At 43.6% G+C, this 235,278-nt stretch overlaps 1 protein-coding gene across 8 annotated transcripts; it reads right to left on the bottom strand.

Moving 5' to 3' along the window:
- Positions 1-80,663: 80,663 nt before the first annotated feature.
- BICD1 (BICD cargo adaptor 1) lies at positions 80,664-228,590 on the bottom strand. 8 transcript variants are annotated; one of them, XM_066634528.1, is made up of 11 exons: positions 228,474-228,590; positions 227,534-228,126; positions 156,249-156,461; positions 141,411-141,563; positions 138,459-138,896; positions 134,883-135,974; positions 122,021-122,172; positions 118,318-118,635; positions 116,981-117,168; positions 97,673-97,748; positions 80,664-86,527 (listed from the first exon to the last, which is right to left on the bottom strand). In XM_066634528.1, the coding sequence occupies exons 2-11, from the start codon at positions 227,744-227,746 to the stop codon at positions 86,443-86,445; spliced, it is 2,928 nt and encodes a 975-aa protein (XP_066490625.1). In that variant the 5' UTR covers positions 227,747-228,126; positions 228,474-228,590; the 3' UTR covers positions 80,664-86,442. The 8 variants fall into 8 exon arrangements, with proteins under 8 accessions (XP_066490625.1, XP_066490626.1, XP_066490629.1 ...); XM_066634529.1 differs by having other exon boundaries at positions 228,407-228,476; XM_066634532.1 differs by lacking the exon at positions 116,981-117,168 and having other exon boundaries at positions 97,673-97,758; positions 118,428-118,635.
- Between the last annotated feature and the right edge of the window lie 6,688 nt (positions 228,591-235,278).

The raw sequence follows: 235,278 nt of genomic DNA, 5'->3' as shown, positions 1-235,278 counted from the left end.
TTCTCACTACAACTGCAAGATCACACTAGCACATGAATGAAGGTACTATGTGGGATATTTTTTTCTGTATGGGGGCTTGAATATGAAGCCATAGTAGAGGCAAAGGGAGCATTAGATACATTGTTTAGTAATCTCATCAGCTCCTCACCATCCCAACTATTAGAAAAGATCAGCTGAGCATGATCACTAAGGGTACAAAGGGGGAAAGGTGTCACTCAGGAGCATTTCCTGCCCTCTTACCTCCATAATTCTTAGCAGGGACAGATAGTCAAGGGACTCCTTGACTATCAGGAGGGAATTTTTAAAATTCATTGATATATGGTAGCTTTTTCACATGGCAACCAAGCTCCAGAATGTGACCTATCAGACAGTCTGTTGCTTATTCACCCATTCTGAACACGTCATTTTAGAGCTCTTCATCATCTGCATAGGATTTCACTGTATCCCAGGGCCACTTGCCACCCTGGTTACCTTGATATTTACACCTGGTACCATTCACTTATGGACAAGTTATATAACATCAGCCCCAATACAGATACCTTGATGGACCTCACTGTTGACTTCCCTCCATTGCGAAAATTGTTGATTTCTTGCTTGGGCTTCCTGTTTTTCAATTGGCAGTTAGGTTTCTATTATAAACAGCATTATGAAACTCTAGAATTCTGTATCAGAATTTGTATCAGACAGGTTTGACTCTGTCGAGCCGTTGCTTTGGCTGCTCCACTGGCTGCCGGTTCTGTTCCAGGCCCAATTCAAGGTGCTAGTTTTGACTTTTAAAGCCCTTTACGGCTCGGGTCCAGGGTATTTGACGGACCACCTCCTTCCTTACAATCCTGCCCGGGCTCTTAGATCATCTGGGGGGGCCCTTCTGACTGTGCCGCCACCAACAGATGTGAGAGGGGTGGCGGCTAGGAAGAGGGCCTTCTTGGTGGTGGCCCCTGAACTTTGGAATACCCTCCCCTTAGAATTGAGAACTGCTCCCTCTTTGCTAAAATTTTGGCGTGGACTGAAGACCTTTTTATTTCAAAAAGCTTTTAATTGGTGACAGGCTGGCTGGCTGGCTTTCTTGCTTTTTTATATGAGGATCCATGGGGTTTGTTCTTTAGATTTTTAATTATTTGTAAATTGTTTTAATTATTGTTTTTAATGTTGTATTTTTAATTGCTGTAAGCCACCTTGTGTGCCCTTTGGGCATAAAGGCAGGAAACGAACGAACGAACGAACAAACGAACGAACGAACGAACGAAATTTCAGAATAGACATTTTCAACCACTGTGCTGTGACACACAGGTGTGCTGTGAATGGTCTGTAGATGTGCCACAGGAGTTGGGGGGGTCATTTATTAGTAGGGCCATTGAGGGATGAAAGCCCCCCACCAAAAGACAGCATGGTGTGCCTTGTCAATTGTCAAAAAACCGACAGTGTGCCTTGACAATTTTAGAACCTTGTCAGTGTGTCATGAGACAAAAAAAGATTGAAAATCACTATTCCAGAAGATATAAAAAGTAAAATACTGCATTTTTATATACCTATAGTTCAATGAAGCAATTGCTATACCTACGATAAATACTTATCTACTCCCTTCTCAAACTTGAGAAGTGTAGTACAAAAATTTGGAGTGGGCAAGCAAACAACTGAAAAAACCCACACTCAGAAAGATCATCATAATAAGCTGATTGGGAGAAATATTTAGTGGTGTTCTGGAGAGCATAAATACTGGGCCTGGTGGTGGTTCAATGGTTTCAATGATTATTTGGATCAATACACAAGAATTTTATTCCAGTGAGTAAGGCATCCAAAATGGTAATGGAGCTAGAAAACTCTCAACCACAACTAATGTTCAACATAATCCAAGCAAGATGGTGGTAATGTCCACCTCACCATCAAGTCAAATTGTGATGTGGATAAGGGTAAGGGGTAATACATTAAAAAGAACCATCAAGTGGGGAGTAATTGATTGGGCAACAACACAATTAATAAACATAGATAAACATCTATGGACTGCTGTGGCTAAGAAAGTTAATATGAGTCAACAGTGTCACCAAAGGCCAATGTCATTTTGTGCTGTCTTAAAAAGGAGGCATTGTTGCCAAGTCAAGCAAAGTAATACATTAATGCTTTAGTCAGCACTAATACTACTTTTGGGAGACTATTCTGGGCAGCACAATGCAAGAGGAGTGGCAAGTTAGAAAGGATTCAAATGACTGTGGAAGTGATAATGATTCTCAGACACTTAACTTACAAGAACTGGAAGGCAATAGGAAAATACAGAAGGACCCAGGTGCCAAGGATCAAATTCCTGTTTGGTTCTTTCCTAGCTCTACCTGGAGATCCCAGGAACTGAAACAGAAACCTGAAGTACTGCCCTTTCCCATTTTGACCACCAAAGCCACCACAAGCCACCTTAGATAACACTGCCCTGTGATGGACCAAAGGTCTCTCTTAGTAGAATGCAGATTCACAAATACAAAAGATTGGTGCTCTGTGTGCTGGGAAAACACTGTCTTACACATTTATTATGCAACAAAGTTATCACCTGGAAAGCTCTGAAGCATTTTCATTTAGAGACTAAAAGAAGCAGCCGCAAGTCTAAACCAGTGATTTTCAAAGTGGGCGCTAGCGCCCCCCAGGGGGCGTTGAAAAGATCCAAGGGGGCGTTGAAAGTAAAATGGGCGTTAGGGGGGCGATGGGGACAAAGTGGGCGATAGGGGGCAGTGACAGGTCAGGCCAGGTGAAAAACGCTGGCCGCCACCAAAAAAAAGGAGTTCCAGGCAGCCAGCGTTTGAATTTGGCGTGCTTTGTCCTTGCACGCCTCTGATTTGTTTTTCTCTGCCTGGAGTCAATGAGCGGGAGAAGGAGGCTCCTCCCCCCCTCACCGCTCAGAGCGCTCCAGACTTCTGAGGCAACAGCCTTGTGAGTGCTCTTCCCCTGCGCCGCTTTGCTGCCTGCCTCCCTGCTTGTGTGGCCACAGCCTCAACGCTGGTCGTGGTGCCTGCCTGCTGCCTGTGTGGCCACAGCTGCTTGCCTGTGCCATGTGCCTGCCATCGCCACCACAGCCTCTGCAGCGGCATTGTGCTGCCTGCCTGCCTGCCTGGCTGGGACCAACACAGCTCAGCAGCAGCCTTCTCCATTGATATGCAGGTAAAAGAGGAGAAGGAAGTATAAGTGTGCAATCCTGAGGCTGTCTACTCAGAAGTAAGTTCCATTATATTCAATGAGACTTACTCCCAAGAAAGTGTCTTAAGGATTGCAGCCTCAATACATTACGTTAAAAACATTACTCATCCTACTTGTATCTATTCATAAGTAAGGTCCATTACTCAGTTGGGCTCGCCCCCAGTCCAGCAATCTCCCCCTCCCAACCCCCCCTGCACCTGCAGCCTCTATCTCCCAGTCTGAGCCCCATCCCAGTTGTGTCTACTCAGAAGTAAGCCCCCTGAAATGAAGTGGCTTGGATTGCAGCCTAACTAGTCTTGCCCCCCAACCCCTCTAGACCTGCCTGCACTGCCCCAAAGAAAATCCCATCATGCATGCACCCCCCCACCCCAAGATAAAAAATATATGCAATATATTTATACATATTTATTTATAAATTTATACATATACAAGATGGTTGATGCTGGATGCAAAAAGGTTGGTTGCAAAGTTTGCTGCAAGTAGTGGTGTGTGATTTGCACAGGTGTTTCTTGACTTGGCCTGCTGGAGACTTCTGCAGACTCTGCAGAGAAGGTTGGTTGCAAAGTTTGCTGCAAATAGTGAGTGCGTGCTTTGCAAAGAATTTGCATATTCTTGTTCCAGAATAAAATATGGCTCCAACACAGCAAACAAAAAAGAAGTGTAGGCAATACAGTGTGGAATATCTAAAATATGGATTTGTAGCAGCACCAAATAACGAGCAGCAACCAATGTGCCTACTGTGTGAGGGAGTTTTTTTCAAATGAAGCCATGAAACCTTCCAGGCTCCTACAACATTTGAAGAAAATGCACTCTGATAAAGCAGACAAAAACTTATTTTCAGTCACTTCGGGAACAATTACAGAAAAGGAAAAATATTGTAAATATGTTTGCTAGCACTTCACAGCAATCCAGTGATGGTTTGCATGCATCATACAACATCTCATTGCTAATTGCTAGATCTGGTAAGCCTCATACAATTGGGGAACAGCTTATTCTGCCAGCAGTCAGTGAGGTTCTGCGCACAGTTCTACACAAGTCACCCGAACAAATTATTAAAGCTATTCCTCTCAGTGATAACTCTGTTCAAAGAAGAGTGGATGAAATGGCTGAAAATATTGAAGACACATTGTGCAACATGCTTAGAACAATAGAATTTGGTTTACAATTAGATGAGTCCATTCTTCCAGACAATCAATCTTTGCTTCTTGCTTATGTTCGTTTTGTCAAAGATGAAAGTTTGGTTCAAGAGCTGTTATTTGCAAGACAACTAGAAACAGATACAAAAGGGGAGTCAGTATTTCACGTTGTTGAGACTTTTTTCAAGGAGAAAGATATCCCGCTTACCAACGTTCTTGCTTGTGCAACAGATGGGGCACCTGCGATGACAGGTCGTTACCGTGGCTTCATCAGTTTCTTGAAAAAAGCTGTACCTGGTGTGTTTACGGTCCACTGTGTAATTCACAGGCAACATTTGGTCGCAAAAAACCTAAGCAGTCGACTTCACGAATCATTAAACACTATTATCAAAGCGATAAATAAAATTAAGGCACATGCTCTCAATTCTCGATTGTCTCGACAGCTCTGCATTGAGAACGATGAAGATTTTGAACATTTGTTGTTGCACACAGAAGTTAGATGGCTGTCAAAGGGAAACTGCCTGAGACGTTTCTATTCAGTTTTTGGAACAGTTGTTGAATTCTTCCAAGACTCCAATCCTGTTCTCTCTGATGAACTAAGAAACATCAAGCATGATACCGCCTACTTGTCTGATGTATTCACAAAGTTTAACGAAGTTAATCTGCAACTGCAAGGAAATGCGATTAGCCTTATCAAAGTCAAATCTGTTCTCTCCACGTTTTGCTCGCAGTTGTTCAGACGTAACATAGCCCGTCGTGAGCTCTTTCAGTTTCCGAGCCACTCTGAATTGGAGAAGGAGAAGAGCATACCAGACGATAACCTACAAGTGTATTGTGCACACCTGGATGAGTTGCACAGAGACATGTCTGATAGATTTCAGGATCTTTTTTTGCTTCAGATACCAGACTGGGTGATAAATCCATTCCTAGATATCGGCAATGATGAAAAAGGGCACATAACATGTTCCATATAAACTTTAAGCCCCATGAAAGGATGGAGCAATGGGGGGGGGGAAGAGAGCAGATGATCAAATTCTCACTTGCTTTAGTGCAGTGGTTCTCAAACTTCTCCTCGGAAGTTCTCCTGGGATCATGTCACAACCTTCTCCCCATCCCTGCAAAGACATAGTGCTTCCCAAACTTTTCCTTGGAAGTTTGGGAAGCACTATGTCTTTGCAGGGATGGGGAGAAGGTTGTGACATGATCCCAGGACTGCACAGCTGTGCACGGAGCCCAGCAGATGCCTCTGCAGGGCTCCCCAAGTCTTAGAAAAGTTAAAAATAATGATCAGAAACCACTTCTGGTTTTTGATCATGAAACTGGAAGTGGTTTCTGATCATTATTTTTAACTTTTCTAAGGCTTAGGGAGCCCTGCAAAGATGTCTCTAGGGCTCACCACACCCACCGAAGGCCAGCACAGGTGGATGTAAGTGGAAAAAAAAACCCAATCCCCAGCAGCAGCGCGATCCTGGGGATTGCATCGCTGTCTTCTCTTTCCCGCCCCTTAAAGATCCAGAAAGACGTGCTTCCCAGGCTGGTGGGTTGCAACTCACTAGTTTGGGAATCACTGCTTTAGTGAGTGGGAGCAAATCAACGTTGCTTGCATTCATGGCAGGCTTGAAGGAGGTAGTGGCAGCAGACTTAGCGTGAAGTGCACCCTGACTTCCCTCTTGCTCCCCTTGAGATAGGCTGCTGATGCAAGCGCATCAGGTCATTTCATGGCTGGGCCGACCTTGTCCTTTGGAAGGCTATGGAATTTCTTTCATTTGAGAATTAAGACATGCTTCTACTGGGATACCTGAAATGCAAGATGAAAGGCAGTGGCTTTAGCTCAGTGGCGAAGCACATGCCTTTCATGCAGCAGACCCTTAGGGTAGGTCTTGAAATGACCCTTGGACAGCCACTGCCAATCAGTGCAGACAATACCGAGCCAGATGGTCTGATGCACACATGACATATTATGCTTTAGAACAAGGGGCTGGTCTTAGACACACTGAGCCTTTTCCCAAATGCAGTGTTAAGACACATAACATTGAAGATCATGCAAAATGAGCTGCTGCTAGCACCATGCGGAAACATGGTGTTTCTGAGGAAATACGTTTCTGTGGAAGTCTCTTGCAGACACATAAATCACTTGCCGAACTAATAGGAAACACAGCACCTTACTGTAACTGAAACAGAAAACAGATCAAACAAACGTAAGTATTAGCAGGCAACAGAAGAGAAGGCCTAATACAGGTCAAAGGACAGTATATTGATTTTGTGTTACTAACCTCCAACTGCATCTAACCAGACAAAATGAGCTGCTTCTGACACGTAGGCAGACCCATTTTATTTAATGAAAGCATGAAATGAAAGGATTTGGTCAAAATCTAACCAACACAACCTAACCAAATATGTCATATTGCCATTCTGTGAAGACTGACCACACAAGCTCATCCAAGTTGAGCTCACTGTTATTCCTTTGGAGTCTGCAGCAGAGGTCTACATCGGACGTGCACACACAGCTATTGTCATAAGGGGAGGGGGAATGACTCCCACCATGCAGCAAATCTTGCTGTGGCATCTGCTCTGAACTTTGGAAGATACAGTATTTAACAAGGGCGTCTTGAGTGCATCCACTGAAGCCAAGAAAGGGATGTGGGTCTAGTCCACTAGTGTACTTGGGGAGGAGGACAGTGGGGTACAGGGCCCCAGGTCTCGGTCACATGGGGGTGCCACTTCTCTGGTGTTTTAACACCATCCCCCAGTGTCCTGGAGATGGTCTGAGGCATTGGGAGCCAGTGAGCAGCCTTTCCACACCTCAGAAGGCCTCCTGGAGGCCTTGGACTTTTGGTTTTTGAGAAAAGTGGAAGTGCCTTTCTAAGGCACAGAGAGGCTGTAGCTAATCCTACACTGAGGTGCGTGTGTTAAACACCATGCCCCTGGGTGCCAGAAGGCTTAGCTACACCACTGATTAGGTCTGGTCAGTTTGGGTTCGGCACATGTGTATCAACAGCACACATGTATCTCAGGTCTGTATCAACCTGAGCATTCTCTGTTACTTAGCTATATTTGATTAAAAGTTTTTGGCCTTAAGAGAAAACATTCCCCTTTTTGGTTCTCAACACATTCTGACCACATCTAATTTCCGTAAAAGAACACACACATAGGCACAAAGTAGACAGCAGCTGATACTACTTTTGTCCTCTCCTGGGCAAATATGTTTATCACAATAAGTAAAACGACCATAACAAGTGCAACAAATAACTGCAGAATTCAACTGGAGCTATTTAGAGGATAAGCAAAACAATATATACTGCCTTGATGGATTGCACCTAAAATCATAATATGTGTAATAATGTCCAGGATATTGATGATCAAGTCTTCTGTCTTTGGGACAGAATTATTGCGATATTTATATCCTACCCTTCCTCCGGGGTGGCAAATATGGTTCCCATCTATTATTATTGTTGGCATCCTTCATTCTCGGAAAACCATGGTATCACGCTCTGAATGGTGGTTCTGGAACAGAGTGTCCTCTCCAGTGCGCAAAGCCTGTGTAAAGTAGATGTGGAGGATAGACTGTTTCCCATGCAGCAAATCCTCCCTCTCCACGTCGCTGAAATGGTCCAATGGAAAGGCAGTGGCCAATATGGTTGGTTCCAGCGGCATCGCAGGAGTTGCCAGAACGTGACTGTGTTCAGCCATGAACTGCCTCAGGGACTCCGGCTCTGGATTTTGCCTCGAGGTTGACTCCTGAAGCCTTTTCCATAACTGGATGTAGCCACAAGGCAGTGGAGGTTTGGGATCAGAGTTTTCCTTCTCTCAGATGAGCTGCCTTCCCAGGCTAACGAGTCCCATCTACCCGGTGGCTGTTTAATCGCCTCTTACGACAAGTACAGCCAAACTGAGGAACTATTCTTATCCCCAGCCCTCAGGGATGTGACCTGCACATGCCCGATCTCGTCTGATCTTGGAAGCTAAGCAGGGACAGGCCTGGTTAGTACTTGGATGGGAGACTGCTTGGGAATAACAGGTGCTGTAGGATTATACCATAATCTTTCGAGACTGAAGGTTGCCAACCATTCCCATCTATTGGGTAAGTTAAACTGAGGCTGTAGTTGTTGCTGGTGAGTAAAACAAAGCCCTGCTGCCCCTGGCAGCAGTACAATCCTGGGGATCTGGTCACTGCATTCCACCCTCCCTCAAAAAGACTTATTGTGGTTCCCAAACCCCCGGAGAGTTTGGGAACTGATGCACTAAGCAGAAATTGAAACCTAGACCTCCTATCCTGAAACACTAACCACTACACCACACTGTAGATATTTCTAAATCTGTATGCAAATTTTCATGCACACATATTCAATATCATATAGATCAGAAGTCCAAAATAGTAGTATACTGTATATGTATATACTACTGTTGTAAAAAATGTTTCATCTTATCCAAAATCCAAGACATCTACTTTTCAGACTGGTTGTGATAATACATTATTTTAAAAAATGTATACGTCACTCTTCTCCTCCGAGATCCAGTGCAGCTTGCAATATATGATAATTCTTATTAAAACCAAAATCACTAAAGCATAGCACAAAGACAAAAAAAAAACCCAAATCACTAAAAGAACACACAGAGCCACAGAAATGCAAATCCAAAAACATTTTAGTTATTTATTGGTTCATCATTTTAGACTCGCCAAAACCCACTGATAAAAGCCAAATGTTTAACTGACAAGGGAAAACCAGTAGCAAGGGAGTCTACTGTGCCTTGCAGGATAGGAAATTCCATTAGGTGGAGTCCACCAAAAAGAACAGCCCTTTGAGGTTGTCACCAGCAGAAATAATATGTAGAATATTTATTTATTGTTCACATTTTCATACCACCCTTCCTCCAAGGAGCTCAGGGTACTGTACATGGTTTCTTCCCTCCTTTTGTACTCACAACAACCCTATGAAGTACATGAGCCCAAGAATTAGTGACTGACCCAAAGTCACTTAGGAAGCTCCATAGCTGAAAGCAGGGATTCGAACATAGATCTTCTAACTCCACAACCACTACACCATCCTGGCATCTGACTTAGATCAATTTTAAACCACTAAAGGATATAGCGTAATTATTGACAGGCATGCATCAGAAGGCAGCTCACAAAGGGGATTTTCATGCCTCCCTCCTCCTGGATGACTTTCCCCCCAACCCCAACCCACCCCCAAAGAACACCAGAGTAAGATGTGCACGAGGAACTGGCAAAAACTGGGGTCAGGCACCATGTACAAGGTACTTTCTGCAAGCTTCCACCCATGCAAAGGATGTGTCAGGTTAACTGAATTATTCACCCTGTAGCCTCAGTAGCACATTCTACACTGCCCCAGGAGGCCCTACACCCAAAGGGGGCAGCAGAAGGAGCCGCACTGGGAGGGTGGAGGGTGCAAGGAAACTACCTCATGCAAGCTTTTTTCTGCTTACGCGAGTTAGGATGCCATTCACAACTTCCTAAAACCTTAGATAGCAATTTCTGATTTCAGAAGAGGATAACAGAAGCAGGAAAGGGGGAAGGAATCAGGCATCTGCATTTTCTCCCCAAATTTGTAAAATCATAAACAGTTTTAGATCCCAATGATGTGCAGATTGCTGATGCTGCTGAGAAACCACATCCTACGAGGTTAAATCCTACTCACAAGTTATCAGCCATGCCTTATAAAGAGGGCCTTTTGAAAGAAAGAGTGGCTTACCCAACTGCCGGCTTTAACCTTGAGGCAGGGAGACTCCCTTGAACAAAATCCCACGGGCTTTGAGCAATATGTTTTACACTGAAGCCTTGAAAATGTAACAAAACAAAAACAAAACACACTCTGCAGGGCAACAGCCCCAATGCTGTGAACAAATCTAAGTCATGCCCAACAGCATTCCAGAATAATGTGTCAAAGGGGAAAAAAGAGAAAGGCCTGCCTGTTTGTGGGAAACAATTGGGTCAGTTTATCTGCCGTTCATTGAGCCTCCTATACATCACGTCAAACTCAATTATTCAATGCCAGACTTCCTTTCATGTGTAGAAGACATGGATGCGTGCAACCACAGAAACTTACACATTAAGCATCTGCTGGGTGCCATTCCATTAAATTTCTTATCATTTGATAAAAACTGTATGAGAGTGCTTCCCTCACACTGGAAACCAAGTTTCATAGTTCCCACATAGTTTTGTGGCTGAGATTCATAGCATTAAAACATTTTATATTTCCCACTGGCAGTTCTGAAGGAAAACTTCCTAAAGCGCACGAAAGAACAAGATGGGAACAGATCAGGTTAAAAACCAAAACCATTGAATATTGCTATGAAGATAAGAACCAAGTCCCTTAGAACAAGCTCCACCCAGTTAATAAAATGCAACCCTTGGACCAACAATGCTTCTGAATGCATTATGTAGGTTTTTGAGCTACAGGGGTTGACCCTTCAAGGACACAGAAAATAATGCCCTGCGTGAAGACATATAGGAGGGCTAATTCCTGGACGCCCCTCCTATGAGAGCAGGCATACCTGCACCAGCTAAAAGATGCTCATCTGGAAACACTGTTGCACTTCCACACAGTGACCATCAGTGCAATTTAAAGGAGACATCACCAAGCATAACTATCACTTGTTCCAGCTGTGAATGTTCATAAAATGGCTGCCACATAGACAAAGGGGGAGATTCATAAAAGCAGAGCTTAAGTGTGTGTGAATTTCTGCTGAAGGAGGCTCTGTACATGCCAAGTTAAAGTATAGGGGAGAAAATAAATATAGCTTAAATTTACCACAACTGTAAAATTGAGCATATAGAAAAACTGGATGTGTAAGTGCACCCCAAGTTCTCCACTCTGGTTTTGTTAGCGCGTCCCTGAAAGGAAGGCCAAGAAAGTCTCCCTTAGAACTGCTTGCTGCAATTGACTTCTACTAGCAAAATTCAGTGCAACTCTAAATAAGGAGAAAGTATATAAATAAATTCAGGAAGTGAAAGCGGCCAGTATGCAACCAGATGCATTCATGGATTACACACTGACTGGACTTCAAAGTGTCACATGTGCAGATCAGGCTGACAGACTCACCTCCAATATGTGGAAGCTTCATGCCTCATGATATTTCATATCTATATTCCAATTTAGTTCAGCATACTTTTAAAAAGGGCATGTTTAACACAGTTTCAGGAAGAACATTTGGGGTGAACAGATATGTGCTCAACTTTGGGATGGACTGGAAACCGCAGTTCCTGATTATCAAGCCAAGCCAGTTAGTGAAAGCTGGTGTAGCAAAGTGCTTAAGGGTAAGGTGTAAATAGAACTTCCTCAGATTGAGTCTCACCTCTGCAAGGATCTTACTAACAGCCCATCCTATGCATGTCTACTCAGCTGTAAGTCCCATTATAGTCAATAGGGCTTACTCCCAGGTAAGTGTGGATAGGGCTGCAGCCTAAGTGCCCTAGAAAGCTCACCACATCTCAGACTCAGTCTTCCCCAACAGCAATATGGGGATAATACTACTTAACTTACAGGGTTGTTGTAAGGGTCACAACAAGGTAATACATGTGAAATGATTTGCACACTCAGAACGCTAAATGTTATGTAGAGCAGGAAGTCCCAATAACAAAAAACATCACATACCTCATCCAGGTACTATAAATGTCCAGTTCATTCTGCCTTCCCAGCAAGTTCCCTACACCTCTGCATGATGTTGTCCAGACATTTTCATTCTAGATCAGGAGTGCCCAAATCCTGGCCTGGGGGCCACTTGTGGCCTTCGGGGGCTCCCAATCAGGTACTTGGGGAGCCCCCAGTCTCCAATGAACCTCTGACCCTCCAGAGACTTGCTGGAGCCCATGCTGGCCGGAGGTAACTGCTCTCAGCATGAGGACAACTGTTTGACCTCTCACCTGAGCTGTCTCACCCGACGAGGGCTTCCTCCACTACTTGCTGTTTCATGTCTGTGATGCAGCAGTGGCAGTGAAGGCCAGTGGTTGGCCTTGCTTTGTGCAAGCCCTTTTATATGCCTTGAGCTACTGCAAGACCTTCATTCATTCAAATAAGTTCCATCTCTAATAAATTCATTTATGTAAATTTATTCAAATTTTAAATGTAAATTAATGCTTTTTTCCCAGCCCCCGACACAGTGTCAGAGAGATGATGTGGCCCTCCTGCCAAAATGTTTGCACACCCCTGCTCTAGATTGAGCAATGCAAGACGAAACAATATTGGCACTTCATGTACTCCTTGTAATTAACAGAACTGCCATGACACCAAGTAACACCAGCATAACAGCAGCCAGCTCTAGTTCTTCTTTCCGTTTAGTTCAAACAAGGTAACAGGAGTGCTGAATCATTGAATGGGGTAAGAATCTGGACAAAATGGAGGTTTTGTTGGTGAGTGGTTTATCCAACTAGGTACAGGACAGGGACATGAGGTCAAGGGAAACAGGAGAGGCAGAGCCTCCCCTGTCCTGCTCCAATGAAAATAGCCTCAAATACAGGGAGAGACTGGAACTTGCAGCAGCAACAGCTCAGCCTCCCCTGTGATTGCGCACATGCTCTACCCAGTTTTGGAGAGGCTGCACGATCACAAAGGAAGCTGATCTGCCAATGCCACAAACTCTAGTCTCTGAAAGACTAGAGCTGCAGCAGCAAGAGTGCAGCCTCCAATGTGATCGTAGCCCCCTAAATGCTTGCGGTGCGATGTCGTCATGTCACCACCATGTTAGGGTCTGCCTCCCCAGCCTTGGACCTCACTGCTACATGGCATGGGAAGAAGGAGTCTGAAAGGGTATTTGTCCCCTCCATTAAAGAATCAGGCTCCTCCATTAGGGGTTTGGGGAGGGGCCACTCTTGTAGTTACCCTGAAAAATAAGCTATTGGTTCTCTCTGTGTGAAGTGTGCCATTCCTGAAGAAGCCCAGGATATCTCTGCACAGCTTTACTCCAATAACTTTTCTGTGCCAGACTTTGGCCATATCTCCAGTTCAAACAGATCTCAGGAAATGGAATAAAAAATGCCCTTCTTGTACCGGAAACCCTGGAGATCCAACCAGAGGAGGCACTATTGAGCTAGTGGTGTGACTCATTCTCATATGTTCATATCTTCCAAGACTTTTTAAAATATAAACTTAGATAAGTTTGTTTTTATTTTGCTGTTGCTACTTCTGCTGCCTTTTTTTTTGGTGTTGCAATTTTTTAAAAATAATTATGTTCTTTGTTAACTTATAGATTTGGAAATGGTAACCCTGGAACTATTTTTTACTCAGAGTGGTGTGCATACTGATGAAAGAAATAAAACAACAGGCCGATGGAGTCAAACTGCTAGGTGTAGGAAGGATGGAAGGCAAACCCAAAATAATAAAACTGTTCATATAATTCTTAATGTTTTTTGGTACATTGCCAATTAAAATCATTAGTGTTCACATTATTTTAATGTCCAAGTTCACCTAGGGAGATATTAAGCATACATGAAATCAACTGGCTGAATACAGACAACCACAAAATTAAGCTTTGGGCTCTCCGATTCACAGCTCCACTGGGTTTCACTTAACAGAGATCCAGATGTGAAGTCTCTTTTCCTGTGTGCCCAAGCTCTCTATTGCAAGTCCAGTCATATAACAGCCATCAGGGTCAAGTACAAATACTTCTGCTATTTTTTTTTTTATTCTAAAGTGTAAACAAACATTCAGAGAGAACTCAATACCCTTTTGGGATAAGTTATAGTAGTTTGAACATGAAGGTATTTTAACAGACATGTACAGTCTGCTGTGTACATAAAAATGCATGCATTTACATGTACATAAAAAGCGTTTTGAGCTCAGTTCTTGATGGTAGCACACTTCCAACATATGCCTAGGATAGTCACTGAAATTGTCAATGCAAGTTGCAAAACTGCCTTCATTCCACACTGAAAAGCAATCAAGTTTGGGCTGAGCAGGAATCTTCTTATGCCTCATGCAATCCTACCTTGTGCAATCCTATCCTGCACTGGAATAGGCAGGCCAGGAGGCCTGCACTGTATCCAGTGCAAGATTGGGGCCAGAAGTGGCTAAGCTAAGTCACCATTGGGGCTCAGGTAAGTCACCACAGCCCCAATGGGTCTCCTTGGACTTGGGCCACCTCAGGTGGTGACGCATGTCCAAGGAGAACAGAGTGGCTTCAAGCCCCTTGGAGAACATGGTTGGGATCCAGCATAACAGCCAGCTCCCAGTCTCGCCTCCCGCTCCCCACCCGCCTCCAGGATCGCCCCCCACCCACCCTCTGCTTGCACTGAAACAACTCCCTCCTGCCTCCTCCCCAGATGCCTGCGTTGATCGAGCGCAACCCTCCCTTCCCAAGTCAACAAAGAGGCTGGATGGAGCCTCCGTGGGCCAGCATGCGTCCCTGCACCAGCCCAGCCATCTCCCGAGGATGTGCAAACTTGCTTTATGGCACATTTGTGAACCTCCTGGCGCAGTTAGGATCATGCCCTAAGAAATATAAGGGTCAAACTAAATGTGACATAGGATTCTCCACTTTGGGGGAAACAGTAGCACCTTAGGGCCCAATTCAGACTGGGGCTGTGATGCTGGGAGGCAAGTTACCCTTCCCCTTTGTGCTATTCCCTACCTAGATCATCCCCCTGAATCTGGGCATCTGCGCTAACAGCAGCTCTAGAGCAGTGATTTTCATTGGGAAAAATGGCCAGCATTTTCTCCCCAAAAGCTGCAGTTTCAAACAAAATCAGATCTCCACCCTCCCGAGAGGTCAAAGGAAGACTCTCACCTCCCTGCCCCAAGTCTTCTATTCAAGCCGATGCCGCCATGGCTGTGATGCAAATGGAGAGTGAAGGTGGGTCTTGGTCCAGTTTTGCCCCTCATTTGCATTGTGGTCACAGTAGCAGCAAGAGCATCTTTGATCAAGGACAATGAGACATGGATGTACGGGAGGGCTGCTTACCAGCTGCCCTCTTCAAAGCCTTTAATCTTGTCCACTTCTGCAGCTCTTCTCCATGGGCTCCATGCCTCCCAGCAGGCAACTAAAAGCAGTGACACTTGATTGGATGCACTTGTACTTCTCAGGCTGCCAATGTGTGCATATTTACTTGGGAGCATGCATCGCTGAACTTAGCTGGACTTATTCTAGACTGTAGCAAACATGCCTACAGTCAGGCTGTGAGCAAATAAGATATCATTAAGGGTGCCTATGCAGAAAGAATTAAATGTATCAAATATACAATAGAATACACAAAAACCTCACATAACAATTAAACCATGGATGTCCTTGCTCATCTATGACCACAATGTGATGCAATGTAATTAGATCTTGGGTTGCTTCTGGAAGATACTTTGGCTCAGTTTGATGCCTGGGTAGTCAGAGCTCCATAGATTAGAAGCAACAATTGAAAACTATGTGCTACCTAAAGCAATCCATGATAAAGGCCATCCTCTAACCATGGAGACTGTATGGGGACTGGCTGACAAAAGTAAGGGCCACACCATTCACTCACATACAAATTTAAAGCCACATTATATGTCGTTGCCATTATAATCTTCACAAAAATGCAAATACTGTTCTCTTAAAAATAACTGATGGTGTATATTTGATGTTGCCAATGTTATTTCCCAGACTGGTGATTCATGAGCCATTTTCCCCAGTGCTCCCAGACACTGACCTACTAACACATGCAGTGGACTAACAGACAGAAAGACTGGTGGAATTAGGAGACTGGCATAGCTTAATTAAAAAGGCACCTAAGCTATTCCCTTCCCACATATAAAATTAAAATGGTAGTCTTAACAAAATGAATGCAGCAAAAGAGCTGCAGTGGGGGGGGGGATGCAAATAGGGGAAAAATTCCTTGAGGAATCATTACTGTTCTTGGTCAATATTTTTGATACAATGATACATTAAAAAAACCATCTATAGTATATTGTCTGTTCATAAAATGTCACTCAGGCAACCACTCTACAAAAAGCTACCACCACCTACATCATTACAACACATACACACACACCCCTTACCTTTACAAAATAATCACTGGAACCTGAAATAAATTTTTCCTTGTGCCTTTGGCTCTTATTAAAATTTGAAAACATGTTCAAAGGCATCACACAATAATGCCAAATGGGAAAAGCCTGTGATATTTAAGAGAGAAATAAGCCTCATGCCCGGTCACCACTATTTCCTGCATGATCTGCATCTCCTGCACACAGTACCTTACTGAAACCATATTCAGTTACCACATTACTGAAACCACATATCTATTGTGCTTAAGGCATCATTGTGCTTAAGGTATCATATACATGAGCAGCTACCCCAAAGAATTAGGTCTTTTCCTGAATCTTGTCACTATCATTAGCCCAACAAATGCAACTTGCACATCCCTCAGAAAGCTCCTGCAGAAGCACACTGTAATGTATGCAGGCACAAGGTATTTAAAAGCCAACTCAGGTAGGTTTTGTTGCTACTTCTCTCTACAACAAGGTCCAGAATTAAGCTGCTGAGAACAAGACAAAAGACCCATACGCTAGCCCATACAGTAACGTATATACACACACACACCCTCTTGCTGTTCAGCATCCACTGAAAGAATGGCTGACAATAAAACGCTCACTGGTAAATATCAATATGATAAGCTATGCTGCTACAGATGTAAAACACAACACTGTACATTTAGCATCTTACCTTAAATATGAATTAAATTCACTTCTCTTTGTGAGAAATCACTAACGTTTTTGGTTTTTAAAAATCTCCTTAGTGCTTCTCCAGCAAGCTAATCCGAGCCTTCCATTAACACACTCTATTGCAGATAATTGCAGGCAGCACACACTCCCCTGCTTTTCCCGGTTCCCAACCCAGCAAGGATAATCACATTCCAGTGGGGAGTGAACAGATGGTGGATTCCATGGTAACCAACCCTCCTAAGGCTATTGGTAGAAGTGTGTGACTACCGCTTATTTGGTAACAATCACTCTTTGTGCTTCGGCTTTGCAGAATCTCCAAAGACGGGACGTACGTTCAGCACATACTGGGCAAGGCTAGCAGGTGCCTTGCCCTGTCAAACACTGTAGCATAAACAAAACTAGGTTTAACCCTGATGGTGCACATAACCCCAGGCAGGCCAGGCGTTATGTTCCAGCGTAACCATCATGTATTTTAAATCACCACTGTAAAAGCTCAAGGTGATCAATGGCGCAGCGCAAGCATACACAAAAAGGTCCGATTAAAGAGATATTAGAATCAAAATAATGCAAAGTGCAATCCTACTCCAGGATTTATTATTCAGATTAGAGATTTCCAGATGGTCGGGAAGTGCACTCATTCAACCTTGCTTTCCCATTAATTAATTTAATGCAATGCATGCAGTTTATACCATCATAAGCAAACCAAAAAGATTATGAAAAATCACCACAGGGGAAAAAAATAGTAGAAACAAATATATGCAAGTTTCTAATGTAGTGTGACACTATTTATTGGTGCCTGCAGTGAGGAGATAGGAAGAAGCATAAAAGAACCTCAAGTAAGTTAGTGTTACTAATGAAAAGTGTAATGTGTAACTTAAAAAGGCAGTGTTGGTAGATGGATATACTAGGGCATGTACTGGGAGTCCAATGCCCCAGAAGGCCCCCTAACTGAATGATCCATCCTCTGTACAAGGCACAACAGCCTAGAAGTCTAGTAAGGAAGTATAGAGTTGTACATGCATACATTACATCCTTAGTTTTGTTGCATATAGAGGTAAGGAAGTCTAGATGTGTAGCTCAACCCTTCACATCTTTGCTAGATTTCCAGGCCACGGCAACTCACATGGCACACAAATGGGGTTGCTTCCAAACAGTAACGCAGGGCCCATCACCTGGGAATATCCCCAACTGGCTGCTGGGAAGGAGGAAGTGACCGTGCAAGTCTCATGCAGGCACTCTCCCCTTCTCTATCAGCAAATGGGGATGTTGGTCCTGTGCAGCAGCAAGGTTGCTGATGGACAAGAAGGAGAAGACCAACCCACATGAGACTCATAGCCCAATCCTATGCATGTCTACTCAGAAGTAAGTCCCCATTAGCATCAATGGGGCTTACTCCCAGGAAAGTGTGGATTGGATTGGGCTGTCATTCATTCTGCTCCTTCCCTTTTCCCTGCCTACTAACTTACTAGAGTCTGCAGACAGGTGGGGGCTGCCCCCTGGGAACAATCCCAATAGATCGGTGGGAAGAAGGAAGAGCCCAGACAAGGGGGCTTTGCATGTATGGGACGAGAGGATGGAGCCTCAGGGCCTTGTGCAAGCCACCACCAATCCTGGTAACAAAACCAACTTCCAAACCAATTTGCAAGAAATTGTGATTTGTTTTGAACTCCCCTCCCCCCCCCCAAGGATCCATGCTGTAACAACTCCTATACTACCAGCATAACATAAGTTGTTGTAACTAAAGTTGCCAAACTCAGAAAGAAAGAGAGATGGGGGAAGGAACACAGAAAGCTGCCTTACACCAAACCAGAATATTGATTCATCTAGCTCTTAATGCCAACCCTGAATGGCAAAGGAGAGAGAAAGTAAAGCACATAAATGTGAGAAACAGAGAGGGAGGTGCAGAGCGACCTCTGTGTTGTGCAGACAGCATTATGTGGCAAAAAAGAAAGGGATTGCATGGGATGCGTACACACTTGAAGATTAGGAAAAAGAGAAAAGTATAATTTATGGGGTGAAGAAAGAGGAGGCAACAGATAGCTATGCAGAGAGATGCATGGGTAAGGAAACATTTAAGAAAGGAGTCCTGCAGTGATGCAGAAAGAAAAAGCATAAGGGGGCGCATAGAAAGAAGAGATTGTGTGTATTACAAATTAGAGAAAAGCAAGAAGAGTTTGCTGAGAGAGGGTTCAGATAGGTGTGCAGGTATCAGGAAAAAAATTCCTGATGTTAAGGATGGTTCGGCAGAGGAACAGATTGCCGAGAGAGGTGGTGGACTCTCGCTCACTAGAGGCTCAACAAGCACCTGTTGGAAATGCTCTAAGAGGATTTCATGCTAAGGCAAGAGGTTGGACTAGATGACCTATTAGGCCCCTTCCAACTCTATGATTCTATGAACATTATATAAAACATCCATGGGATGTAGAACAAAAAAGGGAATTAACAGACTTGGTTAAAACATAAACCCTGAGAACCGAACCACCAATAGTCATCCAACATTAATGAAGCAGCATGGTTTTCTTGAGTTAATACATAAGTAGCCTTCAGAGTAATTTCAATTACTCATGCATCTGATCCAGAACATAAAATGGGTTTCCTTCCTGTGGAGCCAACAATAAATTTGTAGCAGAATGCATAGTACTATTATTCAACTGTATCCTAAAATTTTGAGAAGCACCGCTCTCAACACTGGAAGCATATTCCTCAAATGGAAGGAGCATTGTGATCACACAAGGGGTCCCTTCCAAGAGGGAGAGGGTCCTTGCAAAGCTCTCCTTCCACTTAAGAAGCTTCCAGTGGCGGAGTTAAGCTCTGTGAAATCTTAGAACCACTATTCTCCATAAGCTACACGGCTGCGGAATTCAAAATCCCCTGAAGCTGAGCTCCACGCAGCTCAGAACTCAACATCCCTGTAAGTCTTGCAATGACATTTACATCATCTCCATGTGGCTTCAATCATTCCATGTGCAGCAGCACAGACCCCTTGGCAGGAATACTGAATAAAACCTGTTGTAAAAAGACTTAGGAGAGATTACATGAACACCAACAGCAAAACACTTCATGTAGCACTTGGCTCACTAAACAATCTGATAACATAGGGCCCCATATTATTATCCTAACATTAGAGATGATGGGGTAGGGAGAGATAATGGAGGCCGATGGATGAGCTAGTTCAGCAGTCTGCAGAAATAGATACCAGGTACACTTCCCTTTCCTAAGGAGTCAGAAAGAGAAACCACATGAAACATGCGGTTGCATGTTTCTGGTACTTCCTCCTCTTCCTCCTCCAAGAGAATGGTTTTGGCAGAGTCTTAAAAAGCTATTTATACCCACTAAAGAAGTCCAGGAACTCTATCAACTATGTGAGCCTAAATTTTGTGCATGAGATTCCTATTACAGGTAAGCGTTGCCACTGGTCCCTGTTCCCCCGCACCCCCCCAGCCTCAGAAGCTGACTGGAGCCACGTTCCTCCCACCTCTGAAGGCTTTTCTGAGCCTCACAGAGGCAGCACACATTCACGTGCTGCCTCTACGAGGCTCAGACTGGCCGTTTCAACCGAAAACACATGACTTCCGGTCCTTTCACCTGAAATGGGCAATCTGAGCTTCTGCAAGCTGCCTCTACGAGGCTCAGAATGCCTGTTTAGGTTCAGAATGCCCATTTAGACACAACTTCCAGTTCCCCAGGAAACCAGAAGTCACAAGTTTAGTCTGAGCTGCCTCTGTGAGGCTCAGAAAAGCCTCCGAAGACGAAGGGAGCCAGCCAATTTGGAGCCAACCAGATACAAGGGCAGGTGAGATGGCCCATCCCAGGATCCACTGGAGATCAGGTTGCAACTCACCAAGTGGGTCACGACCCACAATCTGAGAAACACTTCCTTATTAGAAGTTGTGCTTTTAACTGCTGTTTTGAATCTGGCCTTTTCCATCTTGGTGGTTCTTTTATATTTTTATTCTTCTTTAAATTATGTTGCTAACCACTCCAAGAGGATTTTACTGAAAGAGCAGAATAGAAATGTGGTAAATAAAATTAAAAATGCATATGGAACGCAGTCTAAGTTTATTCATATGCATGCACACACATATGGAATTACCTGTTTTGTGCTCTCTCAATATCCTGAAAAAGCTGCTGGTCATAAGGAAATCACACTCTTGTGACCAGCCTGAAATGAATGCAATAGGTTCTTACTAGAAGTTCCGCACTATTAAACTAACATGACTTGTGTCAGACCTGCTAATGGTACAGCCCACTGAGAACACAAGCTGTTGCACTGAAAAAACTAAAGGCATTCTAAAATACTGCCCATTTTGTTCTGAAAATACATTCCCCATAGAAAGGAAAAGATCAACGTTCCTAGATTAACAGTGCCCATATACATTGTGCTTAAATAAGCATTTTGCTTACAGCTCTTATAGATGCAAATTACGTACACAAATGTGCAATAATTAATAGTCCCCGACTAGGAACAGACAGCAACGAAAACATGTATAGCTTGAATGGACTATGGAACAGATCTCAATCTGGCACCCATATAATAGAGGCAGGCAACTCTGGACAGCTCCAGATACCTATAGTTGTCTACAATTTTAACCGGAGATGTCATTTAATAAACAAATGGAGTTTAGTAACTGCAGAATTTATTTTCCACACATGCACACACACATTAATTACCTGCTGAGAAATTCTTCATCACGAGGGTGGAGGAGGAAAGAGAGAGACAGCAGCAAGGAATGCACCACTTACTCTACAGCACTAAGCAACACAGATGGAGGCTTTGGGAGCACAAGAGTCCTGTTCTGGCTGATTGGGTCCTGCCAGTGCTGGGCATGCTCAGAGAGTTGGCTGGACACGCTTGGACAGATGACAGGAAGCGGTGGGGTGAATTACTGGCAACCAGCAGCAGAAGCAAAAACGTTGCAGATTGGGCTACATGAAGTGAGCCAAGCAGGTGACAGACAGAATGTCAGGGCAGAAGAAGAATCTCCCAGCTCAATGTCATCATACCAAAGAGCAGAAGACTTCTCACTCCCCCCCCCCCAGAATTCAGCTGAGGACCAAATTAAATGTGATGTTAAATGCAGCTAATGGTACTTGTGGAGAAGGGGGCCCAAAACAGCTTGAAGAAGGGGGCTGGAAGGAAAATGAGCTCACACATTCTCATGTCTGCAACATGCTCCCAATTCACATTAGACCCCAAAGATAGTCTTTTCTTAAAAAATTTTAAAATTCAACCTTGACAATTAGACATTGAGCATTAAATCTATTTTCAACCAGGGTCCTTCCATCTAGAACCATCCAATTACTCTTCTCCAACCCCTGCTAAACAGGGGTTGCTTTAGGCTGCTACTGCCTGTAGACCAATTTTACTATTGTTGCACTTTTAATTTCGGTTTTATTGTTTTTCATTATGTTTTGGTCATGAAAAGCCACCTTTCAACACGTAGCAGTGGGGTAGAACTTACTAAAAGGGTGTATCTTCTGGCACTTCATATCTAAGTGGCATTCTTGGAACTCCTGGTGAGGACTGATAAGCAAGACTATAGTCCAGGAGTGTCCAGGAGGCCACATCATCTCTCTGACACTGTATTGGGAGTGTCCAAAGTTTTTGGTAGGAGGCCAAGAATTAATTTACATTTCAAATTTGAATAAATTTACATAAGTTTACATAAATGAATATATTGAACTTATATGAATGAATGAAGGTCTTGAAATAGCTCAAGGCCTATAAAAAGCCTTGCACAAAGCAAGGCTGGCCTTTCCTTTGCTGCAGCTGCTGCATCACAGACGTGAAACAGCAAGCAGTGGAAGAAGCCCTCAGCCCACAGTTCACGCGAGCAGTCAAACAGTCGCCCTCACGCTGAGAGCAGTTGCATTGGGCCAGTGTGGGCTCCAACAAATCTCCAGAGGGCCAGAAGCTCATTGAAGACTGGGGGCTCCATGAGGGCCGCATTGAGAGGCCTCGAGAGCTGCAAATGGCCCCAGGACCAGGGTTTGGGCAACCCTGCTATAGTCATTTGGTAAGTGGAGTCTCTGGAAGGCCCAAGCTGCTTGCCTGGGCAATGAGCATCATCAAGTTGGGGGTCTGGCAGTCTGCTTTGTTTTTCCATGTGGGTGTTGGTTGTCTGCTCTTCTTCAGATGGCACAACTATTTTTAGATGCTGGTACCAAGCTTCCTGACACAACAGCTTTGTGAATAATACATAACATTTCCTAATCTCTCAGCCATAGAGAAAGACAGATTTGCATACTTCTCCCTACTCCTCAACCCCTGGGCTATGCTCCTCCCTCTGATTTAGCTGCTTAAAAAATCTGGTTCTCTCTTAAACTGGATAAAATCTTGAAGTCCTTCCCCAGGATATTCCAAGGTGTCAAGCAACAAGGTACTTATCAGATTATACTTTGTCCTTTTCCTATAAGGAAGCTCTACATTTCAGTCCCTCTACCACGTTTATTACCGTTAAATATTTATAAGATCCAGAGGTCATCAATGATAAGTGTATAGTGCTGAGTCTGCATGGAATACAAGAAGCCCGGTTCCAACGATATAACAGTCTGAAAGGAGGAAGCTGCTGAATGTGTATGTGTCTTGGAATCCTCTTACAAGGCTTGCCACATACCCAATAATTATCCATAATAAATGACAACTTCAAAAGCGCATTCAATTTTGTCAGCAAATCACGCCCACGCCATGTCACTCCTAACCCCACCCCCAGTCTGCAGCGGGAATTTAATGGAATAAATCCTTGCTATCTACTGTGATGAGAGATTCCCCCTGCTAAATTACTGCACAACCTTTTCGATAACACTACGGAGGAAATAAAAGGCCTCACATGTTCACTTTCTGAGAAGCTCGCACAAGGTTTCATGTTAAGCTTCCCTTTAGCCGCCTGAAGCGCTATCAGCAAGTATTGGTTCAAGGAAGTCATTCCGAGGACTAACATACCAGATCTTTATACCTGATCATGAAGCTGCAGTCTGACCCACGGCACCCATTGTGGCAACATTGTGATCTAACTTCTGGATTCTCCCAGAGGAGGAGAGCGTCAAAAATCAACCCAGACATTGCTGTGAATGCGCATACGCTGCTGTAGCTTCCCAAATGTATACACTCAGAGTTTGCAGCACCCCCTTCCAGCCTGACACCTGGACAGGCCACCCCCAACCTTCACTTGCTACACCACTGAGTATGCCCAGTAAATGTTCAATGTTGGTCAAAAATTATCACCAAAGTCACCAGGGAGATACTGAGAACACTGCTTCCCTTTGGAGTTTTAAACCAGAAACAGTGGCTTAGAGTTCCTTCCCCCTGCCTACACTGTCAAAGTTTCTATGAAAGAGGAAGAGCAAATAGTTTCCCACACTGAAAAAGATTTCCATCAGTGATATTCAGTACAGCAAAACAAAAGGGGTTCAAAATCTCACATCAGGGAATCAATACATTCTTTTTTTTTTTAACCTGCAGACTTTTTAATTGCTACATTTTGATCAATTTGTTTGCATATAGATTTTGCTTGCTATGCTCAAGAAAGGAGAGGAGACAAAATAATTTCAAACGACAAAGAAGGGAAACAGAATTTTGTAGTAGCTTGAGAAGTAAAAATACTGAACAACTCAATCATTTTGCCCTTCAGTGCCACATGAATGTTAGAACCAGCCTGAAAGTGGAGCGAGAGCAGAGGATTCCTTCTGACCAGGTATGGTCGAACCAATGCCATCCCCTCAACCAAGAAGGAAAAAAAGGCAGGTAACCTCAGCTCCTTGCTGGGTAATCCTCTCAAAAGAACAAGAAGTGGAAGTTATGCTGAGAACTCCCAGCATGTAATGCACTTTCTGCTGCACTTAAAGGGATGGCAAGGAAGGAGCCAGGTAAATGGCTGTTTCCTCTCACTTCTTCCTCATGCAGTCCCTTTAAGTTTGAACAGACTGTGTGAAGAAAGAATAATGGGTGGGAAATTGACTCTCTCTTGCTCTCACGTTCAGCAAGTGAGATCAATATACCTCGTGTCTGCAGTTAGCTAGAGGGAGCCAACAACATACTCAGAGTGAAGGGCATCCCAAATCCATCACTTCTCCCAATATCCACTCAGATGCAAGCCACATTGGCTTGCACTTCATCTTATATGGCCACATAAGGACGTTTTAGGTCTCCAGCCACATAGGACTACTAGCATCAAATGCAAACGTTTCTTTGCAAACTGGATACCAAAAATGATTGGACTGAGATGCAACAAGTACCCTTTGTGTCACTCAGGTCAGTCTGTAGAATTTGGCTGCCCACTTCAATGCAAGAGAATATTTGGAAAACATGAAAGAGAATATTTGGAGAGCATGACAGCAGAGCATGCCTAAGGGCATTGTTAACACAATCTTCCAAAATGGCACCTGGGCAGAGAGGCCTCTGCTAACAGAATGCCTCTCAGCAAACACTTTCTTCTCTCAGTCCAGTTTGTGGAAGAAAAGTCTGACCTCCACGCTCAAGGCTACAAGAGAAAACTAGCTATTTAAAACTGCTGAAAAACGTATGGTTCATTGAGGGCTTTCTCCAGGGAGCCTCTGGAAGTGAAGGTGGGGGACAAGTGAAAAAGTACAAATGCACAAAAGCATAAACTGTGGAGTAACCAGAAATATGCAAAAACAAAAGATGCCTCCACACTTTTACTTGAACTGGATATTTTATATTTAAAATCCAATCTTCAACAGGTGGTGTGCACATTTCAACCTGCACTCAGTTTAGTTTTTCTCAGTGAATATAATCATGATCACCCCAAAGTGGGGCACAGACTGACTCACTGACAAATGACCCCTACTGACCACAAATATTTACCAATAGTGGCAGGGATTAATGGGTCTTTAGAATAAAGAAGTGATGACCCCCCCCCCAGCAGCCCTGAGCAAACAGATACAAGACACAATGTAGTGAAATGCAATAAAAAGAACAAAAGGAAATATTCCCCCCAAAAGGGATACACTCCCATCTCCAATTAAAATATCTAAATCACAGAAGACAGTAAAAGGAGCAGAAAATACATCCAGGGAATGCTATAAAATGTTGATCTACATGAAACAAATACTCCTCCTACAAGTACAAATAAATGCATTAAAACTCTTATATTACTCTCAGCATGTTTTGTGCTGTGCTATCAAAATCTCTCAATGCACCTCTGGACAATACTATTCCGCTCAGAAAACTTTGCTTCAGCAATAACACTGGTATATAATACAGCATATGCAACACCCACATGAAAGAAACTAGGGAGATCAGGCAAAATATCTACACTAGAAAGAGGCAAAGAGACTTACTTACAGATCCCCATGAATATAGCTTAACAAACACATCCAGACAAGTGTCAGCTATCCTTCTGCTATAAATATTTCTCTTCAGATAGCCCAAGATATTTTAAAATTTCCACCAGGCACTGGGACACTCACTTCATATTTAAAAAAGGAAGTCCTGGATTTCATCACAGTTACCATTGCTGAGGCATGTCAGGAAATACGCAAGAAACAGCATTTCAAATATAGCCACAACAGTTTTTAAAGCGCAATCCAATGCATATCTAGAGCATTGTATAGGATTATAGCTTTAGTGTACAGGATTGCAGCGTTAGAGGGATAAATACTGGAGCTAATCCACTGGTACAGAGAGTTACAGAGAATATAAGATGGGGAATAGCAAATATATTAGCACAGTGCAGATAAAAGTTCACAATTCTTAAGTTATACGTGTATCAATGTGACATTTAACTCCACTGTATAGAGTTCCAAAATACAGCACCGCTGGGATTTAGGGGGTGCTGGATTATTGGATATGCCAGACTATTAGGAAGGCTGATGGCAGACTCATTTCTTTGGCAGCTGAGTAGTGAAAAGCAAAGTCTTTTGGACTATGATCACCTGGCCGGGATCTTTTTCACACTGCCTTCCAAGCAGTTCAGAGGGGGTGGAAACAGCCTGCTGCACAATTGGGAGCAGCAGTTGGGGGCAAATGTGGGTGGCTCCTCTTGTCATTTCCAGCAGGGCAAGGGCAAAAGAGATATGGTTGAAGTGGAAGCATATTCCGAGCTTAGGCATCACTGATTTCACTCAGGTGGCCACAACAGGTCAGAGAGATTGCCAAAACCCAGCTGTGTGGATATGAGCTTGCTGCATTTCAATAGCTGATTCCCATTTTGATACTGGACTATCAGAAATGCCATACGGTTGGATTCTGGACTGTTGGGAGTTTTATTGTATTTCCAATAGCACATCCAGGTGCTGAACTGTCTGGATAAGACATGATGCTGTGACATCACTTCCGGGTTTGGAGGAGAACGGCGGTAACCTTGCAACAAGGCTGCCGTCCCACCCCCGCCCCGTTCCTTCCCCAGCAGCTTCCTGGCTAACTTTCGGCTTCTGCCAAACCACTGCAGGTCCCCCAAGCACAGTGCTGTGTTTGAAGGTTTGCAGCAACTCTGCTGAGGCTGAAAGTCAGCCAGGAAACTGCTGCTCAGTAGCGCCCCTCTTCATGCAGCGTCGTGGGCACATGCCCTACCTGCCATGCCCACTGTATATTTCACTCTTCCACGGACACAAAAGGAACCTAAGTGTTTAACTGTGGCTGACTTGAGCCCATTGGTTTTCCAGCTATACAATTTAGCTTTTATTTCAGTCAGGGGTACCCAAACCCCGGCCCTGGGGCCACTTGCGGCCCTCGAGGCCTCTCAATGTGGCCCTCAGAGAACCCCCAGTCTCCAATGAGCCTCTGGCCCTCTGGAGATTTGTTGGAGCTTGCACTGGCCCGACACAACTGCTCTCAGAGTGAGAGCGACTGTTTGACCTCACGCGTGAGCTGTGGGATGAGGGCTCCCTCCACTGCTTGCTTTTTCATGTCTGTGATGCAGTAGCGGCAGCAAAGAAAAGGCCAGCCTTGCTTTGTGCAAGGCCTTTTAGAGGCCTTGAGCTATTTCAAGACCTTCATTCATTCACATAAGCTCATCTTTAATATATTCACTTATGTAAACTTATGTAAATTAATTCAAATTTTAAATGTAAATTAATTATTTTTCCCCCGATCCCCAACATAGTGTCAGAGAGCTGATGTGGCCCTCCTGCCAAAAACTTTGGACACCCCGATTTAAGTCACTGCACTCCATTTTACCCAAGACTTTTTTCCAACATCACTTGGAGAGAGAAATATTCCTCCAATCAGGAAACAAAAGTGCAGCTCAGAAATATTGTGAAGAAAATGCTTTCTTTAGCACAAAAAGAGAAAGATGTTTTCAAACATCAAGTAAACTTATCACTGAAACAAAGTTATTTTTGAATGAAGTTATTGGGGGTTTTCTTGTTGCTGCCACCTACTGCCACATAAGAATGCAAGACATATCAAAATATTTATATAGGCATAGATTTAATATCTCCGCAACTAAAATTCATCATCACTAACAGGCAACAAGATGATTCCCATCAATTTCTTCCCAATTCTGCAATACTGCACAGCAAATCCACTTGTCCCACACTACATTAACACCACATTATAGAATCCCTCCTAACCCTGCAAAAAGCAGTGGACTCACCTCCCTGCATTACAATCTCTGAGCATGAACTGGAGGTTGTCCATGACTTTGTGTACCTTGGCTCAACGATCTCCGACACACATTCTCTCGATACCGAGCTAAACAAGCGCATCGGTAAAGCAGCTACCACGTTTTCCAGACTCACAAAGAGAGTCTGGTCCAACAAGAAGCTGACGGAACATACCAAGATCCAGGTCTACAGAGCTTGCGTCCTGAGTACACTTCTGTACTGCAGCGAGTCATGGACTCTTCGCTCACAACAGGAGAGGAAACTGAGCGCTTTCCACATGCGCTGCCTCCGACGCATCCTCAACATCACCTGGCAGGACAAAGTTCCAAACAACACAGTCCTGGAACGTGCTGGAATCCCTAGCATGTATTCACTGCTGAAACAGAGACGCCTGCGTTGGCTTGGTCATGTCGCGAGAATGGATGATGGCCGGATCCCAAAGGATCTCCTCTATGGAGAACTCGTGCAAGGAAAGCGCCCTACAGGTAGACCACAGCTGCGATACAAGAACATCTGCAAGAGGGATCTGAAGGCCTTAGGGATGGACCTCAACAAGTGGGAAACCCTGGCCTCTGAGCGGCCCGCTTGGAGGCAGGCTGTGCAGCATGGCCTTTCCCAGTTTGAAGAGACACTTTGCCAACAGTCTGAGGCTAAGAGGCAAAGAAGGAAGGCCCATAGCCAGGGAGACAGACCAGGGACAGACTGCACTTGCTCCCGGTGTGGAAGGGATTGTCACTCCCGGATTGGCCTTTTCAGCCACACTAGACGCTGTGCCAGAACCACCTTTCAGAGCGCGATACCATAGTCTTTCGAGACTGAAGGTTGCCAATACAATACTATGAGGAATTGGGGAGGAGAGGAAAACTGTATCTAGTGTTACTATAAATACTAATAGCAAATGCGGGTGGTTGAATGCCTACTAGTTTGTATGCAAAAACAGAGCCACCCACAGACAAGGTAATGGTTTTTGCATACTCGGGGACTCCCTAGGCCACAGAAATAGAAAAGTTTGCAAAGTAAAAGAAAAAAAACAAACTGATGCGAAAAGTGTGCATTAAATGGCTCACAGGAGTTGACAGGGAAAAACAAACACTTCAGTAGGACATGGTAGGGGAACAACACGGGGAATTGACCTGCTTGACCCAATTGGAGAGATGCACCATCTTGCTGCAGGTCCCTCTTGTTGTTACATAATACTAGGCACTATGGGGTACAATTCTATCTAGTGACACAGTTTTCACTGACATGCTTATGTTGCTGATAACATGGAATTTCACCATAAGTGTAAAAAAAAATTCAAATAACCTTACCACAGTTATCTGTGAACCGACACTGTTGCTGACTGGATTCCAACACCACATTCTAATACCTCCGTATCCATGGTGAGACCTCGGTATTCATAGGGAATCTGTTCTTAGATTCCTCACCCGTAGATACCGAAAACCGTGGATAACAAAACACCTCCAGAGGGCTTTCTGAAGCTTGTAGAGGCTGTGCACACCCACCTGCGGCCTCTGTGGGCTTCAGAATGGCCCCATAGCACACACAAAAAAAAAGACAACTTCTGGTTTTCCAAGGGAAACCCAGGGAGGGCTTCTCTGGGCCTCAGAATGCCTTAAAAGGTATAAAAACATGACTTCCAGTTTCCTTCAGGAAACAGTAGGTAGGGTTTTTTTTAGCTATTCCGAAGCCCACAAGGCTGCAGATGGACACGCACAGCCTTTGCAGGCTTCGGAAAACCTTCCAGAGGCAACCCCCCAGCCATCCTTTTGGCAATGAGGAATCTCAAGACTGGCTGGTTCCCTTATCAGATACTGTTTTCCCGATTGTAACAAGAAAACTCCACTGTATTCCTGCTTACTGGCCTCTCTTATAGTTTCACTCCTGATGTATGAACATTATCTTCACTAGTTCGGGATACACCATGCCAAACACAGCCTACAAGCTATGTTCTGTGGCCTGTCAGGAGCTCTCAACAACCCCACTCCTCTACTAGGCAAGCAGCAAGAACAGAGAAGTTGTGCTCCAGGTAGCAGGTAACATGTGAGCTGGTCAGCTGTGTCTGACCTCGTGAATCATGCATTCTACAGCTGTGAACAAGGCCGGGGAAGTCCTGTGGCCCACCCCATGGGCATTCCCTGGCCTAAGAAGGCCTCCAGTTCATGACTGGAAGTTAGGCCAGGGAAGGTCCATGGAGTGGGTCACAGGCCTTTCCCGGCCTCAAAACACCTCCCAGATGCAAATGGAAGTCACCTGTGTCTGGGAGGCCCACAGAGCCTGCAGATAAGGAGAGCTTACTGTAAATGAAACTGAAAGGCCTACATGTCCAGGTTTCACAGCAGAGAACAAGGAGCACGGAAAGGATTTTGGTTTTGTTTGTTTAGTGCAGAGGCAACTGCCTTCTTCATGGCCTTCACTGCACCTGCCGCCCAGGTAAGTTTGGGGCAAACATGCTAGCAGGATAGCACACCCTGTTGCTGCATATGCACAAGAGTGGCCATCGTGCACAAAGGTTAAAAATGGTTTCCTTTTCTGAGTGAAGAGCGCATGTTTTCCTCTAAATCATTTAGAGTAAAAAAAGAGCAGGAAGAATAGTTAGGTTTGAAATTCCCTCCCAAATGGCAACTAAAAGAAGTTAAGCAGCCCCAAAGCTGCAAGCCTCTGGTTATTTAGAATGGCGAGTACAAGCTGAAACACAGAACTAAAATCCTTGAGTTGTATCACTGCTGAGTTACATTGCTGAACTCTTTGAGAGGATTTCTACCAAGGTGCCCTTGTTGGAATGTTGCAATGCCACCTGCAGGTTTCTGGAGGGCAGCGTAATGTCCAGTCACCTGAGACATCTTTACCTGCTGCTGAGGTGTGGTCCTTAACATTATTTCCTTTCTCCCTTCCTCCCGTTCTTTCATCCTCTCCAGACTTCAAAGGATGTGTTCGGCCAGGGTTCCATGCCTGCAAGGCCATCCTCACCAGACTTTCACACAAAGAGAACAGCTTCAAGGGATCTCTGTCCCAAAGTAGTAGGGCTTCTGATCCAAACAGAAGGTGCATCTTTGTGGCTGTGAGTAAAGTATTTATGAAACCTCAAACAAGCCTCTGCTTCTGTTTATGTTTTATTGACAGCAACTAACCTGGGTGGTGGGACGTCATATCAGAGAAAGGTAGTGCTTTTGATGATTGCACTGCTTTCCTCCCTCCCAGCAATTCTTTGTAAACAAACCCAGTTTTGTTTGAAGAGCTGCATTGCCTCTTCTTCAATCCTGCCTTAAATGCTGGTAGAGCTCCAAATTACCAGAGATGAACAGATTCAGGAGTTGAGAACCTGAAAGGGAGCACTCCTAATCCCTCAAGGCCCTCCAGCAACTGTGGTCCTGGCAAGGCAGGGAATGGTGGCAGCTGAAGAATGACAGCAGGCATCAACACTGGACATCCCAGGGTCCAGGGTAAGGAACCATAAGACCACCACAGCAACTTGCAATGCTTTGCCTGAGGATCCCAATACCCTAGTAGGAGGGCTTAATATTTACCAATTTCCTCTCTTTTAAAAATAGTGCGATTGTGCTGTATAAAAATGAATAGAAAAAAAAAATGGTGATTAAATCACCTCCCTGAACTGGAACTTGCATTAAGAAACAATTAGTAGGTATTAATAGTAATCATCAGTAATCCTGCTACTGAACTCAACAGGAAGCTATCACAGGTGGTAGAACTTGCAAGTGGAAATATTAAACAAAAGTACAGAAGCCTTGAAAAGCCTACATAAGGCTTTGCCTGTCCATGTTGGACAGACTGGTAATGGAACTGCATTTAAAATTTCAGAAGTTGCCACTGATCAGATCTGGAGAAAGAAATTAAAAATTGGGAGAACACCACATTCCACCCCACACCAGAATGCAGTGAGCAGCCAATGACATGTGGCTTCTCTAGTTTAAACTGCTAGTGTAGAAATAACCTTTCAGCAAACTCTGGCTGGTGTTAAAGCAGCATAAGCCAGCTAAACATCTTTAAATCATACAGTAGATTAAAAAGACCCATCTCAACATTGTCCTTTCTCTCCCACATGGCTGCAACACAGATGACCTACTCAAGCAACCTAAAAGAAAGAAAAAAAGTTGCTTCAGAACAGGACAGTAACACTTGCCAACGTTAGGCCTGCTTTGTTCAGTTCCTGCAACCAGGGAGCTTATCATATGATAAAGAAATGACTCTTCCTCCAACTCTTTCACTAAACTAGAGGCCTGCTTGGTCTAAAACAGTTTTATCTTTGTTAAAGCTGCTTTTCCAATTTGGTGGCTGGAACCCTCCCAAGATGCTTCCTCTGTGCCTTCCTGCCTCACAATCATGAAACACTCCAAAACATTACGAGACTGTGCTTTAATGGTTACATAGGCTTCCTCTTTTTCATTTATACAAAACATGTACAGTTAGTCTGAAAATTGCTCTCAATTCTACTTGAATGATTTCATGCATAGAGCTACAAAAAAAGTAAATGTCCTGTGTGCAAAAAAAAAATGAAATGTCACCACAAAAAAGCTGCCATCATTAAATGCTTCCTTTGGTTAAGAAGTTGGTTTTGTCAGTGACAATGCTTTAAAAAAAGCAATTAGAAATATAAATTGTACAGTCAGAGAGACCAAAGGCATTTCAGATACCGAAATATATCCTACACCTTTAAATCATGTTTGCAAGTTGTTGTAGAGAGCCGGTTTTCAACATGATCATTTTAATTCAGCTTTCCAGGATGGCACGATTCAGGAGTTGGGACTTAGATCTGGAATAACCAGGTTCAAATTCCTGCTCAGCCATGAAGCTTCCTTAGTGACTTTGAGCCAAACCTCAGAGTTGTTGAGAGGACAAAAGGAGGAGAGGAACTATGTACAGCACCCTGAGCTCCTTGGAGGAACAGAGGCATAAAATTTGGAAAAATAAATGAATAAAATGAATTTCTTGGTCGCAGGAGCATTCCTGGCAGCGAACATAGTCACCCTGAAGCAACTGTGGGGAAAAAAGCATCTCTCTAACACTGGTTGCTCTGGCAATATTGACGATTGTTTAAAGATCAGACTGTTGCTCATGACATTTCACTTTCACCTTATCATACTTTAATATCAGTTCAGTTTTAAAAATTCATAATTCTGCAGTGAAAGTATAAGAAGCAGTAATATGCTACTATTAATAATATACTACTAATATGCTACTGTTTAGTAAACCTAAACAGATACCATACTATTCATAGGTTAAACACCATAGGGCAAAAGGGAGGCATCCCAGCAAGCACTTTCTCCATCAGAAGCTATCTAGATGAATGGATCCTACCCAGAACAGGAAAACAAGCGATTGGACTATGTAATAATGTTTAAACCAAGAGCTTATGTAGGAGTGAAACAAACAATTAAGTTTTAGAAGGCTAGTTTTTTTTTTCCTTACTTACAGAATAATAAAAACACAAGCTTTCAGATTAATGAATGCATTTATAATTTCCAATATCTCATTTATGCATTCTCTAGTGCCCTGAAATATTTAAAATAATGTAACACTATAGTAATAAACAATAATTTAAATTAAATCTAAATCAAATACAAAAGCTAGTAAGGCAACTCTGGCTGCAAAGAAATTATTAGCTTCTCCAAAATGTCAACAGTACCATTTTGAAACTGTCTCCTCTGCCATGATCCTATTGCCTTTTCAGCAGGCTTCCTGCTTCTAAAAATATTAATGGTTTTTGTATCTTTATTGTCTTGTATTAGGCTTTAAACTGGCCTGTTTGCTGTTGACCACCTTGGGCACCATTTTTATATGCTGGAAATGTGGGATATAATGTGGGATATAAGTACCAATTATAAAGATTTATTTAGCTATTTGATTTTCAGATGCCTTTGCTTTATACTACAGTTGAATGTTTGATTGCCAGAGTTTGTGCTTTTTTCCATTTTCTTCCCTTGAGAAAGATTTGTAGTTTTCAAGGTGGTCTTCATGCCCCATATAAAATTAATGATTCTGCTATGGCAGCGTTCTTCTGTTAAGAATTACCTTGGGCACCATTTTTATGATGCCCAAACTATGATGAATATGTACAACCTCCTGATTTTAGAAGTAGGCTACCTCAGAATGCCAGGGGTAAGGGAGGGCACCAGGATGCAGGTCTCTTGTTGTCTTGTGTGCTCCTTGAGACATCTGGTGAGTCACCGTGAGATACAGGAAGCTGGATAAAGTCCAGGCCTGATCCAGCGAGGCTCTTCTTATGACACTTCTGCCCAACATTGCATATATGCAACAGGGATCAAATGTATACATTTTAGTTTCTTTTTGACAGGCTGGATTCCTCTATGATTTGCTGTTTTATGCTCTTTTTATTCTGACTTTATTCTGACTTCTGTTTTTATGGCCTCTGTTAATGTGTTTTAATATGTTTTTATCTGTGAAATCATGCTTTTTAAAATTGTTTTTACATGTTGTAAGCCGCCCTGGGTCCCTTTCATGGAGAAGGGTGGGATACAAATAAAGTTGTTTTTTATTATTAATTATTATCATTATTATTATACACCTGTGTGCTTGGCAGAAATGGGTTTTAACTAGAAAGCAAACAAAGGCAGCATCCCAACTAGCACTTTCACCATTGGGAGTATCCACCAAGAAATTTCCTCTGTTGAAGGGAGGTCTTTCCAGACTTTTCCAACTTGTACGACACATTTTATGCAGGTCTCTACTCCAGTGCTTTGCAAGCGGTGGTGCACGTACCACTGATGCAGCTCACAATATGGCAGAAGTCACTTGACTTCACTGCTACAAAGACTACACGAGACTGCTCTTCTTGGCCTGAACCCACTGAGGCCCTGCTATCCTCTGGTTTGAAACAAACATTCAAGAAGCTTGAAGAGATTTTTCCCTCTCAGCTGTGCCCTTCAGGTTCCACATTTTTTTCTCCTTTGAATAAATACCTGTCAGGATAATCTTACTCAAGGCTAACTGGAGGCAAGCTTCACCGTATTGAATTGGGCTAACTCCCACAACACTCATAAGAATGCAACCTACACTGGGCTTGAGGAAATTTTTCAACTACATATATGTACAATGGCATAATGTAGTCACCAAATGCTTAAACAATGTTGTGCACTAAATCTGAAACACAATTTAGGATTAGATTAAGGATTTTCTGTCTCGTCGTCAGATCCATGACCAACTGTTCAAAGACATGTTTGATTATATCTAGGGATTATCTCTCTCTATCATGAGCCAAACTTTCATTTTTCCAGTCTACAGAAGTCACCCATTATTTCAATCTTCTTGACTCTTTCAAAATTAACACTGCATGCCTTTATCCTTCAGAAGTGTAAATCAAAAACACAAGGAGGTTTATACCTATGACAGGCTCAAGAATTCAGTACAACAAGGCAGTCACCTAGGGAAGTAAATGTTGGAAAAACGAAAGAGGTAGAAACTAATTTGTTATGCAATTTATTTAACAACAGTTGAGAGCCCAATATGCAGGGGGACCAATGTCCTCTTTTTTAGCCATGTCCTGGAAAAGAACAAATGTCCTCCTTTTCCCTGCAGGCAGTACATAGCCTTCTTGTAATTAATAAATTATATGTTAATATAGTTTTTTAAACATCAATAAAAATACAGTGTTTAAATTAATCACATGAAATCAATATATGAGTGTTTTTAGCTTTTATTTCATCATGTCCTATAATCTTCTTGAATGTCCTACATTTTGGGGTGCCTTGTCCTCTTTTGTGGATATGACATCTGGTCTCCCTGCAAATATGGGTTTCCTGCCTGAGGTTCCAAAACATCATGGACCACCTTGCCAGTTCTCCATGAACATTTGGAGATTTTATGCTATTTTTAGGGTCTTTTAGAGTTCCTGTTCCCTTTTTGTTCACCACTTGGGCCTGCATGTGCAGGAAAGGCACAATATAATTCTCTAAAATCCACACACAGAAATTAGTTTTGGGCATACGAACTGAGTAAGAAGTTGAAGAGGCCTATACTGAGATTTCCAGAGACCAGACAAAAATGACAAAATATTAATGTGCCGTAGCCATGGCAACAGAAAGCTTCATTTTCTACCTACACTGTTAGTCCTTTTAAAAAAGTATAATGATAAAAAAATATTTATGGCAAAAATCTCTAACAAGAACAACAATTATACATTATTAATTCAGATCTAAGTGACCATGGGGCAGGATTCAAGATGTTTAAGTTTACAACTAAGCAATAAAAATCATGGTGCTTATCTATAACACAGTGTGATCTGTGTGTATATGTAACATGGCATGGCTTATCTTAGCTGCAATCCTAAACTCATTTACCTGGGTGTAAGATCCACTGAACAAAATGGGAATTATTTCTGAGTGAATGTGACTAGAATTGTGCAGCCCCTCTGTAACCAGACCACCCATGATAAGGGTTTGATTTCAGATGTGTATTAGTTGTGCCAGTGTGGCCAACACCTGAAATAAACGGACCAGGGAAGAGAACACAAGCGTTCTGTGGGGTTGTGCTTATAGAAGTCTATTGATCAAGTTCATCCCCCTCACCACGGATGAGGGGAAGTTCCAACAGCTGGGCTATAGTTTCCTGCCATTGAAGGAGCCAACAGGAGAAAGAGAATTGCAATCCCACTGAACCACAGAGAAGGGTTCAGTGCCATTAAGATGGCACATCTTGTTCCAACACATACAGGCCCAAATCCTAACCAACTTTCCAGCTCTGAGATAGCTGTACCAATGGGGCATGTGCTGCATTCTGCAGTTGGGTGGCAGTCACAGAGGCCTCCTCAAGGTTAAGGGAATGTTTGTTTCCTTACCTCGAGCTGCATTGCTCTTACCTTGGTGCAGGGAAGTTGGTTAGGATTGCACCCACAGAGTTCAACTGTACCTTACTGACACAGAGGAGGAGCCAGGAGGCAAACTATGGAATTGCATCTGAACTCTTTAAACAGGAAACAAAATCTAGGTACTCCTAAGAGGATCTTTTATCCCCTTTTTTGTAACAATATGTGCTTGCTTTTGAAAACAGCCTCATTTTGTTTATACCAGGGCACAGAGCTATTACCCCTTGCTATCATACAGATCACTCAGGGAGGAGGTCTTGACTGTGTGTATATGTGCTAAGGGGCTGGTCCTCGCCAGGTCAGTTGGTTCCCTAGCCACTTCTACACCAATCAGCTTCTGTGTGGAAGGAACTCTGGAAATTAGGATAATTCAGTGGTCTTCAACATTTTTTGTTGCACGACCCTCCCCCCCAAAATAAAGTATGAGACTGGGAACTCACCGCCAATCCCACCCCCTTTCAGGACCTAATCTGCCTGCCCCTACCTCTTTTGTCTTCACAACAGCCCTGTGAGGTAGCAGCTGGAGCAAGGCCAGCCTTAGGAGCTATGGGGCAAGAAAGATAGAAGAGGCTGTGCATTATATCAAGAGGATTATATCAAGAACTCTGTTTTGATAAGGCAGCACTGTTATTGAATGAGACCCAAGCCCTCTCTTGAGAAGGCTTTGAAAGATAGCTGCGACCCCCCAAATAAGGCTGTGTGACCCACTGTGATCGCAACCCACAGGTTAACACTAGGCTAATTCCCAGTCCCAGACAGATGGAAGTGGGAGGGTCCCCCCCTTCCAAGTGACTGCAAACCTGAAACGGTGTGTGTCAGAATACCCTGTGATGTATTCAGGGTGTGAACAAGTGTCAGGTATATGAGATATTCGCCTTGAATCTTCCCCTCATAGTGGGCCATGTTTCACCAGTTCAACACACACAAGTATCTCTTCTGCAATCCTACAGTAAACTAAAGCAAACCACAAGAGGGCACACAAGGTCACATTTCAGATACATCAGCCACTAAAGAGATTTTGGAGAAAAGCTACACAACTTCTGACCCTCTGAGCCAAAACACTACCCACCAGCCTTATACAGTGGCTTTTCAAGTGTCTGCAAACCCCACTGTTTTTGCACAGCCCTAGTCACATAACCCTTGTATATTGTATTGGCAACCTTCAGTCTCGAAAGACTATGGTATCGCGCTCTGAAAGGTGGTTCTGGCACAGCGTCTAGTGTGGCTGAAAAGGTCAATCCGGGAGTGACAATCCCTTCCACACTGGGAGCAAGTGCAGTCTGTCCCTGGTCTGTCTCCCTGGCTATGGGCCTTCCTTCTTTGCCTCTTAGCCTCAGACTGTTGGCAAAGTGTCTCTTCAAACTGGGAAGGGCCATGCTGCACAGCCTGCCTCCAAGCAGAACGCTCACAGGCCAGGGTTTCCCACTTGTTGAGGTCCATCCCTAAGGCCTTCAGATCCCTCTTGCAGATGTCCTTGTATCGCAGCTGTGGTCTACCTGTAGGGCGCTTTCCTTGCACGAGTTCTCCATAGAGGAGATCCTTTGGGATCCAGCCATCATCCATTCTCACAACATGACCAAGCCAACGCAGGCGTCTCTGTTTCAGCAGTGAATACATGCTAGGGATTCCAGCACGTTCCAGGACTGTGTTGTTTGGAACTTTGTCCTGCCAGATGATGCCGAGGATGTGTCGGAGGCAGCGCATGTGGAAAGCGCTCAGTTTCCTCTCCTGTTGTGAGCGAAGAGTCCATGACTCGCTGCAGTACAGAAGTGTACTCAGGACGCAAGCTCTGTAGACCTGGATCTTGGTATGTTCTGTCAGCTTCTTGTTGGACCAGACTCTCTTTGTGAGTCTGGAAAACATGGTAGCTGCTTTACCGATGCGCTTGTTTAGCTCGGTATCGAGAGAAAGAGTGTCGGAGATCGTTGAGCCAAGGTACACAAAGTCATGGACAACCTCCAGTTCATGCTCAGAGATTGTAATGCAGGGAGGTGAGTCCACATCCTGAACCATGACCTGTGTTTTCTTCAGGCTGATTTTCAGTCCAAAATCTTGGCAGGCCTTGCTAAAACGATCCATGAGCTGCTGGAGATCTTTGGCAGAGTGGGTAGTGACAGCTGCATCGTCGGCAAAGAGGAAGTCACGCAGACATTTCAGCTGGACTTTGGATTTTGCTCTCAGTCTGGAGAGGTTGAAGAGCTTTCCGTCTGATCTGGTCCGGAGATAGATGCCTTCTGTTGCAGTTCCAAAGGCCTGCTTCAGCAGGACAGCGAAGAAGATCCCAAACAAGGTTGGCGCAAGAACACAGCCCTGCTTCACTCCGCTTCGGATGTCAAAAGGGTCTGATGTGGAGCCATCGAAGACAACAGTGCCCTTCATGTCCTTGTGGAAAGATCTGATGATGCTGAGGAGCCTGGGTGGACATCCGATCTTGGGGAGAATCTTGAAGAGGCCATCTCTGCTGACCAGGTCGAAAGCCTTTGTGAGATCTATGAAGGCTATAAAGAGTGGCTGTCGTTGTTCCCTGCATTTCTCCTGCAGTTGTCTAAGGGAGAATACCATATCAGTGGTGGACCTGTTGGCTCGGAATCCACACTGCGATTCTGGATAGACGCTCTCTGCAAGTACCTGGAGCCTCTTTAGTACAACTCGGGCAAACAGCTTTCCTACAACGCTAAGGAGAGAGATGCCGCGGTAGTTGTTGCAGTCACCCCTGTCACCTTTGTTCTTGTACAGCGTGATGATGTTTGCATCCCTCATGTCTTGAGGTACTCCACCTTCTCTCCAGCAGAGACAGAGGATTTCAAGCAGCTCAGTGACGATGATCTCTTTGGAGCATTTTAGGACTTCAGCAGGGATGCTGTCTTTTCCAGGTGCCTTGCCAAAGGCAAGGGAGTCCAGGGCCACATGAAGTTCTTCTAGGGTTGGTTCACTGTCAAGCTCTTCCAGCACAGGCAGGCACTCAATGTTGTTCAGTGCTTCTTCGGTGACTACATTTTCTCTGGAATATAGCTCAGAGTAGTGCTGCACCCAGCGTTCCATCTGCTGCGCCCGATCCTGGATGACCTCGCCTGTGGCAGACTTCAGAGGGGCAATTTTCCTCTGTGTTGGACCTAGGGCCTGCTTGATACCGTTTGCATATCCCTAATTGCACATTGCACATAAAAAGCAAATTGCACATAACCCTAGTCCCTAGCAAATTGTATTATAGGACTATGGATGGCATTTGATTTCACAGTGACCCACACACACCACTGCTTCCATTCCCCGCTATATACATGAACAGCAATCATGTCTACCCCCATGAGGTCTATTCGGCCTTTAGCTAAAAGGACCAAAAGGATTAACATGGGAGCCACTATCAATAAGCTGTTGTAGCATTTTCAGAGCACTGTTTGCTTTTCAATGCAACATCCATTTTGCAAATAGATCCTTAAAAAGAGACTAGTCACCAGCCCCCATCAACTCGCCTGTTCTTACCCCAAATGTGCTGTTAGCCTATCACCGTTACACTTACCACATTGGAAATCTATTTCTCCACCTCTCAGGGATACTGTCTTTGTAGCCTCAAAGGCAGGGATCATGAGTGCTCCTTAGAGTGCTTTTTAGTCTCTCTCTTGCTGTTGATGTGCAGGGGTGAAAAAGAAAAATGCAGTTTTAAAGTGTGCCAATAAGCACATGACCATGCAGAAAGGTAGATCTACAATCAAATTTCAACCACCTGCAATTTGTATGCCACCTTATAAACAAAAGTATGTACTCTGAACTGCATTTTTAGTTCTGTTATTTTTTCTCCAGGGAGAATTACAGACATTTGGAATAGCATCTTAGAAAACATCTTAACTTCCCATCTATTTCACAGATGTGTCACTTTGGCCATTATGTACAGCTATCATTTTTCAGAAGATATAAAATTGGGCCATGTTGTTTTTGCCTTCTTAACAATACATTTCACTGTCATGACTCTGGTCTGCAGACCACTTGAGAAAGGGAAAGATAAGAAGGGGGGGGAAGCCCACAAAACATTCAGCAAGTGAAATTCACAACATTCACCACACCCTCTTGGTACCACTCACATTGCCTTCCTCAAAGATATCCCCACCCACAGAGCCCCCCTAAAGAAAATGCATGTTTAATAAAGGCAAAACAGACACCTTGTCCTTTTCCTTGCTGGTGTTAATTGTTTAAAAGACTGAACTCACACCAAGCCTAGAGGAGCCCATAGCAATACATTAATCTGAAAACAGGAAAGCAGCCAAGGCACTGCAGGGTTGAAATTGACAATTGCTTGCCCTGTAGGCATGCCACTTGCTCTGCACAGTTAGTGGCAGAAGGTTTAGTATAAGAAAAATGTGAGGGAGGAGGGGAGGAAAAGCATTTAACTTATACTCCAATAGAACACTCTTAGCATTCAAATAACTAAACATTTTCTCTTAAGTGGAACTGCTCTAGAAATCCAGTTAAAAACTTTACTGTCAGCTCAGCTTAGGAAGGAAACTGACAGCACCAAGGGTAATTCAGAGACATTTAGACTTCCATCTGCATGCAGTCAGTATTGCCAGTGAAAGAATCAGCTGAGGAAAGGATGAAATATTCCTTTTAAAAACCTGGACTGGTTAAAACAATATTTCCTCTGTACTCAAGAGCAGTCACCTGCAGACACACAGAGTAAAAAAAAAAAAGAAAAAAAAAGATGTTGATCCCAAAATGCCCAGCTCACAATATAGAAATCCCCACAAGGCCCAAATTCTGACTAAAAGCCCCTCTCTGACCCTTGTCCAAGAATGTTACCAGCCAGCATCTCACATGCTTCTCAGAAAACAAGCTGGCTGCAAGAAACCTAGTATGGGCCTCCAAGGTGAACAGAAAGCAATAAACAATGGCAATAAACAAATAAGGATGAAAGCGTTAGGGTAAAGGGATGTGATAGAGTACCAGATCCTCTGTACAAATTGTCGATGCGCATCGAATTGCCCTTCTCAAACAAACATCCTGAACTGATAACAAATGCCAAATGTTGTTTTCCTGTCTGTTGGTGTGTTATTTTTCCCACGGATGTTCTCTCTTTGTGTGCTCTGTTACCCCTCCCCTATTTAGAATGCCCTATAAAACCTGCATCTTCGGGGTCCTCCACCTGTGTGTGTGTGGGGGGGTCCCGTTTGCAAACGAGTAAACGTTTACTTTTGTCAGAAGTCCTCTGAATTCTCCTGTCTGTTGTTTGCCACTCCAAAATCCGAACTAACAGTGTGCACATTCAGGATCAATGTGATAAACGTATTGTTGAAACCCATGCTGGAGATTCCAAATACGTTTTCCCATTCACCCACCCAAAGCAGGCACAAAGGGCCTGATTAAGGATGGATCTACAATGCAGGGGAACATACCCCTTTTTAACCATCATTCCATTTTTCCACCAAAAAAGGAGGCACTGCAGCTAATGACAAATAGCAGCTTCAATTTTTAACAGGAAAACAGCCTAAGATAAAAATATTTATTTTTGTCAATGGGTGCATGACAATTGACAATTTGAGTAGTCAAAAGAGTAGTTACCAACTCTTGCCATACTGAAGTCCAGAATCTGTAGCCCATAATCCAGTCACCAGAAAGGTGCCTCACTAAGGCAAAGGTTGCTTGATGGTTGTTTACATTCCTCTCAGATTCCACTAAATGTGGAGCCAAATTCAATTTGTAACATTTTAATTCTCAAATGCAACATGACAAAGAATTCAGGCTTCAAAAGAGAGAGCCCAGTTTCTAAAGCAGGATTTTATTCTGATGATATGCATGCCTTAAATGGTGAAGTATAAGAAAGAACGTCTCTGAAATCTAACTCAGGAGATTTCTTTCGGATTCTTTCCAATTCACTTTGCAAGCAAGATTTGCTACCAACAATAAGCTCTCTGGATGAACTCTGCTACACTCATGCTACAACATGTCGACCAACAGGACACTACAAGAAATACAGTTCTGCTATTAAAAAAGCAGCAACAAATATTTGACCAGTTTATCCTCTTCTAATCTGCTCCTGCGATCTCCTCTTCAATCAGCTGACTTGCCCTTGAGATAGGTTTTGCAACTTCAATAAGAGTTGGCAAAGTTTCACACAGACAGAGTGGCACAGCTATATATACACAGCTGTCCCTTGAGACAAACCATAAGAAGTCTGCTCCCTGTTTCACCTTCTTTCTGACTTCCCACCCACTGACTTCCCACCACAAAACGCATGCACGTTTCTGACAGCACAAAAGGAGGTTCCAAGATATGTGCCACAAACACATGGAATGTATAGAGCTGCCTCTGTGTGGTTGCAAACACCACTACACCTCTAGTCATACAAAGAGGGACTTTGCACCAAAAGACTGTAACTAAGCAATCCCGATAGTTTATTTTGCTCCTCTGCAAGTTTTCACAAGGCTGGAAAGATTTCTGTTTAACGGAAGACTGCAATAAAGTCTAGGGCAGGGCATCCAAACTGTATTTCAGAGGAAATGGTGCATACTAAAATGCAAGTCACTCAGCCTGCTTCATGTGCTACATTTCCACAGGTACCTGCAACTTACATGCTAACATTTGGTGTTATAAAATACATTTTGATATGCACGCATGCCACAAGGAATTTCCATGGCCAGAGTTTACTCCAGAGTGTACCTTATGTTATTTCCCCTTGTAACATATGAAGATCATCTCCATATAGGAAAGAAGTATATATACCTTCAGTTTTGAAGCAAGACACAGATGTGAATTCTGCTATAAGAACACATGACTGTAAAGTGCTGCAGTGGTCATACAACATGAATACTTGTTACAGAGTCACATTGCAGGTTGCTGGTATAGGACTGTGGCTAAGAGAGAGTTGCTAATCAGAACTACTGATTAGCAACTCCTGTACTACTACAGTCTCGTCCTCATGAAAATCCTGCCACCCACTACAATGTATAGGATTGCAACCTTAATGGGGAGCCATGGCCAATGACCCAGTAGGTCAAGGGAGCCACCAGTCAAAAAAGTTTGGGAACAACTGCTACAGGGAGATAATAGTCACCTTACAGGGTTGTTCCAAATATTACAACAAGATCATACAGAGGCAATCCACTGAATACTCAAAAGTACTATATAAATGCCAAGCAGAAGGACTAACAAGTGATAGAAAGTATTCTTCCTCACACAAACAATCTCCACATAGCAAAACCACTGTGTGCAATGTGGTCTTTATGCCACTAGCCTAAGTACATTATAAGTAGCATCTTTTGAACTGGAATGTTAACAGAGAGCCTAAATATGGATTGTCTACACCAGAATTTCTCCAAGAGTGCTTCTAGGAGTCCTGGGACTCCCTGAGACCCCTTCAGGGCTCCACAAGCACAACATAAGAGGCCACCATCTGCTCAGTAGTGTGCCACTCTGTGTGTGTGCCAGCACTCTGGGGCACCCTGCGACTCTGCGTACACTGGTGGGGCTCCCAGAGACTCTGTTTAGGAGTGTAAAGGGCTCCAGAGACCGAAAAATTTGAGAACTGCTGGTCTACATAGAGGCATCCATAGCCCTTGGAAAGATGCTGCCAACTCTTCTTCCATTACATACCTCACAGTTCTCTTAAATTCAGAACACAACATTAACACTGTAGACTTGTAAAACCTGAGTACATGAGGCAACTTTAAGGAGGTGGGCAGAGTTCAAAGCTACAATTCCAAAACATTTTATGTTTCCTTAAAGAAAGAGATTTAACTTACCAGTAAAGCAGCACAGGTAAATTTGCTTAGAAACAGATGTGCTCATCTGTCATGTTCGGCCCCGATTTCTTTCCCCTCAACTGAGTGCACTTCCTGCTCACATCCTGACCACTAACACATCTAGAGCAGGACATACAAGTTTCTATGTTGAAGACTGAGCAGTGTCTTAACTTCCTTTGTGGCTTTTAAGGCTCAAGAGAAATCAGAAGCAGCATCGCCAGTGGAAGACCATTATTCTTTTCTAACAAAAACACCATGAACACTTAAACATCACGAGGGCCGAACAAGCTGTGCAGGTGGCAGACTTGTGCGAAAGAATCAGGTTGCTGAAGCCCTGCAAGGGTGCAGCATGTGCAGTTTTAAATTCCATGGTGGGCAGGCAGGGGTGCTGCCTGCCCACCCTGTCAATAATCCCCCTGAGTTCACCCTAGCTTCTTTTCTTCCAGTATAGCTTCACAATGGGAAGCAGTCCTTTGTCAGGGTAAATGGAGGGCAATGTGGGTGCGGTGCCTAGCGGTTAGCAACTGTGGCACCCACCTCTCTGCAACCCATTTCATCCTTTTAACTGAGTAAACTTGGAACAGACTAGAAAAAAGGTAATTCACTGCAACCACCCAGAGCAGGAAAACATGGACAGAGGGAAAACCTCCTTCCCAGGTTAACAGGGGCCCCAAAATCCATAAGGAACTAAGATCAGTCTGCTTTACACTGAAGTAAAAGAACACCTAATCATTAGGTCTTAATGGGCAATTGTGAGCTAGCTTTCTAATAGGTCCTCTGGTGGTGAGAGTAGGGAACTACAAGGCATGAATCATGCTTTTGAAGCTCTGGCAGGTGCAGTCTACAGAGGCCCCTAAGTTTCTCTTCTGTGTCCCTCCCCAATTGCCCACACATTGAAGGATGCTGAAGAACAACAGAAGCCACTGCAGAACAGGCAGAAAACATGGGGGGGGGGGAGCACAGCTTTTTATCACCCTTCTGAAGAAGAAAATTCAGCTTGAAGACATTATTTCAAAGAAAGGCAGGCATAGGAAGGGGAAAATGTGGGTTGTTTGGTCACTTTACACTTTCAATCCCACACCCAGCTTTATAGGAGTTCAACAGAAGCTGCTGTGATTTTTTTAAATTTTTTATATGATTCCACCACCCTTCCTCCACACTGCTCACATGCACATGGTTCTTTCCCTCCTAATAGGCAGGTGAAGCTGAATCACTGAGATTGGCCAAATGTAACTCAAGAAGCTACAAGGCTGACATAGATTTGAACCTCGAGCTTCCAGATCAAATTCCAACACCAAAACCACAACACCAAGAATCACTACACCTTGTTGGCCCTCTGTGCTGCTGTCACATCTAGTTTGCCCCACTGTTGACCAAAATTATTTATCCTTACGAAAGGATAACAACCTGCAATTACAAGTCTTTGTGTTGCACTTAAAGCGTGAATAGCTTCTACGATCTCCACTAGAAAAGACAAGTTATTGAATTTAACTTTTAAAAAACAGTTTTCATGTCTTGTTTTATATCTCTAGAAAATGCCAATAGCTAAATACAAATATTGCATCACCAAAAAGATATGGTTTTATTCCAACAAAACAAGAGGGTCCCCCCTCACTATCCCAAATATTTGTTAGGGCTACTTTTAACATTCATTTTCCTTTCCACTTTTCAAAACACTTATATAAATGATCAGAAAATTGCCAGAATGGGTGTAACTAAGGTTGGGGACTCAAGTCAGTGGCTCAGCCTCGAGTTGTGAAAATGCTCAGCACTCGTCCCTCAAGTCTGCCTGTGTCTTGGGGATGCTTGCTTACTGTTATCGTGGCATGAAAAACCTGCCACAATAACAGGTTTCGTGGGTCCAGCATTCCAACTGGGCAAGCAGTAGGGAAGTTCTAGCTGGGATGCAAGGAAGGGTTAAGGCTTCCTTTCCCAGCTGAGTGGGAGGGGGGAGGTAGGAGCAGGCTTTTTACCTTCTCTAGGAAGAAACCAATTATCATTGGAAAAGGATGGGCATTCTCATATTGTCTTCAGCTGAGGGAGAGTAGGAGCAGCAGCCAAGGGAGTTCTTGCCTTACAACTAGCTGCAGAAGCCCAAGGAGGAGTAGAAAGGGAAGAGGGAGAGGTTTATAGCATCAATCATGCCTTCCACCGCATGGCTGGCAGCTGTACTCTATGTTGTTACTTGGGAGGGGTAAGCCCCACTGAATGACTAGGTCCAGTGGGACTACTTCTGAGTAGAGCTGCCAAGGATCAGGTTGTCCTGGTAAGCCTCACAGCTGCTGTGCTTGACCCTCCTTCCTCTTGCCGCTTCCATCCCCACTCTCTTGCCATCCCTCTCACCCCTCCTGTCCTCTTTACAGATGAGCGGGGACATCAGGTGAGTGTTCAAACTGAACTCTCTCTCTCTCACACACACACACACCCAGCAGCAGACCAATTTATTTCCATGGAGGCACAGCAGACTTTTTTAAGGGGGGGGCAACTTGTCTTTAGATTCACTAAAGGGTGACTCAAGACTTGACTAGAGTCAATCCACGCCCATGCTACACTTTAAATACAAAGAGGCACTTTTAAAAGTATTGGTTCTCTTATATATCCCTTTTCAACCCAGTATAGATTCTTTTCCAGTGGCTGTTTGAAGGTGTTTCTTTTGTATCTTTTTAGAATCAGTCCTTTTAAGACAGGGAACCATTTATTTAGGGTGCAATCATAACCCACTTTCCAGCACCAAAATAAGGGCAATGCAGCTCCGAGGTAAGGGAACAAACATTCCCTTACTCTGAGGAGGCCTCCATGAGTGCCACCCAAGTGCAGGATGCCACACACACAGGATGCCAAAACTGCAGGATTTCCAGCTATGCCAGTGCTGGAAAGTTCGTTAAGATTTTGGCCTTAGTTATATAAACCACTTTGTGAACTTTTTCGTGAAAAGCAGTATCAGTATTCTTAATAAAAACATCAACATAAGAAGAGCCCTTTTCAGTGAAACAAAATGTGACCAAAGATGTACTAAATAAAATTTACAACCTTTTCAGCTATTATGATTTTGCTTTGCCTGCCACTGCCTTCAAAATCTTGCATTTTCACTTGTTTTAACTATTAATCACTTAGATTTTCTTAAAAAGTGATAGGAAAACATCATAAACAAAGAACATTCTCTCTTCCCTGCCGCAACAATAGCAGAATGACATTATGAAAGGCATCACTCAGAAGCCATTAACACTGCTATTAACAAGCACAACACAATGTGCTGCTGGAGAAGGGATGCAGCAAAAAAAAGAAGATAATAATAATAAATAATAATAATACCGTATTTTTCACTCCATAAGATGCACCTGACCATAAGACGCACCTAGTTTTTAGAGAAGGAAAACAGGAAAAAAATATTCTGAACCAAATAGTGTAATAAAATATTTAATAAACTATAACAGAATAACATTTGAACCATGTAAAGTGAACAGCAGTCAACAGTGGCATTAATAATAATAATAATAATAACTTTATTTCTACCCTGCCTTTCTCCCCGAAGGGACTCAAGGCGGCTTACAACATATTAAAAACAATTTAAAAAACAAATAAAAACATATTAACACATACTAAAAACAGCAGTCAGAGTAAAAAAAATAGGTAAAAAGAGCATAGAGCAGCAGCAAGTCATAAAAGAATCAGGCCTGTAAAAAAAAATATTAAAAGATGTTAAAAAGATGTTAAAAGGCCAAGAACTCAGAAGGCCTGTTTAAACAGAAGGGTCTTCAGGCCTTGCCGAAAGGTCTCAAGAGAGGGAGCCATTCTTAAGTCATTAAGAACCATTATCACTGTCATTAACAAATGGAGAGACTTAAAGGTTTGAGTACTCTAGTTTTCTGGAAACCCCAGGAACTCATCATCGCTAGAGTCAGAGTTTATGAAGCTCACAAAAGCAGGTGCACGCAAATAGGGGATCACATTATCTTTCTGCTACAATGATGTTCTGCCAAATCCCAATCCACTGGGCCTTGTGCCCGCTTAAGGCTGATCAGTCCCCCTTGTGCAACTCACCAGTGCAGCAAGCAAAAGTGAGTCCAGTTCCAGTCCACAGATGCCAAGTAAATCAGTCCCATCAATCAGAGTTGCCAAATCAGAGTCCAGAACCAATAAGCCAAATTACAGTCCAAGGTCAGGTTCCAAGTAGGTTAGTCAAATCCCTCAGGGTATCCAAGTCCAGTCACAATCCACAGTCAGATTCCAAATTCAATAAACCCAGTCAGTCTCCTCTCCTCCCTCCAACCTGCACTCCTTCAAAACCCACAAACCCTTTCTGCCTCAGGTACTCCTTGTATCCCTGAGGGCCCTATTGCCTTCCAGTGGCTGCAGCTGTGCAGCACACTCTGCTGAATGCCCAGGCCTTACCCTTAAAGGGGCCACTGCTGACACCACATCTACCTCCTCACCAGTTCTTCCGTGATTCCAATACAAATGAACAAGTGGAAAGTCCAACCGCAACTTGAATTCTCAAGACACAACAAACCTCTGGATTTATGGTGAGAACCGAGCCTTACCTGAGGCTTGTGCAATAAGCAAACACTGGCATTCTGACCAAGGAGACAGTTTTTTCTTTGTGATGGGGGGGGGGGCTTACATTCAGATGCTGGATGAGGTGAGTGAAAGTGCCCCTCCCCTGCTGTGTGAGTGTGGGGGGGGGCAGAGCATCTGTGTGTGTAAGAGAAGGGGGCAGCCTGTGTGTGTGAGAGAGGGGGGAAAGTGTTTCTGTTGCAGAGAAGTTGTGATGCTCCAGGTTTGGGGTGGGGGGGAAAGAGAGGCTGTGATGCTCCAGGCTTGGGGGGGGGAGAGAGAGGCTTTCCTGGGAGTAAGCCCCCCTGACTCTAATGGGACTTACTTCAGAGTAGGCATGCACAGGATTGGGCAGCGAGACTGCCACCCCATCCACGCTTTCCTGGGAGTGAGCCCCACTGACTCTGAGACTTACTTCTGAGTAGACACGCGGGCTTGCGCAGTGAGACTGCCACCCCATCCACGCTTTCCTGGGAGTGAGCCCCACTGACTCTGAGACTTACTTCTGAGTAGACACGCGGGCTTGCGCAGTGAGACTGCCACCCCACCCATGCTTTCCTGGGAGTGAGCCCCAGTGACTCTGAGACTTACTTCTGAGTAGCCTCTGACTGCCCGGGAGAGCAGAGCGAGCGGGCAGGGGGCGGGGCCAGGGCTGGGGCGGAGTTTTTTTTGTTTTTTTTTTGCAGTATTCGCTCCATAAGACGCACACACTTTTCCCCCCACTTTTTTGGGGGGAAAAAGTGCGTCTTATGGAGCGAAAAATACGGTTACTTTATTTATACCCCGTCCTTCTCCCCAAAGGGACCCAGGGCGGCTTACAACGGTTAAAAACAGATTAAAACATGATTTCGCAAGCAGATAAAAACATAATAACACATTAACAGATATCATAAAAACAGTAGTCAGATAAAAAGTCAGGTAAAAAAGAGCATATAGCAGCAGATCGTAAGGAATTCGGCCACCAAAAAATACTAAAAGATGTAGAAAAGATGTTAAAAAGGCCATGAACTCAGAAGGCTTGTTTAAACAAAAGGGTCTTCAGGCCTCGCCGAAAAGTCTCAAGAAAGGGAGCCATTCTCAAGTCAAGGGGAAGGGAGTTCCATAACGTTGGTGCCACTACTGAGAAGGCCCTATTTCTTGCCGCTGCCCCACATACCTCCTTAGGTGGCGGCACTTGTAAAAAGGCCTTCTCTGATGACCTAAGAGCACCAGCCAGATTGTACGGAAGTAGGCGATCTCTAAGATACCCTGGCCCAGAGCAGTATAGGGCTTTAAAGGTCAAAACCAGCACCTTGAATTGGGCCTGGAAACGAATGGGCAGCCAACGTAGCCCCTGGAGAAGCGGGATGACAGAGTCAAACCGCCTACCTCCAGTAACCACACGGGGCCGCCGCATTCTGCACTAATTGCAGTTTCCGAACCGTCTTCAGGGGCAGCACCACATAAAGCGCGTTATAATAATCTAACCTCGATGTCACCGTGGCATGGATCACTGTGGCCAGGTCTGCACGATCCAAGTACGGCAGCTGAGCGAAGGCCCCCCTACCCACAACCGCCACCTGGGAATCCAGGAGCAACTGCGAGTCCAGGTGGACCCCCAAGCTGCGGACCTGCTCCTTCAGAGGGAGTGCAACCCCATTCAGCGCAAGCCCATAGCGCAAGCGCAAGATAACAGAGCAACTGCTCTTTAAACAGGCAAAGCTATACTGTATTTCAAGGAAAGGCAAGAGGTAGCAGCATTACAGTGTGTAGATGCTTATTTCAGTCACAAATACTGTTCTTAGGCTTGTAGTAGGCTTGTATCTTAATGCATCCATTTTTGTTGTGGCAGTTAGCACAGGGACTGTGGAAAGAACTTTTTAATTCTGTGTTGCTTCTTCTAATCTTCACACTGACCTACACAAGGAAGCATCTAGGGAAGAGAAAAAGCAAGCAAGGAGTTTTTCCACACACTGAGTAGAACAGCTACTAGTGACCCTCCTACATATTCTCTCCACCGACCTCTAATGGTTGAAATGATGAAGAACAGGCTAAAGTAACACATCTTCCATGCTGTTCCAGAACAGCAGAGCAAGAAGCAGAGCAAAAAATATCTCTCAGATGGTACTAAAAAAACCCAGCTGCTTCTTTTATATTTTTTTCTTTCTTATATTTTTTTCAATGAAAGGCAAACAGAGATATTCAGACATAGCTAACATAGACTGCTTCAGAACTAAGTAACCAATGCTTGGATTTGGAGAGGACCACACTTAGTAAACAGGAAGGACTGAGGGTTACCCATTAACAAATATTCTAAAAGGTCCATCAATATGATAGGACTTATGAGCCAATTCTGTGCATCTTACCACTGTACAAAAACCAAACATAATTCAAATCTCATACTGTTCTTAGATTACACTTGTCTGATAACAGTCTGCTTTTCTCACAATAGGGCACCATGAGACAGGACTTGTTCTAAAAGAAGTGGGTTCTGCTGCCCTTGCTGTGGTGGTTACTTCTAGCTGCTGCTGCAGCACCTAATAGCTTTCCTCCTGTGGTCGCCACCCATGTTAGCAGTGTTTGTTCTGTGACTGCAGGCTATATGAGCTAAGTCTATCCAATGAAGCTTGCCAACAACATTAACACCAATAACAGAATGTGAGATAACACCATTGTGCAATAACACCATATTGATTTGTAACACATCAAATACACTGAACAGTCAACAGCAGTTTCAATAAGAGGAGAAATTCAACCAAACCAGCAAGGACACTATCCAATGGCCTCAAAAGGACTAGTTTGAAAACGGACTCCAAAAGAGAAGTGTACCATTCCAACAAGCCTTTACTTGTTCAAAGTCAAAGCAGGGGCATTTCATAACATCAGTTATGTCAAACTCTAAGGCACACAAGTGTATGTTTCAAGATTGTGTCTGTTTTCAACTAGGTAAACATGATTAAGCCAATGCTTGTGCCTTTAATCACAGAGGCACTTTTCAGAATATAACATGGGTGGTTTCAGAGGATTGAATGAGAGCCCAATCAGTTGAATTGTCTTAATTAACCATTTGTGAACCAGTTCTGTTAGAATGACAGTCTAATTTTATCAAGATACATAGTTATGAGGTTAGTGTAGTTGTCGATCCCACTATTGCTCCCTCTCATAATAGGGCAGCCCAATCCTACCTAACTCCCCGCACTGTAATACAATGGTGCCAATGAGGCATCTGCTAAATCCCACAGGAGAGTTTCAGCGTCAGAAGGCCTCCTTGGGTAACAGAACATTTGTTCCTTTCCCCCAGATAAGGGGGATAAGGGGGTAAGTCCCGCTGGAAAGGCAGTTAGGATTCAGTGGTCATCACTGCTGCCAGTCTGGCCCTCTTAGCATACCAAATCCAATTTCTAAGATACTTTCTCAATGACAATTCCATTACATGGTATCTGTAAAGAAGCAGAAATCCTATTTTGATTACTATCAAAATTTATTCATAAAGGAATACAGAATTCATGATAACACCATATTAGGCATTAAAATGACAAAGAACATTCTAACAGACTGCATATGCCCTTTCTTCCAAACTGTAAGGCACTAGCCATGAACTTAGCACACTGGCTGCGTTCTGTCTAAATGGTTTATATGCAAGGGAATTAATTTTGCTGTTTTGAATGGATTATGATTTAAAAGGGGGAACTCTTTTAAATAATAGCTACAATGAATTGTTTGTGGTGCAACAAAATCAGCACAATGTTATTTCAAAATCCTCCACTATTGCACTTAAGCAAACTTTCTGTTAGGAAGTGGGAAGCTGCCCAGAAACATCCTAATTAGGAGCATTGTACAAAGCAGATATGAGATCAAATTCATCTACCCACAAATTATCCACTTTAGAAGTTATGGAAGCAAGTCCAGACCACATTTCATTTGTGTTTTACACAAGCTGATAAGAAGCCTACAGGTAAACAATTGTTGCTTTCACCACACCAGCTACTGAACAAAACTGATTCAGCGTGGTATCAAGACAATTTTGAGAATGCACCTGAAAGGATGTCATTGAATGGTCCTTGGGATGTATTAGTTCCTGACTTGCAGGTCATGGTGCAAGTTCTCAACATATCCCAAAGCATTAGTGTGGCCATTCAGCAGAACAGTAGGTATGCAAAATATGACCTCAGTTCAACAAACCCCTTCTCCATAAACTCATTAGTTTCATGCAAGGCACAATCATTTTCGCCACCTCCACCTCTCCCTCCAGCCCAATAATACAGGAAAAAGTAATACTGGTCCACTTCACAAGGCTAAATATCTGTTGAAGAGCACCATATCACATCTACTCCTATGTCCAATGTCTTTGTTCGAATATAATGTTTCTTGCTGTTACTTAGGTCAGTGTTTCTCAAACTGTGGGTTTGGACCCACTAGGTGGGTCACAAGCCAATTCTGGTGGGTCCCATTCATTTCAGTATTTTATTTTTTTTAATATATTAGACTTGATGCTACCATAATATGTGACTGCATTTGGAGAAATGTTACAGATCTGTACTTTTAATAGGCTACTATTTATATGCTTCTAACAATGATAGTCAATGGGGCTCACTTCCAGGTAAGTGTGGGTAGGATTGCAGTCTAGGATTGTTAAAAATTTCCTAATAGATGGCATCACTTCTGGTCATGATAGCACTTCCAGTGGGCCCTGACAGATTCTCATTCTAAAAAGCGGGTCCCAGAGCTAAAAGTTTGAGAAACACTGACTTAGGTCATTTTTTGCAGCAGGAAATGAAATCTGAAGAGAAAAAAAAGTGTGCCTCAACCCTAATACACAATACCCAGTCACAGAAGAACCACCTGCCCTTCTTGACCAATGGCTCTTCTTCTCTACCTTTCTAGGCATCTGTAGCATTCTTGACACTTCTTTAAGGCAAGAGCAGGCAAAGGAAGTGTTAGTGGCTAGTATGTGCTGCTAGGGGTGGGAACAGGGGACTGGGTTGGTGGAAAGAGTTTCTTTCTCTGCCACCTACATTCTGAAATTAATCAAGAAATGTCATGGCATGTACCCACTTAAATACAGTACATACAAAGCTACAAAACTGAGAACCCAGATAAGAAAAAGGAAACCTGCAACTGGACTTATTTTTAACCATATCCATTAAAATATTAGAGTCTACACTCCGAATGTCACTATTTGTGGGAATCACAATGACTGTTTAATCAGAGATCCACACTGACATCAATATTACCTTTGCATTGATCAGTGGAGGCAGAAGTCAAGCAAGAGTCATCAGGTCCTACCATCTAGTTAAATTCTTTTTCATTCCAAATGGGGTGTTAATTTATATATATTTTGCTTGATGAATTATGCTGGGGCTGAGTTTTAATTCATATTGTTTAGTGTAATTGGTTTAGATTGTTAGCTGCCTTCTGCAGTTCTTTAAAAAAGCGGGAAATAAATTTTTTAAATAAATAAACCTTTATTTAATCTGGCATTTCCCAAAATATTGTTCATAGAGTTATAAAATGATGCCCTCTAATTCCAGTTTAAGAATGCAGGGCGTGATTTTAAGAATATGTACAGCAGCATGGGCACTTCTGCATGTGTTTGCAGTCAGGGGTGTAACCAGGTCAGTAAACAGAGGCTGTGGGTGGTTCCAAGCTTCAACAGTTGCTCATAAAAGTGTAGATAATGCCATCTGACCTCTGCCAACATGCACAATACAGCACAGAAGTAAGCTAGTCACAGGGAGCTCTTCTGAGCATGTAGAGTTTTGCAGAAGTTGTCTGCACTTATCCTACAATACAAAAAAGCACTGAATATGTGCTTTGAGAGTATACAGTCTTAAAGTAAGTCTGTACTATACAATCACAAGCATTCAACAAAGTGCGCTCAAGATTATGTTCAAATAAAGTCGCTAGCCTTTCAGATGCCAACAACTTTTTTTTGCTACAACATAGAGTTGGCATCCTTCAGTCTCGGAAGACTATGGTGTCACGCTCTGAATGGTGGTTCTAGAACAGAGTGTCCTCTCCAGTGCGTGAAGCCTGGGTAAAGTAGGTATGGAGGATAAGCTGTTACCCATGCAGCAAATCCCCCCTCTCCACGTCGCTGAAATGGTCCAATGGAAAGGCAGAGGCCAATACGGTTGGTTCCAGCGGCGTCGCAGGAGTTGCCAGAACGTGACTGTGTTCAGCCATGAACTGCCTCAGGGACTCCGGCTCCGGAGTGATCAACAGGATGCTACAACATACTAACATGCTACAACATACTAACTGTAGAAATGGCATGATAACGGACTTTTAAAGTAGCAAAACCAAAGAACAGGAAAGGATAGACCATTATTTCTATTCAATTTACACAATCCTTTCAGAAGTTAGAAGTGTAGGGGAAAGCAGCCCTGTAGAATTAGCACACTAGTAGCACTTCACAGACTGCCAAGCAAGGGGGGTGTGGGGAATAATTTGCTTTGGCAGCCAGTTGTGTCTACATAACACTATTGGAGCAACTTTTTTGGTTGCTGCAGTTCTGTTATCTCCAGGATAAGTGTGCGCATGCTGACATCGGAAAAACAGTCTACATCAGTGGTTTGCAAACTTTACAGTCTCCATAGCCCTTTATGCTACTAAAAGGAGTCTTGGGGAGCCCTGTCAGTGCATGCACACAGTCTCAGGGAACCCCAAAGCAAACCAGACAGGGGGCAGATGGCAGTCACGTATGGAGTGCTTGTGGAGCTCCTAAAGGAGTCTTAGGGAGCCCCAGGGCTCCTAGAAGCACACATGGAGAAACACTGGTCTGTATTAATACTTGTAAGCACGATTCGTTTAATTAACTCAGATGTCACCCAGTGAATATCAGAAATGTCCCTGATATTAGTCTCCGATTTTAAATTTAGACTCTCATTAGTCCCTGATTTTAAAACTCTTTCTCTCCAAACTTCATGATTCTTGCAACACTCCTGTTGTTCAGGGTTTGCTCACAATGACTCACTGCAGGCATTCATTGTCAGGTTTGCTAAGATGACAATGAGGCTTCAAATAAACACCTCAATCAAGCCAGGGCTCAAAACTGCTCTTTTCCATGAGAACAGACACTCTTCGGTTCATAAAGCTCTGCTACCAGATATTAAGAGTATCTGTGGACATGACAGCACTTTCAGCCTCCTGCATGCACAGCTTCCTCAGTTCTGGGTCTTATATTGTTGTAATGTCTACGAGAGTGGCAGCATTGCACATGTCCTGGATTCAACATCAAGCTCTCTCTCAGGTAGAAAACCTGTGCCTAGCACTACCATTTCAGTGTGGACTTATAGTTCTTTAATTTAAAAAAATGAAGAAAGCTTCATTCATGCAGAAAGCTAAAAACTGGGAAGCACAGTTTAGTTTCTCTCCCTCTAAAATGAAAGGCAAAGCCCATGCAGTCTACCAGCACATTTCAATATTTCCCCACAGTCCCAAGGACTAGAAGTCTGTCATCTTACAGCAAATAAAGAACACTCAAGTTCTCAGTAGTCCAGAAACGACTCTTTTATACCAGTAGTTCTCAAATATTTAGCATTGGGACTCACATTTTAGAATGACAATCTGTCAGGACCCACCAGAAGTGATGTCATGGCTGGAAGTGACATCATCAAGCAGGAAAATTTTTAACAATCCTAGGGTACAAACCTACCACCACCCAGGAGTAAGTCCCATTTAATATCATTAAAAGCATATACATAGTAGCTGGTTTAAAGTACAGATCTGTAACATTTCCCCAAATACAGTCACATAACATGATAGCATCAAGTCTAATAAATTAAAAATAAAATACTGAAATGAATGGCACCCACCTGAAATTGGCTCGTGACCCATTTAGTGGGTCCCAACCCACAGTTTGAGAAACACTGTCTTATACCATACAAAAAAGCTCAATACTGTATCTCTACTCATGATCCTAATCACAGCAGTGCACACTGCTCGGCACCCCAGCTCAGTGACAAAATTTTAGGAAATCATACCTCCAAACAAAAGCAATTCAAGATGTGGCAGCAGACTTTACATTTGCTCTCCTCATTCCTGCAGGGAGCAGGCCAATACTCCTTACCTAGTTTCCAAGGCAAAATGCAATGGCCCACTATCTACTGCTAAACTTAACAAAGGGGAAATACACCCAGGGGAAAAGAAATCACATGATAACTACTTAGGTAAGAAATCTCAACTAGTATTTGCATTACGTGGCAACAGAAGCAGGGAGGTTCAATTAACTGAATTTATCAGATAAAGCAATAAAAAAGAACTAACAGAACAAAGACTTACATGAGAAGAAACAGAACTGGGAAGTTTCAAGTTCCTCATTACCCATTTAATCATACAACTCTCTCAGACTATTCACATAAAGCAGGCATGTCCAACTTCGAACAGGTCGTGATCTACTTTTTCTGGCCAAAGGTGCCGGTGATCTACTACCATGAAAATTAAGTTTCAAATTAGTTTCAAATTAAATTTTAACCCGATAAAGTTGGAGGATTCCCCCCCCCCATTTTTAATGAACCTTCTGTCATTTACTTGGATGTGATCAGCTGTTAAGCAAATTAAGCAAAAACAAAACAGAGAGACGAAGATCCAGTAAGAACTGCAAGGGGAAATGGAAAGTACATTTTTTCTTACAGTTTTATTGAGTAATAACATTCTTTAACTGTCTTAATAACTTCCTTTAACTTTTATTAATTTGTGTTCAATTTAGGTCGAGTATTGATCCAGGCTGATCTTGCACAATCTTTAATATTTCGCTCTTGCTCATTCGTGAGATGTCTGAGCCTGCATTTCATCCACCAGCTTTTTGAAGTTCGGTGAATATTGCATGAGGGCCAGTCTCAGGGAATCCTGGAGATGTTCATCTGTCATGTTGGAACGTTGTGTACTCTTTGTCATTTTCAGATGGGAAAACGCAGATTCACACAAATAAGTTGAACCGAAAGAGGAGTGTACAGCTTCACTGCATCTTCTCAAGTTGGGAAATTTGTCTCTAGGCACTAGCTTCCAAAACGATTCTTGCTTAGCACGGGTCTTGAGAAAAATGTCATTTTTAAGGGTTAATATTTCGTTTTCAAGAGATGGCTTGTTCAATGAATAATTTTTACTGATACCAGCTGCAGTTTCTTTAATGCCCACATCTACTTTGAATGGGTATGACAAGTACTCCACAACTATTCCAATTTTTTTAGAAGTCACAGAATCTATTTTCGAATTCCTGGATAACAGAACAGATTTCTGTCACATACTTCTCGTTCTGAAAAACAAAATTTGGATATTGTCCCAGATGGTCCTGTGTATTAGGAAAATGATCAAAAGTGTTGTTTGCAAGGTCAGTCATTATTAGCTCAAATTTGCTCTTGTAGGATGAAACTGTACTCATCATCTTGCCAATGCATTTATTTTTATCTTGTAGTTCAAAGTTCATATCACTTAGTTCACCTGTAAAGTCAGCGAGAAATACCAGATCACATAACCACTCCTCATCTTCCAACTCTGCTTGGTCATCTCCCCTCTCCTTCAAAAAACTTCTTATTTCATTCAGCAAATCACAAAATCTTTGCAGAAATTTGTGCCTACTTAGCCACCTTACATCTGTGTGCAAAATGATTTCCGCTGCCTCTTCATCAAGAGTAAGATTGAAAAGCCGTCCTTGAAGTGATCTTCCACGAACTGAATTTACAATTTTGAAAGTGATGTCCATGACAGTCTTCGCCATCAACTGTTGCTGAGTAGCCAATTTCAATTTAAGTTCTTTGAGCTTCAGTTTACGAATTTCACTTTTGGGTGGAAAATCAGCATCAAACTTAGTGCTATGCAGAGCCTTATAATGATGTTCCAGATTACCCTTTTTGGGCAAGGATACTGGGGCGTTACAAATTAGACAACAACGCTTGTCTTTCACCATGATGAAGTAGTCCATTTTCCCATTCATCATGAAAGTGGTAGGTTTTGCTCTTCTTTGGAACACTCATCTTCGTTATACTGGGGTGGCTGGATGTAAGAAGGCCAAATCTGCCACATTAGTATAAACACTGGCTGAATCTGGTCCAAAACTGTCACTGTCCCAAAGTATTAAAGATCAACAGGAACTGAAGACCTCTGAATGATGTGCAATACAAGGACTGGAGATGCCAAAACCTCACATGCAGTTTGAAAAGTAAAAATAAGAATTCATCATACTGGCACTGATAATCAAATACCACCAAACAATCATCAAAAAAACTCAAACACCTGTCCAGCAAACCAGATAAAATCAAATACTGCCAAACAAGTTCAAATACTACCACACACGATTTAATAAATTCTGCATACAGTATAGAATCAACGCAAAGGCAAGGCGAAATAAAATTGCAGTGTAGAATCAATGCAAAGGCTAGGCAAAATAAAATTGCAGAGGCAAGCAAAAGTCACAGTGGTTTGAACCAATTCGAAGGCAAAGCATAGGCAAGTTAGAACAAAATTGGAAAAGCCCGCCAAAATCACCAAATTTTGACACTTTGTTGTGTCTGCCTCTGACCCCTCCACGATCTACAGCTAGATCGCAGTCTAACTGTTGGACATGCCTGACATAAAGGATCATTCCTTACATAACATGTTATGGTGTTACGTCCGCATATGGACACCTTGTGGCCTTCTCCTACAGGAGAGATCTTACTCGTGCAGAAACTTAGCAAGGTACGGAACAAACCCCAAACTCCTCCCTCCAACCCTCCCACACTGTAAGTGTCAAAGTCTGGTGAATTCGCAGCATACTTAGTCAGCCACAGGATATCCTGAGCTAGATGCAGGCTGGCCATTCTCAGTTAGCCAGAGATGGCAGCATAGGTGCTAATAGGTCCATGAAATTTCAGGCCCATGTTAGTGGTCTGCCCCCTTGCTATTTTTCAACAAGCACATGGGGTCTATGCTCACACCGAGGTGTCCCCCATGAAGGTTAAACTATGTGAACTGCTGGGGACATGTGGCATCAGGACACAGAAGACACCTAACACTACATCTTCACGCTATCTTATAACAGGCAGGCTGCGAACCCCTCTCTGGAGTTGGGATTAGGGCTGGGTAAAGAGGAACAAGCTGAAATTCCATAACTATTAAACTTCTTCCCTATTGAATTAAGAAGTTTTCCCACTAGCCTTCTGGAAGGGGCTTAAAACATTTTTGTTTCATATTGTGTTTGCCCTCTGAATGTGTTCTCTGCTGGTTACTAATTCCACTGTTTTATGGTAGCTTTATTTTTCCACCAGTGGCTGTTTTATTGCTTGAGTATTTATTTTAATATTGGTTGCATTTACTGTTTTTAATGTGCCATTTTAAATTGAGATTGTAAGCCCCCCACCCCAGCCTAGTTCCTTTTCAGCAAGAATTATAGCTCTCTTAAAATTACTTGTATCCAGACATGACAGAGGTACTACTAGTCACGAAATCTATAACACAGTCTATGAACTGTCAGCCTGTTCTGGCTGAGACTGCACTCTCCTTGAAGGAGCAAGCCTGCAGCCTGGGAACTCTCTGAAATTCTATTTTGCAACTCGATGCCCAGGTGTAAACTGTGGCCCAGGGCAGAGTCAGCTGTGTCCGAAGCTGAATTGCTCAGACCGACTATGGCTGTCCATGTACCGGTTACATCGCATTGGGATTATAGGAATGTGTTTTATATGTTAGCCAGTGTGAGGCACAGTAAACACATCACTGCTCTGTTAGCTGCACTGGTTGCTCATCTGTTTCTGGGTGAAATTCAAGGTGTTGGTTTTGACCTTTACAAACCTAGATGTCTTGGAACCAGACTATTTGAAGGACCACCTTCCCCCCGCCCCCCGCTCACTCAATAAGGTCAACCAAGAAGGCTTTCTTGCATGTCTCACCACTGGCAGAGGTGTGCTGGGTGATGATTATACACAAGAGGGCCTTCTCTGCAGGAGAATACTTTTCCTGCCCCTCCCCCACTGCTATAAATTCTTAAGCATGAAACACAGAGGCCTGAGCATCTCAAACATGTTGCTAAACATTGCATCTGGGATCCAAACTTTAAATGCTACACTTTTGAAAATTAGCATTTTTGCCAATAGGTGCAATAAAAAAATACAACTGCCTACTGAAAAGAAAAGCTGATGGGAAATGAATGGCTAAATGGAGTGTTTTCCCCCCAGTTCTACCCAATATAAAAAGAAATCAACAGCTGCCAAACAGATAACAATTATTTCTTAGGTCTTTCCTAATATCTACTGTAGTTCGCCCTTTAAGTTTCTAAACTAATTTTGCATTTATCCTTGTTTACGTCCCTTATATAATATAGCTGTACTACGCATTCCACTTGCATTGTGTATGGATGACTATTTATTCAGCACAAGACTGTTTTTACAGTGAGCAACAGTTTCTAATGGTTTCCTTCCCCCCCCCCCATTCTATCAAACTGATTTACTGAGCATATTTACAGTATTTGGCATGTCCTCCATCATTGTAGGAAGCTGTTTAAAAGGCAGTTAGCATAACACCAAAATACAACAGGTTATGTTTACTTAAATTGCTGTACCATGAATTTAAAAAAAATGAAGTAGAGCAAGGATTGTTGATAAAGTATACACAGTAGAAAATGACATAAGTAGGGCATTACAAGACTTGAGGCCACTTTTGTTTATGTCACAATTAATGTGTGGTGGCTGCTGAAAATTACTTCAGCAAATAATAAACTCGCTGGCTTGATCCAGCTGCTGTCATGGGCAACTACTCACATAAAAGAACTGGTAACCAAGAACAAAATTCATATTCTTATGAACATTAGAAGATGCAACCAGCCCATTCAATGAGGTTTGGGTGAGCATCACAGGAGATGCCTATCCAACTGCTCCTCAAGGTAACATCTGCACATGGAGTCTTCCTTGCAGGAACAGGGCAAATCCCTTTAAATGAAGAATAACATGATCCTTGGATTAATGACTAGGGAGCACAACTCAGTCAAAGTTAAATGCATGTACAGTGCAATCCTATGTATGCCTACAAGAAGCAAGTCCCATGAGTTCAGTGGAGCCTACTCTCAAGTAAGCATGATAGGACTGCAGCCCAATTTCTACTGATTCCAGCAAGGCATGTGCTTACCTTGCCCAGTGCAATAAATATGAAATATAAGCATTTGGCTGCATTGGGCCTTCTGACTTTGATATATTCAGCTGAACAGAAATCTGCTTCAAAAGCTTATTTAGACTCTCTTTGGATATTATTTTAAGCCCCATATATTTTGCACCGAACTTACTGAGCCAAGTACCCCAACTAGACACAGCAAGTTCATGTTCTTCCAACCATCAAAGGAGCATCGAAATCATAAAATAATCTTGGTTTATATAAGGCAATCCTAGGCATGTCTACTCAGAAGCCCTAATGAGTTCAATGGAACTTACTCCAGGTAAATGTGTATAGTAGGACTGCAATCTGAAACATTCAAATGGAAAACATAGTCTGCCTGAAGAATGTAAACATACCAATTTGCTTCTAGGTATGTCTTAGATTTTCAGACAATTCTTTGTGATTTCTCCTTATGCACTGAGCATAAATATACAAGAGTTTCTAGGCAGTTAAAATTATATAGTGAGCCCAATATCTATAGGGGATCTGTTCCAAGAACCCTGCGGATACCAAATTCCACGGATCATTAAATCCACAGGGGGCCCACGTGGGCAATCCAGAAATGCCTTTTAGAAGCATCCGGGAGGCCACGTGTGACCTCTCCACACCTCAAAAGACCTCCCAGAATCCTCCAATGCCCTCCAGCCATGGGCTCAGCATCCATGGATATTCAAATCTGCTTATACCAAGCCCACAGATAAGGAAGATCCACTGTAGAAGCAAAAAGCTCCTATTTTTCAACACTCAAGGTCTGGGCTGATAAAATAAAGATCTTTCTTGGAAGGAAACAGGCTTCAAAAAACCATGGAGCAGCTGAACATATGAAGGTCCAGACTTAAGTGGCTCCTGGGGTCTCAGACAGGGATCTTTCCCAACCCAAGCTGGAGACTGAACCTGGGTCTTCTGCATGCAAAGCAAAGGTATCCTCACAGAGCTACAATCCTTCTTCTGAAAAGATCTGCTTCGATTTCACAAATTTATTCATAACATCACACAGTGCAAATGCTTCTCTTTGGTTTGGCCACCATACTCTCTCTCTCTCTCTCTCTCTCTCTCTCTCTCTCTCTCTCCTGAAGCACAGAAAATGGGCAAGAATATAAAGAACTGGTCAAGCAATAACACAAGGCTGGTTTAAGTCTCAGTTTCTTACATTTTATAAGTGCTTGGTTATTATAAAATATACATGTTTACTTCTGTTGTACAATACATAATTTTATATAATTACTCAAATATTCACTCACTCACTCACTCACTCACTCACTCACTCACTCACTCACTCGCATTATTTGTCCTGGGTATTTGGGGTACAACATGGTATGCATTCATCAGTCACCACATGGTTTCCCTCAATATATCAAAAAGCAAAATCAACTATCAACACATTTCAGTCAAGAAAGCCACTGAGAGTTCCAGTTCATTCCCAGCAGAACAGTTCGGTGTCCAGAAGTCTTTCAACTCATTGAAGGGGAAAAAAATCATAGCACAGTTTGATTTAGTTCAGAGCTTTCAATTCTTATATCATAAAACATCTGTCAATCTCTAATCTGTATTCTGAAATAACTCGTTGGTGTGCCAGAGCCCTTCACAAAGTGTGCAGAAACATTAATAAAGCCATGAAATGTCACCCACCAACAGGATACGAAAAAGATGTAGCTTTTCCTGTAGACTTTTCCATGCTGCAGGAAGCAGTGAACTGAATACAGATTGCTTTGCACTACCTGTGCCGAAGAAGCCTGCAATAATCAACACTCAGTGGCTGACGTAGAGAAGTTATTTTTGCAAGAGATTTGGACAAATTAAACTCTTAACAAAAAGTATCCCTAGCAGTGTTCTTGTTTAACACAGAATTGCTGTTCGTGAACAGAACAGAGGGATTACTAATTAATTTATGGTTTGCACTTTGAAACTGGCTTTCTACGCAGGGCCAGTTTATGTTAGCAATTAACCCAAATGCTTAGGTCTTTTCTCTACTTCCTTCTCCAGCAATATTTTCACCAGATCAGTTAAGAATCACACCACAGCCATAAACCAGGAGCAAGTTGCAGCACCACAATTCTCTTGCAAGCACCCCACCACCACCACCATCACACACTCCACATTCTCCTCCAGCCTGGTTTAGCATTGTGCATGATCACTGCTAACCCTGGTTGCTCATAAACCGCACTGTTTCACTGCTGCGGTTAGTTTCTCCCTAAGGAAATGGTTTGGTTAGCCTTTCATTCCTCCCCAGATAGGCAGCAAACAATGTTAGTGGGGGCTTCTTTCTCTGCCACTCATGGTTGGCAACCTTCAGTCTCGAAAGACTATGGTATAAGCCTACAGCACCTGGTATTCCCAAGCGGTCTCCCATCCAAGTACTAACCAGGCCTGACTCTGCTTAGCTTCCGAGATCAGACAAGACCAGGCATGTGCAGGGTAACAGTTGCTCCTAGGTATATAAAAAAATCAGGAAATAGGAGCAGAAAATATCAGATTCCAGGGTCTGGGCAGTGGAACCCAAAATGTAGAGCCAGCAGGCCCATTCATAAGGCCTATTGAAATGGTCACCTCAGGCAGCAGCCTGGCAGGGGGAACCCACTTCCATCCAACTCTACTGATCCTCCAACTCCCTGGATTGGAAAAGGAAAGGGGGGACAAAACAGAATGGGAGAGAAGAGAGTAGAGGGCTAACATGCAGGAGGAGCAGAGGTGGGTACATCACCAGGTAAAAGGAGCAGCATTTCACATGCCACATTAGGCGCCGAGAAGTCTTGGGCCAGCCCTAGGAACCAGGCTACAATGCGAGGAACAGAAGCTGCGGAAGCCCTGGACGCAAGACTAAAAATCGGTAACCTCACTAAGCTTTTCTTGTCTCTAGCGGAAGCTATTCAATTTTCTTCTTTTTAAAAATGATATTCGACCTTCTTGGGGAGCAACTATAATTTTCAGATAACTGCATATGGCTGGAGGACAGGCAGGTTTTCCCTGGCATACTTCCAACAACTTGAGCACATGCAGATTCCCAAAGCATATACAACCATCCCAAATGTTCTGTTTCTTGGGACATACAACAGCCCTTAATCCAATTTGCATTCCGTTTCTGGACACAATACTTCTTTACCAAGGGGACCCCAAATTATTTCTCTGTTCTTGTGATCCCCTGGAGCACTGACTAATTAGTGGGTTGGCCATAGGGATGAGCCTCTATTGCTAGCCCAAATGCGCTTCCACATAAAATTTTCAATCAATCAATCTTTGCACAGACCAAAAGCTAGATGGATTGCCTAGAACAGTGGTCTTCAATATTTTTTTTTGTGTCATGACCCCAACAAAGAGACTGGGGGCCCATTGCCAATCCTGCCCACCTGACGGGACCCTATCTGCCCACCCACCCAATCCCTGTCACTGCCTACTCACCACCCCCATTACACCCTCCCTGCACTATTCACTGTAGTAAAATATTCTTGTTTGCAAGAGCAGTAAAAGTTACCATGAAGCCCGGCACTAGTGAAAGCTATTTTAGCACAATTACTAAGAACCTGAGCAGGACTGGGAATCAATCTCTTTGTACCTGAAGGGGTACACCAGATGCCTCCCCCTTTACCAGGTGGTGCTGTAGTTCAGTGGTCTTCAACCTTTTTTGTTCCCATAAGTTGCTGCGACCCCACAAGGGAGGCTTCACAACCACATTGGGGTTCCAACCCCAAGTTTAAGGAACATTGGCCTAGAATCCTGTAGGTTTCAGATACTTCAGCTACCCTGTTTACACACACCAGTCACTTGACCTGACATATTAGTTGCCAGGGGTAGTTACTCCATCAGTAGGTAAAGGATTCTGGTTTTGTCCATGAACACCCATTCTCAACTTAAAACCCCCTCTTGTGCTTGAAGGGCAACCCTTTTTCAGTATTAGAATTCCCAGTATACAAGAAAGGAGACATTACTATTCCCCACTCCAACTCTTACATCTCTTCAGTCGCCAAAGAGTAGTACTCCACAAAAGATTCTATAAATAAGAGTCCACAAAGCAGCACAAATATCTATTTCAACAGGATACAGATAAAACAACAACAATAAAGGAATACTGTAGTTCCTCACGCCTCAAGCTATCCAGCAATCTGGATACAGTACTGCTAAGTCATGAGAACTTCCTACCCCCTAGCAATAATCTGAATAGTTGACATATTTCCAAAACGCCTTACAGGAGAAATATTTGCAGTTGTGTTTTACTTCACCCAAACTACTGTTTTATTTCACACTACTGAAGTCAAACTGAATTGATTCCTCAAGGTCTAGTTTACCTTTCTACAAATGGAAAACATTATGGCACTTGGCAAACATCATACCTCACTCGTACCAAGCCTCAATGAGTACAACATTGCCCTTGATCTTAGGGCACTTCCAGACACAAGCTGCTTTTGGCTTCCATCAGCAAAACATCTGCTGGCACTGACAAGCCTTAGCCATCTGTAGCAATTCCCTTTTTCACTGCATAGGGAAGAGAAGAAGGCTAGTAGACTTACAGGTGGAAGTTCTCACAAAGTTTGTTGGAAGCACAGTGTGGAGTCTCAAAAGAAAAGCGGAAAACAGAAAAGGGAAAGTTTTTTCCCCCCTTCTTGTGTTTGATTCTGAAAGGAGTATAAGTGGACACAGGACAGGTTTATGAGTCACATCCACCTGATGTGATGTGATGTGCAGGCACATCCAATAGCACAGGCAGCTACTTCCTCCACCTTAAGTGACCTGAAATAGGTGCACATGGAACAGCTGTTCTTGAGCAAGGTGCTCGAGTGTATAAAGGAAACCTGGGTGACCTTTGCCTTGGGTGGGTAAAAATCAAATAAATGAATAAAATAAACCAAACTACAGGAATATCTGGATGAAACTGATTATCTTGATTCTTTTGAGTCATGTTTTTGAGCCAGGTTTTGGATGGAAACAGCCTTGGCCAGCCCCTAAGGATGCTCTATGCTGGGAATTAGAGGGAGTGCTTCCCTGTTGGTTCTGCTGCACCTCTTAACAGCTTCCAATGACCACAATAGCCATGTAGGGATGAGATTTGGAAGCACAGTTCCCCAAGGGCCCCAGACATTTCTGCAAAGTAGAACCTTGCTTTGCTGACAAGGGGGAACTCTGGCACCTTGGATGCTGGCCTATGGCACTCCACATAATTCTACTCAGTCCCCGATTATCTTTAGCATCTGCAAGATGCTCTTTAGCATCTACATGAAACTATTGGGGCAGGCAATATATAGGCATATGGCTGGATGTCAGGGGGCCGGGGGAAAAAGAACTAGTTTACATTTCAAATTTGAATAAATTTACATATGTTTGCATAAATGTATATATTAAAAATGAACTTCTATGAATGAATGAATGAATGAATGAAGGGCTCGCAATAGCTCAAGGCCTATAAAATGCCTTGCACAAAGCAAGACTGGCCTTTCCTTTGCTGCATCACAAATGTGAAATATCAAGCAGTAGAGGGAGCCCTCATCCCACAGCTCATGCAAGAGGTCAATCTGTCGCCCTCATGCTGAGAGCAGTTGCATTGGGCCAGTGTGGGCTCCAGCAAATCTCCGGAGGGCCAGAGGCTCGTTGGAGACTAGGGGTTCCCTGAGGGCTGCATTGGGAGTCCTCAAGGGTCACAAGCAGCCCCAGGACCGGGGTTTGGGCACCCATGCACTAGGGGAACCAGAGAGGGCCATTCCCCTTTAAGAGAAATAGCCCCCAAATCAGAAGCAACATGATCACTACGATTGTGCTGCTACCAGGTAGAGTAGGGGTTTTATCACTTAATTGGGAGTCACTGTGGCTCTCAGGAGGGTCTGGGGCACCTGTGACCTTCTGCAGCCCTCCCCAAGGCTTGAAAATGTTGAAAAGAGGTAAAAACCCACTTCCAGTTTTCATCCTGAAACAGTGAAGATCACATTGTTGTCCCCCCATGGAAAGACTTACAGGGTTCCCAACGTGCAAATAGGACTGTGGGAACCACTGGTTTAGTGGCTGAGTGCCAACCTGTTATGAATGAGGTTGCATGCCCCTTGAAAGAACAGGCTGGCAATTTGGGGATATTCCTGAAACTATTTTTTTCCTGGATGGTCAGGTAGCTGCAATGGTCAGGAGTGTCTTTGTCCAGTCTTGGTTGTGTCCATTTCCAGGTCAGACCAATCCGATTACAGTTCCTCATGTAAGTCTTGTGTTTAACCACTCAACTATCTGCTGTTGGGAGACTTTGCATTCATGTCTCAGCAAGTAACTGCTGTGGGATTTATTCAAACATTTTTTTTTTGCTATGCTTCTGCAGGTAGTACCAAGTTTAGCATCCTTGTCAGCTGGCCCCTGCTGGTTGCCAATTTTATTTTCTTTAGAACAAGGCAGAAAGCAACTCTGCAGCATAATGAAAGGTCATTTTCTGCCCATTCAAAAGAAAAAGTGACCATCCACAGAAGCTGGCCAACAAAGGTACTAGCTGTGCTTCAGAAGTTGCAGAACACAGTATTCCCTGATGCCAGAGGTCAAGCCCATGTCATGCCCCTGTTGCACTATTTTCATTGGTTGCCTATACCTTTCCTTGTGCTGGTTGTCACCTGTAAAAATAATGTTGTCACATAAAAAAAAAAGTCACCAAAGGCTGGTTGTCACCTATAAAGCCCTAAATTATTTGGGGCCTTGATACTTGAAGGACTGACTCTCCCCATTTGAACCTGCCCACCCCCTGAGTTAATCTAGGATGGTCCTGTTGAGGGTGCTGTTTCCATCAGAGGTACAGTTGGTGGCAACCCATGAAAGGGCCTTATCTGTTGTGACCCCCCACCGTGTATGGAACTAACTTGCTTGTGAAAGGAAGGCCAAGCCCATCTTGCCAGTGCTCTGCACAAACCTGACAACATTTGTGTTTTGGCAAGCCCTTAAATTAAGCCTGAGGTATTCAATCTGTGCGTCCTGCCTCCCTAGTGTTGGCAGGCATCTCAGGGAGAGAGGTGGCCAGCAGCTGCTCTGCTGCTGAGCTCTGCTCTGCTGCACGGGCTGCCTCCTGACTTGCTGCTTTTCCGAGGTTGAGAATGAGGTGGGTGGGTCAGTGTGAAACATGGGGGTGGGGAGGTGGAAGAGAAGGCTGGCTGGGCAGGCAGAGGTGCTGCATCTCATCATGGAGCTCTCTCCATGTGCAACCTCACCCCAAGGACTACATTTCCCAGTGTGCCCCTTGCCCTGGGCATCCTGGGATTGGTCAAGGCTGGAGGAGAGAAGAGTGCAGAGGAGCTGCATCTCATTAGCACAGGAGTGGTCCTGGCAAGCTTCAATCTGGGAGGGAAGAGTAAGTACAGGCAGTGCAGCGCTTTCCTCTGCTCCTAGTGGGGGTGTGTGTGTCCAAATGCCCCAGCCTGCATCCCTGCATCTTGCCTGGGGGAAGAGGGGTGGCATCTGTATGCTGGGTGTATGTGTGTGAGCAGCCCCCGTCTACTTTGAGGTGAGTTGTAATCTTGCTGTACATGGCTGCAATTTTTTCCACACTTTCCTGGGAGTAAGCCCCATTGACTCAAATGGGGCTTACTTCTGAGTAGACCTACATAGGCTTGGGGTCTGTGTCAGCTTAACCCAGGATCTTCACCTTTCTCTTTTTCCTCCCCCTTCAAAAAAGAAAAAAAGCCACTCTTGATGGCTTTGTCTCCAAAAATTGATTAAAAATAAAAATCCCCATTCCTTTTTAGCCATTCCCCTTTTTCCTCCTGCCCCCTTTTTTTTGGGGGGGGGGGTACTCTGTTGGCTGCTATTGTAAGACAAAAGGCACAATCCTAGCTAGGACTACTCAGAAGTAAGTCCTACTGTGTTCAATGGGATTTACTCCCAGGAAAGTGGGATTAGGATTCCAGCCAAACAGTCTCTGGGTCTCAGTTTGCAATTAGCAGATACACACAAAACAAAGTCTTCACCTCCTCCAGCAGATTCATCACTTCCCCCCTCCAGGTGTGCTGCTAACAAACTCAGGGCACAATTCTAACCAGGTCTACTCAGAAGTAAGTCCTATTTTGTTCAGTGGGGCTTACTCTCAGGTATGTGTGGTTAGGATTGCAGCCTCAGAGTGCTGGCAGCCTTGTTTCTAGTGTATAATTATAACACCTTCATCTCCATTTTGGGGGTAACTGAGGTGAGGTGTTGTAATGGGGAGCAGTGGCCAATGGCTACAAGGATCAGGGAGGCTCAAGCCAGAAAAGTTCAAGAACCACTGAGTTAAGCCTTTAACTTAAGCCATTTCTGCCCAACACTGCATATATGCAACAGGGACCAAAAGTGTACATTTGTGGGCCAGACAAAAATGGGTCATTAAGCTAGTCTCCTGTTGCAAATTTTAATATCTCTGCCTAACTGTTCAAGTCAGCTTGCCGTGATGGTTTTACGGCACTGCCATTTAACTTGATTTGCTCTTGGGACTATTATTTTCATTGTTTTTACTATTTTTTTCTTAGCCATCCTGGGTTTTTTATGTTAGACATTTCTATGACAGTTTTCCGTCTAACACAAGCAACTGGTATTTAGCAACAACTAAGCAGAAGTCCAATTGTTGGAAACACTTTAACAGGAGTTGTTTGCTCCATTAACTACCATCAGTAGCTTCTGAGAGAAGACCAATGTCTGGAAATATCCTTGTAGAAAGCCCAGGAGCACCTTTTCAATTCCCAAACAACATCAAATAGCTTCCACACTATTTTGTTAGTGAAGTACAGCTCACCTGGAATTAAGATCAAAACACACGAGCTCCCATTGCTTCAGTCATTTAACAAGCAACCCCTGCCCTCTAATCATCTGGTTACAGCCAATCTCAACTATATTTCATCTTAGAGATGAATGCTCCCCACATTAAACAAACCTGGGTGACACCCTCCATGGCCTTGTTGCACAGGCCTGACATTTTGAAGTTTTGTAAACAGGCCTGGTAATGAAGCATGAGACTGAAAGAGAATGCTCTGTTCATTAAACAAGACCCAAGCTTGGAGTCAGCAGAAATGCACTTGGCTTATTTGCCAAGTGCAGTAGACATTATTTCTGGTGTTCTTATTGGTTCTAGATGTTTTGCCCACTGATGTAGGAAGGACATAAAATTTTCAGGGCAATAAACCTGAGAAGGCTTCCTTACTCAGAACTAAGTTCTCTTGAATTCAGTAGACTGGAACTTTTCAACAAATGCATGCATGATTAGACTTGTGTTTTGCAAACTTACTCAGTTTCTTGTTTGATGGAAGAAAATATACTGGCTTCAATCTGGATTAAACTAAGCACTATAAATTTAATTTGTGGGAGTGATTTCCTTCAGCTTTGTGCAAGAAAGGTTTAAGTACACACTCTCCTCAGAGATATGCTTAAACTTTGCTGGATCAGATCAGTATTTTTAAATATGACTTGCTGGTCTTCAGCTCAAACATTTCAGTATAAAAGGCATGAATACCCGAGATTTTTTTTTTAAATGAAATTATACCTCCCCTGCTCTTTTTAACCCATTTCTGCCCAGCCCACAAGTGTACACATTTGGTCCTTGTTGCTTGTATGCAAATTGGGCAAAAATGGTTTAGGGCCTAATCCTATCCAACTTTCCAGCGCCGATGTAGCCATGCCAATGGGGCTTGTACTGCACCCTGTGGTGGAGGGGCAGTCACTGATGCCTCTTCAAGGTAAGGGAATATTTGCTGCCTTACCTGGGGGCTGCATTGCAGCTGCACCAGTACTGGAAAGTTGGATAGGATTGGGCCCTTAACTGTCTAATGCAGAGAGAAACTAAAAGGGGCAATCCATAAAACACCCTTAGACGGATGTTTATACAGCACCTAGTGGGGCTGGAATAGACATGCACAGAACTGCGTTGCAAGGACACCAATGAACACAATTCTATGCATATTAACTGATCATTAAGCCAGACTGATCTCATAGTGAATTGGAACACCTTGGGTTCAGGGCAGTATCACCTAATGGCAAGGGAACAACTGCAACAGAATTGCTGCAGCTGCAAGTTTCTGGCCCAGAAATGTCTCTGATGGATGCGCCAATGCGATGCCCACATTAAGTGATGGGGAAAAAATAAGTTGGGATTGGGAGGAGGGTGCTGCACATGCTGAGCCCTATGCACAGCAACTCAGAATAAATTCCGTTGTAATCGATTGGACTTAACTCCCAGGTAAGTCTGCACAGGGACTTATTTCTGAGTAGGCATGCATAAGATTGGGCTCTTGGGCAGCAATCCTATCCACACTTTCCTGGGAGTAAGCTCCACTGACTATAGTGGAACTTACTTCTGAATAGACTGGCACAGGAGTGGGCTCTCTGAGGCTGCAACCCTATCCACACATTCCTGGAAGTAAGACTTACTTCTGAGTAGTCAGGCATAAGATTAGGCTCTTGGAAAGCAATCCTATCCACACTTTCCTGGGAGTAAGCTCCACTGACTACAATGGGACTTACTTCTGAGTAGACAGGCATAAGATTCGGCTCTTGGAAAGCAATCCTATCCACGCTGCCCTGGGAGTAAGCTCCACTGACTACAATGGGACTTACTTCTGAGTAGACAGGCCTAGGATCGGGCTCTTACCCGCAGGCGCAGGGGGCGCCCCCCATCCAGACCAAAGAGGGGAGCGGGCGGCGGTACCTGCTGCGGGAGGGGCTCCTCCTGGCGCGCCCCTCTCGCCTCCCCCGGCGAAGACCAGGGCGGCGCTGTGCAGGCTGGGGCTAGATTTCCTGCGGATGGCCAGGCGCCTGAAGTGGAGGCTCTCCGGCCCCTCCATCGCTTCCCCGCGCCTTGCAGCCGGCTGGCCCTTCCTCAGCCTGTCCAAGAAGCGCGCTGCGCCTTGCGTGCTGCTCCCTCCACCGCTGGGCTGGGCTGGGCTGCAGGGGCGGGGACGGGCGCCTCGGCCGGCCCTCCGAGCACTCTGTGGGAGAGCCACAGCTCTGCCCTACCCGAGGAGGAGGGCGGCCAAGGAGGCTTCGCCCCGCAGCGCACACTCAGCTCTGGCCCCTCGCCAAGGCGCGCGCGCCTCACCTGCGTTCCTTCAGCCTGCCAGAGCGCGTGCGCAGCCTCCTCCAGGTGTCTTACCTGCCAGGTGAGGCAGCCATGCTTCCTGGGCTGCTTCTCTTCCTTGCAGCAGGTCCTCGTGACAAGCCCTCCCTTCCTTTCCAAGCGGTGGCTCCTCTCCAGGCGACCACACTGGCCAAGAAGTGACCAATGTCTCATCTCCAGTCTCTACACACCCGGGACGCGAGGTGGTGGGGAGGCAGAGCCTCCCCACTGGAGTCCTTCGAAAACCACCACCACCATGAGAGGTGCTCAGGCACCGCCCATGGCAGCGACGCTTTTCGAAGGACTCCAGTGAGGAGGCACTGCCTCACCTGCTTCCCCACACACCTCACCTCTGTGCTGCACACTCACCTGTAAGTCCCATTCAGCATGATAAAGCTGACCTTTGAGCATAAACCTGCCTAGGCCTGCACTGTTTAGACCAGGGGTGCCCAAACCCCTGCCCTGGGGCCACTTGTGGCCCTTGAGGCCTCTCAATGTGGCCCTCAGGGAGCCCCCAGTCTCCAATGAGCCTCTGGCCCTCCAGAGATTTGTTGGAGCCCACACTGGTCAGACGCAACTGCTGTCAGCGTGAGTGCGACTGTTTGACCTCTCGAGTGAGCTGTGGGATGAGGGCTCCCTCCACTGCTTGTTTTTTCACTTCTGTGTTGCAGCAGCAGCAGCAGCAAAGGAAAGGCCAGTCTTGCTTTGTGCAAGGACTTTTATAGGCCTTGAGCTATTGCAAGAACTTCATTCATTCATATAAGTTCATCTTTAATATATTCATTTATGTAAACTTATGTAAACTTATTCAAATTTTAAATGTAAATTAATTCTTTTTTCCCCTGGCCCCTGACACAGTGTCAGAGAGAAGATGTGGCCCTCCTGCCAAAAACTTTGGACACCCCTAGTTTAGACTATAATGGGACTTGCTTCTGAAGAGACACACATAGGATTGGGCTCTAGATCAGTGTTTCTCAACCAATGGTACAGGTACCACCAGTGGTGTCTGGTGGTACTCCCAAGACCCCTGGACAGCAGTGAGACCAGAAACGCAGCACAACAAACAGCGGTAGGAGTCTCCAAAGGATGCTTTTCTGCACCCAAAAAAGCCTCCCGTCCACCCTGAGCCTCTTACTGGTGTTTGTTGCATTGCATCTGACCTCCCAACTCAGAACTAACTGGCAATGATGTTATCGCCAGTCACTTGCAGTGGTACCTCATATAGGTGAACCATGTGAAGTGGTATGGAGGAGGGCAAATGTTGAGAAACATGTTCTAGATGGATAGAGAGAAGGGAAGCCCTAGTGCCCTGGAAATGCTGCCCTTCTTGCATGCACGGCTTACTTGTGACCACTTGTGGCTTCACGGCAGGAGGCAAAGAGAAAGTCGCCTGGCTCATTTATCACTGTGGCAGAGATTGTAAATAGAGCTGTATGCATGTGGTGTAAGTGGCCAGGGAACTACTTGTGAAAGGTGTGATATACATAAATAGTGTACTAGCCTGGACAGGAGTATGGTTTCCAAGGCTGAGGAATGAGTAGGTACATTGATGTTCAAGAGCACTTGCTCATGCGCTGTGTGTGGCACGATGGCTGTGAAGGCTTCTTGAGGATGCAACCCCCCCCCACACAGAATTCCTTACACACCATGCTCTTCTTTCCTCCTTGGGGTAGCTTGTGAGCTCCTTTAAAAAACAACTTTCCCACTTTTCTTGCCATTCAGAGCTGGATTATAATAATAATAATAATAATAATAATACCGGTATTACTATACCGCCTTTCTAGGTCCTCAGATTTCTCCTCAGACTTTATTCAAGGTGGTTTACATGGTTTACAGGCTGTTCTAAATCCCCATAGGGATTTTTTCAATCAAAGAAATGTTCTATCTTTCAAGAACAACAACAGTCAGGTGTTTCTTTCCTGATCTGGTTTCACATTCTGGCCTCCATCCTCCCACGCTCAGAGCAGATGGAATAATTTGGCTCAGCTTGTCAGCTGCTTCAAGGTCGCACGGTGCTGGTGGCCTTGAACTGGCGACCTTCAGATGTTATCTTCAGGCAAATGGAGGCTCAACCCTCTAGACCAGACCTCCTGCCCTGTTTTTGGATTGTCAGAGTGCAGGTGTATAAGAACATAAGAACAGCCACACTGGATCAGGCCATAGGCCCATCTAGTCCAGCTTCCTGTATCTCACAGCGGCCCACCAAATGCCCCAGGGAGCACACCAGATAACAAGAGACCTGCATCCTGGTGCCCTCCCTTGCATCTGGCATTCTGACATAGCCCATTTCTAAAACCAGGAGATTGCACATACGCATCATGGCTTGTAACCCATAATGGATTTTTCCTCCAGAAACTTGTCCAATCCTTTTTTAAAGGCATCCAGGCCAGATGCCGTCGGCACAGCCTGCAGCAAGGAGTTCCACAGACCAACCACACGCTGAGTAAAGAAATATTTTCTTTTGTCTGTCCTAACCCTCCCAACACTCAATTTTAGTGGATGTCCCCTGGTTCTGGTGTTATGTGAGAGTGTAAAGAGCATCTCTTTATCCACTTTATCCTTCCCATGCATAATTTTGTATGTCTCAATCATGTCCCTCCTCAGGCATCTCTTTTCTAGGCTGAAGAGGCCCAAACGCCATAGCCTTTCCTCATAAGGAAGGTGCCCCAGCCCAGTAATCATCTTAGTCGCTCTCTTTTGCACCTTTTCCATTTCCACTATGTCCTGTTTGAGATGTGGCGACCCGAACAGGACACAATACTCCAGGTGTGGCCTTACCAGCGATTTGTACAACGGCATTATAATATTAGCTGTTTTGTTCTCAATACCTTTTCTAATGATCCCAAGCATAGAACTGGCCTTCTTTACTGCTGCCGCACTTTCATCGACCTGTCCACCACCATCCCAAGATCTCTCTCTTGATCTGTCACAGACAGCTCAGAACCCATTAGCCTATATGTGAAGTTTTGATTTTTTGCCCCAATGTGCATGACTTTACACTTACTTACACTGAAATGCATCTGCCATTTTGCTGCCCATTCTGCCAGTTTGGAGAGATCCTTCTGGAGCTCCTCACAATCACATCTGGTCTTCACCACTCAGAAAAGTTTGGTATGAAGTCTGATCTCCCAGCTGTGCGAGTCAGAGGGGGTGTGCCACTCTGACAGGTGGCATCTCCTGCAGCCAGAAGGGCAAGGAAGCAGTGCTCAGAGGGTGGGGCTTCCATGGCCTGCTGTTCCTAGCACCTTCCATGCCTGCAGAATAAATGTATCCTATCCAAAAGAATTGTCTATGAATGTGCTTGGTAGTCATAATTTAGACAAGTTTCCCAGGTGAAGAACTTTGTGTTTTATTACATGCAATTCAGATAGCTTATTGATAAGTGCAATATTTTGTGCAATCCTTTTTTTCAAAAAGGTTTTATACACCCACCCAAAAAACACTTTGACTATTGGTCAATATACAAACTGGCCCATTAGGTAGAAAATGTGAGTTTTAATCCCACTGCATACTGGTGCTAGCTTCTCCTCTTACCTCTGCATTTCTGAATGTCAAACATTTATTTCAACTGTGGTTGCCAGCCATGAAGATTTTGACTTGTCTCTACTTTTGTGGAATGTATTAACCCATTTGTGCCCAGCCTACAGGTGTACTATTTTATCCCTGTTGCGTATATGCAACGTTGGGCAGAAATAGCTTAACAGTGGGGCATAGAGACTAAGTAGCAATAACTGCCAGAATCTGAATTCTGCTGTGGGTTTTCTGCAGTCTAATATAGGACTTCTAACAGCACAGGCCCATATGTGTCTACAAAAGAAAGTTCCATTGTGTTTAATGGAACTGACTCCCAGCTAAATGTATAGGACTGCAGACTAAACTACCTTCCACTTAAGAGTGCAGATTATCATGCATGTCAAGCCTCTCCCTCTTCATTGAGAACTCCTTTCAAAATGCACTCTTTACATGCAGGTTTGGGCTTAAAGGAGGCTCCAGGTGACTCCCTGGAGCACTGCTCCTAGGTCAGGAGTAAAGAATAGTGGTCTAAGAGACCAATCCTGAGCTCTGCGCACCGGCTTACCACTGGCGCGCACTATTGCAAACATGGCTTAGCACCGGCTCAGTAACAGAGCTGAGTGTGAGCTGAGTGTGCGAGTGTGAGTGTGCACTGGACCAGCGCTGGTGGGGGGCCAGCGCTGGTGGGAGGCCAGCGGTCTGGTGCTCAGCAGTTGCCCAAACTGCCTGGCAGCAGAGAGGTGAGTGGGGGTGTGGGGGGAGGTGGGGAGGAGGCACTCCAGGGTGAAGGAGGCAAGCAGAGGATGGGGAATAGGCATGGCAGGGGAGGGAGTGGGGAGGAAGGGAGTGGGATCGATGGAGCTCGGCTTCACTGGATCCAGAGCCCTGAGTTGAGCCTCTTGGCTCGACACAGAACTCTGTGCACCTGCTCGATAGTGGGCATAGAATTGAGTAATCCCATTGTGGGTCTACTTTCCTTACAAAAGTCCCCTTCTCACAAGGAGGCAGCAGCGGCTACCTGGAGCACATTGGATGCCATGGCTACCATTTTGATTCCGCGGCAGCCTCACATTCCAGGCAGCTCAGGATTGGGCTGCCGGACTGCAATTCAGTACAAACTTACATAGGGATGAATCCCATTGAAGTAAATATGACTTACTTCTGTTATACATGTATACAGGCAGCCTCCCCTCCCCAAATATCTGTGGATCTGGTATCCACGGTTTCACTTATCTGCGGATCTGCCCCCATTCATTTGCCCATTAACATTGTTTATTTGCTTACTGCTAAGAAAATATTTATTCCTTTTGCAGATCGCTATAAGGATGCAAGCTTATAGCATGCGCAGGCAGGCAGGCTGCAGGTAGCCTGAATGATTGAAGAGACAGTGATTCCAAACCTGGGGTACATGTACCCCCAGGGGTACTTGCCAGGACCTTTAGGGGTTCTTGAAAATGAATTGAATAATGGTGGGAAAAGGCAGGTCTGTATTAGAATGCCTTGCAAGGCTGGCATTAGACTGCCTTGTGGGGCTAATATGAGGGGTACAATTTATGGAAATGAGCTGCCAACAAGTGAGAAAATGTTGGGAACCACTGGACTAGATCAAACATGAACAGGAAGCAGTTAACTTCCTGCTTCTTGTTAGTGTTTGAGCTAGTCTTTTCAAGCATTCAGGCTGCCTGCAGCTTGCCTGCACGTCGCACTATAAGCTTGCACGCTTATAGTGACCTGTTAAACATTTTCTGGACAGTAAGCAAATAAACAACATTAATGAGAGTGGGGGCTGCAGGAGGGCTATGGAGATAGGGTTCCTGGTTTTCATAACCTGGGGAGGGGTGACTAGAACAGATCCTGGGGAGGGAGGACTAGAACAGATCCTGGGGAAAGGGGACTAGAACAGATCCCCCACAGATACAGGGGGATGTCTGTATGCAGGTCACTGCCCAGTTCGCTCTGAAGCACCATTTTCAGTGGTCACCACTGTGACCATAGTGCTGCTGCTGTGAAGGGGCATTCCAGGGGCAAACACTTAACATATACTTCCCTTTTGGGCAAACCTCAGAGACTTCACGAATTGAGCCTTTTTATTATTTTGAATATTTTGTTATGCAATTTTTTAGTGCATTTGATCTTTTAACCCCCTAACCATTTTCCCCGTTCAGACTGTGAGCTCCTTTAGGGCCTCATGGAGAAACATGGAGAAAAAAAATAATATAAACTACTCTAATCCTCTGGAGCAGGACATAAATCATAATAACAAATGTTGTGAACTATCCTGATAGCCCCTGTTGGGGGCAGAAGCATAAGATAAACATTTCTTAAATAAATGTTGAGCATTGCGTTGTAGGTAGTATTACTTTGACTTCTCTGTTAATATGCATAGGATTGCACTGTAAGTGCATAGAAAGGCCATAGAAAACACTATCCAGTCTGTAGGGGCCCATTTTCACACACAAAACAATAGACATTTAGCCATCTGAGTTTATTTGTATATAGATGAGTGGACTGTGCAACAAAATGTTAGGTGGAGTTGGGAAGGAAAGAGTAGAGAGAGAGGTGTGTGCATACTGTTATCTCTTGGATGGGGGCTTCTGTGTTTGTCTCTTTCTTGCCCCTCCCTAACCCTCCATTGTCCTGTCTTTTTTTCAGCAGACACCTAAACTATTTTAACTGTTCTTTTCTGCTGCCTGCAATGATAGGCTTAAATGTGATGTTTTTTAGACCCTTACATGTTTCTGTGCCCCAAAGTGTGCATGAGGACAGTCCACAGAAAACAATGGACAAATCCAGGATTTTAGCATATCTGCAATTGGGCAGCAGCAGAAGCGTATTCCCCTTCCCCCCCCCCCCCAAAAGGTAGCAAGGAAGATGGGGAGTTTCCCCTCTTCAAACAATGAGATGCTGCTAGCATTTTTTTATTGGTGGCCCCATTTCATATATAAACTGATAGGCACTTGATAACCTGAGAAATGTGCTAATGGATACACATGTGTACGGTGGATTACACTTGATACATCTTACAAAGACTATACAAAAAGCAGACACTGAAATGAATGTGTCACAAGGCTCTTTGGGCCAAATCCTATCCAACTTTCCAGCCCTAGTGTAGTCGTGCCAATGGGGTGTATGTTGCATCTTGTGGTGGGAGGGTAGTTATAGAGATCTCCAAAAGGTAACGGAGCATTTGTTCCCTTGCTTCAGGGCTGCATTGCAGCTGCACTGGCACTGGAAAGTTGGATAGGATTGGGCCCTTTGTTGGTATTTCAGAGATAATATAAAGATATATTCTAGCAGCCATTGTTCTCTTTCCCAGTTTTCTTCAGTGGGGTGGTGTGCAACAAAATAATACACAGTGATGTACAGAAACATACACAGACCACAGTGTTCACTGAACAAAAGATGGCCAGTTTATTTACTGGGATAGTTATGCATTACACCATAACTTTAATTGGAACATAATGATGTAAGAATCTGTATATTAGCATCTTCTAATTTAATTTATTTTGCTCTGGAGTATCTTAATTTTCCAACTATTTGAACCGCATGATCATACCACACATGTACAAGCACATGATTCCCTCACAAAGCAATTCATCTAGGATTGTCTAAAGTATAAAGACTGGGTTAGGACAAGGTTTGACATGGCAATTATTTCAGAACAAATAGTTTTAATCCAGAATTAGTCAATATCCGTGCCTTAAAATCAGAGTTGCAACACAAGAAAAGCTTCTAACATTCAACCTTTAAGTCAATGCACACGTCTATCTGTATTCTCCAACACCTAGAAATACTCCATCCAATCTCAAAAAAGTCATTACCACATAATTTCAGTTCAGTTGAGGAAAAGCCAACTTTTACAGCAGGCAAATATACAGTATACAAATCGTGTTTTAATGCAAATTGCACCAGTATTTGAAAACAATTGGGATATAACACAATATGTCCTTCTGTGTGGTTGATTAGATAAGGATAGTCATGCAAAAGGGAACATTCATATATTACAAAAGTCACAAAGTTTAGGGATTTAAGGTTTTTTTGTTTGTTTTTGTATTTCTTTTACAAAGGATCAGTTTAATTAACCCTTTAACAGTCAAATCTCAGGGTTTGACGCACTAGGTCTATATCTAGTGAGTGCTTCAGTTTATTCAAAGATATGGTGCACAAAGCCATACCCATGAATAATTTAAAAAGCTAGATTTTTCTCATTTCATTCTCTTCTTCCCCCATAGCTGGCAAGCAAGATTGTTCCCCTAATGTTGGTACCAAACACTTCTGACAAACCTCCAAAACAGATTTAATAACAAAGTCCAGGCTTTAATTAAAAACAAAACCTCTTTATCCTGCAAGAAGAGTAAAAACAATCACCACTATTTTTATTAGCTTGTAATAAAATGAACAGCACATGTACTGTCAGAGTAAGACACTGATTAAAACATAACACCCTCATTCCTCCAGAGTCTGAAACCAAATTAAGTCCAATCACAGCAACATTTGATTTGGATTTGTCTCTTGCCAATTTATCACTCTGCTGCCTTCAGGTTTAATAGAAGGGATTTTCAAGAGCTCTGCAGGAGAGAGATTAAAATGCAATGAGGATTTAAGCCATGCATCTCTTGATGACAGTTATATCAGACATGCATTTGCAATATGCAGGGAAAGGGAAAGAATAATTTGGTGAAATAAGAATTCTCTAGCTTCCTCATCAGGTTTATGGGAAAGGGTACATTAAATTATGTCATGCACGCTTTTTTATATTGCATATTTGATGCATTTTAACCTTAAGGCTAAATGCAATTAATTGCTTCTTTTGTTTATTTTATGCAGAATACTAAAAATAATTGATGAAAAATTCTGAACACTAGGTGTCCCTTTCAGGTCTGCTAGATGTAACGACAGAGAGAAACCTGAAAGAAACAATGGCTATTTTTAAAATAAGATGCAAGTAAGGAAATGGCTGTGCTTCTAGTGTAGGATCTCAGTTCCTGGAATTCTGACATAAAGAACTCCTTTACACCAAAGGAAATGAAATCATTTAAAATGAAACAGCTGTTCTACAGTCACCAAATAAAGAGAACCAGCCAATAAAGGGATAATCTGTAACTTCACAAAACATTTGAAATCAAGTCAGGGGCCTGTTTGACTTCAGTACTAGACCACCTAATAATAAAATATTGGCTCGCTCCCATTTTGCGATAAGTTTAAATCCAATGTTACTTACAGTAGTAAAATCAAATCTTGCTGGCAGTGTACTTTCTTGCTTCAAAACCACTATACTCCCACCCCTAAAAGGCTTGAAGTTTATTCGCAGCTAACAGAGGTGCCTTCTTAGTAATGAAACTAACAACAGAATTGCATTGAGAACCTTCTGAACCCCTGTACTTACTTTTGTGGTATTCAGTCATTCGGTTTGGGTATCTGCTTTGTCTTCAGTTTCCAGCAAGTATCCTTGGCATAATCATGATTCAGCTACTGCTTTAGGCACACAGTAAGGGCTATCTGTGTCCTGAACATTTATTTCATTTGCCCACAAACCTGTACAACTAAGTGTAGGACAGAGGGAGATGTGCAGGTCCTGAGATCTACCTTCTATGCATGAAGCTCAAAACGGAATGTTTCTGTGCTCACCTAAGTCGATTTCTGTGCAAGAATGTGGGTGAAAATCAGTGGCAGATCTATCACTGCCCCAACACATTGCAGCTGGGCACCCACATTGCCATCTGTCTTTTGATATAAATGGGAATGAACAGCTTCACCAGTGTGCTTGGTGCGTTCAACTCTCTCGGGATTGGGGCCTGTATTATTTTTGACATTCAAATTTATTTAGAATTCTTCCCTAAAATTTACAAAATGCAGTTCAACATGTATTCATTCAGCCTAACTGTAATTTCCAATGCCTTGAATGCTCTGGAAATAGACACTTCAAAATAGACATATTACAATCTATTTTAGAAAGAAACTGACATTCTCAACACTTTTACTTAGAAAGTGTTCTAAGTAAAAGTGTTACTTAGAAAGTGTTCTCCCTTAAGTTCAGTGGAACTCACCACACAGTAAACGTGCTTAGGATTGAAGCTTAAAATCCTTGGAATTTTCATCAGAATTACTTCAATGAGAACAATATTTTTATGGTTCCAAAAGATGTTTGCTAATAAGAAGAGGCAGCAGCTGTAGTACAGCAACACTTAGGTTTTCATGTCCAAAACACACAGACACTTCACCAGTACATCAGTCTAACAAGACCAAGTACAGGTAATCTGGAGGCATCCTTTAGCCTAGCTGAAATAGTTCCTTAATGAAATAACTCAAACAAAAATAAAAAACACAATCTCACCCAAATTAAGCACTTTTAAGGCCCACTTATGTCAATGTCTTAAATTTAAGCACACACTTAACTCTCTGTGAAATCAGCATGCATACTGTGGGCTGGATCATGCCTAGTTAAAAACAAACAAACCTTTCACAGGAGTTCATTTCAGTGTTTGCCAGCTTTATGAGGTCAGTAGCTACCTTTGCTCTTAAATGAGGTTCCTGTCACTTTAAAATCTGTGATGCCAAGGGGCAGGTGGGTGGGGAGAATGTAATTTATGTGTCTGAAAGCCCCCTTGGACTTGCAGGATTCATCAGTTCAACCTGACAGTCCTGCTTAATAAGGTATTTTAAAACAAAAGAGCCCCATCTAAAGCAAGAGGTGGCAACCCTAGATGCTGCTACAGTGAAAAAACAATAAGGCATTTGTTACAACAATAAGAACATGAGTATAAGTTACAGCACATAAAATGTTACATGTAGCACAAGTTAAACAGCAAAAAACACATAAATGAGTGCAAAGGACTGTTAGGTTTGTAACTGCAGAACTATGTGTGATTTTTGACCTTCATTCACAAGCCACTTAAAGACAATGCATTTCCATTTAATTAAGTCCCTGTAGTACCAATTATTATTAGTACCTAGTGCCACTTTGAGAGGGAAAGGAGGTTGTGTTTAAGTGACTTGTGGATTCCATGGGTAAATTACTCTTCATCTCTGACTCTGAATGTTCTCTCCATTACAAAAGCTGAACTGCTCCATTGTGGTTATATTACAGGGACTGCTGATTAGGATTTTCTGTTTTTAGCACCTTGGTTACTGGTTCTGTCATGACAGATAGGCACAATGATTGGCCACCCAGACTCCTTAGCTGCTGTAAGGTATCCCCCCTTTTTCTTTTGGTGAAAATTGTTCTTACAAAAACCATTTTCTTCATTTTTTCATTTTTCTTCCTCTTGTATTCAGATGAATGAGGCCAAATTATCTAAGTTGCCCCTGAAGTAGTTTCTTTCAAAGCTGCTGGACGGCTCCCGCCATTTAACGTTTCGGTCCAGTGCATCATATCAACACTGCATGAGTGGAACTGACAGAGATGATCTACCCAGGCCTTCTTAACTTAAATATGTTAAGGCCACCTGACTGAGAGCAAGAAGTCAGCTAATTAGCCATGGTAGCTTTCTGTCTGGGGAACCATGGCTCCAAGCCTAGTTGGCAATCAGACTTGCTACCAGGTATTGTGCAAAATAAATTTGGTTATCTTCAGTTTCCTCGCATACTCACCACTCTTTAAAACAAGTTACAAGAGAGATCCTTACAGCAACAACAGCATGCAGCATGGGAACAGAATCCATGTACTGTGTGTAACCTGAGTATTTGTCATTGAACAGACAATGAGCTAGATCTCCATAGTTGTTGGGAGCTTTGGCAAGGAGAAAAATGCACTGGCTAGAACAATAATCTCACCTATTATTTTCAGTTCCAGACATCACTCCCACCTGAACAGTTACATTCACCCCCCCCCCATGCTGCTAAAAATATACTATTTTGTTATACTTGGCTAAGTCTTTTTTTTTCCTTCTTTTCTTTTGCCACGGTAAGATTTTACTTGGTAACACTGAATTTAGGAGCAGTGTTGCTCCCCAACATTCCAAAACAAACCAAACATTTAAATTATCACAAAACACAGCATGTTTACTTCAAGTTCATTTGCATTTTTTGTCCAGATACCAAACAAAAAAAAAGAACAGCACCAAGTCATCAGCTTATCTGAAATACAAAATTAAAAATAAAAAGGGAAAGCCCCTAGAAAAACAAAAACAAAAACCCACCACAAAGTAACAATTATCAATGCATTGTTCAGGAAAACCTCTCTTAGGCTTAACCAGATTCCAGTGAAGTAGTAAAACAAAAACCAGCAGCAAACATTCTATGAGTTATAAAACAAGTGCGTAAACAATACCAGTGCAGCAGAAAAGTACAAATCAATGGGCACAAACCAGCAAAAGTTAGTGATGTCTGAATTCTATTGAAATCAATGAGACTTAAGTGCTTCACTGTGTGCCTCACTCCCATTTATTTCAATGGGATTTAGGCACATCCAACTTTCTCTGAAATGCCCCCAAAGTTCACATTCCAATTCAACTCTCTTTTGACATTTTTTTGTGCAATTTAAAACACACACACACACACACATACACCCACAACACACCAGGCCATACTCTTTGGCCAACAATCCTCAGTCACAAAATAAAAACTCTTACTGAAAAAGAAAAATCCCAACATAACCTATTCCTGAATCACTTAAAAAAAATCAAGTTAATACTCGTAGAATAAAAACTCTCACACAACATAGACTGCATTTTTAATAAACATAAATTCATGGTGCAAATATGGTTTTTTTTAAAAAAGATATATAATACCCATAAGACTACTGAAAAAAAACTGAAGTTAGTTGTTGTGGCTGAACTGTCAAACTGTGTTTTATAACATTTTGTTTGTTTTACGTTGACAGTACTGTAGATTCTCAACACATTAGCAATACAAGCCAAGTGGTTCGGAGGATCATGTTCTGTCTTCCAAACTGTAATTGTGATTGCAACCTTCTGGATAGGACCAGAGGAACCTTGAATGATCTTCTTGGAACAGTTTGGGCTCTGTGCTTTATGCTCTTCCACTCATCCTCAGTGGCTAAGACTGTAGATATGCGTCCGGATTCACCAATGCAGCAAGAAGGCAGAAATGCCTACTGGTTCCTTTGGCGCAAACTGTACCTTTGCTGTGAGCACTCCGACTCAGTTAGTGTTGTTGTGGGGGTGAGGGTTCCCCCTGCCTCTTATGTTGCATATGAAGATTAGGGTTAAGGAGGAGGCTTAGGTAGACAGCTGAGAGGGGCACATTGAGAGCTGGAATGTGGCTGTTCTTCTGGAAGAGCTACATCAAGACTGAAAATTTAAAAAAAAAGGGTTGTGTTTAAAATAGGTGGTCTAGACAGATAAACATGTAAAGATGATTTATTCATCAAAGAGACAGGCTTGTCTCTGCATCTTATGTTATCTAGACATGTGCTAACAGTTATTAAAATGTGCATAAAAACAGAATGTGCTCCTGTTAACATGAATGCTGATCCAAAGGTTTACAAGGGCAAAAGGAAGCCATGGCAATATATGCGCACTGAATGGGGAAGGCACACACACCAAGGAATGGTGATATGAGTCTCATTCAACAACTCAACAAGCTACAATTTAACAATAGCTGGTTCAGCCTCAACTTTTCAAATTCAGATCTCTAAAAATGGATACTGGATGTTCTTCCATTTTAAACAAATCCAAGGATTATTAATGATAATAAGAAAAGATGTGGTTGTACTAACATGCAACAGCAAAAACAACTGGCACTGAAACCAACACTTAGGACAGTTAAGAAGTTGGAATGATTGTACCAGATTGGGGGCACAATCCCAACCATGTGGGGCACTTTTGCACCACCACTCAAGAAGGGAGGCCGGCCCAAGCCCCGTTTGCACCGACCAAGTCAGGTCAGTACGGGGGTCTGGGGGTGAGTGGGTGGCGGACAGAAAGGAGGCATTTTGGGGCGTGAGAGAGAGCGGGCATGAACAGATCCACTTGTGCCAGATCCTAACCCCAATCCCGGGCAGCCCAGAGCAGCCCTGGACTGCTTGGATTTACACTACCTCTTGAGGTGGCGCAGATCCGAATAGCCTCTTTGGGACTGCTATGGCTTTACCCGACGTAAAGAGAAGGAATTCCCCTTGCCTGGAGCTGAGTTGCAACTGGCCTCAACTCTGCTCTGGAAGCCGGGCAGACTTGCTGGCCTGTCTGCTCCAGGGCAGGTTAGGATTGGGCTGTAAATTTAACAGTCCACCAGTATTGTAAGCAACAGCAGCCAGCATTGTTAGGTTTAACATGGACACTACATTTTAACTAACTAACGGCACAATCCTATTGCACTGCCCTGTTGGTGGAATGAGTGTTTCACCAGCACTGACTGACTTATGGCAGTTGTAAAAGCACTCCAAAAGCACATGGAAGTGCATGATGCTGGAATACCTGCATGAAGTCCAGAGCCTAGCTGCATGCACTAGTGGATCTTTCTGGATCTGCCAAGGTAGATAAGTTGGCAGGGGAGGGAAGACAGGGGAGGGGAGGGCAGAACAGGAGAAGGGGATGCGACGAGGTGGCGATGGCAGAAGGAGGGTCATAAACATTGGGGCAAAAAATCAAAACTTCACATATAGGCTGATGGTTCTGAGCTGTCTGTGACAGATCAGGAGAGAGATCTTGGGGTGGTGGTGGACAGGTCGATGAAAGTGTCGACTCAATGTGCGGCGGCAGTGAAGAAGGCCAATTCTATGCTTGGGATCATTAGAAAAGGTATTGAGAACAAAACGGCTAATATTATAATGCCGTTGTACAAATCTATGGTAAGGCCACACCTGAAGTATTGTGTCCAGTTCTGGTTGCCGCATCTCAAAAAGGACATAGTGGAAATGGAAAAGGTGCAAAAGAGAGCGACTAAGATGATTACTGGGCTGGGGCACCTTCCTTATGAGGAAAGCGTTTGGGCCTCTTCAGCCTAGAAAAGAGACGCCTGAGGGGGGACATGATTGAGACATACAAAACTATGCATGGGAAGGATAAAGTGGATAGAGAGATGCTCTTTACACTCTCACATAACACCAGAACCAGTGGACATCCACTAAAATTGAGTGTTGGGAGGGTTAGGACAGACAAAAGAAAATACTTCTTTACTAAGCGTGTGGTTGGTCTGCGGAACTCCTTGCCGCAGAATGTGGTGACAGTATCTGGCCTGGATGCCTTTAAAAGGGGATTGGACAAGTTTCTGGAGGAAAAATCCATTATGGGTTACAAGCCATAATGTATATGTGCAACCTCCTGATTTTAGAAATGGGCTATGTCAAATGCAAGGGAGGGCACCAGAATGAGGTCTCTTGTTATCTGGTGTGCTCCCTGGGGCATTTGGTGGGCTGCAGTGAGATACAGGAAGCTGAACTAGATGGACCTATGGCCTGATCCAGTGGGGCTGTTCTTATGTTCTTATGAGGGTAGAACAGAGAGGCAATGGGACAGAGGGCAGATCAGTCTGAAAGGGGGTTGGGTCAGCAGATGGCCGCTGAATTCTAGCCCTCTTCCTGGACCTTATCCGTGGTGCAGGTCCACATGGACCTGAATCATGGACCTGAATTCTCTAGCGCAGGTCCAAGTAGACCCCTCTATGCTACAGAAGCTTACCCCCAGGTAAGGGAACAAATAAGGAAACAAATGTTCCTCTATCCCTATGGGACCATTTCTGCATGTTTCTGCAGAAATGCGAGGAGACTTCTGCGAGGAGACTTCTGCAACTCCCCCCCCCCAACAGGATGCAGTGGTAGCCATTTTGGTGTTGCTGCATTGGCGGCAGGGGAGAAAAGGATTGGGCTGTAAGTGCATTAAGTGAACACATGACACAAACACATAACATACAGAAATGAACACACATATAAAAATAATAGTTAATTAACCAGCTTACAATTTAAACAGAAAGCATATGTGCAGTGCAGTACAGTGTAGCATCCCATTGCTGGTGGTATAAGGTTGCTGTAATAAAGTACAAGGTAATAAAGTACCTTATAAGGTATGAAAGTTGCTGTATTTTCACCACTACAGAAGGCGTGTGCTTTTCAATAGCCACAAAACGAGGCAGAAAAATAACACACATAGGATGTAGTGATGGGGGACAAGGGAACTGTTATTTTTCTGCAACTGTTAAACTGCACAGAGTCTTTATGAGCAAAAGGAGTCCACCCTATATGCACAAATATTTTTATAACAGGAGTACAACTAGACTGTATTGAACTAGGAGCAGTGTATTTTGAGAACTAGGATGCATTTCTTTTCAAAGTCTGGTCTCCAAGAATAGCAACCTCAACACACAAATCTATATATGCCACATTCAAGCAAACCTACCATCCAGAACAACAATGCTTTTTACATGTACATTTTTATATATGTTATAGTATAGAAAAGCCAAATACTAACATTTGCCCAGGAGATATAAAATTGGAAAGGCCAGCGTGTCTGGGGCTGCAATCCATACACACTTACCTGGGAGTACGCTCCATAGAACAGTGGGACTTACTTCTGAGTAGACATACATAGGCTTGCCCTGATAGTTCTCTTTTCTATTTCCACGTTCAGGTGAATTCACCGTGCATTTCATTTGATAATCATTGTTTATATTCTAAGTAGAATGAGTGTAATGATATGAGTCCTATCTCCCTAGGGCAGCTTCTTTAGCTCCCCCTTCCAGAGCTTCCCCCTTCCCCTAAACTTTTAGCACTGGGACTCACTTTTTAGAATAAGAATTTGTCAGGACCTACCAGAAGTGATGTTATGACCGGAAGTGACATCATCAAGCAGAAAAATTTTGAACAATCCTAGACTACAATCCTACCCACACTTACCCAGGAGTAAGTCCCATTTACTGTCATTGGTAAAAGAATATACATAGTAGCCTGTTAAAAGTACAGATCTCTCTCATTTCCCCAAATGCAGTCCCACACCATGGTAGCATCAAGTCTAATACATTAAAAATAAAATATTGAAATGAATGGGGACCCACCTGAAATTGGCTTGCAACCCACTTAGTGGGTCCCAACCCACAGATTGAGAAACACTGGTAGGACATTACATTGGGGGCTGTGTGGAGGAGATTTCTGAAAACCATGCAAAGGCAGAACTTCTGCAGAATTCCCCCTCACTCTGCATTCATGGTGCATCCACACTTTTCCTGAGGACCCCCTGACCCTCCAGAAATGGTTTTTGCAGTGTAGTCAAGTTGTGGCAGTAGTGAGGTGGAGAAAGTAAGTAACATAAATGCCATTATATTAGGATACCATCTCCTGTATAAAACTGGAATATGTAACATCATAAATTATCTCCCCTAAACTGCAAGTCAATATGGGAGGTAACAAGAGGATTGCTTGTGAACTCATTGTGCCTCTCATCCAAGAAAGGAGACCCTACAACATCCCTGATCTGTTGTAATTTCTCTTTCCAGTAACCACTCTTGTTCAATTAAGATTACTCTTTACAGCCGAGCATCTCCCAACAGGTATGGGAAAGACCCGTGCCTGGAGATTCACTGCCAGTCAGTATTGCAGGAAGACAAATTCTTGGACAGTTCCACAGCTGCACAGTCTGCACTACTGGCAATGGGCAGGCATCCAGCCATCACTTGCCACCCTGGGGCTCTGTTGTACAAGTTACTCACAGATCTGCACATAGGGCAACACGCTATAAAGACATTTTTCAGTTTGCACGTATTTTAGCAGGAACTGAGAAACTCTCCCCCTTCTAGTGGCTCATGGCACAGCAGAACTTCCCCCTCCCTATGTCTTTGGATGTGACTCTGTCCTTTCTAATCTTTTTTATTATCTTGAAGCCCAAGCCTATCCCCTACTAGCCCATACCACATAGTGCTGCTGACAGAATGCATGCTGCATGCTGTGGTGGTGGTGGTGGGGGGTGACCAGGCAGCCCAGAAGAGGTAAGTGAAACTATTTTTTACCTACTTCCCAGTAGGACACCTGACCTCCAATGGGTCCTTAGACCTACGCAGGCTATTAGTGCCTGTCTGTGGAGAGTCAAGCACTGGCGTTCCTGGAGGGGGTCAAAGCAGTAAGTTTGAGATACCCATGAGGTATTGAGGTGTTGAGATACCCATGTAAAGTGCCCCCACTATCTCATCTTCTGAGCCAGTTGCAGCTGCAAAAGCAAAGTGAAGGCACAGTGAATGGCTCAGAAGCTGAGGCACTGCTTTACATGGGTGTCTCAACAACTGATGAGACTTACTGCTTTGCCCCCCCTCCAGGAAAACAGGTAGAGTCAAGGGCATGTTGCATCAGGAAAAGGAGACTAGGATCTTAGCGTGTGCTGCTGCCACCAAGATCTGCCCCCAGCTCGGCCAGCTCGGCCTGCCCCAGGCCCCTCCCCCAATGCTCCCCCATTCTGTCCTGGGCACTAGGACAGGTGATGTAGTAGGCTGCTGTCACCTGCACAAAGCCTCTGGCTATTTGCCCTGGCAGCCACAGCCGCAAAACAACAGAGCAACTTTCACACCATGGTTCCAGGACTTATGCTGATGGATTGCAAAATCCGTCACCATAGGCCTTGGATAGGATTCTGCTGCCCAATATGTTAAATGTTTGCCTCCTCCCCATCCATTTTGACCCGGAGAGAAGCATTAGCAAATGTCTGACATTTGCACTACAATCTGTGAATACTGTAATCTGCACACACATGCCTGAGTGCCTCTTGTGCAGAAAGCATGATTAATAACAGTCTGACTTAAATATGTTAACTTAAATTATTTAATTTAATTCATTAGAAAGGGTGAAGTCAATTAAGCTCCATGCAGATTCATTGGTTTATAGCCAGGTTCTCCAAACTCTGGCCCATGGATCAGATCCAGAGTCTGGAAAAAGCCCTTCCCCTGTGAGCAGCGCTTTCCATTCCGCCGTGGTTCCAGTTATTTTCCACCTAGATCGCTGCACAGGGACACTCTGGGCAGTTGCGTCTGCCCTGATATCCTGCTGCACAGTCTGCTGGGATGCTGGGCATTAGACGTGGCTGCGCACAGCATCCCTGTGCAACCATCAAGGTGAAAAATAACCAGCACAGTGGCACTACGGTATGCACTAGTCGGAACAGGAAGGGCTTTTCCCAGACACAGCAGTCTCCAATATGGAGACTGCTGGTTTATAGGAATATCTGTCTATGTAGATCATCTGTAAATATGATTGTCACACAATCGGTTCTGAAAGTTTTTTGGAGGGCAAATCTTCCATTGTACACCTTTGAAAGCTTTGTACATTGTATGTTCTTACACTGATATACTTTTTCACGAATGTATACACCAGAATGAGAGACTTTATGCAGGCAAAATGCGCCCTGTAGGTTTGGGCCCTAAATTTTTCCCTTTTCAAGCAGGCTTTTCCAGCTGACTCAGCAAAATCCTTTCCATGTCTACTTAGAAGTAAATGTTGTAGAGTTCAGTTTGGCTTACTCCCAGGTAAGTGCACATAGGATTGCAGCCTTAAACTGGGTTATATGAATGCTGTTCCTGCTTTATCCTTGCAGAAAAGTTCACAAAGTCAGTAGCCCACAAAATGTTGTACTAGACCAGCTGTCTACACATGCTTGTAGCAACCATTCATAGTACACTGTTAGGCTGAAAAAGTCATCTCTTCCAGTGAACAAAGCTTTCTTCTAGATATAGAAACGATTCTTATATACCCCAGTGAGTATCTGTAGCATGCAAGCATGTCTTACTCAAAGAAGAAGAATAAAGAAGTGAAATGAAGAACAGATCTGCATATTCATTGAGGTGAAAAAGGAAGCCTTGCCGTTACAGTATAAATACCCACAGATTTGTGTCAACCAGGGCTGGCCTTATGGCAATTTTGGGGCAGTGAGTGACACCCGCAGCTGGCATCTCTCTCTGTAGCTGACACTCTAGCATGGTATATGCCAGGGGTGTCAAACTCATTTCATACAGAGGGCCAAATAGCATTCATGATGCCTTCTGAGGTCTGGAAGTGATGTCATTAAACAAGTCATAGCCAAAAATAAGAACTTTTTTCACTTAGGAATTCATTTGCTGCAAATGGCAGAAGAGAAAATATGCAAATCTTGGTGATATTTTGAGATATGGGAGAGCCCAATTCAGCAGTAACTCCTCCAGCACTGCTCAGCAGCTGAGAGCCTGAGGGCTGGATAAAAAGTTTCCACGGGCCGCATCTGGCCCCCGGGCCTTATGTTTGACACCCCTGGTATATTCCATGCCAAGGCATCATGAGGAGAGTGTAGCAAGCAGAGCATTGACACTGGATGGCCCACCTTCCCACCCCTGAGTACAACTGGATTAAAATCCACCCCCCCCTCCCCGAAGTTGGCAGTGAAGCAGTCGCTGGGTGCCTTGCCACTGCTACTCATCCTGGTGAGTGGGAGGACATTGTAAAAATGTTTGGCATTGGGCCCTGCAGCTCCTAAGGCTGGCCCTGGTGTTAACGATGGAAATATGCTCCCCAAAGCCCATCAGTAACTGACCATTTCATTAAGCAAAAAATAAGCCAAAGAAGCTCACAAAGGGCACTCTGAAACTGCCCCGCTGTCTCCACTCATGCATCTGACAGTGCTCCAAAAACCTTCCCTGCTACTAGCTGGCTGGAAATCACCCCAGCAGGCATCATGATGGGTTGGCCACAAGCTGGAATGCTACCCATCAGGTGGCCCCGCACAATGCCTCCTGGAGTGATTTACAGCCAGCAAGCAGTAGGGAAGGCTTTCAGACAGCTTTCAGCAGCATTTTTGGGTGCACGAGCAGTGGTGGTAGGATGGTTTCAAATCACCAAAGGACAGGGGCAGGTCTGGAGGGAGGCCATGGGTGCATGCCTCCTCCCCATACTGACGCCAGAGGGAAAGGTTACCTACCAGGATGGGAAACAGCTCAAGCACAGCCGTGAGCCCAAGTCTACCTGCTGGGAACAGGCAGAATGGGAGCCCACGTCTACCAGGCCTACCAGGCAGGTAGATCTAGGATCCAAGTCCAGGTAGGAGCCAGATCTACCCACCCACCAAACTGGCCACATAGGCCAGTTCAACCAGGAACCCAGGTCTATTCAGCTGAAAGATCTGGGCTCCAAGTCCAGACAGGAGCCCAGGACTACCCACCCAGCGAATCTCAGCCACAGAGAACATAAAGTTCAACCTGGAGCCCAGGTCTACCCACCTGGTTGACCTGGGCTCTGGAGTTGGTAGTGCTAATGCCCCCTCCCAAACATAAACACTGGATTCGCCCCTGCCAATGGACCATAGTATATGTGGTCTGTCAGTGATTGGAACATCACTAAGTGATACACATCTGTACAAATATTAAGAAGCTACTACCAATAGGAAGAACTGTGAACTTGGGGCTTTTCTTTGGAAATCTGCATTTGGTTAGGAGGATTGAAATAGATAGCGCAATATGCATGCTTTTGTTCTGCTATGGTTTTTTCAAAAGTTGCCCAGCTAGATATGAATGACTTAACCACACCCAACCAGATTTTTGGCAAACATTAAAAACACCCTTGGAAATGAAGTAAATTCTAGTACAAACACTGTAGTACTAGAACTGTGGTTCTAGTACATTCTGTAGTACATAATGTAGTACAGTTCATTCTATACTTGTTCTTGTGGCATAGTGAATCCCTGCTGATCCAGCAGTAGATGCGCTTTTTCTGTGTAAGTCTCACTGAAATAAATGGTGCTTGGGAGGACTGATTAGACTAAAACTCTTTTGATCACTTCAAAAGGTGACTCTGATTAACCAGGCAGCAGCCTTTTTACATGCTAATTGTCTTTAAGTACTGCATGGTCCTTGGCTGGAAGGCAGCTTTATAGACAACAGCTTTTTTGTGTCTTACAAAAAGGATGCATCCTCTGTGATGTTGCCTGTTGTGACATATACAGCCACTATCTCAAAACAAAGAATTTTCCCCCCATTACAAAACTATTTTTTGATCCATAGAAACATATATGAAGAATTACTTGAATAATGAATCAATTTATCAGGTAAAAGTCATAATCAACTAACAGCCCAATCCTAAGCTGGGTTGACGCAGTGGGGTTGCATGGTTTCTGCTGTATCCAGTGCATCTTTGGAGCAGGCTGGAGGTCTCCTCAGAGTAAGGGGATATTTTTCCCTTTATGCCGAGTAACGCCCCAGCTTGCCCTATGGGCAAGGCACTAAATAGCTTGCCCTAAATAGCTTGCCCTAAATAGCAGGCACAAATTCAAGCAGCCCCCGTGTAATGCTGGGAGGCCCAGGGTGGGGGTTGGATATGGCAGAGGCCTGCTCCACTAATCCTGCCCCCTCCCAGGCCCAATCAAAATCAAATTATTCAAATGACATATAATTGCACATGTGTTTCTCGATCTTTTGGCTAAGATCAAGTGTAAAAATGTCATTTCTTAAATGGCTGTTGAAGACTAAGCATCCCTCCTGAAAGACAGTGTCAAGATCAATTTAGATGTCTATTGAACAGGTATATTGTCTAGTGAACAATTTGATTTGTTCAATGTCATTTGAATAATTTGATTTTGATTGGGCCTGGGAGGGGGCAGGATTAGTGGAGCAGGCCTCTGTCATATCCAACCCCCACCCTGGGCCTCCCAGCATTACACAGGGGCTGCTTGAATTTGTGCCTGCTATTTAGGGCAAGCTATTTAGGGCAAGCTATTTAGTGCCTTGCCCATAGGGCAAGCTGGGGCGTTACTCGGCATAAAGGGAAAAATATCCCCTTACTCTGAGGAGACCTCCAGCCTGCTCCAAAGATGCACTGGATACAGCAGAAACCACGCAACCCCACTGCGTCAACCCAGTTTAGGATTGGGCTGTTAGTTGATTATGACTTTTACCTGATAAATTGATTCATTATTCAAGTAATTCTTCATATATGGATCAAAAAATAGTTTTGTAATGGGGGGAAAATTCTTTGTTTTGAGATAGTGGCTGTATATGTCACAACAGGCAACATCACAGAGGATGCATCCTTTTTGTAAGATGTCATATATTACAAATATATATAATATATATTATATATATATGTGTGCAATTATACACACACACAAGTAATCAGTGGAGATTTGCAGGCTGGAACCCAGACTTCTTTCCTCTCATTTCTATATATCCTAGGATAACCAGCTTGCTTGTTGAACCTTCCCACTATGACATTACTTTGACATACAAAATATTGACTTCAGTAAATGGCTTTCATATGTTGCTCGATAGTTCATTGCTCAACCCTTTTTAGAGGATGTAGTAAGATCTGCATGGGAGATCCATGGTTTGTGAACACAAGTAATATAAAATAATTACACTAGAGGACCACACATTACAACACGCTGCATCACAACTGTCTAGAAATGTGCGCTGTTGGCCAAATCCAGCACCAAATCTGACTGCTGGAAACTGAATTACTGTCGCAGCCTGTCAGGAGCTATGGGCCTTAAACTCCTAGAACCTGGAGAAGGTTCTAGGAAATCTTATTCAATGTACGACCATGCCAAGCAATTGCAAGGGAACAGAATGAGATAAGTTGATGAAACTCAGTCCCAGTCAATCAGTTGATTCTGCTGCTGGAGATTCTGAATGTCCACCTAAGTTAGACCTTGCCTACTTCTACTGCTGGACTGGGCCTATCTGTGGCTCTCTTCCTTTCGGCTTTCCTCCCTGCATGACTTAAGTCAGTGGTTCCAAACATTTTTTCACTTGCATATCCCTTGGCAGCCTATTTCCATAAATTGTACCCCTCATATTAGCCCCACAAGGCATTTTAATGCCAGCCCCTCAAGGCATTCTCATATAGACCTGCCTTTTTCCACCATTATTCAATTCTTTTTCAAGTATCCCTAAAGGTACTGGGAAGTACCCCTGGGTGTACACGTACCCCAGGTTAGGAACCACTGCCTTAAATGATCTGCTAGCTAGACCAAGCCCTGCAAAGGATTTTCTACATCTGAATTCTGACACAGCCCACCTGCATTGCTGTCTGTTCTGTAAATGTGGTATTGTAAAGCATGATGCTGTGGGTGGTGGGTGGTTTGGGCCATGAGCTGCACACCCTTCACATGTAGCCAGGTGGGTGTTTCTTCCACACATCTGCTATTCCACATGGTTTCTGTAAGTGTGTGAATACCATAATCATGTGGGCAGGGATGATTGCACAGATGCCGTGTGGCTGTGGTACTCATACCCTGATTAATATATTGAAATTTTAAAGAGTAAGGCTGCAATCCTAACCACACTTTCCTGAGAATAAGCCCCATTGAACAAAATGGGACTTACTTCTGAGTAGACCTGGTTACGACTGTGCCCTAAGCCATATAGAAGGCAGGAAGCGGAAGGATGGGCTGGGGTGTCATAAGTGCCGGAACAACAGAAGTGTGGTTATTGCCTATAGCAGACTGAGTACAGCATACAAGGAAGAGCAAGAGGCAAAGAAACAAGAGTTAGTAGAGCATTACCTGACAGTCTGGCAGTCTTGCCTCCTGGCTAGTTGTGAGCCGTGTGGCGGTATGGAGGCAGCAGGCTGCTGACAATCTACAAGAAACTGATAAATTAGACATATATACAAAGAGATGACACGAAGGGTTAGTAAGTAATAAACAGACAAGGCAACTGATTGGAGAGATTTAGTGAGGAATGTATGTTTCATTCACAAGCTGATAGGAATGAACTATTCAGAGTGTTACTGAATGTTTCACAAATTCTGATATAAATATTTGACTTTTTCCAGCCAGGAAAAGTGCTCTAGGCATTGTTCACAGATCATTTGTTGGTATTGTGAGTCAGTATTCTCAGTCTCAATTTCTCACCTGTAAAATGGGAATAATAATAGTGGGCTTATTTCACTGAATCATTGTGAGGAAAATACAGGAATACTTGATGTAATTTTTTTTTTAAGTTAAACATGCCAAAGTTAAATTGAAAACAGTGGACCTAATGTGTACCAAGTGCTTGAGCCCAACAGATTTCAATGGGGCAGACATATCCGACTTTCTCTGGAGTATAGCCATAAAGCATTTGGTGCATTAAAATTGTAATTGAAATAATAAATAGGAAGGTACTTGGGGAGATAGTTTTCAGCAATATAATAATGGGGATTTTCCTTCCAACAAAAATGTGAGTAAGAGTAATTTTATTTTTCAGGTGGACGAAACAGAACTGCATTTTCTTTATCCTTTGTGCTAATGCAACAAAGAAAGATTCTTTAAGATCCGCAACATTATACCTTCTATTTAAAGATAACCATGATCCCACAAAACCTTGCAAGGTTTTGATTGCAACTATAGTATCCAAAATACATGAGGGTCAGCTGTTCAGAGGCCCACTTGCATGCAGACTTCATGCTCTCAACTGTGCCACAAAGGTACAAGAACTCAGCATACATGGAAACTACACATCAGGCTGTAGGGTGTACTACACATCAAGGCGTTGGTTTGTACATTCCCTGGCAGGTGCCACAGTACAGAAATAGGAGTGTGGGGATACGTTAAGGAAAAGGCAAGTAACTTTTCTTTCATGACATCCCATTCTCAGCTTGGAAAAAACTATCTTGCAGAGTGTTTGCAATATGGACCTATAGCCAAGGTGGGAGGGACTATTTTGCCCATGGATTCTGTAGGTATCAGCCATACTGAACTGACTATATTAATACCCTGTAACAGAAGAATGACACCATAAGATTGACATCCTAAACTCTTTTCTATGCTCCACTGAAATCAGTGAAGCTTAACTTCCAATGCATTCAACATATGTGTAAATATATTTCAAACCGGGGTATAATACAGTAAAGAGAAATTCAATACTGTCTGATGCAACAGCAGCTTGTGGAAGAGGAGACCCCTTTAAGTTCACCTACTGCACTATCTGTTACTATAAGAACTGATATACAAGAATATACTTTGTGTATAGTATGCATTCCTGAATCTTTGGAATTCTCAGTTCAGTGGCTTCCTGAGATATGTTTCAAGAGCAAAATATACATGCACATCACCACAATTACATTTCTTTGATCATGCTTCTTGGATACTAGTATGAATCTCCATGTAAAAATCAACCCAAGGTATCTCCTTATGAATTGAAATTATCTCTTTTTATTCTCATTTGATGCTATTCTCACTATGCCTACTTTACATTCATTGGCAGTTTTATTACGAATTGTCATAGACCACACCTCTTCCATTTCATGGCCATTTGACCCCATTGTGTGTGTGTCTGTCTGTCTAGCTCCATAAGCTTCCTGCTCCATGAAATCATGCCCAGTTTTGGCATAGTTGCACCAGTGGGGGGGGGGGAGAGGTGGATAGGATTGGGATCTAAGAGCCCAATCCTGACAGGCTTGCACCAGCCCACCACCGCTGTGCACTGTCACAAACATGCCATAAGGAATACCTGCAACAGTTAGCATCGGCCTAGAGACGGCCACCAGTCGGAGGCTTTCCGGACACTGACCAGCACTCTAGCCAAGTGCTGGGCAGCAAAGAGATGAGTGGGGGCATGGGGGGGACACGTTCTGAGGTGGGGGGAGGGTGGAGAGAAAGTAGGGCAGGTGAGGGAGTGGGGTGGGAGGGGGTGTGGGACTGGATTCATAGCCCCATGTCAGGACTCCCAGTCTGACATGGGGCTGCTTTACTCTGCGCCAGCTATTTAGCCAGTGCAAAGTCGAGTAGCCCCACTGTGGGGCTTATAACCTTATCGAATGTCCCCTTCCTCCGAGGAGACATCAGGAGCTGCTGGCAGCTGCCCAGCGTGCTCAGGATGCTGCAGCAGCCATTTTGGCGCTGCTGTGGCCCTGGGCTTCAGGCAGCTAAGGATTGGGCTGAAAATGTGCCACAAGCCTCTTCATTGTTTTTGTCTCTTCCTGCCATCTCAGTTCATATCCAGGTTGTTGCCAGCCACATCATCTCTTGCTCTTTTGGAGAGCTGCACTGCCCCCCTGTGGCTGGCATGCATGCCTGTAGATAAGCAAATCAGGTTTGCTGGCCTGCTGTTTCAGATAATGGCAGTGAATTTATAACCTTGAGAACTATCTTTGACAAGAAAGAACATCATGACATGCCACAGTGTACTGAGTTATTTTACTGATGCATTAAAGAGCAAAATGCTCGGAAAAGCTGGGCTGAGCTTTGAAGCAGTTCCTTTTTTAAAGAGTAATATAATTAGGAAGATATAAGGAGAGCACTTGGTGCTAAACTGATAAACCTCCACTGGGGGGAAAAAACAAACACTGGTGGTTTAGAGTGAGTTGTAATGTTCACAATTCCAACACAGCAGGTTTTTCATGCTGAGTTTTGCAGAACTTAAAAAGTGAGGCACATGGTCTGTGAACCTGATTGCTAGACGATGTTGGAAAGCTAAGGCTGCAATTGTAAACAAGCCCTGTTTCAGGAATAGTTGCTTTACAACTGTCACAAAACAAAATGTGCCATGGAGCACACCCTGGCTGTGCCACAAATGGTCAACAGTGGCAGCCAGGCAACAGCAGCCTCCATGGGAGCCCTGGCGCCAATAAGTTGGCACAGGGGGTGGGCGGAACAGGGCAGGGACCACAGTAGGGACGGGAGTGTGTCAACAGCAGGAAGGGGGTGGTTGTAGGAGGCGGCAGCTCTGTTGATATCCTATCCCTCTTCACTATCTCAATCCACCTGCCCGGGTCTACTTGGACTTGTGACAAACTCCAAGGGCCAGTGGAGGCTTACCCCAGAGGAAAGGAACAAATGTTCCCTTATATCCGTGACTGCCCCACCCACAGGATATAGCTAGTGCTGCAAGAAGTGGGCTGTGAAAGTCCCAGATAAGCAACAATGTACCTTGTAGCAATAATGCCAGAAATACAAATACCCAGCCCACACGAGAGATAATTTTTTTATATTTTATGATTTGACAATACAAAACAAAAGAGTAAAGAAGATAAAAGGTAGTGGGGTCCCTAAATTGCATGTTATAGAAGCAATGTAGACACTACCCCAAGTGTTCCTCAGGTTTATATATTAGTATCGTTCTATTCAGAGCTCTTCAATATGGCACAAGTAATTTCAAAACTCTGACGAAGCAGCATATGTGCCTCCTTTTAAATCTGTTGTCCAGTCCTAGGCTTCCTGGATCTGAGTCTCATCCCGAGAGATTCTCATGTAGGAACATACATTAACTCATTAAAGATGTTCCCTTTTACAGAAGGTCTGATTTTGCCCTATCACCTATAAATGGCTTCTAATTTTATTGCTATTTTTTAAATTCCTGACTCAGCAACACTCCCGTCTAATTTATTTCCTGTTTATTGCAAGATGTTCTCTGACCTCTTGACCATAAAATATGCCCAAAAAGTAGCACTGGTGCTCTTTTCTAAATTTTTCCCCATAATCCAAGAGATGAATGTGCACTTATTTTTGCTGTCAGCAAGCCAGTTAATGGAAGTTTTACGCGCTGACTACATTTCAACCTTCCCTACTATGGAGTCATATTGTTGAATAACACAATTGGTTTGTCATGCCAACTGGCATTAATAAACTTTAAAAAAAATTAGAGAGTACTGTATCTAGAATAGTTCTGCCTGCTCAATTCCAGCATAGGATACAGCATGGCCCCACTGCATCAGTACTGGTTACGAATGGGCTGTGAATCTGGAGTGATATACAAAACTTCCTTATAGAGTTAAACAAGAAATCCATGTACAGTAGTAATGCCCAGATTGGCAGTTGCACTCCCCCAGAGATGTTAGCTACTGAATCTAAATTTTTTTAAAGATGCCTTTGATAAGAGTGCTGATAATCCATTCCTGTTGAACTCTGAAGAGTTCTGGACATGATGGATTGTAAGTTCAGCCTTGACAAAGTGAACTTTGTTCAGTGGATAAGTCTGATCCTATCTAACCTTCATCTCCCAGAGATGCTGTAAAAACTACTGACAGTTGCATGTCTGGGATCTTAGCTGATAAGAAAATGAAGACTGTCAGCACAATTGGTGGCCAGCCTTAACAAAACAAGGATCAATGCTTTTAGATGTTGGATTAGAGCCACAACAAATTCCAGAATGAATGTTCTGTGCACTCATCATTAGGTTAAGCCAGTGGTTCCCAAACTTACCTTGGTCATGGTGCCCTTCTTCCATGGCACTCTGTCACAGCAGTACTGCACTACACTCCTCCAAGTTCTTGCGCAATCCCAGCAGGCCAAGATAGCAGTGCCCAGGAGGGATGGGAGGAAGAGGCTGCCAGGAACATCTCATGGTGCCCCTGTGTGCATGCCGTGGCACCCAGTTTGGGAACCACTGAGTTAAGCTAAAAGCTTTTCCTTAGCAAAAAGCAGGTAAATGAGTTTGAGTTGTTCCTTCTTGATCAGCACCTAGATGTTTAATGGCTTTGGTCTTTTCAAAACAAAGCAGTCACACAGATGCTGTCTGTGTCCTCCATAAGAATGGGAAGTTTAAGTGAATAACACTGTAAGCGAATGCTTTGGTGAGGGCAGAAAATGAATGACCTAAAGTGCCGAGAAGTTTAAACTGCTCTTGGAATAGGTTAGTCTTGTTCTCGATTGTCATTATTGTCACTTTATTTAAATGATGTATAGACAATGTATGCTGTTCTTTCCGCTGTCTTTAATATTTAGCCAGATTATTTCTCAGCAGAGTATTTCTCAGCATACAACTTAAAACTGAAGTACAAAAAAATAAAACATGCTCAGATAGTTCTTCCAGGTTTCTTCCCTTTTCACTCCTGCAAAGGAAATGAAACATTACCTTTCCATAGGCACTTGATATTATTTTGAAATATTTTGCTGGATCGGTCCAAAGATCCATCTAGTCCAGTATTCTGGACAACTCCTAACCAGACGCTTCTGGGTACTCACAAGCAGGTCATGCAAGTGATGTCTCTTCCTTGTTTGTTCCTAACTCTTGATATCAGTGGGTATGCTGTTTCTATACATGGGGATTCCGTTCGGCAGTCATAAGTAATAGTCATTGGTAGATCTCTCCTCCATGAATGTGTCCAATCCTTTTCAATAAAAAAGCCCTCTAAAGCTAGTCATCACCACCATGTCTTGGAGATGTGAGTGCAAAGTTGCCCCTTAAGACAAATCTCTGTCACATGTTCATAATGATTCCTTTCAAAATATTGTTATCCCACTTTTCTATTAAAAAAAAAAAATACCCATGTGGATAACACCAAAATATTTAAATGAAAAATGTAGGCAAGGAGTGTAAAAGAAATCAAACATCAATCAGAAAAGTAAAGCAGCTAGTATCCTCGGAACACCATTCTTAAAATTTGGCATGTGAAAAAGCGTGCTAGAAGAGATGTGTTTTTACTGCATGTAAAGAACTGAGCAGAAATTGAGCCAGATAGGCCTGCCTTGGGTGGGTGTTCTGTAGCCTTGCTGCCACTACATGTAAGGCCTTCTTCTTTGGGCCTATTTTCCATTCTCCTGATGCTAGAGGGCCACAAAGTAGAGCCTCTGAAATTGGCTTCAGTATTGGGCAATGTTCCTTACAGTCTTTGTAACACCATTTATTACTCAGGCAGTGTTTGCTGCTACCACAAACTAAACCACTCTACTTGCTCTGCACAAAAGTCAAAATAAGATGTTTGTCATTCCTCCCCTTTCCAAGCTTGTCCTGGTTCTCTAAACTTCTCGGGGAAATTACTTTCCTGCAGCCCAGAAGCTGCAGGTACCAGAAGCTGCCAGGAATTTCCTCAGAAGCCCCAAACTCGCAATGGGGCTTCTCAAGTCAGCCTGACACAGAGTTCAGGATCCAGCAGAAACAGAAGGTTCATTAAGCAGGAAGAGAAAACATACCGAGGAGTTATCTGTCTCACTGTTTTCTCAAAAAGTTGCTTGAGAAAAACTTACTCTGTTCAGAGTTTGCTGCTGACATCTCCTGACACCTAATATGTCCTTGAGTGCTGATTATGGATCATATGAGCAGAAGAACAGCCCTGTTTGAACAGGCCATAGGCCCATTTAGTCCAGCTTCCTGTATCTCACAGCGGCCCACCAAATGCCCCAGGGAGCACACCAGATAACAAGAGAACCTGCCTTGGTGCCCTCCCTTGCATCTGGCATTCTGACATAGCCTATTTCTAAAATCAGATGGTTGCACATACACATCATGGCTTATAACCCATAATGGATTTTTCCTCCAGAAATTGGTCCAATCCCCTTTTAAAGGCATCTAGGCCATCACCACATCCTGTGTCAAGGAGTTCCACAGACCAACCACACGCTGAGTAAAGAAATACTTTCTTTTGTCTGTCCTAACTCCCCCAACACTCAATTTTAGTGGATGTGCTCTGGTTCTGGTGTTATGTGAGAGTGTAAAGAGCATCTCTCTATCCACTCTATCTTTCCCCTGCATAACTTTGTATGTCTCAATCATGTCCCCTTTCAGACACCTTTTTTCTAGGCTGAAGACGCCGTAGCCTATCCTCATAAGGAAGGTGCTGCAGCCCAGTAATCTAAAAGATCATGAACCTTAAAATCAAGGTAGTGGTGAAAAACTCTCTCCCAATTTGGACTATCATATGCACTTCAGGTACCTACAGCCATACTACAATGTTGAATGAGTTTCAAAACAGAGGAATTACTAGGGTTTTGCCACATGATTTTTAAAAATCACTGTAATAAAAGCTCAGATGCCACATCCCAACAACCAATCCCAGAAGATATTGATGTGGTTAACAAACAGAATCAAGGAAGCTATCAGAGGCAAGAAAGCTTCTGTTAAAAAGTGGAAGTCTTGTCCCCCCAAAAAAGGAGAAAAAGGGGAAGACAAACCCTAACCAAACCAATGAAAGTTGACAAAAAGGGAAATGACCAAACAATTTGAGAAGCATATTACTGTAAATAAACAATAGACTTCTTGTTCCAGCGGAACGTCTTCCCATTGGTGGAATGGCATTTGGATCAACTGTTAACATTTTATTCAAATAACAGTCAGGGACCATTAGACGACATTGGTATTAAAAGATCGTTGAAGGAGAATGTAGAGAGGCTGAATTATCTGTATTTTTCATTGCAAAAGTGCTGGATAGGTGCACACACCAGTACAACAGTGCACTGGAACAGGCAGGCTGGCAGGCCTGTGCTGTATCTAGTGCAAGTTTGGGGCTGACTGAAGCTCAGGCCAAGACAAGGGAAAAATTCCCCTTACCCAGGGAGAACCGCAGCAGTTCCAATGGGTCTACTCGGATCTGCGCTACCTGAAGAGGTGGCGCAGATCCAAGCAGAGTGGAGCAGCCTGGAGCCGCTCCATGCAACAGGGCTAGAATCTGGCACAACTGTCAGATCCTGGCCTCGCCTTCCGCTCTCTGCCCGCACGCCAATGAGCCTGCCTGCCACCTACTCTTCCCCGCACTGAAACGCCTCCTCCACACCCTCCTCATGCCCCCCCATGCCCCTGTGCCAGCTGAGCTCAGCCAGTGTGGACCTACCTGTCCTCATCAGCGCAGAAGCTGCACATTCCTATGCCAGCCCAGCTGACACATGAGGGGGCACAAATGTGCTTTAGGGCACATTTGAAACCCTCCCAGACTGGTGCGCCGGCCGAGCGCTCCTTTAGGATTGCGCTCCAAGTCAAAAACAGTAGATGGGACAAGAGATGAAGTTCTAGGGCTACTTGACCAATTAAAAACAGTGAGATATCATGCTTTTGTGCGTCGTCACAATTAGTGGAATTTCTTGCAGGTATCAAGAGCTTTTCTGTGTCCCTGAGGATTATGTATGCTGAGATGTGTTGGGCATTTGGGATTCCCCCTCCCCTAGTATAGTTCACATTCCATGCATCTTTTTGAAATGCATTCTCCACCTCTCCCCGGTCTTTTTTGGGGGTGGGTGTTTTTGAACTTGCCCTACATTTCCCATGGTAGCTTCCTGAGGATGCGAAGCTAACCAGTTGTCCTGAGGGAAACATTCAGTTGCTTGGAGTTGATATTAGATCTTTTAAAATTTAGATCAATAGACACAAATGTCACACCCTAACAGCAATCCGTGTCTGTGCAACCGCTTATGTGTTCTCTCTTCTACCGTACTCCCTAGGCAATGCTTATTAAGCAATTCTGCTCATAATGGTGATCTTGGAGTCACAGAAAATTACTCAATGAAAATGTCCACTCTGTGTGCAGCAACAGTGAAAAGATAAAACAATTTAGGAATTATTAGGAAAGGAATTGGAAATGTAACGGCCAGTTTCATAGTTTCACTTAAATATACGGAGCAGCCACATCTGCAATACTGTACACAGTTCTGCTCACAAAGAACACCTTAGAACTGGAAAACAAGGGCTATCAGAATGATAAGAGTTTGAAATATCTTCCTTATGAACACGGGGCTTTTTAGCTTAAAAACAAGATGATCAAGGGAAGGCATGATGCAGTATTATTATGAATGGTCTGAAGAAAGTGACAGAAATAATATTTTTCTCTTTCATAACATTAGAATTTGGGGTCTGACAAAAAAAATTGATTTTTGCCTTTATTTGCACGGTGTTTACTTATTTGTTGCCCTCATTTAAGGTTTTTCCTCCAAGCCCAAAAGCTTGAGTTCCAGAATAAATCTTGGAGCCTTAACAGCCATTCTCTCTAAGTGACAGAGCCATGTACTAAACAATCCTGAATTATTGCCATGAGGTCAGGGTGCCCTACCATATAAACCCCTTAGGAATGTGGATGTGAGCTAATAGGTCTTACCAAGGGTGTTGGGATTTCTCCCTTGTTTTAGTTCTCATCAGGCTGTTTTGAATTTACACAGATGTGAAAATGAATGTTATTGGAGCCATGTAGAATTGTTTGTAGTTTTATTGTGATTGACCTTTTGTCCTGTGATTGACTTTTTCCTACTTTTTTCCCCCCTGTGTTTGTTTGTTCATGGTTTAAGAACCTTACATAGGGGGTAAAATGCTCTTCAGGCTCTCACCCAGTGCTGTTTTACAACAAACCCTGAACAATTTTCTATCTCTAGCTTTGGTGTTGCATAAATCATTTCTCCTACAGGTCGCTCAATTAAATAGTATGCAGTAGTGTCCTGATAAAATAAATTACTTCTTCACACAATGCATATTTATTGATTTCACTGCCACAACATTTAGAGATGGCCACTAATAAAATGGCTGTACAAATTTGGGAAAGATATACAGTAACTATCAATTGGTAATAGCCATAACTAAATGGAACTCCATATTCAGGGGTAATACACCTTTGAGCACTAGATGTTTGAGAACGTAGGAGGAATGTTGACTTCCTGTCTGGTTTTGTGGGCATTTGGGTGGCCAAATGGCAGCCAAATGCAGGAGGCATTTGGCTGGCCAAAGGCTTGACTAAATGGATGTTTGGCCTGATTCAGCAGGAACCCTGGATTTACAGCTCTGGGAAGACAATAACAAGTCGATTAGAGATTCTTAACTCCCTTATAGAACCATTGACGAACTGCCACAGTTGGAACCCCAGACAGTATTTTTCATTTGTGATGCATTCATGTCCTTCTATGGCATGAAAAAGTACAAACAGCTAATTATTATTCAGCAAATATGTACACATATATTGAAAGAACAGTAATTTTATACTTGCCTTTAAACAAATTTAATTTTTTTTAGACTAGTGAATAAATTTTTGTGTTGGAACATGTGATTTTAATCATTCCTCATTAAATCAACTGACAGTTTAACTTGAAGGTTAGTGAAGAAGCAGATGCAAGAATTAAAAGTAGATGTTAACCCTTTTCTGACCGGCCCACAGGTGTACACATTTGGTCCCTGTTGTGTATATGCAACATTGGGCAGAAATGGCTTTAAGTTGTATCTCATTCCCTTAGACTGAAATCCTATACATGTTCTACAGAGCCTCCAAAGTGATCTGGGAGTTTGTCCTGAGCCAGCAAGCAAATCTAGTCAGAATGCATTTGGTCCCCTAATTCTGTTGCCTTCTTGGATGGAATGTCTTCCATGGTTCTGGCCTTAGGCCTTCCATCAGGGTGCCCTGATTTCCCTTAATCTAGGGGTCTGGGATGCCGTCCTCCTTTGATGAAGAAATCTTAAATGATTCTGGTTCTAGGTTGTGGGATGATCCGAGCAATGCCAGACAAACTAGTACATTTCAAGAGACTTCTCCACCAGCACCAATCTTTCACTGCAAAGCCCCCACAAACTCCCATGGAATACTTTAGATTTTATTCAATGTAATTTGAAAACCACAGGTCTCAGTTCTTCATGACTACAAACGGTAATTTGGCATGGTAAATGCCAGTCTATGTTGGCAGTCTATGTTAGGCAACTTTGTAGTCACTGGTGAAGTTAAAATCTCCTCATTACAGATAATTCAGATGATTCATTTGCTACATGCACATTGCAGTCTGGGTTGCAGAGAGGGAACTGGCCACATGCAAAATGGTCATGCGCATTGGTCATGAATCTCTTCTTCTTTAAGGGTACAATCCTATACATGCATACTTGAAAGTAACAGCCCAATCCTATTGAAATTCCCCTGTGCCGATGCAGCAGGCCCAGTGTGGCTGGTGCTATATCCTGTGGGGGAATTTCACAGTCTGGCAGTCTCCTTGAGGTAAGAGGAACATTTGTCCCCTTGCCCCAGGAAAAGCCCTTGCTGCAGCAACAGGCTTATTCACACAGCATCCCTACATATTCACACAGCATCCCTACACCCACACCATTTCATTTTCAAGTGACAACCATGCTGCTAGCAAACTTATGAATGGGGCCTTAGCTGGAACTTTGGAACTGACAACTTAAAGTCACAGGCATTATATAACTGCAAGCTATTCTTTCTGTGAGTAAGACAACAATTTTTCCTGCTAATGGGGGAAAAAAATAACCATACCTGATATTTAGGCATGTATTCTATTTTGATACTTCTCACTTACATGAATTGACAGGAAGTACATATGGCTTGCTTGCAAGTAAAATAAATGTTTTAATAAAGTGATCCTGCTTTATAAAAATTGAAGATGAGAATTTGGAGAGAAATTACTATGTGAGGCACAGCATGAATGCGTGTCATCACATTTTGTCAAAATAATATTGCTCAGCGTGAAATGGATGTTCTCAGCCTTGTCTGCATTTCTTGGAAATCTAACCAGACCAAAGGAAAAAGCACAAAGCAGTGGCACCAAGAGGTAAAAGTATGTCTAGCTAGCTGGTTTTTAAATGGATTAAAAATAAGGACAACCCTTCACAAAGCTTTGCATTCATCCCCTCAGATTTAAAATAGGTAGCAATGATTAAATAGGTAGCAACCAATAAAATAGGTTCACAAAGATTTGTAGCAATGACAGGTATATGGAATGTTCATTGATTGAATTCAATGAGCATAACACAAACGACAGATCTAAAGTAATGAGTCAGAGTCAAAATCATGATAAATTAAACTGCAGACAAAATCAAAAGTAACACTGAAAAACAATAAAATGGACACAAAAGAGTATGTTGTGTTAAGCTTCTATAAGAAGCACTTGTTTTCATCTCAGAGCAGTATGAAAAAAAAGTTGGTTACATACAGAATACAAGAGTCATGTAATTTGCCTGATTATTGTCCTGATCCATCTGTTCTGGTACATATTTTGGGACACCAATGTGCTGATTGAACCCCTTGCACACAGGACTTGCCCATTTCTTTCAAAGTTCTGTGCCTGTGAGGGGAATTGTAGACAAAGACCATCCCCCACATCTACACACACCCACATACAACCCCATCCCTCCAAGTGAATAGGCCAGCCAGCACTTGCATAGAGCCACATATATACACATATATGTGGATATACTAGAGTTGCACACCAAGCTATGGATCCATGTCTTATATGACTAGTTTGCATTCAGGGGTTCAGACTATAAAAATCAAGTCATACTGTATACTAAAAGGGCACTTTGCAGGAAGTTGGAGTTTGATAACTAAGGGCCCAACCCTATCCATCTCCCCAGTGCTGAGATGAGTACAGTCACAATGTAGTCCTGAGATAAGGAAAGAAATATTCCCTTACCTCTGTGACCGCCCCCCCTCCACTGCAGGATGCAGCACAAGCCTCCTTGGTATGGCTGCATCAGTGCTGGAAAGTTGGACAGGACTGGGCCCTAAATTTCATTTGGCTAGTCTTGTGATCAGAACATTGAAAGATTTTTTAAATGTACACATTAAAAAGAATTGGATGTGAGGGTTTGTAAGCATGAAAAAGTCACAATTCACCTTCATGCACCCTTCCACTTATTTGTCAGGCTCCAAAGCCCTACTTTAGGCTTAGAACAGGAAAAGTCATGTTGATTTTTTTTTCTCTCCTTGAACTACAGGCTCCCATGCCATGCCACAAACTGCTTTGGGAGTTTCAAAAGTGATTTGAAGTCATCACGGTAGATACTTCTCCTGTTCAGCAGGGGGAGCTCAAGTAACGGCCATCTCATCTGACTGGTACAACAAGGAATAGCATTTGCAACCCTAATGTTATAGGTAACACTACAGAATTAAGAGGGCTGTCTGAAAAGCAGCATAGCAAACCATTGGCAGATAGGTAACAAAGCCCAAGTCACTATAAGGCCTCTGTACTCTCTTGAAAACCCAGGGCACTTCAAAACAAGTGAAGAAGATAAAAGATAGATGTAACACACAACAAAAACACAGCAGGGCTTTGGTTCTGATTTTAACCCCAGTCAAGGGAATATTTCATTTCTTCTTCAAGCAGGTCAGTAAAACTGCAGAGCAGTGAGCACAATGCAGTATTATTGCTCTGCTTTAGGAAGAAATGGAATAGTCCCTTGACAAAGATTTTAAACTGAGAAGTATTGGAAACTTAAATCATAGCAGTTGCATTATTAAAACAAACAAGTCTGGATTCCGAATATTGTAAGTTACATAGGAGTGAGCTGAGTGGCAGCAGGGCCAGGGAATGAAATGGAGGACCAGATATGGCCCAATGCAATTTTGTAGCCTCCTGTACGTTTAACCTGAATATTCCGACTCAGGGCTGAGTCCAGGTTGGTGGGACATTCGCCAACTATCCTCTGATGGCTTCCTCCTGCTGGAATGCCTGGTTATGTTTCATTATAGGGCTCACCTTGGCAGAAGGGATGGGAGATTTGGATGATGCCATCTGACTGGCCACCCCATTAAAGTGAGAGATTGTAGTATACTAGTAGAGGTCATGTTTTGCATGCAAAAATCTCAGGCACAATTTCTGTCTAAAATACTGGACAGCAACAGCCACTCTGTGTTGACAATACTGCAGTAGAAAGACCAATGGTCTGTTTCAGTGTAAGGCAGTTGCCTATGTTTCTACATTCACATGAAGAGAACATGCATGTTGTTCATTCCAGCATAGTCATGTGCAAATCACCACTAATTGCGCAGATATAAATATATGACTTTAGTGTTTATCATGCAACGAGCGGAGATTCAGAGATTCTACTCCACCCCTACACCCCGTGATTACGTGGGGGTCAAATTGCATGGCAGGCAGGTGAGAGACTTCATAGGAAGTCACCTCATGCTGAGCCAGGCCCTTGGTCCATCGAGGTTAGCACTGTCAACAGAGTCTGGCAGCAGCAATCTAAGTTTTCAGAGAGGAATTTTTTCTCTGCCCTACTTGGAAAGACTAGGAATTGTGCAGATGGACCAAATTATGTCCCCTGTCTGACAGAAAACCCTGCTAGACAGCTTCTGCTCTCTAAACCTTTAGCACAGAAGTTCCCAGTCTGTGCATTGCAACACCCTGGGACATCAAAAGGCATACCTGGGCATCAAGGTAGGCCTGCTGCGCAGCAGCCAGACCATGATGCAAGCGTAAGAACAGCAATAAGGAGGCTCTGTACAGCAGGCAGAGCTGCTGTGCACGAAAAACGTGCACTCTAAAAACCCCTCGCACCCACCCTGGCTTCCTTACCACTATTTTCAGCTTCCTTATCAGCCTTGCAAACCGGAAGTGAGTGGCTGATGACATCATTGCATGAGGGGAAACATGTCATTGCCATTTACTTCTGGGTTCCAGTCCTTCAATTTCCAAAATTGAGTTTTTCTCTATATAGCAAAAGTGTCACAGACAAAGCTGACCACACTGCAGGCACTGGACGCAAGGATCAAGTGAGAAACGAATTTGCTTACAAAAGAAATCTATTTTGGAACAATTTCAAACTATTATATGGAAAAAGGAAGCAAGCAGGTTTCACCTCCTTTCCAAATGCTCCCTGTAGATAGTTTGCTGGAAGCCCTCAAATAATACATCAGTCAGATAACATTTAGTATGCATTATGGGAACTTGGCAGTATATGAAAGGATCATACTGGCATTAAAACTCTTTAGCAACTTCTTTGGAATATCTTGTCCAATAAGTATCAAATTCCATTATGTATATTCATGAATAAAGATTCTATCATGTAAGATCTCAGATCTAATCTGCTTCCAATAAATTGAGAAAAAACTTTTATGGCACATTATTTAATTCTGAAGTAATCAACAGCTTCTAGTAATCAAAACAAGTAATCAAGTAATCAAAACATCTAGTGCTAGGTTTTTCAGCTGAAAGAAATAGCACAGTCTGTTCCACAGAAATCACAGTGATTTTCGTCACTGAAAGAGTCAAAATGTGCAAGACAATCATATGCATTTCTTCAAGATACTGCACAGAATCTAACAGCAGATAACAAACTCTTCAATTCCAAAGAGTTAAAAACACACATCATCCCTTTCATTAAAGGCAGGTCAGTACTGGTAGCAACTTTAGCACATTCCATCAGCATGATTAGCAGAACTGATGCACAGACTTATATGATCACAGCTGGTCTTAAATCTGGGGGCATGTATTGGGCTTAGTTGAAGAATCCATGGAAATTCTGCTCAAGCATTCCTCGGGGGGGGGGGTGTCCTACACTTGGCAAAATTTCAGTGGTGGCACAATTTTAGAAGGGAAGAGGTTCTAAGCTATGCAACGGAAGATACATGGAACTGCAACTCCACTGAATGTTGGACTAGATGGGCGTTTGAGCTCTTCTAGCAGAGTTCTTTGCATATTAAGGTGACTGTTAAGGCAACAGTGGAGACTGCTAAAGGTTGGTGCAGCTTATAAATATTTTATCTGCATCTCACAATTAGGTAGAATGATAAGTGTATCATTTTGATGCCAATAATGTCTTGTGGACCTGATCTAGTTGGTATTACTCACCATATTTAATGAAGACTTGAGCTTGTTGCAGTGGCATCCCCTGCAGGAGATCCAGGGGGCTACATGGTACTGAGGGAGATTTTAGGGCTTTACCTGGTTTATAATCTTTCTATGTAACCTATATGTAATCATGAAACTTAAGACATGAACGTTGCTCTCTAAATTGGCTTTTGGGCCTTCTGTCATGGTTGCAAGCCTGCGAGTCCTCTGCTTATGCAGATAAGTAAGAAAAAATGTGTTTACCACGGAAGGGCTATGGCAGGATGTTGATATGTCAGGATGTGGCAAGATGTTGATATGTTATATGTGGAACAAACATGTCAAAATGTTCTGGGCACGATGACCCATGGTTACGGGAAATTCCGTGAATGGAAGCCAATTGCATCAAGGGACTTGTTTGTGTAGTGTTATAAAATAAGAATAGTGGGAGGAACCAGGGTGTGGGGGCTGGTTCATTGTCAGAGTGTTCATGACACTCTGTTCTCTCCTGATACTTGAGAGCAATAAACTGCATGTGAGTGGCTTCTGATCTCTGTCAATTCTTATTTGGCTGCCTCGCTAAAAGAACCAAAACTAAATTTATCTCTGTCAGTACCAGGCTCCACTTACTTTTGGGGAGGCAAAAGCTACCTGCACCCCCACTGCTACTGCCGCCAGCCCTCCAGGATTTGTCTGAGGGTCCAGGAGGCTTTGTGTGGCGTCAAGGAGTCCTCCAAAAGCCTTCTGAGCCTCCAGAGTGCCCTTAAGCAGTACTTCCAGTTTTCCAACAAAAAAGGGCGCAGTATTGTTTAAGGGCACTCCAGAAGTTCAGAAGGGTTTCAGAGCACTCCTGGGCATTGTGCGAGGCTCCAGGAGAACCTGGTAAGCTGTGGGGGTGGCAGTTTGCCAGGGACGGGCAGCCTGCGGTTGTGGCCCTGGGCAGGATGTCGCCCAGGTTTGCCACTGGCTTATCCTGACCCCATGATTACCTTTCTAGCAGAAAGTTTGTAGAGAATTGCATTCTAAAAAGAAACTATTGTCTGAAAATTGTTTGTGTACCTTGGTTAAACAAAATTATTCCTGAACCTTTCATATAATTAATAATTTCTAAACACAACCTTACTAAGTTTTACTTCTTGTAAATGGATTGCTACATACATCGCTATCACTGGGTCACAGATCTGGCCTCTGTGAATTCAGACAGTGACATTTTTTATACATTCTTTGGTTTAAACCTGTCAATTTCTTACAAATAAAGCCAGGTCTCTGAATTTTGCACCTTAAGCTTGGAGTCTGCTCCCTTTTCCATGAATTCTAGTCTGGCATAGCAGCTGAACCTCAAGATTAAGAGCTGCCATCTGACACACAACTTTTTAAAAAACAAGCATGGTAGTAACCAGAAGCCATATCATAATAGTGTCATTGAGAATCTCAAAATGCATAAGAGTAGGGCAAAACCCATCCCACTACGGCTGTTTTCAGGTGAAGACAATCTATTGAGTTCCTTCAGTAACAGGAAGCATTGTGTTGGCTCCGGTATAAAGTCTTCTCAAAATTTTCATTAGATGTGCGTTTTCACAGCATGTTTCTAAACCACCACCAAAAAACTGACAAATACTAGATGATTCCTCAGGATATAAATCATGATACTTACTATGTGGGAAAAGGGTAAGGGCTAATATTTTCTATCCATCAGTATTCCAACTGAAATAGTTGTGCAGGTAGAACTTCCAATCTTCAAGTGCCTCTCATTACACACTAAACTGTAGATTTGATGACGTGTTCCATTTGCATGGCATTACCCCTAGGTAGGCTTAAAACTTTCAGTACGCTGTCTAGAAGGGCAATTCATGGCTCACCACACAAGGCAGCACTACAGCAATACCTTGACTTTCATCCATTTGACTTTTATCACTTTGCTCTTTTAGCCATTTTCAATTACAGGTATAAACTAATTATCTGAAAATTTTTCACCAGCAGTTTTACCTCAGTTCGGATAAGGTTGACCTTTAAATTAAAAGAAAAATAGGCATAGGTTTAGAAATAGCCTTGCTTACCATTGTAATGCAGCAGGCAGGCAATCAATCTCTCTCTCCCTCTCCAGGGGATTAGAACATCTTAGTTTCAGTTTGCTCCCTTCCCCCTGAAGCACACAAAAGAATGCAAAGTGATAATCACATCTGCTTTGCATTATTTTGCATGCTCCAGGAGGAAGGGAGAGGTCTGCCTCTGAGGGAACTGAAACTAAGCTGTTCTAGGTAAGTGATGCTATTTTTAAACTGCTGCCTAAAAGGAACTTTGTTGTTCCAGTAACAAAACCCTCAGGGATGCTGACACACAACCTATATAATCACATTTCAAATTTCTTCCATGTGCTTTCCTCTTTTGTCCAATTTCATCCAATCTTCCACAATGTTCATCAACAATCTTATGTTTTTCTTTTATTTTCGTTTATTTAGGTTTCATACCCATTTGCATGTGTTACATAGTTAGGAAATTACGTTTTTTCACCAGCCAAAATATATTTACAAATAAGGCTATGCTTTCACATTCATCCATTTTTGACTTTTAGCCATGCTCTGGTCTCTAACCAAAGTACAAAGTATAACTACAGTAGATACCCAGTTCTAATCCTGGCTATTTTCCATATTGTCTTCCATAAACCTGAATGGATCTACAGGCATACCTTGCACTTTTGTCTGGTTAGGGACCAGAACATGGCTGAAAGTCAAAAATAGATCAATGTTACCCTTATTTAGCCTGAATCTCAACTATATAACACAGTGGTTCCCAAACTGGTAGTCACAATCCACCAGGGAAACCAGAAAAAGGCCATTTCCCCTTAAGGGGAGTGGTCAAGAAATCAGCAGCAATTATCATGTTACTGCTGGAAAGATAAGGGTTTTTCTAACTTACCTGGGGGCCGTTAAAGAAAATAGGAAAAAAGGAACACTTCCGGTTCCTGAGAAAAACAAGAAGTGGTTTTTCCATTTTCAGTCTCCAGGCCCTCTGGGACTCTGCACTGTCCCAGTAAGAGTGAACTTGGAAAAATCAGCACTGGAACAAGGCACAAAGAAGTAATCTCCCAGAGCTGGAGAATGGTATCTGTCTGTGGGAAGACCCATCAGAATATATCTTGTGTAACCAAATCAATGGTTGTTTCACACATGGCTCATCTCTCCTTCAATCAATTTATCATTCTGTCCTTTAATCTCTCCTGTCATCTCTCCTTTATCTCTGTCATCTCTCCTTTAATCAATTTATCATTCTGTCAGATTGTTTCAAATGAGATATTAAACCAAACTCAGTTGTAGTGTGAGCAGACACAATCCCTGTTGAAATAATCACATAACCTTGACAAGAAGAAAGGTAACCCACCCATTATTTTGTCTGTTTGGGAGCTGAATCAAGGGCACTTCATTCAATCAAAGGGCACTTTGGGTGGAATCCTCAGACCATAGGCTCCAAAATAGTCCCACTAAGATAGTAGGAATAATCTGGAGCAATTTGAAGATGTTTATGTGTTACTTTAAAAGATATAAGAATATGCCCGAATTAAAAACTGCATCTGCAAAGTGTTTGAAGAGGATTCTCTCTATACTCAGCTCATCATTTTGCTCTACATGCACCCAAGGAAAAAATGTTTACCTGGGATGGCCACGGTTAACCTTTTTTCCTTGCTGAGACGGTGCCCATGGAAGAATTCATTCATGGAAGGGGGGCCCCTCAGAAGATTTGATTCTGTGGTGTGATCAAAGGGGGTTCTTAATAAAGGCAGAAGGTAGGTCCCTGAAGTCCTGGGATGGCTCTGATCACAAGGGGAAGGTGAGAATAGTCTTGCAGGAGATCCAAGAAAAAATACATACGGAAACAAAAGAGTTTTTACTTTAATTACTGAGCAATGGCCCCATGAATGACAATATCACATTCATTTTTTTCTCCCCTCCAAAGCAAGCCAACATGTTACCACCACCACCCTACCATTGGCACCACCCCACAGTCTTTTTTCTCACAGAGGGGAGTTTCAGTTATCTATTTGAGAAAGGTATAAGGCAAGACTGTTCAACTTGTGGCCCGCTAAGACAGGCATAGATCCTCCACCATGTACGGTTGCCAACATGGATTTGATATCCTCTATTTTTGCTGCCTACTTGGGGCTACTCCTGGCTGTTGCCAAGAAGCTAGCTGGCCACAATACATGGTTGGTGGGCTGCATGTGTCTTCCTGGATCACAGGTTGAGAAGAACCCTCTGCTCATCACTCCCCCAATCCAAAACTCCAATTCACATTATAATGACTACTTAGAATTCAGGTCCAATGAATTTTTTCTTACATGTATACATTTAATATTTTGTGCACAGGTAGGAAATGTTTGCCCCAAAAGGAAGAAACCCTTTGGCACTGTTTTTTGAAGTTGTTGTGCAGAAGTAGTGAGGCATTCCGTCTTTCTTCTATCTGTTCACCACCACCACCACCATCCCCACCGGCAACACAGCCACAAAAGGATATGAGACACTAAACACCACTAGGGTTTGCTTCCAGTATTGAATAACAGTTTTGAACATATATTCACTTAAATACAGGTGTGGAAAAGGACATCACAGCACACTCCCATTTTAATATGGAAGGGAAAGAGACAAGTATTGCACCCAAGTTTTTCAGAAAGATCAGTTTCCTTTGGATGTGCTTCTCTGATACAGCCCTTTTCCCCCACTGTGGGACATTTTGCTGTATGCAGAATGGATACATTCAAGACATAGAGGATATGTTGAAATGTCGACAAATAAAGGACAAGAAAATATTATGGGTAGGTGGATTTAGAAGTGCTCTTAACCAAAGTTTCCATTTTGAAAAGCAGCTACTTCTGTCCTCCCCATCCCTCACATTGTCCCCGATCAAAATATATCGTTTATTTGCACTTCAGTGGATGACCTTAATTCAAGTCAGGCCACTGCACTGTACTAGAAAGATGACTGCATGCATACCTTTTCCTCTGAGTGCCACTGCTGACCAGTATGTTTGGTTTCTGTGGGCCCTGACTATGCAGGAGGAAAGTGTCTATGGATGGCACGGTGGCTGATGCCTCCTCACTTACTTTAGGGCTGCCGATCTTGCTCTTTCCAAGTTTGCCTTTGCTCCGCCGGAACTGCTCGTGATCAAACTCTAAGTCTTCCAGGCGTTGGGTGAGGGCGAGTTTTTGCTGGATAGCCATCCGCAGCAAAGAGTTTAGAGTCTTCTTCTCATCCTCAGCAGCCGCCAATTGCCTCTGCATCTCATCCAACTGAGTGACATATTCATCACACCTGGGAAGAAACAAAGAAAAGGGAACAAAATTAGATTGGGGGAGTTTAGGGTGTGCATTGGTGCATTGGCTACGTTTTTTGCACCACAATCCCTCCTGAGTGTCCCACATGACAAATGCCAGCATGAACCAAGCTATAATGCAGCCAGCCACTCCTATGATCACAGTAGTTGGAAAAAGTATGTCCCCAATTTTAAGAGTACCCTGCCAGTGCTCTGGGGGATCTGATTCAGTCTGATGTTTTCCCATACAATCTAATTAAGAAAAAAAAAAAAGTGGTCATTTTTCTGAATGAACTGCTAAAAGTCACCTCCATCATGAACCTGATCTGAACTCCTGTCAAAACGAAGGAAAAAAAATAAGACCTTGGAGATGCAGACAGACCCAGATGATTACCCAACAAGCCAAACCATGCAATGACTAGCCAATGAAAATGTTTGGCCAAGGACTAGCAACAGACCTAATTAACTAGGCTGCTCTGCAGTGTTCACTCTAAGGTGGACAGCATGGAGCTCAGCAATCCGGAAGTTCAGCGATGACATGATGATGATGTCATTGTTCAATGTCCAGAGGCAACACTGCAACTTGTCACAATGCACTGGCATGGATCCCTTAGAGGGAACACTGGTGCAGTGTCACCATCAGTATTCTGCTGCATTGCTTCTGCAGCAGAACGATTCCAGGTTGGTATCCCATATATGCAAAGTATATTTTAACATTAAAGACCTGCACTCTCCTGATCTCAAACTAGAAGTTTCAAGTCTTGCCTGCTGAGAAGCTTGCAAACTGTTGGTATTTGCATGAAAGACATGGAAGCCCTTTGATTGTGTATGGCAGTCACTGGAGAGGAATGTTGCTAAGCAAAACCATCACTGGCAGCTGTGTGAAGATGGGGGGGGGGGGGAGGAATATTCAGCCTTACCTGCAGCTATAAGGAGCTGGTAGCAAAGGCAAGAGGTACTGCAGCCAACATTATGCAAGCACTTGGTTTCTGACTGCAAAGTGACATCCCTGCCACCTGCAACTGGAGCAGCTCCCTAATCAGTGACCAGACATAAAGTCAGCCTTGCTTTACTTATAACATCCCTCTGTTTCTATGCTTTTCTGTTATGGTTGTTGGAGAATCTCATCAGGCTCGGTTGCAGAACAGAGTGGTTTGAGCTGGGAAAAGTCACCCCCCCCCCCACACACACACAAGATGACCTTCTCAAGTTTCTAAGAAGTATTTGGAATTCTGAGAGCTCAGACATATCTTCCATCCCCACCAACCCTCCACCTTCTCTTTATCTTTTCCAGTGGTGGCAGCAGCAGCAGCTTGTTCCTGCAGGGAGGAGGAAATGGTGTTTTTTTTTTTCCCTTCTCCCCATCCCCACCCTTTTTTCAGCACAGCCCAAGAGCACAGAGGCAGTCTCACCAATCGGGTAAATGGCTAATTTCTTCTTAATTCTTTTCTCCACCTTTCCCAGTTGTTGCTATACAACAACAGGAAAGGGAAGTAAGGGGAAATGCTCCATTTACTTAGAGTCCATCGGTGTGACAGCAGCTCTTCTGCTGCACTGAAAATGGGAAGAGGGATGTTCCCACTGTTCTTTTGCTGCAGCTACCACCACCACTGGAAAAGGTAAGGAGAGAGTAATGGTTGTCAGGGAGGGCGGCAGGGAAGGAGAAAAATTCTCCAAATTGTCCCTGAGTGGCTTGGTTAATTATCCAAGTTCTTTTCAATTGGGAGAGAAAGATCTTGGATAATTTTTAGTCTAATCTGAGACGAACCCAAGTCGGCTATCCCATCTCTAGTTTGCATGATTGCTTTTCTATGAAGAGGAAATCAGGTGCTGTTTCTGCAGCTTTGCATTCTAAACTATGGTGAATCAGCCTATACCAGCTTCCAGTGTATCGCAAACCATGCATATGCTCCCCTCAACTTCTCTGCTGACTTCCTGCACAGGATGAGATAGCTATCGTTCAAGAAACTGTAAACTATGACAAACCAGTTAGCCCTAAATGCAGGGCCACAGCATGTTTTGTGTCCATTAGTCAGGCACATATAACTTTTCCACCAGAGTTCACTTCGGATTGCTCAGACAGCTTCTCTTGTGTAAGTTGTCCATGTAGTTATTTCCTCAGTTTCCCATCTTTCAATCAGAAATGTTGACCTGTGCTACCATTTACATTTATCTGGTGTGTTGATGGGAGGTGTGGTCAACTTTTTAAAAGCAATTAAATTAATGTAATGTTATAAAAACCTTTCACAAATTAAAAATGAACATGACCCAGTCAAGTTTTGAAACAGAAGTATTTTCAAGAGAGCCAAGAGATGATGTCATTGTATTAGTCACATACTGGAGAGAAGCATATTTAATTATACTGAAAGCAGAGACTGCTTGTTTACAGGAAGTTTTATTACACTAAAAGCCAACCGCTCAGAAAGTCACATTGTTCTGCACTTAAATGGACTCTGGTGCTATCGTCTATCAAGGATTCAAAAAACTATTTGTTCCAAACTGTGTAATTGCCCTATTAATAGCTAATTTACTTAATTTTTAAAAAATCATAAAATAAACCAGGGAGAGATAGTAACAAATGTGTGCAGAATCAATATGTGCAGAAGAGTGGGATTGTGGTCCCTGGTCCTGCCTCCCACTCAACCTCCACATGTTGATTTAAAGTTCCAAGCAGAGTCTAGATGCATACTAACTGTATGTACATGAGTTCCTTTGATGCAGTTGTTGGCAACCTTCAGTCTCGAAAGACTATGGTAAAAGCCTACAGCACCCGGTATTCCCAGGCGGTCTCCCATCCAAGTACTAACCAGGCCCGACCCTGCTTAGCTTCCGAGATCGTGGTATAAGCCTACAGCACCCGGTACCCTGCGTGCTATAATTTACAGTGTAGCTGGGCAGGCCTGAGTATTATTTCTCTGAATTCAGCCCCCAAATTTGCCTACAAGAGCCAGCTTTAAAAGGCCTCCTTACACCCACTGTAGAAGGTAGCTGAGCAAGAAAGGTGCGAGTAATTGTCTTAGCCCATGCAGATCCAGTATTTCTTCGCAAACATATCTCAGGGGCATAGCTGAGGATTATCGGAACAGTGTAATGTCTGTGACAAATCAATTCTTGTGATCCAGGTCAATACTATAGAATGTCCTTGATTAATGACAGGCTAGTCCATTCCAAACTGGACTGTCAAGACTAGGGGAATTCTAGAAGGAATGACCGCAGCCATTCCACAATCTGCCACTATATGTGGAGAAGGAACAATGAACCCTGCATGTGCTAAGAATATTCTGCACCATGAGTCTCATTCCCAAAGATCCTGTGTCCTCTTACAGCCGCCCTTCCTCCAAAAGGGACCACAATGAAACAGGTGAGAATCCTTGGTTTCCGTACCTGGTTGCAAACATGGCTCTCAAGGATGAGAAGGTCGCTGCATCCTCTTTCAAAGCCTTTAACTCATTGCGCAGTTTAGTCATGGTTTCCGTCACCATGGCCTTTTCATTCTCGTATTTATTCTTCAGATTAGCCAGGGCAACTTCAGCTGTCTACAAAACAACCAAGACACGGACAAAAAACATTTGTAAGGAACAGAAAGTAAGATGGGAACCTAAAGTGCCAGGCTTAGCTCTGCAAAAACCAGACTGCATCAGCATATGCTCTACTGTATACTGCCTGTGATTTAGCACATAAGTATTTTGTCTGGTTTGTACAATATAAGTAGTGTAAGTGTTCAAGTCTGTGTTTAAAGAGTTGAAAACAGTTTTAGAAAGACCTGATTTCCAACAGAGTGTGCACTTCTCTTGTCCTTTTGTTGGCTTCAGTCAATAAATATAATACCTGTACTAGAAGTAAAAGCAGGAATGAATACACACATCAGGAGAAGAGATCGCTGTCTCAAAGCGCCCACAATTCTCTGAAACAACTATTATCTCCATTACTTTTCTAGCGGGGGGCGGGGGGTGGGGGGAGTGGTAAATAGTCCTGCAGCCTGCAGGGTGGGGAGGAGTGTGAGCAAGACCAAGGAGAACCAATATGTATGACCTACATTTGTAGGCCACCAGTCACCTTTGAAGGTTCATAATGTGTTCGCCTTTCAAATATGTTTTTAACAGCCCAGTCTAATCCACTGCCTGTCCATAGCATGCATCCGTGCCAATGGAGTGTGCATTGCATGCTGGGGGGGGGGAGAAAACGACCAGACAGTCAGTGAAGTATAAGTAATTTTTTTTTCCTTGCCTCCTGGTAGGCAGGATTGCCTATGGCTTTCCTTGGTTCTATGCCAGCCGTTTTGCTGGCGTAAGTCTGAGGAGAGTCAGGGGGCATGTTGGCAGTGAAAAAGGGGCACACTGTTGCTGCTGGGATCCATCCCCTCCAGCCCCTGAAGGATACCCTGCCTCCGTTCTCACCCCAAACCTCCCCCAAACCACCATGTACTACCCATGCTGCTGACCTAATTGCTCCAGCACAGCACCCCAACACAGATCTGGAGCATGCACATAATGTCCAGACGTTTGTGCTAGTGTTCATGCAGCATGCAACAACGGAAGGCAAAGTTTAGACACGGCTGTGCCCCTTGTAGCAGCAGAATAGAAGTTTTACCACCCTAAACGGTCCATAGGATTGGACCTTAAGGCGGAAATCCTATACACTCTTAACTGGGAATAAGTCTCATTAAACTCAGTGATGCTTATTTTTGAGTAGACATACATAGGATTGCACTGTGAGTACATACAGAGAATATCAAAGTTACCACATTCTCTTCAAAGGTGTCTCAATCTACACAATGTAGATGAACAGAAAATTGTTCCAAAGGGATAAAGGAAAACAGATGTTGCAACTTAAAGTTATCCATGACAAATCCTTTGTAATGATTGCTATTATTGCTGGGCTAACATCATATAATTGTTATAATCAGATATAAAAACAGGTGCTTGTTTGGAAGACTAAAATGTTTGGCTAGATGCATGTTATATGAATGGTTTTCTGCTTAAAAATGGATTATAGCCCAAAGGCTGAACACAAAGAGAAAAATATGGGGGTGGGGAGAGCAACTACCCAGATTGTTGCAGGTTCAGGCAAGGATGCAGGCAGACACCAAGGAGGTTTCAAGGAAAACAAGCTTTTATTCTTAACTGGCTGCTGGTCACAGAGGAATAACTTCCACAAGCTGTGACACCCAATTTTTCGGGGCTTTGAATTGATATACAGAACAAACTTTCATTGTAAAGCATTGCTCACTCCCAGGGATGTGTCACTCCCAGGGAGCTCACTCCCAGGACGGGGCTCACTCCCAGGGATGCCTGGACAGGAGAGAAGCCTGCCAGCGGCTCCTCTCCAGGTCTACTCACAAGTCAGCCCCAGTAGAGTCAACGGGGCTTACTCCCAGGGATGCGTGGACGGGAGAGAAGCCTGCGATCGACTCATTTTGCCTCGCGATCGACCGGTAGATCGCGATTGACGTATTGAGCACCCCTGCCATAGAAGGAGGAGGAAAAGTACAAAATCACAGCAGGAGTTAGCAAAACAACTCCTATAATGGCAAATAACTGTCAATGGGGTAACTTTTGGACTGGCTGCCAAAGCGGAGTGGTTGGGCAGGAACTAATGAGTGAAAAGTCACCCAGTGCTTTGCAATGACACTAATTGCACAACCTACGCATGTCAATTCAGAAGTAAGTCTCATTGCGTTAAATGGAACTTACACCCAGGTAACTGTGCATAGGATTGCAGTCAAAAAGGACAATATGGGTTAAATTCCACTTGGATGAGGATCAACAAGATCAGCTTTGAGAAGGTGAATGTATTGCCATTGTCCTGCCTCTCCATGATTCCTTAGCTAACAACTGACCTAGCCAGTTATTTGAGTGTGCATGCAAGAGTATGAATCCCATAAAACCAATGTAACAACTGCAATGATCTTGTTGTATAAGAAATAAAGCCCTTTCAACTTAGCCTCCGCACTCTTCTTAAAGATTACTGTGCTATACAACAGTAGCTTGATCACCAGTGGGCTAGGCAGTCTAAACTGTGAGACATACCACAAAAATATCACTTGAAACTGGGCCAAAGAAAGTAACAACTCCTTTACTAGCAAAGCACTACCACTGCTGAACTTGGTCTCTTTCCAGAAAACAATTTTTTAAAAATTATACATTGACCTTTCTTAGTTGCAGGTCAATTTCACCACTTGTGTGGCATTTTAACTCTGAGCATATAATTTTAATGTTTCACTGAAAGGGGAGCAAACACACAAACGTAAATTACTATAAACTTTACAAAGTGTATTCAAGGAGGTAAATTTCAAAATGAATGAGTGTCTCCATAAACAGAAAGGTTGGAGGTGCTCAGAGGAGAAGCATACTGAAGAACAAAATAATAGGTAGGAAGGTAGGTAGATAACTTTATTGGCATAATAATAAATAATATATACAGCATAAGACATTCAACATAAAACATAAGGACCTCAGCCAGCTAGTTTCCGTGGGGTACAGAGACAGAGGAGCTCATTTCTCAGGACTTTACAATCTGGTATAAATAGACTGCTATTCTCTCCAGGTGTCTCAACAGATAAGACAGACTGCACTTTATCCAGATCCAACCAGCCCCACATCCTTTCAATAAGTAGATCAAGATATTTCCTATGAAGATCTCCATAAAAAGGGCAATATAACAGCATATGTGCGAGCGGTTCCTCCAGGCGTTCCCCAGGCCTCCCAATGCTTTATAAGGCATTTTTAAAGTTACTTTCATTTCTCTGTGAAATCTGAAGTTGCATTTTTTTTTTTGCCTCAGAGCTCTGTTCAGAGCTCTTACCTCATTTGCTCTGTTGAGCTCAAAGGCCTCTCCGAAGGCAAGGGGATCAGAGTTTCCCTAGCCTCCAGAGGGGGTATGTGTGTTGGGAGGGCCCAGACCCAATTTGTGGATAAGTGAATCCGCAGATATGGGATCTGTGAATATGGGGGGGGGGGGGGGAACCCTTGCAAAGCTACACATTTCCTATGCCTGCTGGCAGTGCAACAGCATGAATTCCAGGTCTCTCTGAATAATTTCTTGGAATAGTTCTACTCACACATACAGCCTTGAGTGAAGTGAGGGAGATTTTAGGGGTTTACCTGTTTAATAATCTCTGTATGTAATGATGTACCTTATGTAATCATGTAACCTAAGGAGTCAGAAATGAACATTGCTCTGTAAATTGATAGTTGGGCCTACTGTCATGGCTGTGGGCAGATGCTTGCAGTTCCAGCTAAAGTCTGCCTACACAGCAGATAAAGTAAGAAAAACATGTTTATGACTGAAAGGCTCAGTTGTGAGGACAAAAGGAGGGAAGCAGCTGTGTACACCACCCCGGGGCTCTTTGGAGGAAGGGTGGTATAAAAAAATGTGAAAAATAAATAAATAAAAACATTGCCACCCTGAAAAGGAGGCAGGGCAAATGGACAGGCAACACAGCTGGGACCTCAGAGTGAGGTCATTCAGGTGGAAAAACCCACCACATCCCACTCTGTTGCCTTCATGACTGTCACTGTTACAAGAGGAAGTCCTCATGAGCAGGGGCTAATACTTCAATGCCTGTGCAGTGCAGTTTTATTTACAGAAGAGGTGCCAATGAGAAAAACAGAGCAAGGCAATGGCTGGGCTTCTGGAGAGGTGCCAGCTAGAGATGTGAAGGCTCAGAAAAAACCGGTTTTTTTGTTTTTTTTCCTGAAGACTTTTTGTTTTTTCCCCAAAAATTGAAAAAAGAAAAAATTGATTATGGAATGTTTTATTTTAACATGATGAATAAAATATTTTAAGACAAGCTGTTCAAATATTTTCCAAATCATTTCTTAAAAAATATGTATGGTATCAGATTATTCTAATTTCTGGGCACTGAGGACAAGCAAGTCCCAGGTTACAAATTTAACTCTCCAATGCAAGAACAAGACGCATTTCTTCCTTTCGGAGGAGCTACCATTGTCTCAAGAAAAGAAAAAGGTGTCAGTTTTGTTCTTGCATGTGGGTGGTGGGTATGTCTGGTTCTGTTCTGTCCTCTTCACAAGGCCTCAAAGCATTGGAAGAAACTACAGAGCAACAAAAACGACCTGAAAGTATATAATTAATTTAAATAGGTAAGAGTTTACATTTATCTGATTCTAGGAAACTGAGAGCCCAATCCTGTGGTTTGTGGCACGGCTCCGTAAGGCACATTTGCGTGGCTCACCACCAGGATCCCACCGCTGCTAACCCAGCGCCGACCGGTGCTGGACTAGCACCAGGCGGTGGCCCAAGTTCCGCGGCTCAGCAGTCTCCCGGACCGCCAGGCTGCAAAACAGGAGGTGGGGGCGTGGACAGGGGCGTGGGGGAGGCATTCTGGGGAGGGGGAAGGCCAGCAGGGGTGGGTGGGAGGCGTGCCAGAGGGTGGGCGGGAGGAGGATCCGCGGAGCTGAGCTCCACAGGATCCAGGGCGCTCGTGCAGGGCTGCGCGCCCTACATGAGCACCTTTACTCTACCGTGGTAAAGTGAGTAGCCCCATTGCAGGGCTGCTTACCTTACTCGGGGAAGGGGACAAATGTCCCCTTCTACTGAGGAGTCTCCCGCAGTAGCGCAGGAGGTGCAGGATTCAGCAACAGCCCTTTTCGGTGCCGCTGAGCCTGGGCACTCCAGGCAGCTCAGAATTGCGCTGCCCATCATTTAGCTATATTAGTTTATCTTTATAACCTTTGTGTCAATAATAATTTAATTACTACTAATCTGGTTCATTACTTCCCCCACCCACAACCATAAATTTGTGCAGTGGTTCTCGAACTTTTCCGGCTCGAGCCTCCCTTGATCCTTGTGGCCATTGGCCACGGCTCCCCATTACAACACCTCACCTCAGTTACCCCCAAAATGGGGATGAAGGTGTTATAATTATACACTAGAAACAAAAAAACAGCTGCCAACACTCTGAGGCTACAATCCTAACCACACTTACCTGAGAGTAAGCCCCACTGAACAAAGTAGGACTTACTTCTGAGTAGACCTGTTTGGATTGTGCCCTGAGATTGTTAGCCACACCTGGAGGGTTTTGGAAAGGGAGAGGGGAAGCAATGAATCTGCTGGGGGAGGGGAAGACTTGGTTTTGTGTGTATCTGCTAATTGCAAACTGATGCAAACTGAGACCCAGAGACTGTTTGGCTGGAATCCTAACCCCACTTTCCTGGGAGTAAGTCCCATTGAACACAATAGGACTTACTTCAGAGTAGACCTAGCTAGGATTGTGCCTTTTGTCTTACAATAGCAGCCAACAGAGTACCCCCCCCCCAGGAGGCAGGAGGAAAAAGGGGAATGGCTAAAAAGGGGATTTTTATTTTTAATCAATTTTTGGAGACAAAGCCATCAAGAGTGGCTCTTTCTCTTTTTTGAAGGGGGGGCGAAGAGAAAGATGAAGATCCTGGGTTTAGCTGACACAGACCCCAAGCGCATGTAGGTCTACTCAGAAGTAAGCCCCATTTGAGTCAATAGGGCTTACTCCCAGGAAAGTGTGGAAAGGACTGCAGCCACATACAGCAAGATTACAACTCACCCCAAAGTAGACTGGGGCTGCTCACACACATACACCCAGCATGCAGATGCCACCCCTCTTCCCCCAGGCAAGACGGAGGGATGCAGGCTGGGGCATTTGGCCCTCCCCACTAGGAGCAGAGGAAAGCGCTGCACTGCCTGTACTTACTCTTCCCTCCCAGTTTGAAGCCTGCCAGGGGCACCCCTGTGCTGATGAGATGTAGCGCCTCTGCACTCTTCTCTCCTCCAGCCTTGACCAATCCCAGGATGCCCAGGGTGAGGGGCACACTGGGAAATGTAGTCCTTGGGGCTAGGTTGCAGGTGGAGAGAGCTTCATGATGAGATGCAGCACCTCTGCCTGCCCAGCCAGCCTTCTCTCCCACCTCCCCCCACCATGTTTCACATGCCCTCTCAGTCTCACACTGCCCCACTCACCTCGTTCACAGCTGCAGAAAAGCAGCAAGTGCAGCAGAGCAGAGCAGAGATCAGCAGCAGAGCAGCTGCTGGCCACCCCTCTCCCTGAGATGCCTGGCGACGCTCCTGGAGGCTAGCCACGCCTCACTAGGGAGGCAGGACACACAGATTGAATACCTCAGGACTAGTGTCTTCTTGCAAACTAGCCATTAAATTATTTGTCTTTCTTATTCCCCTCAGGAAAATGGTGAGACCAACATCCAGCATATGGAGGCATTTTCACATCACAAATTTTTCTGAGAAGAAAAATGTGATTTGCAAATATTGTCAGATGTATTATGCATTTCCAAATGCTACCAGGATGACCAAACACATTCTTGTATGTAACAAGTGTCCTGTAGATCTGGAGGAGGAGGCAGGATCTGGGCAGGAGGTCTGGTCTAGAGGGTTGAGCCTCCATTTGCTTGAAGATATCATCCAAAGGTCACCAGTTCCAGGCCACCAGCACCGTGCGACCTTGAAGCAGCTTACAAGCTGAGCCGAGCTATTCCATCTGCTCTGAGCGTGGGAGGATGGAGGCCAGAATGTGCAACCAGATCAAGAAACATCTGAATGTTGTGGTTTCTTGACAGATAGAAACCTTCTTTCAAATTGTAAAAATCCCTACGGGGATTTAAATTGCCTGCCTATGTAAACCACCTTGAATAAAGTCTAAGGAGAAATCTGAGGACAAAGAAAGGCGGTACAGAAATACCTGTATTATTATTATTATTATTATTATTATTAGATATTAAAAAATCCTTCATGGATCTAAGTGAAGAGGACCACATTGATGAAAATGCACATAGTTATTCTCAACGTTGTCATTCAAGAAGCCCTCTTTCTACTACATCTGTAACATCAGCAGCAACAAAAAGTGTTGTCCCATCAGCAGCATCTTCAAGTAAACAGATACTGAAGACAGCTGCATCCAAAAATTATTCAATAACTTCATTTGTAGACAAGATGACACCTGAAGATCAGGAAAAAATTGATCAAGCTCTTGCAAGAGCAATATATTCTTCTGGAACACCATTTTCAATAACCGAAAATACATACTGGCAGGAAGCTTTGAAATTACTAAGACCATCATACCATTTGCCCAGCAGACATTCTTTAAGTAAGCCTCTTTTGGAGTCGGAATATGAATGTGTAATGGAATCTGTGCAAGGAAAAATTAATGAAGCACTGTGTCTTGAACTACTTACAGATGGATAGGCAAACGTGAGCAGAGAAGGAATTATAAATTTTGTTATAACAACACCTCAACCAGTTTTTTTACAAAAGCATCGAAACAGGAGAGAACAGACATACTGCAGAGTATATCAGCTATAAAACATGTGAAGTCCTACAGAAAACTGGGAGTGGTAAAGTATTTGCTTCTTGACTGACAATGCAAGCAATATGAAAGCAGCATGGGAGATCATAATGGATAAGCATCTACATATTACTGCAATAGGATTTGCATCTCATGGGTTCAACTTGCTTCTTAATGATATTATGAAACTGGACACCCTTCAAATGATCTATAGACAAGCAAAAGAAGTTATAAAAAATGTAAAAGGTACTCATATTGTAGCTGCAGTTTTCAAGAAGAAGCAAGTAGAAAAAAATGCAAAGAATAAAATAGTGACCCCAAAGCTCTGTAGTAAAACTTGGTGGGCTGGAGTGGTGATCTCCTTTGAAAGTTTACTAAAAAACTAAGAAGCTCTTCAAGAAACAGTAATAGTTGAAGACCTTAAAGTACCCAGGAGTGTGAGAAACACTGTTCTTGATCAGGATGTCTTCTGGGTTCAGCTGCAAAATTCCCTGAAGATGCTAAAGCCAATTGCTGCAGCAATCACTGCATCTGAATCAGATAATGCACTTTTGTCAGAAATTCCTTATTTAATGACCAAGATAAAAACAACTGTTTTTAACAATCTCAGTATATCTCCACTTAGAACTACAGAAGAAAGTAAAGTGAAAGATTTTATTTTTAAAAGGGAAGAATTTTGTTGCCATCCAATTCATGCTGCTGCAAATCTGCTGGATCCAAGATTCAAATGTTACTGCAAATGTTACTGCATTTGACTGGATTACAAAACAAGCATCACATTTAGGACTTGAGGTTGGGAAGGCACTTTCAAATGCTGCAGAATATAGAACATCTTCAGGGATTTGGTCCAGGAATGCAAGCTGGGATTCTGGCAAACATATTCCTCCTGAAACATGGTGGCAAGGTCTTTGCACAACACAGCCTCTGATCCTCTTGCTTCTCACCTTCTTCAGATTCCTCCATCTTCTGCAGCACGTGAAAGAATCTAGTCTATGTTTGGGGGGGCGGAGCTAACTCTCAGCGAAGTTGCAGTGAACTTTGGGGGTTCCCGAAGAGACTGTGAAATAGATATGTTTTCATGTGCCTAAACGGTACGAAGAGCTGAGAGCTTGAACGGGGGGGGGGGTCCTTAGAAACAGGCAATTTCAAGGATTTCTCTCTGTTTTGCTCTGTGCTGAAGCATATCTATCCCAGGCGCCATCTTTGAGAAGCTCGGAGAGCTAAAAACCCGTCCTCTCACGGCCTAGATACAACAACATCGCAGCGAAAAAAGCTATTAAGAGTGAGTGAACTTGGCTCTTTAAAAAGTTTTACTGAGAACTGTAAGTAAGAAGTCTGGAGGAGGAGGAGATAATTCAAGATTATTCACGCTGGCCGTTAGCCACCCAGGGGGGGAATAGGTGAATTGGTATTTCCCTTGCTAGAGTAAGTACAAGATTATATTTTTTTAATGGAATGTACCAAAGAGAAATAAATAAGTAATCTTCAACAAAGGAAATAAAGTCTACCTTCATTTTCCCAGCAAAAAGCCTTTATTTAAGCCTGGACTCTGCTACTTTCGGTTTCGGTTTCTCAGCAAGAGGCTTGAATTTTTTTTCTTTTTTTGGTAATTTAAAGGCATACTAACCTAATTTGACTGTGGATTTGATTGACTTTTTTTGATATAAAAATTTGGAAAGTAGCCCTGGATACAAAATTAGAAAGTAGCCCTGTAGGAAGTGGCTCAAGTTGGTGTTGATAAAAATGGCTTTTGAAAATCTAAAAGATGATCGTGAAAGCCAGGCCTTGTTGGTGGACTTTCTGATGGATTTTAGAAGAGAAATGGAGCAACAAGTCAGAGAACTCTCTGAACAAATTGGGCAAATAAGCTCCTCCCTTGTAAACTCGCGGGAACAGATTATAAACAATAGAGAAGAAAAAAGAATGGATCAGATGTCGGGTGAAGTTAAAGAAGTGGAGTATTTTGAAATGGGACACGAGATGGAAGAAGCAGATGTCATAATAACTGAGAATCTTAAGGAAGAAAAAAGACGAAATGTTCAGAGAGCAAGCTGTCTCAAGAAGAGGAAGAATTTATGGATTGAATTCAAGAATAACAGAATGAAAAAGAAGAAAGAAAAACAGAGGGGGGACTTAAGAAGAAAAAGAAGAAAAAGAAGTGGAAGAACCAGTAGGAGGATTAAGAGGGAACACCAATAAGATAGAGTACAAAGTAAACAATAAGAAGAAGGGCAAAATGGTTGAATAATAAATAGATTTTTTTTTTAAACATATTAAATTAAAATAGATGCAAATGAAAATTTGAAATATAAATATTGTGGAAATTAAGTGGTATTAAGATATAATATTTTATTAATTAGATTAAATTAAAGTGGATGAAAAGGGAATTTGGAATATAAGTATCGTGAAAATTAAAGTGGTAAAATATGAAATAAATTAGATGGAACTGCAATTTTGGAATATAAGTATTGTGGATAAGCAAAGTATAATATTATTGTAATTGGAGATATTTATTTTTAGATGTGATATTAGAAATTAAGAATCAGATAAGAGATTGTATTTTAGAGGTTAGTTTAGTGGTAAGAAGAATCTATAAGTAAAAATTTGAAGCCTTTTTTGATTGGATAGTTATGGAAAATGATGTATAACATGTTATAAGAGATATTGAAGGAGGTAATACCATTGTAAGCAGAGACTTCTTTTTTAGATGTCATATTAGAAATTAAGAATTAGTTAAGAAAGATTTTATCTTAGAGACTAGTTTAGTGGTAAGAAGAGTGTATAAGTAAAAGTCTGAACTGTTTTTTTTATGATGTGATAGATAAGGTTAGAGGAAAAATATGGAATGTTAAAGTATTAACCGGTAGGGTTAAAGAATATGATAATTTTTGTATTGATTATTAATTTCGTTTGGATTAATGTTTGTTGTAATCGATGGCCACCACCCTCGTGTGTAACCTATGTAGTCCTAGCCCTAAGTCTATCCAATTTTCCTTACCTGTACCTGTAATAAATAAATAAAGCATAAAAAAAAAAGAATCTAGTCTATGTTTGGAAACACTCATACTAAATCAAGAAATAAACTGACGTGAAAGGGTAGAGAAGCTTGTTTCAATCTGGGCAAACCTTCGGTTTTTGGAAGTCCATAATCACTGTGATAATGACAGACACAACAGAGTAGCTCCAGAAGCAGAGACTGAAACGGATACTGATAATTACAGCTCAGAAAATGATTCTGATTAAATTTCATGCCCATTCATTGAAACTTAGTCCCACTCCCTTCTATACACTTCTCCCTCTTCAATTCTTTTATGAGAATGGGTTTTTATTTTTATTTAATACTGTGGAGAGGAAATATGAATAATTGTTACTTCTGGATTTTAAAAAGTTGTTTTGTGGAGGTTTTCTTGTCTGTTCCACATAAACTAATAAACAGTTCAGGAGATTGTTGTTCCATTAAAAAAAAGTAAATTCTGTTTGTAATAATTGTTTGGATACACTATATTTTTAAAATGCTAGTTGTGATCATTTTATGCCAAGTCAAATTGTCCATAGTCATATTTTATGTTCCTAAAGTAACAGAATGACTTTCAATCTGGAAAAGAAAAAAAAAGTGCTAATGTACCATTTTTTCAATTTTTCTGCAAATTTCCGTTTTTTTCTGAAAAAAACTCAATTTTTTCCAAGCTTCAAAATTTTACATCTCTAGTGCCAGCTATAGAGTGTGCCTTGAGGAGAAGACTAGGGTGAAAAAGCAAAACATCCTCCCCTCTCCTCTTCCCATACTGGGAAGGGAACAGAGCATAGAGAGTAATGCCAAGACAAACAAAGCCTCCAGTCAGACACATTCCAGTGAATTTTCCCAAGAAAACACAAAAAGAAAATAGCAAGTGACTTTCAAGTTGCTATTGCGGCAAAAGCCAAATCAATTGCAGTCTTGATGAATTTCAGTAATCAGCTTAAAAAATAAACCCCAACCCCAACCCCCCCCAAATCCACACCAACATGCATACATCACTCAGCAGCCCTTAGCCCTCTTGCTCAGATTGTTTTTCTTTGCCTCTGCTGGTCCATATAACTGACAACTGGAAATGATTATTCTTTCCACCAAGGACGAGAAAAGCAAGCAGCTGCTTCTACTTTGACCAATGGCTGGAGCCAGGCTGGTTGTCTCCTTGATGCGATGTTCTTTGTGGGAGACAGAACCTTTAAAGTAGCAGCACTCTTTCCCTTGAAGATCATTCAGTTAAAACACAGGTGTACCCATGGAATTCACAGTAATAAAGAGTTGCACCAATTTAAGGCATGGTGTGTTCATTGGCTTATTTCTCCAGGAAGAGATTAAAAATCCGTTTTTAAATCTCTCTTTTAACCTCCAGCATTCCATGCAACCTTGAGTACATACCACTTTTGTTGCTGCACAGCAGAGGTTCCAAAACATTTTAGCACTGGGACCCACTTTTTAAAATGACACTCTACCAGGACCCACCTAAGTTTACAAGACTTTTAAAAAATCTAGAAAGAAATAATATTTTTATTTATTTACACATAATAATAACCAAAAAAGATGTTCCGACATTTATCACCCTATGCTTGCAAACCGCAGGAGCACTTTGCAGGGCAATTAGAAACTATCAAATTTTTGAAAAGCCTGTGGGCTTGAGGCAGTTATCTTACTCTTCTATCACCTGTGTTTTCATTGAAGGTTCTGCTCAGCTGCTGTGGGACCCACCAAAAATCAGGTTGCAACTGACCAGTTGGTCTCGACCCACCATTCGGGAACCACTGTTGTACAGATTGCAGATACTTGTTTGAGGGGGAAACACCAAAGCATAAAGAAAACCAACACTTTACTAGAAACAGAGACAGCTGGTGCCATAAAGACAAATTGTCAAAATTTCTCATTAAAACACATAAATCAGCAATTGAATTGCAGATGGAAAGTTCATTAGAGCATACCTGTTTGTTGGCTTTCAATACAGCCCTCAGGGTTGCTATCTGCTCTCGTTTTGTACTCAGCAGGGATTTCAGTTTGAGTATTTCTTCCATTAAGGCCTCCTTATCTTTATCAATCATGGGTACCAGTTCACGGGCTGCTGCACGCTGCCGGGACAGCTGCAGTGATCGGTCTACAGCCTTCTGCAGGTGCTTGATTTGGTCCCTTATTATGGCATTCAGGTTGTAAATATTCATTGGCTCTTTACGAATGTCACTGGTGTCGGAAACTGGGGAGGAAGGAGGGGCTGTGATAACAGGAGAAATTGTGGGTGTCTTTGTTGGGCTCTGCTCCTTGCTGGCTTCTGTGCTCTCTTTTGAAATCTGTTCTGTTGGTGTCCTCACTTCTACTGGTGATGCCATTCCTCTCCTAGTCAGCCTTGGGGACAGAAGGCCTCTTGGATCATCAGGTCCCTTTAGGCTCCCACTCCTAGTAACTCTACTTTGCCTATAATAATCCAACATAACTCTATTTGGAGTTTCATTGTTACACAAACACACATGGTGATACAGCTGAGCAAGCTCCTCACTGAAAGTCACCAGCTCATCCTGGGCGGTGTTGAGAGTATTATGGTTTTCATTTGCAACACCTGTAATCCTTTGCAACTCCTTTTCCATCTGTACCATTTTTTCATGGCTTTCCTTAGTTGATTTTTCCAGATTTGTCACCTGTTCATCATATATCTGAATCCTACTCTCATACTTGGTCTTTTCTTCAGTGTAATTTTCAACACATTTATTGTACTTTTCTTTTAATGCCTTTATCTCTGCTTTAAGGTCAATCACCTCTGTAACAGCAACTTTATATTTGCATTCTAAAATCTCTAAGCCATTGATGTCCACCTCATAGTCATGGGCTTCTTCCCCCGAGTCTCGGCCTTTCTCAAAGTCCACCTCTTTCAGCTCTTTGTTGTTTTGCAGACCTCTCATAGCATTGACATGCTCGGTGAGCCTGTGGACCCGTTCATGTTGCTCTGTGAGTGCCCCCTTTGTGTGCTCCAGCTGGGTCTGTGACTCCTGAAGATTAGCCAGGAGAATAGCTTTCTCACGCTCCACCTGCAAAGACCCAGGAAACAGTTATTAATGTCTCAAAAAGGGAATTCACACCTTTTAGGCAATCCAACGCACACTGTCCTGAAAGTAAACCCATTGAACATGCTAGAATGTACTTCAGAGTAAACATGCACAGACTGCACTGTTAGTGTTTCAGAAAGGGTCCCAGACATGGTTGAAAAATAAATGATACTGCCACCTTGCTTAAGCTAAGCAGGTTAAGGCCTAGCGGTCAATGCTTATGTGTGTGACTACCTAAAAACCACATGTAAGATGTCTTCAGTTTCCTGATACAAAAAAAAGAAGGATATACAGGTCAGCAATCTTTATCCGCCAGTTTGGTACCTGCAAATTTGAATACCCAAGAGTTCTGAACCCATGGAGTGGGAGACCTGTAGCCCTCTGAACCCAATCAGAACTGTGCTCCAGGAGGTCCTTCTGAGGGCTGAAAACCATGACTTCCGAAGCTGTGGTTTTCAGACCTCAGAAAGGCCTCAGGACCCAACTGGAGCATAGCATAGCTCCGGTTGGCTTCAGAAAGTCCAGATGGCCCTGAAATCAGTAGATTCAAACATTCACGGATTTTGGTATTTATGGGGGTTCCAGGAATGGATTCCGCATGGATAATGAGGGCCAACCCATATATGTAATTTAAAAATACATAAAATACATACAAGGAGTGAAAATTTAGGTGCCCAATGGCCACAAGCACGTGAAAAACTAAGCCTGAAATCAATAAAGTAGTTTTTCTTCCTATCTGGTTCCTAAGAAATCTCATTGCCTCATACGTTTCAAACACATTTTTGCACTTCTACATATTGTTATTTTCTATAAATCATCAAATGTTGAGCTAAGAACTGCACACTTTTTTAAAGCACAAAAAGAACTGTGAAAAGGGCACATTTATGTCACCAAACATTGCCAACAATATTTCTGTTTTCCAGATCTTGAAAATGTTAGATCTTGAAAATGTTAGTTAGATATGCTTTGACAAAGGATTTGAAAAAATGCTGTTAGCCTAGCAATGTAACAACAATTTAAAAAACAAATGAGCCATGTCAATTACAAGCTGATAAGAGGCGATAAAACAAAGCTTAATTAGCTTTCTAGGTGAAGGGTGTTATTGTTTCAAAACCCCAGACACACAAAGGACGTTGAGTTATGGAAATGTTAGGTAGAGTTCTAATTAAGTGCACTGTTTCTTTTCTTGGGCTATAATCTTATTATGTTCAGTATCTGTACTGCTTTTGCCATCTTCAAACAACACAGAGTCCTTGTACTGACAAACCATCTACTATAAAAAGAGTAACTGTATACTGCAAATGTGAAAGTGAATGTTTTTAAATGCAAAAATCATTTAAATTATATGCAAACGGCAAACTTTAGCACTTTCAAAAATATATGTAGTTATAACATTGCACAGACTGATTTATATTGACCACTGCAGCTACAGCTAGGCTACATGTCAAAAGGCTATTGGAGGAGAGGCAAGAGAACCAAGAATGGGTCAAGACGGTTGCCTGAGAGTCAGGCTAGTTAAAGGAACTGAGAAATAAAGGTACGCAGAGGCAACACACATTGGCCCAGTCAGAATGGAAAACTATGGTTTCCCAAACCTGCAGACCTGCATGCGTCTCCTCTCATCCTCCTATGCATGTGGATCTAGAAGACAGCAGCAAACGCCAAGCAGTTGCTGAATTTCACACATTTCTTTCAACTTACCACATAGCAGTGAGGGTGGGAAGATAACACACTCTGGGATAGGACACTCCAGACAGGACCCCTGAGTGGAGCAGATGAAGTGGGAAGGATGGGCAGCAATCATAGCAAGACCCCCACTTTGAGTCCCTCCCACCATGACAACAGCCATTGGGCATTTGAACATGCACAGTTGCTTTTCTGCAATCACAGTTGTTATACAAGAGCAACCAAGGCCAAGCTCAGACCTTATTTCACTTTTTTTAGAATTATAAACAATAGATGGGCTACAAATGGTAGACTTAGGCCTTTACGTATTCTACTGTAGTGCATTTTGCCACAGAAATGATATTTCTCTTTGTGCACAAATTCCAGTGGGAACTGGCTCTGTGTGCCTATCTCAAACGTAGAGGTCTAAGGAGGGGAACCCAATGGGGAAAAGCATCTTCAGGTAAAGATTTGGGGCTCAATCCCATCCAACTTTCCAGTGTCGATAGAACTGCAATGCAGCCCTGAAAAGATCTCCATGACTTCCCCACTCCCTCACCGCTAGATGCAGCACACACCCTGTTGGCACGGCTGCATCAGTGCTAGAGAGCTGGATAGGATTTAGCCCTTAGAGTGGAGAAGCACCCTCATACTTTCCATTACTGAATCTCCATTCCAGATTATCCTTCTCCAGCCACCTTTCCTTAGAAAGTGTGGCTGTTAGACTTTTGTTACATGCCAGGCCCCAAGTCTGGTAAATTATATGAAATGTCCTCTTTAATGTTCAAAGTTAAGTCTCACCTGCATGAGTTGTTGCTTCAACTTTTGCATTTCAGAGATATTGAGCTCACTGAAGAGATCATTGACTGGATGCAGAGATTCTCCTTTCCTAACGGTGGGAGTCCGAAAATCACCATTCAGTTTCATGTGTGGTCCATGAATGTGTCCATTCATTTTGTCATCATTATTAGGTTCATTCCCATCCTCTCCAAACTTTAGTCCATCTACCGAGATATTAATATGGTTATTATACATACTATCGTTTAGATTGATATATTGGGAGAGTTCCTTCCTCAGGTTGTTCTTTTGCTCCCTCTCATTCTTTAAAGTTTCCAGGGCTTCCTCTAGCTGGTGTTCAGCAATCTCCTTTAACCGGATGGCATCTTCTAGCTGACTATTAAGCAATACAGTTTCTTCCTCAAATCTTTTTATTTCGTGTTTCAGGCCTTCATATTCAACCTGAATTAGATAAGATAAAGAAGATTCATAAAACTACAACTTGGATTTACAAACAACTGCCATTTGGTGCATCTGTTACACGAAGGCACCAGAAGAAAGAGGAGGGTGCACACATAGACTCACTGGATGGAAAAAAGCAACCAAATTCTACAGAATTTGTATAAACTAATCACTGTATAAACTAATCATATAAAATTGGCCTCTCAAGAGATTTGGGTAGACTGGAAGTTCTGCAACCATGGTCACTTGATTGTTTATATTGCATTTCCTCTAATAAGCAATATGTAGTGGAAACCAAATAGATCTATACTTTTTCCCCTTTGTTAGACACACTTCACACTAAATGCTTACCACTAAAAAAATGCATTGTTTTTAAAATATATCATTGCAAAGGACATAGCTTTTTAAAAGATGGAATGGAAAATACAAGTGATTTCACCTGTCTAGACATGTCCTTTGGTCCAAGGCTTGGGGCCAAATCCTATTCCTCCCCCCCCCCCCCCCCGTCAATGCAGTGGTCTAAAATTGGATACTGTTTCATCCTGCAGGGGGAGTTGTGTAGGTTTCCTCTGGGCAAGGGAATAATATTTCTCTTATCCGGGGTAAGCCTCTGTAGTGCAGCTCCTAAATAGCTACGTAAATAGCCAGTGCAGGTCCATATGGACCCAAGCCACAGGATCAGGTCTAGGAGGAAGGCTAGGATTCAGTGGCTGCTGCTGGACCCACCCCCTTCCTGGCCATCCCTATCACCATTCTCCCCCTGACTTCACTGACATAAAAAAAAAATGGGCATTTGCAAGATCATACATACCGGTGGAACTTCACATAACATCAGCACACCACCCAAAATGATCTACCTGTGTCTGGCTCTTCCTCCCATTATGGGTAGGATTACATACCTTGTGCTGCAACATCATGCCATTGTGTATTTGTGTCTTCATTCCCTCCCACCTCGCTGGCTACTACTTGTGGGAGCAAGGAACTGCCAAGTGTGATGACATTACCCCATAGAGATCCTTCACTTTACAAAGGGTTAATGAACCATCAACCACAGCTTGACCATCAATATCATCTGAGGAGGCGAGCAACCCAATCCCATCCTCCCCCGCAGCACTGGGTACAGCGGCACCAAAAGGGCAATTGCAGTATCCAGCGGGACCAGGGAGGCCACCAGAAGTTGAAGGGGACTTTCATCCCTTTACCACGAGTAAAGCCCTGGCCCCCACAATGGGGATACTCAAGTCTGCAAAGGATCTGGCGGACGATGCCTCTGCTGGTCCCACCCCTCTCTCAGGTCAGTCCCCTCCCCCCGTCCTGCCCTAGAACACCTCCCCCCACCCCAAAAAGCTGCACTGCTGCCCCGTGGTGCTAATTACAATCACCAGCTCTTCACTGGTGTCCTCCCAGCGCTCTCTCCTCCCTGGGTGCAGCAAATGTTCTTCACAACATGTGTAAAGAACATTTGACACCCAGCACCGGCAGTATGCTTATACCACCAGTGCTCAAGCCCATAGAATTGAGCTCTGAGTCACCAGGGTCCTTGTAACCAGGGGTCAGCATTAGGGTCCAGTGGACCCGGGGCACAAAGATTTCCTGGGCTCCTGTGCACATGCACTGCCCCCACTGACTCATTCTGCCTTCAACAATTGCAATTGTCCGAGTTGCCACCACCCTAGAGTTACTGCCCCAGTAAACCTGCATGAAATGCATCTATACTTGATGCCTTCTTGGAGGATCTTTTCCCAGCCTTCAGAAGCCAGAATTTTTTTGAAGTTTTAAACTTAAGAAAAAAAAAATTCACACGAAATTTGCAACCCTCAGTGGTACCCAAAACTTCCCAATCATATGTTGCCTCATGTAACCATAGTTTGCCTTGTGGTAAGGGTGGACTGGACTACAAATCAATCCGATTATTGTAGTCTCCATCAGTGGCTAGCCAGAGAAGCTCACAAATAAGAAATGACTGTGACATTCACTGTTGGCCCAGGCAACCTGATGCAATTTGTGTCAGCAGCAGATGGTAGGTAGATGAGGGGGTGATAGACTCAGGGTACTGCCACCACTGCCTTCTCCCAGTCCACCACAGATGCAAGCCACACTGATCGGCTTCCCACTCACACAAGGGGCAAGTGAATCATCTGCCTCCTTACCATGCTCTTTGTGCATTTTTCATTAACCTGGAACTGTGGGACTTACATATATGGGCCATGAGAATGACCTATGGCTTGCGTAGACCCTCCTTGCTTTGCACAGTCCCTTTAAATAAAACTAGAAGTCCAACATTTCCAGGGTTGCAAAAACCACATGAAGAGCACAGTAAAAGGGACCTTTCCCCCCAGTGGGCCATAGCAGAGGCAGGCAGTGTCCCAAGTTGTGCTACCCTGGCAACCATTACATAAACATAGCACAGTACCATCTACCCCAAAGTCTCCAATGTCACAGTCACCCCAGCTGTGCAGCCTGACATCCTTTTGTAATGGAGGTGCCAGAGGTTGAGCTTAGGTCTGTGCTCACCTGGTTCTGTTTCAGGGTGGAAACCAACTTTTGCAAAGTAATGTTCTCTTCTTCAAGTTCCGTATAGTCTTGAAGGAGCCTGGCCTCTCTAAACTTGTATTCTCGTATTTCATCTTTCATCCGAATCCTCTGCAGTTCCACCATGTCATTATTCTGAAACGGAGAGACAATAAAACCAATCATATTACTGTTTCATTTCCAAGAAAATAAATATGGTAAACCTGACATGTCCTGAGGTAAGTAACAAAAATATGCAGTCAAAATCATTTTGCAGTTTTTGTCAAATAATGTACCCTTCATTTGGGTTATGCATCAGTCCTGCTTTTTATTATACAACAAGATCTCCACAAATACATAGACGTGTTTGGGGACGAACAATAAAGCTTCAAGATTAATTTTCTCCTTAAAATGAAAAAAACCTCCTCCCCTTCCCTCTGAAACTGGAGTATCTCATTTATTTTATTTACTGCATATAAATACAACTACTAAGTGTTTTGCTTTCAACGCTGCTGCTGCTGCTGCTTCTCTAAAGGCATAAAGCAGATCAATGAGTAATGGAGTCTGTCCTGGGAAGATAACTACATATGACCTTGAGGAAGGAATGCAAGTTCCAGCTTCACATCCTCAGTATGAGCACAAGGGTTCAAAAACGCTTATCTAAAATACCTAGCTGGAATACTGGAAAAAATACTGGAAAAAAAAAAATCTGTACTCCAATCAAATTATGCGGAGTTGGAAAGGGAGTCTGGGAATAGTACGGGCTATTTCTGAAGACAAAATAGCATTGTAGCCTGGATGTCTGTCCAAAGAGCACAACTAGACACATCCAGAATGCAGTATATACCAAGGGCCAGAGAATCTTTGGGACTTTCTTTTGTAAATCCCCAGTACTCAACTCAACATTTCAACAAGGAACAGGGCAAATTTGTTACTATTTCCCCTGCTCAGGTAGTAAATTAATTCTCAATTAATTGACAATTCTCAGAGAAAAGTAAACAGACAAGGAAGCACAGATGTTATCAATCCCTTCATACTCATATAGCCTGTTAGCTATGGACGATACCTCAAATACCTGTAAACTCATGTCAAGAGCAGTTGGTATTAGAGAGGCAAGATGGCCAGGGCCGAGGCCAATAGCTAGGCCTAAGCCTCCGTGGCCATAAGGAAAGAGCCATTTGGGAGCACAGCTAACAGTCTGCTTAACTTAAGCAAAAGGCAAAAGGACCTTGCAAAGGGGGCCTCAGAATATGTTTATGCTAGCAACTTCACTATCTGCTTGAGCCTTGGAATGTGTTTATACTTTAGTGTAATAGATAACAGTATTTTGATTTATGTCTGCTCTGTATTGGCAACAATTTGTGTAATCCATCTAAAGTCAGAAACTTTGTAACTTTCCATGCCTTGAGGGCAGAACCACGCCTATGCAGCAAATTGTAACCAATTAGATCAGGGGTTCCCAAACCCCGGCCCGGGGGCCACTTGCGGCCCTCAAGGCCTCTCAATGCGGCCCTCAGGGAGCCCCCAGTCTCCAATTAGCCTCTGGCCCCCCGGAGATTTGTTGAAGCCCGCACTGGCCCAACGCAGCTTCTCTCAGCGTGAGGGCGACTGTTTGACCTCTCGTGTGAACTGTGGGATGAGAGCTCCCTCCACTGCTTACTCTTTCACATCTGTGATGCAGCAGAGGCAGCAAAGGAAAGGCCAGCCTTGCTTTGTGCAAGGCCTTTTATAGGCCTTGAGCTATTGCAAGACCTTCATTCATTCATATAAGTTCATCTTTAATATATTCATTTATGCAAACTTATGTAAATTTATTCAAATTTTAAATGTAAATTAATTCTTTTCTTTTTTTCTGGCCCCCGACACAGTGTCAGAGAGCTGATGTGGCCCTCCTGCCAAAAACTTTGGACACCCCTGAATTAGATGGACATAACTTAGAGCAATATGCCCCAAAGGTATAAAGGAGCTCACCCACCTTGCTCGGGGCGCCCATTTGCTTTGAGACGCGAGTCCCGTGGGTGCCCATCTCATGCGATTGAATAAACATGCCTGCAAACTTCACTCCTGGTTCGAGTGTTATTAAGTTGCACCCCTTGACCGTCCAACATGGCTTACTTTCTTGAAGTCTCTTTATATATCAATGGACCATAACATGAACTATAGACACTACTCTTTCAGAACTCATGTCAAGTTTTCAAAACTGCATCTTGACCTTTGTTTGCAACTAAGTGGACTGCTCATGCAGGTCGCATACACTAGAGCAGGGGTCTCCAAACTTTTTGGCCAGAGGGCCACATCAAATATCTGGCATGGTGTGGAGGGCTGGAAAAGAAATTTAAATATAAAATTTAAATAAATAAATTAGAGAGATGAATCTTAGATGAGTTAATCAATGAATGAATAGGCTCATTCATTCAACCTCTCTGGCCCTCAGAACATCCTCCAGACACAATCAGAGCACAGTTCTGGTCATGTTCAGTTGAGTGGGCCAGAGGCTTTCAGGGGACAAGAGGTTGGCCGTGGGCCGGAAAGAGGCTTGCTGCGGGCCGCATCTGGCCCCCAGGCCGGGGTTTGGAGACCCCTGCACTAGAGAATGAGATAAGATTGCAAACTACTGATGTAAAGCTGTTTCTGTTAAACACTGATGGCAGTGTTTTAACTATTGTGGTTCCATCTTGTTATCCTGCCTAGCTTTATCTGGGGCAAATAATGCACATATTGATCAGTATGGGGGTCAGGAAAAGTGCACAGATAAGCAATATCTTCTACACAAACGACACCACACAACATCTTCCACACACATCCTTCCTAAATATTGACCAAAGCAATCATTAACCCAGAAACTCAATATGTAATTTGGTTAGCATCCTTCTGCTGGCCCTTCCTTCATCTGCACACAGGCATTCCCCTAGACTCTCAAAAAGACTGGCTGTCAGCTCAAGTGCTTCTGATCCAAATGTGGTCCAAATGTGGTATAAAGACCACCTTGTATCCCTCTTGGGTCTCCACAACGCTGTATGGAACCAAGCACCCTAGCTTGGTAGGCTGTCTCCGTTATCACCGTGCTTCTTGGCAGTTGTGAACTCATTACTGTGCCTTTATATACTGTATGTTGATTACATTTTAAAAAACAATCTCTACAATTATTGAGGCATTAAAGAACTATTGCCATGCAGGCATGTTATATTTGGCACTTCTGTGTTGCTATGGTGTTTATAACTCTTCCCAGTCTTTATTTAAGACTGTATTTGGTTTACAAGAAAAACCTGAATGTTTTAAAATGCAAAAATGCTTTTTCCCCTTTCAATTCTCTGCTTAAAAGCAACTTGAAGGTGGAATTTGCCTCTCTACAGAGACAATACTTTATCTGATGCTTGAATATACAAGCTGTAAATTTGATTCCAAGAGAAGTTTAAATCAGCTGTCATACTAGCAATTAGCCTGACAGATGGAAATTCCAGCCTTATATTCCCTTTTTACATGGTTTACTTTATCTGATGTCCTTGACTGATTTACAGCCTGTCTCTGTTTGCTAAGAAACATTCCTTTAGACTCATTAATCTGCCAGCTTGCAATTTCAGAAAAAGCTGTCTGCTTGAAGCTTCAGAGCAAAATGAATTTTTGCAAATTTGTTTGTGCTAAGCACATATAGGCTTTTTAAACATTTGAACATTTTCCCTATTAAACTGCTAAGCATATGAACATTTTTCCCTATTTCTTATACATAGAAACTAATAACTAATTTAACTATAACACCCATAAACATAACATTGACATTTGGTTCATTCAGCTTGTAAACATTTGCTTTCATGGCCTTGTCTCAATTCCACTGCATATTATCAATGTTATGGACCAGCAAGTTGTTTTAACTGTGATTTCTTGAACACTGAAATGGTTGTATTACAGCTAACATACACACACCTCCTTCAAGCTTTGATCACTTTTGGAAAATTATTCCATCTTTATATAGGCAGAGTGGAAATGGTGAAAAATAACACCAAATTTACAAGCAGGAGAAACATATACGATGTAATTTAATCTCTCTAAAAATCCATGCTACTCAATGAAACGTTTGAAACCTTACAAGTGAAATAGCAATGGCGAACTGAAATTACTTCTCAGATATTTTCCTGAAAGAAGACAAACATTATAGTCCAAAAGACTACCTATAAAGATGGCTTATCTGCAACACAGAAAAACCTCTAATTCACTGAAAAACCTACATTGTGTGTATGTGAGCGCACATATGAGAGAGAGACGATATTTTAACACATGGGCTTTACAGATTGTTAATATTTCTGCTCAATTGCATTTTTGCTGGAAATTGTGCTTATATCAGCTCATTATTAAGCAGGTAGCTATAAACCCAGGGAAAAAAATTATCTTGAGCTTATTTTCCACCAGCTCATTTAGAGTCCAGTAGCCTCAGCAGAAAACGAGGGAGAAATTAATTAATTATGCAGATGAACTGTTAACTCATAAACTGCAATCGTCAGGAGCAGCAAAAAGACAAATAGAACTGTGGGACCTTAGAGACAAGCGAGTTTATTGTGGCATTACTACTGCGGACAATCTCAATAAAACAGCTAGTTTCTAACAGCTACACAGGCTTTGTCTTTTTGTTATCTTTAGGTTTCCACAACACAAGGATTACATTATCAGTAAAGAGATAGGTACACACTTCCAATCCTCCCACTAATTATCTCTATTGAATATTAAGTAAAAAGTACACTTCCCAGCTTGAACCCATCTAACCAAATACAATGACCATATCACACTTGCTATATTGCAATCCCTACATTACAAACAATGTTATTGCAATTCAGTTGCAACTGCAACTGAAGACAAACACCACCATTCCCCATTTGACACACAGCAAAGCTGAGCTCAACACAGCTGCCTCTGGGAGCTTGGCAACCTGGAAGTTTGGTGGTGATGGGATGACATGGAACATTTGGCTCCTTTTAACAAAAAGGTTGCCAACCCCTGTGTTAGATCAATGTAGGAAGGTGCATGCATGTGAGAGAGAATGGTTGAAATGGCAAGAGTTCTGAGATGTCCCAAGAAAGCAGATTTTCTCCATCTATGCAAAAGGCAAAGTTCTAAGCTGCAATTTGGCTCCAAGAAAGAACTCCAAGTATACCAGACACACCAACTGGCATGACATCTACCATGCCATAAAAAACCACTTGTCCAGGGATGAGCAAAGGAAGAGTCATAAGAGGTAGGGCAAGGCCACTGAGCTGCACTAAGGAAGGAGGAAGGCATAAGACAAGGATAGGTATGATTCATAAAGGTCACAAAAATTCTTGTGTGAATTTTTAGTTAGTTTAGACTGTTTAAGATGCGATAATTTTTTTGTATGATTTTGTAGTAGAATAAAGAAATGTAGTTCGATATAATGGGCTAAATAATGTATGGATTTGATAAGAAGATAGGGGATTTAACTTTCATGTTTTTTTCATTTTTGTGTTGAAAATGTATTTTTTAATAAGTGTAGATTGTTTAAGAATTGATAATTAATTTTTTGTATGATTTTATAGTAGAACAAAGAAATGTAGTTTGAGATTTCCGCATTTGCCACACAACCTGTAATATTTTTATTTTTTAATTTTTTTCTGTTTGTATATGTTTTTAATATAATAAAATAGAAACGCAGAGCAAAGCCAGCAAAAAGGGATTAAAAAGGGAACCACACATGTTCCATTTTTTAGAGATCTCTGAGAGAGAGAGAGAGAGAGAGAGAGAGCGCGCTCCATGTCAGAATTATAGCCCAAAAAAGACTGTACTACACTAGAGTGGGCCACTCTGGTTGTATGCCTGCTTGAGTACACTTGGATAGAAAGGATCATAAAGTAAATTAGCAAATTGATGTAGGGACTATTTGGCAATCTGACATGATTACTCCTGTGCCTTTTGTAACCAAAATAAAGCTGTTAACAAGGTCTGAACTTGTGTCTCAAGACTCCTTCTCGAATAGTGGTTAAGCCCCTCTCAATAAGATTCCTGAGCTGGGGTACAGCTTGCTCACCTCTGGGCCAGCCTGGGAGATCCTATGTGACAATGGCCCTGGACAGAGGTGAAAATGGTGGCAGAGGACAGCAGAAGTCTGCAAATCTCTGTTATCTTCCTCCACAGATGAAAGTTAGATTTCTGTTTGTTTACAAGTGAACAGGCTAAACAGGTACAGAAGGAAGTCCAAAGAAAGCACCTATTCTGTGGCAATGCAAGTTTAACACTTTAAAATTTTAACCAGTTCTGAACAAAACAAGATTCAAAACTTCAAACAACACCACTGCCCAAGCTAAGCAACATTTTTGTCCCCAAACTCAGCAAGCTGATGTGACTCAAGGGTCATTCTGGATAGCTGACCATTCAAACAGGCTAGAGATGATCCTCCAATGCCAACAGTCCATTAATTTCTGTCCACTGTCTCCATTAACTACCAGGTGACACCTAAGCCTGTCTGGAAGGCTATCTCTCCAGCATATCACATTTTAGAGTCTGGACTCTAGAAGATGCATCTGTCCTAAACTTAACTCCTGTAAAATATACTTAGAAGGGAAATAAACTGTGTATGTGTGCACACACATAATTATAATACTATTAAAAACTAACGGTAGATGTACAATCACAAGTAATGAGCAAATGTAACTTAAAATATAATCAATACTGTAATATTTTCTATCTTACTCTCACAGCTTAGCCACAAGGAAGAAATAGGCCAAGGTTAAAAATAACCACTTTGTAAATGCTGATGCAGTCATTCCAGAGCACTATTTAAAATGCTACCCCCAAAATCAGCATTACCTCTAGTTTCCAGAAAAATAACTGTGCCCTTGAAATTTTTTAAAAAAAAAAAATTATATCGTACATTGGCTTCACGGGCATATCTGACTAAGAAGCTGGTGCTCCATACTTTAAATCAGGTGTACGAAAAATATAAGAATTAAACAATGTCCATTCCAGCACTTGGGCTGACACACACACACACACACACACACACACACACACACAAGCAAGCAGTAACTATGTGCAAGTCCTTGAACATTCATCTCTAATGCATCTGTCAGCCAACAAAAACAAACTCATTGAATTCTGAAGCTTAACAGTGGATATGACCATTACAATGGAAGAGAGATACTACTGTCTGACCTCTGAATGTGTTCTCTTACTGGATGCTGACTGGCCTTGGGCTGATGAAAATAACAGAAAGTAAGAGCTCCCTGGCACAGAAGGAAACATTTAAAATGTCACTAAAGTGAAGGGCTGAAGTGTCTCACTATTCACTTTCCTGCCTTTTCTTCACACTTTCTGTTCTTCCCTTAAGAGTGGTGAGAGAAGTCTCAGAAGGAACAATTAGATTGGATGATAAGAGCCAAGAACTTGTTTGCAGTTTCATGGAGGTGCCAAACTGATAATGAGTTTTGGGGTTTCAATCAAAGGGGGAATTAAGGTATAAAGCTCCGTGGAGAATGGCATTGAGGTGAAGGCAGACATTGTAATGCACAGCATTGCTTCTAGTTTGTATATTATTATGCCATCAATTTCTGCCTGGTATAAGTCCGTGATTGTTCCAGAAAAGCAGACATGGCTTTTATTTCCGTTTCATGAAAAACTATGCAAGCTTTAAGAGGGTAACTCAAAGTGGGGGCCAAAGTGTCTCCTGAGTTGTTCTGTGGAGCTGAGGCAAGGTGACCAGGGCAGAGGCATCAGCCGCCACAGAAAAAAAGAGTCATGGGCTAAAAGAGAACCATGAGAGCCATGGGCTGCTTGACTTAGCAAAAGCCAAAGGGGCCTTGCAAAAGGGGCCTCGGAATGTGTTTATGCTAGCTGCTTGTATCTGCTTAGTGTTGAATGTTGTAACAGATAATGGTACCAGGCTACACCAGGGATGATGAGCACTGAGATGTTATGGAATGTGCTTCCTTGATCTATGTTATGACTTCACTGCTCTGTAATGGCAACATGTTGTGTAACCCACCTGAACCCAGAAACTCTGTAATTTTCCATGCCTTTTAGGGCAAAACCACACCTATGCGGCAAATTGTAACCAATCAAATGGACACAGCTCAAAGCAATATGCCCCTCAGGTATAAAGGAGCATGCCCAGAGTGTTTGGGGCGCCCATTTGCTTTGAGACACAAGTCCCATGGGTGCCCATCGCATGCAATTGAATAAACAAGCCTGCAAACTTCACTCCTGGTGCCAGGAGGGGCACCTACAGCGCTGGATTTTCCAGCCTTGAGTGGTAGCAACATGAACTACATTCTCCAGTTCATTCCCATTTCATAGGCTGAGACTAGGACAGAGGGATAGCATTGGGCTCTAGGTGCTGAGCCCCTGCATTCCACCTTCCCCAACACTTCCTGTTTCACATCAATTCTTCATTTTAGAAAAATAATGGTCTCTTCTTAGCCAATCAAATGGTTGAGCCTGTCTCATTATTTCTTCCTTCAGAATTTACCTATAGTTGAATAGTATGTGTGAGCCATCATTTATACAGATGAGCACCACTGGGAAACAAGAGTGCTGAACCACTACTTTTATATATTGATCTGCTGGTTAAAAATAACTCAGGTCATTCCGACTGTTCAAGAGTATGGTGGATTAATCAATTTCTGGCAGTGTTTGAGCATGTTGTTAACAGCTGAGAAAACACTTTTAGGGAACTTTGCAGCTTGATATAGATTCTTTGCATTCTATGATTCACCCCATATTCAGTTATGGTTTCAAATGACTGCACTCTTGCCAAAGAGTACCCCAAATTTATTAGCCTCCATTTTTTTTGTAATCTAACACATTTATGGCAAAAGAAGATTTAGAAAGAAATTTTTTTTTCCCAACAAACAAAATTTTTCCTGATTGTGTGGAGGTGATTTGTATCCCCAAATGCAGCCAGGTGAGTTGCTGGCAACCTTCAGTCTCGAAAGACTATGGTATCGCGCTCTGAATGGTGGTTCTGGCACAGCGTCTAGTGAGGCTGAAAAGGCCAATTTGGGAGTGACAATCCCTTCCACACTGGGAGCAAGTGCAGTCTGTCCCTGGTCTGTCTCCCTGGCTATGGGCCTTCCTTCTTTGCCTCTTTGCCTCAGACTGTTGGCAAAGGGTCTCTTCAAACTGGGAAAGGCCATGCTGCACAGCCTGCCTCCAAGCAGAACGCTCACAGGCCAAGGTTTCCCATCTGTTGAGGTTCATTCCTAAGGCTTTCAGATCCCTCTTGCAGATATCCTTGTAGCGCAGCTGTGGTCTACCTGTAGGGCGCTTTCCCTGCACAAGTTCTCCATAGAGGAGATCCTTTGGGATCCGACCATCGCCCATTCTCACAACATGACCAAGCCAACGCAGGTGTCTCTGTTTCAGCAGTGTATACACGCTGGAGATTCCAGCTCGTTCCAGGACTGTGTTGTTTGGAACTTTGTCCTGCCAGGTGATGCCGAGGATGCGTCGGAGGCAGCGCATGTGGAAAGCGCTCAGTTTCCTCTCCTGTTGTGAGCGAAGAGTCCATGACTTGCTGCAGTACAGAAGTGTACTCAAGACGCAAGCTCTGTAGACCTGTATCTTGGTATGTTCCGTCAGCTTCTTGTTGGACCAGACTCTCTTTGCAAGTCTGGAAAACGTGGTAGCTGCTTTGCCGATGCGTCTGTTTAGCTCGGTATCGAGAGAAAGAGTCTTGGAGATCGTTGAGCCAAGGTACACAAAGTCATGGACAACCTCCAGTTCATGCGCAGAGATTGTAATGCAGGGAGGTGAGTCCACATCCTCAACCATAACCTGTGTTTTCTTCAGGCTGATTGTCAGTCCAAAGTCTTGGCAGGCCTTGCTAAAATGATTTATGAACTGCTGGAGATCTTTGGCAGAGAGGGCAGTGACGGCTGCATTGTTGGCAAAGAGGAAGTCACGCAGACATTTCAGCTGGACTTTGGATTTTGCTCTCAGTCTGGAGAGGTTGAAGAGCTTTCCGTCTGATCTGGTCCGGAGATAGATGCCTTCTGTTGCAGTTCCAAAGGCCTGCTTCAGCAGGACAGCGAAAAAAATCCCAAACAAAGTTGGCGCAAGAACACAGCCCTGCTTCACGCCGCTTTGGATGTCAAAGGGGGTCTGATATGGAGCCATCGAAGACTACAGTGCCCTTCATGTCTTTGTGGAAAGACCTGATGATGCTGAGGAGCCTGGGTGGACATCCGATCTTGGGGAGAATCTTGAAGAGGCCGTCCCTTCTGACCAGATCGAAAGCCTTCGTGAGATCTATGAAGGCTATAAAGAGTGGCTTTCGTCGTTCCCTGCATTTCTCCTGAAGCTGTCTAAGGGAGAGCACCATATCAGTGGTGGACCTGTTCGCTCGGAATCCACACTGCGATTCTGGATAGACCCTCTCTGCAAGTATCTGAAGCCTCTTTAGTGCAACTCGGGCAAACAGCTTTCCTACAACGCTAAGGAGAGAGATGCCGTGGTAGTTATTGTAGTCGCCCCGTCACCTTTGTTCTTGTACTGCGTGACGATGTTTGCATCCCTCAGGTCCTGTGGTACTCTACCTTCTCTCCAGCAGAGACAGAGGATTTCATGCAGCTTCATCTTCTCACTGAAACCCCAGAGCCAGGGAACAAATGGGAAGAGAAGACAGCAGTGGCTGGTGCCATTTCTAGGCTGAGAGTTGGTCACCTCTCTGCTCAGAAGGAGCAGCTGCCGCTGCCGCTGCTTCTTCCTGCAAATTCAGTGAAGTCAGTGGGAAGAGGAAACAGAGGAGAGAAAACTTTGGCAAGTGGCAGCACCCTGGGTGAGGCCTGAGACAAGAAGTCTCTACAGCAGTGGTTCCCAAACTCATACAGGAGAGTTGGGAACCAGGTAAATATTTGTGTGGGCGGGGAGGGAGGTGCAGAGGGGAGCTGCAACAGCATTGGCAGCAGTCACAGTGCTGCCACTGCCAAGGGTTTTATTTCTTACTTTGGGGGCAGAACAGGCCTCTTGCACAGTCCTGGGGGTTTGCAGCCCCCTCCAATGTCCTCTGAGGCTTCTGTAAACATCTCTGATCAGCAGCTACTTCCATTTTAAACAGGAGTAACTGCTGATCGGAGATAAGGATTGTTTACAGAAGCCTCAAAGGATATCAGGGGGGCTGCAAACCTCCCAGACTTTGCAGGAGGCCAGCTGTGCCCCTAAGGTAAGAAATAAGTCCCTTGGCGGTGACAGCACTGCAATCTCTGCAGCTCTGTCTCTGCCATTTGAGCAGGACCACTCCCCTTAAGGAGGAATGCCCTGCTTCCGGTTCCCCTGGTGGGTCATGACCCACCAGATTGAGAACCACTGCTCTACAGTATTGGCTAAAATGCAGTGTATGTGCCAAAGAAGAGACAATATCAAACGTTGCTGTAGACATGTGACATCACACACACTTTTATTTAACTGTATGTAAATTTATTGAGGAGGGGGATTTGACCAACTTTGGTGGATGCACCATTTGCACCCATTCCTAGGTCGTTCAGACCTGGCTACAGTGACCCATGAACTGGCAAGATCAAGACTGGATTACTGTAATACACTCTATGTGGCCCTGCCCTTGAAAACTGCTTAGCAACTTCAGTTCCTAAAAAACTTCACTTCCAGCCAAAAATTGCTCACATGGTCATGATCACATCACGCCCCTGTTGGATCATCTGTACTGGCTGTCCATTTGTTTCCAGACACAGTTCAAGGTACTGGTGCTTATCTTAAAACCCTACATGCTCGGAACCTGGGTACCTGATGGACCACCTTTCCCCACATGAAATTAACCTTCCTGTGACTGACGAGGCCCTCCAGCTTGTGCCATCATTTGTGGGTGCATGATTGGCAATGACACATTAAAGGGCCTTCTCTGTTGTGCTGCCCACTTTGTGGAACTCCCTATCAGAGGACTGTCACATGGCTCCAACAACATTTGCTTTTCTCTGGGATGCAGAGATGTTTTGGTTCCATTAAGCATTTGGATTAAGTTAAGCCGCTTCTGCTCAGTTCTTGTTTAGGTGAGGCTGCTGTCTTGTTATTTTAGTTTTCATCTAGTGTTTTGAATGTATTGTTTTGGCTCTAATTTTGTGAGCCATCCCGAGTCCTCAATACTTTTGATAGATGAGATTAGATTAGATAGGTGAAGAAGAGACTGAGAAAGCCAGATGGGAAGGAGAGAGACAGAGAGCTGTTTGTCAACATATTGATGACACCCCACACTCCAAATCCCAGGAAACTCTCCCAGCAGCCTCATACAGAAGTGAAACAGCATGCGGAAGAACAGGACTCCATAGGACCATGGCATAGAGACTGAGCAACAGACCCACCCACCCACACACACACACATATACTGTCAGCTTATACCTGACAGGTAAAAGCAGAACCACTATAACAGTTCTTCTTTCAGTCCATTTCTGCTAGGCAGTCCGGAGGTACTGTGACCAATGGCATCAAAACTCTCCCATAGGTCCAGCAGAACCAAAAGGGATGCACTCTTCGTCTAGCGCCCAGCATGGGTCATCAACTAGGGCAATGAAGCAGATGCAGTCCTGAAACCAGGCCTGAATCCCAACCAAAATGAGGCAATTTGTATCTTCCAGGAAAACCTGGAGCTGAGATGTCCCTGTTAAGGATTTCTGAGACAAGAGATTAGAGCTGAGAAACTGGAACTCTCTGAGCTCCTGCACATACCATCCTGCAGCTCTTTAAAATGTGCTTGCATTCTTCTTGCACATCAGTTCAAAACATTGTTTGCTTGGGAATGAACCTCATTGACTGAATGAATTCCACTCCCAAGCAGTCTTTAGACATCTTTCTTGAGATTTTTTTCACATTAAGGCTTATATTTCTTGGTAAATTTCTTCTTAAATTGGTCTGTACTTAAAACAGACAACCCAAATTCAACTTAAGATAAATACCTTCAACTTATATTCTGCATACTGCTTCACATTAACAATACTGAACACACAGCACAAACAGTGCAAGGGAAGCTCAAATGCACTTTTTCAGGTATCCATATTGTCTCCGGTCATGCACCTGCCAAGTGCTCCTGGAAAGTCAGCCACCCATCATGTATGGCCACTGAGCCCATTGCCAGGGTCACCTGGACCACCAGGTAGGGGACTACTAACAAACCAGCTGCCAACCTCACAGCAAGCATTACAGCAACCAAGTGAATCACAACCAGGTCCTGTGACTACTTTTACCCAAGATTCCCTGGATGTAGCCCACACCTGTGTGCAGACTCTTTCTTTAGCAACTGTGACACAGCATTGTATCACAACACTGTCTCCAGACACCTGGTGATGATGTCACATGTCATCACCAAACTTCTGGGTTGCCAAGCTCTATGCTGCATGGAGCTCGGCTTGAACTGCACAGCAACACAACTTATGGGGAAGAGTGCTTCCTGTACCAAGAGTACAGATTTCTACTTTAAAATATCATATGTACAATACAGTATAGTTACAGTTCAAGCCCACAGTATCTTAGTATTATTATAAAGCTAAACCGTTAAAATAGTTGTTCATAAATACATGAAAAACAAAAGAAAATTCAGCCAAGGACACTTACGTAAAATTCTTGGCAGAAGAGTGTACTACTGTTTAAGGTCAAGTTGGTCTTTTTGGCAGGAAAGATATAGGAAAGGAATTATAGGAGACTATAAAAATTTTGTTTGTGAGTGAATGAATGTAATGAAAACCAGATGTGGACATAAAAGGAATAGCAAGAGGCGTGGTCTGTGGTCTCAGAATGGGCTGTTCTCTGTTGAAATCTCCTTTTTTGTTTTCTTGTGCACTAACATGATAAACTGAGGTCTTAACATATTTAAAAGTTGCAATTTGCTTACTTTATCTGACTGTACTGAGAAAAGAATGAGAAGAATCATATCTGCCTAACAGGAGCCCATAAAGGCAGGCTGCAGTCCATGTTTTGTCAGAGATGAAACTGTAGTGGCAAGATGCAAGGCACTGTGAGAGAGACAGTAACTCAAGGAGGCTCTTCTGTGGAGAGGACCGAGTGGGTGCTATGTAACCTCTCCTATCTAAGGGACTGAGTGCTGGAGGAAAATTCTTCAGACCAGGACAGCAGGATGATTCCCAAGCAGATGCAGCGGGATGACCCCAAGGCCCAGCAAGGTGGTACGGTGAGTTCAATGAGGGAGGGCCCCCTCCAACTTGGGCCAGAGACTAGGGTTTCCCATATCAGTACCTTATTTGAAAATCATCTAAGCTCTAGATACAGAGCTTTCTGCATGCCCTGATGCAAATCTGCAACTTTTCTATTCAGCAAGGAGAAAATTAAGCCTGCTCATTGACTTACTGAAATGTAAGGTAATGTGGGATTAGCTCTGATGGCAACCTGAAGATGCTCAGAAAAGCAAGCAGGTTGGGTGAACCTAACTGACATTTGTATTGATGCGAGGAGGAAGGGATGATGGCCACTGCTTCTTGAGCTGCAAGAAGTGATGAAACCAAACTGTGAACCAGCTGCTGCTTTAGCAGCAGTGAACAAAGTTCAGAGTTGAGTGCAGAAAATAAAAGACAGGAGAGACCAGAGGAGGAAATATATGGGGGCTAGGATGGCACAAAGATGGACCTACTCTCAACAGTAAACCATAACATAGGGCTATCCAGCTTTCCAACATTGATGCAGCTGTGCCAATGGGATGTGTACTGCATCCTGTGGTGGGGAGGCAGTCACAGAGGTCTTATTAATGTAAGGGAACATTTGATCCCTTACCGCACTGTGGCGGAATTGCTGCTGGTAAGGGTTGGGCCATGAGTGGCATTTTTTTTAAACAGACTTCAGTTAAGATTCACCCCATGTATCGCTGTCCTTCTCAATCTGACTTACTTCTTTCAAGTCCTGCACAATGGCTGTCAGTCGTTCATTCTCTGCCTGAACATTGGTAACAATGAGCCTACTTTGCTTCAGCTCGTTCTGCGTCTCCAAGATCTTCCCCAGGTAATAGGCTTCCTTTGATGCCGACTCCTGGAGAAGTGTCTCTTCACGGGTCTCACCATCTTCAGCTACTTTGCGGTGGACTGAGAACGACTGTCCAAAGGCCTGTAAGAGTAAAAAGAGGACTCAAGATGTAATTAAAAACAACTCAAACGTACTTGGATATATGCTGAGTAATTTGGAACAGAAAAGGGTAAGTTCCCAGACAGAACGTTAAGGAACTAACCAATAGGAACCAGACAAAATAAAAAAATTAACACTGCTTTTCAGTTGGGTTCATGTAAACCAGCAGTTATTTTTCCTACATAGAATTCTGTGTTCTCCTCTGCCATCTATTCATCAACAGAAACATTTATTTATTTTATTTACTAAATTTCTACCTGTCTTTATCTCCCAGAAGGACATTCAAAGATGATTACGACATAAAATCACAATGAAAACTCAAACATTAAAAATCTACTTAAAAACTAAGCAGCACTGAAACATCACATTAACCCATATTTGCCAGGCCCAAATGTGTATACATCTGGTCCCTGTTGCGTATATGCAGCGTTGGGCAGAAGTGGCTTAAAGAGACAAATACAAAGTTCATAAAATTAGCAGCAATCGCCCTCCCCCACCTCTACGTAACTGCGATTCCATCACAAAGTGCTTTATGCAACTTCTGTGAAAGTGCAGCACATACTACACTGGCCTCCACACTGCACAGGATTGTGCTGAAAGGAAGCAGCAGCAGGCCACCTTCTCCCTCCAGTGCTGTGAAGAAAAAAGAAAACAGCTGCAGCTGCAATCACTTCACTCCACTTACTTGGTGCTCATGAAGCATCAGGTAGGAAAAGAAAGACGATTTGGCACCTTTCCCTTTACTTACAATGAACACAGCGTGCAGGCTCCTTGCTCTGCAAGGCTTCTGTTTGTAGTAAGCATGAGCAGAGGATCCTGGGTAGGTTCCCAGCATCCCTAGTCCCACTCATTTCAGCAAGGCTGCCTGCTGCGCTCACCATAAGTAAATGGAAGGGGGGAAAGGGGCATGCCTGCTCATTCCCCTACCTGCCCTCCCCCCTCATCCCGGGGGTGTGTGTGTGCATGCACACGCAACATTCAGAGTGAGATTCAGGCAGTGCGGAGGCAGATGCCACTCCAGGGAATGAAGGTCGCCACGTTATCTTGAAACGTTTAAACATGGGAAAGGCGGTATATAAATCTTTAAAACAAATAATTTTCAATACTTGTTGAAAACATTTCTTTTTCTACTGGTTTCCAATCAACTGCTTTTGCTTTTTGCTCATTTCAGTTAACTTTACAGATAGAACCTGTTTATCAGTAGATTTTTCATCCATGGATCTGGGTTAACGCGGACCCACATTGAGCCAGACCGGGCTCCACCTGAGCTCTCCAAAGGGGACCAAAGCTGCACTCCGATCACCTCCAGAGGGCTTTCTGAAGCCCGCAGAGGTGGCCTCCAGGGGGCTCCCCTAGGCCTCAAAATAGCTTATATGGTTGGTGACAGAGGCCCATGGGAAGCCAGATAAGTAGAGGAGTTTGTTTCTGCTGAGTAAAATAGGATTACTGCCTAAGTCTTACTGAACACAATGGGCTGGGTAAAATAAATAACATCATTTTCAAACCCCTCTACAGATAAGGAAAGGCAGGCCAGGTCAGCATAACTGGCGAACTTTGAAATCCACAAACACTGCCAAACCCCTAGGGAGACCCTTGGACCAGAAGGAGAAGTGCCAGAAGCTTATCAGAACTCAAGGCTATGCAAATGATGAAGCAGCAGAAGTCCTGGGATCCAGTACGAGCTGATAAAGGGGAACTATATGCATCCCCTACCCGCCAAAAGACACTGACATCCAAAGAGCAACCCAAGATGGTGTCCCCAAAATGCCCAGCTCACAATATTGAAATACCCACAAGGCCCAAATCCTTTGTGTGCCCCTCTCTGACCATTGTCCAAGAATGTTACCAGCCAGCATCTAATGTCCTTCTCAGAAAACAAGCTGGCTGCAGGATAAATCTAGTATAGGCCCCCAAGGGCCAACAGAAAGCCATAAATAATGGCAATAAATAAGGATTAAAGGGTTAGGGTAAAAAGGGATGTGATAGAGTACCAGATCCTCTGTAATGGATAGGTCTGTAAACAAATGGTCGATGCGCATAGAATAACCCTTCTCAAATCAACATCCTGAACTGATAACAAATGCCAAATGTTGTTTTCCTATCTGTTGGTCTGTTATTCTTCCCATGGATGCTTTTCTCTCTTTGTGTGCTCTTGTACCCCTCCCCTGTCTAGAATGCCCTATAAAACCTGCATCGTTGTAACTCTTCGGGGTCCTCCACTTGTGTGTGTGGGGGTCCCGTTTGCAAATGAGTAAACGTTTACATTTGGCAGAAGTCCTCTGAATTCTCCTGTCATCTGTTGTTTGCCGCTCCAAAATCCGAACTAACAGTGTGCCCATTCGGGATCAGTGGCATTTTCCATTTCAGAAAGCCATCAGGGGTCAGGGAGTGAATGATATGGAAAGATGGCCTCACCCAAGAAAGGGCCAGTCCAGGAAAGCCTGCCCAGGGGGGATAAAAGGGGAACCTGAAGAAACTTGAGGAGCTACTACACCATTGTGGACCCCCACATCAGGTTCCAACATCTGAGCGCTGCAATATTCCTTGACCAGAGCACAAGAAAGGAGAATAAGTGCATGTGTGCACACATGTGTTTGAGCAAGGGGAACTAAGGAACTGAGTGCTGCTTTGTCTTGCTGTAACACAGTAAAATGACTTTCTAGTTTCTATCACTGACTAGATGTGTGCTCCTTCTAACAGCAAGGAAAAGATTCTATGGAGACTGGGCCAAGGGGTCTGATCACCCCTCAGGTCCCACCCCTGAGGCAGCCGCTACTTGGTTCACCTTTCGACTTCTAACACTGCAACTATCGGTAGAACCATGCTCTCCTCGCTATCTCTATCCTGATGATAGCTTTAACATCCCAGGAACAGCAGCCTTTGTAGGGGAGGGGTGGAAATCCCTAGAGGGCAAGTAGGCTGAATAGTTGAAACAGAGCTTTTCTTTTTTTTCATGATGCTAAGATGCTAATGCTAGCCTTGCAAAAGGAGGAAGTGTTTACCATGTGATAAGCTCCTTCCAGGTTTGAAAGCAATCATCTTGACTAGGACAGATATACTGCAGATGTGTTATCAAGGAGAGTGTGAAAACCACAGAGGGAACAAAGCAGCAAAACTGAAGCTTGGTCATTTATTTTTCTCCTTCTGTTAATATACCAAACAACAAGAAATGGAATATTGCATTGTCTGAAACAGCTTTTTGTTTTTATCAACACTTGCCTTTGCTGGTTTTGTGGAAGGAGAAAACAGATGCTTGGAACTCGATAAGTATCACATCCTGTGCTTATTAGGTTTTGTTGAGGGAACTGAAGGCCTGAGTAATATTGTAGACTCATAGGCTATAGGCCACCAGTTTTTCAACAGAGTTATGAGATTCATGCAGCCTCTGGATAACCATATTTTTGTTTCAAATGGAGATGTCTCAGACCTGGCTTAAGACCTCTGCCCTGGTGATCTCTTCTGTATTCCCACCCACCATTGTCGCCTATACTCCCATTTGCAGGAACAGGTAAGATGACTGGAGAAGTGGAAGGGCACGGTGGTGGTGGTGGGGGGGGGGGTAGAATAGACTGGGAGAGGGCAGATTAGGACGCAGAAGGGGGGCAGTATCACCAATATTGCCAGTATCACCAATATTCTAACCCCCTTCCCAGGCCTGATTCTGTGGCATGGGTCAATATGGACCTATGCCCGCAAAATAGCTGTCATAGGTCTCAGTAGACCCATCTGCAACACTGAAGCTTACCTCTGGGTAGGGGAACAACTGTTCCCTTATCTAGAAGAGACATCCTGGACCCCCCCCCCCCACTACAGGACACAGTGGATGCCATTTTGGAGCTGCTGCGTCAATGGGTGGCGGAGGGGATAGGATTGGGCCCTTGAGCAATTAAGATGGTTGGTTTAATTGGCTGACAACTGAAAATAAAAAGAATTGCTCAACGTATTCATGTTACAATTGAAAGAGTTTCTGTTACATATGTATAAAAAGATATAAACCTTTCGTTGCTCCTTCACTCATGCTATATAAAACAATTTAGCAAAGAAAGAGTTAAGGAAAAACAAAAAGAATAAATCATCATTTTTCTTCTAAACTAATTATAATGCATATTGCCTCTGAATGTATATCAACTGAATGCAGAACCACTGAACTGTTACAGTGTCTTTCTCTTAATGTCTGCCAAATACTTCTCAATAACACTGAGGATTATGCAAGTACACATATCAAGGACATTAATAAATATGCATATTATGAGAGTAAAACAATTTTCATGCAAAAGAGCTGGACACTTGCCAGTTATTAACATTCTCCACTGCACCTAGCTTAAAGAGGAAATACGTGCACACATATATAAAATCAGATCTTATACTGAAAATATAAAAAGATAACTAGCAGGGGAGGGAATGTTACAAAATTAATATTAATGCTTCTGGTATTATAATACTTGGCTTTATTTGCTTTTGGTGAGGTTCCAATGACTAGTCTCCCCCATTCACATGCATTTTAAATTTATCCTTACAGATTCACTCATTAATATTAGTGAACAATATCTTAGCATGTTCTCAAAGTAGGCCTGTTTTTTAAAATGTCACAGTGGATTTTTCTACGAGTGATCAACAGATTTAGAAACAGAGTCCAGATATTTCTTCCCCTCTTCCATTCCCACGCATCAATTTATTTATTCCATTTTTTTTCCAACATGAAAAATGGAACATTATTTTAGGGTATCAGGTTCCAAAAGGGTAGCCGTGTTAGGTTGCAATCCTAACCACACTTACCTGTGAGGAAGACTCACTGACCATAATGGAACTTATACAGGCATAGGAATGGGCTGTTAGTCTGTAGCAGGAAAAATAACTTTTTGTCCTGTGGAACCTTAAAGACCAACAAATCTATTTCAGCATAAGAATCTGTGAACTATCATTCACTTCATCAGACATGTGAATTTAGGGCAAGAATTTCAAGGAAACTGAAGCAGTTAAATAATCATAAAAGGGACAACTTGTTAAGCCTGGCAAAGTTTGTCCAAGCTCTTGGGCCGGGTCAAAGGCCTGATTTGTTTACAATGTGTTTATCTGCTCCTTGTATTGTTGTTAATTGTGTTTTATTGTTGTGTTTATATATTTTCTGTCTTATCATATTAACTGTACACAGCACACTGTTTTGAGCTTTGGGAAAGCAGTTTATAAATCTTTTAACATTCACCTTCAGTCAGTAAACAAGAAAAAGATACACTGAGAATTTTTCTTGCCTCTTTTAAACATTCAAAAGAGAGGATTCGAACTAGGCACAAAAGCTAAACACAACATAAACAATACACGTAAGGAATGTACTGTACTGTTGGATGTAATGTGTTGAAATTTAGCAGAGATGAAATGAAGCATAATGGTGATGTATAACAGCACTAGTATAGAATTGGGGAGAAAAGTAGCATAGCAAGATCAGCCTGGGAACCTGGGCTCCCTCACCTATAAAACATCCTGATAGTGTTTTAGGCATTATGGGTTATTGTGGGCAAGACCCCCAAGAATTTAAGTATGTATTCATGAGCTTCTGCTTAAAATAATAGCTGTAGCCTTCCAGACTAAAGACAGGCCAGTGTAGGCCTGTGTGTATGCCTTGACCAAAGTCAGAAAAACATGTCCTGACCTGTTTGTGTCAAGAAAGGGGCCCCCCCGAGCCTCTAAAATTGAAAGCAGACACAAAGGGAAGTACACTGTAAACTTTAGCTCAACCACAAACATGTTAATTTCCTGCCTGCACCAGCAGAAACGCGAGCTAAAGGCAAAGGGGCAGGTGGTCGTATGGTACAGAAAACAAAGTTTATTGCTTTATGCTAGCTAGCTGCAAGATTAAAGATAACAGAGGAGGGGTCCAGCTCAGTCAGACAGGTGGTTTCCAGACAGGTGGTTTCCTCTAAGTCTGTGTACCCTAGATAAGAGTTCACCACAAACGTATGATTACTGGAAATCCCCTCACCCGTATACTGTTTGCCAATCAAATATGTATCCAAGGTTTGAAGTTTTCTGCTAGCCAATCATTGTTGTATCGGAAGTTTGAATCTTTGCTTGCCTACCAATCAAAGTTTGCCAAATGCTTTGCAATGAGAATGCTTAAGTATATTAGCCCCAGAGCTGTCAAGCACTGGGGTCGCAGTTCTTTGGAAGCAATTCCACTGTGACCATTAGCCGGCTAAATAATAAAACTTGTGCTCCTTGAAAAAGACCTCCTGGTGTCCTGTTCGATCCTTGCCAGTTGACCTGCAACATTATGACCTCACTCTCTCTCTCTCTCTCACACACACACACACACACATGTACTTTAACAAACATTTTATAAAGGATTTGTAACTAACAGGCTGCAGACCAGAATGGATAGGACTTTTTGCAACATCTAACATTTAAAATGCATATCTATGCAATTAGGGTGATACAGCTGTAAACCCAATTTATAGCTGTTGCTTCATGCCAAGTCTCCAAAATGAACGGTTTATCGTACATTGATCATATGCAGTTCTGACTGTAATAACACTCAAGGGCAAGCGAATAGCATTCATTTTTAAATATGCTGGTCACATTTGGCAACCTTTCAATGCAGTTTATATGTAACGTTCTGTAATGATCTATTTCATGTTATGAAATAATTTATATGAAGTACTATCTTATCTCTGATGAATCATACTTCAGTTACTAATGTTACATTTGCTAGGATCATAATACTAAACCAGGGGTCTCTAAAGTTTTCGGCTGAAGGGCCACATCAAATGTCTGGTACAGTGTTGAGGGCCGCAAAAAAATAATTAAATATAAAATTTAAATAAATTAATTAGAGATGGAACTTGGATGAATGAATAAATGGGCTCAAATGTCCAGGATTTCTTCAAACGCCAACATAGCCCAAAGCACACACTTAAACAGACCCCCCCATTCCCGCACCCCAAAAGCACAACTCTGGTTGTGTTTGGTCAACTGGACTAGAGGCTCTCAGAGGATCAGAGGTTGGCCGCGGGCCGGATAGAGGCTCGGCGTGGGCCACATCTGGCCCTTGGGTCAGGGTTTGGAGACCCCTGCACTAAACAGTTAATTAGTAAACTTTCAATAGCAAAATATTCTGCCAACTTTCCGCTGGCACTGGCACATGGAGCAACACCTGCTGGAGCAGGTGAGAGCTCCTCAGGTGGCAGGGGGAGGGCACAGAGAGGGTGAAACAGGATGAAGGGAGGGCAGCAACAGAGGTAGGGGTGAGTGGATTAGGCCTGGGAGGGGGCAGGATTAGCAGCGACATAACCTATCTCCTTTCCCAGGTCTGATCCACTGACACCGATCTGCACATTTGCACCAGTTATATACTTGGCACAGATCCAAGTTGATTCATTGTGTCAGCTGGGGCTTATCTCCCCAATCTCAAGGAGGCTTAGGAAGGCCAAAACTCCCCTGCAAGATTCAGCGGACGCCACACTGGTACCACTGCATTGCTCAGGGAGTTGCAAAGGTTTGGGCTGTGATTGACAATTCTTAATGCTTTCCCCAAATATAGAAACTTCCTTGCATCATGGTTGAAACTTTCCCATTTTTGTCTCTTGACCTTCTTATTTAGATCTTTAGGGTGCAATCCTTCCTAACCCCCCCCCCCCAGTTAGGCTGGCACAAGTCACTTGCACCGACCTGGGGGTGTCACCAACGTGCCATAAGACACGTTTGTGCCAATTCAGGAGTCGGGGAGGCCAGCGAAAGGAATTGCACCTGCCTTCCTATGCTGGAACCAGGTCTGGTGGGGTAAGTTTGCATCACCTGAGCTTGGACGACACAGGGGTCTGGGGGGGGCATGGGGAGGGCAGGGAGGAGGCATTTCGGGGTGGTTGAAGGGCGGGCAGCAGGAGGTGGGGCTGAGATCCAGCAGTTATACTGGATCCTGACCCCATTCCCAGGTGGCGCAGAACAGCCCCTGGCTGCTCCGTTCTGTTTGAATCTGCACCACCTCGTCAGGTGGCGCAGATCTGAGTAAAACCATTGGGGCAAGTGCAGCGCGACACGGGGTAAGGGGAAAGTTTTCCCCTTGCCTTGAGATGTGACACTTCTGGCCCCAGACTTGCACTGGATGCAGCACAGGCCTGCTGTCCTGCCTGCTCCAGCGCAAGTTAGGATTGCACTGTTAGTCACTATCTTAAACTAAGGGGGGTTGGTTCAGCCATTTGAGCTGGAGGATTTAGGATTACAAAGATATTGTTCCATCTTATCAGTAAGTTAGAATCAAATTTCATTGTCCCCAGGCCATGCTCTTAGCAGCCGTTGAGCAGAATTCCAAGTTCCCATAATCTCTGGACTGCATAGAGCAGTGATTCTCACACTTTGAATACTGGGACCCACTTCTTAGAATGAGAATCTGTCAGGACCCACCAGAAGTGGGTAACATCATCAAGCAGGAAAATTTTTAACCATTCTAGGCTGCAGTCCTACCCACATTTACCCAGGAGTAAGTTCCATTTACTATCATTGTTAAAAGAATATACATAGTGGCTTGTTAAAACTACAGGTTTGTAACATTTCCCCAAATGCAGTCACATACTATGGAAGCATCAAGTCGAAAGTATTAAAAATAAAATATTGACATGAATGGGGACCCACCTGAAATTGGCTTGTGACCCACCTAGTTTGAGAAACACTGGCATAGAGTAATAAAAATGCTGCAGAGGTAGAAATGTGAATCTGCTGCAGTAAAAGCAACAAAGGACGCAATCCTAACCAACTTTCCAGCACCGAGGTAAGGGCAATGCAGCTTCAAGGTAAGGGAACAAACATTCTCTTACCTTGAGGAGGCCTCTGTGACTGCCACCCAACTGCAGGATGCAGCACACACCAGCGCACTGAGGACCCAAACCTAAACAACTTTCCAGTGCCTGTACAGCTGCAGTGCAGTCTGGAGGTAAGGAAACAAATGTTCCCTTACTTTGAAGCAGCTTCCATAACTACCCTCCCACCACAGGATGCAGCACACACCTCATTGGCACCGCTACACCAGGGCTGGAAAGTTGGATAGGATTTGGCCCTGAGACAGCTATGTCAGTGCCGGAAAGCTGGTTAGGATTTGGGTGAAAGTGTCTTATGGCACCTTAAAGAGGAATGCATTTATTGTGGGGGGGGGGAGGGGAATTGCAGCTCTTATCAATTAACCGCACAAGCAGATTTTTTTCCCCCAAGTTTTTCCCCATTTGTTCAAAGCAACTGTGGGGTTTGTGGAATTCTGAATACTATTTAACATGCATAAACGAGTTGCTACTTCAAATATCCCTTATCTTCAGAAAAGCATATTTGGAATTCATATCACTACAAACATGAAGCACAATTTTGTGTACTTATTCTTGCTAATTAGCTGTACTTTTCATTTTATAGGCAAATAAACTAATTTTTACATGGAGGCAAGAAGAAAAAAAAATGCTGTCCTTATGTAGTGCAATCCAAAACTCACGTATTGGGGGGAGGGGGTAAGCCACATCAAGCTTTGTTGGACTACTTCTGAGTAACATGCTTATTATTGCAGTGTTAGGTAAACAAACATGTGTCAGAGACAGCCACCATTCTCAGAATGCAACTCCAGGATCTAATATAGCTGTATTCAATCTTATTATTGAAAGGAATTGTGGCTAAATTTTTAAGATAATAATTAGGGCTGGAATGCATGTGAGAGGTGTTGATCAGGCTTTGATCAGATAGCCGGAAGAAGCTGAAATGCAAGGAGAAGAAAGCCAACTTATTACCTTTACCTTTATTACCTCCCCAAGCAAACTTAACCCATTTTTGCCCAGCCCACAAGTTTATACATTTGGTACCTGTCACATATATGTTGGTACCTGTTGCATATATTTCTGTTGGACAGAAATGGCTGAAACAGAAGACAGGATCCTTCAAAGGGTCATCAAAGAAGAACAGAGAGTTCTCACAGAACTGGGACCTACAAAGTGCCTGTGGAGCAGCGCAGAACTCCCCTCATCAGCTGATAAGGTACTGCTGCATGCCACCCAAAGTACAGAATAATCACACACTTTTCAAAAGTAAGATGTTGGGGAAGTGGGAACATTCCAGTTCTAGACAATCCCAGAGGAGGTGATGGGAGATGAGAATAAAGGAAACCCCTGGGGGACAAAGCCTGGTCCACTGGAAGACCGTAAGGCCCTCTGCCTCCCCCAAGGAAGATAAAACATGGAAACCAAAGGAAGGGGGGGGGACTTCTTTGTCTTTTGCACCACCTTCTTGAAAAGTGGTATATAAATATTTAAATAATCATAATAGTCCTCACATTTGTTCCTCCATCCAAATGGAGAAGCTGAGAGCAAGAAATTGTGAGAATGTGTGTGCATGTGTGTTAGGGACCAGAAAGCAGTACGGAGCTACTATGTTAACGTATTGTAACCAACAAAACCAAATTGGATTTAAATTATTAGAGTTGTCCTTCTCTGAAAGAGGAAAAAAAATCCAGTTTGGGATAAGGATTGGGAAAGCCTAATTGCCTTCTTGACCATGTTTATCTGTGAGGCAGGCCATTTGGGTCTGGACTTCTCTTTTTGTCTCCGATACATGAAAATGTATCTGATACATGTAAATACGTCTGATAGAGAAAGAAATGTGACTGGGGGTTTAGAACATAAGAACAGCCCCACCAGATCAGGCCATAGGCCCATCTAGTCCAGCTTCCTGTATCTCACAGTGGCCCACCAAATGCCCAGGGAGCACACCAGATAATGAGAGACCTGTATCCTGGTGCCCTCCCTTGCATTGGCATTCTGACATAGCCCATTTCTAAAATCAGGAGGTTGCACATACACATCATGGCTTGTACCCCGTAATGGATTTTTCCTCCAGAAACTTGTCCAATCCCCTTTTAAAGGCATCCAGGCCAGGTGCTGTCACCACATCCTGCGGCAAGGAGTTCCACAGACCAACCACATGCTGAGTAAAGAAATATTTTCTTTGTCTGTCCTAACTCTCCCAACACTCAATTTTAGTGGATGTCCCCTGGTTCTGGTGTTATGTGAGAGTGTAAAGAGCATCTCTCTATCCACTTTATGCTTCCCATGCATACTTTTGTCTGTCTCAATCATGTCCCCCACTCAGGTGTTTTTAGGCTGAAGAGGCCCAAACGCCGTAGCCTTTCCTCATAAGGAAGGTGCCCCAGCCCAGTAATCATCTTAGTTGCTCTCTTTTGCACCTTTTCCATTTCCACTATGTCCTTTTTGAGATGTGGCGACCAGAACTGGACACAATACTCCAGGTGTGGTCTTACCATCGATTTGTACAACAATATTAAAATATTAGCCATTTTGTTCTCAATACCTTTTCTAATGATCCCAAGCATAGAATTTGCCTTCTTTACTGCCGCCGCACATTGGGTCGACACTTTCATCTTAGTCCACCACCACCCCACTTGTCCACCACCACCCTTGTCCACACTTGTCCACACTTGTCCACCACCACCCCAAGATCTCTCTCCTGATCTGTCACAGACAGCTCAGAACCCATTAGCCTATATGTGAAGTTTTGATTTTTTGCCCCAATGTGCATGACTTTACACTTACTTACATTGAAACGCATCTGCCATTTTGCTGCCCATTCTGCCAATTTGGAGAGATCCTTCTGGAGCTCCTCACAATCAGGTCTGGTCTTCACCACTCAGAAAAGTTTGGTGTCATCTGCAAACTTAGCCAACTCACTGCTCACCCCTGTCTCCAGGTCATTTATGAAGAGGTTGAAAAACACCGGTTCCAGGACAGATCCTTGGGGCACACTGCTTTTCACCTCTCTCCATTGTGAAAATTGCCCATTGACACCCACTCTCTGTTTCCTGATCTTCAACCAGGTCTCAATCCAGGAGAGGACCTGCCCTCTAATTCCCTGACTGTGGAGTTTTTTTCAGTAGCCTTTGGTGAGGGACCGTGTCGAACGCCTTCTGAAAGTCCAGATATATAATGTCCATGGGTTCTCCTGCATCCACATGCCTGTTTACCTTTTCAAAGAATTCTAAAAGGTTTGTGAGGCAAGACTTGCCCTTACAGAAGCCATGCTGATTCTCCCTCAGCAAGGCCTGTTCGTCTATGTGTTTTGAGATCCTATCTTTGATGAGGCATTCCACCATCTTATCCGGTATAGATGTTAGGCTGACCGGCCTATAGTTTCCCGGGTCCCCCCTCTTTCCCTTTTTAAAAATAGGCATGACATTTGCTATCCTCCAATCTTCTGGCACCGTGGCCGTTTTGAGGGACAAGTTGCATACCTTAGTCAAGAGATCTGCAACTTCATTCTTCAATTCCTTAATAACTCTTGGGTGGATGCCATCAGGGCCCGGTGACTTATTGATCTTTAATTTATCAATGAGGTCTGAAACATCTTCTCTTTCAACCTCTATCTGACAAATAGTTGTTGGACAGAACTAGGAAAAATACATGGAAAATTAAAATGGTGACACCAGACATTGCTTTTCAGTTGCCTGACTGACTGACTTCAAGAACAATTAGCATGAAATCAGTTGAGAGAGAGAGAAAGGTTGATGCATCTGTCAGTGGATCAGTCAGAACTAAATTGTTAAGATGTGTACGACTTTTTTAAAAATCAAAGCAATCACAAGAATGTATGTCAATGTCATTCAGGAGAGTTGTTCTTAATGAGCTGAGGGTTATTTGATGATAACCCCAAGGAACGGCAGGCTAGTGTCTTGGTTTGCACTACATTTTTCAGATAAAATTGGTCATATTAGTTGCATATTTTTCAGACTGCTGTACCTGAAGATGCAGAGAGGTTGCTTGAAGGTATGAGACCTACCAGACAAAACATTGGTATGAAAGCCCATCTTTGTGGTTCTAGATCGGAGGCAGCTGTCTGTGATGACTCATGTTGAGTTCGTTTTTTGGCTAGAAAATAGTCAGAAGTGAAGTTGCTAGCATGCCTCCAGCATGCTAGAAGCATGATTCATTAAAACACAGAAGGAAAATTGTGTCAAGTGTACTTCAGAGTGTTTTCATGATGTTTAATCACTGCCTTATTGTTAAAGTTACCTTAAAGTTATTCACTTCTGTATTATGCTTTTAAAATTTTGAGGATGGATGGATTCTTTTGTCCAATCAGCAAGCAGTGGAGGGAGCCCTTGTCCCACAGCTCACGCAAGAGGCCCAACATTTGGCTGTCACGCTGAGGGCAGTTGCATCAGGCCACCGTGGGATCCAGCAAGTCTCCAGAGGGCCAGAGGCTCATTGAGGGCTAGATTGGGAGTCCTCAAGGGCCACAAGTGGCCCCAGGGCCAGGGTTTGGGCACCCCTGTGCTATATTAAAGACTAAAATGAGAGCATCACATAATACAATATGCTGAGCATTCAGAAAACACATTTTTCCACTTAGCTTGGTTTTCTGTTTCTGCAAAGACAGTGCAGTTGATTTAGAATCTACAGAGCTATATTACAGACATTGTAGTCATTTTTTACAAAAGAAAGTGCTGGGTTTGAATTTTTGGTATATGTATGTGGGATAATATCAGTATATCTCGAAATATTTCTACTGATCATCAATCATGTTTGTTTTAAATTTTTATACCCGCCTTTCCAAAAGCTCAAGGTAGCTTACAAAACTTAATACATAAAACATAGCATAGAATGATTAAAAAACAGTTAAAATCTGGCAACCCAATCCTGAACTGCCTGCGCCCAGGGCTGTAGGAGTGCCAAAAATGGCTGCTACAGCATTCTGAGTACAACCTGGGCGGCAGCAGCAACAGCAGCTCCTCAGGAGAAGGGGACTTTCGTCCCCTTTCCCTGGGTAAGGCTAGTAGGCCCGCAATGGGGCTACTCAATTCTACAGCGACCCAAGGGTCAGCACAGAATCAAAAGTCTCCATGTCTGGTGGGTGGCTTGACATAGAGGCTCCACCGGCAAAGCTCCACCGGTCCTGCCTTCCTCCTGCCCTGCTCCCTTTCCCCTGGCACACCTCCTCCCCGCCCTCTCCCCACTCTCCCTTCACCTTGCCCCACCTTGGAACGCCTCCTCCCTGCCTCCACCTACCGCTCTGCTGCCCAGCGGTTCACATGACTGCTGAGCGGGGGAGCACTGGTGCTCCACCAGCACTAGCCCAGCGCCTGCCAGCATACACTGTATAGGATAGGGCACCAAATCATTTAAAATCAGTAAGCAGTAATATAATAATTCTAAAAACTAATAGGTGATGACATGTAAAAAAAAAATGCACAACCAACTAAAAACACATGAATACACAATAAAAACAGGTTACAAAAAAGACAACCAGGAATGTTCCAGCCTTACCCACTCCCAAAAGCTAATGTAAATGAAAATGCTTTTAGGCCTTGCTAAAAACGTTCTACTGAAGGGGCAGATTTTAGATGTTTTGGCAGTGAGTTCCATAAAAGTGGTGCCACACATGTTAAATCTCATGGTAACTTTTGATGTATGAATTGCATGCAAAGCCTTCCTGTTCTGCTAGGTTTTTTGCAGGATAAGGCTGGGTTCTGAGATATCACTGATTGTGACCCATGCTGATATTAGGTAGTTCATTGTGCTGGGAACAATTTTCTTCTTTGAATTGAATCTAACTGCTGCTAGATTCCATTGAGAGGAAAAATAAAAACTGATTAATAGAACACGCTTTCTACACTTAATCCAAATAATATGGCCACTGATGGAACACTTGCTACATGAATACATAAGATTATGCTGCGATTCAACCAGAAAAGAAATATACTAATTCAGCTCTGACGGTTTAAGCGGTCTAGAGCTCTGACAGTCAGCTCTTATGTGGTATTACAACTAAAGCCTAATGCTACTTTAGGACTGACCATGATTTCAGCCATTCTCATTTATTGTATTGAATACAACCCTTCTTCAGAACATGGTATATATGGAGTAGATAAGCAGGGTAGAAAATAAATAAACTTGGGACCAAGAATCCTAGGCACTCAAACAGACTTGGAGGTCAGGCTCAATGGACCATGTTTTTTTAAGAGTTCAGCAAATAAAACCGGACCAAAATATTGGTCCGATGTGCATAATGTCCTTTGCATTATACAACCTTTAATCAAAATATAGTCAGAAATAATGGGAGTTACACAGTATTCACTGGTGATGTTTGGTCACTGTAGCTAACTTGATGCCTAAATAAGAACTAATGTCCTTTAGAAAACAATGACTTCATTGGCATCAGCTAAGGAGGTAGAACAGGGCCATCAGGAAAGCAACAGGGCATGGTAAATACCCAGCTATATACATGCCGTTTAAAGGATACCAATCAGAACATGTGAATAGAAAGACAAAACTGAGGTCCTCTTCCTTTCCCATTTTCACTGCACATCCTACTACCCATGTACACTACCAATTTAGGATAGCGCAACTACAGCATGTAGCAGCTTTTTGTGTTCAATTATTTATGCCATCTAATAGCCCCACATGTCTTCTCCAGCATTACTCCAGGCAATTTCATAAGTCAGCAATCTTCTTTTACCAGCTTCAGGAAAGCCCGGCCACAAGGTGACTTATGAGTCCCTTGCTCCTGGAGCCTTTTAATAATGCTGTTAGTCATAGGAAACAAAAGAAGGAAAGGCAAACAGATTCAAACCACAGAGGATTTCTAAATCAAGGCAGTCTTCCTGCTGTAACAGCTACTAGACCTATCAGAAAACTGCAGATTGCAAGGCAATCATCTTACCCAACTCTACAGTGATTTTATTTACATGGAACAGATGCTACCATTTCCTTTTACCACTCCATGTGCACATATTTATGTTTGCCTCTACAGATGCTTTGCCAAACTTCCAGATTTATCTCAATGTAAACATATGACCCACCAAGATCTGATAAGTACAACTCAACAAATAATATGTCACGTCAGATATAGATAGGACAGGCCTCAACATACTTTGAAGTTTGCACAGTGGTGAGATCCAAATGAACATTCCCAGTGTGGGTAGTCTATCCACACTGCATTCTTCCAATGGACTGCACATTTGTAGGTGTGCATTCCTCTTGTAAAAAGAGCAGGCAGCTAGTCCTCCCCTTTCTTTCCGAGGCTGGAAAACTACAGCTCCATTTCCATCCTTGTAACTAAGGAACGAGAGAGGGTGGAATAGAATCCCAGGAGAGGAATAAAGTTCTGTGCATGTTCCAATAAGCTGGGCAACCAGGTCTTATTCAGGCCAGGGCTTTGTCCCCAAAATGCCCAGCTCACAATATTGAAATACCCACAAGGCCCAAATTTTCAAAGTCCAGCTTCTCTGGCTTAAAGCCTCCCTCTGACCCTTGTTCAGGAAATGCTACCAGTCAGCATCTAACATCCTTCTCAGAAAACAAGCTGGCTACAAAAATAAGTCTGGTATGGGCCGCCAAGGACAAACAAACAAGACCAAGGATGTGAGACCCTGGGAAGACTAAGGCCAAGTAGTGTGATTGATTACCAAACCGTCAATAACCTGTCAATGCACATAGTATGGACCTTCCGACCAAACATTCCCAACTGATAATGGATGCTGATTTTGCTTTTCTGCCTGCTTGCGTGTTATTTTTCCCACGGATGCTTTCCCTCTCTTGCTACCCCTCCTCTATTTAGAATACTCTATAAAACCTGCATTATTGTAACTCTTCGGGGTCCTCCACCTGTGTATGCGGGGGTCCCATTTGCAAACGAATAAAAGCTTTTCCTTTCAGAAGTCCTCCGAATCCTCCTGACCTGTTTTGCTTCTCCGCTGATTCGTGGACAGCTTCAAGAACTCCAGGGTTGCACTACTTGTCTACTGACTTTTACGCAGCCTTTTATTTACATTAATGCTGGTTCAGAGGACATTCATTTTTCCCTTCTAGATTTTCCATTCATATATGTCCCTCCTAGAAATACGGCTGGCAAGGAAAGCTGGCTGGAGCCCTAGGTTTCCATGCCTTCTTTGTTATCAGCAAAATTCAGTACTTGAATTATAGCCATATGGTGGCCAAACCTGTTACCATTTGTGCAAGTCCCCTTAACTACGGTTTTTAGAAAGATATGGGGATGGTAAGGTTCTGTGTTTGACAGACAGACTTTGGCTTTAATCTGTTACCTAAGGAAATGGCCTTCCCTTGCTTTTTCAGACAAGAGGCATTTGTCAGGATTAGGCTAAGAACAAACAAGCAGCAGCCTATATGCGCTGGTGCCTCACAGTTATCTCTCTCCGCTTCTTCAGCTGTTGAAATTAATTATTATAGTCTGATCCCATGGGCAAAAACGATCTGCATTGCTTTACACTGCCTTGTGCCTCTTCCAGGAGCCTTTAAACTGGCCAGATGTGATCCTGTAATATCTCTGATGAAATTTCTGTCTCATTTTAGCTCCAAATGTGGAACCAAGGATAAACTGCAGGTATTCACGCAGTTGCTTTCTGACAGGACCAGAGTGGTGGTGGAATGGGGCAGTGACAGGAGTGGGGAGAGGGGCAGGTCAGACCGGGGGTTGGGGTTCAGCAGCAGTGCAGCGCATGCCAAATCCTAACCCCATTCCCAGGCCTTGATACACCTTGACAGATCAACTTGAACTTGCACCAGCTAGAGTTGGTGGAGGTCTGCGTTGACCCATGGTGGCTGTTGGGGGTTACCCCGGGACAATAGAACAAATGTTCCCTTACCCAGAGGAGGCCTCCAGTGGCCTGATGCATCACCACACAGGGATTTTCTTAGGATTGGGGTGCCCAACTATTTCATATATTTAAATGACATACCCCCCTGCTCTGCCATCTTAATTCAGTTCAGTGAAAAGGCAGCGTGTGTTCCCCCCCCCCCCAAAAAAGCTAGTATATATCAGGGACAGGGCTATGATAAATCTTTCACCTGGATGTGGTCATTTACTACATGCAAGGATCATTTAATGAAAGGGAGGGTTCAAAAATATGATTCCTGCAACCTAATATAGTCCTGAATTCTGCATAATTCTCAGACTGACATACATTTAGTTTGCACAAAATACTGCACAATTGGGTGGCATCATTCTGGGAAGGCACATTGTGGCTGTGAAATTCAGGTGTTCTAATGGAGCTCTGGAGGATTGAAAGGGGAGCATTCTGATAGGCATTTGACACATATCAAATCAAAGTGGAGGACATCGTTTTCAAGGTGGTCCAGAGCAAAGCCTACACCTGGAGTGCTAGTCCGTTTGGAGGCGGAGTGAGGAATGAGTTCCAGGTAGGCACAAAAGCAATAGAGACAAGGCTAAACTTTGATGCAGACAAAACAATAGGATCACGTCTGGATAAGGAAGCATGGATAAGTTTAGGATGACTTGAGAGCCCATCAAGGACTATTCAAAGGTGCTAAGATCAGTAGGAGATAAAGGCAGCAAGTCAGTCTTCATCTGCTAGCCAGGAATACTCATTGTTTTTCCTGAGAAGAGCTGTAAAGCCAAACTTGCCACTCCAACTATACTTGTCTCCAAACCTGTGATTTGCTGCAGGTTGGTTACAGTATTTGCTTCTTTCTCTCATTGTCCCCCAAGATCAAATTATCCCTGGTTCTTGCGGTGTTGGTGCCTGCTGCCGGTTGGATGGCAGAACCTGCTATCTTCTTCCTGTGCCTAAAAATAACCCCAGGAACTGAAAAATAAACTCATTTGTTTGTTTGCTGCATTTTTATCCCACCTATCCCACCTGTGAGAGGACCCAAGGCAGCTAAACAAACACTAGGACTTGTATTTCCTGCAAAAACATATCACACAAGAAGGCACCTCTCTCTGTCTCTCAAATGAGAAGCTCTCTCTTTTTTTCCCTTTCCCTTCTCCATCTCTCAGCTGGGTCAGTAACTCACTGTGAAGAAGATCTGTAAGAAGATCAGGCACTGTGTGTGCCTTTGAAGTGCAAATGTGCCTGTCCACTTTCCCCAGATGCTGACTTCTTCAAGGGAGGACACTCTTGGGAGGAGAAAAAGCTGGAGGAAAGTGGCACTGGCTTGTTAGTGAACCAAAATTGGGAGGACATGTCCCCTGAGCTTTGATTCTACATTTTAAGAAATGGGGCTGTAAATTCTGCCTGGGGACAGCATTAGCTTCTTATCTTTTCTGGGTTCTGCCTCTTACCTGGCAGAGTTGGAATGGGAGGGGGGAGAGTGAGAAACTCCCACTGTGCAGCTAAAAGAGCCTGGTAAAAGGTAATCTTTTTTCTGACATAGTATTATGAAATAAGATATAAATACTTTCATAACTGAGGAGTGTATGGACAACAACATTAGGGTAATTTTTTTAAGCTTTTTCCAATACATTAGAAGCAGGAAACCTGCTAGAGAAGCAGTCAATCTGCTGGATGACAAAGGGGTGAAAGGAAAAATAAAAGGGGACTGGGAGAATACAGAAAAATTAAATGAGTTGTATGCATCTGTCTTCATGGTAGAAGAGCTTGGACAAATACTTCCGCCTGAATAGCCCCCTCCCCACCCCTGGAACAGTATCTAGAGTACAAAGTCAAATAGAGGGTAAAAGACAGAGAGAGAACATTTCAGAATTTATTGACAAATTAAAGTTTAGCAAACCACTGGGCTCAGATGGAATCCACCCAAGAGTTCTTAAGGAACTCAAGTGTGAAATTACTGATCTTATGGCTAAAATATGCAACTTGTCACTTAAAATGTGCCAGAGGACTGGGAAATAGGTAATGTCATGCTAATCTTTTTAAAAAAGAGGAAGAGGGGATCTGGGAAACCACTGGCTGGTTAGCCTAACATCTATTGCAGATAAAATGGTGGAAAAACTGATCAAGGATAAAATCTTAAAGCATATACAGTAGAAGAACAAACTTTGCTTGAAGGAGAATCAGTCCAGTTTCTGTTAAGTCTTGCCTCGTGAATTTTTAGGGCATATCTGAAAAGGTCAAAAGGCATTTGGTTGTGGATGAACCCATTGATATATATATATATCTGGACTTTCAGAAGGTGTTTAACACAGTCCCTCACTAAAGGTCCTGAAAAAAACTCACAGTCAGTGAATAAGGGGCCAGACCCTCTTATGGATTAGGACAGGGATGTCAAACTCATTTCATACAGAGGGCCGAATGGTATTCATGATGCCTGCTGAGGGCCGAAAGTGATGTCATTAGGCAGGAAGTGATGTCATTAAACCGTTCATGACCAAAAATAAGCACTTTTTCTCACTTAGGAACTCATTAGCTGCAAATGACAGAAGAGAAAATATGTATATGGGAGAGCTCAATTTTCAAGTGGGCTGCCCTTTCAGCAGTAACACCTCTGCATGGCTCAGCAGCTGAGAGCCTGAGGGCCAGATAAAAAGCTTCCGCGGGCTGCATCCGGCCCACAGTCCTTATGTTCGACACCCCTGGATTAGGAAGTAGCTGAAGACCAGGAAAGAAAGTGGCTGTAAATCAGTAATTTTCACAATTGAGACAGGTGTAAAGCGGAGTGCCCCAAAGATCGGTCCTGGGACCAATTCTTTGCAACTTGTTCATAAATGACCTGGAGACAGGGATAAGCAGCGAAGTGGCCAAGTTTGCAGATGACACTAAACTTTTCTGAGTGGTGAAATCTAGAATGGATTGTGAAGAGCTACAGAACGATCTCTCTAAACTGGGGAAATGGGCAGCAAAATGGCAGGTGTGCTTCAATGTAAGTAAGTGTAATGTAATGCACATTGGGGCAAAAAGTCAAAATTTCATATATATGTACTGGACGTTCTGAACTGTCTGTGACCGTGTAATGGAAGACCAGAACATCATCAGATGGATGATGTGGTGTTGACAGCAATTCCATGTTTTGACAGCTGGTTGACAGCTCTGGGAAGGGCAGTGCAAACTCTACAGCTGTAATCAATCAAGGAAAATGGGGACTCTGATGGACACCTGAGCTTCCCTTGATGGGACTTTGAATGGACATGGACTGAAGAGATGGCTCACCTGAGCCTAATTTTGACTTAACAAGGGGCTAACAAGGTAGCTCACAGCTGAGCTGCATTTTGGATAATGGGACATCCAAGGATAAAAGGCAGCTTCAGAAGAAGCTCAAGACCCTGACCCAGACATACGGCACTGAGACCTACGAGACACCCCAGACCTAGAGCTGCCTGACCCAGAACTATGACACCGAGACCTATGGGACACCCCAGACCCACAGGACAGACACACTGGGAGAAGGGAACTGCCAGAACCCTGCTGGAGGACTCTGGCTCAGAGGAAGGGACTCTGCTGCAGTGGACTGCTACAGGAAGGATTGGACTGCAGAAGACTGAACTGGACTGTGCTTTGGGAGATTGAGCTGGAGTGGACTTGGACTGGAGCATTTGGACCTTTACCCACTAAGTTAAGTGGAGTTTGGGAGAGGGAAAGCCTCTGGACAAGAGGAATTGCAGGGAGTGTCAGTGTTTGTAGCAATAAATTTGGTTAATTGCTATAGATAAGGACTTCCATTCATTTCTCTGCACACCACAGCTATTGTTCTTGGAAATAAGGAAAAGTGTTAATTAGCCAAAAAAAAGTGGGCATTGGGAGACGGAGTATAATTCGAATGGGACAGACCAATCAGAAAAGAGTTCTTGGAAGAGTGGTAGACAGCTTGATGAAAGTTTCAACTCAGTGTGCAGTGACTGAAGAAGGCCAATTCCCTGCTTGGAATGGAAAAAAAAAATTGAGAATAAAATGGCCAATGTTATTATACCAATGTACAAATCAATGGTGAGGCCACATTGCGTATGGTTCTAATCATCACATCTCAAAAAGGATATAGTGGAATTGGAAAAGGTGCAGGAGAGAGAGACTGGTGCGCTGGGGCACCTTCTGATAGGAAAATTTAAGGAATTTTAAGATACAAAATGAAGCACAATAAGTAGGCCATGAGCTAAAGCAAGCAGTTAATGTAGACAGCCAAAATTGCCAGCTAGCAAAAAGTGACAGCAGAAAAACCACAAAATGCCATAGGACCATGGTTTCCAAACTGTATGCCACAGCACTCCAGGGTGCTACAGTGAACTCAAAGGGCACTATGGGATAATTTAAAGGTGCACCGGATATTTTAAACTTTAAAGGAAAACAGTGAGGGACACTGTGAAAATAATTACAATTGGCTGAAAGGTGCTGTGAAAAGAGAAAGTTTAGGAAGCACTGTCATAGGATATGGACAGCCCAATCCTGAGCTGCCCGGGGCACCAAGAAGGTCTGCACGCCCCAGGTTACCACGGAAGGTGCCTTGGGAGAAGGGGATTATCATCCCCTTCTCCCAGGTAAGGTAAGTAGCCCCGCAATGGGGCTACTCAGGCGTTTGTGTAGGGCGCAGAGCCCTTCACGAGAGCCTTGGATCTGTAGAGTGGGGCTCCGTGGACCTGCCTCCCTCCCTCACCCCGGCACGCCTCCAGCTCGCCCCCCCTCCCCGCATCATGCCTCTGCATCATGCCTCCCCTTGCCCTCTCCCTACCCCCACACCGGCCTCCTCCCTCCCCAGAACACCTCCTCCCCACCCCCATCCCCACCCCCGCCAACTGTGCCGCGGCTCAGCACTCCATGAGACTGCCAAATTAATAGAGAAAATAATGAATGTGGTGGAAATGTCTTGTATGGGAGGCACCAGCAGCTGCGCTTCTGCCCTGGAAGGCTGAGGAGCCCACACGCAGCCACAAAGCTAGCCTCCTCCTGCTTTAGCCGGGGCAAAGGAGGGAGGGGCAAGGCCAAGGGGGGGGGAAAGGAATGGACAGCGGGAGAAGAGGGAGATGGGGGGGCTGACGCCAAAGACCCAGGCGTGCTCCCAAGGTGCCCCAGGCCACCCGGGGAGGAGGAAGGCTGAGAGACTCTGTGAGGGGACTTTCTCACATCTCCTGCCCCTCTGCCCAGCAGCCCAATGGGAGCGCTTCCTCCCTCCCTTGTATGGGGTAAGACAGGCAGCACACAGGAAGCTGCTACTGCAGGCTTTGGGGCGCCAGCCCTGCACATGGTGCTGGTCCTGAAGTAAGTTTCATTAAAGTCATTGGTGCCTGCTCCCAGGAAAGTGTGGCTAGGATTGCAGCCTGAGAGCCCACTCCTATGCATGTCTACTCAGAAGTAAGTCCACTGTAGTCAGTGGTGCTTACTCCCAGGAAATTGAGGGTAGGATTGGAGCCCTAGTCAAAAGAGGGGGGGGTTTGCTCCTAGGTTAAGAGCCCAATCCTATGCATGTCTACTCAGGAGTCAGTCCATTATAGTCAATGGGGCTTGCTCCCAGGAAAGCGTGGCTAGGATTGCAGCCTGAGAGCCCACTCCTATGCCTGTCTACTCAGAAGCAAGTCCATTGTAGTCAGTGGGGCTTACTCCCAGGAAAGTGAGGGCAGGATTGGAGCCCTAGTCAAAAGAGGGGGGGTTTGCTCCTAGTTTAAGAGCCCAATCCTATGCATGTCTACTCAGGAGTCAGTTCCATTATAGTCAATGGGGCTTACTCCCAGGAAAGTGAGGATAGGATTGCAGCCTGAGGGCGTGGTGCGGACATTCCCATGGCAGGGTTGGAGAGGAGCTAGGTTGGAGGGGCGCATAGCTCACAGTGTGGCATAGCTGGAGGGGAGGGGAGGGGAGCTGGAGGGGAGCAGAGCGCTGAGGCCACAGCTTTGCGGCATCAGCCTTGCACATGCTGCTGGCCCTGCCTTGTTGCCTGCTGGAGGCTTATCTGTAAGAACGTCACACAAAACTAATTTTTATATGATCTTAAAGGTAAACCACAGAATTGCTTCTCCAATCCTATTGGAAAAGAAGTACATGCAGAATTTCACATAGCTGTGAGTGTTCATGAAATACAGCATGATGCAGCCATCCAACTAGGATACTGCTGGCTTAATTAAAAAATAAATACAATCTTGCACAGTATTACTATTACTGACAGCATTTATATGCTCCCTGTCCCTAAGGGGCTCACAGTGTAAAAAGAAACAAAAGAACACCAGCAGACAGCCACCAGAAAAGACACTGCTGGGGTGTGGAGGACCAGTTACTCTCCCCCTGCTCAATAAAAGAAGAACACCCACTTACCCAGCATGTAATTGCCCGGTGTGTACACAGTGAGCACAATTACCCAGCATGTAATTAACCTGTGGAACTCCTTGCCACAGGATGTGCTGATGACCTCTAGCCTAGATGACTTTTGGGTTTTGGGTTGCAGTTTAGGCACTCGGTCTCTAAAAGGTTCGCCATCACTGCCCTATGCCCATCTGCCAAACAGTCCCTCCTGTTTCCCCACTGGACAGGTAATCCAGGGTTTACAGTCTATCCAAGATGCCTAAGCACCCCATGTGAATGCCCACCCTTGTTTACATCTCCCACTACTCTATTTGAAGCGCCGCAACCCATTTACATTTTTCCTTATATAGCTTGCGGGTGCAGTTACTTCTTACTTCAGCCAGACACCTTAATTTAAGCATGACCACAGGTCTAGTTTCAACTGGAATTTCCCCTTCTTAGTTCCTCTTTGGCCTGTTTCCACTATTGACACTGGGGTGCTTGTAATAACTCACCTATAACATTTTAACTATTTCTTACAATTCACTATCGATATGCCTGCAATAACCTGCCTATTAGGAATGTTGCCTAACACAACATTCTACTGTTGCTTACAGTGGTACAACTGCATAGCATTTTGTACAACTGCATCACACCTGCAAACCCAGATATACCAAACAAAGATTATTCTGAAGAGAAAGTATGCATATGGACAGAATCTTGATACATTCTCCAGAGGTGTCGCTAGAGGGGGGGGGCGGTGCACTAAGTTTTGCAGAGAGTCTCCCTGCAGCATGCAAGTGGCTCCTCCCTCTCCCATCAGGAGCCCTTAGCCTCACTGCAGAGTACAAGCAGCTCCTCCCCTCCCCTTTGGAGCCATGTTGGGGGGGGGGGGAACGGAGGCAAATGGCTCCTGACGGGAGGGGGAGGAGCCGCTTGCACGCTGCAGGGAGGCTCTCTGCAAAACTTAGTGCACCACCCCCCCTCTAGCAACGCCACTGACATTCTCAAACAATATTACACATAATGAAACTGCCACATCATCCACAAAACGAGGGGTCTCCAAACCTTTCAGTATGAGGGCCACATCATATATTTTACACATTTTCCAAAAAAAAAGAAAAACTGAAAAAAAATCAGTTTTACAAATGAATGAATGAAACTTAAAAGAATGAATAAGTTTTACTTGGCTATTTTTGCGATCAGCAATCAGCAATTTTTGCAATCAGCATGATATGATTCAGAACAAAAAAGAAAAAGAAACAATGATATATAGTGAGTAAAAACATCAAACATTGCAAATGCTCTGACAGGAGAGAAAAAAAAACACCACTTGTTGTGAGCCAGATAAAATTTTGTGGCAGGCTGGATGTGGCCCCTGGGTTGTAATTTGGAGACCTGAGTCTGCAAGTGACTGATAAAGGTTCTTCTGCGAAAGAACCAAGCACAGAGTTGCTCTAACCAGGTCAGAAGTACAGGTTGTAAGATAAAGGGGAACTTGCTGAGCTTTGCCTAACCGGTAGAAAGGAATGTGATCTGTAGATAATGGTACCAGGAGTGGAGCAGTGATGCAAGGCAGGTGAAGGATGATTAAGGAGGTAAAAGATGAGGTGGTACCAATAGATGAAAATTTACTAAAATTCCAATGTCTTGAAAATGCTATATAAGCTGTTTGTAACAATGCCTGATCTGATTCAAAGTCTCTGGAGAGCCGTGAGAATGCCAAATAAAGGATCTTCTGCTTTTCACTCAGCACCTGTGTATTTGGTCTCTGCATTGCACCGGACAGGCACCTACCAGCTGTTTGAGCCCTTGAAGGGCGGGCCAGTACTCAGGTTCGGGGGCAACAAAAGAATAAATTTCTTCTCTTCCTATGACAGGGGTAGCTGAACTGGTTTAATGTAAGAGCCACATACAGTAAGCTTCAGATGTTTGAGAGCCACAATATTTAAAAAGCATTTAAATTCTTAACTATATTTACTTGCCATGAACATTAAACCTAAGTTTTAATCCAGTGGACATTCAGTTTATGCCTGGCAAATAATTGTAAAGCCTGATAATTTTTTATTAACTTTTTATATTAATTGTGATACAAAAAGGAGGTCAGCCAACATATCTTCGAGAGCTGCACATTATATATCAAAGAGTTGCGTGTGGGCTGCGAGCTGCAGTGGTCTCCAAACCACAGGTTACTGCGTAAGGGAAAAAAACTTCCCTGTTGTGCATGGAGCTTACTGTTCCGCCCAGTACCATCTTATCTTTTAACCTGAACTTCTCACAAAGTCGCTCTGGCCAGTCACTTCTGCCCATAAATCGAGCACAGAGCCTCCCGGGGCAACAGGCAGTGGAAATATGGTCTGTGTCAGCATGAAAGCTCAGCCTTCTCTGTTTTTCAGAAAATAAGATATTGGGATGAAACCAAGCACTATGCTCTCTGAGAATTTACAGTCATCATGGTCCTTTAAGCCATAAATCTTTCTATCCAAGACAGCCAAGTGCCAATTATAATGAGTTTTGCACCTCCTCAACCTTTTTAGACTGGGTAATTGGGCAACTGGAGCATACCTGAGAGGTTACTCGTAGGTCAGGGTGAGATTCTCATCTGATGTTCAATAAGAGTTTGAATTAATCAGGATTTAAATTCTCTTTCAAGGGACAGCTCCATTCCCCAACCATGATCTATGGTGTATTCCTGATGCTCCTTGGATAAAAAAATGAGGCAGCTCAAAAAAAGAGTTGTTTTCTTTTGGTTAGTGAAGTTTTAATTGCAGGCCCACATTTAGGTCCTTGATTACCCTCCCCACAGTCTACAAAAGCACACCTCAAGAATGCAAGTGAAGCTATATGCCAGAATGTAGTGTATGTGGAGGAGGGAAGATAGGACAGCATATGTGAGGTCCATAGTAACATATAGTATGCAATAGTACATCTTTGATATGTATGATAATGTTACAACACACCATCAAAGTCATAATATACATGATCTAGCACACCACTCCCATATTTGCTTCATTAATGGTCCCATGAACTTATATTTATTAACAATCTAGATGAGGGGTGTCATTAGGCCTGAGTGCCAAATGCGGCGCCCAGAAGCAATTTATCCTCCACCACCCCCATTATAATTGGGCTCTCCCAGCATGATAACTGGACCCTCTCATATCTTGAAAATATGAAAAAAAAATTGCCCATTTGCTTTTCTGTCATTTGCAGCTAATGAGTTTCTAAGTGAGAACAAAGTGCTTATTTCTGGCCATCATCTGCTTAATGATGTCACTTCCAGCCCTCAGCAGGCAGCATGAATGCTAACTTCAGCCCTCTGTAAGAAACAAGTTTGACACCCCTGGTCTAGACTCTAAACTAGTGCTTTTCAGTCTTTCAGCTCAGGGAACATCGACAAGGTGCGAAATTGTCAAGGCACACCATCAGCTTTTAACAATTGACATGGCACACCATGCTGCTGGTGGGGGGCTAGCATCATCCAGTGGCCCTAGTAATAAATGACCCTCCCCTAAATTCCCACAGCACACCAGCAGACCATTCGTGGCACACCAGTGTGCCACGGTACACTGGTTAAAAATCATTGCTCTAAACTCTCTCACCATCATGGGGTCTAATATTGTTTTGCAACATTTTTAACTACTTACAGCAACAAGTCTTTTCTGCTTTAAGCTATATGCTTCGATATGCAGAGAAGAGAGGAAGCAAATACGCCAAGCATAAAAGGCACTGAGATAGAGGAACAACGAAATTCAGGTTCACATACATGCCCCATCTCCAAGAAACAAGCATGAACATGGGTCTAAGTGAGTGAAACAGCTATCTCATGGAGATCCAGAAAAACACACACACTCACACACAACACTGTGATATCAGCATTGATGAAAAATAATCTGTCATACTGATATATCGTTAATGGAGCCTGCATCTCTAATGGAATATTGATTTCGCTAATGTCCTTCCATGCTGTCATCCAAGAGTATAATATTCTTGTTTATTATGCAGTACTTCAGTTCACACAAGGTAACGCTCAACATAACTCAACACTGTATTCAGTAAGAACATTTGTTCTGACTTTTGAGCTCAAAAGTACTTACTAACCTTTTGAAGGGCATATGTCCCAGAAGGGAAAAGCAACACATATCCAGCTTTAGCAGCTTCTCCCTGGATGCCAGAAACTACAGTGGAAACGATATAGTGAGCTAGGAAGGGCTACTAGCCTATGAGCAAGGAGGCAGAGCTGGCTGTGGTGCTAGGCAGGCTAAAAGGGCCGCTAGTACCACCACCTTTCTTGCCAAGGAGGCTGCAATAGGTGGGCTGAGACAGCTGCTGCTGCCGCTACCATTGGCGTCACCGCCAAAGCAGTGGAGGCAGGAAGCATGTGCCTGCGCACTCCCCCCACAAAGGATGCAGCAGGGGGTACATGACCCCCCACAAGGGTGGCTGCAGCAGTGCGGACAGCTTCTGGCACTCTTCTCCTTGGACCGGGCCTGTCGAACCTGTCTTTCCTCTCCATTTAAACTGTTGACAATGCAAGGACTTTCTTGGCCCTCAACCTGGAGAACAGATTGTCAGTTTCCAACTCCTCCTTGCTTCGTGCCCTCTACTGTGCTGCACATTCTTGACTGCCAACACAGCGCATGCAGACAGAGTGTCACCCCCTTGCTTCAGCATTTTGGGAGACACATTCCCTTGCTGACAAACACCACAAAATCAGGGAGCTTACAGAATGCATTGAAAATGTTTGTGAAGCATGATCCATGTCCATCCCCCCTTATTTTGCTGAGCTCTAACTATGACAGCTGCCTGCTGCTACTCAGGCTGTTCAATGTTTCCTTCTGTCTCTCCACTTTCAGAGACGGCACCTCAATCCACATTTTTCTTGAATATAAGCAAAAGAGATGATTATATAGTCAATATAATCAAAAGATGTTCCCTGCTAACTGGGGAGAGTCACTGGCCTGCCTTACCTCAGCTGTGTCTTTTCTAGTGATTGTCTGCTGGTGTTCTTCTGCATCTTTTTAGATTGTGAGCCCTTTTGGGACAGGGAGACATTAGTGATTTGATTTTCTCAGTAAACTGCTTTGTGAACTCTTCGTTCAATAGTGGTATAAAAATAGGTACTGTTATTAATAATAATATGTCATGACTGCTTCCAGTGTCATGGGCAGCCCAAACCTAAGCTGTGCTGGTGAAGCAGGGCCGCATGGCCTGCACTGCATTCAGTGCAACTCGGGAGACGGCTGGAGGTCTCCTTGGCGTAAGGGTATATTTTCTCTTACCCCAAGTAAAGTCCCAGTACCTATGGGATTCTTGGATCTGCGCCAGCTATTTAGCTGGGGCAAATCTGGGAAGCCCGGTGTAATGCCAGGCAAGCTGGGAGAGAGGATATGGTAGAGGAGGCCTCTGCCAAACCCACCCCTGCTGGACCCAATCCACCCCAGATTCTTCCCTCCCCCCACCCACCAGAAACACCCTCTCCCTGCCTCCCAGCCACCCTCCCCATGCCCCTGGGCTGCCTGGCCCAACCTTACCTGCACTGTCCAGCTGATTATCAGGATTCAGCATCAGCAGGGCGGTGCAGGCCACTCTGCTGGCACTGCTTACTTCAGAGGCGTTGCAAACATGCTTCATGCTACATTTGCAACACCTTCAGGAGGTGCAATGGCCACCATGCCAGCCAAGGAATAAGTTAAGGTTGCACCATGAATTTCACAGATTAATTGACAGAGTAAGTGGCAATAACTATGGAATCTCTTCCATTTGCAGGCATGCTTTAACATCTTTCATCTTAAATGCTTTGAAGGAACCAAAGAGTTGATCCAGTACAATTCCTCCAGCTGTGGATACTACTTTTGGCTAAGGTAATACCAGGTAAGGTTAACCTGGATAACTTTCCATGGCTGAAATTTCCCCTAGAATCCAGTTCATGATACTTGAGGATCACAGCTAGATGCTGTAGGAGCGTGCATATAATGCACTGCATTAATGACACTGTGACATTAATGACATTCTCTTAGCAGTCCATTTGTGGCAAGTAATTGTGTGTGCTACTCCTGTAAAATGTCTGCCTGACTTTTATAAATAGTACTAGGTAGCACTTCGGGGAAGCACTGTGCCCTGTAGTGATGCATCAGCATGCATCAGGCAGACATTCACCAGGTGTTTCTCTAACAAGTGATTGGGGAGGCTTCATGTACTGGATTTCTGCCTGGATACATCCATCTCCCACTTACTGTCAAGCTGAAAGACAAAGTGTGAGTGAGTGGAGTCTCATTTGTAAATCCTGCATAATATACGGTACTGTGCAAAGTCTTTACTGCTTGCATGATGCAAAACTTAAGTTGACCATCATAATTTCCCATGCCTTTTGTAGCAAAAATTGTAAGTACCTTGAAACATAATCACAGGGAACCTATGAGACAACTTGAGACTTCTCTGAGGCTTCTCTGATTAAGGATTCTTTGACTGCAGTACCTGGTCCTAGTTTGCCAGAGGGATATCAGCCCCCTAACGCTTTCCTTCTCTGCCTCTCAAGGAACACAGAACAACTGGGAACACTGAAAACTGACAAGAGCTGAAGCAGTCCACAGAAGGAACTTTCCTGGTTGGCTGGAGAGATAGATGGCAGGGAGGATTCTCTTCGCTGAAGATACTTAAGAAACACAAGGCAGTTCTATTTTCAGTCAAAGAGGAGACAGAGGGCCCAATCCTATACAGTGCGCACTGGCTTACCGCCAGTGCACACTGTCACAAACACGCTATAAGGCACATTTGCAGGCCCTAGCACCAGCAGATGGCCAGTGCTAGCTCAGTGCTGGCAGGCGATGGGCTAGCACCAGCGGAACACCAGAGCTCCGCTGCTTGGCGGTCGCGTGGACTGCCAGGCAGCAGAGAGGTAGGTGGGGACGTGGGGGGAGACAGGGAGAAGGCGTTCTGCGGTGGGAGAGGTGGAGAGGAGGCATGCCGGGGAGGGAGGTGGGACTGGAGGCTCTTACTTCTACACCAACCTTTGGGTCATCGTAGAATTGAGTAGCCCCATTGTAGGGCTACGGGCCTTACCCGGAGAAGGGGACAAAAGTCCCCTTCTCCTGAGGAGCCGCCAGTGTTGCCCAGGTTGCGCTCAGGATGCAGCGGCAGCCATTTCTGGTGCTGCTGCAGCCCTGGGTGCCGGACACTGGGCTGCCCGTCAGCTAAATAGTTAAATTCTCCACCTAGAATTGGTAACCCAGAATTGGCAACCTGTTGCTGGTGCAGTGTAAGGTCTGCTCCGACAAGGACACCTTGGTCTAAAACCATTACAGTCCATTCTTTTTGGTCATTGGAGAGGGCCCTGCTGTTTGTGCTGCCATCAAGAGAGATTAGGGGGATGGCAGCCAGAAATAGGTCCTTTTCAGTGGTGTCACCTGTACTGTGAAATCCCCTCCCCTTTGAGTTGAGGAGTTGAGAACAGCTCTTTCATTGCTGACCTTCTGATGAGGCCAGGAGACTTTTTTTATTGCGGAAAGCCTTTGAGGTCCATTAGAGGGTATGATGGCTGCTTTCTTAGTGTAGCCCACTACCAAATCTCACAGACCCCCCCCCCCCCCCGTAAGCAGGTGAAGCCAGACCTGTGGAAGCAATGAGCGGGCATGGTTCCTGTACAATAGGGGAGGAGGAATGAGACAAAGAGAGTGCGTATTTGAGGGGAAAGCTTGCGAATGTGCAACCCGACTGCTTCTTACTGACAACTTGAAAAATTGCTTAGCTAAGCTAACACAAACCAGACAGTTGCTGATAAGTAAGTTTTGGGGAATCCGCTAAATATAAGTGAGAAAGACAGCAGTCTCAGACTGGTTGAGACATGAGGAAAAAAAAAAAAAACCAAGGTCAGGGAGGGGGCAAGCAGTGAAAAGGACAGAGTTGGAAAATATTGAGAAGTTTTCTTTCTTTTTTTCTTACTCTTTGTGTGAACTCTCACTAAAATGTATAAAAGTATAACACCCCGGTGAATAGGCATTTCTGAATTTGAGCTGTGTCTCTCAGAAGTCATACAAGCACACTTTGCTCAAATAAAGAACCTTTTACCCTTCTTGCTTTTGACACTGGACAAACCATACTGTCTATCAGCTGGCTCTGCCCCTTCAGGATAGCGGTATGACATTAGTAATTAATTGTTTTTTTAATTGATTATTTTTATCAATGCTGCTGTTTTGCTTTTATTTTCTATTTTATAGTTTTATTTGTATTTTATAGTTTTTTATGTACATCTTTTATGTTTTTTAATTGTTGTTAGCTGCCTTGGGTGCCCTCCAGGGAGAAAGGTGGGTGCCCTTTACGGAGAAAGGTGGGTAACAAATCAAACCAATAAATAAAATAAACCTTCCTGGGTTCCTTGATTACTTTCAAGACTGCTGCCCTGCAACCCCTTGGTGGGGGTTGAACACTGCTACTCATTGACTTCAAATCTTCAGCAACAAGAGACTTGCTGCCTGGTTTTCCATAGGACCCAATTCTAGGTCCTTTTTCTGCCTGATTTTCCATTGGACCCAATTCTGAATCAACCTAATGCTCTACTTCATTGTTCTGTTCAGTTCTGACAAACAATAGTACCTAACTCAGGGCCCAATCCTAAAAGTACGTGCCAGCTTACTGCTGGAGCGCACTGTTGCAAATGTGCCATAAATGTGCCCCAGTACTGGCCGGCATTGGACTAGCACTTGTGGAGCACTGGCGCTCTGCCACTTGGCGGTTACGCGGACTTCCAGGTAGCGGAGAGGTAGGTAGGGACATGGGGAAAGGTGGGGAGGAGGTGTTCCAGGGCAGAGGGAGGCGGAAGGAGGGCAGGAAGGTGTGCTGGGGCGAGGGGCCGGGGCGGGAGGGAGGCGGGACCAATGGAGCTCCACCGAACCCTAAGCCTCCGTATCGGGCCACCCGCCTGACACAGAGGCTCTTACTACTACACCAACTTTTGGGTCGTCATAGAATTGAGTAGCTCCATTACAGGGCTGCTCACCTTACCTGGGGTAAGGGGATAAATGTCCCCTTCTCCTAAGGAGGTGGCGGCAGCTGCCTGGGGCGTGCTGGATGCAGCAATAGCCATTTTTGGTGCCACTTCAGCCCCGCACGCTGGACAGCTCAAGATTGTGCTGTCAGTGCCTACAGAAAAGAGCAGATGCTTTCGGAGGCCGTTCCTGCTTCAAGTTGAAATGGTGAAGTCAAGGTGGGGGAGAAACCACCGATAGAGCTTAATTTTGTAAAGTATTTAAGATCATTCAATGCAACTATCTGGAAGTTCAACAAACTAACATATTGTCTCAGGATCATGTTTTTTAATAAGGTTAATTGGAATGAATGAATCACTGGTATTGAAAAATGCCACCATCTGTTATATTTTCATGACTTGGAACTGTAACAACATCTTTACACACACATAGTCCTGTATCCATAGCAGCTATAAAAAGCAGTTATTTTTAAACCTGGGGGAAACACATATTAAAGATTTCAAAAATGTCTCCACACAGCTTGGTATGTTTATAAGGGGGTCATTTGCCCCAAAATTGTCCTAACTAAGCCAGGACAGCCATGATTTTCAGATCCATTCTGAATTTCAAGCATCAGGGAGCGCTGTGTGTGGGAAAAGGTGTCACAGGGGCTTTGCCTACTGAAGTTACATGTACTTTTACTTCAGTATTTTGTATGTACCAGGCCATGCTGCTCTTTGTTCCAGCCACTGATGCATAGGAATGGCCATTTTTTAATCCATATTTGTTCTGCCCCAGCCCCACACCCTACTAAATCAAAGTTTAAGTACATGTAATTTAAATAATCAAAATATGCATAAATTAAATAAATATATAAATATAAATTAAATAATCAAATATTTTTCCTGTGTTTACTCCTGCTTTTATTTTAATGCCCTTTCTTTTTTGTCTCCCTGTGTTGAATTATGGAATGTTAGTTCCTCAAGGCAGGGATCTGTCCTCATGTACTTTCTAAAACGCCATGAATATAGATAGCATTATCTATGTCATGTAATCACTAATATGTGAAATAACAGAGGCTATTCAATGTGCCTTTTGTATCAATCAATGTGTCTTTTGTATGTGACCCTTTTTTATCTTGATATAAAAAGTGCTTGGGATCCTGGAATGGGGGCCAGATGCTTTTAGGCTCTCACCCAGCACTGTTCAATAAACCCAGACACTATTTTCTATTTCCAGTCTTGTGTTTTGTAATTAATTTCTCCTACAGAGGTCACATGTGAATAGCAAAACGTCGTGTATGTACCTCTGGAAATTCCAAACACACATCCAACAAACTAACTTTGACAGTGGAAGTCCCGCCCCTTTTTACCGGAAATCCCGCCCCCTAAGGGGGTTCAAGTGACCCCTCAAACAACTCTCCCCAAGACTGTCAACCACTAGGGAGGGGTTTTGTAGCATCCCAACATTTGGTTTGGCGGGAAAAGGAGCCCCCCAATCAAGTGTTGGAAAGGGGTTCATGTGACCCCTCAAACAACTTCTCCAGTTCCCCTCGACCACTAGGGAAGGGTTTTGTAGCACCCCGACACTTGGTTTGGCAGGAAAAGGAGCCCGCCAATGAAGTGTGGGAAAGGGGTTCATGTGACCCCTCAAACAACTCACCCATTTCCCCTTGACCACTAGGGAGGGGTTTTGTAGCACCCCGACATTTGGTTTGGCGGGAAAAGGAGCCCGCCAATGAAGTGTGGGAAAGGGGTTCATGTGACCCCTCAAACAACTCACCCCATTCCCCTCGACCACTAGGGAGGGGTTTTGTAGCACCCCGACATTTGGTTTGGCAGGAAAAGGAGCCCGCCAATGAAGTGTGGGAAAGGGGTTCATGTGACCCCTCAAACAACTCACCCAGTTCCCCTTGACCACTAGGGAGGGGTTTTGTAGCACCCCGACATTTGGTTTGGCGGGAAAAGGAGCCCGCCAATGAAGTGTGGGAAAGGGGTTCATGTGACCCCTCAAACAACTCACCCCATTCCCCTCGACCACTAGGGAGGGGTTTTGTAGCACCCCGACATTTGGTTTGGCAGGAAAAGGAGCCCACCAATGAAGTGTGGGAAAGGGGTTCATGTGACCCCTCAAACAACTCACCCCAATGCCACTGAACAATAGGCACAGGTTTCATAGCTCACGGACCACTGTGTGGAGCCAATGGGAAAAAAGGGGGGAGTGGGAACAGGTCCGGACATGTCCTTGTATTTAAGGCCCAGGGCCTTTGGGGGGAGGGAGAAACCCGTTCAGCCTTTGCTGTTGCTGCTGTTTCTGCCATGGCCTCCCCTCTGAAAAGCTCTCCCACATTGCCTTCTGAGATGGAGGCTCCCCAGTTGGAGTGCGAATCCCCTGCCGGGGAGGAGAGTGAAAATCACACTATGGTGGTGGTCAAGATGGAGAGCCCCAAGGAGAAGGAGAACGTGCTGCCTTCTGAGGGGGGGGAGACCCCGGTCAGACCCGTGGATTCTCAAAACTACGTTCGCAAACTGTTCAAGATGGAGAGCTGCGATGAGCCGGAGACCCCAGACAGACCCACTGATTCTCAAAGCCTACCGCAGGCATCTATGAAGAAGAAGCAAAAATGTAGGCGTTATGAGGATGACGAGGAGGAGGAGGATGACGTGTTACCGTTTCCATCTTTGAACCTGGTTTACCAATTTGCAATGGAAGAACCACCTGTACCTAGAGAAACTGAAGCAGAGGTAAATCATTGTGCTTGAGTGCATACGTGAGTGTGTTGCCAGAAATGTAAAATCAAAAATACTTATTTGTGTTTTTTTTTTTCTGTAGGCTATTCCAAAGAAGGATGTGAAGCAAGACGCTTTCAAAACGTTACGAAACATTTTAGGGGTTCTCCCGCTGGACAGACAGAACAAAAATCTGACATCACAAACACGACAAAGAATCACGAAAAGTTTGCTGAGGGCAAGTTTGTTCACCATTGTGAAGTATTGTGTATCAAAATTTCTCGAGGTGTCCTGTGAGGGATGTCGAACGAAGTCCTCAAACCAGGACGCCCACGTTTGCTTGGAATGGACTCAGGAGTTTATTCGAGACATGCTACGCAGGGTTATGAAGAAATTGGATATTGGAAGTCTGTTGCACACATGTATCTGTATTGCATTTTCATTAGGTTGTCTTGAGATCAAGCAGGAATTTCCTGAATACGTTATGTCATTATTGGATCATGTATATAAATTTGAATCTGAACCCCATAAAATAGCCGCTAAACTGCTTCAACCGCAAGACCGTGTTTTTCTTTTTTCTGTTGAAAAAGCTGTGAAAGCCAAATCTTTTTGGTTTTATCTGATGTAATATTAATGGAATAATAATGGAGTGGAATGGAATATTAATATATGGATCTTGCACGATTAGGAAAAAAAAAAGTAGAGAGAAGACATGGGGTGAGAGAGGGAATGCTTATTTTAAAAAAATGTGCGTGTTTAGGAATAAAATGCAGATCTTGCATGACTAGGGAAATGATGCTTTCAATGGAATTTTAGAAGTAGAGAGAAGACATGGGGGTGAGAGAGAGGGATTGCTTATTAAAATGTGCATGTTTAGGAATAAAAATTATATTTTTTATATGAACTTTTGACTGTTCTGTTGCTTACAGGGGGATTAATTCAAATGAATTTAGAAGACATGGGCTTGGGGGGCATGGGAGAATAGAACCTGCTCACATAGGGGTTATACCAAAAAAAAAGGACTGAAAAATCAGAAGCTGATCAGACACATTTCTTTTCTATATGGGAAAACAATTTCAGCTATTTTATAATCCATGAGACTGGGAAGCAGAATCTGTATCTGGATTTTGCATGTGCCAAAACCAAACACAGGTCAAAACTGGGGTTAATCCAGGACTATTGCATTCCAATAGTTTGGAAATATATCAATCTTTGACATGGGAACAGAATCTGTATCTGGATTTTGCACGTGCAAAAACCAGACACAGGTCAAAATTGGGGTTAATCCAGGACTATTGCATTCCAATTACTTGGAAATTTTTCAAACTTTTTGACATGGGAACAGAATCTGTATCTGGATTTTGCACATGCAAAAACCAGACACAGGTCAAAACTGGGGTTAATCCAGGACTATTGCATTCCAATTACTTGGAAATTTTTCAAACTTTTTGACATGGGAACAGAATCTGTAGAACAGCTAATATCACAGTAGGGTTCTGAGAAAGAAATCGAAACTCTTAGCTAAAGATAGAAATTGAGCTGTTTCTTGGGTGCTCAGGTAGAGTTTCCCAAATGAATGGGAAGTATGATCCTGACATATACACAATATATGCCTTTTATAGTTTTAGGGTTGAAAGGGTTGGATAGATCAGAAACAGTTAAATCTTTACCAAATATAGAACATATAATAAGGATGGGAAGGTATAAATCAACTGCTAGAATACTGGATAATGGCTATATTAAAGAAAAAGACTATGGATGTGGTCTTCCTCCTTTTTGTGCCATGACTCAAATGAATTAATAAATAGAGTGAGGACCAACCATTGGCCTCCTGGGATCCTATTTGCCCACTCCATGTCCCTGTCTCTGCCTACTACCCACCCCTTACACCCTCCCAGCACTATTCACTGTAACCAAATATTCTTATTAGAGTGAGAAGAAAAAGTGACCATGAAGCCTGGCACTAATGAAAGCTATTTTAGCACAATTGCTAAGAACCTGAGCAGGAATATGGCACAATCTCCTGGCACGGGGGGGGGGTATACAGATGCCTCCCCCTTTACCTTGTGGTGCTCTAGTCCAGTGGTCTTCAACCTTTTTCATTCTTGTAAGTTGCCGCAACCCCACAACCGAGGCTTCATGACCCCAGGGGGATATCAACCCCAAGGTTGAAGACCACTAGACTACAGGATAAGGAAGAGCTGCAGGAACATAACCAGAAGGAGAGTTGGATTTATCATTTAAGAACATACATAGATGAGTGTTCCCACTGACTACAAGTTCTTGACACCCCCAAAAGGAGTTCCTGACCGCAAAAAGCAGGTCCTTAAGCCATTTGTGCCCAACATTGTATATATGCAACAGGGATCAAATGTGTACACCTGTGGACTGGACAGAAATGGGTTAAGGAGGCAATTACTGAGGCCCAAACCAACATTCAGTATAGCAGGAAGAACTTAGGTCAGACAGAGAAATAAGAAATCATATTGCTACCACATTTCCCAACGATAATGCTTCAATTACCATATACACAGTGCAATGCTATGCATGTCTACTCAGACGTCCCATTAACTTCGATGGGCCTTACTCCCAGAAAAGTGTATATAATGACCACAGTTAACAGGTGGTCATCCAGCACTAGTTACACTTGCTCCTAAATGAAAGTATCATATCAGACACTGCAGACATCAGTGGGACACAATTCTTTCGCCCTGGATCACTTACTATGCAAAACTTTGCATGTTGCATGTACACGAAAATATTCCATGAGAGTATCTTCTGTCTAGAACAGGGGTGCCCAAACCCCGGCCCCGGAGCCACTTGCAGCCCTCGAGGCCTCTCAATGCAGCCCTCAGGGAGCCCCCAGTCTCCAATGAGCCTCTGGCCCTCCTGAGATTTTTGGAGCCCACTCTGGCCTAACGCAACTGATCTCAGCATGAGGGTGACTTTTTTGACGTCTCATGTGAGCTGTGGGATGAGGGCTTCCTCCACTGCTTACTGTTTTATGTCTGTGATGCAACAGCGGCAGCAAAGGAAAGGCCAGCCTTGCTTTGCGCAAGGCCAAACTTGAGCTATTGCAAGACCTTCATTCATTCATATAAGTTCATCTTTAATATATTCATGTATGTAAACTTATGTAAATTTATTCAAATTTTAAATGTAAATTAATTCTTTTTTTCCCCGGCCCCCGACACAGTGTCAGAGAGCTGATGTGGCCCTCCTGCCAAAAACTTTGGACACCCCTGGTCTAGAAAATTCTGTCAACTGGAAAATTATTCAGGAATCCTTCAGCTCTCACATAGTCTCTGACAGTGTTTCTCAAACTGTGGGTCGGGACCCACTAAGTGGGTCACAAACCAATTTCAGGTAGGTTCCCATTCATTTCAATATTTTATTTTTATTATATATATACTATATATTAGTATATATGCTAACATAGTATGTGACTGCATTTGGGGAAATGTTACATACCTGTACTTTTAACAAGCTACTATGTATACTCTTTTAACAGTGATAGTGAATGGGACTTACTCCTGGATAAGCGTGGGTAGGATTGCAGCCTAGGATTGTAAAAAATGTTCCTGCCTGATTATGTCACGTCCAGTCATGACATCACTTCTGGTGGGTCCCAACAGATTCTCATTCTAAAAAGTGGGTTCCAGTGCTAAATGTGTGAGAACCATTGGTCTATGACTAAATGTTGTTGGTATTTTGCTTTCACAAGCGTACATATACTGAAATTTCTTCAGAGCCATCCGATAGTTTCCAGTTAGTAACTTGAAAGTAAGGGTGAAACTAAACAAGACAGAATGGCTGCAGCTTGGAGGTAGAGCACAAGCTTTGCATGCAGAAGGCCCGAGGTTCAATTCCTGGCCAGGTAGGGCAGAGAAAAATTCCTCTCTGAAACCCTAGACAGCCAGTCTTGCTTGACAGCACTAACCTAGATGGACTTATGGTCTAGATGGACTTATGGTCAGACTTATGGTCTGATGCAGTATGCCCAGCTTCTTACAGCAACCCACTGCTTGCCAAGGCCAGGAAGCTGTGGAACAAAATGACGTGTGACCCAGAAGTCGCTTCTGGGGGGCACCCACATTCTTCCTGCATCACAGGCAGAAGTTCTGGTCTATAGGGTAGAGTGGTCGTTAAACCAGAAGATAATATCTGAAGGTTGCCAGCTGAAGAAAACCAGAAGTCTGTGTCTGGCGAGACTTCAAAGCTGACGAGCTGAGCTGAGATCTTGAGTGGGAGACAAGAAGATGGATGCAGTTGTTTCTCAGTGTGGGAAGCGACAGGACCGACCGGAATGAAGACCAGACAGAAAAAGATCCATCTGAAAGTAGTGTGTTCTTGAAAGACAAAACTTCTTTACTGTAAAAACCTCCCACAAAGGTTAGAGAAAGCCTGTCTATGCAAACCACCTTGAATAAAGCAATCCAATGGCCAGAAAGGCAGAATATAAATACCATTATTATTATTATTATTATTATTATTATTATTATTATTATTATTATTATTATTATTATTATTATTGGTCACGTTGTACCATGTTTTCCAAGCTGTGTGTTGTGATGCACCAGTGCATCACAGTTTTGGTGGCGCAACGTGGCCAATGATGCAGGGAGCGTACAGGAGCATCCCAGAAGTGATTTCTGGGTAACGCACCATTTTGTTCTGCAGCTTCCTGGCCTTGGTGGGCCTATCATCCACCAAAAATCAGGTCGCAACCCAAAGTTTGAGAAACGTCTTAAACTTCTTCTTAGGAGGTGGAAAATGTGCTTTTAAATTAGGCCCTGTAGCTACTAGTTGCAGTAATTAGCTGCTTCAGGAAAAAAATAGCCACCGTGGAGGGAATGCTACTAGAAAAATGATATAAGGGGAAAGATTTAATCTCTTTCCCCGCATATCATGGTTCTGAACAGGACTGTGTCCCTTCTCCAGTGGCTGCTTTTTATAAAGGAAAAGGTTTTTCCAGTGTAAGCACACCTCTTAAAAACACATTTAGATGAACATGTAGTTTGATCTTAAGTGCAACGGAAATGATCAGGGCTTGCTTCCAATTAAATGCTCAGGATTGTGCTGCATGTTATTCAAGTTCCTTTACAGACTTTCATTCATTCATTCATTCATTCATTCATTCATTTTCTCTCTCTCAACAGCTCTTTCAACCAGATCATTATGTATTTGTTCAAACGCTGAAAGAGAGAGACTTGCATAGTTGAGGTAGGGGCTACTGAAACCAGCTTCTCAGGTCCTCACTTTGTGTTCTGGACCACACTGGCTCTCATCAAACTAACGAAGCCAGTTTACATATGACAGTGATTGCGAAAGGACATTGCTCAGCCTAAAAATAAAAACAAGAAAGCCCCTGCAGAGGGAACCGTCGCCATGGAGAAAAGACATGAAATGCACCCAGTGCTCAACCGGGATGACAAAGAGCAGTCCCCAGAGAAAGAAATTACCTCATGCAGCAGCACAATCACCGCACCAGTTAATTAAGAAGTATTGGTAGGTTACCAAGGTTTTTCAGGCAAGATGCATTTTAGCTTTCCTACAACACTATAAATTTGGCAGGAAGTGCACTGATGGGAAAGCAGGAGCAGCGGAAAGACATACACAAGTCTCCCTACAAATCCTAAAAGAGTATGGAGGTAGCACAGTTTTTATTCCTTCAGGGAGAGGACAGGATCCTACCTCCTCCTCTACAAGAAGCCTCTGTGATATACTGCAGAATGGGCAGAGTAGTTCTCTAACCAAGGGCACAGAAACCGAATCATTTCCTTTCTGAAGAGGTTGGTGTTATGAGAGGGAGTGTGTGTTCCTTCTCCCCAGGTCTGGATGGCTCTGAAACTCACTATAAAACACTGTTGCCTTTCGAAGAAAATCTCTTTATGCAGTACAAGCCTGTTACTCAGATTTCAAAAATCCCATGTCTGCCTGGCAAAGCCCACAGATGTGGGACTCTTACTGTTCTCACTATTACAACCTCAAATGTCTCACCATAAGGGACAATGGTCTACAGACAAGGAGGCCTCTGGTTCATGTCCTTGGTACCCTGTACTTTCGCCACATCTCCACAGTTGGAGTATGTGACACCACCCTCACCCTCTACTCAGTGCTTCAAAATTTAAGCCACATACCAAAAAAGTAAAGCCATATACAGGTGGAGCCTGTTTATCCATGGATTGTACATCCATTGATCTGGCTGAATGCGGGTCCCCCAGACTCATGTTGAGTCAGACTTTGCCCAACCTGAACCCTTCAAAGGTGATTGGAGCTGCACTCCAGTTCCCTCTGGAGGGCTTTCTGAAGCCTGCAGAGGCCATGCACATCTACCCCACGGCCTCTGTTGGCTTTAGAATGGCCCTCACAGTAAAAAAAAAAAAGTTACTTCTGGTTTCCAAAAGTGACATTTTTTGCTTCTGAAAGTATTCTGAGACCCGGGGAAACTTGGGATGGCTTTAAGCCCCAGGGGCTTTAAGGGACTGAAACTGTGGATTTCGGTATCTGTGGTTTTCAGTATCTATGGGGGTTCTGAGAACAAATCCCTCACAGATACCAAGGCTCCACTAGAACTTCTACTAAGAGTCTTTAGAGACAGAGTTGTGAGAATATTGGACAGATCACAAAATAGACATGGTTCCTGACACGTTTTGGGCTCACATCAATAACATGATATGACCAAGCTGGCAGTGGTGACAAGAGGCACTATGCAGAACTCAACAGAGAGGAGTACTGAGAAGATCTGATTTTGCCTACAGATATGAGCTCCTCGTTTGGGATTTCATAGTTTTCTTTCAAGTTGGAAAGGGTGAAACAGCCTCCTAAACAGTGCAACATAACTGAGGGTAACGGCCAAGGCAAAGCCCAGCACCCGCCCTCCATCTTGTATGCCTGTCTGTGATCTCCCAATCCCTGGTAACTGCCTGCTTTCCTGCTGAGCTGCTCTTGTGGGACGCAAAGAGAGGTTGGACATGAACCAAGGACCTTATGAAAACAATAAGAGGTGTCCACCTCTTGACCCCAGGCTCTCATTAACAGTGGGAACATATCTTGCCAGCATCAGCCTGGCCCCTATCCAATGCACCTGTGTGATAAGCTGTTTCTTAAACTGTGAGAATCCCAGCTTTGGCCAGACATCTATCACAGTGCTGTCAAGTGGCCCATCTCATGGCAATAAGCACTGATTTCTGGATAAGGCAGCATAAACACCTAGCATATAAAAGCCTCTGCATTCGACCAGTGTGGAGCTCACTTGGACCTTGTTGGACACTTGCAGGTTATATGCCTAGAAATATTGTAAGTTTTGTGCCTGGGGACACCTCTGGATGCCTGAAGGTGCTCCTATTTGAATAAAGCTCTCTTCTGACTTTGACTTGCTTCTTCCTCCAGTCCAAAACAACCTTTAGCCCTGGACCATAAGCCCTGGCCTAGAAGACTGACTGATGTGGCTTCTGTTAGCAAATTGTCAGCAACATTCAGCAATCAAAACAATCAAAATTGGGTTATATTTAAAAAAAATATGAATGCTGATGAAGCACCAGTGAAATCAGTGGGTCAGGTTAGTCATTCCATAACTTGTTTTCATTAATTTTGGTGCTTCATCAGGATTCAACTTTCTTTGTATTCAACTTAATATTATATTCATCTTGCTTGTCTTCAAAGCAACCATGTAAAGTAGATAAATTGGTATTATTCCTACATCATGATAAGAGATCATGATTTAGCTAGATCTCATGATAATTAACTGAAGGCACAGGAGGCAGGGTTGGAATCAAGCTATTAAAAAAACAGATTTTCCATTACTATTTGTAGAGCTGATTTTGTACACAGTGGTAATGGATTTTTCCATCTTGAACTAACACAGAGTTAAAAGTAAATCAATTTCATACTGTTATGTGACAGATAGCAAATGCTATTCCCCAAGTATTATTACCCAACACCCTATCTCTTGAACATAGAAACAGAAAAAGGTAACTCTATTATTATTATTATTATTATTATTATTATTATTATTATTATTATTATTATTATTATTATTATTAATTGAATTTGTATTCCGCCTTTCTCCCCGAAGGGCACGCAAGGCGGCTAACAAGCATAATAAAATGCAAATAAACATTAAAAAAACAATTAAACAATAAAAAAATGCAGTTAGCAAATAAAAACACATAGTAAAAGACCTAATTTTAAAAAGCAGCCCTTATAGGGCCTCAAAGACTTTCCTAAATAAAAAAGTCTTCAGGCCCACAGGAACATCAGTAACGAGGAAGCTGTTCTTAAATCAAAGGGGAGGGAATTCCACAGTGCAGGCGCCACCACTGAAAAGGCCCTGTTTCTGGCCGCCATCCCCTTCACCACTCTCAATGACGGCACAACCAACAGGGTCCCTTCTGATGATCTCAGAGAACGGATTGGACTATAAAGAAGCAGGCGGTCTCTCAAATACGCTGGTCCCAAGCCATTTAGGGCTTTAAAGGTCAAAACCAGCACTCTGAATTCAGCTCGGAAACGAATGGGCAGCCAGTGCAGCCGCTGGAGCAGTGGCATGACAGAGTCAAACCGCCAACCTCAAGCACCTACACAAGCCGCCTCATTCTGCACTAGCTGTAGCTTCTGGACTGTCTTCAGGGGCAGCCCCACATAGAGCGCATAATAATCTAATTTGATGCTAAATCAATCATTAGCATGCAACACTAAAAAAAGGGATTCTCAAAGTGTGCTCCTAGGAGCTCTGGGGCTCCACAAGTACACCATAAGTGGCAGCCACTTGCCCCCTGCTCAGTTTGCTCATCTGTCCCTCCCGACTCTCCTGTTCATAGCTCTCCTTCCAGATGCCCTTCCTGTTCTAGTTCTTTGGTGGTCTTCAGTATTGGGCTTGGCGCTGCATCACTCTGAACATGCTCTAGGATTCCCTGACATTCCAGAAATGCACCAGCGGGTTCCCTAAGACTCCTTTTAGGAAAGTAAAAGTCTCCATAGACTAAAAAGTTTGAGAACCACTAATGTAAAACATTCCTCAGAGTTCTTATTCTCTGGATAATTCAATTACAATTACAGGGGATAAAAGCCAACATCCATCATTAAATATACACACTATATATTAGTCCCCTGATTTTGCAAGGCTTTTAACTGAACTAGCTTCTAATCTTTATTATTTTTCTGTATCTTTATTGTGTTTCTTACAACTCTGAGCTGGATTCTATGTTTCCCCTCCCCACTGATGCAGCCGCACCAATAACGTGTGCTTTGTATTCAGCAGGGGTGGACTGGAGGCTCCAGAGGTGAAAGGGGTTTAAACCCCCTTACATCTCTATAAGCCTCCCGACCTGCAATGGGTCTCCTCAATCCAAAGAGAGAAAGGGGGTAGGGAGAGTTCAGGAAAGGGGGATAAGATCTGGCGTGTGCCATCGCCGCCAGATCGACCTCCTCCCACAGCCTCTCCACCCCATTTTGCCCCCCTCCTGCCCTCCCTCCACCCCCTCTCACCTCTCCTGCTGACTTTCCTGCTTGACAAGAGGTGGCATCGAGTAGCACGCTGCTGGAGCACCTTTTGTGAGTGATGCTGACTGCTTTATGGCAGTCAGTGCCAGTGGAAGAGTTGCCTTTGGTCTGAGAAGCAGGATAGCAACTAAAAATATATATATCACAGTCAAATTGCACAGATAAAGATTCAGTTCCCCACAAATCCATAATTCACAGCCCAATCCTATGCATGTCTACTCAGGAGTAAGTCCCATTAGTGTCAATGGGGCTTGCTCCCAGAAAAGTGTGGATAGGATTGGGCTGTCAGCTAAGAAAATAATTTCACAGGTTAACAGGGATTGCAAAGCAATGTGTCATATTTGGTACACAGGGCCATCCAGTGATGAAAAGCTACAAAAGCTTACAGTATTGTTGTACCAGTGATGAGACTCCAACAGAAGCCAGGGCAACAGCAGCCACCAACAGTGCTGTTGCTTCCTCAGCAAGCAAGCATGTGGTGCTGAGCAAGGAAACCTGAATGGCACAGCTGGGGTGAGAGGCAAGAGTGCACACTCATAGCAAAAAAAGGTTAACAAACACCCAGGAATGCTACCTTAACTCTGCGCGCAACTTTCATTGCAAACAACAATGGAACCAAGTGGGGCACAGAGCCAAGTCACAGCACCTGACAGGCAGCCCAATTCGCAGTGGGGCTACTCGATTCTGAGCCGGTGCAGAATTGAAGAGTTCTGTGTTGGGCGGCGCAGCACAACACAGAGCTCAGGATCTGATGGAGCTGAGGTCCACTGGTCCAGCCCTCTGCCGCGCTCGCTCCCCCCACCTCCACTACCCCGGAACGCCTCCCCTTGCCTTTCCCCATGCCCCCACTCACCTCTCTGCTGCCCAACAGTCTGGGCGACCACCAGGCGGTGGAACACGGACCCAGCACTGGAGGCAGCTCAGCACAGGCTCCCGCTGGGCCCGTGGTAAGGGCTCACAAACATGCCTTACAGCACATTTGCAAATATGCACACTGGCAGCAAGTCAGCATGCACGGCTCAGGACTGGGTCCTTAATAGACTTAGGGTGGTGTTTTAGCCGTAGCAGTGTCAGGCAATATTAAAGCTCAACTATAACAAGCATTGTGGTATGCTGATCTGGATATCACTGTACCAAAAAGTTTATTAAAGTGCGAAGATATTAGCTAGATCCACATATCACAATGGGCATGTTAGCTAAACATCAGATATTCACGGTTGATAAGAAATAATCCTAAGGACTTTATCTAATCCTTCACCACCTTGAGGAGGTGACTTTAGCAAAACTGGCTCTTACTGCAAAAAAAGAGCTACTCTTTGCAGTTTCCAGAAATAAAATTGCCAGCTATCATATTAAGCAATTATTAAGGCACAAGGTTCTGTTTACAATTTTGACATACAGTAGTTCTCTCAGCAACTGACAAGCTGTTTCCTATAAAAGAGGAAGTAGATTCCAGCTACCTTCTGAGAACAGAAGGAAACATGCAGGAGCTATACAAACACTGAGTAAGCTGCACAGATTTAAAGCCACAGACTGGTTTCTCCTGTTTATGGTCCATAATCTCATTATGAACATGTCTTATTTGCCCTCTCGTCCTTAGAAATATGCCTCTTCCTGAATAAAATCTTGGTTTTCCAGAGTTTTGCATCCCAAAGTTTTATCCTGTCTCCTTTCTTCCTATGGAGACAACTTCGACAACCTCAGTAGACATATATAGTCAAACTACCAAACTATGTGAACACAATATGCCACAAACCAAAGGCAAATCCAAAGGCACCCAACATCATCACAAAAGTGCCATAAAGCACTTTCGTGCCAACATAAGGGGAGACAGGCCGGAGAACGGACATGTGCCAGCCTTCCTGCGCCAATGAGAGCCCAGAGCAGGGTGAGTTAGAGTCAGCTGAGCTTGGCCGGTGCAGGAGACTAGGGGGGCATGGGGAGGGCAGGAAGGAGGTGGGAGGGAGGTGTTTTGGGGCAGGGGAGGTGGGTGGTGAGTGTTTGCAGGGGTAGGCTGACCGAGAGCAGGAGGCAGGGCCAGGATCCACACTTATGCCAGATCCTAGCCCTATTCCCAGGTAGCATGGGGCAGCTCCAAGCTGCTTGGATTTGCCCCACCAATTTAGGTGGCGCTGCTCCAAGTAGACCCATTGAGGTTGCCGCAGCTCTCTCTGGCGTAAGGGGAAAAGCTTCCCCTTGCCTTGGGCCGAGTCTCAGATAGCCCCAAACTTGTGCTGGATACAGTGCAGGCCCACTGTTCCAGCGTAAGTAAGGACTGGGCTGCCCAGGGTATTGCTTTATTTCTTATACACAGCAAAAGCCTTAAAGGAAAGGTCAAATTGCACTACTATGAACTACTCAATCCCCAAAATGGAAGCCGCATAGGGCGCAATCCTAACCTGACGTTAGGCCTGGGTCACAAACGTGCTGTAAAGCATGTTTGCACCTCCATGGGAGGAAGACAGGCCAGTGCTCCCAGAAGCGCTGGCCTGTAGAAGCCGATAGAGGCCTCCGCGCCGGCTTCCTCCCAGCTCCTTTCGTTGGCTCGAACGAGCCGACGCAAGGGTGACAGATAGGTGTGTTGGAGGCAGGGAGGGGAAGGGAGTGAAGCGTTCCTGGGCAGGGGGAGGGAGGGTGATGGGTAGCCCCAGGGGCAGGCAGGCGGGGAGCAAGAAGCGGGGCTGGGATCTGGCAGTTATGCTGGATCTCAACCCCTGTCCCCAGGGAGAATGGAGCGGCTTCAAGCCGCTCCGCTCTCCTTGGACTTGTGCCACCTCAAGTGGTGGCACAAGTTCGAGGAGACTCATCGGCGCCAGCAGCCCTCACCGAGGTGTATGGGAAAAAGTTTCCCCTTGCCTCTGGCTAAGCCGATTCTGGCCACGATCCTGCAGTGGCTTGCCTGTTCCTGTGCAAGTCAGGATTGCGCCCACAGTCTCATCAACAGTACAGGAAAATTAACACGTTATCCACCAGATGTATGTAAAATGTTGAGTTAATCATGAGCTGTTGGTTATCTTTCCTTTCAGCCACTATGCTGATGTGACAGCAGCTGAGCCCAAAAACAGCTGATATCAATATAAGTATATCATTTATTCTGTCTGCATTCTATTTCTAGTGATAGTTAATTCTAGTTCTGTTTTATCAAGAAATTGCTATCCCTTACCCATCTGTGTATTTAATACTTCTGAATTTAATTGAAAAAGCACCTTTGCCTTTTGGCAAGACAGCAACTTATAAATTTAACATTCAATAACAGATCCAAGTAATTTTGGATCTGTTTTGGGGTTTCGAATTGCAATGGACTTTCAATAAATCATTGTAACCCACACCAATCTACAGCATCAGATTAAGTAATGGGAATTACACTGGTGTACATAAAAACATAATATTTATTTATTTATTTCCTGCTTTATCTCTCAAGTGGGCATTCCTAAGTGCCTTGTAAATCTCACAGATTTTGTCATTCCCTTCTTAGACTGTCGCCTCCTGGGCTTTTGTCTGGTGCTGACCCTGTTTTATTTCATGTTGGTGCAATACCACTTTGATTGAAAATGAGGCTGACTTGAGCATATCCTGACATGCCAGCACCACATTCTTGAAGACAGACTTCTGGGGATGCGCTGTAGCTCGTTTGTTCTTTATCTCCAGTCTGAAATGAACAGTTCCTCCTGGCAAATTGTTTACCAGTTCTGAAGCTCATTTGGCATTTATGGCATTTATGGTTTTCTGACTTGGGATCATACATCTTCATACACTCTCTTCAAACATTCACACAGCTTTGACACAGCAAAACAGCAGATGTAGGTCAATCACAATTCATCAGGATTCATCAGAAAAAAACGAATAACCAATTGAGAGATTGCATTCATTGAACTTAATTTACAGCCCAATCCTGAGCTGCCTGGAGCGTGGGGCTGCCACATTGCCGAAAATGGCATCCAGCACACCCTCCTTGGGAGAAGGGGACTTTTTTCACCAAAAGTAAGTATTCGTTTTATGGATTTCTTAGTGTTTACTATTTCTTCTGCTCTTTGCTCCTAGCTTTTAATTAGGTTTTTTTAGATTATATTTTAAGGGACTGTTCATACTTATACTTTTTTCTGTATTGTATTTTATGTTTTTATTCATTTTTTGTAAACCGCTTTGAATGCCCACTTAAGAGATAAAGCAGGATATAAATAAATAAATAGCTCGACTCCACCAGATCCTGAGCTCCGTGTCAGGTTGTGCGACCCCACACGGAACTCTTTGATTCTGTGACAGCTCCAGAGCTGCCATAGAATCGAGTAGCCCCATAGAGGGGCTACTTCCTTTACTCAGGGGAAGAGGATTAAATTCCCCTTTTTCCAAGGAGGCAGCAGCAGCTGCCTGGGGCACTGGATGCCGCTGTAGCCATTTTCAGTGTGGCAGCCCCACACTCCAGGCACCTCAGGATTGGGTTGTAACTTAAGTTTGAGGAATGCAATCTCTCAATTGGTTACTTTTTTTAAAATAAAGAATGAAAAATATTCAACAAAAGTAACTTTAGAAAAAGGAAATTGATTAAGAGTTAGTTGAAGACAAGAGTACACTACTGTGATATTTTGTAACTTTGTTTATTAATTTCTGATTGAATACTTCAGTTAAACCTTTCTTCTCAGAAACAAAGCAGTACCATGATGAATTGCGGCTGACCGTTTTGCTGTGTCAAAGCTGTGTGAATGTATGAAGAGAGTGTATAAAGATGTATGATCCCAAGTCAGAAAGCCATAAATACCAAATGAGCTTCAGAACTAATGAACAATTTGCCAGGAGGAACTGTTCATTTCAGACTGGAGATAAATAACAAATCAGCCACAGTACATCCCCAGAAATCTATCTTCAAGAATGTGGTGCTGGTAAGTCAGGATATGCTCAAGCCAGCCTCATTTTCAATCAAGGAGGTATTGCACCAACATAAAAAGAGATATGGGCAGCACCAGACAAAAGTCCATGAAACAACAGGATAGGAAGGGAATGATAAAAGCTGTGAGATTTACAAAGCACTTGGGAAAGTCTCTCTACAACACTTTGCAGAGTGGCAGGAACCCCCAGCTCTCCTTCTACATTGTTCTGACCATCCATCAGTGGCAAGCAGGCAATTTCTGAGAAACTATAATGAACTTTTAATATAATGAACTTGTCTGGGTGCATCAGGATTTTAATAGATAAACATAGTGCTGTATCTTATCACCTAACATGATATCTTTCATTACACTACTTTACAGACAAGTTTTACATTGTCCTATTAAATAATTAGAGAAGCAACATCTCAGGAATAACTTTCTGAAAATTATTTTCCATGTCTCCTTAAGACAATTACTTTTAATTTCTTGGCCATTAACCATATCCTGATGTTGCAGGAATAATCTTAGTTCCTGTATTCTGCTCTTACACACAATAAAAGCTTCTCAACTCAACCCAGCAATATGGGGGGAAAGTTACTTTCCAAACTGGAATTCCAAAATTGGATTTTGGCCAGGATGCAATAATTCGATGCATGTGGAGAAATTTTTTATTTCAATTACATCTGACTAGGGCACAATCCTATGCAGGTCTACTCAGAAGTAAGTCCTAGTGAGTTCAATGGGACTTACTCCCAGGAAAGTGTGGTTAGGATTGCAGCCTAAGTCCATGAAAATCTACAGGTGACAGTAACTGAAGTAAATAATACTAGAGTTCAGAGTTAACAAAAGACACCTTTTCTGAAAGGCCTATGACTGCTGGGGTATTATTAAGACCTGTGTTCCTGCTGCTGTTGATAGTAGTCTATTTGATTTAGTGCCCAAATCTATCCAATTTTCCAGAGCTAATGCAGCCACAATGCAGCCTGGAAATAAGGGAACAAATTCTCCCTTATCTTGAAGAGCCTCATGACTTCTCCCCCACCACAGGATGCAGCACACATCCTGTTGGCATGACTGCATCAGCTCTGGAAAGTTGGATAGGATTGGGCCCTCAGAGTACAATCTTACGCATGTCTGCTAAGAAGTTAGTCCTATTGTGTACAATGGGCCTTACTCCCAGGAAAGCGTGCATAGGATTGCAGTCTTGTTAATTTTTTATGCCTATTTTAATGGCTTTTGTTATTCATTTTCTGTTGTCCCAAATCAAGTTGTCCCAAAGCACTTGTTGACCCAAAGCAAAGTCCCATCACTTTCTGTTATTCATTTGAAAGCTACTCGGGGACATTTTTTTCTGTTTTTCTGTGGGAGGTTACCTCAAGCTGTGAACAGGTGGTAAGGTTGCCAATTCTCCAGGATTAGCCTGGAATCTCCAAAAATCAGCACCGACTTCCAAGTGAGTACTGAAAGCAATCTTGGGGATTTATACAGGACCTCCTTGACTTAATGACAGCACATCATGGGGGAAAGGGGGATTTCCAGGAACAGCTTCAGTAAGAATTGGCAACCTTAGGTTTGCGTGTTTTAAATTATTAAAATGCTCTGTAACAATTCTATCTCATCTCTCCATAGCTTAAGGTGATGTCCAACAGAAAACAATAAAAGCAGACAAAATAGCCATAAAAACAAATTTAAACTGACCATAAAACATACAACACTATTTAAAAATTTAACATTAGTATAAAACAGCAGCAGCTATGCAGAGCCACAACACCACTTCAGCAGTCAGAAGTCCTTTCCGAAAAGGCATGTTTTGCATCCTCTTGGAAAAGCTAAAAGAACAGAGTTGCTACAAAACTAACCAGAAGAAAGGTATTTTCAGAGCTTGAGAGCATCTCCAGTAAAGACGCTGCTCCTTGCCACAGATCTATTGATTTATTTACTGTCTTTCTTATAGAAGTCAAAACAGCATACATGGGGTTCCTAGGTGGCTCCCTATCAAGGCACCAACCAGATCCAGAAAGATGGGCAGCCCAATTCTAACTTGCACTGGAGCACGCAGGCCAGTGTGCCTATACTGTATCCAGTGCAAGTTTCAGGCAGCCAGAGACTCAGCCAGGGGCAAGGGGAAATGTTTCCCCTTCCCTTGGGGAAAGCCACTGCAGTTTCAATGAGGCTACTCGGATCTGCACCACCTCCAGTGGTTGCGCAAATCCAAGCAGCCAAGAATGGGGCTGGGATCAGGATCCAACATAACTGCTGGATCCTGCCTCTGCCTCCTGCTCCCCGTCCGCCTGCCCACCTCTGGAAACACTCACTGCCCACCCTCCCCCGCCCCGAAACACCTTCCTACTGTCTCCTCCCCACCATCCCCGGGACTCTCCATACCCTTGTGCTAGCTGAGCTCAGCCCACACAATCCTACCTTTCCCTGGGGCCACTGGCACAGGGAAGCTGGTGCACATCCTTACACCAGCCTCCTTTCTCTCTCTGTGGTGCACTCTCTGTGGTGCACTCCCTCTGTGTCACTTTTGAGACACAGGTAGGCCGGCACAAGGGACTTTTGTCGTCCCATTTCCTTTTTAGGATTGTACCCTTAGCTTCACAAGACTGCTGTGTCACCTGCCTTCAGACACTGCCTTGGGAACTGATGTCTTCAAAACATGCAGTGTGGACCTTTTGTTTAGTCCCATCACTAGGAAAATGTGAGAGATAATGGATAAAGTGGTGGACACCATCTGGTTCATATTCCAGCCTCCACGTCCTCTGACTATGTTGATGTTGCAGTACAAGTAAGAGGGGAACGCAGGTGTAATGCAATCAAATAAGAAAATGTGTGTTCTGTATTGTACAAGCACAGATGATCAGAAAACAGAACCTTGGTCCATGTTTTCAGTCTCTTTGTAAAAGTTTTTTCTGTAATGTTTAAAAAGTGTATCTCCAAAAAGATTGTTACTGCAAATACGTATATGTTAGCAACAGGAAGGGAAAAAAAGGTGTCTCTATCTGAGGTGCCCAAACCCTGGCCCTGGGACCACTTGCAGCACTTGGAGACTCTCAGTCTGGCCCACAGGAAGCCCCCAGTCTCCAATGAGCCCCTGGCCCTTTGGATACTTGCTGGAGCCCGCACTGGCACTGACATAACTGCTCTCAGCATGAGGACAACTGTTTGACCTCTTGCATGAGCTGTGGGACAAGTGTTCCCTCCACTGCTTCCTATGTTGCATGTCTGTGATGCAGCAGCAAAGGAAAGGCTGGCCTTGCTTTGAGCAAGGCTTTTTATAGCCCTGGTGCTATTGCAAGACTTTTTTTCATTCATATAAGTTCCATCTCTAAAATATTCATTTATGTAGATTTATGTAAATTTATTCAAATTTTAAATATAAATTAATTCCTTTTTTCTTGGCCCCCAACAGTGTCAGAGACATGATGTGGCCCTCCTGCCAAAAAGTTTGGACACCCCTGATCTAGACCATGCCAATTATTAATTTATTAAATACACTTTGACTTTCTTAAAACAGAATAAATAACCAGACTAGGATATTATCTCTCCTACACTAAGCAGAAAATCACATTTAAATTGAAATCCTTCTATAACTTGCTAATGCTGCAGAAATATAATAGCCCTTTTCCCAAGTACAAAAATTAAGCACTCCAATGATGCCATCAGAGTTCCCCTGAACTTTAGCAACTTAAAAAAAAAAAATTTCAGATCTGCTGGTGTTACTCAATTCTAGGAAGAAAATTACAGTGCAATGCTATACATTACTGTTTCTCAAACTGTGAGTCAGGACCCACTTGGTGGGTCACAAGCCAATTTCATGTGGGTCCCCATTCATTTAAATGCGTATTTTATTGTTAATAGATTAGACGATGCTCTCATGGTATGTGACTGCATTTGGGGAAATGTTACAGATCTGTACTTTAACAGGCTACTGTGTATATGCTTTTATCAATGATAGTCAATAGGGCTTACTTCCAAGTATATGCGGATAGGATTGCAACCTTTGGGATGCTTGGGAAATCTTTTACAACAGATCAGCAACTGCTTGGGAGCCCAATCTTGTGTTTGGCGGCATGGAGCCGTGCAGCCGGCCAGTTGCAAACGTGCCGTAAGGCATGTTTGCAGGGCTCACCGCCAGGTTCCCACTGGTGCTAGCCCAGCACCAGCCAGTGCTGGGTTAGCGCCAGGCGGTGGTCCAAGTTCCGCGGCTCAGTGGTCTCCCAGACCGCTGAGCTGTGGAACAGGAGGCAGCCTTTACTTTACCGCCGACAGTGGTAAAGTGTCAGTGGTAAAGTGAGTAGCCCCATTGCAGGGCTGCTTACCTTACTCGAGTGAAGAAGAGGAACATCCCCTTCTCCCAAGGAGCCTCCCACGGTAGAGCGGGAGGTGCAGGATTTGGCGGCAGCCTTTTTCAGTGCCGCCAAGCCTGGGCACTCCAGGCAGCTCAGGACTGGGCTGCCCGAAGGTTAGGAGGGTTCTTCTGTAATTTAAATAAATTTTTGAACTTATACGCATTAAAATTTTTCCAGCTTAATGATGTCATTTCTGGCCATGACATCACTTCCAGGTTACTGACACAACTTCCCGTGGGTCCCGACAGATCTTCATTCTAAAAAGTGGGTCCCAGTGCTAAAAAGTTTGAGAACCACTGCTATACATAGTTACTCAGAAGCAGTATCATTGTGTCCACTAGCCTTTCTCCTGGGTAAGTGTGCATCAGACTGCAGCCTGAGGCAATGAGAACATGCATTGGTTTGTCAAAAAATTATAAAGAAGCCAAATATTCACCTGACTTTTAATCACCTGATAAGTACCTTTTGCCACAATTCTGAAAGAAGGACAAAGTTTCTCTCAACTGTGAGGTAACTAACATTTAATTAGCAAAACACCCCAACCATTGTTAAAGGGAATGGACATAATAGTCCACATGTATTTAAAAACCAAGCTGGGAAACTAGACTATAGAACAGTCCATTTTACAGTGGCACCCCAGGCCAAAGTAACTTTCAAAACAGAACAAATTCAGATTCAGAATTTAGATTCAAGACATCTAAAATAAATATTTTTACAATGCACACAAATTAAAGTAGGCTAGCATGAATTTTGAACTGAGTTTCAGCTGCCTATGGGTCTTACTGCTTAAAGCTAGCAACCAGTGTAGGAGCAGCTAAATGACTCCTTTGGTCCAGTGTGGAGCAGAACAGTGACATCGCACTATGTGTCCAAGCTTGTGGGATGTTGAGGGAGACAGAGAAATATGGAAAACATTTTCAGGGAGTGAAAGAATGGAATTGCTTCCATCACTCTGTAATTGGTTTTGTTCTATTCAGAATTCAAAAGTAATTATCTTTGAAAGAGAAAAAAAACAGATGGCATCCAAAGCAATGCCTCCATCAATGGAAGCTCCCTCCAAAAATAGAAAGAGCATTCTGATGGCACAAGAAGCCCTTTGTGCAAGTAGAATGTTCCTTCTGTTGTTGGAGGAAGCTTCTGTTCAGAGTGAGTTTCCCTCTTAATCTGAATGCTGCTCAAAGTGTCCTTTCGTCCAGTGTGGAGGTCGCCCGCCAGTGTTGCAGCCCATCACAGCTGAGAAGGTCAAGCAGCCACTCAATTCCCTGCCTCCACTACCATCACATACCCCTCACCAGTAAGGGTCAGCGGGCTTCCCTCAACCTTAATCACTGCTCAGCAGCATCAGGCTCTGACTACCCACTGCTTAACCTTTCAGACCAGGGCCAATCAAAAAACGAAAATAAGGATATATTTTCAGTTCAACTGCAAGTCTAAATTTGCTATACAAACTAAACCTCCGATATCTAATTGATTTACTTAGGAAGCAACTAATATTTTAACCATTTTAAAACGCGTTCCTGAAATCGTGCAACCAAAGCCAAATTCAGCTGCTGATTCACAGACTGGATTATGTCGATTACTACATGTCTTACTGCATTTGCTATGGCTTCTTGGAACCAATAGCAGCTAGGATTGCCAAGTGACAAGGAAGAAAAATTGTCTGCCCTGTCCCTGTGCCTTGAACAGCCATGATGTACAGAAATCAGCAGGTGACACTTTTCACAACATGGAGGTTAACATTATCATAACATAATGTTATGATCACATAACACCAGAGCCAGGGGACATCCACTAAAATTGAGTGTTGGGAGAGTTAGAACAGATAAAAGAAAATATTTCTCTACTCAGCGTGTGGTTGGTCTGTGGAACTCCTTGCCACAGGATGTGGTGCTGGCATCTAGCCTGGACGCCTTTAAAAGGGAATTGGACAAGTTTCTGGAGGAAAAATCCATTATAGGGTACAAGCCATGATGTGTATGTACAACCTCCTGATTTTAGAAATGGGCTATGTCAGAATGCCAGATGCAAGGGAGGGCACCAGGATGAGGTCTCTTGTTATCTGGTGTGCTCTCTGGGGCATTTGGTGGGCCGCTGTGAGATACAGGAAGCTGGACTAGATGGGCCTTTGGCCTGATCCAGTGGGGCTGTTCTTATGTTCTTATCATCTATTCTGAACACTAGGCTGCTCTGAAAACACAGCTACTGCGGTCAATTGAAAAGTTGGCGACCCTAACAGCAGCCCACATCCTCCCAGAAGTGGATGTACTCAAACTTCCTCCTTTCCAAGTCTCTTGCACCTGGCTTAAAACGCTGCCCATCCAAGCCCCCTCGCCCCCCCCCGAACATCTTGCTCAGTTCTCTCTGAAATTCCTCCCTTTAACAAACCCCATTTAGTGTGCATATTTATGAACCATGCCTCCAATAACCTATCTGGAGTTTGGCAGAGGGACCCTTAAAAGAGATATTAAAATATTTGGTACAAAAACGTGCAGTGTCAAGAACTGTGCATGTTTATTTTTATTTTATTTCATTTTAATTGTGCAACCACTGTGACATTTTTCTCTGCATTCACCATTATACCCCTACATCCTCTGGAGCTGTAAAATGTAGCATCTTCTTTTTATCAGTGATTATTCTAGGGCGCTTTATATCACCAAATGCTCTTCCTGTTTGAGATCTCTACTGATGTCAGCCACTGTTCAGGCTGCATGCATTAGCCATTACTTTGGCAACAGCCAAGGTGATGCTGACTCACTCCCCTAGTTCTCCCCCATCTTCCACTGCTGCTCCCTGCCTCCACTTCCCCGTGATGCTGTCAAATTCATAATCTTCCGTCACTTGTAAAGCTGAACTACCTCTCTTTAAAAATGGCATGCAGAGGGGAAAAATCAATTGCAGTCTTTAAAGCATTCCACACTATTCCATTACTTATTCCTGCATGCACTGTAAATGAACAGCCCTCTGCTGTTTAAATTTGCTACCCTGATCCTGAGGCAGCACTTCTCACTTCTGAGCAATCACTGCATCTCTGGAACACCAGTAAATATTATGAACATGCTTTGCAGAAACATAGAAATTAGAACACTTTTTTGCAGCTACCAGAAGTCTCAGGGAAGCTTCACGAGTCCCCAACATTCCACCATGGGTTGGCCATATACAATACTGTAATGTTTATAGCATTTGAAAGACATTTGCATTTCTGAAAGCACACAGAGTACCCCAATCACCACACAAAAAAAAAGGTAGATCAAGTATGTACAGATACATAGAAAAAATGAATAAGAGTCTTGTGGCATCTTAAAAGACAGACTGATAAGCGTTTGTGGAGTAGAAGAATCCACTTCATCAGATGCATGAAGTACATCCTTGCTTATCAGGAATATAAGTATACACACAGCAGAAGGGCATTTTTGGTAGGCAATGGAATGTATCATACTGGAGCACGTGAACCAGCCTCTGACAGTATGGCTGAGCCTATTAGGCTGTCATTACTGTTGTTAAGTTTCCCCTGTTAACTGGCCAAGAGACATTTTTTCAAGTGGTGTTCCTCTTATATTTAGCAGGGGGAGAGTAACTGTCCCTCTTCATCCCAGCATAGTGTCTTTTCTAGTGGCTGTTTGCTGGTGTTCTGCATCTTTTTAGATTGTGAGTTCTTCTGGGATAGGGAGCCACTGAATTATGTAAACCGTTTTGAGAACTTTTTGTTGAAAAGCGGTATATAAATACTTTAAATAATAATAATAAATGGTCACTGTGTTTGTCTTGGGTACATAAGAGCTCTGCACAGAAACATCACAAACTACATACCTCTTGCATTTCATGGCCTTTCAGCCTCACTGTTTGCATGTTTTCTCTGTGTGTGCAGATAACATACAAAATATGCGAACGAAGGATATGCTTCACACATCTGATGAAATGAGATCTGCTCTGTGAAAGCTTTTGCTACAACACACCTGTTAGTTTTAAGATGCCATATGACTCATTGCTGTTTTTGCTGTGACTGACTAAGGGCACAATCCTAACCCCTTATGTCAGTGCTTTCCAGCACTGGCATAGCGGTGCCAATGAGACATGTGCTGCATCCTGCACTTGGGTGTCACTCATGGAGGCCTCCTCAAAGTAAGGGAATGTTTGTTCCCTTCCCTCAGAGCTGCATTGCCCTTATGTCAGTGATGGAAAGCACTGACATAAGGGGTTAGGATTGCACCCTTATACGCCTACTCCCTATATATGGCGTTTCTATCAACAAAAAATCTGCCGTAGAGTTTAAGGAGATACATGAAGCTACTCCCACTGATGCTAAAATGTAGATTTTGTTTCTCAAAAAAGAGAGGAGAAAGACAGATCATTTTGAATTCCTCAAAACACATTATTTTCTGTTGTACAATGTAGGAGCCATGTTTGTCTATGAGAAAAAATCCAAAAGTCACAGGCCCAAATCCTAACCAACTTTCCAGCATTGGCACAGCAGTGCCAATGGGGCACGTGCTGCATCCTGCAGTTGGGTAGCACTCATGAAGCCTTCCTCAAAGTAAGAGCTGCATTGCCCTCATATCGGTGCTGGAAAGTGGGTTAGGACTGCGCCCTCAGTAGGATAAAACTTTCTTCCAATTGCGAAACAATTATAACCAGCTGTGACATTTGTTGATGTTTAATTAGACCTATAAGTAAGGTTTTTGTGTTTTGAATTTGTTCATTTAACTACTTTGAAAACCTCATGAAGTTGATGAATAAGGAATTGGGAGTTTTACACCTCAAAATAAGCCTTGGGCCACCTCAAATTGTAACTAAGAACCAACTGCCACTTTAGCTGAGTGATGACTTTAGCTCAGTCTCACCTTCCAGCTCTTCTTTCTTAATGGGAACAGCAATGGTTTAGGATCACCTAAGGGCATTTTTTCATTAGGTCTAAATTGTTTTTAAGGCATATTTAATATTTATAAGTCATCTTTGCCCAAAGAGCCCTGAGGTGACATTAAAAATCTATGGTATGCCTAAAATTGAAAATGTTTTGGTTTAAACCGATCTGTAAAATTAATGAAAGATTAATTTCAAACTGTCTCTATTTTATTTTGTCTTCCACAGGCTCAAAATTGCCATTAATATAATGCATGTGAATCCCGTGAACATATTAAGATATTCTGAAGTCCCATTCTCATTTTTATAGTTATTTTTTGTATCTTTGAAAAGATACTTGTATTTGCATCCTTTCATGCAACTCAATTTTAGAATAGCTTCAAACATTAGAGGTAATTCAAAATTGGGCTATTTCTCCTGACTAAAACGGAAGGACACTTCATGATTTCATGCCCAGTCACAAGTCTTGTGATCTTTTCAGGTGCCCTTTGTTCTTATGAAAACCAAAGAATCTCAGCCTTTGTTTAAAAATAGGAAGTTCTTAATCCATGTAGCTACCCACAAAAGTCTAAAGATATCAACTGCATCATCCACACTATTCAGAAGGCCCAATACAAAGCAAATATAGTTCAGTTTCTAAAAATTGCATGATTCCCAGACTTTAGTTTATACCAGAGATGTCCAAAGTTTTTGGCAGGTGGGCTACATCATCTCTCTGACGCTGTGTCGGGGGCCGGGGAAAAAAAGAATTAATTTACATTTAAAATTTGAATAAATTTACATAAATGAATATATTAAAGATGAATTTGTATGATTGAATGAAGGTCTTGTAATAGCTCAAGGCCTATAAAAGGCCTTGCACAAAGCAAGGCTGGCCTTTCCTTTGCTGCCGCTACTGCATCACAGACATGAAACAACAAGCAGTGGAGGGAGCCCTCAACCCACAGCTCACACAAGAGGTCAAACAGTCGCTGTCACGCTGAGAGCAGTTGCGTCGGGCCAGTGTGGGCTCCAACAAACCTCCGGAGGGCCAGAGGCCCTGAGGGCTGCATTGAGCGGCCTCGAGGGCCACAAGTGGCCCCAGGGCCGGGGTTTGGGCACCCCTGGTTTATACTAAGCGAAGTCAGCGACTTTGGGTTAGGAAGGACACCATGACCATGGGAACTGCTGTTGTAAGCCCTCTGCAAGCACCCACAGGAGTGTGCTGGAAGAACATAAACATGTCATTGTGTGAATAGACATGCTACAACATCACTCAGGGCCCAATCTTATGGGCCTTATTACTGCCAGCTCTGGGTGTTGCAAATGTGCCATAAAGTATATTCACAGCACCTAGGAAGCTTCAGTGCTGGGCCAGTGCTAGTTGGTGCTGGGCCTCAGTGCCAGAAAGATGTCACAAAGGAGCAGCCAGTGGTATTGCTGCTGCTCAGGAGAGAGACTTTCCAGGCCACAGAAAGGGCATGGGTAAGGTGGACTTGGGTGGGGGGAGTGGAGGATCAGGCAAGTGGGGAGCAGAGATGGCGGCTGCCTCTGCCACTGTATCATGTTTTCCCTCCCTACTCTGAAAGCCCGATATGGGCCTCCTCAATTCTGCACCCACTCAATAGTAGGTGCAGCTTCAAGGAGACTCATTGGGGCTGCAGCTGCGTTACCCAGGAAAAGGGAATGTTTGTTCCCATAGCCATTTCGGCACCCTGTTCCTCTGGGTGCCAGGGCAGCATAGGCTTGGGCTGTAAAAAACATTTACAGTCCAATCCTATGCACATCTATTCAGAAGTAAGTCCCATTGCAGTCAATGGGGCTTATTCCCAGGTAAATGTGGATAGGATTGCAGCCTTAAAAAAATAAGATCCATGGTTGCAATTCTAGACACACTTACTTGAGTGTTAGCTCCACTAGTAGGGTTCACTTCTAAGTAAACATGCATACAATTGCACTATTAGGGCACTTCCAGATGGGATGTTCCATCTGGAATTATCCCACTCATTCCCCCACTCTTTAAAAGAGAGTTCACATTTCAGCATCACCCATCTATTATCCACTTGTACCTTCCCAACACTTAAATTGTCACATTTATTAATAGAAAATCTGACTCTTTTAAGAACAGTTCACACAATGAGAATATATGTGGACTGTCACTGCTACAGTTCTGTCTTTGTTGGGGAGGCACAGAAAAAAAGAGGTGTTCCTCTCTGCAACATCCACTAATGTGGTCAGTGCACACCACAATAAAAGCACTCAAAAACAACTGCAAAGTGGAAGGAATGTTGCAGCTCTGCCTGTGACCGCAGGTAGAAAAACAATTACAGGCTGGCACCACAAGGAGCAGGTCTGGAAGTGCTCCTAAGTGTTTTTTTTTTATAGAATCTCTATACTGTTCAGTACAATGTAACAGTGGAAGGCACTCAAATAAGAGCTCTCTTAAAATAACCATTCAATAGCCACTGCTTCTCTGATGCCTGCCTCTGTTATCCAAATAATGCGATCATTTAAATTCACTGTTAGTCTCCCGTGTAGTCCCCGTTCATTGTACCCTTTGATTATACTGCTGCATTATTCCATACATCATGCACACAGAATCTGGCTACAATGAAGATGAAGCAGTGAGGCAGGACGTCCCTTTCCTCTGAATTAATTTTAGCCTTTTGACCTTGCCATGCTGCAGATTTTCATTGATGGAACAATACAAATGCTTCTATCTGTAGCTAGCTTACAGGAACTGATGGGTGTCAAAATACATCCAGGTTAGGAAAACTGGGATTGGTCACAATTAAAGTAAGTATTGCATAATTGTGTCTCTTCAGTTCAGGGACAAGCAGGTCAACCCAAAAAGTTTTTAAAACCTCCAAGATTTTCATTCTTCTTTTAAAATGTAGTTTCATTTTTCACAATTCATTTTGACAACAGGATGACTCTCGTATTCACAAACACGTGAATCCAAGTGACTGGTAAATACAAATTACTCCCCCCACACACATACACACACAAAACTGAGATAACAAATCTTTAAAAGCAGTTCTTCAGGTTTATAATGGACAGCAAAAAATTTTATGGATAGCAGACAATAAAAAGAGGGGAGGAAATTTAAAAAGAGGGGAGAAAATATTTGACTGGGTGCAATTAAAAAAGTTTATTAAAAAAATTCCATTTCTGTCCAGCTCACAGGTATACACATTTTATCCCTGTTGCATATATGCAACGTTGAGCAGAAATGGCTTAAGATGTTTTATTCATTCCATTACACTTCAGTATATGCCTTCCTCAAGGGCACTTTCTCAGGAGAAATTCTCATTAAAACACCACAAGTAGCTACTGTACTGCTATCTATCTGATTAATGATCATTTTCATATCACATCTGGTTGGAGGTTTCCCTCCCTTTTCTTTGGTCTGTGGTGGAGCTTGTTTAAATTAACACACTTCCACACAACTTTGCTGTTGTATGTGTTGTTGGAATCACAGTGAGATCTATAGTAAAATGTGACAATAGCTCTGTGGTGTAAGAGGGTGTTAAGCAGGGGGAAAGAGACATTGGACAATACTCCACATATAAAAGACAATTCATCCAAAATTACATTTTAAAAGATCTAGCCCAGTGTTTCTCAACCAGTGGTACTCATACCACCATTGTTACTTGAGGTGGTGTCTGGTGGTACACTCAGGACCCCCAGACCCCCAACACCTGGCAGTGAGACCAGCAACACAATGCAGCAAGCAGCAGCAGGAGGCTAGGCTTGGCAGGAGAGAGATCCAGCATGTACTTTTCTTGCACCAAAAAAACCTTCCTGTCCAACCTGAGCCTCTTAAATGCTGTTTGTTGCATTGTGTCTGGCCTCCCAAAACCATGATGATGGCATCATCGCCAGTTACTTCCAATGATACTTCTGATAGGTGGACCATGCAAAGAGGTACAGCAGGGGACAAATGGTGAGAAACACTGTTCTAACATCTCCTACACATTCCAGCATCATCAATTGTCTACTGAACGGACTAAGGATATGTATACTGCTCCCAGTCCTGTTTTCCACCTTCTGCATGCAGACCCATTGACAGTGCAAACTCTTTCTCTACTTCTCTGTCCTTCCCCCTCTCCACATCTGTCAACCTTTTATGAAGAATAGTCAGGACCCCACTGAGAATTCCTTTTCAGCAGTTTCCGTCCCTCCAAGTAACCAAATCATGCAGGACCAAAAGCTGTCAGCCCTATAGTTGGATGGTATCTCTGTGAGGTGAACACGGGGCCAGCCCAACAGTAAGGCCCACTAAAGCGGTCACTTCAGGCAGCAGACTGGCAGGAACACCTACTTTTGTCCACCACCTACACTACTACTCCTCCTCCCATGCGCTAGCCCAGGGGTGTCAAACATAAGGCCCGGGGGCCGGATGCTGCCCGCAGAAGCTTTTTATCCAGCCCTCTGACTGTCAGCTGCTGAGCAGTGCTGAGGTGTTACTGCTGTAAGGGCAGCCCACGTGAAAATTGGGCTATCTCATTTCTTGAAATATGATCAAGATTTGTGTATTTTTTCTTGACATTTGCAGCAAATGAGAAATGAGAAAAAGTGCTTATTTTCAGTTATGACCTGTTTAATGACATCACTTCCTGCCTAATGACATCACTTTTGGCACTCAGCAGGCACCATGAATGGTATTCGGCCCTCCGTATGAAATGAGTTTGACACCCCTGCTCTAGTCCAATGATTTTCAACCTTTTTTATCTCACGGCACACTGAAAAGGTACTAAAATTATCGAGGCACACCATCTGTTTTTTGACAATTGACAAGGCATGCTGGGCTGTTGGTGGGGGTTCACATCCCCTAGTGGCCCTACCAATATATGACCCTCCCCCAAACTCCCATGGCACACCTGCATACCATTTGCGGCACACTAGTGTGCCACAGCACAGTGGTTGAAAATGGCTGCTCTAGCCCACCACTCTTCTCCCCTCCAAACTTGCACTCCACCCCTTTCTTCTTTTTCCAATCCAAGGAATAGAAGAAGCAGAGACTGGCACACCATCAGGTAAGAGGAGCAGCATTTGGCACTGTCGCTAAGTGTTGGGTCAGCCCTGGTTCTGTGCCCCATTCCAGAACTTTGGAGTCTCAACTGAATACCTTTGCCAGAATAGCAAGCTTGGCCAGCTGCGCTTCAACTCATTCAGGCTGCAGTCCTATCCACACTTTCCTAGGAATAAGCTCCATTGACTATAATGGGACTTACTTATGAGTAGACAGGCATAGGATTGGGCTCTCAGACTCCTCCTCCTCATTCCCCTCTATCACAGCTAACCTGCCTGCCTTTGCTTGTTATCATGACAGTGTCCCCTTGATAATTCCCCCACCAATGCTGTTCTCAGCCTCCATCAGTTTCTTTAGTCAGTTTCAGTTATTTGGTTTCTGTTGCTTTACACCAGGGGTGCCCAAACCCCGGCCCTGGGGCCACTTGCGGCCCTCAAGGCCTCTTAATGCGGCCCCCCAGTCTCCAATGAGCCTCTGGCCCTCCGGAGATTTGTTGGAGCCCACACTGGCCTGACACAACTGCTCTCAGCGTGAGAGCAACTGTTTGAGTTCTTGCATGAGCTGTGGGATGAGGGCTCCCTCCACTGCTTGCTGTTTTTCATCTGTGACGCAGCAGTGGCAGTGAAAGAAAGGTCAGCTTTGCTTTGTACAAGGCCTTTTATAGGCCTTGATCTATTGCTAGTCCTTCATTCATTCATATAAGTTCATCTTTAATATATTCATTTATGTAAATTTATTCAAATTTTAAATGCAAATTAATTCTTTTTTTCCCCAGCCCCCAACACAGCATCAGAGAAATGATGTGGCCCTCCTGCCAAAAACTTTGGACACCCCTGCTTTACATTATCCCCACACTGGATAATACATCTCTGCTTCCCCAACTCATTCATGTTCTAGAGTAGCTGCTTTTCAACTCAAAAGCTCACACTACTTGTGAACCTTTGTTTCCAGGCATGCTAAACATGGGCCTCCTCTACTTCTTTCCTTAGCGAGGTGTGTGGGAGTGTGTCAGTTGCCAGGCATTCCGGGACACATGGCTGGCATAATGACTGCTGATGTCACAAAGGCACAAACGTCTCGCTTGAAAATAGAGTGCTTTCTCTATGCAGTCCCTAGATGGAAAGGGCATCTGAGAAGAAAAGATAGCGATACCACAATCCTATACTCAGAAATACTGTAAGTCTCATAGTATTTAATGGGGCTTACTCCAGATTAGGGTGTACAAGACTGCAGTGTAAGTTGTTGAAAGGTTTCATTCACGTAATCTGTAAAACATGCTTGCATCTGTCAATATAAGAACCTAAATAAATATTTTTAAAACATTATAAGTTACCAAAACACCATCCCTTGCCTCTTGGTTTTCTGATGATAATAAAGTAGAAGAAAAGGCCAATGGAAAGACAATAAAGTGGGACATTATTATATATGTCTGGGGGCAAGGTGGGCTTACACTCCTGCCTGCCAGTAGAGTCCCCACTGGCAAAGGCTCAATAGCCAACACAGGGCTTCCTGGGCCACACCCTTGGCCTGTTCCTCTTGGACTCTTCCTCCCTAAGAGGAAGGCGTAAGAGCAAAAAGCAGGGAGGGGGTTGACAGCACAACCCTACTTGGGGCCTTCCCCAGTCTCTCAGGAATCTAGCATCTCTCTTTTAGTCTACCTTCACCCCTCCGCCAGCCCCTTCTCATCCCTGGCCCACTCTCCTGTCCTTGGCTGGTCCCTCCCCCCTTCCTGGTTCACCCTCCTTGCCTGACTACCCTCTGGATCCTACTGTTCCAGGGGACAGGAAGGCTCTGCAGATATTTGCCACATGGGTTGGTTTGCCGCGTAGGTAGGCATGCTCTGCTCAACCAGCCGACAGCCCATACCTTGCACCAAAAGTCTTCCCAGCCCCACCTGGCATGCACCTGGACCTAGACTAGCAGGGCAGGCTGTTTCCTGAGGCGGTAAGTCTGTCCCTGGACAATACAATATTCCTTTTAGAAGGACCTGATTCCTGATATATTATTATCAGTTCCCCAAGTACTTGCACTGGTTTTAACAACATCTTATTCAGTCCTCCCTGAAACGGCAACTCTTTTTTATTACACATTAAATCAACACTGAAAACCCTAAAATCAGTAAAACGGCACCTGTCTTTCACTGTCATACTAATTGGCCCAATTCTTTGATAACGTAAAAGTAAACAATTCTTCACTTCTTCTCAGAGAACGTGCTTAAGCCAAAGCAGCAGAGATCAAGCTTTTCCTGTTTACTGAATCCCAAATTCTTTACGGGGCCACTGATCACCCCATTTGTTTTTCTCCAGCACATACCAATCAGTGCCTAATGACAGGCTTTTAGTACCAACAGCCAAAACCAGAACCAAAACAAAACCAGTACCATAGGCTGTATTTCAAAGGTATAATTTGCCTTTAATACCACATAGCATAAAACAGCAAGTAAGGAAACAGGACAATTGTTTCCTACTTTGCACTGACAGTCCTCCATCTCAGCAGTACCTATATTGTTATGTACTGTGACTTATGATAGTGGTTCTTATTCTGAAGCCTTTGAACTATCCGAATAAAGGGTGAGGAAGGGAGAAGGCGATCTCTGATCAATGATGGCCACCATAGCATTTCACTGAGGTGATTACAGCCACTGAATATTTGAATTAATTCTGAATAACATAATTCTGAATAAGATGTAGATGTAACTATGGCTGCTCTATGGATGGAAGCCCTTCACATTTTTAGGAAAGCCCTTCTCTATGTAAGCCCTTCACACCAACATTTTTAGGGAATACCCAAGAGCCTAAGCATGTATGTAGTCATTATGTAAGCATAATCTATATCAGGGCTCTCCAGACTCTGGCCTGTGGGTCTGATCAGGTGCCCTGTCTAAGACCTCCCCTGCATGCACGACACTTACAGTTCCACAGGGGGAGCCTCCACAAAGCGCCTCCATGTGCCCCCAGACTTCGCCACATCCAGCCACTTCCAGCTTCCGACACCCCAGAAGGCTTTGTGTCCGGATTTCTGGGCAAAAGTGGCTGGACACGGCAAAGACTGAGGGAGCACAGAGGTGCTTTGCAGAAGATCCCTGGAAGAACAGTAAGCCCTGTCCATGCCGGGGAACCCTTTGTGGATGTTCAGTGTTCTCCATTTTGGAGGCCGCTGATCTATATTATTTGGAGAATGAAAAGAAACAACAATACATTGACTCTGTAGCTATACGAAGTAAATTTACAAAAGCTCTGGACGACCTCTCTCTACTCCATTGTAGACATTTAGGTAGGTGAGGAGTAACAACTCTGAAATGAACCACCTCCTGTAGAAGGTTTTCACCAATTACACTTGCAAGCTGCAAAGGAGTACATGACCTTTTCCTGATCAGACTTCTGTGCCATTAATAGATGTGTAAACAGGAAGAATTTCAATATATGAAGATGTACCCATCACTGCACCTCCACTTTTGAGAGCACTGCAACTCTTGAATTTCTAGCTAATATTCATCTGTTAAACAAAAACAAAAAGACTTGACAGCCCTAATACTGGAAGTGAACTTAGGCCCAAATCCTAACCAACTTTCCAGCACTGGCATAGCAGTGCCAATGGGATGTATACTGCATCCTGCAATTGGGGGGCACTCATGGAGGCCTCCTCAAAGTAAGGGAATGCTTGTTTCCTTACCTAGGAGCTGTATTATCCTTATGAGAGTGCTGGAAAGTGGGTTAGCATTGTGCCCAGAGTCACTTCCAAAGAAACTTAAAGAAACCTCTTCAGCATAAAAGCTATACAAGATCTACCTACAAGATTTTCAAATTCTGATAAGGCTAACAAATGTTCAGTTCAGTCCTCCTGATGACACTCCAACCAATGTAGTTCTTTGTGTGACTTGTTCTACAATTGATGGCACAAAATCAATTTCTGGTTGTAAACAGACTTGAGTTGTTCCCTGATTTAAAAAATCATACAGAATGTGATTAGTCACATGAGCTCTAATTAATTGATTGTTTGGTTAAACCTGCATAGATCTTCATGTCATGAAAAGCAACAGTTCTGAAGAAAATTGTTTTTTGTATTTTTTTTAAGATGATGCATATCATCATCACATGTGATAGCAGGCACTGGCTGGGTTCAGATGCAATGAAGCCCTGGTTTGGTACACTAAGCAAATGGAGTCTGTCTATCTACCATGGTTTGTTTGGGCTAACAAATCAGGGTCTGAAATTATGGTCTGAAGCTGGTTTGCAGGTGTGTTGACTGAGGCTTGCCATTATGCCTGAATTTACAGGTGACTAACAAACTACAGTTAGGGCCATTGCTCCAACTCCAAAAAACTGCTGCACCATGGAAAAGGAAGTTGCTCCACTTCAAGACATTGTGGGGTCTTAGAGACAGGAGTCAACTTGGGAAGTTTAGCCCTAAGTAGTTGGGAAACAAAAGGAAATAAACAGCACTAAACCATGGTTTCTCTGTTGCATGCTTGGAAGCTCAAATCATGGTGTGGGTTCTTTATAGTACAAATCATAGTTTCACATGATGTCTGAACCCAATCAATATCCTAGAAGAGGAACTGCTATGAAAGAGGAAGAAGAATTTCTCTTCTAGGATGGTGTCTACCATCCACTGCTTTTTCAAGTATTTGCTTAGATAATCTTTAATTCTTTTAATCAACTTTACAATTAATCTGGGAATTACTCTATCAACCAATTGATAAATCAATTTAAAAGTTGAAGCCCCATCTACAGTTTTGAAACTGATGTGATTGCCATGAGTTCCCCCAAGAAACACTGACAGCACAATCCCATGCTTCTTGACTCAGAAATAAGTCCCATTATGTTTAATGGGGCTTACTTCCAAGAAAGTGTGTATAGGATTTCAGCCTGAGAACTCTAGTTTTGTGAGAATGCTGAGAATTAACTGCAAGAGAGCATCACAGAACTACTGTTCCCAGCGTTCCCAGGAAGGAAGCAATGACAAGTCTATAGTGCAGACATGCCCTAAAAACGTCATTCCTGGTTGTATATTACTATCAGACCCCAGTTATACAATCTCTATCAAATATACTGTTCTTTGCATCTTCTTAGAATGACACATACATGCAGTTACTAATTTATTATGCTTTATTATCTGTGCATCAAACTTCACTACCCAGGCTGGTCTTAGGTTCTTAAACATTTTTCACTGGACTGGATCTTAACTGGCTTCTCTCTCAATTCCATATTTGACATCAGAGCCAGGACTCTCCAGAGCATATCTACCAAGTGCTTCTCAGAATGCTTTACTCTCACTTGGGCTACTGGGCCTGCTCCTGCCATCGTTTTATACGATCATTCCTTTCTATTACATAAAATTTTTACTTATTTTAAATTGCAATTCAGCTCTATTTATATTTCAGTGTTTGGACATATATTTATGTCATATTTTGGTAGGTATATTTCTAGGAGTAAACAAAATGTGATTGAATGTGTAGGAGTAAACAAAATGTGACACCTATAGCTCAGTGTCACAAAGCAAATACAAACTGCACTTATTACATTTTGTGGAAGGGCCTCAGGAAATAAAAAGCAAATTCTGTACAATACAGTACATTTTTGTTTATACCAAGTTATACTTAGCAGCACCATTTTACAAAATAAGGAAAATAACTATGTGTAGAAAATTCATCTTGGGGATGATTCAGCAGAAATTAAGCACTTTGAAACCTCATTTATTTCAATGGGAGTAATGTAAGCTTATACCTAACTGCCCCATTGAAATCAATGGTCTTTCAAAGGCAGTTTCCACTGGATTGTGTCCTTTATATTTTGCCTGCTCTATTTCTCTTAAGAAAATGTTTTGTTAAATTTGTTAATTTATATATAAATTATTATGTTAGGCTGTAAAATCAACATATTTCAGAATTTGACAAATAGGATACTACTGTCTACATATATGCCCCTGCACTGGGGTTATGCATTATCATAATAAAAACTTTTCTTTGTTTCTCTTCTTCAGAAACATAAACTGATAACTCAATGACATGCAACATTTGGATATCAATGTTAATGGTATGCAATTAAAAAAATTATGAACAAATTTCCCATGTCAGACAAACTTGGTGGCCCCAGGTGACATGCATCTTTCTAGGCTGGAACCAAAATTGATTAAGCTGAAAATATGGTGGACTGAGCTAACAGGAAAAATAGGTATAGAGATACTGTAATCTCAACATGTTTCAACATATACAGCATTGATTATTTGCTGAAGTTCATACAGTAACGTTATAAAACGAGTCAAGAATGTTCTACGCTTATATTTTTCACACCTCTTTAAATATCACTTTCTGGATTAAAAAAACCAAGCCAAATAAATAACTGTGTTTACATCAATTATCTGAAAGCTGGAAGGTGCACCTCTCTATTCAAGTGGCTGCAATGGGGGCTGTGTGTTGGTGGAATTGTAATCAGGAGGTTTAAAATATCGCATCCATAATCTATTCATAAGCATCTTCTGGGGTCGATGCTGCCGATCCCTGAATCCTGCGATAAATCACGCTGCACAATTTCTGCCTCAGACAAACCAATTTCCGGGAGAAGAACTGCACTTGGCCTATACCATGCAAGGATTGGGTTCCCATCTCTTGTCACTCTTAGCAGTACAAGGACATCACTGGAGGCCTTGAGGCTTTTTTTTTTTTTTTGGTCCCCCTGAATGCAGAGGGCATGCAGTGAAAGGCAAGGAGAAAGAAGAAGGAAGGTGGCAGGCAGGAGATGGGGGGAGGGAGGGAGATGGGGAAAGGAGAGCTGTTACAGTCCTTGCCCTGCAACACTGTAACAGCCCATTTTGCAGGCGGGCTCACCTCCCTGAGCTGCTCCAGCTCCTGTTTCAGGACCTCATATTCGGCCTCCAGCTCATCGTACTGCTGCTTGAGGGTGAGCTTCTCCTCCAGGACCACCAGCCCATATTCAGCTGCCTGGATCTTCTCGTGGGTGGTCTCGGTCAGCTCTCTGGTCAGCCGTTCAATCTCGCATTTGTAATGGTCCACCGTCTCCAAGACCTCTTCTGCAGCCATAGCCTTGGGGGTGGGGGCGTGGGGGGGCGAGAGCAAGCAGAGAGAGAGAGAGAGAGAGAGAGAGAGAGAGAGAGAAGGGGGTGGGGGCGATCGGAGGCAGGCAGGCTTGCTTCTGCTCCCAGGGATGCTCCCAGGCGGCTACATCAGCTGCAGCAGCACCAGAGGGATGCGCCAGCAGGGCGCAGGCAGAAGGGAGGCGCGCGCCCTGCCAGGCTGCTGCACCATTTGTCCTCTGGTTGGCGCTGGGCGACGAGGAGGAGGCAGGGGGTGGCTGGCTGGCTGCCCCCTCTGGTTCCCCGCGCAGCTTGCTCAGAGGCGCCGGTCCGCCATGTCTCCAGGGCTGTCTCTCCACCGCAGTCTCTCCACCTGCTCCCCTCAGCCTGGAAGGGAGAGGGAGGGAGGAATGAGCCACCGAGGATGCTGCTGCTGCTGCTGCTGCTGCAGGGGGGGGGCTCCCAGGCAGCCCCCCTGGAAGACAGGAAGGAAGGGGCGAGGGGGCAGCTCCAGGGGTGACCAGAGCAGGGCAGCAGCTCCCTCCCTCCTCCACAGCCCTCCCCTCAGCTGCCAAGAAGGAGCACCGCTCTCCCTTCCCGCCCTCCTGCACGGAGGGAGGGGGCGAGCTGGGCAGTGGCACCTCCACCCCACCCCACCCCACCCCACCTGCCTCTTCCCCGGGAGGCTGAGGGAAGCGACGCCCCAGAAGGCGCTGGCTGGCTGCGCTCCCCACCTGCGTCCTGCTGCTGCTGCAAGGACGTCCTTCCAGGCCTGTTTCTCCGCCCAGCGGACGTCCCTTCCTTCCCAGAGGCCTCAAGCTTCAGTCTCAGGCTGGCCAGTCGTCGTCCCCCCTGCGGGCAGTGCGGTGGTGGAGGCAGCCCCGCGACCTGCTGCCAGCCGGGCAACACTGCTGGGAAGCTGTAAGGCCAGCCTCTTCAGGCGAAACTCAGTGGCAGGGCTGCCTCCCAGGCAGGTGATGTCATAATCCAGGAGTCTGCTCTGAGCACCAGGGGCACATCAACAGGGCCCACCACAGCACATGGCATCACCACCAAAGAGGACCAGGCACCCCAAAATGTAGGACAGCCAAGGAAAATGTAGGACGGCAGGAGAAAATCAAAGCTTAAAGCCCTTGCATAGGGATTTCACGTGGTTGATTTAAACATTAGATTACTCATTATTAAATTTAAAACTATATTACATACAATTTGTTAATTAAGAAGGCTATGCGCTTCCTGCCAGGACGTGCTCACAGGGAAAAGGAGGACATTTAGGTTCTTTTCCAGGATATGAGGCTTGAAAAGAGGACATGTCCTGGGAAAAGAGGACATCTGGTCACCCTGACTTCACACAAGACTTGTTTTTCCAACAGGGATGTCAGAGGGGCTATTTCTTAATATTGCACCCTTTTTCCCCCATCAGGGAACTTATAGTGGTGCCACATACCTATCTATGTATTGACCTGACTTCCTCATCTTCAGCAATGTGACTGTAACATGTCTCCTCAGACCAGGCCTTAGGACAACAACTGTCCATTTTGTGACACATGTATGTGTTTTGTACACAGCTTTTGTACATACCTTTTTTCCCCCATCAGGGAGCTAAGATGGTATACATGGGGGTCCCACAGGTAATCACCTACCTACGTACTGACCTGACTTCCTTACCTTCAGCAAGATGACTATAACATAGCCCATCAGATCAAGCGTTAGAACCACAACTGTCCATTTTGTGGCATATAACGTGTGTTTTGTACGCAACTTTTGCTACATATGGGTCAATGGGTCCTGAATAACTGTAGGTAGCCTAGCCCCCACACCCATTGGAATTATTAAATTCCAGGACATACCTGTGGCTTTCAGGTGAATCCGCATTTCAGTACTTAAGCATCACACACTTTTATGTACATATTTATGATGTATCCTGACTTCTTGCTTTAAAATACTTAGATACCACTTTGCTGTTAAAAAAAAATAACATTCTTAAAGCAGCTTGCATAGGAAAAGGAATAAGATGGTGGTTTCCTGTCCCAATCTAAAACAGTTCAAAAAATTTTCAAATAATTTTTCAAATAAATAAATAAAATAAATCTAAAATAAATATTTACACATACTGTCAATTTCTCTTCTGATAGCATCAGTATTAATACCTATAATAATATTGTTCCTTCAAGGGCTGGTACTGAACCAAGTAAATCTGCTTTCACTGTATGGCCAGTGGCATCGTTAGGGAGTGTAGGGCTTAGCAACTGAACCAGGCAACAAGTTTTAGTGGAGGCAACAAGCTGAGCTTGACACTAGTGGTCAAAATTGTGAAAACCTTGGTATGTAGGAATAATACTATCATGTTATATCATTGGAAAGGTAATTCAATACTGAATGCAATGAAACAAACCACACTGGAATATCTGTAGTCTATCAAAAGTTATGGCTAATTAACCAGACAACTTTTATGTTTTCATCTATTTGCTTGCTTGCTTACTTACAGCCCAGTCCTGAGCTGCCCGGAGCGCCCAGGCTCGGTGGCCCCAAAAAGGGCTGCTGCCGAATCCTGCGCCTTGGGAGAAGGGGACATTCATCCCCTTCCCCCGAGTAAGGTAAGCAGCCCCACAATGGGGCTACTCACTTTACTGCCAACCTTTTCGGTGGTAAAGGCGCTCGTGTAGGGCGCGCAGCCCTTGACGAGCACCCTGGATCCTGCGGAGCTCCGCTGTGCAGATCCTCCTCCCACCCGCCCCCCGGCACGCCTCCTGCCCGCCCCTCGTCATGCCTCCTCCCCGTCCCGCCAGCCTCCCCCCTCCCCGGAATGCCTCCCCCCATCCAGGCCCCCGCCTCCCGTTCCACAGCCTGGCAGTCCAGGAGACTGCCGAGCTGTGGAACCTGGGTCACCGGCTGGCACTAGCCCAGCACTGGGCTAACACTAGCGGGAGCCCGGCGGTGAGCCCCACAAACATGCCTTATGGCATGTTTGCAACTGTGGTCAGCAGCACAGAGCCAGTTGGGCTCTTACTTAGTAAATTAAATTTGAATACATCATGGAGATGGGCTACAAAATCTTCTTTGACCCCAGGTAACAGATGCCTTAGCTATGCTGCTGCTTCTAGAAGTGACATCACTTCTGGGGCATCATTTTGCACTCACACCAGGCTACACTTGCATAAGCTATGCCACTGAATGTACCCATTTTTTGCAGATGACAGCTGCGGTGGCTAAGCCAAGTGTCATCTTTACCACATTATGCAAGTTTAAGGGTATAATCCTAACCCACTTTCCAGCACCGAGGTAAGGGCAATGTAGCTGAGGTAAGGGAACAAACATTCCCTTACTTTGAGGAGGCTTCTGTGAGTGCCACCTAACTGCAGGATGCAGCACACGTCCCATTGGCACAGCTATGCCAGTGCTGGAAAATTTGTTAGGATTTGGGCCTAAGAGTTCTATCCAGCATCTCCAGCAATTCCATCAAGCGTCCTGAGGTACAACTCCCAGCCCATGTGTGACACTGGCAATTCTATCATAGTTTCTTTGTCCATACCACTTTATGAATCACACATAACCATTTTCTCACAAGCAGATAGGTACACCCATATATGCATCCACTCACAGAGACAGAAAGACAGGTTATGCACTATGGGGAAGAAGAAAGTAAACAAGAAAAGAACTGGGGACTGTGGGCCCTGGAGCTCATGAGCCATAGAGCCTCAACCTAGACAGGGCTGGTGTATTCAAGAATTGCACAGAAAGCGCATTCAGTCTGCTATGGCTTCCACGGTCAGTACTGTCCTAAAGGAGCAATGTCCTAAAGGGGGGTACTATCCAGAAGTAATGAGGCTGGGGTGGAGCTGAATTTCATATGGTGATAGGAACTAAGCAGGCAATTCTTACATAATGTTTTCCAGAATTCGGTATATTTAGTTATTCCTTAAGGGACACATGAAAATCAAGAGATATAGGCACATTTGATTGTCAAAATGTCAAAATCATTTTAAAGAGAAAAGAACGTGATGTGGTTGAGTTTGAGAAAGGTTTTGTTTCCCCAAGGGTGCTTGTACATTTCACTTGGCCCACTGATGCTTCTGGTACTCCAAGTTTTGCAGGGTTGGGTTTTGTTCTATTTTTAACACAAAAACATGCAAACCTTGTTTGCAGAAGCAAGAGTGAGTGACATGCAAACCCCTTGTTCTGATTGCTTTTGACCCTGGAAAAGGGGGGGGGGGAACCTGATAATCTGACTCCAGCCCTTGATGACTTTCTCTGGGGTTCCAACAGCATTATAGCTACCTCTTCTTAAGATACCATGCCACATATACAAACTCAAATCCTTTTTGAGAGGTACACTGTATTACCTCATCCAGAAGCCTCTGTTCATGATGTCCACTTTTCATTATGCATGCTTTACACTTAGTTGCACATAAACCCAAATACCTCAACAAACCTGACATGTATCTGCCATCATCTTTTTGCTGCACATTCAGGCTCCTCCTGCACTGTGAAGTTAAATGGAAAAATTATGATGCTGCCTTCAGCCTTTTGTTTTTTCAGGCATATTCAGCAGCAGGCATGCTACTGACTGTGTTGTTAAAAATAGAAGCTGAAGCTATTCATTCCATCACTTTGCTCAGTGGCATGGAGAATATAACCTAACAAGTTCACTTGCTGTTTTGCAGGTTGCTATGGAATGATGGCCTGGCCAATCACAGAAGAAACTGTATTAGGAGCTCTGATTTTGTAAAGTCTGTCTGGGAAACTAAGAAGCCTCACTCAGATGAAGAAGCCTCACTCAGGGCACAATCCTAACCAGGTCTACTCAGAAGCAAGTTCTATTTTGTTCAATGGGACTTACTCTCAGGAAAATGTGATTAGGATTGCAGCCTCAGAATACCATTTTTGCCACTGACAGAAACATTTTAGTGTTTTCACTTCTTTAAACTGTCTGCGCAAAAGAACACAACACAAGACTTGGAATACTGGGATCACTCCATATAGAGGGTAAATAATGCTTGCAGCTTATTTGCAGCTGTAGAGAATACCGTAAGATTAGAAGGGGCAATGAGTCCCAACAGAGCAGGGAGGGGGAGGAAGACAGCAGTACCACTGATATCCTTTTCCCCTTCCTGGCCTTGATCCCTCTTCCTGGGTCCACTCAAACTTGCGCCAGCTAAAGTGCTGGTGTAGGACTGAGTAGCAGACCCAACAGGGCAGTGAGAACTTATCCCCAGGCAAAAGAACAAGTGTGCCTTTACCCAGAAGAGACCTCTGGAATAAACCCTGCCCCCTGTAGGATGCAGTACACACTCCAGTGACATGGCTGCATCAGCGAAGGGGGGATTTAGGTAGGATTGGGCTGCCCATCTTCTTTTTGACCCTGGCTTACCTCATCCTGGAAAGTGCTAGGCATTGCTCCAAAGTTGAACACCTGCAATTGGAGGGCCCAGCATGACTGAATATTTCCTATGTGTTTCTTCTAATGTTTTTCCTCTTCTACAAATTAATGGAGGTAAAAATATGTTAATAGCTATAATTAGGCATAGTAAGCATCTGTTATCAGTGAGCACTGGCGTGGGCCGATACTGCAGGAGGTGCTACACACACACTGGCTGTTGGAGCTCACGTGTTGTGAAATCAGTGCTCCTGTCAATAAGCAATGGGTGTGAGCATGCTATCTGTTCTGCTTGCTTTCTGGAGATTAGTAATCCTGTTTATATGTTATCAATAAAAGATTTGCATTACTTGTTGCCAAAAATGACCCTTGCCCTTTGGCAATACAGTTATTCTCAGGTAATGAGATCAGTATGTGTATTAAGTTCCCCAGAGATTACTGATGCAAAAATTTTGATTTTGGTATCATTAGAGAATAGTCCATTTCATTCGTGTTAGATAAAGTTGTGCGTTTCTTCAGCCTCTAAGCCCTTTCTCTTTCCATGTCTCTTACTTCCATGAAGCCCAACCGAGATATCAAGTCCTCAGAAGTCATAAACAAGGTCTTGGGGAAATGAGAGAAACCTGTATCATCCATTTCCATATGAAATACATCCTCCTGGACACTGGGAAAGAAGGCTGTTGAGTTGTTCACACTTCTCTGAGATACTCAGGTGCTCCATTTCATGGTTTCGGGATTATACCGAAGACCTGGAGATGGAGGGTCCAGCAGGGAAAGGGATCTTAAGGCATGTTTACTGAGACAGATGCAAAGCATATGCTTTTCCTTTCATCTCTTTGTTCTTTAAATGTATAAGAGGTAACTGAGCCATGTGCTCCAGGCGCAGACTCTCCATTTTCCTTTTGAAGAGACTGGTCTTTTAGTTTCTTTTATTTTTTCTAATAAACCTCGGACCATTTTCTTTCCTCCAACCTGCATTATTGTGCTAATTTTTTTCCACATCAGTGCCAAGGAAATTGCAATCAATTGCATAGTGCAGTGGTTCCCAAACTTTTTTGACTAGTGGCTCTCAACTTACTAGTCCAGGGGTGTCAAACATAAGGCCCGGAGACCAGATGTGGCCCCCCAGAAACTTTTAATCCAGCCCTCAGGCTCTCAGCTGCTGAGCAGTGCTGAGGTGTTACCACTGAAACAGTGGCCCACATGAAAGTTGGGCTTTCCCATAGATTGAAATATGATCAAGATTTGCATATTTTATCTTCTCTGTCATTTGCAGTTAATGAACTTCTACATGAGAGCAAGGTGCTGATTTCAGGCCATCAGCTGTTTAATGATGTCACTTTCTGCTTAATGACATCACTTCCAGCCCTCAACAGGCACCCTGAATGCTAACTTCAGCCCTCTGTATGAAACGAGTTCGACACCCCTGTACCAGGCCATTGGCCATGGCTCCCCATTGTGCTACAATCCTTTGCATTATACAGGGCAATGAGTTTTTTGCGAGGATTCTGTGGCTCCCCTGACTGGTTTCCATGGCTCTCCAGAGAGCCACAGCTCACAGTTTGGGAACCACTAGTATAGCGTGTCAGAAACCTGCATAACCTTTTTGACTAGAGATATTAGATGAATGGGCAGGTGGAGATCAAACATATGCATCACAAGCAACAATTGTTCTACCATATTGCTTTCAGGTCTGCAAAAAGAGATTGGCTATGCATAGCCTCCAGTGGCTGGCTGGGCAGTAGATGCATGGGAGATGTAATCCCATACCCTCCCACTTCCTCTGGTGGTCCTCTGGCCACCTGCATCCAGCTGCTGAATTGCCTTCTCAGCTACATGGAGAGTAAGCAAATGGCTGGGCAAGAGAGGGGGCCTGAACAAGAGCAGCGCCCTGTGAGCTGGGTTGCCTCTCAACTGGCTGAAGCCTCTCACTCATTCTCTTCACTCTGCAGCCAAGAGATCCAGCAGGGCAAGGGCCAAGATGGAGAACATGGTTGAGAGGGGGAACCTAGCAAAAAGCACTTTCCCAACCTGGGTCTCTGCCGGGAGCATCTGAGGATGAAATCACAGTGCATTTCACACAAGGGTAAAGGGAGGGGGGGCTGGTTTTTGTCCCTGTTTCTAGCTTAGACTTTAGCTCCAGCCTCCATTTCTAATCCAGG

The sequence above is a fragment of the Tiliqua scincoides genome, chromosome 7 (assembly GCF_035046505.1).
Source record: "Tiliqua scincoides isolate rTilSci1 chromosome 7, rTilSci1.hap2, whole genome shotgun sequence".
In the NCBI taxonomy this organism is placed as follows: domain Eukaryota; kingdom Metazoa; phylum Chordata; class Lepidosauria; order Squamata; family Scincidae; genus Tiliqua; species Tiliqua scincoides.
The sequence above is the reverse complement of the archived record's forward strand: the minus strand, read 5'-3'. Positions and strand labels throughout refer to the sequence as shown.

What these genes read in the sequence shown, in the direction of transcription:
- BICD1 (XM_066634528.1), bottom strand. Translation starts at nt 227,746, where the DNA reads ATGGCTGCAGAAGAGGTCTTGGAGACGGTGGACCATTACAAATGCGAG. An exon ending in TATTGAAAGCCAACAAACAG is followed by an intron (nt 122,173 to 134,882) that starts GTATGCTCTAAT and finishes GTTGTTTTGTAG; the next exon opens with ACAGCTGAAGTTGCCCTGGC. An exon ending in GTTAACCGTGGCCATCCCAG is followed by an intron (nt 97,749 to 116,980) that starts GTAAACATTTTT and finishes AGTTTCTTGTAG; the next exon opens with ATTGTCAGCAGCCTGCTGCC.